Source organism: Ovis canadensis, chromosome X (genome assembly GCF_042477335.2).
Source record: "Ovis canadensis isolate MfBH-ARS-UI-01 breed Bighorn chromosome X, ARS-UI_OviCan_v2, whole genome shotgun sequence".
NCBI lineage: Eukaryota > Metazoa > Chordata > Mammalia > Artiodactyla > Bovidae > Ovis > Ovis canadensis.
The window spans coordinates 13,939,719-14,228,076 of record NC_091727.1 but is presented as its reverse complement, the minus strand read 5'-3'; the positions used below and the strand labels follow the sequence as shown (position 1 = coordinate 14,228,076).

General features: G+C 40.3%; 3 protein-coding genes, 1 non-coding gene and 1 pseudogene across 5 annotated transcripts; 2 read left to right on the top strand and 3 right to left on the bottom strand.

Annotated features, from left to right (window-relative positions):
- Positions 1-4,106: 4,106 nt before the first annotated feature.
- LOC138929860 (small ribosomal subunit protein eS4, X isoform-like) lies at positions 4,107-4,987 on the bottom strand. Its single transcript, XM_070289567.1, has one exon. The coding sequence runs from the start codon at positions 4,975-4,977 to the stop codon at positions 4,186-4,188; it is 792 nt and encodes a 263-aa protein (XP_070145668.1). The 5' UTR covers positions 4,978-4,987; the 3' UTR covers positions 4,107-4,185.
- A 54,001-nt stretch (positions 4,988-58,988) lies between these two features.
- Positions 58,989-59,061, bottom strand: TRNAG-CCC (transfer RNA glycine (anticodon CCC)). The gene has a single exon. It is a non-coding gene; the product is annotated as a tRNA-Gly (tRNA).
- A 51,597-nt stretch (positions 59,062-110,658) lies between these two features.
- Positions 110,659-200,448, bottom strand: MOSPD2 (motile sperm domain containing 2). 2 transcript variants are annotated; one of them, XM_070289804.1, is made up of 15 exons: positions 200,056-200,448; positions 199,827-199,896; positions 179,836-179,991; positions 177,948-178,034; positions 176,164-176,318; positions 172,756-172,816; positions 170,420-170,458; positions 159,828-159,952; positions 126,790-126,966; positions 125,878-125,990; positions 123,776-123,872; positions 122,900-122,996; positions 122,390-122,519; positions 113,668-113,770; positions 110,659-111,554 (listed from the first exon to the last, which is right to left on the bottom strand). In XM_070289804.1, the coding sequence occupies exons 1-15, from the start codon at positions 200,080-200,082 to the stop codon at positions 111,513-111,515; spliced, it is 1,479 nt and encodes a 492-aa protein (XP_070145905.1). In that variant the 5' UTR covers positions 200,083-200,448; the 3' UTR covers positions 110,659-111,512. The 2 variants fall into 2 exon arrangements, with proteins under 2 accessions (XP_070145905.1, XP_070145904.1); XM_070289803.1 differs by lacking the exon at positions 110,659-111,554 and adding an exon at positions 112,895-113,147.
- A 72-nt stretch (positions 200,449-200,520) lies between these two features.
- On the top strand, positions 200,521-230,544 carry FANCB (FA complementation group B). The gene is made up of 9 exons (XM_070289802.1): positions 200,521-200,571; positions 211,681-212,745; positions 217,002-217,154; positions 217,911-218,003; positions 223,218-223,346; positions 226,215-226,381; positions 227,411-227,841; positions 227,960-228,197; positions 228,895-230,544. The coding sequence occupies exons 2-9, from the start codon at positions 211,813-211,815 to the stop codon at positions 229,307-229,309; spliced, it is 2,559 nt and encodes an 852-aa protein (XP_070145903.1). The 5' UTR covers positions 200,521-200,571; positions 211,681-211,812; the 3' UTR covers positions 229,310-230,544.
- A 6,942-nt stretch (positions 230,545-237,486) lies between these two features.
- On the top strand, positions 237,487-238,241 carry LOC138930326 (cardiotrophin-like cytokine factor 1 pseudogene; annotated as a pseudogene).
- The last annotated feature ends 50,117 nt before the right edge of the window (positions 238,242-288,358 follow it).

Below are 288,358 nucleotides of genomic sequence, written 5' to 3'. Positions count from 1 at the left end.
TATATATGGAATTTAGGAAGATGGCAATGACGACCCTGTATGCAAGACAGGGAAAGAGACACAGATGTGTATAACGGACTTTTGGACTCAGAGGGAGAGGGAGAGGGTGGGATGATTTGGGAGAATGCCATTCTAACATGTATACTATCATGTGAATTGAATCGCCAGTCTATGTCTGACGCAGGATGCAGCATGCTTGGGGCTGGTGCATGGGGATGACCCAGAAAGATGTTATGGGGAGGGAGGTGGGAGGGGGGTTCATGTTTGGGAATGCATGTAAGAATTAAAGATTTTAAAATTTAAAAAATAAAAATAAATTAAAAAAAAAGAGAGAAACATTTAATAGAGTGTGTAAATGGACACAAAACTGTTTTTTCCACAAGGGGACAAAGAAGTCAGACCTCTATCGAGAGGACAGAATTTACATGTCTATAAGAATTACTTTGCATTGGTATCACTTAACTACAGAATTGTGAAATAGTTCAAAGACAGTGAAAAGCTCGAATCTGATATCTGGGTAGGGAAAGCTCTAGACAATGCATAGTTCCTCATTGAAACACAGTATTTTCCTATTTTGTTAAATAGTATTTTATCATAGTAAGAACACCTAACTAAAATCTATACTTCCAACAAAACTTTAAGAGTACAATACAGTATTGTTAACCATAGCACAATGTTGTACCGCAGATCTCTAGAACTTAACTCATTTTGCATCACTGAAGCTTTATGCCCATTGATTAGCAATTCCTCAATTCCCCTCAGCCCCAGGCAACCAGGCAAAGTTATTTTATATCCTCATATGAGTGGAATCATGCAATATGTGTCCTTCTGTGACTGGCTTACTTCACTCAGCATATTAACCGCAGAGCTCATCCGTGTTGTCACGTGTTATAGACTTTCCTTCTTTTTAAAGATTGAATAATATTCCATTGTATGTGTCTGCCACATTTTAATGAAATCTGTTCATCTGGCAGTGGACATTTAGGTGGTTTCTGCCTCTTGGCTGTTGTGAATAGTGCTGCAATGAATATGAGAATATTAATCTCTCTCTGAGATCCTGCTTTCAATTCTTTTGGATATTTGCTTGGCAGTGGAATTTCTAGATCATGCAGTAGGTCTACTTTAAATTTTTTGCAGAGCCTCCATCCTGCTTTCTGTAATGGTCACATCATTTCGCATCCCCACTAAGACTGTGCAAGGGTTCCAGTTTCTCTGCATCCTCGCCAGCACTTGTTGTCTTTCTATAATAGCTGTCCTAGCAGATGTGAGGTGATAGTTCATTGTGGTTTATATAGGAAAGTACCAAAGGTAGAACTTCCATTGTTCTCTCCTCATGGAGTCATTGACAGGGTTACTGCTATGACATTAATGTGTGACAATACATATGAAGTTATTGCTAACCAGGGAAGCTCACTCAAGCTTTCATGTCCAGAATTTTTTGTTTCTATTTGTTAAATTTATTTGGCTGCACTGGTGAAGAATCAAAGCTGCTCCATTTTGTAAGGTTCTGGGAAAAAAGCCTTTGGAAATCCCCTGAGCTCACCCCACCACCTGCAAACCAATCAGAACCCTTGGCCAGCCAGGGAAATTCGAATCAAGCCAGGGAAAGGAGAGCCAATCAGAACTCAACACCTAACCCTTCACCAGAAGGTGACCAATCAGACCCGGAGACTCCCGTTTTTCAAATTTTTCCAGTGATAATACCCTATATAAGCAATGTAACCCAGAGCTCAGGGCTCCTCCCTATAGCTGCTGTGTCGGTATTGGTGGGAGCCCCAGCTCCAGCTTGGTAATAAAAACTCTCTTGCTTTTGCATCGGATATCGGCTCCCTGGTGGTCATTGGGAGATTTTGCGACTTGGGCATAACACTGGGTTTTAGTTGGGGCATATGGAATCTAGTTCCCTGATCAGGGATAGAACCCACACACCCTGCATTGGGAGTGTGGAGCCTTAGCCAATGGACCACCAGGGAAGTCCCCAGAGTTTTTACTAGGGCTTGATCACACACTACCCATAGGGCTTCCTTATTTTTGAGAGCCCTTCCAGAGGCAGAACTGGTATCTCTTGGTCCAAAGCTCCCATCATCAATCTTACTATTTGACTCTCTTGTGGTCAGGGCTTCCCTGATGGATCCATGGTTAAAGAATCCACCTGCAGTGCAGGAGACACAGGAGACACAGGTTCAATCCCTGGGTGGGAAAGATCCCTTGGAGAAGGAAATGGCATCCACTGTGATATTCTTGCCTGGAAAATCCCATTGACAGAGGAACCTGGCGGGCTACATTCCAAAGGGTCACACAAAGAGTTGGACACGACTGAGCAACTAAATGCACGCACACACATACACACACACACACACACACACACCCCACACCCCCCCCCCCCCACCTTGTGGTCAATGTCCCAAAGCAAGCAAAGATGTTCCAATCAGACATGATATTCTAGGGGAGTAGAGATCATGTCCCAGTAGCCAAGGAAAGAGGCAAGACATCTTTTGGGGTAAGGTTAACTCAACTACACAGGGGGGCCCTAAACAAATTCTTTAAACTACTTTAATTCTCAGGTCTGGAAATTACAAATATGAATAACAACATGAAGCACTCTTACATAGTGAGTGCTTACCAAGTATGATGCCTAGAGTTAAGACTTTTACATGCATTGTATTATTTAGTCTTGGGTTTTATCATTAAATCCTGTGAGGCGAGCCCTGCTGGCCCTGATTTGTGCATAAGACAGTGACAGTCAGAGAGTCTGGGGAATGTGGCTATGACTCAGAAATTCTGATAGAGTTAAATTCCAGCCCAAGCCCTTCCTTTTAACCGTGGGACTTCATACCTTCTAGTTAGTGTGCTTTGAATGAAATGATTCAGGTCAAAGTGTCAGCATAAAATAGATTTTTTAAAAACTGAATAATTGTATTGGTAAAATGGCTTCTTATATCCTATCATCACTTAAGTGCAAAGAGGATGATTGATCACTCACTACTTCTGCCTGGGACAACACAGAAAGCTGTGTTAGGCATTGAAATACCAGCCTTGTGAGGTTAGCTGAGGGAAGCATGGTGGTGAAGGAATTTTTTTTTTCCTAAGCTGTTGGCAGAGTCTCAGTCATTACAACAACGTTGAAATCTAATCTATCTTATGTGGTTAATGTCGTGGGCATTTGTCTGTCTCCATCTGGGAAATTTCAATAGTGTAATTTTCACCTGCCAAACCTGTGCAGGGAGATGATGAGAATTAACAATGTGATTTGAAAGAGCTCATAGCTATTGCTCATAAAGGTGAGGACTGAGAACACAGTATTCTCAGAGTGACTTGTAAATATGCATGTTGCTCAAAGGTGAATTTGCTCCACTAGTTCATGGGCTAGTAGGACGGTTTTGCTGTATGTCCCTTTGAATGTCATCTGAATAATACATGATTACGGTACTTTTGTTGTTTGTGCAGTTGTATACTGAGAGTTTTAAAGTAATGAGATGTTTTCTGTTTCTAGAAAAGAAATAATGTGAAGAGGTAGGCTATGAGTTGTGTAGCCACAAGAATAGACGAGGAACGAAGACAGCTCAGACTTTATTTAAGTGCTACTTGTGGAGGTGATAGAAATGCTCTTAGAACTTTATTTGTTGTTGTTTAAATCCAAAGATATGCATGTGGAAGAGAGTCACTGACAGTGGTAGCAGAAGTGTCTTTTTTTCCCCTGCATAGCTTGTGCATCCAAGGACCAAACTCAGGCCCTTGGCAGTGAAAATAGGTAGTCCTAACCACTGGGCTGCTGGGGAATTCCTGTAGAACTTGAGATCAGCTCCTAATACCAGGATGTTCTTTTACAGAAGAAACAAGTCAAAGTCAATTCACGGTGTCCTTGGAAAATTCAAAACCCAAAGGCTCAGTGACAGGTGATCTTGGAATGGCCAGCGCCATTACTAATGAACACAACTCTTTTTAATAGAATTTTTTAAATATAGGACAGTGTAAGCCCAGGTTTTGCTGTGATTTGAAACTAGTAGGCATACTTATAGGAGTCAAGCTTATATTTCTGCCCCTACCATCTTTCCCCCACTCTTCCTATAGGTAACTTCCTTTATAAAAGTTTGGTTTACACTCTGTTTTTCTTTTTTCTTTTTTTTCACTTGGTATTATCTTTAATTACAAAGACTTTTCCAATCACATCACATAGCGGTAGTTTTATCCACTGCTCTGTTTGGCTGCCAATCTCTTATCTCTCTCCTCAGCAATGGTAAGGCGAATACCCTTTCCACGGGGAAGAGAGATCCATGGTTTGTTGCCTTTGCCAATAACGAAAATGTTCGAGAGCCAAGTGGCAAAGCTGTTGCCGTTTGCATCTTTCACATGAACTACATCAAAAGAACCTGGATGTCTCTCCCAGTTTGTAATCACACCAATTCCTCCCAGGTTAGCACCTCCAGTCACCATGCACAGGTTACCAGTGTCAAATTTGATGAAATCAGTAATCTTGCCAGTCTCCAAGTCAATCTGAATGGTATCATTCACCTTGATGAGGGGATCAGGGTAACGGATGGTACGAGCATCATGGGTTACCAGATGAGGGATTCCTTTTGTCCCCACAAATATCTTTCTTACTTTGCACAATTTATACTTGGCCTCCTCAGGTGTAATACGATGAACAGCAAAGTGACCCTTGGTGTCATAGATCAAACGAAAATTCTCTCCAGTCTTATCAATACTGATGACATCCATAAAACCGGCAGGGTAGGTTATATCTGTTCGGACTTTGCCATCGATCTTAATGAAACGCTGCATGCAAATCTTCTTTACTTCGTCTCCAGTTAAGGCATACTTACGTCTATTCCTTAGGAAAATGATTAGGGGGAGACATTCCCTTAGCTTGTGGGGACCGGTAGATGGACGAGGGGCAAACACACCAGTCAGTTTATCCAGCATCCAATGTTTTGGAGCTGCTACGCGTTTCAGGTGCTTCTTGGGACCCCGAGCCATGGCTGTGCTAGGCACGAAAAGAGGTGTTTTTCTTATTATAAACAAATATGTGTAGATACTCTTATGCTTCTTTTTAGTTACATAATAGAATAGTGTGTGTGTGTTGCGTGTATGTATCCGTGCGTGCGTGTGTGTGTGTGTGTATATATGTATATATATATATATATATATATATATATATATATATATATCTTGCTTTTTCACTTGATAATATATCCTGGCAATCATTCCAAAGTAATATTAGAAATATACCACATAAGTTTTCACAGCTATACTGTTCTGTTATGTGAGTGCACCCTAGTTTACTCAACCAGTCTCCTAGTGATGGGCATGTGGGTGTTTCTAAGTCTTTTGCTGTTATAAATAAGGCTTCAGCAAACAGTCTTGTGCATATACTTTTTCATATCTTTGCTAGCACATACATTCCCTTCTCCAGGGGATCTTCCCAACCCAGGGGCTGAAGCCACATCTCCTGTGTCTCCTGCATTGCAGGCGGACTCTGTACCCACTGAGCCACCAGGGAAGCTGATTCTGAGGTTGACTATTCTTAATTATATTGTTAATCACAAGCCATGTTGCCTCCATGTTCCCCTATGTGAACTCCTGCATATTGTGAGTATAGAGGTGGAGGCTAGAGGGATGAATCCTTAACAAAGGCCTGGGCCTGCCCAGGAGCACAGTGGAGGGATATTGGCTTAGTTTGGGGGGTGGGAGCAGGATGGTTTTTCTGTACTGCACAACGAGGCAACTTGAGCAGAGTTAATGAACCTCTGTGTACTTCTGTCCTCACCTCCGAAGAAGTGGTGGTGAGAACATTACCTATCTGATGGGGCTGTGTGGGAGGAAATGAGAGAAGCCCTGAAAATTCTTAGCCTTCTGGCAGAGGCCAGCATCACTGACAAGTGCTGGCAAATGATACCCAAGCTTCCCTGCAACAGTGTCCACTTTGCTTCCAGAGCATCGCTGTCCTGTGTGTCCTCCTGGCTGCCTGGCCACTCTGTTTCTTTTGCTGACGTTTATGTGGGTGTCAGTGCTTCATTTATGTCCCTCCCCCCTCAAAATAGAGCTCAGAACAGGAACTTGAGAAAGATGTTGATTGGAGATGGCTTCCCAGGTTAGGGTTTCCAGAGTTAGCAAATAAATATAGAATGCCCCATTCATGTTGCATTTCAGTTTAAACAATGCATACTTTTAAAAGTATTTTTAGTAAAAGAGAAAAAAAAAATTAACTGTCCTGTATTTAATCTGACAGCCCTATCCCAGGAGGCATCATGGAAAAGATGAGCAGTGAGACATAGAGGGAATAAAGCCTGAAGAGCATGTTAATGAGTCATTAGACCACTAGGAGGCCAGTGGGGCTCAGACCTTTGGAGGGACCATGCAGAATAAGGCTCACCATTGCCTTTTCCAGGGCCGGTGAGACTGGAGCGTCTCTTCTAAGGGTTGCCCCCGGGAAGCTGACTCTGCAGCATGCCCCTATTTGTGCCAAGCAGCCTCTCACAGCTTCAGGCAATGCCCTGTGGGAAATTCCATTTGACCTTGCATTCTTGCTTTGTAGCCGTTTTTACGTGTGCCATAAATTATTTCATGATTATTTTCAATGCGCTTATCTCCTTTCATTAGACTAAGCTCTATACGAGCAGGGTTTTGTCTTTGTCGCTGCTGGAGCCCTAGAGTTTGGCCATGTCAACACGTACTGAGAGAAGGAATCTGTTAGTGGTCATTGCTGTGCAATAGATGTTAGTGACATAGAAGGAGCTTCCTTGTGGGCTGACCCCAGTGCGTGGTAGGGTGGACAGTCTCCTGAATGCTCCACTGGCTGGAAGAGGGGCTTGTCCTAGGAACCTTTTACCTGCTCCTTGATCTTAACACCTGTTGTCCCAACGGAGAAACTGATACAGCCAAGGAATCTGCGTAATCCCACTCAGAATGAAATCTGCCACTATAAATATCCTTTAAGCCCCTGTTGTACATACAGCCCGTACCACAGCAGGTGCCACAGAGGGATGCACACGTGGGCTCGGTGGGGCACTCCTCCCTCTCTCCATGAACTGATCTTGGTAGATGAGACATACGTGAAAAGCTTTAACATGGGGCGGCACTGAAGTCTAACTGGTGACCTGGTGTTGTCGTTCCCATCTCCCTGGTCTGTAGGTTGGTCATCTAGGTCCCACTTCGCACAGAAATCCAGGCTCAGAGGGGAAATAAATACTTAGGCACTTCAGTCATGAGGCTGAGCTGGAAGTTCCATCATTGCCTCTGTAAAAAGCCTCTGTCGTTATTGAATGAGTGCAGATCACAGTGGCCCTTCCTCTTGGTGGGGGTTCCTTCCTCCTGCCCATTGGTGTCTAACTGTTGGCAGCTGAGTTCCCGACCTGAGCCCCTCCCCCAGCCTCTTATGTTCCCCACATCCCAGAGCAGGGCTGTGCTTCGGCATCGCTCTCCATTTACAGTCCTTCCTCCAGCAGTCTGTCTGGTTCTCAGCTTTTCTTTGAAAACCAGAGCCTAATCTTGTCCCCCCGACAGTACTCATTAAACCACGTTTCTCGTCATTGGATAAGGCACAGTTGCCCGTACACAGGCTCACAGACACTTGGCTGTGGGATCTTCCACAGACCAAGGACCTGGGTCATACAGGAAAGGCTCCATCCTCTAGGACGAGTGCAGATCACGTCCCCTCTTCCCTGGGTGTGAGCGTTCAGCCTGAACTGAAGAGGCAGCCATCTTGCCCTGAACACCATCCAACTGATGGCTAGATCTCTTCCGACATCTCTGTTGAGCCCTCGTGTGCATGGTCAGGTTTATTGCCAGGGCCCAGCATCTACCCCTGCCACAAAACATGCATGGTGTGGTTTGTGTCAACCTGCAGGCCTCATTAAATGGTTTTGAAAGTTGACACCTGGACAGTGTTGGGCAAGGAAGAGAGAGACTCTGATAGTCATGACCTGGGGGTCAATGGAAAAATGGCAGCGATTCAAGATGAGCAGGAATCCTACTGAACTGCCAGTATTGGGTGACTTCTGTCTCTGGCCCTAAGAATCAGATAAAAATATATTAGTCATCTCCTCTCTGTCTGCTCTCTGCTCTCCAGTACGTCTGTTGGAAATACTTAGATGCTTCCAAGAGCCTTTTGTGGTGAAGCCCTGAGAATATTCCAGAAGGCTGTGGCAGCTTTGAGTGATGAATGTGTGTGTATTCAGTTCAGTCTAACTCTTTGAGATCCTATGGACTATAGCTCTGTGTCCATGGGATCCCCAAGGCAAAAATACTGGAATGGGTTGCCATTTCCTTCTTCAGAGGATCTTCCTGACCCAGGGCTCAAACTCAGGTCTCCTGCATTGCAGGTGGATTCTTTACCACTGAGCCACCTGGGAAGCCTGTGGCAGCTTTGAAGTCACTTGGAAAAGAATTGCTCTCTATTCTGAATTAAAAGTGTAATTCCGTGATAATCTTTGTATTACTCTAAATTTTGAGAGGGTTGAAAAATTGTGGCATTTCTTTCACAATATAGCTGTTTGGGGATTTTACATTTATGTACAAATATTCAGCTTTGAGACCCGTATTCAACTTCTCAATTAAAATTTTATGCAGAACCAAATTAGGCCTGCAAACATATAGTATATTTGTAATTTTCATTCATTTTAATTATAGTTTCATTCAGCCCTCAACAGGAACATTTGTTTTCTTACCTATAGTCTACAAAACATAGAAAAAAATTAGTTTTGATTTTGTCGGTTATATTTATACATTTCCAGGAAAGAAGTGTAGTGTTATCTTATTTCATTTAAATTGAAAATTTTCTTCTGATAATATTATATAGGAAGACATATACTGTGCTGGTTTAATGAAAATTTCCGGAAATATCTCCTCCAAATTATCTCCCTTCCAGAGGAAATAACTACTTAAAAGGAATCAAATATAGGTTTACTATTTTCTACCAGTTTTTCTCTTATAACCTGAACATATACAGTATGTTTAATTGAAAAGAGAGAAATATATTTTCTATTATCATGGCTCCAGTAAGTTTACTCTTTAAGGAGTGCCACTTTTCAATGCATTTTTAAGATTTAAGTTTTTCATATCTTTGTATGAACTCTTCTAATTCTTCCCAACCTAAACATTATATCTATTAAATACTTTACATTTTTTCTCAATTCAAAATGATAAGGTAGGAATAGAAACAAATTCAGGCTTTTATGAAATCTGCTCTAACATCCATGGAATGATGATTTGGGATTAAAAACAAAAAGAATTTTTGTTTTGATTTCTTTGAAATGAAGAGTGCTGTTGAAATTTACCCTTACTGGTATGTTGTGTATGCACCCCAAACTACTCTCTAATATCTGGGAAAATGAAATACATTTAGGTGAGAGATAACTGTAGACTTACGCCATCTGGAGACCTGGTTATAATGACATAATGTCAGTGAGATCCTCCCAGCAGGATGGAGTTGTTCTGAGTTCATCTGGCAGCTTCTGTTGGATCTGGGAAATTCAGAACTGGCCAGCCTTCCTTCTTAGTCCTGACCCCCAGCATACACGTCTGTAGTTACGGCAGGGAAAAGACATTGTTGCCTATCAGCCTCTTGCTCTCCTGCTCCACAGCCAGCCCGCCCCCTCCCCCGCCCCTGTACAGAGCTTGACTTACTGAGTCTTGACCAGCAGAATCCACAGGACCCCCCAAAATAGGCAAGGTCAGAGTTTCTAACTCCCTTCTCCCTTTTTGGAGCACTCACCCATACTGAGTCACAGCCACATCCCTGGCACTTAGCAGTTGACTGGAGGTATGCCTTTCAGGTGAGAAGGAAGGTTTCATGAAGCTGGCCTGAGTATGATTTTCAGTGGGGGAGAGACTGCATGCCGGGAAACACACATTTCATTCCCAAATGCACCCATCAAAGCAAATCTAGCTGTCTGAAGGCTCCTTATATTTAGTAAAAATCAATAGCCTGATGTATCCACACTGTATTTCCTCATGAACAAGCTTTCAAGTTTCCTGTTGGGCCTTTCCCCAGGCTCCCTATCAGAACTTGCATTTTCCCTTTGAATGCTCCGCTTCACTGGAAGTCCAGTCATGCAAGACAGTGTTGCGTCAGTTAACCTCAGCGCCACTGGCAGAGACCTCTCCCTAATACTGCAACAGGCACCTCTTACACCCTTTCTAGTTAATTCCTCCCCTCTTCAAGGTTAAAGTCAGAGTGCTACTGTGGATTATTTTTTCTTCTCTGTGCTCTAGCCGTGCTGTGAAACCATTTTATAGGAGTTGTGTAAAGATACTATGGAGTTATCACAGAGTGAGTGTGGACAGTTTACAAGTATCTGTATCTCTTAGCCTGTGGTTTTCCAAAAACAGAGCCTGAGAAAATGGCTTGTGTGCAGAGAGTTTATTTGAGACCTGAGCCAAGGATGTAGGAGAAAAAGCTTGAAGCTGGGATGAGGAGAATCAGTTGGTAAATTTGGGAAGTAGGAAAGCCAATGCAAAGATGTGTCATGCAGTCAGCTCCTACTCTAAGCTTGTTGTCATCCCCAACTCTTTTTTCAACCCCATAAACTGTAGCCTGCCAGGCTCCTCTATTCATAGGATTTCCCAGACAAGAATACTAGAGTTACTATACTGGTTTAGTGTTTCCTTCTCCAGGGGATCTTCCTGATCCAGGGATTGAACCCATGTCTCTTGCATTGGCAGGGGGATTCTTTACCACTGAGTCACTGTGGCTTTTCCTGCTCTAGGCTACTCACGCTGGATGACCCAGGCCCCTCCCAGGAGACTTAGGAGATGCATCTCAGAGTTGTCCGCCCAGGGCACAAAGGAAGGAACATTTACCCCAGCCCCAGTGACCAACGGTAGATCTACACATGTTCATTCCCACACATGCTTTCTGCTTGTATTTGCATGAGGGTCACGTGGATTCCTCTGAGCGGCCTATGCTGTGGTGTTGAGGAAACCTTGGGGCAGGGAAAATAAGTAAGAGGCATGACATGTAGACAAGCGCTGTCAGGTTACATGTATATGAAAGTGCTGGCCACCATGCACATGACGTGACCAAAATGGTGTGCTTCCTTAGGATTTCAGTGTAGTCATTTATTTTGAGAGTGAGATGGAACTCCCAACAGGGAAGTGGGAAAGTGAGACAGGGGCAGGAAGACAGCCCATGAATGGTGCGTTATCCAGACTGCTGTCTCTGTGGACAATTGGAACTTAATTCCATTGGAGAGCTCTCAGAGCCAGTAATAGAAAATGTGCTTCTGGATTTTTTTATCCAAGGGTGAGAGAACCGGGGTGTTTATACCATTTCACACCAGTGATTGACTGTGGGCTTGGGAGCATTCACTCCCTAGTACTTTGTAAGTATGGCCAAGCAAGGCTCCAGCAATGCTCTCAAAGAAATGTATGTACTGTCTGGTTGGCAGGCAGACTGGTGGGCAGTCATGCAATTAAGTGAGCATATAGGGGCGGGACACTGCTGACAAGCTGCTGCAGTCCTTGACAGATACATTTTTCTTTATTTGTAGTACTCTTATTTCTGCAGGAGAGTCTTTTATTAAAGGGACCGCTGGGTTAAAGTATATATTTTTATCAATTACAATAGGTGCTACCTAATCACTTTCCAAAAGAAATGTCATAATTCACATTTCCACTAGTAGATTTTGAAACTACTCTTTCTCCTATTAGCAATGAATGTTATGATTCTTTCAAAGTTTTGCCAGTCTGGTAAATGTAACGTGATGTCTTACTACTTTAAAAAATATTATCCTGATTAGTATTTTTGTTCATTGGCCAGATGGATTTACCCTTCCAGAAAATATCTTTTAAGATTCTTTATCCCCTTCTTTTGGTAGGTTGATTTTCCCTTTGGGCAATTTTTAAGAGTGCTTTGTGTATTATTTATACTAGCCTACTGTCTGTTCTCTGTTAGAAATATCTTTTCAAGTCTCTTCTTTGTCTATCAAAACTTTGTTAAATTTTTTTATAATATAGAAGTTTTATGGAACATTTTCTGGATGTACTGTATTGTGATAAAGATTCCAACACTTGCTGTTACATACCACTAAGAAGGAAAAAAACCTGTCAATTAAATTGCTACAGTGCTTTCTCATGAATTTAACCTTGTGTTTGCAGTGGGGACTTTTTCCAGTCTTTAATATTGACAGTATAGTTTTGTAGCACATTGAAGAACACTGGTTTTGTTACTACTGCCTACTTGCTTCATTGTCTTATATTTCCTTATTAAACGATATATAGCTGGAAGTTTGGGCTTCCCTGGTAGCTCAGTGGTAAAGAACCCTCCTGTAATGAAGGAGACAAGGGTTCAGTTCCTGGGTTGGGAAGATCCCCTGGAGGAGGGCATGGCAATGCACTCCAGTATTCTTGCCTGGAGAATTCCGTGGACAGAGGAGCCTCGCAGGCTACAGTCCATGGGGTCGCAAAGAGTCTGACACAACTGTAGTGATTGAGCAACACAGCTGGAAGTTTAGCATCAGCTTCTGGTCAGTTTCAGCAGGAAGTTTCTGATACTTTGATATTCTGCTCCTTTATGATAGTGCTGCATGAATTGGTCACAATGGCCTCTTTTCTTTTGAAACCATTTTCATCTTTTTCAAGAAATTTGACAGTTTCTTCAGTCTCCGTCTCAAGGTTTGGTGTCAATAAGCAATACTTTTCCATGTATCTCAACAGCAAAATGTAGTGTAGTTTCACTCATTTGTGAGTGTTTTCCTTTTTGACCCCACAGAGCACTTGGCTATTTGCTCTGTGTGAGGCATGGGACAGGTAGTTATTCCTCCAGTGGTGATGGGCATTTGCTTCTCAACTATCCAAGTCATGTCAGTATACTGTTTTATGCCTTTCTATGTACCCAGTAACATTTTATTTCAATCTCAAATCACTGTACACTTAGGAAGCCATTTTAAAAATGGCGACTAAACTCAACAAGTGAGATGCCAACAGTGCACCTTATTGTTGTTGTTTTTTCACTGTCGTGTCGGACTCTTTATGACCCCATGGACTGTAGCCCAACAGGCTCCTCTGTCCACGGGATTTCCCAGGCAAGAATAATGGAGTGGGTTGCCATTTCCTCCTCCAAGGCATCTTTCCAGACCAGGGATCGAACCCTCATCTCCTGCAGGCAGGAGTTTTTGCCGCTGAGCCACCAGGGAAGCCCAACAATGAATGTATATGACTGTTGAAATGATAGCAGTATCAGTAGTCATGACCAAATCTGAGCATGCTCAGACACATAAAACTAGGTCACAAATGGACAGTTACATCCAGGTTCAGAGATGTGAAATGAGAGGGAATATATACATCTTGGGATCAATAAGATAAGGTACATAAATTTTCTTATCTTCCTTTTTAGACTATAGCAAGAATGGTTTAAGCTTCCCTTTAGGGGCAGTTTCAGTCAGAACACCTATCTTTATGCTGTATAATGAAACAGAGACAACCCCCATGAGTATTGATACAGGTGATGGTGGCCCCATGGCATTCCACTCAGGGAATGCTCTGACCTTTCATTTTCTACCTTCTTGCAGAATACCAGGTGATTGGTCAGTACCACAGATAGTGGTACTATGTGATCATGCTTTTCACTTTCAATATACTGTGGGCTGGAAAACCACAATGCCAGGAAAAGATGCTTTCCAGGCCAGAAATTGGATGAAGGACAAGTACAGAAGGCGGGTGTGGTAAAAACAAAATTACAAAAGCAAGGGTCTGGGACTTGAGTCTTGTGTTGTTATTGCATCTCTCCCTTCTAGTTTTTACCCACTAGCACAGCTCACACCTCTAGATTTCTGTATCAGGGAGATGTTGTCCATCAGTTGCTGCCTCTAATATGTTTCCATCCCTGATGATGCTGCTTTCCCAGTTTAGAGCTTATTTTCACCCTCTGTCAATGGGAGCCTCCCAGGGCCCCTTGGTGCTTGAGCCGAGGCTGCTATAGCTCTCCATCATGCAGAAAACTGGGGACCACCAAATAAGACCACCAAAACCCAGGCATGGGTCACTGTCCTAAGAAGGACAGGCTGATTATTGCTGGGGTTCTCTGTTGAAGCAGTTTCTCCCCCTAGTCTTGGGTACTCAGGAAACTTGAGGCAACTAGGTCCAAATCAGGGAGAGTAGAACTGGGTCTTCCTACCATACAAACCATAGCTGCACCCCCCACTTCCCTCCACCCCTCCTTCCCCAGTGCCTCCTGCCCATTTCTCTGGGTTCTGTTTTTTGTTACCCCCAAACTGTTTAAACTTCTCATTGTGAGATGTAACACATCCAAGAAATTAGGCAAAAATGCAAAGATAGAACTTTTTAAAAAAAGTTTTGCAGAGTGAGCACCCATACAATTAACACTTGTTTGGATCACTGTACAGCTGTTGAAGGAAAATTAGTTACAGCTACACATAAAAGTGTGAATGAATCTCAAAACATAATGTTCAGTGAAAATGTTGGTTCCAGGAGAACGTATACAGTATGATGATTGTATTTTTAAAGTTCAAAAACACATGAAATTAAACAGTTATAAAGAAAAAAATAATTATAAAGAAAAGCAAGAGAAAGTTAACCACAGAATTCCAGACCGTGGTTATCTCAGAGGGGCAGGACGGGATGCAAATGAGAATGGGTCACTGGGGACTGTTAAAGAAGCAAGTGTTCACATGTGCATATAGTTTTGGAATTCTTTATTATACACATGTACTTTATAAATTATTTTGCATCTACTCAATATTGAAAGCAATCTTAAAAAAAGAATACATTAACCATAGAGCGGCTATAATTAGTATCTTCTGATCTAACCCAGATCAGAAGAGCCAATGTATTTTTCTCCTCTGGTCTCACTTTTCCCATCCAGTCTACTGTAGGCTAGGAAAATACAACCCCCTTGCATTCAGCATGTATGTGGGTGTTTGTACTTACTGTTTTTTGACATATTAGAAGTTGGCAAATACAAAGTGAGAAAAGATATGAGGCATAAAATGGAGCTCCAAGATGGTTGGTAAAAAATGAGAAAAATGCAAGGATGAGCAAGGAAGAAATGACTGGGGACCAACTAAAATGAAGAAAGATGATTAGAGAACATCGCTTTACATTAATGTACAGGGGGACACCTGTACACCCCTGGCTGATTCATGTTGATGTATGACAAAACCACAATATTGTAAAGTAATGAGTTTCTAATTAAAATAATTGATTAAAAAATGTTTTTAAATGAGAAAAGTGCAAAGGTGAGCAGGGAAGAAATGACTGGGGACGAACTAAAATGAAGAAAGATGATTAGAGAATTAAATGTGTACACACCGTCATAACCATAGAAATGACAGAGGACGCAGCGAGGTGATGACTCCACAAGGTTTCTCGAAGAGTCAAAGACTGCAGAGAAAAGGGGATTTTTAAGTCCTTCTGCCACGTAATGATATTGTATAGTTGTTCTGTATACATTTGGTAGACAAAGATTCCTTACCCTGTGGTCAAAGGGACCTTATATTCTAGATCTTTGACTGAACTATACTGTTCATCTCAGTGATTTAGCATTGAAAATACTGTTTAATGGAATCAACAACAGGACTATATTCCCAAGAGGGTGATCTTAATAAGGAGGCAGCCATGGTCCTATTCCTTGGCTGATAGAAAATGACACCATCCATGACAGTCACACGAATGATCTCTTCATGGAACCTCGTGTGTGTGTATTTAGAATGTTGTCAGTAAATATTGACTATTATGTTTAGAAGAATATGTATGACACTAAACTTGTGATAGATATCTTTGGCTGCCTACCCAGGACCATTCTTTCTTATTCACAGCTATCAAAACCCTAGTTTTACTTGGGAAAAATTGGATCCAGCACTAGAGGGCGAACCATGATTAATGAAACCATAATGGCAGTCCTCTTCTCCTTTGGTTAGTGGTCGGTTGATGGGTGAGTGTGTGACCCAGTTCTAGCAGGAGATGGAATGGCAGCCTTGTAGGGGAGATTCTGGAGAAGCAAAAACATTAAAATCTCACAAAGAAAAAACCTTTTTGCCTCTTCCTCCACTTAGTGCTTTGAATTCTGCTTTGGGAAGATGTTCTCTTTACAGCTGGGCCAATAAAACCAAGGAAGGTAAAGACTCAGGGTCCTTGGTGACACCGTTGCCCTTCTGAGCTAATCCTACATCAACTACCAACAGACTTCATGTAATAACAATGAACGTCTTTATGTTAATTAGGTTTTCTGTGATTTGCATCACATAAAAAAGACATAATGAGTGAAGTAAATGAATGCTAATCTACATTTGTGTAAACATACCTGAATCATTTACTCTATTTTGTTATCACTTATTACCATATTCAAAGCACATGCCATATGAATTAGCGCTGAACAAATAATTATTAAAGTTATTGAATTAATAAATAATAAATGGAAATGAAAATTAAAAAATCAAATTCCAAGAGAAACCTTAGTGGACACACTTTGATGTTTCTGTAAAACTGTGTATCTTAATGCCTAAGCTCCAGGAGTAGTTAGAGATGTTGCGAATTGCCAAATGCATATTTGATTTGGTTAGATATATGCTAAATTTAGGAAATGGAATGCAAATAAGCAGAGACTAAAAGCTTTTCCTGGCTCTGACATAAGGTACTTTGGCAGGGGAAAAAACTCAATAGTGGAACTAGAATGATGAATTTGGTGTAAATTGAAGAGACTCATCTAAAAATTCAGCTTACATCATTTTTTAATATATTTCAGTTACCCAGAAGAATATATATATAGCATTCTGAGGAATATGTTGATCTATAACTCCCATTTGAAAATGAAATTCTCCCACAATGGTGCCACTTTAATACCCCCTAAAGCAGCCCAATATGCTTCTTCCATTAGTCCTTCCCAGTTAGCCTCTTAGCAGATTCTTAGATTAGAAACTATACGGGAAGTCATTTAATGCAGGTCATGATTTTGATCTTATTTACAGAGATTTCTGCCAGCTGATAAGTATTGAGAGGGTAACAGACAGGAAGGCTAGAGGTCCCCACGTGGAGGAAATAGACTGCAAGTGTCAGACGTTTTTTTTCCCTCTGTTAGTCAGCAGGAGGAAACAAACTACAAGTGTCAGACATTTTTTCCCCCTTCTCTGTACATAATTTCTATACAAAATCTCCAAGCCAGGCTTCAACAGTACATGAACCGTAAACTTCCAGATGTTCAAGCTGGATTTAGAAAAGGAAGAGGAACCAGAGATCAAATTACCAGCATCCGTTGGATCATCGAAAAAACAAGAGAATTCCAGAAAAACATCTATTTCTGCTTTATTGATTATGCCAGAGCCTTTGACTGTGTAGATCACAACAAACTGGAAAATTCTGAAAGAGATGGGAATACCAGACCACCTGACCTGGCTCCTGAGAAATCTGTATGCAGGTCAAGAAGCAACAGTTAGAACCAGACATGAAACAACAGACTGGTTCCAAATCAGGAAAGGAGTACATCAAGGCTGTATATTGTCACCCTACTTATTTAACTTGCATATGCAGAGTACATCATGAAAAATGCCAGGCTGGATGAAGCACAAGCTGGAATCAAGATTGCTGGGAGAAATATCAATAACCTCAGATATGCAGATGACACTACCCTTATGGTAGAAAGTGAAGAAGAACTAAAGAGCCTCTTGATGAAAGTGCAAGAAGAGAGTGAAAAAGCTGGCTTAAAACTAAACATTCAAAAAGCTAAGATCATGGCATCCGGTCCTATCACTCCATGGCAAATAGATGGGGAAACAATGGAAACAGTGACAAACTTTATTTTGGGGGCCTCCAAAATCACTGCAGATGGTGACTGCAGCCATGAAATGAAAAGATGCTTGCTCCTTTGAAGAAATGCTATGACCAACCTAGACAGCATATTAAAAAGCAGAGACATTACCTTGCTGACAAAGGTCCATCTAGTCAAAGCTGTGGTTTTTCCAGTAGTCATGTATGGATGTGAGAGTTGAACCATAAAGAAAGCTGAGCACCAAAGAATTGATGCTTTTGAACTGTGGTGTTGGAAAAGACTCTTGAGAGTCCCTTGGACTGCAAGGAGATCCAACTAGTCCATCCTAAAGAAAATCAGTCCTGAATATTCATTGGAAGGACTGAGGCTGAAGCTGAAACTCCAATACTTTGGCCACCTGATGTGAAGAGCTAACTCATTAGAAAAGACCCTGATGCTGGCAAAGATTGAAGGCGGGAGGAGAAGGGGACAATAGAGGATAAGATGGTTGGATGGCATCACCAACTCAATGGACATGAGTTTGAGTAAGCTCTGGGATTTGGTGATGGACAGAGAGGCCTGGCGTGCTGCAGTCCATGGGGTCACAAAGAGTTGGACACGACTGAGTGACTGAACTGAAGTATACAAAATTAAAAGATTTCTTTTAAAATTCTGTGTTGCCATGACCTGGTTCCACCTTAACTTAAACTTTTCTCAAACCTTGAGCTAACCATTGTGTTTTTCTTATGGAAATGTTTTTCTTAAGCTGTGTTAATGAGACTGTGTATTTGCTTGAAAATCTGCCTTTCTTCAAGATTTATGCCAATTGTTTCATGGCAGGGATGACTCACCTTGTGCCAATACTATCTCAAAATGCATGTTGTGGGTGAGGGGCCTAGTGCCACTCTCAGTTTTGAGGCATTTCCTTTCTCTAATTAGCAGCTTGCTAATAGGTATATAACTTCTTGCTATAAACTAGCAAGGGGGGCACTCTTTCTGCCCTCTTCTAATGTCCATGTCAGAAACTTGTTCTATCTTTTTTATGCTTTAATAAGAACTTATTACACAAAAGCTCTGAGTGATCAAGCCTCATCACTGGTCCCAGATCAAATTCCTCTCCTCTGGAGGCCAAGAATCACAGGGTCGTTCATGGCTCATAGTGGCAACCTTTCAGTATAGGCAGTAATTGTGATTACACATGGTGTGGAAATAAATAAAATATGGAATATGCAAGGTGACATATCTGTCCACAGTGGTACAAACAATAAAGAGTCACTTTATCTAAATGATTAGCCTTTAAAAAAATATATGCTTACTCTCTCCCTGTCATTATTCCCTTCCCATGAGCCCTTAAATCTCTCCATTTAAAACAACAAAATAATCTCTTAACCTTCTGTCTCACTCCAGCCAACTCGGTATCTCCCTCCTATTCATCATCCCCAAATGTCTTGAGTTATCCATACTACCGTGAGGCATATGCAGTCAGTGACCCCCTTATCTCCACTCAACTCTGGGTACAGGCCAGTGGCATCCTACTTTAAGTACCCTGTATACTCCCCTTGAGACTTCTCTGAGCTGTCTCTCGTGCCCTAGGGACTATCCCTCAGCCATCGATGGCTGGGAGTTAGAGGACAAGTGCAACATCCCAGCATCCGGGTGGAATGAGCATGACTGAGTTATTTTCTGCATTTCTGCCAGAGATCCCCAGTAGGGCTGAACGACGATTGCTCACAGCATTAACGTGCTCAGTATCTTACCCTTTGCGTGCTTCCTTCCCTTTCCTTCTCACTTGCCCCCTTCCTTACTGGTGCTTCCTGGGATTTCTCCCAAATAAAACACTTTAAGTCAGATTCTAGTCTCAGGATCGCTTTCTGGGGGAGCTAGACTGAAGCAACTCATTTCTGTTTCATCACCTTTTATCACTCTCCAACCATTCCCATGTGGGTTCTGCCCCATAACATCACTGAAGACTTCCATGTCAGTGAATACAAAGGGCATTTTCATCTTAATCTGTCAGTGACATTACACAAATTGACTGCAGAAACCTGCAATACTCTTTTGACACCTTGACACTGGGCCATTTTTTTCTCCTTTTATTTTTCTGCTGCCTGGTTTCCCTCACGGTCTCCAACTAACAATTACATATTAAAGTTCTTCATGACTTGATTCTACACCTACTCCCCTTCTCACTCTGTACACTCTCTCTGGATAATTTCCTCTATGTGTTCATTTTCAGTTGCCATCCGAAAGGAAACGACTGACACATTTGTGTATTTAGCCCAAACCTTTAGTCTGTACTCCAGACTTACATATCTAATTGTCTACTTCATACTTATTTGATCTCTTGAAGGCAACTCAAACTCAACTGTATTCAAAGGAAAATATGACCTTTCCTCCAACACCCTGTACTATCCTATTGATCTCTATTTCAGGGAATGTTAACACTGTTCATCCAGCTTTCAAAGGCCGAATCCTAGTAATCATCCTCAGTTCATCTCTCTTCTTCATCACCATTCCCCAGTACACTTCCAATCTGTCATCAATTGGATCCTTTTGATTTTACTTCTTAAATAGTTTTTAGCCTGTCCCCAAATTTTTAAAACAGAAGAAAAACCTCTCCGCTTCTTTCGCCTCCCCACCATCTCCTGAAACTCTACAAACACCACCTCACTTGCTTGCCCACTTCCTCTCTACTGCTGCCTATGATCCATTCTTCACACTATAATCAAAGTGGTAGGATCATTTCCACCCTTGTCCTCCTCCCTAAGTTTAAAACACATTAACGTCAGTACTCATCAACTAGACACAAAAGCATTAGATCCTTCCTGTCTGGCTTCTACCTGTTTCTCCAGCCTCATCTTGTCCCAGACTTCGCCTTCTTCACACATTGTGGCCTGACATGGGTGTCTCTATACACTGTCTTCTAAAACACCTCCATCTCTCGTTCATTCGCTCCATAACTAATAATTTTTCAGATCTTGATTGAATTGTTACTTGCTTAGGGATGGTTTTCATTCACCTCTCTTGCCAAGCTAATTCCTCCTAATATAAACTTTATTCACCCCACCTGTCCCTCTTGAATTACAATGATTACAGTTGAGATTCACAACAGTTATTTGTTCATTAAGTGAATAATGGAAGCAAAGCTCCAGTCTCAAAGGTAGAAGAATTGTGTTGTCTCCTGTTATGGTCTGAATTGTGTTCTCCCCTCAAAATTCATGTACTGAAGTCCTAACCCCCAGTACCTCAGAGTGTGACTGTATTTAGAAATGGAACTTTTGAAGATGTAATTTAGTTAAAATTGGATCATTTGGGTGACCCTATTCCAATATGAATAGCCACCCTATTCCCTGGTGCCTAGGCTGGTAAAGAATCCACCTGCAGTGCAAGAGACCTGGGTTCGATCCCTGGGTTGAGAAGATCCCCTAGAGAAGGAAACAGCTACCCACTCCAGTATTCTGGCCTAGAGAATTCCATGGACTGTATAGTACGTGGGGTCGCAAAGTGTCGGACACAACTGAGCGACTTTCACGTTCATAACTTTCATTCCAGTATGACTGGTGTCCTTATAAGAAGAGTAGATTAGGACCCAGAAAACACAAACAGAAGGACAACCACGTGAAGACACAGCAAGAAGGCAGCTGTCTGCAAGGCAAGGAGAGAAGCCTCAGAAGAGGCTAAACCTGCTCGCTCCTTGATCTTGCACTTCCAGCCTCCAGAAGTGTCAGAAAATTAATTTCTGTTGTTAAAGCCACCCAGTCTGTGGTATTCTGTTGTGGCAGCCCTAGCAAACTAACACATCTTGGCTGTATATCTTGGCTGTCTCGATGGGCTGGTGTGTACTATCTTGGAGTACATCCAACACCATCTTATTCCTCAAAAACTGTGCTCACATACTTTGCCACTTTACCAAATACAGTTTTTGACGCTGCCAGGATGTTCTGTCTGCTCTGAATGAAGCAGCATTCATCATTGTCCCATGTGTTCAGCCTGACAGCCAATTTTTATAAATTGGGGAATGAAATGACCTTGGTGTTCTGTGTCCATACATGCTCAGTCGCTTAGTCAGTGCCCTCATTCCATGGGTAGAAATCAATAACATGAAAGACAGCCTTTTTGGAAGCAGAAGGCAGTGCTTTTTAAGGTAGCTGCTCTTGAGATTTTCATGACACCTTTGTTGTTGAGGAATTTACACTTTCCCTCTCTTTATTTTATATCATTGCATTTCTTTCTTGACCGTGCCATGCAGCATATGAGATCTTAGTTCCCTGATCAGGGATTGGACCCACACCCCCTATTGAAAGCACAGTGTCTTAACCACTGGATTGCCAGGGAAGTCTGTCTTTTTTAAGAACAGTATTTCCTGTGCACCTTTTTTTTTTTTAATTTTTGCAAATTATGTGTTTGTTTTAGTTTTGGTGACACTGGGTCTTCGTCGCTGCCCGTGGGCTTTCTCCAGTTGCTGAGAGTGGCGGCTGCTCTCTAGTTGTGGTGGCAGGCTTCTTGTTGCAGAGCGTGAGCTCTAGGGTGCCTGGACTCAGTAGTTGGAGCTCTTGATCTCTAGAGTATGGGCCCAGTAGTTGTGATTCATAGGCTTAGTTGCCCCATGGCATGTGCAGTCTTCCTGGGCCAGGTATCAAACCCCTGTGCCTTGCATTGGGAGGTGGATTGTTACCCACTGTACCATCAGGGAAATCCCACTTCCTACAAATCTTGTGACCAAGAATTCTGATATGTCTACTCCTTCTATGCATTTTTCTTAGAGTAGATGTGACAAATGATAAAGTCTCATGTTTGAAATAATAAGACATTTAACTGGGAAGAAGGCATTTTTCAGTTGCAGGAAATAAAATGTTTTCTGTTTGCTTATTTTTAGAAAATATTGCTTCTTGGTTTATTAATTTTTGTAAGATTCTGTTAATAATAGGATAATCATTTCCTTGAACATTTTGTATCATTTCTATAAGTGGCACTATACGTGGTTAATAGCCTAAGCCCAAAGCTAGCCATGTTTCCAAATGTGATTAATATTTCTGTCTTTTTCTTAATGCTCCATTAACTACTGCAAAGTAAGTGGTCCTACTGCCAAAAGCCTTTTCCATTAAATGGAAATACATTTACTCACATTGTGAATTAATTAAAGCCATATGGAACTTAGAGCAGAAGAGTCTAACTTACACATTTTGTTTTAGAGATTTAGAAAATATGGAGCCATTTGTGGCCAACAGGACTCCCAGATGCTTTCCTATCTTAAAAATTCAGTAACAAGTGTTTCAACTTTTTCTCAGCTATCGTAGTTTTCATGTGTATGATTATAGTGAGATTCCGCTTCTGTGGTTAAAAGCAAGGGGTTTATACTGAACATCAAAACCTCTGGATGGAGGGAGATTTTTCAGTGGTTTTTCTTCTGATTTCATAAATCTCTGATATTTTAGAAAGTTGAGTGTGGGGGCAGAGAGCCTGGTGGCATAGGTTGTTAAGGTGATGGATGGCCATATCTCTAGTCTCAAACAAATCATATGCTTTTTCAGTTCAACAGCTATGCTGAGGTACACAGGTGTGGGGTAAGGAGGCCCACACACAAGAAGTTGCTTGGGCCAGGATTCCCGTGAAGAAGAGGTGATAGAAGCTTGAGCAGTAGAACACATTGAGGACTTTTGTCCTCTGCATCAGTTCAGTTCAGTTCAGTCGCTCAGTCGTGTCCGACCCTTTGTGACCCCATGAATCGCAGCACGCCAGGCCTCCCTGTCCATCACCAACTCCCGGAGTTCACTCAGGCTCATGGCCATCGAGTCAGTGATGCCATCCAGCCATCTCATCCTCTGTCGTCCCCTTCTCCTCCTGCCCCCAATCCCTCCCAGTATCAGAGTCTTTTCCAATGAGTCAACTCTTCTCATGAGGTGTCCAGAGTACTGGAGTTTCAGCTTTAGCATCATTCCTTCCAAAGAAATCCCAGGGTTGATCTCCTTCAGAATGGACTGGTTGGACCTCCATGCAGTCCAAGGGACTCTCAAGAGTCTTCTCCAACACCATAGTTCAAAAGCATCAATTCTTCGGCGCTCAGCCTTCTTCACAGTCCAACTCTCACATCCATACATGACTACTGGAAAAACCATAGCCTTGACTAGACGGACCTTAGTTGGCAAAGTAATGTCTGCTTTTGAATATGCTATCTGGGTTGGTCATAACTTTCCTCCCAAGGAGTAAGCGTCTTTTAATTTCATGGCTGCAGTCACCATCTGCAGTGATTTTGGAGCCCAGAAAAATAAAGTCTGACACTGTTTCCACTGTTTCCCCATCTATTTCCCATGGAGTGATGGGACCGGATGCCATGATCTTCGTTTTCTGAATGTTGAGCTTTAAGCCAACTTTTTCACTCCTCTTTTATTTTCAACAAGAGGCTTTTTAGTTCCTCTTCACTTTCTGCCATAAGGATGGTGTCATCTGCATGTCTGAGGTTATTGATATTTCTCCCAGCAATCTTGATTCCAGTTTGTGTTTCTTCCAGCCCAGCGTTTCTCATGATGTGCTCTGCATATGAGTTAAATAAGCAGGGTGACAATATACAGCCCTGACTTACTCCTTTTCCTATTTGGAACCAGTCTGTTGTTCCATGTCCAGTTCTAACTGTTGCTTCCTGACCTGCATACAGATTCCTCAAGAGGCAGGTCAGGTGGTCTGGTATTCCCATTTCTTTCAGAATTTTCCACAGTTGATTGTGATCCACACAGTCAAAGGCTTTGGCATAGTCAGTAAAGCAGAAATAGGTATTTTTCTGGAACTCTCATGCTTTTTCCATGATCCAGCAGATGTTGGCAATTTGATCTCTGATTCCTCTGCCTTTTCTAAAACCAGCTTGAACAGCAGGAAGTTTACAGTTCACATATGGCTGAAGCCTGGCTTGGAGAATTTTGAGCATTACTTTACTAGCATGTGAGATGAGTGCAATTGTGTGGTAGTTTTAGCATTCTTTGGCATTGCCTTTGTTTGGGATTGGAATGAAAACTGACCTTTTCCAGTCCTGTGGCCACTGCTGAGTTTTCCAAATTTGCTGGCATATTGAGTATCTTCCCTTATTCCTCAGTTCAATAACTATTTAGTGAACACCCACTATGGGCCCATGGGCAGAGCACACACAGAGTAGCTGAGCTGCATCTCCCCATTATGAGGTAGCGTACAGAGAGGTGGCTGTGGTCCTCTCTTACTGCTTGCTCCGTGGAAGGCCAGCTGTAAGGGTTGATGTCCATTGATGGGCATCCATGAAGGCACTTTCTGGAAGTTACTTGTCTCCAGAGGCACTGCTTCCAATTTAGCATGAAAAAATTAAGGTCCCTTTCCTCTCTTTTCTGAAGCCTAGGAGATGAGCTCTAAAACTTGTGCATCAGAATCCCCTGAAGGACTTGTTAAAAAAACAGATTACCTGGCCACAGCCCTAGAGTTTTAGATTCAGTAGTCTGGGGGTGAGGCCTGAGAATTTGCATTTTTAACATATTGTCAGTTGGTCTGTTGGCCTCAGATCCAGACTTCTAGAACCACTGGGCCAAGACATAGCCCCAAGCAACCAGAGCCTGTTATTCTCCACATACCATTCCAGGCCCTCTCAGGTCTTCTGTTCACACAGGTACCTCCCAAGAAGGCACACGAACCTCCTCCACGTTTCATCACCCAAGATCCCCATTTGAAAAAGAAAAGAGAAGCATACTCAGAAGGTGGAGGTCTTCTGTTATGGCTTCATCACTAATTGCAGGAATTGTGTCTCCATCTTAATAACTGACTATTTGTTGAATATTTACTATATGCCAAACACTGTGGTAGGACTTAGAATAATAATGAGTTAACATACACTGAGTGCTTGCCTGTGGGTTAGGCTGTAGTCATGGTCATTTCAATGGACATTTGATTTTCACTATAGTTCATTTTACAGATGAGGAAAGTGAGGTATATAGATGCTTATGTTATGCAGAGACATATGACATATAGCTAGTGAATAGCGGAGCCAAAAATATGAAACTAAGAACATGTGAGATCTTAACCATTAAGATATATGTATCTTGTTTAGTTGCTTAAGTCGTGTCTAACTCTGTGATTCCATGGACTGTAGCCTGTCAGGCTCTTCTGTCCATGGGATTCTCCAGACAAGAATACTGGAGTGGATAGCTGTTCCCTTCACCAGGGGATCTTCCTGACCCAGGGATTGAACCTGTGTCTCTTGAATTGGCAGGCAGATTCTTTACCACTGAGCCACCTGGGAAACCCTCTCTATCTATCTATCTGCTACTGCTGCTGCCGCTGCTGCTGCTGCTGCTGCTGCTGCTGCCGCTGCTGCTGCTGCTGCTGCCGCTGCTGCTGCCGCTGCTGCTGCTGCTGCTGCTGCTGCCGCTGCTGCTGCTGCTGCTGCTGCTTTGCTTCAGTCGTGTTTGACTCTCTGTGACCCCATAGACAGCAGCCCACCAGGCTCTGCCATCCCTGGGAGTCTCCAGGCAAGAACACTGGAGTGGGTTGCCATTTCCTTCTCCAACTGTATCTATCTAAATTCCATTTAATCTTCCCAAGAACCTTAAAAAGTAAGCATTATTAGCCTCATCTATAGATGAGGCAGCTGAAGTTTAGAAATATGAACAACTTGCCCACTAGGTCAGGGGTGGATGGGAATGCAGGCTGGCTGATTCCTGAGTACATGCTTCTGGTGTATAAAAGATTATATTTGCTTCAGCAGGTAAGACCAGCCATTGTCCTCTCAGGGCTCATTGGCAGCCCTTGACCTGGCCAGAACCCCTCTCCAAAGTGGCTGAAATGAATGGGGAAGATGAGTTCAGGCCGCCAGGATTTATAGCACCTGAATGATAATGTCCCCTCACCAAAGGGCTGGAATAGCTCCTCAAATTGACAGAAGATTGGCCAGAGTTTCCCCAAATGCAATTTAGTGTTGGGCCCTTGGTCCTCCAGATTAGGATGACTGCTCTGTAAGGGACCAACTGGACCCACATTTGAATCCATCAATTTTCAGGGACTTTCTAAGAGCCCAGAAAGTAACTTATTGCAAAATCAAGCGTCCCCCAATACTGCCCCCTTCAGGACTGAAACACGCCTTCTCCCAGATGATGAAAAGTTGGTCAGGGACAGCTCACAGGTGTGTCCTTCTCTAGAAATTGCCCTTGGCTGAAGAGAGCCACTTCATCCAAGGCTATGCCTCTTTGGCATTTAAGGGGACATCCCCTAACCAATGAGTGGTTGCTGCCAGGGCATAAAGGCCCAGTCTCCTGGTCACAATCAGGATATTTCTGCCAGGACATCCCAGCTCTAGAGGTCCTAGGGTGACCAGCCATCCCTGGCTTGCCTGGGCCTGAATTGTTTCCCAGGACCCAAGACTTGAAGTGCCAAGACTCAAGCAAACTGGGACAAGTTGATCACCCTAAGAGATCCCCCTGTGACTGTCTGAGGTCCATCTTCTCCTCCTGCCCACCACCTGTTTCCTTCCCTTCCCTTCCCTCATAGGTGTTGATTTCTAGGCCATTTCCTAATAAATTTCCCTCAAGCTGATCCCTATCTCAGAGTCTGCTGTTTAGGCTTTTCTTAGAAGCTGTCAGGTTTTCCCTAACACCTGTGACACCCCAGACTAGGGGAACTACTGGACGAGAATGCCACCTCCTGCAATTTATCCTTTTTCCCTCACCTGCTGAAAGACTCATCGGATGGGTCTGGAGAAATGGTGCCAAAGTGGATGGGCAAAATGAAGCTAATGGGGATCACAGTCAGATACAGACTTCACTCAGCATCTCCAGTAGTTGAAATCTATTTGTCAGAGATGATGTCACAGTATCTGAAGCAGAGTGGAGTAAAGCTATTAATAACTTGTGCTATAATGCACACTTCTAATTTTAATTTGTGGGGAAATATGTGCATATTGAAATAAATTCTTAAAGACTCTCTACCCCAAAGTCTAGTCTGTCTAGTCTGTCTGTCTGTCTCCTCCCACTACCACCTTCCTTTTTCTTTTCCAAAAAATTTTATTTTATTTTGGAGTATAGTTGGTTTACAATGTCATGTTACTTTCAGATGTACAGCTAAGTGATTCAATTATACATTTATATGTATCTGTTCTTTTTCAGATTCTTTTCCTATTTAGGTTATTACAGAATATTGAGTAGAGTTCCCTTTGCTATACAATAGGTCCTTGTTGATTTTCTGTTTTATATGTAGTAGTATGTATCTGTTAATCCCAACCTCCTAATTTATCCTCCCCTACCACCCTCTTCCCTTTGGTAACCATAAATTTGTTTTCTATGTCTGTGCATCTCTTTCTGTTTTGTATATAAGTTCATTTGTATCATTTTAAGATTCCACATATAAGTGATATCAGATGACATTTGTTTTTCTCTTTGTCAGGGTTTCTGCCTTTGCCAGAATTTTTAACTAATAAAAATGTGTTTGCTGAGCCTGACTCCCTAAAGCCGGGTACAACATGATTGAATTCTAAATTTTGTATGACATGGGCTGTAATCAAGGTGGAGATCCTTACCAAAAAATAATTAGCTCTGAGGATAGAAAACTCAGCAGATGCATAATAATTAAATTGGCTCTCTGTTTTTATTTTATCGAGAACTCTAAGCTGTATTGATCTTTCAGACCAGATGTGGATTCAAACCAGATGCCACCCCTTGTAGATCTTTGCTGAAGTGCTTATTTAAAAAAAGAAAGAAAGGAATAATATTGAAAATTCTACCCTAGTACATTAACACATTTTGGAAAATCCCTACACTTGCAGCTTCTAAGTACCTGACTTGGGTTCTGAACTCCTCCAAGTGGGAGAAGTCAAGTGGGAGATGCTCGTCCTTCTAGTATCTGGTGGGTCTCCCAACATGGAGGGGAAAAATCTAAGAAGAAAACCAGATGGGTGACGCTTTCAGTTTTACCAGTTGAAAAGTTCTAGGGGTTGTTACACAACTATGGATACGATTAACACCACTTGAACTGTACAGTTAAAAGGCTAATGTTTGTATTAGTGTTTCTACCCTATTTTTGGAAAAAGACAGAAACTCGAGGCCAAGCATGAGGTAGCAAATGACCTGCTGACTGCTTCTGCTCGCAGGAAGGCTGTAGAGAAACCTCCTAGCTCTGAATGGCTCCTTTCTCCTGGACCCAGTCTTCTTCCTAATCTTCTGACCTTGATTGCCAAGCCTGTACTTTAACTGTTCTTATTCCATCTCTCAGGACTACCTTACTCCTCTGCACCCCAGTAAACGCCTCCCCTTCGGCTGGCATCTACTTTGAGTGGGACCTCCCTCATCCAGGCGACCCTCTGTGTCTGGACCAGAGGCTACCAGCCATGCATGCTTTGATGCTTCCAGCCCCGTAGTCTTTCAGAAGGAGTTCTCAGCCTGCAGTATGCCCTCCTGATCTTCAGGAGGTTAGACATACCCTCTCTTTTGTTCCCACAACCCCATTTGGACCCTCGCCATGTTATCTTATAATTGTCCCTTTCCCGTTGTATCTGCTTACATTTCTGTCTCTTCAGCCAATACCTCAGTGTGAGCAACTGGAGGGCTGTAACTAGTATATAGCTGACTAGAAAGTTATTTTATTTTTTGATCTATAATGTGTGATGTGTGTATGTGCTCATATGTGGCTGACTCTTTGTGACCTCATGAGCTATAACCCGCCAGGCTCCTCTGTCCATGGAATTTTCCCAGCAAGAATACTGGAGTGGGTTGCCATTTTCTTCTCCAGGGGATCTTCCCAACCCAGGGTCGAACCTGCATCTCTTTTGTCTCTGCATGATTCCTTACCACGCTGCCACCTGGGAATCCCTCTTTCTATGATAGCAGAGCTTATTTTGAATTTCACAGTTTTTGATCATCCTGATAAAGTTAGTTGATTCTGAGAAAATATCTGGTTTGTTATTGATTAAGCACATACCAATTTCAGAAGGTATTGTTCTGATTTTATATATGATAAAAATATAAAAGTTATTAAATAGTTGCTATAAGGTAATTTTATTGATTGCCCCCAAGGGAAAAGTATGATAGTCTTCCAATACTTATCTACTATGGAAAAATAGATCTTTAAAAAAAAAAATCTCGATGTTAGTGTAAATAAATGATTGGGGTGTAAAAATGATTTTACTGTCAACATGCCTTATTCAGTCTCCTTTTTATTTATGTCGCTTTTACTAAATTTACATCACCACCACCACCAAAAAAACCCAAATCTATTTGTTGTCACCTTCTTTTAGCTAGTTGTTGACATGACAATTCCAAAGACATTTAGAGCTTAGGGTTTCTAAGAAAAGAAAATGAGCTAGGTAGAATGCAAGATTTGTTTTTGTTTCTTTAACATCTGTATTTATCAAAGTTATATTTCTGTATGCAAAGTTATAATGAGCATAAAATGCACATATAATATTTTTACAGGTTTATATAAAACCAAATGTCTCCCCTGCCATTTGCCCCCATTGAGAAAAATCACTTTCTTCTTTTCTTAGCTGATTTATTTCTATTTAACTATTCTATTTCTCTAAATAGCATGTTTCTCTCGGTAATTGCTGCTGCTTGATTTTTTGGCTCAGGCAAAATTAACTGACTTCCCACTGTGGAAAATGAGCATTTAACATCCTCCCTTTCCCCAGTGTTCTCCTTTATTATGGCTATATAAATACTATACAGTGGTGAGCTTTGTTGTAAAACATGGTTACTTTTTCTTGTATATACTTTTGATTCTCCTGTGATTGGTAATTGCATAGGAATTTGCATAGGCATGCTAAGTTTTCTGTGTCCTTAGCATTAAATATTAATTAAATACCATACTTTTTAGCAAGTGTCTGAATCTCTTTTCAAGAGGTCCAGTCACACCCATGTCCTACAATGTTCATTTTTCTTCTAGAAATCTCTCCTGAAGCTTTCCCATCTGTGCTTCTCCGGTTGTGTTGCCTTCTGCACCTTTGACACGGCCGCCTCTCTCCGGCACGTATTCGGATTTCTTCATCAGTAAAGCATACCCTGAAGTGGCTTCTGAATTATGAAGATGAGATGGTAAGTCTTTGAGACCTTTTCATTTTACTAATAAATTTGGTTGAGTACAGGATCCTTGGTGGGAAATTGTTTTTAAAGCATTGGGCCTTTGTTTTCAAGCTTCCAGTAATGCTGTTAAGCAGTCTGAAATGATCCCAGTTTCTGAGTAGTGCTATGTGACCTGTTTATTCTCTCTCTTACTCTCACTCTGTCTCTGTCTCTCTCAGCAAGTGTCTAGGATCTTTTTATACTTAGGATGCTGAATTTCTTGATGATAGGTCCTCGTGTGTTTATTTTTATCCATGACCCTATTTGCTCTGTCAGTTTTTTCCATTTAGAAGCATATGTCCTTTGGTTCAAAACATTTTCTTTAATTATGTCTTTGATGGGGTTTTTTTGGCCTCTGTTTTTATCTTTTGGAGCACCTCTGATTTGGCTTTTTGATGTGCTGGACTGCTATTTTAATTTTCTTATTTTCCTGAATCATTACTTTTTTAAGATACTTTCTGGAAGACTTCTTGAAATATGTCTCCCAACCCAACTATCAAGGTTTTCATTTGTGCTGTCATTTAAAAAAAACTTTTTTTTAAAGAGGCATAGTTATCTTCTTAATGTTGTGTTTTTATGATAGCTTGTTCTTGTTTCATGCTTGCAATATCTTCTCTGGTGGTATTAACAATAGACTTTTAAGGTTTTGGTTTTCTGATTGGCCTTCTCCGTACAAAGCCACTGTCATATCTAGGTGGCATTTTCTCTGGTAGGTGTATTGGTCTCAATATTGTGTGTTAGAGACTTTCCTCAGATATCTGGTAATTCTCGATATCTGCTCATACTTAAGATTGTGAGATTAAATATGTTACTTATTAGAAGCTCTGGCCAATCAGAATCTCTCATCCCCCTGGATGAGTGATTAATTCAGGGATGAGCATATTGTCTTACACTGGGTTGATGTGTATTCTCTTGATGATTAGGAAAAATGACTCTGTAATCCCAGTGTTACTAAGCTAGAAGAATGTGAATTTTTATTTGCTGGTGCCATCTTGACCTATGCATAGAGAGAGATCTCAAGATATGGGGAGACAGAATGTAGATAACATCACTTGCAGCCCTGGATCTGATTAATTACACATCTTTTGACTTCTCCCTAACTTTAGTTACTGTACCCCCTTGAGTTTTTTCTTGCTTGAATTATTCAGAGTTCAGTTTCTATGACTTTGAACCAGAATTTTTTTGACAGATACGATGTCTTTCACCATGTTCCTCTGTCTGCCTGAAAATAATACAGTTTATGCCACCTACATATGCAAAGGGTCATCCACTATTCATCATTTCACTTCAGCTTTCTCATAATGGCTTATATACCCTCTGAGTACTAGTGTCTCATCCACTGTCCAGTATAGCAACAGTGAGAATGACTGTATGGGAACAGACACAAAAATACCGTCTGCAAGTAACAGTGATGATAAATTCACATCTCCTCTGAGGGTTACCTCCTCTTTCTCAAAGGTCTCATTCACTTCCTGGCTATTAAATAGGGAGAAATTGTGTCCAAGATTATTCACTGATTTCTTATTTTTCACTCTTACTGATTTCCTCATGATGGCATGTGTATTAATGCCTCTTTGTCTTAGAGTGTTTCCTCATTTGGCTTGTTTGTGAGAATAGGGCAAACGTTCCTTATTTATAATGTCCTTATTTACCAGGTTCAACTGTTTTGATCTGGAACCTTTTAATATTACCACTTTAAAACTCATATTTCTTACACAGTTTTCAGTTACTCTTTTTTTAGCAGATAGTAGATAACCTCTCAATTTGAGAAATCTATCTTTCTTTAGCAAATTCTGGTTTAGATTCCTCTAAGAGAAATGAGAACTGAGAATATCATAATCATACTTTTTTTTTCTTGAGCCATGTCTGAATATGAAATATCTTTAGCTTCCCAGGGCTTCTAAAGATAGCTCTCATAAACTTCATATTCCTACAAAATCAGGTTGCTGTGGAAAGCAGGGGAGAGTGTCTCACACTTCTGTGTCCACAGGGCCTGATGCATTTTCTGTGTCCATAAAAAGAAGTCACATAATAATGACTGATTTTACTTGGAACCAGTTTTTCCTGTCAAAAATATTTTCAGTGATTTGTTTAATCAGCCTTCCTGATTCTGAACACTTGGAAAGATGGTGTTTATTGTCTTTATTAGTTGATTCCATCACATATGAGCCTCTGGGCATGCTCACACGATCCTGGGGCTGGAGGAAAAAGAGACGATCATTCATTGTTCCATGCTCTATAGTAAGTGACGAAAAAGCAAGAAATAGGCTCTTATCTCAGGGCCAGGAGTTGCTTATAGGGCCAGAATTTTTAAATAAGGAACTAGGCATCACCAAAAAGAGGCAATGCATTTAGAAATTCTGAAGAAAAGGACCAGGCACCCCTGAAACATCACCACCTGAAGGTTAAGCCCCAAGGGGACCCTTAGGTCCTTGCCTGTCTCCCCTCCTACTCCTCTGTCTTTTTTGTATGACTTCATCCCGCTTTTTTCTTTTTATGTTTGGTGCATTTTTCCATTTTAAATATTTCTCTTTTCCATCTCTCCCAAAATATGACCCCTGGCTAAACCCACTCTGATTATTTTTTCTTTGAGCCTTGTCTGATTTTTAAAATACTTGTTGATTTTTCAGTCATTTCATCTGGAGGCAAGTACAGTAAGCATCTTAATTTAAGGACAACTTGCTAGTATCACTACAGTGAAACAAAGAATGATACATGAGCACAGATAAAATGTTAATAATGGAGACAAACCCAGTCTAAAAGTTTCCATTACCTTTTCCCAAGGATTCTGGGAACTACCTCCTTTCACCCACAATGATGCATTTCTTTAAAATGCACACCTTCTTCGTCCTCTAGCTAGTGAAAGAGTGTTACAGAGTTGGATCTATAAAGCAATGTGAAATTTTTATCTTTAGAAGACACAGTGTCATGAAATCTGGCTGTGCAAAAGAAGCAGATTCATCTATACCAATGTCATTGTCATGGTGCCTGGTGGCCCAGAGGTGGAGGGTTTCTGATTACATGATTGTAAGGCTATGATCTAAGTCTCTATTTCCTGTGAAGTAACCATGTCATGGTTAATAAAAAGAATAGCCTTGGCATCAAGAGGTTGTGCCTCTGGATTTATAAAATTTAGATTAGTTCATTTTAAGGTCTTTCCCAGCTGTAACATTTTATGTTTTAGATCAATATAGCTGTGCCCTCTTGGAGGAATTTTCTCTCTTCTTATTCTTCTTAGTTTTGAAGGGGAAAAAGAAATCCACATTTTGCAAAAAGACTTTTGTGAAACCCCTCATTTTATAGAACATAAGGCCCTTCCCTTCAATCCATCCATTACACCCTTCTCCTTCCAGGAATAGTGGGAACATTAAGTTGACTAAACCCTATAATTCTAAGCTTTCTTGGCTTAATATTGTTCTGTGGAGTTAAGAACTCTGAATACCCCCGTGGACACTCTCCCATCTTGTTTTTCCAAGAGGATTTTATTCTTGACCCGCAGGAGTTGGAGTAACTCAACAATAAAATGCTGAGGATTTTGTAGTAACTACTTCTCTATGCCGCAGATGGTTTTCCTCAGTACAGAGCCTTCATCAGACAATGTGACAGGGAACATTTTCACTGGCAAACATTTTCAGTTTCATTTAGGGATGGTGTATGGGGAGACACAAGCTGAATTTATGTTTCAATATTATTAGATAAGTTTCTGCCAGACATTTTTTTTTTCTTGAGGTAAAAGCCATTCTGACATAGGCACTTGGGTTTTATTCATCTCTGAAATTACTCTCATAACCAGTTTGAGAAGAGGGTTTAAATACAACTAGATTTTTTCCCTCTAGTCACTACTTTCAACCACGTCCTGTAATATCTCCCTTCCTTGGCAAATAGTGAATCACTTACGTGGTAGGTTGGGCGATTACCTTCTGGGGCCTTTCAGTTACTTCAAGACCAGCCCAGGCTAAAGCTTCCATCTCAAACATCATTTATATAGCTCATCTCCTCCATCGCCCCTCGTACAAACTTAAGCTGGCATCATGATGACAGCCAGTGGATAGGAGCTTAATCAGCTGTGAAGACATGGTTTTCCCCACTCAAACTTCCAGAACTAACTAGAGAGAGATGGGAGGAGAGACAAGGAAGGAGACAAGTGCTCTTGACTTGAGATGGCTGTTGTGCTCTCTGGCTTTCATAACATCACTAGATATCTCTGATCATTGATACTCTTGTGGTAGACATCCAGAGGAGATGGATCCTAGCTCTTTGGTGGACTGGGAGTTCAAGGGTATGAGATCTTGAGGATAAAGGAGTTCAGGGCGTCTCTCACTGCCCCAAATCCTGAAAAGTTGAACCACATTCAACTTTAGCCCTATTCAGCCTCTCACCCCCTCACCCCAGGTGTTCCTGAGGTCACCTCGCTGAGTGCTTGTCTGGCATATCAACAGGATGGGTCCAGCCCCCTTACTGCCTTAGTATAGGTCCCCAAAAGCATACTCTTAGATGAGAAATGCAGAAAAGGAGTAGGAAGTGAGACGGAGCAATGAAGCCAGCTGGAGCTGTTTCCAGCCAGTATAGAATGTGGGCCTTAGAGTTTTCCTGTCTGTGAGGGAAGGGAGATGAGTGCTCTGTAGACGTCCTCGTCAGTGATGAGTTGAGAGTTATTCTCATGGAGGTAAACTTCGCAGCATCTTTGGCCCGTGTGAGCATGGCAGGTTGGACTCCAGGGGCCAGAGGAAGCTCTTTGGCAAAGAGCCACAGAGGTAGAAGTTGGTGGTGTCCTTCATGACACCATCTCCAATCTCATCCCCATAGGGTTTACAGTGGTGACTGCACTGCTTCAGGCTTGAGCTGTGACACGCGCCTCACTCCCTGACTCAGCTGAGAGGGACAGTGGCTTAGTGGACACAGTCTCCCCAGGGCAGGAGGTACAGACTCCCAGAGGGTGGGAGAAAGCGCACCAGGCCATTTAGGGCCTAACCTTTGAACACACTCCCTGTCCCTCTAGCCTGTTCTTTAGTGGTCAAGTTCAATACTTACAAGGGAATGGGAAGCATGCTACTTCTCCCATGGAAATAGAGCAGGAGGCAGAGGAGGTGACCACCTGGTCAACAGTAATGCCATTTCCCACACACTCTTTCCAAGCAAGGAAAAGATTGAAGAGCCTCAAAATGGATAGTAACAAATGTCCAGAGAGAACAAAGTGTGCTTGGTGGTTTAAGATGCTACTGATTACCTTCAAGCATGTATTTGCATCAGAAAAGAGGAGACCAAAATAAGATTTTAGGTAGTTACTAGAATTTTTTTAAATGTTTTAATTTATTAGTAAATAATAATCACTTAGCACATAATATAACATTATAATAATTCATGTATGTATTTATCATAGTAAACTATTAAAAAGTAATAACTAGGCAGCTGGTGTGTGCAGCTCTTTGTCAGGGCTTGGCAGAGAGAAAAATGAGATCAGGTCAGAGCCAGAGGAGAGATTCAGAGAGCATCATGGAAAAGACAAGTGACTTTTTGGTGGAAAAGAAGACAAAAGAGAAAGATTAACTACAAAAGAACATTTCTTAAGTAGGCGGGAGTTCATTCTAGCTGAGGGACCTCTAAGGCTGAATAGAGAATGCCAAGTGTGGCTAGTAACTTCAAAAACACATTTCTAAGCCCTGTGGGGCAAGATCCCAACTAATTATTAGTTAAAGTGAAGTGAAGTCTCTCAGTCGTGTCTGACTCTTTGCGACCCCATGGACTGTAGCCTACCAGGCTACATCCATGAGATTTTCCAGTTTAGAATACTGGAGTGGGTTGCCACTTCCTTCTCCAGAGGATCTTCCTGACTCAGGGATCGAACCTGGGTCTCCCGCATTGCAGGCAGACGCTTTACCATCTGAGCCACCAGGGAAGCCCTAATTATTAGTTAAGATAGTAACAATTATTAACCATCATTAACTTTGTCATGAAAATCAATATCTGATATTTTCACTCTCTTTTCAGTGTCCTCTTCTCCTACACCCTTAATTTAACAAATTAAGGCCTAAAATAACAAGAATAATGTGGTTCAGATGGTAAGAATCCACCTGCAATGCAGGAGACCTGGGTTCAATTCTTGGGCTGGGAAGATCCCCTGGAGAAGGGAAAGGCTACCCTTTCCAATATTCTGACCTGGAGAATTCCCTGGACTATATAGACCATGGGGTCGCAAAGAGGCATACATGACTGAGCAACTTTCACTTTCAAAGACAGCAAGCTGAATAATGGCTTCCAAAGATGTCCATATCTGAATCCCCGGAAACACCTTACATTAAAAAGGGATTGGACGGGTGTGATTAAGTTTAAACTCTTGAGTGTGGAGAGCATCCTGGATTAGACAGATAGACTCAGTGTGATCACAAGGGTTGCTATAATGGGGAGACAGGGAGAGGTCAAGGTTCTGTGAAGGAGGAGGCAGAGATAGGAGAGGTGCAACCAGGAGCCAAGGGAAAGAGGAAAACTCTCAGAAGGCGTAAGAAAGAGGCAAGGAGCAGATTCCTCCCTGGAGCCTCCAGAAGGTCCCAGCCCTGTCAGCACCTTCATTTTAACCCCTTTTAATTCATTTCAGACTTCTGACCTGCAAAGTATAAGCTAATAAATTTGTGTTGTTTTAAGCCATGAAATTTGTGGCCATTTATTACAGCAGCCTTAAGAAACTAATACAATAAGCAGCATTTATTGGCTGTGCCCTGTGTGCCAGGCACTGTGCTAAGTGCTAGGGGGTGTCCTGTCTCCTTATCCCATGTTACAATCAGGGAGCTTGTCCCCAGCCACACAGCTATTATGTGCTAGGAGTCAAGACGCAGATCTGGACCTCAGACCCTGTATTGTTCCCATCCTGTTAAGAATCAGAGCTCTACTGTTCTCCATTAAAAGGCACCAGAGCCTCTTAGAGAAATTGCTGATTCTAGAACTGGAGCAGGGAAGACCAGGTAAGACAAGATGAACCTGGAGCATCTTGCAGTGCCACAGAGCAAGGAAGTACTCAAAAACAAAGATGGCGCCATGTGAAGGGACATGGGAGCCAAGCTGAACATGTTCTCAATGGCCAAAGCTGGAAGAATTTGAGCCACTAACTAAAGTAGTATTGGGTTATAACCCAAAGTAGAAATTAAACAGCCAAGCACCCAAACAAATAGAAAGAAATGATCAAATAAATATACAGAGGAGAAAGGACATACCTTCCTTATAGAAGGGTTTCAAATAATATTTTTAAATACCCACCCCCTCCTGGCGGTAGAGTTTAATCCCTGACCCCTACCCCAGTGTGGACTAGGTGTAGTGACTCATTCTAATGAATAGAGGATGGAAAGGGAAAAGTGATAACTTGATGGTGGAGGAACCTGGTGAACAGCACCTTATCCAAGTGGCCAAAGTTAACATCACCGATGATAAGTCATGTGGAATTATGTATGCCCTGATGTGATAGCATATTGAAAAGCAAAGACATTACTTTGCCAACAGAGGTCTGTCTAGGCGAAGCTATGGTTTTTCCAGTGGTCATGTATGGATGTGACAGTTGGACTGTGAAGAAAGCTGATCGCTGAAAAATTGATGTTTTTGAACTGTGGTGTTGGAGAAGACTCTTGAGAGTCCCTTGGATTACAAGGAGATCCAACCAGTCCATTCTGAAGGAGATCATCCCTGGGATTTCTTTGGAGGGAATGATGCTAAAGCTGAAACTCCAGTACTTTGGCCACCTCATGCGAAGAGTTAGTTTGAGTGAATTCTGGGAGATGGTGATGAACAGGGAGGCCTGGCATGCTGCGATTCATCGCAGAGTCGGACACGACTGAGCAACTGGACTGAACTGAACTGAACTGATGTGAAATGATGAGAAGGGTACTTCACCTGTGTGGCCCTTTCCTCCAGAATCTGTATCTCTAGTTCAAATTATGAGAAAACATCAGACAAACCGAAATTGAGGATTAAGAGCAAGCAAAGTATGAGAAACAGACCAAAGAGCCTAGGGAGAGATGGCAGCTAATTCAATGTGGTATATTGGACAGGATCCTGGAATGCAAAAAAAGGCATTAGCCAAACACTGAGGAAAGTGAAGTCGCTCAGTCGTGTCCGACTCTGCGACGCCATGGACTGTAGCCTACCAGGATCCTCAGTCCATGGGATTTTCCAGGCAAGAATACTGGAGTGGGTTGCCATTTCCTTCTCCAGGAAACACTGGGGAGATCCAAGTGGAAAAAAAAAAAGCAAAATGAGAGGGTATGTGGGGTGGTGATCTGAAGAAAGATGAACCATAGTTATAAAACACCGTGTTACTGTTTATTCTTCATTACAAAGTAGCAACAATTTGATGGAGTATATTGCCCTTTCCTATGTGTCACAGCACCTGAAGAGGTGAAGTTAGGCAGGTTATATTGGCCCCATTTTACCATATAATTCAATGCTCGCAATTTACTGGGCACAGTCCTAAACAGATTCGATTATAACATCATGTTACTCATTTAATCCTTACAACAACCCTATAGGGTAGTTTCTGTTTTCATTCCTGTTTTCCAGAGGAGGACTCTATGGCACAGAGAGGTTAATTGACTTGCCCAAGGTAACACAGTGAATGGAGAAGCCTGACTATGAGCGGAAGTGGTTGGCTCCAAGACTTGCCCATAACCACTAAGCTATAGTGTTTTAAGTCTCTGGGGCTCATAGAGACTAAGTGATTGGCTCAGTCACAAAACCAGTTCTTTCAGGACTGAGACTAGAATTGAAGTCTCTTCATTTCCAGTTCAATACTTTACCCCTATTTCCAGGCACCACAATCCACGGTCATTTCTCCTTTTCCAAAGCTCAGCAAAGCTCTTAGAATATCAGGAGCTAGTCTGAACTCTCAATGGCCAAAACAGCAACCATTTGAAAAGCGAAATAAAGTAGTATTGGATTCCAACCCCAAGTGTGAGATAAATAGGCATGCATCCACACTGTTATCAGTAAATGATTGAATAAATCAACTGGGAAAGAAGACAATTCTTTGACTTTCACTCTGTCTCAATAGCTCAAAAACAGGTAAGATGTCTATTAATAAATTACACATATTTGTGGCCCCAGGTTTAAAGTTGAATAGAGAGAAACACTTTGTCGCTGGTTTAGTTTCCTGACAGGATTCTGATGATTGTCTCAGAGCTTATGGCAGTTCAAAATTTCTTAGGCTTTACAGATATTGTCCTGACAGCTCTTGACCTTTGTCCATCCTTGAGGTTACCTTTGCTTACACTGACTTTATACTTAATATCTTTTGGCACCCTCGGTAGTGTTACCTTAATATATGTTCTCCGTAGTTGGACAATAGTGTTGATCATCACCAGTTGTTGTCCTCATCAAAATATTTCATTTTAAAATGGAAAAATGACTTTAATGATTTACAGGCTTTGGGAATGCTGTTAAGATTTTTTTAAAACCTTGAAACTATATCCCCTGGTGTTGTATTTAGATTGACTCTGAAAGAAAATGGGGAATACTAATGGTGGTCATATTTGCTTTAAAAACATGTAATATCTCGGGCTTTCTTGGGTTTTCATGGAAAGTGGGTTGAATCTCTTAAATGAGAAAATTTCCACTTGGATTCATGGTTCCATTGTATTATGATCTGAAAATAATCAAACTGAAGAAAAGCATTTCCAAATTTAGCAGCAATTGTAATAAACGTAAAATTTGTAAAGGGCATTTCCATTTTCAAAATACTCTTTTTTGTGTTTTCTCCCAAGTCTCACAAAAACTCAGTGAGTTGGTATTGTAACCTTTCTTTGTGTAAGTGAAGAAATGACCGAAGTTCACTCAACTAGTTGTGGGCTAAGCTAAGATCCCATCATTTCATGTTACCTTGAGTCCTTAAAGAGAGAAAATTGTAGTAAGGCAAGATCTTGCCAATATGTCAATAATCAATGCTTTGACACATACTACATATTAATTCATTCTTCTTAGATATGCCACTTTCATCAAAATGACAACAAACATTCACGAATTTATTATGGAAATAGATGAAATAAAATCAAGATTAATAGTGGCTATTTATTATGATTTTACCCACATTTCACAAGTGGGAATTTAATAAGTCATTGTGATGCAAAGGTCTACCATAACATGGTGAGATAATAGATCACATAGAGATAATAGATCACAAGGATAAGTTTTGTAAAACAAAAGATCACAGTGCCTTAAAGATACCTAGCATAAAAATCGGCTTTTAGTAATCATTTTTCAAAAACAGTAAATGTTGCATGGTGAGGGTGGGATTTTTAATCTTGGACTCCAGCCTCTGGGACTTATTTGTTGGGATGTTTAATAGAGATGATAAATTCTTTTTTGCAAGGTTGTTATGTTAGAAATGAGAAAATTTCTTTCCCTTGTCTAATACACTATCTGGCACCCAATAATCATATTTTTGTTTATATTTTTATTAAATCATTGAATGTCCAGCTACCTGCTTTAGGTAATCTATGAATAAAAACATTCTTTTCCCCAGAGTAGAAAATGTCAACCTTGAGATTTGTTCTTTCTCCAGAGTTGCTACCATCCAAAGCTTTCAAAATTAATGTGCCAGAGAATTACTTGTTTAATGCTCGTAAAACCACTTCTTATTCTATTTACTTGGAAATAGATTCCAGTGGGTGGGTGTGGGGGGAAACTTCAGACAATAGGGCAGGAGGAGAATTTTCTCTATGATATCAAGGAAGTGTGACGAGTATTGAACCAGCAGGTACTTCAGATGAAGAAGTACATGCTTTTCAAATAATGATGAAAGTCACATAAAGCAGAACAGTAGAGACAAGTCGAAGTTGTAAAGCAGTCTTAAGATGTAGAAATGTGAGTTCATTATACACATCTGTGTCTTTTTTCCTGTCTTGCATACAGGGTCGCCATTGCCATCTTCCTAAATTCCATATATATGTGTTAGTATACTGTATTGGTGTTTTTCACAGATGTGTATAACGGACTTTTGGACTCAGAGGGAGAGGGAGAGGGTGGGATGATTTGGGAGAATGGGAATTCTAACATGTATACTATCATGTAAGAATTGAATCGCCAGTCCATGTCTGACGTAGGGTGCAGCATGCTTGGGGCTGGTGCATGGGGATGACCCAGAGAGATGTTGTGGGGAGGGAGGTGGGAGGGGGGGTCATGTTTGGGAACGCATGTAAGAATTAAAGATTTTAAAATTAAAAAAAAATAAATTAAAAATAAATTAAAAAAAATAAATAAATAAGAGAATGAACAAAGGAAAAAAAAAAGAAATGTGAGTTCAAACACATTCAGCCTCTACTTTCACACCTGATAGGAGTTTTATTCCAGTAACCGTGGATACTCATAAAGTGGAAGAGATGAGAGAAGAGTAAGGTTAAGCCCCACTAAGGCAGGGACTGGTAATATAATAGAATTTCCTTTTGCTTTGAAGATTTAAATTTGCATAAACACTGATCTATGGTGCAGTCATTTGGTGCAAGCTATTTCTGTATATATATTTTAGCTACATCAGGACTATACTTTGACAGGTAGGTAATAATATCTTACCATCTAAAAAGGCAAAACTTTTCATAGAAAAATGTATACTAACTGGTGGTGGAATAATATGGGGAAGTTGGGATATTCGAGTAAGAGGGGAAATCAATTAAGCATAGCATATCAATCTTAAGATGCAGTACAAATCACAGTATTTATGAGAAGGACACACAATTACAGCCAAGGATAAAAAAGACGGGAACTTCTCCCTAGCATAAAGTGATAAGTGAGTCCAAAGAGCTGAATTGTGTTACCGCCTTATGAATGAATCATTTGGTGCAAGCCTATGCAGCTAGCTGACCACAGGCCCATTCTTTTTTTTTTTTTTTTTCATTCAATTTTTACTGGAATATAGTTGATTTACAATGTCGTTAGTTTTTGCTGTACAGCAAAGTGAATCTGTTATACATATATCCACTCTACTTTTACTTTCCCAGATAGGTCATCACAGAGCATTGAGTAGAGTTCCCTGTGCTATACAGTAGGTCCTTATTAGTCATCTGTTTCGCAAACCCATTCTTGTCCTTGCTCTGGTTTAACATTGCCTGTTGACAGTTGACTTCTCTGACTTGACTATTGGTGGGGATGATTCTGGGTTCCATGGATGATTCTGAGACTCTGTTAGATGGTGCCCCTTTTGTCAACCCAGTGTAGGAGAGTTGATCCAAGAGAGCACTCAGGTCACAAGGACATTCCTTCTACCTCTGCTTCCCACCTTTTAAACAACCCTCTGTTTCCTTGGAGATTCACGGGTTTTAGGTGCATTTGAGAAGAACTAAAGAGCCTCTTGAGGAAAGTGAAAGAGGAGAGTGAAAAAGTTGGCTTAAAACTCAACATTCAGAAAACTAAGATCATGGCATCTGCTCCCATCACTTCATGGCAAATAGATGGGGAAACAATGGAAACAGGGACAGACTTTTTTTTTTTTTTTTGGCTCCAAAATCACTGCAGATGGTGACTATAGCCATGAAATGAAAAGATGCTTGCTTCTTTGAAGAAAAGCTATGACGAACCTAGATGCATATTAAAAAGCAGAGACATTACTTTGCCAATAAAGATCCATCTAGTCAAAGCTATGATTTTTCCAGTAGTCATGAATGGATGTGAGAGTTGGACTATAAAGAAAGCTGGGTGCTGAGAATTGGTGCTTTTGAACTGTGGTGTTGGAGAAGACTCTTAAGAGTCCCTTGGACAGCAAGGAGATCCAACCAGTCCATTCTGAATGAAATCAGTCCTGAGTATTCATTGGAAGGACTGATGCTGAAGCTGAAACTCCAATACTTTGGCCACCTGATGTGAAGAACTGACTCATTGGAAAAGACCCTGATGCTAGAAAAGATTTAAGGAGGGAGGAGAAGGGGATGAAAGAGGATGAGATGGTTGGATGGCATCACTGACTCAATGGACATGACTTTGAGTAAACTCCGGGAGTTGGTGATGGACAGAGAGGGCTGGCGTGCTGCAGTCCATGGGGTTGCAAATAGTCAGACATGACTGAGCGACTGAACTAAACCGAGGTGCCCTTATTTTTCTCATGTGCCCGTGAGTCAAACATGAATTCAGACAAACTAGTCAAAACATGTCATCTTTCTGGCCATCTACTCGTGGGTGGGTGTATCACCTATGCCTGTCCAATCTGAGTGCATCTCAGCACTTCTTTGGGGGAAATCTGAAACACAAACCTTCTTTCCTTATGGATACTGTGGTATGCACATGTGAAGACTGCAACTTCTTCTGCATCTTACCATTATGGGGAAAGCCTGTCTTGGAAGAAGGCTGACTCTTGAAAAAGGGAAGGGCTGAGGGGATGACAAAGAAATGGAGCCAGAGCGCTGCTTAGACCACACCTAAAGCATGACATTTAGTCCGATGAGCTCTCTGCTGTAAACTCAACAGATAATTTTCCTTTTATTTCAAGGAGGAAATCAAACTTATTAGACACCCCATCACCAAATTTGCAAGCCAGATTTACAGTGGCAAAATATCTTTTCCTTTCTAGGCCTGGGTGTCACCCATGCTCTGGATCCAGGTCTTTCTCTCTATTAGCATTCAAGCTCACTCACACCTCTCCCTCCCATTTCCAAGTCCCTCTTGCTAGCCAATTTTCATCTAATGGATGCTCTATTTTTCTTCCCCTTCTCACACGAACTTCTCAAAAGGATGTTCAATGCTTTCCATTTCTCCACTGTCCTCTCTCACTCCACGTTTTATTCTACCACTTCCATGTCATCAAAACTACTTTTTGCCAAGATCATTGGTGACCTCCACGCTGCTAAATCCAATGGACAGTCTTCACACTTCTGACTTAATATTTCACTTCCTACCTTTGATGATGTTGTACTCTTTCTTTTTTAAATTAAAAAAATTATTTTATATGTATTTAATTGGAAGATGATTACAATATTATAATGTTTTTGCCATACCTCAACATGAATTGGCCACAGGTACACATGTGTACCCCCCATCCTGAACCCCACTCCCACCTCCCTCCCCTACCCCATCCCTCAGGGTTGTCCCAGAGCACCGGCATTGGTGCCCTGCTTCATGCATTGAACTTGCAATGGTCATCTATTCTACATAGGGTGACATACATATTTCAATGCTTATCTTTCTTTGGTTTATGTGTACCATGCTTTTCTGGCCACTCTAAGGCTCTCTCCTTTTAATCATCTCTTAAATGCTAGAGTTCTTGAGACACTGACTCTAAGCCCTCTTCTCTTCTTCATCCTTACCTGAATGATCTCACCACTTTCCATGACCTCACTGTTGTCTTTGAGTCAATGGCTTCAGACTGGTTCTCTCTCTCTCTCTCATGAGCTCCAGATACATTTATTGTCTAAAGGCATATTAGGCTAATTGTATATAAACTTTAACTCATCATTTTCACCTCCAAAATCTGCTTATCCTTCAGTGTTTTATACCTTAGTAGCAATCCTTCCATAATGTTGCCAAACGCTAAAGGCAGAAACCTGAGAGTCAAAGAATGAGATAACCATACCAGACAAGGTTGTGAACTGCGAGCACTACTTGAGTCCAAGATTTGAGAGGTGGAAAATTTTTAGGCAGTGTTATGTTCTAAAAGAAGACTAGGAGTGTATGGGGATGGGGAAGTGAAGATCATAGATAGAGAAGGTTAAGATAGCTTTGACAACATGTTGGAAGTTTCTACATCATTCTAGAAAAAGCTTAACTCTCTGCACACATTTAATCAGAAACAAGCATTAGTTTTTCTTAATTAACATTCCCTTGGTGCAAGCTGTTTTTCCAGGAGTTAGTGGACACATGGTTCTAAATGATTTCCAGCAACATGCAAATGAATTCTGAGACAAATAGAGACATTCTATAGTGTTAAACATGAAACTGCATACTTCTTTTCCCCAATTAGGATAAAATGAGTTTTTTTTCCTCCTAACCTTGCCCTTTGAAGGTACAGCTAATTTAAAAGCTCTGGTCTCTTAGCAACCATAGCTGATTCACACATTTAGCGTGGATAGTAGATGTGCTTTTCTTGAAAGATTTGAAGTTACTGTCTAAGCTTCCCAGAGAGTGTTTTTGAAATGTATTTAAACAGGATATAGCAAGGTATTTTAACAGAGATAAGAGTACGTTCGTCTCAGTAGTCATCCCTTATTCATCATCTTCATGACAAATCTATTCCAAGTTTCTTCACTTCCCACTCACCTGGCTGCAGTGGTGGAACACACGTTTGCTTGCTTTAATTAAGGGATTTGCGTTGAAATTTGGTCTCCTATGCTGCTCACAATAAAATGTTAGTAAGTTGTTACCCATTACAACACTGTTCTTCTAGCCACTATACCGGTTGACGCACAAGTACATTCTGCCTAAAGGCCCACTCCCTTGTTCAGAGTTCAACTTCTAAACTGCTTAACTCAAGAGTCACAGCCTTTGCTGAAAACTCTCTTATCACACTCAAGGTTTTAAATTTTGGTAGTAGAGAAAGCTATCGAAATATGGCTTGGTTAGCTGTTTGTGGGAACTTCAGTCCTGGCTGCGTGTTTTGTTTTGTTCTTTTTCCAGGGCAGAAATACACATTCATGTAATTGCTTTCAACATATATCAGTAAGAAGAAGGTCAAAAGTTCTCAAGTTTGATTTTTGTGTTTACCCCATAGGCTCCAACACTTAGTTGGGGGCTTTCAAATTGATTGAAGTTGATTTCTTTGCTTTTCCTCCAAATAATGAATGGTATAAGTGCATGGTCAGTAGTTCAGGGAAATTAATAAAAAGACAGAAACATCCTTACAGGCAATGCAGAAAGAGCACAAAGAACCAGAGAGAGAGGTCATGCAATTTTCAAATAAGCTCGAGGACAGTGCTCAAACCAGAGGAGGAAATTCATTAGAGGATAAAGTTCCTCTCAGGTGTAAGAGATTCCTGGAACCATTGACAGTCTATTGGCTCTATTCAGTCACCAGTTTTTCTATTCCTTTCCTTCTTAACTAGAGCATCTTCCAATCATACTCTGGTTGATAACTCCAGTGAAATAAGATCAGTGATATTTCCTTGGTCTCTCTTGGTTCTCTTTTGTCTCACATGGTTTAATTCATGAACTATCTCAAGCACAAGCCCAGGGTACCCTGCTGCTGCTGCTAAGTCACTTCAGTCATGTCCGACTCTGTGTGACCCCATAGACGGCAGCCCACCAGGCACCCCTGTCCCGGGGATTCTTCAGGCAAGAACACTGGAGTGGGTTGCCATTTCCTTCTCCAATGCGTGAAAGTGAAGTCACTCAGTTGTGTCCGACCCTCAGCGAACCCATGGACTGCAGCCTACCAGGCTCCTCCATCCATGGGATTTTCTAGGCAAGAGTACTGGAGTGGGGTGCCATTGCCTTTTCTGCAGGGTACCCTAGGCATTCACTAAATATTTATGGCAGAAATAAACTCGTCTTTCTGAAATACCAGTAAAATAAGTTTCTTTACCATTTTATCTTGTGAGACAACATACAAAGTGTGCATAAGAGGTAAAGATTTAATTTAACAAATTATTGAAAAGCATCAATGTGTCTTCCCTGCAGGTCAAAACATAGTAGGGCATCTGCCCCTGAGAAGGCCTTCACCTGGCTCTTCCCAATCCTAAGCCCACCCAACCTCCTGCCAGAGACCACTGTCCTGACTTCCACTGTATTATTTTTGTGTCCTTTGGAATTATGCATAATTATCATATAACTACATTATAATTAATGTATGTGTATCTGTGCTGAGTCATGTCTGACTCTTTGTGACCCTATGGACTGTAGCCCGCCAGGCTCCTCTGTCCAAGGAATTCTCCAGGCAAGAATATTGGAGTGGATTGCTATGCCCTCCTCCAGAGGAATCTTCCTGACTCAGGGATTGAACCCATGTCTCCTGCATTGGCAGATGTATTCTTTAACACTGGGCAACCTGGAAAGCCCACTATATAATAATAGTTTAATTTAATTTGGTTTGCGTTTGAAATATATATTAATGGAATCATACAATATGTCATCTGGCTTCCTTAGCTCAGGCTTCTGTGCTTAAAATTTCTCCCTGCTGTTGTAAGGTGGTGTATTTCATTCATTTTCTTGCTCTAACCATGGTGTGGACCTACCTCTACTTGCTTAACAGTTCTACTATTTGGTGCTCTTGTTTGGAACATCTATTAACAATACTACTGGGACCATTCAAGGGCATGTTTCCTAGTGCACATAAGCATGCATTTCTGTGGGGTTTAGAGAGCCAGAACTGGAATCACTAGGTCATAGACTGTGCACATTTTCAGCTGTATTGCCAGACACACTCAAAAGTGATTTTATAGTATTTACTCCCATCAACAGTGTGTGGGTTCTCATTGCTTTCCATCCATGTTCAGTTCAGTTGCTCAGTCGTGTCCAACTCTTTGTGACCCCATGAACCGCAGCACGCCAGGCTTCCCTGTCCATCACCAACTCCCGGATTCCACCCAAACCCATGTCCATTGAGTCGGTGATGCCATCTAACCATCTTATCCTCTGTTGTCCCCTTCTCCTCCTGCCCTCAATCTTTCCCAGCATCAGTATCTGTTCAAATGAGTCAGCACTTCTCATCAGGTGGCCAAAGTATTGGAGTTTCAGCTTCAACATCAGTCCTTCCAATGAACACCCAGGACTGATCTCCTTTAGGATGGACTGGTTGGATCTCCTTGCAGTCCAAGGGACTCTCAAGAGTCTTCTCCAACACCACAGTTCAAAAGCATCAATTCTTCAGCACTCAGCTTTCTTTATAGTCCAACTCTCACATCCATACATGACCACTAGAAAAACCATAGCCTTGACTAGACAGACCTTTGTTGGCAAAGTAATGTCTCTGCTTTTGAATATGCTATCTAGGTTGGTCATAACTTTCCTTCCAAGGAGTAAGCATCTTTTAATTTCATGGCTGCAGTCACCATCTGCAGTGATTTTGGAGCCCAGAAAAATAAAGTCTGACACTGTTTCCACTGTTTCCCCATCTATTTGCCATGAAGTGATGGGACCATGTGCCATGATCTTCATTTTCTGAATGTTGAGCTTTAAGCCAACTTTTTCACTCTCCTCTTTCACTTTCATCAAGAAGCTCTTTAGTTCTTCTTCACTTTCTGGCATAAGGCTGGTGTCATCTGCATATCTGAGGTTATTGATATTTCTCCCGGCAATCCTGATTCCAGCTTGTGCTTCTTCCAGCCCAGCGTTTCTCATGATGTACTCTGCATATAAGTTAAATAAGCAGGGTGACAATATACAGCCTTGATGTACTCCTTTTCCTATTTGGAACCAGTCTGTTGTTCCATGTCCAGTTCTAACTGTTGCTTCCTGACCTGCATACAGATTTCTCAAGAGGCAGGTCAGGTGGTCTGGTGTTCCCATCTCTTGAAGAATTTTCCACAGTTTATTGTGATCCACACAGTCAAAGGCTTTGGCATAGTCACTAAAGCAGAAATAGATGTTTTTCTGGAACTCTCTTGCTTTTTTTTGATGATCCATCAGATGTTGGCAATTTGATCTCTGGTTCCTCTGCCTTTTCTAAAACCAGCTTGAACATCTGGAAGTTCACAGTTCATGTATTGCTCAAGCCTGGCTTGGAGAATGTTGAGCATTACTTTACTAGCGTGTGAGATGAGTACAATTGTGCGGTAGTTTGAGCATTCTTTGGCATTGCCTTTCTTTGGGATTGGAATGAAAACTGACCTTTTCCAGTCCTGTGGCCACTGCTGAGTTTTCCAAATTTGCTGGCATATTGAGTAATATCTATCAAAGCCATATATGTAAAAAGATCTTGCCATTTTGATACATGAGTACTAGCAGATGCCACTCTGATGTGTATGTAGTGGCGTCTTGTAGTTTCAACTTGCGTTTACCTAGTTGCCAATGAGGTTGAACACCTTCTCATGTGATATTGACCATTTGAATTTCCTCTGTTGGAATGTGCCTGTTCAGGTGGTTTTCCTATTTTCCCCTCCATTGTCTTTTTCTTATTCATTTATAAAAAGGTCTTTATATAGCAATAGGAAGGTTCTTCTCACCAAACACTGGAGTTGCTAATGTATACATTTTATCTGTATGTACTTGACGGTATCAATTTCCTTGATGGTTCATAGTGGGCTACCTATAAAGTTGAAAAAGATTAAGATAGTTAAGTTAGAATTACTTAATATTCAACATGGTTTTAAGTTTTTTGCAGTTCAATTGTTAATATTTTCCTTTCATTTTAATTATTATAATGAAATGGTTTACTTAGCAGCCATTTATCTCTTGAAAATCTCTACCAATCAGTCTATCTTATTTTTCCCAAATAAAGGACAAATTATTTTTCTCCCAGTGGAATCTTTTTCAACAATATGTGTAGTAATAAATTGAAAGAGATAATATTCTAAAGTGATTAGCACATAGTAAGAGCTCAATTACACTAGTTAAAGATTGTATTTAAGAATAACCTTAATATTACCTTCCTGAATCTTGATTCCTTAAAAGGAGATAATCTGTATCTTGTGAAAGTTTTAGGAACCAGAACTTTGATTAACCAGAATACTTTATTTCATCTGAAATATTGCATAACCACATTCCATTTGAAATCTAAAAGATAAAAATCCTTTAGTCTTTTATATCTAACTTACAATATTTTATTTTAATGCACCTTCAACTATCCTATATCTTTGCAAACATTTCTATTTTTCCTCCTTCTGAGCTCTACCAAAAGAGGAAGCATTTATCTGAGAACCTTATCAGTTCTCTAGAGGGCTCTGCTTAATATGGAACTCTGCCTCCTGTGGCTACATAACAAATTGCAAAAAGATATTTGCATAAATGAAAACATAACTCCAATTGCAATAAATTACAAATTTCTAATCATGGTGCAACTCATCAGGCCTGAAACGTACAAGACTAAATGAGAAATTCTTAGTATTAGCTGTGGAAAGCAATTTCTGGTAACTATCCCTGAAGAAAAAGAGTTCTAACAGAGAAACATATTTTTTCTGATCCTTTCTGAAGAATTTTTGTTTGCTTTAGAACCCACTTGGGACAGAAAGACACCATAGGCTTCAATGATTGATGTCTCCATGGCATCATTTGAAACTGTGCTGTAGGAAACTTAGGGACTCCAGAACCTACCTCTTCAGTAGTTACAGCCTAAGTGACCCTCTTAGGTATTTTACAAAATGTAAATGCTCAGTTCTTTGATAGATGCCCTCACTCTTAGAGCCCTACAGGAGCCTTTCATCATAAATGGTCTTTGAAAATCAAAGGTTCCCCATCCTCAACGTGAGGACCCGTAAGGCTAACATCTGAAGTGCTTTTGTAACTTCTTCTGACTTACTGCTGTAGCTCTAGGGCACTGGATTTTTTATTTCTCTTTCTTTTCAGAGAACACATTTTATAATGGATTTAAATATAATGTTCTCATACGAATTCAGCATGACAGAAAATGTATAGAGAGTCTTTGAAAGCTTAGGAATTGATTGGATCCATTCATCAACCTGATGAAACTGGATGTCAGCAGCATAATCTATATTTCTACTTGGAGCTGGAGTCTGTATACAATGATTGTATTGGGCCAAACTCTAATAGGATACAGGCCATCTATTAAGAAATGTCTCAACCGTGAGAAAATATCTCTGCTGAATTTGCATTACTATTCTAGGTGTAGGTATGATGTTTTAATAATGGGGGAAAATGTAATGACCCTAGTACATTCTGCCCATAGCATCATGGATTACCAAATGAACATGGAAATGAAATACTAAGATTATTGACATAAGCGGGGATGCTTTAAAAAAATCAAAACAAAAATTAGATATTTCATGGTAAATAACTCAGCTACACCACTGACTACTACAGGCATATATCAAGGTCCTTTTTACTAAAAAGCACAGGCTGTATAAAACATGCTTGCAAGTGTCCACATCTTTAAAAAAAAAAAAAAGGAAAAACTTTCCTTTTGAAGACTATTTCAAAAATATTTTTTGAAATACAGTAAAGATGTTTAGAATAATATTAAAATGTCATCTACTTATTTCTCAAAATAAGCACATGTTAATTTGTGCATATTTTTAATATAAATGAAATTATGGAGATAGAAGTTGAAATCTCTGTTCCCTTCCCTAGGCTGTCCCTTCCTCTTCAGATGTAGTTACTTAAAAGGTTTGGATGTATATCCTGTTGTTGACTATATGGATCTTTGTCAGCAAAGAATGTCTCTGCTTTTTAATACACTGTCTAGGTTTGTCACAGCTTTCCTTCCAAAGACTAAGCGTCTTTTAATTTTGTGGCTGCAGTCACCATCCGCAATGATTTTGGAGCCCAAGAAACTAAAGTCTGTCCCTGTTTCCATTGTTTCCCCATCTATTTGCCATGAAGTGATGGGACCAGATGCCATGATCTTAGTTTTCTGAAAGTTGAGTTTTAAGCCAGCTTTTTCACACTCCTCTTTCACCTTTGTGATTTTTTTTCTTTTCTAACAAATTTTTTTTTATTGAAGTATAGTTGATTCACAGTGTTGTCTTAGTTTCAGCTGAATTTTATTCTTACTTGTGCTGCATGAAAACTTTATTTGAAGTAAACGTCTTGATCATTTTAAATTTCTCTTGGCTGACCTTTTTTTAAAAATTTGATTGATTTTTATTTCTAAGATGACGGATACACATCTCATCCCTCCTACCCCTGCCCCATGCTAGCATTATTAGTATTATTACAAAGATCATGGCATCCGGTCCCATCACTTCATGGCGAATAGATGGGGAAACAGTGGAAACAGTGTCAGACTTTATTTTGGGGGGCTCCAAAATCACTGCAGATGGTGACTGCAGCCATGAAATTAAAAGACGCTTACTCCTTGGAAGGAAAGTTATGACCAACCTAGATAGCGTATTCAAAAGCAGAGACATTACTTTGCCGACTAAGGTCCGTCTAGTCAAGGCTATGGTTTTTCCAGTGGTCATGTATGGATGTGAGAGTTGGACTTTGAAGAAGGCTGAGTGCTGAAGAACTGATGGTTTTGAACTGTGGTGTTGGAGAAGACTCTTGAGAGTCCCTTGGACTGCAAGGAGATCCAGCCAGTCCATTCTGAAGGAAATCAGCCCTGGGATTTCTTTGGAAGGAATGATGGTAAAGCTGAAACTCCAGTACTTTGGCCACCTCATGCAAAGAGTTGACTCATTGGAAAAGACTCTGATGCTGGGAGGGCTTGAGGGCAGGAGGAGAAGGGGATGACAGAGGACGAGATGGCTGGATGGCATCACCGACTCGATGGATGTGAGTTTGAGTGAGCGCCGGGAGTTGGTGATGGACAGGGAGGCCTGGCGTGCTGTGATTCATGGGGTCACAAAGAGCCGGACACAACTGAGCGACTGAACTGAATACTATTGTTGTTTACTGGTATCTTTTAAAGTCACTTCTCCATCTGGGGGATTCAAGTTAGTTACCATTCAGTAACACAATCTGGAGACACACTGCATAGGCATTCATAAAATGCGCTATTTCACAATATGCTGACAGCCAGAAAATGAAGGCAGAGGAGCCACTGGCCACTCCTCCTTGCTGATCTAATTGTTCCCTTGTGTTATAATGAGAAAAATGACCATCAAGAAAAGTTTTCTTTCCCCTGCCCTACACTAGAATATCTTGTCCATTCCGGAAAGGTGTGGACTCTGTTTTGCAGATCTCTAGTTTCGACCAGGGCCTTCCCTGGTCTCTCATCATATAAGAATCCACATCAACGCCGGAGACCTGGGTTTGATCCCTGGGTCAGGAAGATCCTCTGAGTAGGGAATGGCAACCCACTCCAGTATTCTTGCTTGGACAATTCCATAGACAGAGACACCTGGCAGGCTACAGTCCACGGGGTCGCAAAAAGTCAGATATGCCTAAACGACTAAGCAACAAAAACAAATTGCAACCAGGGGGTAATGAGCTTCCTCTATACAAGGGCAAAGAGTAAATATTTTTTGCTTTGTGAATCACACAGTCTTCACATCTACACAACTCTGCTCTTAGAGAAGAAGCAGATAATACGTGAGTGAATGAGCATAGCTCTGCTCTGGTAAAACTTTATTTACAATAACACAGGGCAGCCCGTTTGGCCTGTGGCTGTAATTTGCCCACCGTCTTTATGAGGGCAGCAACAACTCAGGCTCCCACAAAGGGAATTTAACACGAAGAGTCTTCCTCCCGATAGTATAAGGTAATAAATACTTTTCAGTTCAGTTCAGTTGCTCAGTTGTGTCCGACTCTTTGCGACCCCATGAATTGCAGCACGCCAGGCCTCCCTGTCCATCACCAACTCCCGGAGTTCACTCAAACTCATGTCCATTGAGTCGGTGATGCCATCCAGCCATTTCATCCTCTGTCATCCCCTTCTCCTCCTGCCCCCAATCCCTCCCAGCATCAGAGTCTTTTCCAATGAGTCTACTCTTCGCATGAGGTGGCCAAAGTACTGGAGTTTCAGCTTTAGCATCATTTCTTCCAAGGAACATTCAGCACTGATTTCCTTTAGAACGGACTGGGTTGGATCTCCTTGCAATCCAAGGGACTCTCAAGAGTCTTCTCCAACACCACAGTTCAAAACCATCAATTCTTTGGCACTCGGCTTTCTTCACAGTCCAACTCTCACATCCATACGTGACTACTGGAAAAACCATAGCCTTGACTAGACGGACCTTTGTTGGCAAAGTAATGTCTCTGCTTTTGAATATGCTATCTAGGTTGGTCATAACTTTCCTTCCAAGGAGTAGGCATCTTTTAATTTCATGGCTGCAGTCACCATCTGCATTGATTTTGGAGCCCCCCCCAAAATAAAGTCTGATACTGTTTCCCCATCTATTTCCCATGAAGTGATGGGACTGGATGCCACGATCATAGTTTTCTGAATGTTGAGCTTTAAGGCAACTTTTTCACTCTCCTCTTTCACTCTCATCAAGAGACTTTTTAGTTCCTCTTCACTTTCTGCCATAAGGGTGGTGTCATCTGCATATCTGAGATTATTGATATTTCTCCCCGCAATCTTGATTCCAGCCTGTCCTTCTTCCAGCCCAGCATTTCTCATGATGTACTCTGCATATAAGTTAAATAAGCAGGGTGACAGTATACAGCCTTGACTTACTCCTTTTCCTATTTGGAACCAGTCTGTTGTTCCATGTCCAGTTCTAACTGTTGCTTCCTGACCTGCATATAGGTTTCTTAAGATGCTGGTCACGTAGTCTGGTATTCCCATCTCTTTCAGAATTTTCCACAGTTGATTGTGATCCACACAGTCAAAGGCTTTGGCATAATCAATAAAGCAGAAATAGCTATTTTTCTGGAACTCTCTTGCTTTTTCTATGATCCAGTAGATGTTGGCAATTTGATCTCTGGTTCCTCTGCCTTTTCTAAACCAGATTGAACACCTGGAAGTTCACAGTTTACGTACTGCTGAAGCCTGGCATGGAGAATTTTGAGCATTACTTTACTAGCATGTGAGATGACTGCAATAAATAATTTTAGGCTCCAAGAATTCTAAATATAGATTAAGGTTAGGAAAGCAGGTGCCAACTTTGTGGGTCATTGAATCTAAGTCTTAGTGGGTAAATCGCCAGGTCCCAAGATCAGAGGGGCTCTCATGTTGTGTGTTATGTTGGACTGTATGACAGTGCTGATAGTTGACATTTTTTTTTTGGCCATGCAGCGTGGCTTGTGTGATTTTAGTTTGCTGACCAGGGATTGAACCCTGAGCAGTGAAAGTGTGTAGTCCTCACCACTGGACCACTGGGGGATTCTCTGAGTTGACCATTATTGGCAAGCAAAGATGGCAGCATCCTATCGTTGTACTTATATATGTTTATATACTAATACATATGTGCAGAAATAGAAATAATAATGATTAGATTTTATTGAGTGCTTACTACATTTTTGACACTCAGCCCCTATTATGCATACAATCTTTTACTTATCAAATCTCTAGGGTCACTATCAGTATTTATACTTTGCTGATAAGGAAAACAAAATGTAAACTGTTTATTAATACATACCTTGCCCAAGGTCTCATGGCTGGAAAAGAATCCAGAATCTCTTTCCATACTGTCAGATGTGGAGATATAACCATTTGTGGAAAAGAACCATTCTGGAAAAGCAGGAAAAGGGTAGTTTTATTTTGATTCATTTTTATATAAGTGAGCCAATTATACCCCTGTACACTGGCCCCTGTTTAATTCTTCACAGTGGGCTGGGACTGGCTCAAAAGTCTGCTGTTGCCAAGCTCAAATTCATAAGCATCCAAATATGTTAACTATAGCCCTACCAAAACATATATTTATAGAGTATAGACTCAAGAACAAGTTTTTGTTGTTCAGTTGCTAAGTTGTGTCCCACTCTTTGTGACCCCATGGACTGTAGCACCCCAGGCTCCCCTGTCCTCCACTGTCTCCCAGACTTTGCTCAAATTCATGTCCATTGAGTTGGTGATGCCATCCAGCCATCTCATCCTCTGCCACCCCCTTGTCCTTTTGCCTTCAATCTTTCTCAACCTCAGGGTCTTTTTAAAAAATTTATTTATTTTAATTGGAGGCTAATTACTTTACAATATTGTAGTGTACAATTTTTTGCCATACATTGACATGAATCAACTATGGATGGGGAACACATGTAAACCTCAGGGTCTTTTCCAATGAGTTGGCTCTTTGCATCTGGTGGTCAAAGTATTGGAGCTTCAGCATTAGTCCTTCCAATGAATAGTCAGGATTGATTTCCTTTAGGATTGACTGGTTTGATCTCCTTGCTGTCCAAAAGACTCTCAAGAATTTTCTCCAGCATCACAGTTTGAAAGCATCAATTCTTCAGTTCTCAGCCTTCTTTATGTACCTACTCTCTGTTGTGTTTAACATATCAGTAAATAAAAATATGAAACATCCTAATTAGCAAGACTTTTAAGATCTGTTTTAGTTCATCTGTATCATGTTAAGTTTACAATTTTGCTTTCTTTTATAATATATGTACTGTATCAGAACTATAATATATGTATATAATTTAAAAATATACAAACAAGCATATAACAGTAGGTATGTGTGTGTGTGTTAGTCACTCAGTCATGTCTAACTCTTTGCGACCCCATAGACAGTAGCCCACCGGGCTTCTCTGTCCATAGAATTCTCCCAGCAAGAATACTGGAGTGGATTGCCATTCCCTTCTCCAGAAGAACTTCCCAACTCAGGGATCAAACCCTGGTCTCTTGCATCGCAGGCAGTTTCTTCACTGTTTGAGCAACAGGGAAGTCCTGTAGGTAGGTACTTAAATTTCCTTTTATTTTCCCTTAGAGCAGTCTGCAGTACATCAAAACTGGGCACCATAAGTCCAGGCTTCTGCATGCTGGAGCTCCTTTTGTAATGCCTGTATTCACTGGCATTATTCAAAATTTTATTAATTCGTTATTTTTGGCTGTGCTGGGTCTTCACTGCTTCTCTCTAGTGGTGGTGAGCGGTACTCTGCTGCAGTACACGGGCTTCTCATTGCGGCGGTTTCTCTTGTGTATCACAGGCCTCTAGGGCATTTGGGCTTCAGCAGCTGTAGCTCCCAGGCTGTAGCGCACAGGCTCAGTAGTTGCAGCTCTCCAACTTAGTTCCTTTGTGACATGTGGGATCTTCCCAGACCAGGGATTGAACCCTTGTCCTCTGCATTGGCAAGCATATTCTTTACCACTGAACCACCAGGAAAGCCCTCACTGACATTTTTGTGGCTGCCTTCCTCCTCCTTTCCCATGTGGGCTTGTACTTAAAATCTCCTTGTTCATCTCCTAAACTAGTGAAGTCTCCAAGGCCTTGCTGGATGATTACTGGGTAAACTTTAGACTTGGAGTAAATTTCCTTTAGACTCATCTTAAATATCTCTAGCAAGGGGGAAAAAAAGCTCTGTTGGGAAGCAGTGTGTTAGAGTAGAAAAACTATGCAAGCCCTAGGAATATAATGTCAGTGGAAAGGTGAGTTTCCCAACTAGCCCGGTAGCCATGTGTGCTGAGACATTTATTACTCCAGCCCAAGGTGAAGGGCAGAGTCTCAGCCAACCAGAGACCACAGGTTGGTGGCCTTTGGCCGGAAGTAGCCTCTTGCCCTCCTTACTCCAGTTTCCCTTGTAAATATCATTTTTCTCCTCATGCTTTGATGCAGAAAAGGGTTAGGAAGTGGTTAAAAACCATAGACAAACCACTGACCTCATTGAATCTCATCCTCCTATAAGGACATACATACATAAAACAATAATTTGTACAGTTATTATTTATAATCACTTTATTACCCTTGTGACAAGTGCTAAGAAGTACTAGATGCTAAGAAAGCAAATAATGGAGCTCTCACCTATCTGGGAATCAGGATAGGGGTTTACAGTGGAAAATATACTTAAACTGAGAGTTTCATAATGAGAGTTTTCTATGTCGGGTATGAGTGGAGGATTGGAGGGAAGAATGAGAATGTGAAATACCCAGGTAAGATTTTTGAGTCTTATACTAAGAGCAGTTGGAAGAAGTTGAAATGCTTAAACATGAGCAGATTTGGGTTTTAAAATGATATCTTTAGAAAACTAATTGATGGAGACAAATTGCTTTTAAGGAAGCTTATATTGTTATAGCAAGTGAGGACCAATGGGGCCATGGGAATGGAGCGAAATACAGATTCAGATGTTTAACTGTCTGGTTGGGATGTGGGCATGAAGAAGGAGTATCAGAAATGATTCCTGATAAACTGTGTGGGTACGTGGTGGGGCCATCCCCCAAGAGAGGAATCCCTAGGATGGGAGAAAGAGTGTACATCTGGTTTGCAACATGTTAAGATGGAGGTGCTTCTGCCACAACTGGATGAAGATGGAGAGTTAAGAGTTAGGCCTACAGGTCTTCTACCCGTGCCCGAGGGAGGTGCAATGGCTAAAACAGGCCAGAGAATGAATGACGTGGGTAGAAAATCGGGAGGAAGAAGAAAGGGGAGGAACAAAGGGGAAGAACTAGACTTCAAGGTGAAATAGAAGAGACAAGGGGGTTCTGAGGGAGCTTCAGAGCCTTAGGGAGACAAGCAGAAAAACTGGTGTCATGCTAGCACCATGAACAGGATGCTTCTGGTTTTTTAAAAATGCTTATTTACTTATTTATTTGACTGCCCCGATTCTTAATTGCAGCATGCAAGATGTTTAGTTGCAGCACACGAGGTCTTTTTAGTTGCATTATGCAGAATTTTGTAGTTGTAGCATGTGGGATCTAGTTCCCTGACTGGGTATCGAACCCAGGCCCCCTGCATTGGGAGTGCAGCGTCTTAGCCACTGGAGCACCAGGGAGGTCCCGAGGATGCTTTTGGAAGGGATGCATTTAATGATGCCAAGAGCTCGGGAAGGTTGGGAGCAGAAGAGTTTCTGAGGGTTTTAGTGGCTTGGATATTGTGATGACACGAGTGAAAGCTGTTTGGTTGAAGGGCTTGTTGGGAAGTGAAAACATGCTGAAAGTTCAGACACCGAGTGTAGTTTAAAGGGGGAGGGAAAGGGGAGCATTTTCTGGGGATGGGAGATGGAGCCAAAATAAACTCAAAGGAGGTTTTCTTTCTTTTTGTCCAGATGAAGGAGACTTGATCATGATCAAAACCTAACAAAAAAGTTCTTTGCTCAAAAGTCAGCTGTGTTCTAATGTTAATACTATCTTATTCATGTGGAGAGTACTGGTCCCACTAAATGCTAGATTAATGTTACCTGATCCCTAATTATGAATGCAGAAAATGAGTTGAAATAGTTAAATAATAGCACATGCTGCTGCTGCTGCTAAGTCACTTCAGTTGTGCCCGACTCTGTGTGACCCCATAGACAGCAGCCCACCAGGCTCTCCCATCCCTGGGATTCTCCAGGCAAGAACACTGGAGTGGACATACTTTTGAGTAAAAAAATATATATTTATTTTTCTCTCAAATTCTAATTCTGCATTCATTTCACTATTCAGCAAATATTTATTGAGCAGGTACTATATGACAGACTCTGAGAGAAGCTTAGATACAGAGGTAACCAAGATCTTCTTGTTAAGAATGATTGTAATTAGGCTGAGTAAATAATTTGTATATTATTGAAATTAATATAATACTTTTATAAGACTATAAAAATAAGTAATGTAATTTTAAGTACAGGACAATAAATCAGGGTAAAGGTGTTGAGAGAGACAAATGACAGGGGTGGAAGCAATTGACAAGGAGTAGCCCATACTTAGCCAAATACATAATCTATTTTTTACCACTGCTTCTGACTGAGACCCAAAATAACACATTCAAACATAACCTCATGGGGACCTTAAATGAAAGAATACATGCATGCATGAAAATAGACTTGTGGGCTTTTGGCATTTGGAATATGTCAGAATATTTGCAGTCTTCCCTTCCTCCCCAACCTGGTTTTGTTTTATTTATTTTGCATAAAAGTTTGCCTCTTGCTTTGGATTTAAATCTCTTGATAGGAAAGGATGCCCCAGAGGTGGCTTCTGGCTTGATTGTACAGCTTCTACAAGGCAAGCCTCATAGTCATAGTAGTGAAATTTCTCCAGGAGGATGACTGGACCCTGAAATTATGGAACAGCCCTAGAAATCTCAACAAAATACAGAGGGGGTGCATGACTTCTATAAACTTGGAGTAGGAATGCAGATCATGCGTCTAAGCTCAGTGTTTCTGATTCTGTACATAAAGCAAAGTGGATTCTCCTGGAACTAGGCTCAGGGATGGATGTGTGCTTAATGGTGAAATTATTCAGTTAAGTAATGAATAGCAATGTGGTGGTTAAGTGAAATGCTAGAGGGGCAGTCTTCCATAGATGGTGCAAGATTTTCTTATGGTTCATGAAAGATGGTGGTTAGCTGTAAATATACTGTTAAAGGACAGAAATGGTATGGACCTAACAGAAGCAGAAGATAGTAAGAAGAGGTGGCAAAAATACAGAGTGAGTGAAGTCGCTCAGTTGTGTCCGACTCTTTGTGACCCCCATGGACTGTAGCCTACCAGGCTCCTCTGTCCACAGGATTTTCCAGGCAGTAGTACTGGAGTGGATTGCCATTTCCTTCTCCAGGGGATCTTCCCAACCCAGGGATTGAACCCAGGTCTCCCGCATTGTAGACAGACGCTTTACCATCTGAGCCACCAGGGAAGTCCTACGAGGTAACTGTACAAAAAAGATCTTCACAACCCAGATAATCACGAAGGTGTGATTACTCACAATCACCTAGAGCTGGACATCCTGGAATGTGAAGTCAGGTGGGCTTTAAGAAGTATAACAACGAACAAAGCTACTGGAGATGATGGAATTCCAGTTGAGCTATTTCAAATCTTAAAAGATGATGCTGTGAAAATGCTGCACTCAATATGTCAGCAAATTTGGAAAACTCAGCAGTGGCCACAGGACTGGAAAAGGTCAGTTTTCATTCCAATCCCAAACAAAGGCAATGCCAAAGAATGCTCAAACTACCACACAATTGCACTCATCTCACACGCTAGCAAAGTAATGCTCAAAATTCTCCAAGCCAGGCTTGAGCAATACATGAACCGTGAATTTCCAGATGTTCAAGCTGTTTTAAGAAAAGGCAGAGGAACCAGAGATCAAATTGCCAACATCCGCTGGATCATGGAAAAAGCAAGAGAGTTCCAGAAAAACCTCTATTTCTGTTCTATTGACTATGCCAAAGCCTTTGACTGTGTGGATCACAAGAAACTGTGGAAAATTCTGAAAGAGAAGGGCATACCAGACCACCTGACCTGCCTCTTGAGAAATCTATATGCAGGTCAGGAAGACATGGAACAGACTGGTTCCAAATAGGAAAAGGAGTACAGTCAAGGCTGTATATTGTCACCCTGCTTATTTAACTTATATGCAGAGTACATCATGAGAAATGCTGGGCTGGATGAAGCACAAGCTGGAATCAAGATTTCTGGGAGAAATATCAATAACCTCAGATATGCAGATGACACCACCCTTATGGCAGAAAGTGAAGAAGAACTAAAGAGCCTCTTGATGAAAGTGAAAGAGGAGAGTGAAAAAGTTGGCTTAAAGCTCAACATTCATAAAACGAAGATCATGGCATCCGGTCCCATCACTTCATGGCAAATAGATGGGGAAACAGTGGCTAAATTTCTTTTTCTGGGCTCCAAAATCACTGCAGATGGTGACTGCAGCCATGAAATTAAAAGACGCTTACTCCTTGGAAGGAAAGTTATTACCAACCTAGACAGCATATTAAAAAGCAGAGACATTACTTTGCCAACAAAGGTCCATCTAGTCAAGGCTATGGTTTTTCCAATGGTCATGTATGGATGTGAGAGTTGGACTGTGAAGAAAGCTGAGCACTGAAGAATTGACGCTTTTGAACTGTGGTGTTGGAGAAGACTCTTGAGAGTCCCTTGGACTGCAAGGAGATCCAACCAGTCCATCCTAAAGGGGATCAGTCCTGGGTGTTCATTGGAAGGACTGATGTTGAAGCTGAAACTCCAATCCTTTGTCCACCTGATGTGGAGAGCTGACTCATTTGAACAGATACTGATGCTGGGAGGGATTGAAGGCAGGAGGAGAAGGGGACACAGAGGGATGAGATGGTTGGATGGCATCACTGACACAATGGACATGGGTTTGGATGGACTCCGGGAGTTGGTGATGGGCAGGGAGACCTGGCGTGCTGCGGTTCATGGGGTCGCAGAGTCGGACACGACTGAGTGACTGAACTGAACTGAGGTGTTTCAGTGTTCAACTCTAAGACTTCTTAAGATTTACCAAACTAATCAGTTCAGTTCCAAGAATCTATTCTCTTCTTTCTTGGAAGAGAAAAACATGTTTCTTCAGTTCTAAGAGTCCTGAAAAGACTTCTGGAAAAATGAGCTTTTCAAATGCACTTCCTAAACTGGCAAGCAAGAAGGAAATCTACAAAGGTCAAAGGGCAGGGGAAAGTGACCCTCAAGTTCTGTTTTAGAGGCTTCATGGGGCTGGAGACAAGGTTGGGAAATAATAAAGCCTAGGGAACACTAAGGTAGAGATCTTAATAGGAGAACCCTCCATAAGGCGAGGATCCTGAAGCATTTCACCTTTGGTGTTAGGGTGAACAGTAAATATACCCACAACTGTCTTGTCTGTACGAGACAGCTGAGAAACTTCCCTGTCTCCATCTTTTCCCTGGATGGAAGGAGTGGGGAACCAGGCATATTGGCAGCATGGAATGCCATACAGAAGAGAAAATGAATACACACCAGCTCCATACGCCATCCTGGGTGAATCTCAGACACATAACACCGATCAAAAAGGCAGCAAGTCATAGAAGGACACATGTATAATTCCACGTATTAATATATAGAGTTATATGACACAAGTCACATTTAATTAAAGACCCACCCTACTCCAGTAAAACCTCATTTTAACTAATTACTCTAGTACCACCCTATTTTTCAGATAAGGTCAGATTTGAGGTATTGGGAGTTAGGACTTCACTACATCTTGTTGGGGGGGAGTATAATTCAACTCATAACAGCATAGGACAGCCCCCCACAACAAAAGATTATCCCATCAAAAATGTCAATAGTGCCACTATTGAGGAACTCTGGGGTAAGGCGAAAAAGATAGCAAGGGGATAATTAAAATGATTTTGAATACCTTTTGAAGGTGGGGGAGTAAAAATATGAGACTAAGAAGGGGTACACAGGGCACTTCAAAGATCCTAGAATGTTTTTTATCTTCAGCTTGGTTGTATGTGCAGAGATGTGCATTTTATTATCCTCAAATATACTCATATATTGCATATACTATTTGGCTGTATAATCTTTTCAAGATAATAAAAATTAAAAATTATGAGGATACAAATAAATTATAAGTGTAAGGAAATAGGTATGGAAGAAATTGAGGGACTTCCCTCATGGGCCAGTGGTTAAGACACTGCAAGGGATGTGGATTCGATCCCTGGTCGGGGACCTAAGATCCCACATACCACTAGCGTGGCAAAAGAAGAATAAAGAAACTGAGTCTATTATCATGCATGCATGTATTCATTCATTTAAGGTCCCCATGAGGTTATATTTGAATGTGTTATTTTGGGTCTAAACCAGGAGCAATGGTGAAAAATAGACTGTGTAGTTGGCCAAGTGTGAGCTGCCTAAAGGGCGTCTTCATATGACTATGCCACATGTATTGAGGGTTCTCCAGTTGTTAGGGTTCCTTGATTCTGCCAGGTTCCTGCTCTGTCCAGCTGAAGTTTCACTCTTAAGACAGAGAAGAAACTACAGACACACACATTACCTTTCACTGGTGGCTAGATCTCTCCCAGAGCCTGAAACTGCCCAGTACAGTGGACACCAGCATGAGAACTGGAGGCAGGCTGCTTGGGTTTGCCTCTTGGCTCTGCCTCTAGCAGAGTAGTCATCTCTCTGGGCCTCTATTTTTGCCTTTGTGAAAGGAGAATATTAATAGTACTTAATGATTGGATTGTTCTGCAGAATGAATGAGGTAGTATGTATAAAGCTGTATAACAGTGATGGCATGTGTTAATCATGTTACTTATCATCACCATCATTTATTCTCCCTACCTTCTCTCTTTTCAAGTGTACAGCAAAATGATTCAGTTATATATATTCTTTTTCTGATTCTTTCCCATTATAGGTTATTATAGGGCATTGAATATAGATACCTGTGCTATACAGTGGGACCTTGTTGAGTATCTATTTTATATATACTAGTTTGTATCTGCTTATCCCAAACTCCTAATTTGTCCTCCCCTTTCCCTTTTGGTAACCATAAGTTTGTTTTCTATGTCTGTGGATCTATTTCTATTTTGTAAATAAGTTCATTTGTATCATTTCTTTTAGATTCCGCCTAGAAGTGATATCATATATTTGCCTTTCTTTGTCTTGCTTCACTTCATATGATAATCTGTAGGTCCATCCACGCTGCTGCAAATGGCATTGTTTCATTCTTTTTTCATGGCTGAGTAGTGTTCCATTGTGTATATGTACCACGTCTTCTTTATCCATTCCACTTTTGATGGACATTTAGGTTACTTCCATGTCTTACCTATTGTAAATAGTGCTGCTATGAACACTGGGGTGCATGTATCATCATTCTCATTCTTAAAACCAATACAAAAAGTAGATCTCAGCAGTCCTTCTTTGGCTCACCATATCTCTTATCTTCTAAGCCCTCTTGCAACAGTCTAGCAGTGGAGAGGCAGAGTAAGAGGGATCCATGAAGAAGAAGGGATGCTCTTTGATTCCTCCAACAAACACTTTGCTCTCTAGTAGAGGGTGCAGGCTCTGCTATCAACTGGGTGACTCATGGTTCTCTCTCCATATCCCCAAGTTCCGCTTGTCCATGGAAAGTAGATTGTGATGGTTGCAAGGTATAGTAATTAAAATATGTTTAGCAGCTATAAAAAAAACTTACAAATGGTGGAATGATTCAAACACAAAAGAACTGTATTTCTCCATAAAGTCAAAAAAGAAGTGTTCCTAATTGGCAGGAAGCTCCCTCTCCATCTTATGGCTCTACCATCTGTAGCACATGGCTTCCAAGTTGCTGAGCATATTTGCACAAAGTTGGCAGAGGGGAAAGCACTTAGAAGATCACATGGGGAGAGATTTTTTTGGGCCTGGTCTGCATGCCACACACATTATTTCTACTTACATTCCATTGGCGACAATCCAGTCACGTGACTGCACCTGATAGCACAGGAGGCTGTGATTGGTAGACCAGTAGGGAAGAAGATGGTGATATTTGGTGAATTGCTAGCATGGGCAAGAAGAGGGGAGGATGTCACTGAATAACATATGCCTGGTACAAATCAGAATTCTGGTGATAGAGGGAGAGGGGAATGCCTGATGACTTAGAAAATTAATTGGCAAGACTTAGTCCCATGCACACCATATGGAAGAAAATGCTGTCCTCTGAAATCTGATTTCACTGAGCAATGCCGGTAAACATGGGATTACTGACGGTTCATCAAATCCAACAGTCTGTCCAGAGGGCACAATATTCTATGCTAGGAAGTGCTGAGCATTTTGTGTAGTGAGGCCTGGTAAGAGAAATTAGGATTTCAGCTGTTGCCTCACCAGAGACAGGATATAACACTCTCAATGGGGCTGAATGGCTGATGTCGTCTTGATTTGATCTGGTGCTTGCTCTGACTCCAGCCAAACCAGAAGGTCTCAGCAGCTGGATATCTTTGCATTTAGTGGAGCACAGCTTTGCTAGGCATTTTGCTGCTATTCTTATGCTTGAGATACATTCCATCTAGGAGCTTACAGTCTTTTAGGCCCCACTCTAGACTTACTAAGTCAGAGGAGTCTGCCTTTTAGCAAGATCCCCTGGGGAATCTTATTCAACTTAATAGATCAGAAGTTCTTCAAGACACTGACTGTTTTGGGTTTTTTTGGCCACTCTGTGCACCTTGTGGGATCTTAGTTCCCCAGCCTGGGATTGAACCCATGCTCTCAGCAGTGGGAGTGCAGAGTCCTAACCACTCAGCATCCAGGGAATTCTCAGGACACTGACTCTTAAGCTTAGTTGCACATTGGCATCACCTGGGCAACTTCAAAGATGCCAGTGCTTGGATCCACTTGTAGATTCTGTTGTAATGGGTCTGGACTAAGGCCTGGACTTTAGATTTATAAAAGCTCCCCCAAGTGATGTCATTTTGCAGTGACTTTGAGAACCTCCGCTTTAAATGGCCTACTCTTTCTCACCAATAATCCCTCCTTGATCAGTGTGGGTGCTTCTTGAATGGATTGTTCTAATGCGTGTTTGATGGCCAATCCAACACCTTAAACTGAGAAAGACAAGGGGTATTGTGTGGGTCTTGGTCAGCAGAGCAGCAGCTGACCACGATGTCACAGCTAGGGGCTGTGTTCTTGCAGAAGGCCTGGGCTGATGAACAATGAATGTATTTTTTTCCCCTAAAGGCCACTGAAGGTACCTACCACCACCACCTTCTTCCTGGCTGGCACGGGCTTGGATGGAAAAAAAAGAAAAGAGTTTCACATAATTGTTTTCTGTTCCCCCGTATCATTTTCTCAGAACACATTAGTTGATATAATGTTCTGATTTGGAGACAGTTTTCAAACTGTATTTCAGTTTGGAATCTGTACAGAAACAGAGAACTTTACTGGCATTTTCCCCCCCATTTCTTGAAAGATCCCAAGACTGCCAGAAGACACCCCTTCCTTTCATTTCACACTCTGCCCCAATCCCATCATATGCTTAATAAACAGTGAAAGAGTAAAGGTGGGTCACTCATGTCTGCTTGATAAAAATGAAAAATGTACCAGATTGCTCTCAGTGTATAAAACATGGCCTACATTTCTCCTTAGGTTGTGTTGACCTATGTTTATTTCTGTTCACTGTTGGCCAGCAAAGCCTAGAGCAGTGGTTAGCCTGTAGACTCAAAGCCAGTATCATCCTTGTCCCCTGAGAACTTGCTAGAAATGCTAATTCCATGATCCACCCCAGGTGTTTTAGCAAGCCCTCCAGGAGCTGATCCTGATGCATGCTCAAGCTTGAGAAAAGCTAGCCTAAAGATTGACTTCAACTCAATAAGCAAACAGACTATATACTCTGCCATCTTCTGTCTTGATAAGTTTTTCAAACTTTATAAACTTCAGTTTCCTTAGCTGTAAAGTAGCAATAATAATAATACCTAATCTGTGGAGTTGATGTGAGTTTTACATGTGTTAGTGCAAGGAAAGTAATTTGCAGGCAGAAAGTCAATGTCCTATGAATGTTAATCATCATTGTTTGCTATTATTCACTTACATACTTTTGTATTAAGTAGCATCTATGTATTTGTCAACGGTTATAAGTACATTGCACATGCCAGTGGAATCGTCTTAGGTAATGTAGGTGCCAGTTGGGCCAAAGCCCTACACTCAACCCCAAGGAGTTCTTTTTTTTCTAGTATGTATTTATTTGGCTGTGCCAGGTCTTAGTTGCAGCACATGGGATCTAGTTCCCTGACCAGGGATTGAACTCAGGGCCCCTGCACTGGGAGTGCAGAGTCAACCACTGGACGACCAGGGAAATCCTGATATAAAGGAAGAGTCAGGACAAGCAGAGAGTTCCTAATGGGAGTAAGTCAGGGCCTGGATGCTGTGCTCTTCAGGAGCCTAGGGCAGGGAAGGGAGGAGAACAGAGTGTTTGGCTATGTGGTATACATGTTGGTGAGGAATGTGAAAGAGAGCAGGACATGCCCCCCCCCCCCAAATATGCCTCTTTGGCATACGGATTATTCTGAGCTGGTTATTGTTAAGAAACAGCCTATACAGGAGAAGCTCTGCAAACAGAATAGAAGTTACCCTTTTGTTATAAGTGAAATCTCCATTTGTAAAGGAAAGTTATGACTAACATAGATAGCATATTAAAAAGCAGAGACATTACTTTGCCAATTAAGGTCCATCTAGTCAAGGCTATGGTTTTTCCAGTGGTCATGTATGGATGTGAGAGTTAGACTGTGAAGAAAGCTGAGCGCTGAAGAATTTCTCATTTTGAACTGTGGTGTTGGAGAAGACTCTTGAGAGTCCCTTGGACTGCAAGGAGATCCAACCAGTCCATTCTAAAGGAGATCAGTCCTGGGATTTCTTTGGAAGGAATGATGTTAAAGCTGAAACTCCAATACTTTGGCCACCTCATGCGAAGAATTGACTCATTGGAAAAGACTCTGATGCTGGGAGGGATTGGGGGCAGGAGGAGAAGGGGACGACAGAGGATGAGATGGCTGGATGGCATCACCAACTCGATGGACTTGAGTTTGAGTGAACTCCGGGAGTTGGTGATGGACAGGGAGGCCTGTCATGCTGCAATTCATGGGGTCGCAAAGAGTCAGACACGACTGAGTGACTGAACTGAACTGAACTGAACTGAAGGGCTTCCCAGGTGGCTCAGTAGTAAAGAATGCCTACCAATACAGGAGATAAAGGAAATGCAGTTCGATATTTGGGTCAGGAAGATCGCCTGGAGAAGGAAATGGCAACCCACTGTGGTGTTCTTGCCTGGAGAATCCCGTGGACAGAGGAGCCTAGTGGCTGCAGTCCATGGGGTTGCAAAGAGTCAGACATGACTGAGCATGCATGCACACTCCGTCTCTGTACCAGGAAAAGAAGGATGATTCTTAATGTCTAGAAATTCTACCTGTGGTAAAGGCATCAATCTAAATCTGGTTAACATTCTTACCCTTGTTTACTGTGCTTTGCCTGAAAACCTCGCCTGAACCCATTTCCCTCCACCCAACATCTTTTGTCTTCAGCTGAAGATGGTGTTTACAGTGGTGACTTGGACCTTTTTGGGGAGATACTGAGTTCTGCTAGGGCTCCCCTGGTGGCTCAGATGGAAAAGAATCAGCCAGAAATGCAGGAGACCCAGGTTCAATCCCTGAGTTAGGAAGATCCCCTGGGGAAGGAAATGGCAACCCACTCCAGCATTCTTGCCTGGAGAATTCCATGGACAGAGGAGCCTGGCAGGCTACAGTTCATGGAGTCGCGAAGAGTCAGACACGACTGAGTGACTAACACTTCACTTTTCAGTTCTGCTGTGTCTCTCCCATACTTGCAGGAGGTATTCATGTTGTTAAGCTTTTGTTCCTCTGTCTTTGATTATGGGGATCTCAGCCAAGTACCTGGAAAGGTAGAGGGAAAATGATTTTTTCCCTGCTACAAACACAACTTAGAGTCTGGAAGCGTGAATTCCAATCCCAAGTGGGCTCCACCTGGCTATGAGACTCCAGGGCACATCCCTCATCTCTTGTCGTTGTCTTCTTAACCACAAAAAGATGGGGTTATCCAAGAGCAGTCCCAGCTTTCCTCCTGCCATAGATACCTTGGTTTTAAAAATAAAAACCAAGAAACTCAGTGATGTTGTAACCAGTTAAACAATCCATCTGAAAAACAGACATATATATGGATCGAGAATACAAAAACGTATATTTTTATATTCAAAATGGGGACTGAGGTATAATAAAGAATTGGTTGGCCTTTGTCTCTGTAGCTCCTGGGAGGGAAATGTTAAATCCTTGGAATTTCCTGAGTGATAGAAAGTGAGTGTTAAGTCACTCAGTTGTGTCCAGCTCTTTGCGACCTCATAGACTATACCCCTCTAGGCTCCTCTTTCCATGGGGTTCCCCAGGCAAGAATGCTGGAGTGGGTTGCCATTTCCTTCTCCAGGAGATCTTTCTGACCCAGAGATTGAAGCAAGGTCTCCTGCATTGCAGGCAGATTCTTTACAGTCTGAACAACCAGGGAAGCCCCAAATGATAGAAGGATTATTATTCATGGTGGGTCCTTGTACCACATTGGTGTTCATGCTAAGGAGACAACTTAGGATGGGGGCCAGTCATGTGATTAGACAACCTTGTCATCAGAGGGTTGTGGCTATGAGCCAGGTGATGTCCCCTGGACCTCCAGGAAGGTGGGGGGGTGATGCTGGATATTGAGTTCCATCATGTAGCCAATTATCCAGCTGATCATACCTATGTAATGAGACCTCAGTACAAACTCTGAACAGTGGGCTCCAAAGAGCTTCCTGGTTAATGAGCACCTACGTTTTGAGTTTTACATGCCTTGATTCTGCTGGAAGAGGAGGCAGCAGCTCTGTGTTTGAGACCCTTCTGGACCTCACCCTGCATGTCTTTTCATGTGACCCGTCCTCACTTGGATCCTTTATTACAAAATTGCAATCATAACTATCGAGACTTCCTGAGTTCTGTGAGTCATTCTCATGAATTCTCAAGCATAAGGGAGTAGTGGGCTTCCCTGAGTTAGTGGCCAGTTGGTCAGAAGTGCTGGTAGCTTGACGACTCCCAAACTTGCAGCTGGCCATCTGAAATGAGGGCAGTCTCGTTGGGGACTGCACCCTTAGCCTGCTGAGTCCACCCTGCCTCCAGGCTGGCATCACAGTGGTATTGCAGGATGGTGGAGATAAAAGCTGCTTCTTCCTTCTTCCCATGAGAGAGGGAAGGTGCTGGGCCCTCCATTTGCATGTCTACAGGCAATAATTACTTTGCTACCAATTATCTCGAGCTTACAGAGTTGTTAAATAGCTTTCATAGACTCAGAATGAGGTCACAGGGAAGGATGAACTATAGACAGTGCGTAGCATCCCACTGAAGCACCGACTTTTCTTTACATGCTTTCTTTACCTAAAGAAGAAATAGCACTTGAGATATCATTATATCCACTCTCCTGCATCTAGGAGAGTCTAACTAAAACCAGCCCTGGCTGCCCAATAAACAATGGTCGAGTCCCAAATTTAATTCTTCAGGGAAGACAAACCCCACTTCCACTGGTTCCTTACCCCAACATCACAAACCTCCCGACTAGGATATTCTTTCAGATGTGTAGATCACCATAAGCGCATGTACCCTGTGGGCATTAATAGTCATGAGATTAGTAAATAAATAACTGACACCCTCCTGCTCCTTCCCTGAAGGCTGGTCTGTCTTCCATATAAAAGATGAGCATCTCATCCACAAAATAACATTCCTTCATCTTCTGAGTCTCTCACCGCGCCCTCCCCGCCCCCCCCACCTACCGCCAACTCCATCCCACACACACTCTGCTTTCTGCGCATGGGGTTTGGTATTTCCCTTTATGTTCCCACCAGTGTTTTAATGATATTTTTCTTGTTTGACATTCAGCTGCTATTTAGTATATGAAACCAGAAGTGGCTGTCACACCAGTCACGTCCTGAGCAGCCACAGTCAGCATCTTCCATGTGACTCCTAGTCCTGTGCTCACTTGACCTACTGGGGACCTAGATATTTACAAAGAGGTACTTGGGTATGAGTGCTCAGAGTCACGTGTAAGTCATCCTTTATCCCCAGCATCATCCTCAAAGCAGTGGCTCTCAGAACATGACCCCTGGCCCATTGGAGTCCTCTGGGAAATGATTGGAGATGGAGATTCTCAGACCCTCGCGCAGCCCTGCAGGACCAGAGACACGGAAATGCTGGGAGGGGGGCGTGTCTTCAGAGGCTCCCCAGGGGATTCTGATGCAGGCTGAAGTGTGAAAACCACTTGTACAGAATTGTATTTTTACTGGAATTTGAAACTCAGTCTGGAAAAGCCAGTGGGCTTAATAAAACACAACTGCTTCTTGTTTCTCTTTCTGGCCATGGCCTGGAGACACAGCTTTGCTAGCAGAATCTGCTGCGCTTCCCTAACAGAGTGGTTTTCTTCTCCCTGGTTGAGTCATCTCTTCACCCCAAGACAGACTGCCCTTGGTGTGGGAAGAGGACCATGTCTCACCAGGGGGTTGTTGACAAATAGCAGTTTCCCTTCTAACCCACAATTTTCTTGAGTCTGTATGTGGTCTCCATCTGCATGTGGCGAGAACTCCCAGGGGGCTCAGCCAGGCCAAACACACAGTGTCTCCCAGATGTTTTGTCTGTTCGCTTCCAGATCGCTCAGCCTAAGAAAATCTGAGGCCACAAGCTTTCCTCCCACTTGTCTGCCTTCAGCCATGGTTCAGAAGGCTCCTGTTACATACTGTTCCTTGCTCTTCACATTCCATCCCACTCGGCGTGACTCATCATCTGGCATGCATCCCTTTCAGCCAGAGGATGGACTTTTCACCACAGAACAAAGCATCCACTTCTCTCTTTTGACATTTATTTAAACTCCTCTTCCATATCTCCCTCAAGATTGTTGTCAGGAGTGGCGACTCCTCTCAGATGCTCATCTGGACATCGAGAGTGTCCTCTGCAAATGTGCAGAGAGGATATTTGAAACTGGGGAAAATGTCTTCCACCACTGGGGATCCTGGGAATGAATACAGGAGGATAGTTTCAGAATGAGACTGTGTAATTAGGCACGTCTGATGAAAACGACAGTCCGCAGGTGGCACACTGCTATGGAGGTGTGATCGCAAACAGCAGCCCCCCTCGGGAGATGAGGTAGAGGCAGTTAGGACTGAAATTAGTTTATCTGTAATTTGCATTTGATGTTGGCATAACGTTGGCCCACCAGGAGGTAGAGTTGATGAGTTGAGAGACGCTGTTATGCAGAAGTACTTTGCCTTCACATCTGTAGACCTGGCATGCCCATGAACTCTGCATAGATCATGCCAGAGACTCCAAGACACTGTAGGGGTCTTAGCTGTGGGAAGGGGCAATTTAGATTTGGAATACAGTGTTCCCAGTAATGATTCATCCCCAAGCATTCTCTGTTGCATTTACAGCACTTCATCGCATTGTATAGGAGTTCTTAGTTTGAAAATATGACAATTCTGCATAGCTGCTTGTCTTGTAGACTATTTTTGTTAGAATCTTTTGGTGCAAAAATAAGTTTCTCAACACTAAATCAAATCTCACTGAGACCAGTGGTTTTCAAACAGCTGAACACTAGGATCTGCAGAGAGTCTTAAAAATCTCAAGGCCCTGGGAATTCCCTGGTTGTCCAGTGGTTGGGACTCTATGCTCCCACTGTCCAGGACTCAGGTTCAATCCCTGGTTGGGGAACTAAGATCCCAGAAGCCCCATGGCTTGACAAAAAAAAAATCCCAAGACCCAGGTTGCACCCCAGACCAGTTATATCAGACCATCTGGGTGGGGCCCAGGCATTTGTATTTTTAAAAAGTGTCCAGGAAATTCTAACACACAGCAAACTGACTGACTTGGACAATTGACATGACTGTTGAATGGGTGGTTGGGAAGAGTCTTGGGGGCTCAGGATAGATGAATCCATTTCACAAGGGAAAGGAGATACTGTGCTATGCCATGGTAATAAGACTAAGTGGCAAGTTTACCAGCCTTAAAAACAGGTAAAGTAATCAGTGATTTTGGAGAAACAGATGGGGTTCTAGCCACCACCCCCCACCCTGTAAAGTTTTCTCCTTCCTATGGAAGCATTCACTATTGAATCCTGTGTGCCAAAACATAAGTGATACTGCAGCTGAATTCAGCCTCTGGACCTTGACACTGCATCAGATCTCTGAGGCAGAGTTCTGGGTGAAGCAGAAAAGAATAATTTTACTGCTTTGCCAGGCAAAGAGGGCGTCAGCAGGCTCCTGTCCTCAAAACTGTGTGTCCATACCTGGAGAGGGTAGTGAGGAGTTTTACAGGAATGGGTCATAGAGGGCGTGGTCAGCTCACGGGCAGTCTTCTGATTGGTTGGTGGTGAGGTAAGTGGAAGTCAGCATCATCAGCCTTCTTGTTCCCCCACGTCTGGGGTCTAGTGCTTGTGGGCAGCATGCAGTTAACGTCTCCCACCTGGTAGGGGTTTCAGTATCTGTGAAACAGCTCAAATATTTCGTTCTGTATTTGCCTCGAGAGGGGGGACCTGGACCTGCCCAAGGCTGCACTATTGTTTCTTTTGACTGTTATTCCATTGTTGCCTCATCCCTTCCCTTCTGTAATTAGCATCCATTTGAGCCTGCTTCTTAGAACTCAGGAAGGTCTTGGAGGCTGAATGAAGCCAATTTTCCTATAATCAAGAAAGGGGGACATCAAAAGGCTTTTGTGCCCAACAGCCCCTCAGTATCAACATTGCTGTAGAAGATTAGGGAAGGTGAGTACCTAAACTAGTGGTTTTCAATCTTGACTCCATGTTGGAAGCAATTGGGAAGCTTTAAAAATCTGCTGACCTGGCCACACCCCAGAGCAATCAGGGTTTTTGGCTATCAGGCATCAGGAGATAGGAAAGTTCCCCTAGTTAATTCTACCTTGCAGGCAAAGTTGAGAGCCAGTGGCTTTTAGCAGTTTTAATAGTGGTCCTCAAAAGTCCTTGCTAAAGGGGAGGAAAAGTAGTTTTCCTCAATCCTTCCGAGTTCTTAGCTGAGATCCCTGTGATGAAAGATTAACAAGAGAGATACAATAAGAATTTTTTATAACATGTTTACCTCATGTATACGTGGGAAATACCCAGGGGAAATGAGTAACTCATTAAAGTGGCCTCAAGATGGCCTAGGTTACCACCTCAAATACCATCTTTCCCTAGAGACAAAAGAAAAGTGGCGGGGAGAGGAAGTGACCAGGAAAAGCAGGGTAAACAGGGCAAGGCTTGCTATGAAGACTAAGTTGGCGCCTTCTCCGTGGATGACTTTCTGCTTGATTTAGTCATCTTCCTCTTCCCAGTACAGAGAGGGAGACATCCTGACAAGTGGCGCTTTCCCTTGTAAATGTCCCTCCCAAGAGGGTAACTTCTACTCTGTTCTCAGAACTTCCCCTGTGCCTGCTGTCTCTCAAAATACTCTTTGTGCCAAGCAGGCAGATTTCGGGTTGGCATATTCTTGTGCCCTGTATTAGAGTCCCCAGGGGAGATGCCCTGCTTACACTCCACACCTAGGAAATGAGGATCGTCAGGAGCAGGACCCAGGTGTCCACATTTTTTAAAGCTGCCCTTCCTATAAGAAGAGCTCACAGTGTTTAATCCACCTGTTAAATTTGCCCAAATCCTGTTCTTTCCAGGGGTTAGAAATAGCTGGACCTCTGGCGTGACATTATGCTGGATCATAAAACCTCCTGGGAATAAGCTGCATTCTCCTATTTGGGGGGTTGAGTGTGAAGATAACCCTCAATCCAAAAGCCCTAGGTCAGTTGCTTCCCTCACCTGCCTTCAGGCTTTATGTTATAAATTCCTATTAATCTATGCTCTTTATCCCCAAAGAATTGTCCTTAACCTTGGCTGTGCCTGAAAATCACAAGGGGAGATTTTTAGACTCTCAATGCCCAGGACATACTCTGGACCACTTAAATCAGAGCATAGAGGAGTGGGAGGATGGGAAGGGGAGGGTCGTAGTACTTTTGAAAATTGAAGTTTGTATTGAGATCATTGTGGATTCCACTGCAGTGTTTTAATTGGCATCTCACTAATGATGTTGAATGTCTTTCCATGTGCTAATGTGCCATCTCTGTATTCTCATTCATTGAAATATCTGTTCATGTCTTTTGCCCATCCTCTCATTAGATGATTTGTATTTTTACTGTTGACTTTGAGCCTTCTCTGAGTAGTCTAGATACTTTCTTTCTTAAATATGTGGCATCTCATTATTTTCTCCTAGTCTGTAGTTTGTCTTCCTCAATGGACTTTGAAGAAGCTTACTGGGGGTCGCCCCCAATTGAGATTCACTCCAACGAAATGAATTTCTGAGTCATATATGGGATTTTGAAAGCGAAAGTTGCTCAATCGTGTCCGACTCTTTGCAAACCCATGGACTATACAGTCTATGGAATTCTCCAGGCCAAAATACTGGAGTGCATAGCTTTTCCCTTCTCCAGGGGATCTTCCCAACCCAGGGATCAAACCCAGGTCTCCTGCATTGTGCCAAAGAATTGATGCTTTTGAATGGTGGTGTTGGAGAAGACCCTTGAGAGTCCCTTGGACTGCAAGGAGATCAAACCAGTCCATCCTAAAGGAAATTGACCCTGAATATTCATTGGAAGGACAGATGCTGAAGCTCCAATACTTCACCTGATATGAAGAACTGATTCTGGAAAAAACCCTGATGCTGGGAAAGATTGAGGGCAGGAGGAGAAGGGGATGATAGAGGATGAGATGGTTGGATGGCATCACCAACTCAATGGACATGAGTTTGAGCAAGCTACAAGCTTTGGTGATGGACAGGAAGCCTAGCGTGCTATAGTCCATGGGGTCGCAAAGAGTTGGACACGACTGAGCAACTGAACTGAACTGATATGGGATTTTTGGTGTTTGTTTGTTTGTTTTTGTTTTGACATAATTTGAACAGAAGATTTTCAGTTTCATGGAGTCCAGTTTATCCATTTTTTTCCTTTATGGATGGTACTTATATAAACATCTAAGAATTTGCTGTCTAGCCCTAGAACCTGAAGTTCTTCCCCTGTGTTTTCTTTTCTGCAAGTTTATATTTTGACATTTTGCATTTAAATCCATGATCTGTTTTGAGTTAATTTTTGTATAAGATGTGGGATTTAGGTCTAGGGGGATTTTTGGTTTGTTTTGCTGATGGATGTCCAAGCATCAGTATTTTTTAACAGGTCTCCAGTGTAATTTCCTCAGATTTTTCAGGAGCATCATAATAAAATTTAAAAAGAACAACAGAAATGTGTGTTTTTAGAACAATGTTGTCCAGTAGAAATATGTAATATATATGACTATATTATCATATATACATACAAAATTTTAAACTTTCTACTATAAAATTAAAAGTTAGGTGCAATTAATTTTGATAATATATTTTATTTAGCTCAGTATATTGAAAAATTACTTCAACTCATAACCAAGCTAGAAATTGTTGAGACATTTTGCTTTCCTTTTTTGTATAATAGGTCCTTGAAAGGCAGTATGTATTTTTTTTTTTTTTAGTTAGTTTGCCTCTTTATTTTTGGCAGTGCTGGGTTTTTGTTGCTATGCACAGGCTTTCTTTAGTTGCAATGCTCAGGGGCTACTCTCTACTTGTGGTGCGTGAGCTTCTCATTGTAGCGACTTCTCTTGGGCACATGGGCTTCAGTAGCTGTGGCGCATGGGCTTAGTTGCCCTGCAGCATGTGGGATCTTCCTGGACCGGGAATCAAACCCATGTCCCCTGCATTGACAGGCAGATTCCTATTTACTGGACCACCAGGGAAGTCCTATGTATTTTATATTAATAGCACATCTCAGCTGGATTCACCACGTTTCACATACTCAACAGCCACATCCGGTTAGTAGCCACCAAATTGAAAAATAGTTTTAAACCAAAATAGTCTTGTTGCCTACCCCCTGTTCTTTGCATGTTTGCTGACTGAATGTTAAATTCTTGCACTACTCCTCCCTGGCGCAAATGTAGGGCTACTCATTTCAAATAATACAGGCTGTATTTAGAAAACCTTGCTTCTGCTTACAGCCTGATGACACACTTCTCTTCTAGACAGATGCACCCTGGGTGGAATGTGCTTTCATAAATATTTATGTTGCACTAACAGTAATGGGCCCCCGGCCTTGGAGTCATGATGGGCTTCCCCCACACTTGGATTCTTATCCAATTTTCCCTCAACTCAAGTTATTAAATTCACATGAGTGTGCACAGTGTTCTAAATTCATGAGGACCCTATTTATACATGGAGCCGTGCTGCAGTGAGGGCAGGACAAGGTAAATCTTACATGTCATCCTTTAAACTGTCTAAGGAAGAAAGAGCAGAGCAGGACTGATCTCCATTCTGCCAGTAAAAGCACACCAGCCTCAATAAGTGTCCCCTTAGTCATGTGGCATCAACCAGAACAGAGTTTCTCATCCCCTGTGCTGTAGATGTTTGGATTGGAGCCCTCTTTGTCTGGGGCGGGGATGTTGTGTGCACTGGAGGGTGTTTAGCAGTGTCTCTGGTCCCCAGGGTCTACACACGCCACAGGTGTGACTTCACGCAGTGTCTCCAGACAGGACCAGATATTCCCTGGGGTTCACAGTCACCACCCACTCCAGTCAATAATCACTGGGCTCTAATGAAATGGATTTCTGCATCATGTATGGGCTTTTTGGTGGGTTTGGTTGTTGTTTGTTTTTTTGTTTTGTTTTGGGCCTAATTAACAATTTTACATGGCTAACTACGTTCAAACTCTTCAAAGATAAACTGAGGCCTATTAAAGAATTTTAGTTTATTTGAGCAAAAGTGATTCAAACCAAGCATCCAAATTAGCAGATAGAAAAGAACTCTGAGGAGCTGTACAAAATGAAAAAAAACAAAACAAAACAAAACAAAATAAAACTGAAAGACTCATAGAAGGAAGGCAGTGGAAATGAAGAAGTTATATAGGGGGGAAGAGCAGGTTGGTTATTGCAAGGTGACTTCCTATCAGGCAGATGACCTAACTAGTGCTGCTGGGTGACTCCTGATGGATTGCTTTAAGATTCCATTTAGGGGAGATTCCATTTGGCAGAGAGCTAAGACTAATTAAGTCTTGCTTTGGTGACATGGGGCTTAGTCTAAGCCACTTCATTTGAGACCTGTGGTCTGGTTTGGTAACACTTCATTTCATGGAATATTTCATTCTCCAGTTTGTCTCCTTTGGGGGAACCTACATTTCTAAATGTGCCTGTAAAGTGAAGTTACTCAGTCATGTCTGACTCTTTGTGACCCCACGCACTATAGCCTGCCAGGCTCCTCCATCCATGGAATTTTCCAGGCAAGGATACTGGAGTGGGTTGCCATTTCCTTCTCCAGGGGATCTTCCTGACCCAGGGATTGAACCTGGGTCACCCACACTGCAGGCAGACGCTTTACCATCTAAATCACCAGGGAAGCTATAGCAGACTTTAATCATTGAGAAAATGGTACCCTTAGTTCTGGGCTGTGGTACTATGGCTCATTGAGACACAGAAATAGGACATATTCTCATCTAATCTTCAGTATATGATTTATCTTTGAAAAAGACCTCTATTCCCTGCTTGACAAATTCTTACTCATCCTAGAAGGCTAGCCCAAATGCCGCCTCATTTGTGAAGCCTTTGCTAATTTTCCAAGAAAAATGGTGCCTTTGTCAGAAGTCTCCTTGCTTTTTGTTGAAGCTCTGCTAAAGGCATCTATCTGTTCATTCCTACAGACATCCCGTCATGGTGAGTGAATGAAGGAATGATGTCAAGTGACATTACGGGTAGAAGCTAGAGGATCAATCACAGCCAGCTCTTATTAAACCAAGAAGCACACTTCATGTACACACAATGGAGAGAGCAAAAGCAATCAGAAGTAGATGCATCCTTAGAGCATGGTCGAGAAGCTCTCCAAAAACTTTACAAAATAAATAAAGAACAGTGATAGCCTCCCTCCAGAGAACACCCAAGGCCAGGGTAGCTAAGAAAAATGGTCGTCAGTGCTGTTCATCCCCTTTGGTAAACTGGAAGCCATGTTGCAAACTTCTCTGCCCTATAATTTGTGACTCTCAAGATGTCTGAATCAACACTGACAGTAAATGTCCTTTAGAGTCAGGAATCCCTAGAAAAAGTTATTGTGCAGATGCTGAAATAACTCATTTACACAAAACGTGACACTTCCATCACTATATGGAGATTGTATAGTTTTACTTTTGCTCCCTGAGCATCAGGGAGATGGCGAAACTCTGCAAGTGGGTCTGGCTGACTAAACTGGAATATCGGGAAGAAACGTGAGTCAGTTCACTTCTAGGTGTGATCAAGAACAGGATTCCAATGTCCAGTTCGATCTGCCTTTAAAAAGAAATACTCAATTCAGTGGTCCTCCAACTTGAAGCTACTTCAGAATGTTAGACAGTAACAAGCTACCTGATTTCCTGGAGGATTCTGATTCAGATGGCCTGTTGGGGCTTAATAATCTGCTTTTTAAATAAGCAGGGAACTCTGCTCAGTACTCAGTAATAACCTAAATGGGGGAAGAATTTGAAAAAGAATAGATACAAGTATATCTATGAGATGGGAATACCAGACCACCTGACCTGCCTCCTGCAAAAGCTATATGCAGGTCAGGAAGCAACAGTAAAAACTGGACACGGAACAACAGACTGCTTTAAAATTGGGAAAGGAGTACATCAAGGCTGTATGTTGTCACTCTGCTTATTTAACTTATATGCAGAGTACATCATGCAAAATGCCAGGCTGGATGAAGCACAAGCTGGAATCAAGATTGCCAGGAGAAATATCAATAACCTCAGATATGCAGATGACATAATGGCAGAAAGCAAAGAGGAACTAAAGAGCCTCTTGTGAAGGCGAAAGAGGGGAGTGAAAAAGCTGGCTTAAAAGTCAACATTCAAAAAACTAAGATCATGGCATCTGGTCCCATCACTTCATGGCAAATAGATGGGGAAACAATGGAAACAGTAAAATGATTTATTTTCTTGGGCTCCAAAATCACTACAGACAGTGACTGCAGCCATGAAATTGAAAGACACTTGTTCCTTGGAAGAAAAGCTATGACAAACCTGGACAGTGCATTAAAAAAAAAAAAAGCAGAGATATTATTTTGCCAACAAAGGTCAACATAGTCAAAGCTGTGATTTTTCCAGTAGTCATGTATGAATGTGAGAGTTGGACCGTAAAGAAGGCTGAGTGCCAAAGAATTGATGGTTTTGAACTGTGGTGTTGGAGAAGACTCTTGAGAGTCCCTTGGACAACAAGGAGTTCAAACCAGTCAATTCAAAAGGAAATCAACCCTGAATAATCATTGGAAGGACTGATGCTGAAACTGAAACTCCAATACTTTGACCACCTGATGAGAAGAACTGACTCATTGGAAAAGACCCTGATACTGGGAAAGAAAGGAGAATGGGATGACAGAGGACAAGATGCTTGGATGGCATCACTGACTCAATGCACATGAGTTTAAGCAAACTCCAGGAGCTGGGGAAGGATAGGGAAGCCTGGCGTGCTGCAGTCCATGGGGTTGCAAAGTGTCAAAGACGACTGAATGAATGAGCAACAACAGCAATCTATATGTATAACTAAATCACTTTGCTGTACACCTGAAACTAACAGTACATTGTTAATCATCTATACTCCAACATAAAATTTAAAAAACATTTTTAATAAAAGGCCCCCCCAAAAGGTCATTTTAGATACCTTGATTTGAAGGAGGGGGGAGGCAGTCCTAACTATTAACACCCCACCCCTCACTTTGGAAAGGGGTTTGAGACTTTCCATCCCAGGGCTAAATAGCAAAGCTGCTGAAAATTTTGTCTTTTAATCTACCTTGGACATCACCTCCTATGATCCCTTCCAAAAATGAACAGGCAGCTAGAGATAGTGAGAATCTGTAGCACAGATGTGTGACTGTGGCTCATGGGTTATCATTGAGGGCTTCCCAGGGAAGAAATGCATGGTTTCGTAGCTACTGGTTCCAGACAAGACTTGCAAATTACAGAGGGATAAAGATGAAGCCAGTGGAGAGCAAGGATGTGGTTGGCCAGCTTCTAGTGTGGGTCAAAGCCCCTAATACTGACCACTGGTTCCTTCTGCGAGAAGCACTCTCATGGTACCTAACAAGCCTGGAAGAAACAAAGATGGATAAGATGCAGTTCCTTAAGGTACAGAGCTTATCTACATTGGTTTCTTCATGATGCTTCTCCTGACCAGTCTGAGAGCACACAAACCATAACCTTCAATTTCCTCCTCTATAGTGTTTCTTACTTATATGACTTTAATCTTTCAAGGGGGTTTCCCTGGTGGCTCAGTGGTAAAGAATCCACCTGCCAATGCAGGAAACGTGGGTTCAGTCCCTCGGTTGGGAAGATCCCCTGGAGAAGGGCATGGCAACCCACTCCAGTATTCTTGCCTGGGAAATCCCATGGACAGAGGAGCCTGGTGGGCTACAGTCCATGGGGTCGCAAAAGAGTCAGACATGACAACTAAACAACAACAATCTTGTAAGAGAGGGAGGATGGGTAAGATCACAGTTTGGGATCCAGTGCGCTTGAGTTGGGATCTTAGCCCATTTGCTCACTACTTTTATAAGCTTGGCCAAGTCTTGTCACCTCTGTGTGCCTCACTTTCATCAACAATAAAGTGGGAACAATGATAGTACATATTGTGTAGGTTGGTCACAATGATTGAGGTAATATATTTAAAGCCCTAAGCTCTTTAAAGATATTATTTCACTTAATCATTGTGACCAACCTACACAAAGTGAGCCTTCTAAAAGTATTAGCTCTTACAGTTATAGCAGCCCAATCAGAGCTCTTATTATGGAATATAAGCTTTATAAATAGCATTTTAATAAATCGACAATGTAAAATCAACCACATTCTTTATTTAAAAAATACCAGGCAACAGCAGAGGACAGATTTTTTCCCAAAGGGCCTCAGTCAGGATTGCAAAGACCTCATTTCCACAAACTTCAGGAAATCTGTTGAGTTCAGCTGTTTACATGCATTGGCTCAGTGGCCAATGAATATGTTTATCTCCAACGAGCCATTGACCCTGCCAACATGAAGGAAAAGGGTCAGATCACTGAAAGAAAACTGAGATGAAATTATGTTTTGGAGCAGTGCGAATAAGCATGAACAACTTTAGATCCAGTGCTTCCTGTTTTCTTCAGCAAAACTTGAGAGCCTATGGACACGTGTTTGAGAAGTTCTGTTCTAAGAACTTCGAACAGCAACTTCAAGTCCAGCACGAAAAGAGTTTTCATTTAGTCCCCCTCGAGATGGTTGCCAGAAGGGTCAGCAGAGAGCTCTTTGGAATGTGAACATCTAAGCATTGCTTTCACATTCGAGTTCACATACATTCTAAATGCATGATTGAGAAACCAAAGAACCAGCTGTCAGAAAAACTGATGGGGGGGAGCGGGGAGAGTCATGAGACCCTCTCACTGCAAAATCATCAGATTGTGCTTCTCTTTTTGCTCTGCCTTGGAGAAATCAGGGGTGTCAGGAGGAAGAATCTTTGACCCAAAGAAGAAAAAAAAAGCAGGGGAATTCTTATCAAATCTCACCCTGTGAGCAGGTTGACCATGTGACTCTCCCATTGGTGCTTACGATGGGCAGAAGCAACTCACCAGCTAAGAAGAGGCAAAAGAAATAAAAAGTCTGAGGCCCTAAACTGGCTTCAGATTGTGGGTTTAGATCTTTAGATCAGGGTTTCTCACCCTCACAGTATTGACATTTAGGGCCAGATCGTTCTTGGTGGGGGGCACTCTCCTGGGCATGGTGGGTTGTTGAGCAGCACCCCTGGTGTCTCCTCACTACACACTAGTAGAACCTACCCTCCTCTGCAGTTGTGAGGGTCACAAATGCCTCCAGTTGGTGACTGGGGTCCCCTGGAAGGCAGGATGAAGCCCCCCCCCCCAGTTGAGAACCACTGCTTTAGATCTGACCCAGATGAGAGAAATTTGAGCAGTGGTCCCTGAATGATCTGTAGGGAAAACCAGTTGTGAAAAACTTTCTAATCCATTGTGAACCAATATATTTTGAAACACAATAAAAATTAATTACTGTAAAAGAGTAAAGTAACAAAAGAACATAAAATAGAAAGCAATTTGTTATGGTTAGATTCAAATGAGATTAACTCTGTACAGTTGGCAAACAGGTTTCCCAGTCCTTGTTCTCCCTTTCTGTACTCATTTCTGTGATTCGTTCATTGGTTCATTCATTCAACATGCATTTGTTCAACACCCCCACAGTGTACCAGGCATTGGACTGGGGACTGGGGAGCCAAAGATGAGTGAGGAAGAAATTCCATCCCTGGGGGGAGGGTGTGGCATCCAGAGAACCTTCCTGGAGGAAGTGATACCCAGCAGGTCCCAAGACATGAGTGACAATTCACAGGAAGAAGCAGAGGCAGAGTGTGAATTTCAGGCAGAGGGTACTGTGTGTAAGGCAGTCAGCAGTTAGTCACAACCCTTCCAGGGAACTGAAAGTAAAATATGACTGGAGCTGAGAGTAGAAGGGGAAGAGGCAAACAGATGATGCTGTAAAAGTAAAGCAGGGGTCAGATCATGAAGTCCTGGTCAGCCCTTGCTATGCCAGCTCCAGTGCCCGGGACAAGCACTAGTATCAACTGGGGAACTTTTTGGAAGTGCAGACTTTCAGGCCCTACCCCTAGATCTGCTGAATTAGAGTCTGTTCTGAGACTTAGGAAGGCTGGATTGTTTATGGAGCTTTTATCCTAAGGGATACAGGAAAAGATTACAAAGTTTTTCGTTACTTGTATCCCTCAGGATAAAGGCATGGGCCTTCCCTGGTGTCTCAGATGATAAAAGATCTGCCTGCAATGCAGGAGATGCAGGTTAGATCCCAGGGTCAGGAAGATCCCCTGGAGGAGGAAATGGCAACTCACTCCAATGTTCTTGCCTGGGAAATCCCATGGACACACGAGGCTGGAGGGCTACAGTCCATGGGGTTGCAAAGAATCAGACACAACTGAGCAACTAACACTAATCTTGTGGGATGCAGATAACCATTACAAGGATTTTAGGCACTGGAGGTTGGCTAAGCTGGTATCCCTAGGCACTGCCTTTGCCGCAGGTACGACAGGTAGATGCACACAGAGCTCAATATTGGCTTTTCCAGACTCCCTTGTGGATGGAGGAAGGGCAGAGCTCCTCACTGGAGATGGTAATTTTTGAGAAAACTACTGTTTCCCTGATGCAAATTAAACATGTGGCCAGCAGCTATCTTGGCTGCTGCTTTCTGCCTTGAACGAGGCTGTGTTCCCTGAGCTGAAAGCACTCCTGTGACTAGCCCAAAACGGCATATCATTCATGTATCAGTCGGTGTTGTGTCTGTACATACACGAAATCCAAAATAGTATTTGCTTAAACAAGATAAATACATTTACCACTGGCACATAGAGAAAATTCAGCAATGTGCAGTCTAGGCTAGTATGCAGTTCCTGACCATAAAGCCCCAGGAACTCTCTTTTCACTCTGTCCTTTTCACTACTTGACTTCTATCCTCATGATATTTGCTGAAGTTCCACCCGTCACAACTGCCCTCCAGGTCAGTGGACCAGTTCTTGATTTGCCAGGAGTCATCCTTGAAGTCTCACACCATACTCCTACATAAAGTTCAGTGATTAGGACTTGGTACATATTTGCACTTTGCTGTGAAGGACACTTGGTGATGTATGTATTTATTTGGACTGTGCTGGGTCTTCATTGCTGCTCGGGCTTCTGTCTAGTTGCAGCAAGTGGGGGCTACTCTCTAGTTGTGCTGTGCAGGCCCTTCATTGTGGGGCTTTGCTCATTGCAGAGCACAAACTTCGTTGCTCTGCAGCATGTGGAATCTTCCTGTACCAGGGATCGAACCCATGCCCCCTGCATTGGCAGGCAGATTTTTAACCTCTGGACCACCAGGAAAGTCCTAGGTGATTTATTAGTATTTGTTTTTCTGGGTGGCCATGTACTAAACTAAAAACTAGAACTCCATGACAGAGTGAGTGGGAGGAAAAAGATGCTTGATAGCCATATCTCTGTGGAAAATTCCATCACAGCAGGTCTGTATTCCAGGAAGATGATTCAGATAGCAGTGTGGAGGGCAGGTTCTAAAGAAAGAAGACTGAAGGGAGGCAGGCCAGTGGATGAGGCAGTGGGAGACTCAAAGGCCGGGGCATGACCGACTATTGCCCATCAGCGAAATTTGGCCTCCTGCTTGTTTTAAAGTTTCATTGCCGCAGAGTGAGGCCACACACTTAGACGTTGTCTGTGGCTGTGCGGAGGGGGAGCAGTCATTGTTTTTCTGTATCCTTCTGAGTTCTTGGCTGGGAACCTTGTCATCAAAGATACTTTAATAACATCTATACTTCCAGTATACATGGGAGAGACCCAGAAAAACTGAGAAAACTCCCCCAAATGGCCCAAGCCACTGCTTTAAGCATCCTCTGTTTGGTTAAAGACAAAACCCAGATGTTGGAGAGGGGAGGAAACCAGTTGGAAGGTTAGCAGGGAGTGAAGCATGGTAAACAAAGGTCAGGTTATGCGCATTCAAGTGGGTGCCTTCTCCATGGAGGAGAGTTTGTGGAGATTTTGTCATCCTTCTCTTCCTGGTGCAAGAGGGAGACAAATGGAGATTTCCTTTTTAAATGGGAATGTTCTTTACTTGCAAAACTACTTTACAAGAGTAGCTTCTGTGATGTTTCCAGAGACTGTCCTGTGTCTGCTGATTATTTTAGGTCTCAAAAATTACCAGCTTAAAATAATCCTCGGGCCCAAGAGGCCCATTTTGGGGTGGCAATATCCTGCTCCCCTTCAGCTGCTTTCTCTCTGCTTTCTCTCAGTGTTGAGTATTCGACAGAGGCCGTGGGAACTTACCCTAAAACATTCACCGTCTGGCCTTTTACAGACAAACCTTGCTGAGTCTTGCTCTAGAGGAGTATCATGTAGGGTTGGAGAAAGTGGACATCCTCCAGGAGACATCAGGGAGGTAGAAAGAGGGGGTGAAAGTTGGATGTGGGGAATCAGAGGCAGACTGGAGCTCTTCCTGGAGTAGGCAGAATATTCTGGAACTCTTAAACCATACCCAGATCACTGACCTAGCTAATGCAAGTTTACAGGGGTGGCTTCTTCTGAGACTTCAGATGTATCATTATTTATGCTCCATTAACTAAAGAAGCAAAATAGTAATTCAGGTTTTGAGATCTTGACTATAATGAATAAAAGATGAAAGGACACTACTGCCTGTTTGCAAAGGAAAGAGAACAGCCGTGGAAACATGGAGTGTCTACAACATGTCCGAGTCTGTGCTAGAGTTGTGTTTATGCTGCTTGTTAATACCCAGTGACAGTTCTTTTTCATTGTGTTTTTGATGATTGACAGTTAACATTTTTGAATGTCATTTTTAAAGCGTCAAAAAATTATATAACTAACATAAGTCAAAAATTGTTTTTGTTTTGTCTTTATTCTTTGTATGATCTTTACCTCATTTTGGGTTCTGCTGAAAAAGTAAAATTCATCTGAGTAAATCTGAAAGATCTTTTGGCTTTATTCAGGTATTCATGAAGGGTGGCACCCAGTCTAACAGGAAGAAAGAAGCTCTAAGGAGCTGTACTGAGTGAAAGACTTTTCACTTAGGCAGAAGGCAGCAGGAACAGGAAGTTGTTCTGGGCAAAACAACAGGTTGGTTAGTGCAAAGGTACTTTCCTCGGGGTGTGTGTGTGTGTGTGTGCTAAGTTACATCCGACTCTTTGCAACCCCATGGACTGTAGCCCTCCAGGCTCCTCTGTCCATGGGATTCAACATTGAGAGGCTCTCCAAAGCATCTATAAAAGAGACACCTCAACAGGTGCATTTACAACTTTCTACCCCCTAAGATGGTCCTTGGAAACAGAAAATACTAGAGTTTTTCTTCCAGGCAAGAATACTGGAGTGGGTTGCCATGCCCTCCTCCAGGGGATCTTCCTGACGCAGGGATTGAACTTGCCTTGCTTTTATCTCCTGCATTGGCAGGCAGGTTCTTTACCTCCAGCGCCACCTGAGATGGCAGGGGTCTATCAGGTACTTACCTAACTAGTGCTGATCAGGTGATTTTCTTACCAACGGGTTTACGATTCTGTTTCTGGAAAAGTTGAAACTGTAATTATATCTTGGTTTGATGACATGGGGTTTAGCATAAGCAACTCTGCTTGGGGCCTGCTGTCAGGTCATGAACAGTTAAAAACCATCCTGAGCACGTGTCAGAGGTGCCTGGATTTGCACAGGCATGTGAATTTCAAAGGTCCCCTATTTCCTCACCTGGAGAGATAAGCCCCTGACTTGATATCCTGAAAAGTGAAAGTGAAGTGAAAGTTGCTCAGTCATGTCCGACCCCATGGACTGTATAGTCCATGGGATCCTCCAGGCCAGAATACTGGAGTGGGTTGCCATTCCCTTCTCCAGGGGATCTTCCCAACCCAGGAATCAAACCAGGGTCTCCTGCATTGCAGGCGGATTCTTTACAAATTGAGCTATCAGGAAAGCCCTGATATCCTGAACATCCCAACTACTCAGAGGGCTTTTTGAGCCAATAGCCCTTTCCAGTACAACAAGCACTCTTCTCACTTGCGAAGAAGGCATCTAATTGTCAAGTTGGCAGCAAAGCCTTCAAGTCACTGCTTTTGTTCAGTGGTATTTGTAGAACCTATTTGTAGATGCAAACTTGCCCTTTTGCTCATGCCTTTTGAGAGACAGACAGGGTTGCTCTCCCATCAAAATCAACTCTTCTTTCCCCATCTACCTTCCAGTGACATTCCTTGGCATTAATCATAATCTAAAACCCCACCCTTCTCGCCAGCCCTGGAAATACTTGGTAGCTAGCCCTAAATTCAGGAGTCCTGTTTTTTTAAATTTAAATTTATTTATTTTAATTGGAGGCTAATTACTTTACAGTATTGTATTGGTTTTACAATCAGTTCAGTTCAGTTCAGTCACTCAGTCGTGTCCGACTCTTTGCGACCCCATGAATTGCAGCATGACAGGCCTCCCTGTCCATCACCATCTCCCAGAGTTCACTCAGACTCACGTCCATCGAGTCAATGATGCCATCCAGTCATCTCATCCTCTGTCGTCCCCTTCTCCTCCTGCCCCCAATCCCTCCCAACAACAGAGTCTTTTCCAATGAGTCAACTCTTTGCATGAGGTGGCCAAAGTACTGGAGTTTCAGCTTTAGCATCATTCCTTCCAAAGAAATCCCAGGGTTGATCTCCTTCAGAATAGACTGGTTGGATATTCTTGCAGTCCAAGGACTCTCAAGAGTCTTCTCCAACACCACAGTTCAGAAGCATCAATTCTTCGGCTCTCAGCCTTCTTCACAGTCCAACTCTCACATCGATACATGACCACTGGAAAAACCATAGCCTTGACTAGATGGACCTTAGTCAGAAAAGTACTGTCTCTGCTTTTGAAAATGCTGTCTAGGTTGGTCACAAATTTTCTTCCAAGGAGTGTCTTTTAATTTAATGGCTGCAATCACCATCTGCTGTGATTTTGGAGCCACAAAAAATAAAGTCTAGCACTGTTTCCACTGGTTCCCCATCTATTTCCCATGAAGTGATGGGACCAGATGCCATGATCTTCATTTTCTGAATGTTGAGCTTTAAGCCAACTTTTTCACTCTCCACTTTCACTTTCACCAAGAGGCTTTTTAGTTCCTCTTCACTTTCTGCCATAAGGGTGGTGTCATCTGCATATCTGAGGTTATTGATATTTCTCCTGGCAATCTTGATTCCAGCTTGTGTGTCTTCCAGTCCAGCGTTTCTCATGATGTACTCTGCATATAAGTGAAATAAGCAGGGTGACAATATACAGCCTTGACATACTCCTTTTCCTATTTGGAACCAGTCTGTTGTTCCATGTCCAGTTCTAACTGTTGCTTCCTGACCTGCATACAGATTTCTCAAGAGGCAGGTCAGGTAGTCTGGTGTTCCCATCTCTTGAAGAATTTTCCACAGTTTATTGTGATCCACACAGTCAAAGGCTTTGGCATAGTCACTAAAGCAGAAATAGATGTTTTTCTGGAACTCTCTTGCTTTTCAATGATCCAGCGGGTGTTGGCAATTTGATCTCTGGTTCCTCTGCTTTTTCTAAAACCAGTTTGAGCATCAGGAAGTTCATGGTTCATGTATTGCTGAAGCCTGGCTTGGAGAACTTTGAGCATTACTTTACTAGCATGTGAGATGAGTGCAATTGTGTGGTAGTTTTAGCATTCTTTGGCATTGCCTTTCTTTGGGATTGGAATGAAAACTGACCTTTTCCAGTCCTGTGGCCCCTGCTGAGTTTTCCAAATTTGCTGGCATATTGAGTGCAGCACTTTCACAGCATCATCTTTCAGGATTTGAAACAGCTCAACTGGAATTCCATCACCTCCACTAGCTTTGTTCATAGTGATGCTTTCTAAGGCCCACTTGACTGCACATTCCAGAATGTCTGGCTCTAGGTGAGTGATCACACCATCGTGATTATCTGGGTCGTGAAGATCCTTTTTGTACAGTTCTTCTGTGTATTCTTGCCACCTCTTCTTAATATCTTCTGCTTCTGTTAGGTCCATACCATTTCTGTCCTTTATCGAGCCCATGTTTGTGTGAAATGTTCCCTTGGTATCTCTGATTTTCTTGAAAAGATCTCTAGTCTTTCCCATTCTGTTGTTTTCCTCTATTTCTTTGCATTGATCACTGAAGAAGGCTTTCTTATCTCTTCTTGCTATTCTTTGGAACTCTGCATTCAGATGCTTATGTCTTTTCTTTTCTCCTTTGTTTTTTGCCTCTCTTCTTTTCACAGCTATTTGTAAGGCCTCCCCAGACAGCCATTTCGCTTTTTTGCATTTCTTTTCCATGGAAATTGTCTTGATCCCTGTCTCCTGTACAATGTCACGAACCTCATTCCATAGTCATCAGGCACTCTATCAGATCTAGGCCCTTAAATCTATTTCTCACTTCCACTGTATAATCATAGGGGATTTGATTTAGGTCATACCTGAATGGTCCAGCAGTTTTCCCGACTTTCTTCAATTCATGTCTGAATTTGGTAATAAGGAGTTCATGATCTGAGCTATGGTCAGCTCCTGGTCTTGTTTTTGTTGACTGTATAGAGCTTCTCCATCTTTGGCTGCATAGAATATAATCAATCTGATTTCGGTGTTGACCATCTGGTGATGTCCATGTGTAGAGTCTTCTCTTGTGTTGTTGGAAGAGGGTGTTTGCTATGACCAGTGCATTTTCTTTGCAAAACTCTATTAGTCTTTGTCCTGCTTCATTCCACACTCCAAGGCCAAATTTGCCTGTTACTCCAGGTGTTTCTTGACTTCCTACTTTTGCATTCCAGTTCCCTATAATGAAAAGGACATCTTTTTGGGGTATTAGTTGTAAAAGTTCTTGTAGGTCTTCATAAAACCATTCATCTTCAGCGTTACTGGTTGGGGCATAGACTTGGATTACCGTGATATTGAATGGTTTGCCTTGGAGACGAATAGAGATCATTCTGTCGTTTTTGAGATTGCATCCAAGTACTGCATTTCGGACTCTTGCTGACCATGATGGCTATTCTATTTCTTCTGAGGGATTCCTGCCTGCAGCAGTAGATATAATGGTCATCTGAGTTAAATTCACCCATTCCAGTCCATTTTAGTTCAGATTCCTAGAATGTTGACATTCACCCTTGCCATCTCTTGTTTGACCACTTCCAATTTGCCTTGATTCATGGAACATTCCAGGTTCCTATGCAATATTGCTCTTTACAGCATTGGACTTTCCTTCTATCACCAGTCACATCCACATCTGGGTATTGTTTTTGCTTTGGCTCCATCCCTTCATTCTTTCTGGAGTTATTTCTCCACTGATCTCCAATAGTGTGTTGGGCACCTACTGACCTAGGGAGTTCCTCTTTCAATATCCTATCATTTTGCCTTTTCATACTGTTCATCGGATTCTCAAGGCATGAATCTGCCACAGGTATACATGTATTCCCCATCCTGAAACTCCCCCCCCCACCTCCCTCCCTGTACCATCCCTCTGGGTCATCCCAGTACGCCAGCCCCAAGCATCCAGTATCATGCATTGAACCTGGACTGGCGATTCATTTCATATATGATATTATACATGTTTCAATGCCATTCTCCCAAATCATCCCACCCTCTCCCTCCTCACAGAGTCCAAAAGACTGTTCTAGACATCTGTGTCTCTCTTGCTCTCTCGCATATAGGGTTATCGTTACCATCTTTCTAAATTCCGTATATATGTGTTAGTATACTGTATTGGTGTTTTTCTTTCTGGCTTACTTCACTCCGTATAATAAGCTCCAGTTTCATCCACCTCATTAGAACTGATTCAAATGTATTCTTTTTAATAGGAGTTCTTTTTTAATATAAAGAAAACAAAGGAGACAAAGTCGTGAAGTTATGGGTTATCTAAAGGAGCTACAGAAGAAATGGAGTCATTTCACAGATCTAGGAAAGCCAAAATCCATTTCATTAGCACCCAAAGGAAACATACTTAATAGGAGCTGTTGCCAGGAGAGAGTTTCCATGGTATTTTCTGTTTCCAAGGACCATCTTAGGGGGTAGAAAGTTGTAAATGGCACCTGTTGAGGTGTCTCTTTTATAGGTGCTTTGGAGAGCCTCACCATATTGAATAATTGGTCCCCAGAATAAACTCTGTTTTGCTAATGGGTTTTGAACATTAAATGAATCCATTAATTCTCAGCGGAGCATTACGCATCAGAACTCATTTTGCAAGGCTGAATATCAAAGTAGTTTTTGAAATGAGAATAAACCTAGAACCATTTATTACTAGTGATCCCACCAGCAGTTCTAACAACTCGACCCTGCCAAGTAGAGGTCAGGCCATACCCTGCCTTCTTTCGTTCTACTGTGCAAGATGAATGCTGACCAAGAGGGGTGCTCCCACTGGTGTGGAAGAGGGTATTCATCAGTTTCCTCAAGAGCAGTGCAGGGGTGTATTGGGGTAAGTGTTCTAAGCTATTTGACCTAAGGCAGATTTACATTTTCTTTCCTTCAGCAAATATTTCTTGAGGGCCTCCCCTGCTTCAGATGCTACATTTCCAGGATGTTTTGTTACAAATAAGGTAAACTATTTTCCACATACAATTTGCCTCTCCTGTCCTTCTGCCTCTGAAAAGCCTACACTCTAAACAGTGAACTTTGTCAGCCAGCTCTTAGCCTGACACATCTGTGCAAGTGGGAAGGAAAGAGTTAACAGCTGATCTGCAATCCCTGGGGTCCCATCAGGGAAAAATTACCTGAACAGATCATGTAGATTTGTTTGCTGGACTTCGTGATGATATTTGCTAATGGGGTATCCTTAGTGATGGAATGTTTTTGTCAGGATATACCAGATTTGTATAGGATTACTTACAGTAAATGTCCCTGGAGTTTGTGGGTTTCATGGCCAGCTGGAAAATATCATTGTTATCCTTTTAATTATTAGAATATAAAATTAATAAGTTTCATGACAAAAATAGCTCCTTTTGTATAAGTGATTACTGTTGTTCAGTCACTAAGTTGTGTCCAGCTCTTCAAAACCCCATGGAAGGCAGCACGCCAGGCTTCCCTGTCCTTCACTATCTCCCAGAGTTTGCTCAAACTCATGTCCATCGAGTCAGTGATGCCATCCAACCATCTCATCCTCTGTCGTCCTATTCTCCTCCTCCCCTCAATCTTTCCCAGCATCAAGGCCTTTTCCAATGAGTCTGCTCTTCGCATCAGGTGGCCAAAGGATTGGAGCTTCAGCATCCGTCCTTCCAGTGCATAATCAAGGTTTATTTCCTTTAGAATTAGCTGATTTGATCTCCTTGCTGTCCAAGGGACTCTCAAGAGTCTTCTCCAACACCACAATTTGGAAGCATCAATTCTTTGGGACTCAGCCTTCTTTATGGTCCAATTCTCACATCTTTACTGACTACAGATATCCTGTGTATTAAATCTGGGCCAGGGCCACCCCATCCCAAGGCTGTGATTTTCTGAGAATAGAAATCATTTCTTATTCCTCTTCGTAAGACCATGCCCAGCATAGTACCAGTACCTAGAGAACACTCATTAGATGTTTAACTTTAAATATGAAACATAACCCACTTATAAATGGCCACAAACTATTTAACTAGCAAAATCTTTAAGAAAGAGTATAAAGTGAAGTGAAAGTTGCTCAGTCGTATCCGACTCTTTGTGACCCCATGGGCTATAGAGTCCATGGGATTCTCCAGGCCAGAATACTGGAGTAGGTAGCCTTTCCCTTATCCAGGGGATCTTCCCAACCCAGGGATCAAACCCAGGTCTCCCTCATTGCAGGCGGATTCTTTACCAACTGAGCCACAAGAAAAATAGCATCTCACCAAAACTGTTGCAACCAAGGGAGTGATGAAAAGTCAAATAAAATGGAAAGGGCCTTAGGTAAAAGGACTTTGGAGTGAAGGTAGAAGTTGTTTTGATAGGTGCTTTTTAAACTTTAATGTGCTTGTGAACTACTTGGGATCCTGTCTATATGTAGCTTCTTCTGTTTTCATGTCTTTTTTTTTTTTTTTAACTTTTTGGCTGTGCCATACATCATATGGGATCTTAGTCCCTGACAAGGGATCGAGCCTGTTTCCTGCAGCGGAAGTGGGGAGTCTTCACCACCGAGCCACCAGGGAAGTCCCTCTATCCATCTTCTAATGCAAGAGGTCTACAGTGGACTCTGAGATGGTCTTTCCTAACATTTCTAAAGCCTTGTTAGTCAACTTGTGGTCAGGAGCTGCAGTATCAGCCTGACCCAGGTGCCTGTTAGAAATGCAGAATCTTTGGCCCCGCCCAGCCTTTCTTAATCAGATTCTGGCTCTGTTTTTCATACATTGACATGAATCCACCACGGGTGTACATGCATTCCCAAACATGAACCCCCCTCCCACCTCCCTCCCCATAACATCTCTCTGGGTCATCACCGTGCACCAGCCCCAAGCATGCTGTACCCTGCGTCGGACGTAGACTGGCAATTCGATTCTTACATGATAGTATACATGTTTCAATGCCATTGTCCCAAATCATCCCACCCTCTCCCTCTCCCTCTGAGTCCAAAATTCTGTTATACACATCTGTGTCTCTTTTGCTGTCTTGCATACAGGGTCGTCATTGCCATCTTCCTAAATTCCATATATATGTGTTAGTATACTGTATTGGTGTTTTTCTTTCTGGCTTACTTCATAGGTTCTTGATTCCTCTGAATTCACTCTTTGAAAAGGGCCAAGAACTCTTTATTGTGCGTGCGCGCTCTCTCTCTTTCTCAGGTCACCAGGTCCTTCTTGAGAAGTGATATTTTCTTGTTATATCACTATATATAATAATATATCCTCTATAGTTCCTTTATAATTGATTGGCTTTTCCAAGCTTATAGCTGAGGGGCAGCAAAGCAGACTTCTATCTCTTGTAACTTTCTGAAAACCATAAAACTTTGAACTTGCAATCCATTTGAAACCATGTTTTGTTTAGGGGCTGCCTGGCAAATAGTCTAATAGTGTTTTTAAATAAAAGCAAACTGGTTCAAAACTGTGAAAGGTGTACAAGAAGCACAAGTAGTACAGTCAAGCAGTCTAATGCGTGCTGTTTACATGGGCAGGAAAATCCAGTATTGAATAATGAGTCCTGTGGACAGGAAAAGGCATGTGGAAATTTCACCTATAATTTAGTCAAATAACATTAGATTCAATAACTGGAGAAGAATATATCTGAGGTAAATAAAATGCATTTGTATTTAGGTACCTCAGAGTCAGTCACCTTTTTTTTTTTTTCCCCCTCCCGCTGAACCTTTAACAAAAAAATATATATGGTTTTTTTTAAACAATGTTATTCATTTATTTATCTGGCTGCACCAGGTCTTAGTTATGACATGTAAATTCTTAGTTGTGACATGTGGGCTTCAGCTCCTCAACCAGGGATTGAACCCTGACCCCTTGCATTGGCAGCACAGTCCCAACCTCTGGATCACCAGGGAAGTCCCTGGATTTTTTTAAAAATTAATTTTTATTATTTTTTAGCAGCACTATGTGGCATGTGGCATCTTTCTTCCCCCAACCAAGAATGGAATCTGCCACCCCTGCAGGGGAAGCATGGAGTCTTAACCACTGGACCACCAGGGAATTCCTAAAAACTGTATAGTGATTTTTAAACCATGAAATGGAAGGGTTAATAGGTACAGGTAGCCAAAGATCAGAGCCAGAAACATTGAAATTCATGGATGTAAGTGAAGAAGAAAATACAACTGGCATGAAGTGGAACTCTCAGCAGAATTTCAGTCTTTAGAGAAACATCGAGATGGGAAAGAGGGCTCAAAAAGGAAATGCCATTAACACAGAGGGAGAGGCAGGGTGAGGTGAAAGCATTATATGGAGTTATATCCAACTCAGCCAATACTTAGAAAATGCAATTAACTTGAAACATACTTACATTTAGTGGCTATAATGAAATCCCCTAAGTTAAGATTCTGATAAAGCCCTTGAGGTCTGTTTGGATTTGCCCTTAATGAAGGAAAGCCAACAAAATTAGGGATGTTTCCTGGAAGTAATATCTGCCTATGGGCTATGAGCTGGGGTCCAAAGTCATGTACGGGTTGGCTGAAATCTTGCCAAGCAGAGAGCAATGATGGCTGGCTTTCATGATAAGCTTCTATCTAAGGGAGTCACAAATACATTTCACATGTTTGATTCACAGAAAGATAACAGACAAATATTGGTCCAGATAGGGATAGGAAAGAAGGGAGAATTAGACATCTGTAGTCTGGCCATGACTAAAATATAAACTAGCTACAGGGAGGAAATCAGACGTGGAAAAGGAAATCCATGGAAAGACTTGGAGAGTGCAGGATGCTTTGAGTTAAAATACTCTTTCTGCCATGTTCAGTTAATTTTACAAATGAAATTTAAAGAATGAGAGTCAAAAGAGCTGTAGCAGGCTGAACAATATAGAGCTTTATGTTTACAAGTGTCATGGCATTTTAACTTTGAAGCATCACTTTGGCCTTAACACATTTCTTACAGGCAAAAAGGATCCTTCAAGTGTTAATACTCCTAACACAATGTTCTCCCGAGTGTAGGCTCAGGATCCTTAGCCCCAAAATATATTGCTTGAAAAGGGGATTCCATGGTTATAAAAACTGGGGAAATACACAATATTCTCAGAGATTTGCCATGCACATTAGTACACTAAAATTCTGAGAAAGTCTATGGGGGAAAACTACAATTTTGTTTAATACGGGGTTTCTCAAAATTGTATGACGATGGAAACGTTTTGGCCCAGAGTAAACTATAGAGTTAGTACTCTGGAGGAGCTCCTGGGGCGGGGGGCGGAAATGCAGGCCTTTGAAAAGAGAAGGCAGCACTTGAGCACATGATCTCAATGAAGCCAGAGTTATCTCTGCTGTGATGTGAGTAGGGTAAGAAAAGCCAGAGGAGCTCCTTGCACACTCAAATTGTGGGTGAGCCCACACCATCCTACCCCCCTGAGTCTCGGAAAGACAATGGCCCTGCTGACCTATACTTCCCATTAAGGCTGCAAACAAGCTATTCTCGGAGAAGGCAATGGCACCCCACTCCAGTACTCTTTTGCCTGGAAAATCCCATGGACGGAAGAGCCTGGCAGGCTTCAGTCCATGGGGTTGCTAAGAGTCAGACACGACTGAGCGACTTCACTTTCACTTTTCACTTTCGTGCATTGGAGAAGGAAATGGCAACCCACTCCAGTGTTCTTGCCTGGAGAATCCCAGGGACGGGGGAGCCTGGTGGGCTGCTGTCTATGGGTTCGCACAGAGTCGGACACAACTGAAGCGACTTAGCAGCAGCAGCAAGTTACATACTTTGCATAAAGCTGGGCTTGGTAAATGTTAGTTAATTGATGTACTTGGGGGAAAAGGCTAGAAAAGAGGAAAGGGAAGGCTAGCCTTGAACTTCTGGATAGTCTGTTTTTATTATTTTAAATTGATTGATGATTGCTTTACAGTATTGGCTTGATTTCTGTTACACATCAACATGAATTAACCACAAGTTTACATATGTCCCCTCCCTCTTGAGTCTCCTCCCACCTCCCACCCATCTAGGTTATTACAGAGCCCCAGTTTGAGTTCCCTGAGTCATAGAGCAAATTTCCATCGGTCTGTTTTTTAAAACCTAGGAATTAATTCCTTCATCAAGTAGGCTATACCCATGTGGCATGTATGTATTTGGTGCTAGGGATTTGATGGTGACTGTCATGTCTTCCCATGTGGAGTTTATAGTCTAACAGGGAGAAAGGCATTAATATCACACAAGCAGCAACATGGATGGAAGGTCTGTCTAGTCAAGGCTGTGGTTTTTCCTGTGGTCATGTATGGATGTGAGAGTTGGACTGTGAAGAAGGCTGAGTGCTGAAGAATTGATGCTTTTGAACTGTGGTGTTGGACAAGACTCTTGAGAGTCCCTTGGATTGCAAGGAGATCCAACCAGTCCATTCTGAAGGAGATCAGCCCTGGGATTTCTTTGGAAAGACTGATGCTAAAGCTGAAACTCCAGTACTTTGGCCACCTCATGTGAAGAGTTGACTTATTGGAAAAGACTTTGATGCTAGGAGGGATTGGGGGCAGGAGGAGAAGGGGACGACAGAGAATGAGATGGCTGGATGGCATCACTGACTCGATGGACATGACTCTGAGTGAACTCCGGGAGTTGGTGATGGACAGGGAGGCCTGGCATGCTGCGATTCATGGGGTCGCAGAAAGTCGGACACGACTGAGCTACTGAACTGAGTGAGAGGCTATTGTAATAAGTGAAGTATATCAGATAGAGAAAGATAAATATCATATGATATCACTTATGTGTGGAGTCTAAAAAAAATGATACAAATGAACTTATTTATAAAATGAAGCAGACTCACAGACATAAAAAACAAACTTATGGTTAGGAGTCTGAAATTCACATATACTCACTATTATATATAAAATAGATAATCAACAAGGATTTACTATATAGTTCAGGGAACTCTATTCAGTATTCTGTAATAACCTAAATGGGCAAAGAATCTGAAAAAGAATAGATAATGTAAATGCATGTGGGCTTCCCTGGTGGCTCAGTGGTGAAGAACCTGCTTACCAATGCAGGAGATATGGGTTTGATCCCTGGGTTGGGAAGATCTCCTAGAGGAGGAAATGGCAACCCACTCCAGTATTCTTGCCTGGAGAATCCCATGGACAGAGGAGCCTGGCGGGCTACAGTCCATGGGGTCACAAATGTGACTAGCAACTAAGCAACAATAACAACAGCATAACTGAATCACTTTGCTATACATTTGAAACCAACACAGCATTGTAAATTAACTATACTTCAGTTGTATTTGTGTGACAAAATGTATAAGCAGCAATGAGTGCTGTGAAGAAAATATGGTGCTATCAGAGAACATCTCATAGAGAAAATTTACCAGACACAATCACATCTTTGGAAAGAGAGGCTTTTTCTTTTTGAGATATCACTGATATAGAACGTTGTGTTAGTTTCAGTTGTAAACATAAGGATTCGGAATAGGTATATATTGCAAAATGATCACAACAAATCTAGTTAATGTCTATCACCACATGTAGTTAACAGAATTTCTTTTTTTGTGTTGAAAACTTTTAAGATCTACTCTCTTAGCAACTTTCAAATATCTAATACAGTATTATTGACTATAGTCACCATTCTGTACATTACGTCCCCAGGACTTGTTTATTTTATAACTAGTACTTTGTACCATTTAGGCCACCACCCCCCTCCACCACCATGCTCTGTAGCTGAGTTCTCTTTTTTCAGTGATCATTTTTTGAGCCCACAAATAAGTGAGATCATGTGGTATTTGGCTCTGTCTGATTTATTTCACTTAGCATAATGTCCTCAAGATCCATCCATGTTGTCATTAATAGCAACATTTCTTATTTTTTATGGCTAATACTGTGTTGTGTATCTATTGTGTGTTTACCCATTCATCACTGGACACAGGTCGTTTCCGTGTCTAGGCTGTTGTAAGTAATGCTGCAGTGAACATGGCAGTGCATGTATCTTTTTGAATTAGTATTTTTGTTTTCTTTGGATATATACCTGGGAGAGGAATTGCTGGATCATATGGTAGTTTTGTTTTTGGTTTTCTCAGGAACCTCCATACTGTTTTCCATAGTGGTTGCAACAATTTATATTCCCACCAGCAGTGCACAAGTGTTCTGTTTTCTCTGAATCCTCACGAATGCTTGTTATTTCTTGTCTTTTTGATGATAGCCATTCTGACTGACAGAAGTGAGGTGAGATCTCATTGTGGTTTTGATTTTCATGTCCCTGATGATTAGTAATGTTGAGCATCTTTTCATGTGCCTTATATCCTTTACCTTGCTTACCAACCATCTATATGTCATTAAAAAAAAATTTCTTCAGATTTTTTGCCAATTTTTAAAATGGTGTTGTTGTTTTTGTTGCCATTTGGCTATATGAGTTCTTTATGGATTTTGGATATTAGCCCATCATCAGATATATGATCTAAAAACATTTTTTCCCATTCTGCTGGTTGTCTTTTCTTTCTTTCTTTCTTTTTTTTGTTGTTGTGCTTTTTAGCTTGATATTGTCCCTCTTGCTTATTTTTACTTTTATTGCCTTTGAATTCGGAGTTAAATCCAAACAATCATAGCCTAGGCCACTGTCAAGGAGCTTACTTACCCACATGTATTCTAGGAGTTTTATAACTTCAGGTCTTACATTCAAGTCTTTAAATCCATTTTGAGTTAGTTTTTGTGCATGATGTATGATAGAGGTCCAGTTTCCTTGTTTTGCGTGTGCCTATCTAATTTTCCCAACACAATCTACTGAAGAGACTATCCTTTTCCCATTGTACATTTTTAGCTTGTCATAAATGAATTGACCATATATATGTATGGGTTTCTTTCTGGGCTCTCTATTCTGTTCTTTTGATCTGTGTGTCTGTTTTTATGCTATTTACCATACTGTTTTGACTACTATAGCTTTATGGTAGAGTTTAAAATCAGGAAGCATGATGCCTCCAGCTTTGTTCTTCTTTCTCAGTATTGCTTTGGCTACTCAAGGCCTTTGTGGTTCCATACAAATTTTAAGATTGTTTGTTCAATTTCTCTGAAAAATGGCAGTGGAATTTTGGTAGGAATTATATTGAATATGTAGGTTGCTTTGGGCCATTGGGCCATTTTAACAGTATTAATTCTTCTAATCCATGAGCACAGAATATCTTTCAGTTTATTTGTGTCTTCTTTTCAGTTTCTTTCACTAATGGCTTATTGCTTCACTGTACGTGTCTTTCCACTCCTTTGTTGAACTTATTCCTAAGTATTTTAGTCTTTTTGATGCACTTGTGTATGAGATATCTCCTTAATTTCTCTAGTTCATTATTAGTGTGTAGAAATGCAACAGATTTTTGTATATTGATTTTTGTATCCTGTCACTTTATTGAACTCATATAGTCTACATCTTTTGGTGAGGTCTTTAGGATTTTCTATATATAATATTATGTCATCTGCCAGTTTTATTCTTCATTTACAATTTGGATGCCTTTTATTTTATTTATCTTTGCTTAGTTGCTCTGGCTAGGACTTCCAGTAAGTACCATGTTGAAGAAAAGTGGTGAGAGTGGGCAGAGAAGTGCCTTTTCTTAACAAGTGAGGAGCTGAGAGCCACCTTCAAGAAGTGAGAATGGGAAGTTGGGATGGGTGGAAGTTCCAGGCAGAGAGATGAAACTAGACTTTTTAGAGCAAGAGAGAGGGGGAAATGAGGCTGAGAAGGTAGCAAAGGCCAGCTCATTCAGCAGCTTGTAGGCCAAGTTAAGAAATTTAATCATGGGCTGAGAGCCATGGAAGCCAGGTAAAGTTTAACCTGGGTATAATAAGATGTTCATTTTCAAGGGTCCACAATGTCCCTGACTACAGAAATGACTGCTGAGAGTCAGAAGGAAAGCCCAGACACTGCCTGAGATTGTTGCAGAAGTCATGTGAGAGACATTGTGGATTGAAGGAGGGAGTTTGCAGTGGGGAGTGGAGGGGCCCTGTAGGGTCAAGGATGAAGGTCAGGTTTCTAGCTGGTGTAAATGTGTTACCAAACCAAACTGGGTTTTCCCCACTTACATCCAGTGAAGCCAGTCTATTGATACCAGGTTGTAGTGAAGGAAAGTGCAGGCAGGGGGTATGAGTGGTTAATGCTCAAAAGACCTATTGGCTTTCAGGGAAAGGTCTTTAAAGATAGGGCTCTAGGGTGCATGATTAGCTTGTGGGCCTTCTGATTTGTTGGTGGTAAAGTGACCTGGCCTCAACATCATCAATCTTCTGGTTCCAACCAATCTAGGGTCTGTGTGCTTGTGGTTAGTTCAGTTCAGTTCAGTTCAGTCGCTCAGTCGTGTCCAACTCTTTGCGACCCCATGAATCACAGCACGCCAGGCCTCCCTGTCCGTCACAAACTCCTGGAGTTCACTCAGACTTGCATCTGTCGAGTCCGTGATGCCATCCAGCCATCTCATCCTCTGTCATCCCCTTCTCCTCCTGCCCCCAATCCCTCCCAGCATCAGAGTCTTTTCCAGTGAGTCAACTCTTCGCATGAGGTGGCCAAAGTACTGGAGTGTCAGCTTTAGCATCATTCCTTCCAAAGAAATCCCAGGGCTGATCTCCTTCAGAATGGACTGGTTGGATCTCCTTGCAGTCCAAGGGACTCTCAAGAGTCTTCTCCAACACCACAGTTCAGAAGCATCAGTTCTTCGGCGCTCAGCCTTCTTCACAGTAAACTCTAACATCCATACATGACTACTGGAAAAACCATAGCCTTGACTAGACGGACCTTTGTTGGCAAAGTAATGTCTCTGCTTTTGAATATGCTGTCTAGTTGGTCATAACTTTCCTTCCAAGGAGTAAGCGTCTTTTAATTTCATGGCTGCAGTCACCATCTGCAATGATTTTGGAGCCCCAAAAAATAAAGTCTGACACTGTTCCCACTGTTTCCCCATCTATTTCCCATGGAGTGATGTGACCGGATGCCATGATCTTCGTTTTCTGAATGTTGAGCTTTAAGCCAACTTTTTCGCTCTCCTCTTTCACTTTCATCAAGAGGCTTTTTAGTTCCTCTTCACTTTCTGCCATGAGGGTGGTGCCATCTGCATATCTGAGGTTGTTGATATTTCTCCCAGCAATCTTGATTCCAGCTTGTGCTTCTCCCAGCCCAGTGTTTCTCATGATGTACTCTGCATATAAGTTAAATAAGCAGGGTGACAATATACAGCCTTGACGTACTCCTTTTCCTATTTGGAACCAGTCTGTTGTTCCATGTCCAGTTCTAACTGTTGCTTCCTGACCTGCATACAGATTTCTCAAGAGGCAGGTCAGGTGGTCTGGTATTCCCATCTCTTTCAGAATTTTCCAGTTTATTGTGATCCACACAGTCAAACGTTTTGGCATAGTCAATAAAGCAGAAATAGATGTTTTTCTGGAACTCTCTTGCTTTTTCCATGATCCAGCGGATGTTAGCAATTTGATCTCTGGTTCCTCTGCCTTTTCTAAAACCAGCTTGAGCATCAGGAAGTTCACAGTTCACGTATTGCTGAAGCCTGGCTTGGAGAATTTTGAGCGTGACTTTACTAGCGTGTGAGATGAGTGCAATTGTGCAGTAGTTTGAGCATTCTTTGGCATTGCCTTTCTTTGGGATTGGAATGAAAACTGACCTTTTCCAGTCCTGTGGCCACTGCTGAGTTTTCCAAATTTGCTGGCATATTGAGGGCAGCACTTTCGCAGCATCATCTTTCAGGATTTGAAATAGCTCAACTGGAATGCCATCACCTCCACTAGGTTTGTTCGTAGTGATGCTTTCTAAGGCCCACTTGACTTCACATTCCAAAATGTCTGGCTCTGGTGTGACTGATCACACCATTGTGATTATCTGGGTCGTGAAGATCTTTTTTGTACAGTTCTTCTGTGTAATCTTGCCACTTCTTCTTAATATCTTCTGCTTCTGCTAGGTCCATACCATTTCTGTCCTTTATTGAGCCCATCTTTGCATGAAATGTTCCCTTGCTGCTGCTGCTAAGTTGCTTCAGTGGTGTTTGAGTCTGTGCGACCCCATAGACGGCAGCTCACCAGGGTCTGCCGTCCCTGGGATTCTCCAGGCAAGAATACTGGAGTGGGTTGCCATTTCCTTCTCCAGTGCATGAAAGAGAAAAGTGAAAGTGAAGTTGCTCAGTCGTGTCCAACTCTTAGCGACCCCATGGACGGCAGCCTACCAGGCTCCTCCGTCCATGGATTTTCCAGGCAAGCATACTGGAGTGGGGTGCCTTTGCCTTCTCCAGAAATGTTCCCTTGGTATCTCTAATGTTCTTGAAGAGATCTCTAGTCTTTCCCATTCTGTTGTTTTCCTCTATTTCTTTGCATTGATCGCTGAAGAAGGCTTTCTGATCTCTTCTTGCTATTCTTTGGACCTCTGCATTCAGATGCTTATATCTTTCCTTTTCTCCTTTGTTTTTCGCTTCTCTTCTTTTCACAGCTATTTGTAAGGCTTCCCCAGACAGCCATTTTGCTTTTTTGCATTTCTTTTCCATGGGTATGGTCTTGATCCCTGTCTCCTGTACAATGTCAGGAACCTCGTTCCATAGTTCATCAGGCACTCTATCTATCAGATCTAGGCCCTTAAATCTATTTCTCACTTCCACTGTATAATCATAATGGATTTACAGTTAACTTCTTCCAGCTGATAGGAGTTTCAGTATTTTCAAAATAGCTCAAGGATATGACTAAGAATATTATCTATAGTCCCTGGTGCTGCTGCTGCTGCTGCTGCTAAGTCACTTCAGTCGTGGCCGACTCTGTGTGACCCCATAGACGGCAGCCCACCAGGCTCCCCCGTCCCTGGGATTCTCCAGGCAAGAACACTGGAGTGGGTTGCCATTTCCTTCTCCAATAGTCCCTGAGGGGGAACAAAAGGTCCTTGATATTGTTCAGTGACTAAGCTATTGTCATTTTGTCTTGCTTGCTTGTTTCCCTTTGTTTTTGCATTTTCTCACTCCTCTGATTGAATTTGCTTTTTGGAATTCTGGGAAGGCCTAAAAGGCTCAAGTTTTTCTATAAACAAGAGGCAGGCAGAGGGCATGGTGGGGAGAGGGTCTCTCTTGGGAAGGCCCCACAGGGTCCTGCTTGGTTATGACCCTCCATTTTCCTTGATATTCCTCAATCTTGAGGGGGAATGGGTGCAGAACAAGAAAGGGAATATGGTTTTGGATAGAGAGGTTAATCATTAACTCGGTTTTAGGGGTACTTGGTTTTACATGGATGGAGGGTGGTACTATCCATTGAGATGGCACCTGGAAGACTGGGTATGGGCGAGGATCATGAGTTGTTTTTGACATTTTCTGATGGTCACCTGGAACTGCTGAGTTGGGGCAATGGGGTGGGGGGGGGGTCGCCCCCTATTCCTTCAGGCCGCCATGTGTCACCCTGGGCCCTGCTCCCAGCACACCCGGCTCCTTGTGCTTGCTTGGGCTTCCCTGATAGCTCAGTTGGTAAAGAATCCGCCTGCAATGTGGAAGACCCTGGTTTGATTCTGAGGTTGGGAAGATCCCCTGGAGAAGCGAAAGGCTACCCACTCCAGTATTTTGGCAGTTCCACTCCAGTATTGTATGGAACCACAGAGGCCTTACGAAATACTGAGAAAGAAGAACAAAGCTGGAGAATTCCATGAACAGTCCATGGGGTCACAGAGTGTTGGACACGGCTGAGCGACTTTTACTCACATATGTCTAAGACCTAGTGGGGGAGGTATGGTTAGACCATCAGAAGGTTAATGGTTGGCTGATGCTAACTGCTGCTGCTGCTAAGTTGCTTCAGTTGTGTCTGACTCTGTGCAACCCCATAGACGGCAGCCCACCAGGCTCCCCCGTTCCTGGGATTCTCCAGGCAAGAACACTGGAGTGGGTTGCCATGATGCTAACTGCAGGTCTGCGTATAGAGGTCACCTTAGGAAAGAAAGGAAAGAGAGCCCACTTGTAACTTGAATGCCTTAAAGACATGGTGGAGGAAGAGGAGGCAGGGAGAAAAGAAAAGCAGGAGTTTGTTGTGTCAGAAACCTCGAGGTTGATACACTCAAACCCTGCTGCATGGAGTCATTTCTGATTCAGACTGAAGCACGTGCAATGGGTGACCTGATAAGGAGGTCATTGCTCGAACTTAGCAAGTATTGTTTTGCTGGAGTGATGGTAATAGACACTAGGATGGAGTGAGCACGGAGCAAGATGCAAGTGGAGATATGGTGAGGACCCTTCCTAAAGAGGCTTGTCTAAGAGGAAGACCATATTTCATTTCTGACTTTGGCCCTAACTATGTAAGCAACCTCACTTACATCTGGCTCTCAACCCTTAGAATCAAGACGATCATACTCCACTGTGTATAGAATGGTCAGTATGTTTTCCTTTCAGTCAATTGCAATTTTCTTGTGTCTCCCAACAGAATCTTGTTGATGGTGATTCTAGTTTTAAGACTCATTGCATGTATTTATTATACTACATGACCTCCACCACTACCACCAAATGAAGCAAACCAAATGCTTTATCTGCTGTTAAAAAGGTTTAGACTCACCAGAATATGGTTACTATATCATCTCTGTTTTGGCATCTTCCTAATGAATTTTGAGGGAAAATTCTGACTAAATTCTACCCTAAGCACTTACTTTATGATTTTAATCTCTATAAGACACACCCCCACCTCTGGTGACTAAGATCTCAAGTGATTTAAGAGATCTCAGAGCAGTAAATACTGGTTTGCAACGAAGCTTTGCTTTTTACATCAGTTTCCTTTTAAGCAACTTATTAGTTCAGTTGCGTGAAAAAAAAAATTAAGTTTGGGTAGACTGCATCATCGGATTGTTATTCCCCTTAATTATAACTTTCTCCCTCTCCACCTCCCTAAAAAGAAGTCTCTGGAGTTACAGAGTTGGAAAAGTACCTAGAACACATTTCTGACATTTATTTTATGACCGAGAACAGTGATTTGGTATTTGACTCAAGCACACTTGCCTGTTAGTGGGCGAAAGCGGTTCAGGAAAAATTGAACTGCAAATAGGAAGTTCTACTGAATGAATTTCTGTGACAGTATTAGGGTGAGGGTTTGCTGCAGAAAAGAGAAGAGTGTTGGCATGAGAAAGACAAATGATTCACTTCTTAGTTTGTTATAGTCTGAGATTCTGCAAAAGGGGATCATCATAATATTAGTGGTTTTAAAGTTTCTTGCAGTCAGAAAGAAACAAGGCTACATACTTACATAGAGGGGAACATCAAGTTAGAATATATGGGGCAGTTGCAAATCCACGTAGAAGGAGTTTGGAGTGGCTTCCAGAAACTACTGAGATTTTTTGACACTCACATGTACATACACAGCTCTAGGAGTACCTGCAAATTTGCAGAGGACTTTCTGGCATAATAGAATTCAAGGCACTGGACTTTGATCCAAAGTAGATTAGACAGTAACTATGCTGGGAGTCACAAGGCAAGTCTCCATAAGGAAAGAAGTTTTTTTCCTTCCTTTGTTTTAACCTTTTCTTGTAGCTACCTTAATAGAGTATATATAGGTCTAAGAAAACTAACTGAAACTAACTGAAATGGATTATTCTGAAAGAAAAGGGAAAGTTAAAAAAAAAAAATTTTTCACTGGAGCTTTTTTTTTGACAAAAGCACACAATTACTGGAAGTCCTCTTTGCCCCAGCACATGAACTCATTGTGAGAATGTTTCTTGTTTTTTTTTTTAATGACTGAATCGACATTTGACATAGTGGTGGCATTCTTTCCCTTAACAGATTATTTACAAAAGTTTGAATTCTTGTGTGCACTGAAGTTATGAGAGTAGAGGAAACCAGCTGGGATAGAGACATACTGTCCTCCACACCTATCATCTGGTGCCTAACACAAAAGTTCTAGTCTGTTTCCTTTCATGTGCAGGACGTCTGTGAATTCAGAGCACTCAGACTAGGTAAGATTGGGTCAGCTTTCTGATCCTCTGTTTCCTGATCTGTAAAATGAGGGGACCATATTGGTTGAGCTTGCTGATTTCACCCGACACACACCCTGTATAACCCTTTCTCCTTGAGAGGGGGCTGGGGCTTGTGAATGTGATGGAATAACACTTATCCCGAGCTTACACAGAGGAAGGGATTTTGCATATGTGATGTTTCTTTCTTTTTTAAAAAATATGAATTTGGCTGCACCAGGTCTTAGTTATGGCCCTCAGAATCTTCACCCTTCACTGCAGTATGTGGGATCTAGTTCCCTGACCAGGAATCGAACCCAGGACCCCTGCACTGGGAGCACAGAGTCTTAGCCACTGGACCACCAGAGAAGTCCCCAGATGTGATGTTTCTAATCAGTTACCTTTGAGTTCATCAGAAGGGAGATTGTCCTGGGCAGGTCTGATCTAATCAGGTGAGCCCTTGGAAGTGGACCTTTATCCAGCTAAGCCTCCACAGAGGACCCAGGTGACTTGACAGTTTGATTTGTCTTGTGAGACGTTATCCAGAGAACCTAGCCGTGGTGTACCAGACTCAGCCATGTGAACTAGGAAATAATTTGGGCTGCTTAAGATGCTGAGTTTATCGTAATTTGTTACATGGCCATAGCTCAGATGGTAAAGAATCCGCCTGCAATGTAGGAGACCCAGGTTCGATTCCTGGGTTGGGAAGATCCTCTGGAGAAGGGGATGGCTACCCACTCCAGTACTCTTGCCTGGAGAATCCCAAGGACAGAGGAGCCTGGTGGGCTACTACAGTCCATGGGGTTGCAGAGTTGGACATGACTGAGTGACTAACACTTTCACTTTAATAGAAAACTTACATGATTTGATTTCATTAAATACAACTCCTTGAGGTGACTAGACTATGGCTGAGACAACTAGTAGCTGCCCCCTGCTAGATGCCCTTCTATAGACTGATAGATAAACCTCTCTGACAGTTGATGAGGCACAACACAGCCCTCCATCAAAGTAAACAGGACATTAACCTGTACCTTTCAAACCCTTTTCAATGAGGTCTGTCTGTAGCTTAGAATACCAAGAAACTTTTCCAGCCAGGGGTCTTGAGTGGTTATTTGTGCTTTGTCAACTTTGCTTCTCAAGTATGCTATCTTCTCTCCTCTTCCTCTCTTGCTGTTTAGGGAATGTGAAGTTATCAGACCTGTCCTTCAGTATGCTAACCTGATGCTCAGTCGAGGCAGTTTTGAGTGGTTGTAACAAGCAGTGGACTTGGGAGACTAGTTCAACTCTTGGCTCTGAAACCAACTAGCCTGTGACCTTGGGAAAAAGGATGAGTTCTCAAGCTTTTGGTTTCCACATTTATAAAACACATGATCTTATGTCTTCTCACACTGTTCAAATAAAGGAACGTGAACAACTGGTAGTTGCAAGCATCCCTCAAATTCTCAAGTCTACAAAGACTTGAAAGGGTACATGATCTCATTTCTGTGGGTCAGGGAGATGTTCTTTATATTCTTGCCAGCTGAACCAGTTGTCTCAAATATTGTAACATGTGCCAGAGATTAGTCTTAGTGTGGCAGGGGACCTGAGAGGGGTAGGGAAGAGGATCTTCGGACATCACAGGGAAGTAATTATAGTCAGTGTTAAAGATGGAATTGTCATGAAGATATAAAGGATCCTATGCAATATTTTATAGAATTGTTACAAATATAGGGGGAAACTGTTCTGGGTGGAATATTGTGGTTTAGGGTGTGGGTGCGGTGTTGTGAGGGGTCTGGGTGCCATGGCGGAAGGAAACGTCAAAACAAGCCTTCCTCTGACTGGTGGGGGATACTCCTTCACAGGGTTCAAGGCAGCCGATCTTCACTGGCTTTCTCCATGTGTCCCTTCACCTAGAAAGCAGAATTCAGTGATGGACCAAGAAAGGGCTAGAACAAAACAGGGAAAGCCTGGGGCACTGACGTGTGGCTTTGAGTGAGATGGGATGTTCAGGAAGACCAACCCCAGTGTGAAAAGCTCTAGGGGCTGGGAAGGAAGGTGGTGGAGGCACCATCAGCAGAGCCAGACGAGCCTCTCCAGGGTGGCTTTAAATGCAAGATCTCCTCCCTTTCACACTCCTCTTGGGAAATAGTCCTCTGATGATTACAGGCACTTGGGGATGAGGAAACTGAGGCAGAAAGGTGAATGAACATTCCTGAGTCACGCAGGAATCAAATGTCAGTGAGGGGACTGGAACCCAGAACCCCTCACTCCCTACTACCCCCGCCCCAGTCGAGACAGATGGGAGGATTTCCGTTCTGTGCTCATGGTCCAAGGAGAAAAAGGGGAGCCCTGTGCTTCTTGAGGACCCATGTGGTGCTGACATCAAGAAACCTCAAGTTGTTCGTAAAAATCTAGAGAGCTGGGTTGCTGTAAAGTAACTGATCTTTTTCTAGCTCTTCTGATCCCTGGAAAACTGTCTTTTGAGAAAGGTCACACCCTCACTGTCCCAGGTAGGTACGGGGCTCCCTTATAGGTTACTGGTCTTAGTGGCTTTATTTTTAATTTCTCAGGTGGTTCTCTCTCTCTCTTTTGCAGTTTAGAAGATGGACCTGTCCTTTTGGTTCTGTTTTATGGAGCTGCACTTGGGAGTTGTGTTTTCCAATGGCAAGGAGCCCACACACTCCCCAGGGCCTTTGCGGTCCCCATCCAGGGCTGCCCCCACCCCCAGCCACTCTGATGCCCTCTCGCAGGGACTTCCTGCCACGTGCCCGGCAGCCAGGCAGCCAGGTGTGTGGGTACTAGGATGGGGGATGTGGGGTGATTTGTCACTTGGGTGGCCGCTCTAGTGGTATGTTCCACAATGGAGGCCCAGCTCTGACAGTGAGGCCAATGCTGAGTCAGGAAAATGGAGAGCAGCCCCGAGCAGCAGACCCTGACCCTGGGCGACAAGAAACAAGATACAATGAGGTTGGGTTCTCCCGAAACCACAACTGTCTTTGGAATTCTGCAGTGCCCTCCTTATAAAAAGGTAAGCAGGTCCAGGAGAAATTAATGTGATTTTTGAAAGGTCAGTGTGAGCCTGAGCATTGATTTTTTAAGATGCTTTATGAATTAGAGACCAGAGGTTTTTCCTGATGATATTTATTGCATAAATGTAATTATTTTTCTAAAACATATTAAAATAGAAAGCATGTTCTTTTGATCAATTTATACAAAGAAAATACCAATATAGTAATAAAAATACTGAAAATATATGAAAAGCACCAGAACATTAGAGAAATTACACTGGCAACAATTCTAGGAATATATTTTTTTTTTTTCGCAATTGTACAATAAAGTGCTATTAAATCCAGTCAAAATTAGTGGCAAGATATAAAAACAGTTATGGTATATTATGAAATTTGAGACTAGGTTTACCAGCAATTGTATTTTTAGGCTACTTGCCTATAATGATACTTCATTAATGTTTTCATGGAAACTGTGAATTTCAATTCCCAAGTGAAAACACTCTAAATCTAAATGTTGGTCCTTGGTAATCTGGTCATAAACAGGTAATGACATATTAAAAAATTATAGAGTACTCAAAATAATCATACAAACGTGATTAAATAAAATCAAAGGAAGACAGAATAAAATCAAATATAAATATATGTAACCAATCAAGACAAGTACAAAAGTTTAGATACCTTTGATTTTATGGTTAATTTTCAGTACATTTTGCTTAGTCACATTTAATAGACACACAAATGTTAACAAGATATGTTATTAAATTCAACTGGCCAGACATCAGGGAAAAACATTTTAGTGAGTTTATGTAATTTTCACATGAAACATAATACATTTCCAATTTTGACTATTTCCACATTATTTGCAAAAGAACAAAACACATAGACAATTTGGGATTAGACTATAGTAAAGCCAGCGATCTACCATATAAGGGGAAACCGCTGTGCACACAGGGAGAAACTATGAACAGTACTTAGGGTGGACTGCAGTCACTTTCACGTCTGGAGGTGACAAACTGAAACAGAAAAACCCAAATTAAGACAAAGTATCAGACCAGTATCCATTTAAGGTTTTATTTCCTAGGCCAATTTTCAAGGAAGTCTCTCTTTTCATTCTTCATAATGCCATTTTGGATTCATCAAGTTCTCAAGATGAAAGCCGCCAACACTGCAACCTCAGAATAAAACATTCTCCAAACGTGGCTCCATCACAACTCAAAATTTATTTTACAGACCATGTTTTGTCTTTCATATAAAGTAGATTTACATGTGAAGCAACAGGGACCCAAACTGGTTATACTGATGAGAAAACAAACTACTTTTATTAGGCTCTGCTCCTGCGAGGTGTTTCATGTTAGGAATTGAGGAACTGTCCTCAGTATTGCTGTTGACAAAGGTGGAAGATCAAGTCAGTTAACCTTGGTCTGAAGGTTGGACAGTCGATCACCAAGTAATATTTTTCACTTCTAAAATGGAGAACTGACAACCTAAGTTTCACTCCCCCCCCCTTAAATACTCGAGTCTTTTGTCAAGTTCCCCTCTCATGCCTGATTTTAACAAGAAACTGAAATGTAAATGAATTATACTGCTAGGCATCTTTTTCAAAAATTAACTTTTCAAAAAATATGTTTATCTAACTCCTTTCATTTAGAAAAGAAGGTGAAGATGGTCCAATGGAGGATCAGGCCTTTCTAATCGGTAAAGCAAAAAGGTATGTGTTCAGCCAGAGAGCAACATGAAACTGCATAAAAAGGACTGGAGAGGTTCTCCTTCCAGATGTTACTGACAGATTTCAGAGAAAATCCAACCAGACTTAGTTCCCCAGGCCTACCTCAATGAGAATGTGATTGTTCAATACAAAGTCTGAGATTAATAAAAGGCAGGGAGGCCTTTAAGGAAGATGGATAGGAAACAAACGCTAAAGGTGGTTTGGCATTAAGTAGTTGTACATTCCAAAAGATCATCAACTAGCACGTGTTAGTAGTTCTCAAAATGACAAAGTCCTGGTTACAGAAATGACTCTGTATAAGTACGTCTTTTTTTTTCAATATACATTGTTCTATATACACAGTATAGAAAAACTAAGTTGGCTCAGCTATAGTAACTGTTTAAAAAAAAAAAAAGCAGATGACGTGTTTTGGCTGCAACAAAGCAAGTTACTTTTCTGTTCAGCTAACATATACATACATACATATATATATAAACATATATATATATATATATATATGATAAAACAAGCTTTAAAAGTATTCAGGAGGGGAAAATAAATTATCTGTAAACTATTAAGTCACACAACAGCTATGCCTTTACTTACTTGACTACTACCCATAGACTCTCATAATCAATCTCTTCAGTGTTTGCTTATTCGACTAGTTTATTTCAAGAATGTTTCAATTCTGCCCCTAAATGCCGTACATCTCCTTGGTGGAAGCACAGATGTGTGACACTTGCTCCCACTAAGGCCCACTTCTTTAACCGTGCAACAGATAGAAGAAAGAAACCATAAAGGTAAGCAAGAGCACAGTTAGGGCAAGTAGCAGCTGCTGGAACCGGATACATTGTTGGACTTGGTCTTCAAGCTTCCTAGTGCTCGCTACCAAACGACTGAGCTGAAGAGGGAAAAGAGGATGAAAGGTTTGCATCAGTACATTAATCATGTGCGTGACAAACGAGTATTAGAAACCCCACAAACAAGTACGGGAGAGTCCGTGCACTCTGAGAGGCTGGGTGGAAAGGCGATGAGGAATTAGCCTTGGCTGGTGAGATGTGCCTCTCTTTATTCTTGTTTCGAAAAGGTCTAATTTTCAAGTTGAGAAAGGAGCAAAGCTATGATTTCCTGGAGGTACTGAAACCAACTCTTCAGAAAGAGGCCCTCCACCTTTTTCAAATGTAAATGCACTACACGGTACCTTTTCTGGGAGATCATGTTTTTCAATGAGCTTTCAGAAAGAAACAGCTCTCTGAAAGTAACTCACCGCTTACCATTTCTGATCTGGTTTCCCTTCACGAAGAGGAGAGCATTTCTGTCATGTCTATGCCAAAAGGTTTCCTTATGTCAGTGGGGAAAAATGGATTTCTAATATTGATTAACATTAAGGACTGTTTTAGTTGGGAAGAAAGAACACTTACCTGATGGCAGAGGTCTTCGCTGGTTTTAACTGACATGTTAAAGGCGTGATCTTTCCATGTAAGACTAGATGGTTTATAGCTGTCAACAATATGGCATCGTAACCTATGAAAATCCAAGGGAAACGTAACTTCTTAAAGCTGTTAATGAATTATTAAAAAAGTAAAATATAAGGTGAAAAAAGTAAACACAGAAGTGTGTCACAGAGGGGAAAGCATTCACTTCTCTGCCCAGAGATACCTAACGGAGCCACTCAGTGTGTATTTATCTTCGAAGGGCAGCAGAATTTGGCATCCCCTCAAAGTATGCCTCTGTGGCACATGGTTTATCTTGAGCTGGTTATTCTCTAAGAAAAAGCAGACACAGGAAAAGTTCTGGAAACTGAATCAGTTCAGCTCAGTCGCGTTTGGCTCTTTGCCACCCCGGGGACTGCAGCAATGTAGTCCATGACCCCATGGACTGAAGAGCAGTTACCTTTCTGTGAGAGACATTTACAGTTTACACAAGAAGTCACCTTCTCTACAGCAGAAAGAGGAGGATGACTCTAAACCTCTGGACACTCTTATCAGTGGAGAAGGTGGGGACTTAAGTATGTGGGACAACCTTACCTGTGTATACCATGCTTGTCCTGCTCACCTCCCAGTCCCTCACCCCTAACAAAGTTGGAGATATTTAAGGTGATGTCATGGGCCACTTCAGGGAGTTTCACTGTTTTCCTGGGTATCCCTCCAGTATACAGGAGTTATACATGCTATTTAACTTCTATTTTTCTCCTGTTTTCTTCTATTCATCTGTCTATGATTATGCAGGCTGGGGGATGTCTCAGTCAAGAACCCAAAAAAGTAAAGGGTGAAGTCTTTTTCCTCTCCTACAGGTTGGCAATCTCCCATGGGACCTGCCGGGACACCATCCTCGCTTGGGACCCTGCAAATGAGACCCTGGAAATACGGAAGAAGCCAGAGAGGGTAAGGATTCTTACTACAGTCCTCTCTCCCGAATTTCACTCTGGGGGCAGCTGAGAGACGAAGGTAAACATTTCACCTTGCCCCTTCTTTTCCAAGTAGAGATTAGCAGGAGAAGATAAGTGTCAGCTAGTTCCTTAGGTGTCATGACTCTGGTAGAGACTTTTATTTTCAGGACTTCTGTTTTCTACTGGTCCTTTTTCCTCCCAGAGATGGTGGTTGTTTTATCTCTATCTTTTGTGGTGTTTGGCATAAGGAGAACCACAGGACAGGTGAGACTTTGCTTTTGTATCATTCTGTCCTGAGAGCTTGGCTTTACGACCAATGAGAGTATTCTCTCTGGTCGCTGCCAGCTAGATGATGCTCGTATCTACATGCATCTCATGACCAACTGCATAGGCTGGGGATCCAAGACACAAAGTGATAAGTGGCCTTCTCTGATCCTTCCAGCTGTTGTGGGAGTTTGGCATAAAGGGCCCTTGTCCTTGCAACCTTGCCTCCTTTAGTGCGGGAGAAGTCCTGTTCCTACAGCGCCCACCCGGTGTCACAGATGAGGAGGTTTGTAACTGAGAGCATTACCACATTCTTGTGGGAAACTGGAGACACTTCTCATAACACTGTCCTTAGCACATGTGACAGTGAAGGTCTTGGCTTCCTGAGGCTAACTCTGGAAGTGAGCTTTCTGAATTTTGTGACGGCTGCATCTTTAAAAGCACCCCGTTTTGGGATGCCTCTTGCATCCATGGTTAAGCCATCAAAAGGCTTATTGGTGTGGGTTGCTATTGAAAGTAACATAAGATGTTACTTATCAATGGCCAAATGATGGATCTTTCGAATTGGAGAAACTTTTAGTGTTTAACATGTTTCAGAGCTCTCATCCTAAACAATTAACTTCTTTGCTATCTAGGGAAAGACTAACTTGAAAGGAGGACATGAAGGAGTATGGCAGTCAGCTTAGGGACATCCTTAGCAAGATGAAATGACAAAGTTCTTTTTACCTCCACTTTTAGAACATATCTATCAAATTTAGAGAAGAGTTAAAAAGATCAGTTCCTCGCTCCCAGGGACCTTGACTGGCTGTGCAGGGGTGTTCTTAACATCCACAATTATACTGTAGTTATCACATACACCAGATGGCCCCCTGGGGAAAACAGGTACACTCACACAGGAAATATGACCACAGTTCCTCCCAAATTATCAGGAAATGGATAAACCAATATTCAGAGGCTGATAGAAGCAATAGTAAAGGCTTCCCCCACCCCCTCCCTGAAGGTGAATTGGTCCAAGGCTGAATTGTGCACTCAGAAAAAGGAGAGCATTCAAAGGCCTTGTTGAATGCTTTATCTGAATTTTGTAAAGCATGCTGCATTAAGCCCTGAAACTCCAGAACACAGAAATCATTTGATTTCCATCTTAATTGGAAATCTTCTCCCTGATATAAAGCAAATTGAAGAAAATGTAGTTGGATGGGCAGGTCAGTCCCTTGATAGCATTCAGGCTGCAATCCAATTTTTTGAGGCATTGAAAGCAACTGTCTTTGTCCTGCAAATCTTTACAAAGCCAGAAATTCAGCTCTAGAAGCAATTCAGTGTTCACTTATCCTAACCAGTTCGAAAACCTGCCCTATTTATTAATATCTTGAAATACCTGTAGGCATTGTCAAAGACCAGGACACTGGAAATAGAACTGTTCTGTACTTGGAAAAACTTATATGGTAATTACTCTAAACCTCTGATATTAGGCAAAGTACCCCCAAAACTCCAGGCAAAAAACTTAAAGATACTTTCTCAGTGCCTTTGTGATGTAAATTTTCTGTCCCCACCTTCTTTAGGACATGATAGCCAGCTTTTAGAAATGCAAATTCTCGGAAAATGATTCTCATCAGAAGGCAAAAAAGGAGCTATTTTGAAACTGGACAAATGAAAAAAACATACATATACATACATACATACATATATATATATATATATATATATCAGTTAAATATATCTTAGCACCCTGAGAAGGTAAACTTACTCCAGCTGCCAGAAACACAATTTGGATTCACCTGTTCTTTTATAAGCCAGTGAGTTTTGTGTTACTGTACCAAAAACCAGGGCTAAAAATTTAGAACCAAAGCTTTAAGATCTGTTTGCATCTGTTTACATGTGTTTATATATGTGTTAACAAATGTGTGGTACTTTTCTATCTCTGCATGGTACTGTAAAAACTAATTCATAAAAGTTCTATTTAAGTGGCATAAAGAAAAAAAGTGGTTTTCAAATTAAATATTCCTAGAACTCTCAAATATAGAAACCCCAATTTTTTTTTTCCAAGTTCATGTGATCTGGGATAATTTTTGGTAAATAAAAAGCTGGGTTAAGTTTGTTGGTTTAATTCAACGTCATCAAGATGAATACAACAAGAGATGCAACTTTTATTCTACCTGGACTTACTACTCAAATAAGCTCATGTTAGCTCTGTTACAAAATCTGTCAGCAAGAAAAACAGCTTGGGATGATGGCTGACACTGTGCCTTGATGTTTTTATGAGTAGACTGAACAATTCTATCTAAATCACTTGACCTAACAAGTCACAGGGATAAAAGTTTGTAGGTGAGCTTCTCAGCACTGAGGATGTTTTATATTTCTTAAAAATAGTTTTCCAAATATCTTTGATTGCTTGAGAGTTGAGAGTTTTGCTAAGTTAAATGATAGGGAATTAATTGAATATCTAGGTCATTTCCAAATAAGATAAAATACTGAAACATTACTAAACATAGGTTTATCTACTTTGGGCTTCTTAGTACAGAATGAAAGATATTTGGATACATAAGACATAGTCATATCTTGTGCCATGTTAAAAAACTATTCTAGGAGGAAACATCTGTTTCTAGAAATGATGAACTATATTCATAAATTTGCCAGTTTAAAGAATGCTGGTGTAACAGACTGCAAGTGCTTGTTTTCACTAGAAATTAGTTTCTAAGAGTTATGAAAATTATAATACTAGAAATAAGTATAATAACTCCGTATGCAAGAGTTGGGATATTTTTGACTAAGAGAAGTGAAAGTAATTATATCCTAAAGTAAAGCTAGTTATTTCAGAATAGAAAGTAGGAGAATAAAGGACAAACTAAAGGCATATAGAAAGCTGGGAAGAGAGAGGAAGAGAAAATGTTACCTTGCATAGTCAAGAGCGCTAAAATTGAATAAATTTGTTTTAAGGGTTTTAAAAATAAGCTTAATAGTGTAAGTACATAAAACAAATTTTCTTTCATTTATTGGTTAAAGGACAGTTTTATTAGACTACTGGTCTGCCCCCACTAGGAGATTGTGAAAGGTTTTTCTTTACCCTTTCTAAGTAATCTGCCTAGAAATCAAAGATTTTATTGTATTAAAATGATTTCCTGTGTTTCTAGTTATCTTTATCATCAAGACTTTAGCAAACAGTCTTTTAAAGATTAAGAGCTAAGTTTTGGTCACAACTATGTGACCATCTGTATTTGCCTTTGAAATTTAACTGTCACTTTGGTTAATTGGATATGTAAGTATTGTTCCATAATAATTTATGATTCTATTTAGTCAAGTGTCCAAACCTTTTGATATTTTTGACAAGCTTCCCCACATCAAATTCTAAATGAAATCTTTTTGACCTCTAACTAACTTTGGGACTTTCCACAGGGCCTCTGTGGAAAGATGTTTTTTCTCTCATTATAAAAATATATTAAACCATTTAGGCTTATTTGATAGATTAAATTATGTGAGTGAAAGTGTTAGTCGCTCAGTCCTATCCGACTGTGATCCCATGGATTGTAGCCCGCCAGGCCCCTCTCTCCATGGGATTTCCCAGGCAAGAGTGGGTTACCCTTTCCTTCTCCAGGGGCTTTTCCTGACCCAGGAATCAAACCCACGTCTTCCGCATTGCAGACAGATTCTTTACTGTTTGAGCCACCAGGGACGCCCCCAATTACGTGAGACACATTGTCAAATAAGAATACTAAACCTTCTTGATTGTATTTGTAGAGATACATGTTTCATCTTCAAAGAGACTCACAAAAAGGACTCTGACAAATACTGTAGGATTCAGGTTTCTGATAACTTCAAAATTATAAAACTGAACTGGGTAGGAATTTCCAGAACTAATGGAAAAACTGGACTCAAGCAGAACAAAAATTAATAACATGGAATTGAATGAAGCTGATGAAAATGATTATAATTTTTATGACTTTTGGTTAGAAATACAATGTTCTGTTTCTCCAGATTTAAGGAAAACTTTTTCTCTTATGGTATCTGTGATTTACTGCAATTTGGTAAATTATACCTTTGTAAGCAGAATTGAGACAATGTTTTTCCATACCTGATCCCTCCAAAATCTGGAAACACTTAGTGATATTCTCATTTTCATGGTGATACAGTTATTTACATACGTTCAATGAGAATCTGTTCCCCTTGTAACAGGACACAATTGGAAACATGGTTATATTATCAAGGTTTATGACTCAAATGTCATATTGAAAATGAAATGCATAAAGACAGGTATGAGCAGATGGCTGTAAGGAACTAGAGACACTTGGGGAAAAAACTCACCTGGTACCTTGTTTTCAGACAGCCTTACTAGGGGAGTAAGGAAAGTCACTTCCTGGCAAGCTCAGGAACCTCAGGATACTTTGGGGACCTCAAGAAGAGAGGAACTTGCCTCAATTGGCACAATAGCCTTACTTACCCATGTTTACCGTGCTTTCCCTGACAGCATCTCAGAACTGGCTTTCTTTGGTCTTCAGCTGGAGGTGGTGATGGCCTGCACCATCTGGGTGAGTAATTTAGTTTTCCTAGGTTTCTCCCGCATTTACAGGAGGTGTCCATGTTATGAAACTTCTGTTTCTCTGTTTCTCTCCTGTGCATCTGTCCTTTATACAGTGGGTCTTAGCCAAGAACTTAGAAGGGTAGAGGAGAAATTATTTTCCCTTTCCTACATCTTCTAGCTTTATTGCACAATCAAAGAACACAATTATACACAGTCCTCAATAACCTATGAGAAGTTTTCTTTTATATAAGGTATTTAATAGTATTCAATAGAATTCACCCAATCTAAGGATCTGAAGGAAACCACCCTTTCTACATGGGAAGCAGTGCTCTCACCTGGCCTTCAGTGCTAAACCACCAAGTCTCCCTGTTTCTGTAAGTGATGGATTCTCTTTTGACAGTTATAGAACAGCAAGCCATTAGGAACTGATTTACAAAATAAGACAACAAAACAACTCATATGTAACAAGACTAGGAAAAAAACCTGGTAATTTTAAGGTATGGTTTCATAAGCACTTCAAAAGTAGGCCCTCTTGTAATATAACTTGAAATTTAAATATCTAAATACTCCATTTAAAAACACATCACAACCTAAAAACACATCACAACCAGCACGAGCCTTATCTAGGATCTGTGTTCCCTTCTCCCTCTTGACTTAAGGCTGACCTCTACCTGGGTTCTAGGTTTTGTTCCTTCTTTCTCAGGAATTTCATGGTCAGTGATTTACCTTGTAAGGTCAGCTTCTCCTTCTGAAATTGTTCTTACCGTGGTTTTAAACAGTGCTCAAACAGCTCCCACTAAAAACCCCAAACACAACACGTTCTTCCTTCTAAAGATGACCCTGGTCCTGCCTAAATAAGCCAAACCTTCAGGAGACTCTCTACTTATGTTTCTTGGCAGTTGACTCCTGCCAACTAAACTGATCCTTGTGAGGTCATCAGTGACCTCTATGATGTCATCAGCAGTGGCCACCACTCACATGTCATCTTTGACAGACACTGGTAGCAGTTTGCTCCTTCATGAAACATACTCTAACCTGGGTTTTGAGGGCGCAGCTCACTTACTGGTTTCCCTCCTGACTCCCTGTATTGTCCTCCTTTGATTGGCCACTAAATATTCCTCTAGGCTAGGTCTAAGTGTAACTTTTACCCTCTTTCACTGGGGAAAAGTCAGACCTAGCCTAGTGGAAATACAGCTTGTCTTTCTAGACCCTTTCTTATTTTTCTTGCTCTCTTACCTATGAATGACCTGAAAATGATAATCTCGTCCAAGGCATTTCACATCAGGTCAATGTTCTCCCTGTGGTTTTACAATGGTGACCAAGCTCCTCCTCTGGGCCCTGCTTCCTCTCCAACATTCTTTCTTAGTATGGGTCCTCTCACATTCTGTTTCAGTCATTATGTGTTACATAACCTCTTTTTTTTGTAGATTAAAATCAACCACAGCCATTAATAGACTTCCTAGCTTCTCATCTATAGAGAAAAATAATTACCTATACCTAACTTTCCCAGGTGGCGCTAGTGGTTAAGAACCCACCTGGCAGTGTAGGAGACATTAAGAGACACGGGTTTGATCCTGGGTCAGGAAGACCCTATGGAGAAGGAAATGGCAACCCACTCCAGTATTCTTGCCTGGAGAATCCCATGGACAGAGGCGGCTGGCGGGCTACAGTCTATAGGGGTCACAAAGAGTTGGACACGACAGAAGTGACCAAGCATGCACGCAGAGTTGTCCTACTAACTAAATGAATAAATGAGTAACACACTTACGCCAGTACTAGCATATAGGAGGTTCTATTTAAGTGTCTGCCCACAGTCTATTTTCTACACAGCCTCCCAGAGGAATCCTTTACGTAAGTCACTTACCTCGTGGCTCTGCTCAGCACCAGGTAATGGTTCCTCCTCTTAGAGTCAGCAGTTCTCACTATGGGAATGATTTGGCCCCTGCCACCCACCTTACTTGATTTAGGCTCCAATGACTTTGCTGTTCCTCACACAGGCCAGGAACACAGCTTTTTCATTTGTGGTTCTCTCTACCTGGAAAGCTCTTGTCCCAGTTACCTACACGGCTTTCTCTCATTTCCTTTATGTCCTACTCAAACACCATCAGAGTAGCCATCTTAACTGTCCTCAACTGAGCTTCCTCAATACATTCTGGGCTGCACCATTCTTCAGCGGTGGCGGGGGGGGGGGTGGTGTACCCTGTGCAGAGGGGTACACTGAGTAGCATCCCTGGTGTCTACCTGCTAGATGCCCACAGCATCCCACTGTTCAGTTATGACCAACAACTGTCCCTTGGGGGGCAAAACTGGGCACACTGGGAAAAATAAAAAGACCCATAACCAACCTTCTCTTACCTATATATCTTTTTAAGATGTAAATGACTTGCATGCATGCACAGATGTACATGTGTAAATGCCTATACAGTCAGGGTTTTCTCCTCTTAAATAAGTGTCATACATATTTTTCTGTGAGTAGGTTCTTTTCTTTTCCTAATACTATATCAGATGTCTTTTTCCTATATCAGAACAAACAGACATAGTACACTCTTTTGAATGGCCGCAGAGTACTCCTTAGTGTGGCTATTCTCGAATGCATTTTGCTGTTACTTTCCTGATGATCATTTAGGCTCTTTTTCATTTTCCACTAGTACAAACAGTGCTGCAGCAAACATTCTGGTACATAAACTGAGCATTCCTACAAAGGTTTACTGCTGGAAGAGAAACACCTGTGCTTGTAATTTTGACACATCCAGAATCTTGCACTGGCCAGCAAGTCTCTGTTATTAGCAATCCTAGAGCCACTCCAGGTCCCATTCACCTGGGCACCCTAGAGCCTTTCAGCAGTTGGGGCCCACAGTGTAAGCCTAGTGTCTGCCAAGTGCAAGAAGGAAGGAATGCCTGCCTAGCCCAGGTAGGCACATCCCTCTTTGGGATTTTTCCCATTGCAGTTTGAGAGCTTATGAGTCAAAAAGCATACCTGTGCTCCATCACTTTGTTTCTAGGAACTTCCTTCCAAAACTGAGTTAATTCTGCTGGACCCGTGCCAGATGTCTGTTCCATTTCTGCAGCCATTACCAGAAAACGGTCTTGGGCAGAGACTGTTAAACCTGCATTCCAAAAGGGCAAGTTAATACATAAACAGGAACCTTTACAAAGGGTTGGGCATGTGGCTTAGGCATTGTTCTAGAAAACACCACTAAGGAAAAAGAATAATATGGAACTATTGTAAAACAGGCAGCTCTCCTATAAAGATGAGGACTTCTGTGGTTTGAAATTCAATCTCAGCTGGCATTAGTTTCAGCAAGTTTAGTTGTTCAGTTTTTTTACTGAGACTCATTCAACCATCTCGTTTTACAGTTGGCCGGAGTATGGTGAGGTGACTTGCTGACAGTCCAGTTTCGAGATTCCAGTTGAGCTCTGCTGACTCATCACCCAGCCCTAGGTCCCCCATAAATAGCCTGTTGCAGCCACTCAGATGACAACTCACCGCCATGGGGAGACACAACTATATCAACTGATGCACCAGGGTCACAACTGCTATTGCTGGGCTTGACTCTGTACTTTTCTGGAGCAGTTGTTCTCACCTGTTTGTAAAGACAGTAGTCATAATAACTTTCATGCTCTTTGGGGGGAAATGGTTGAAAAATGACTTTTAAAAACCAGTTAATAAAGTCTATAAAACCACCTTGGTGGTTAAAATGTATCTTTTCCCATCAACAGGTAAAAAGCACCTCAATTTATTGGGAAGAAACATTCATCAGTCCAACTGTCACTGAGCCTTCCTCTTAAATTAAAAAAATGAGCCCAACTGTTAATTATTAAATTCAGGTGGTTAACAGGATAAATATTTCATATTCCAAAAAACAACATACATTAGAATACGTCTTACAACAGTGTTTAGAAATTGAAAAACATTAGATAATCAAAGAACATCCAGAAAGTAGATGATTTAAGGAAGTAAAACCTACCATATGGGCAATAGTGGGCTCAGTCCTGCTATACTTACTGCTCAGCATCAGGTTAGTATCCAGTATAAACTATACTCCAGAATATACCACACTTGGGGGGAAATGCACTTTTGATTTTATAGCTTTATTTTTCACTCTTATTATTCATATAATGAAAAAAGGATTGTTTTTTTTTTTTTAAATAACAAACATTAAACCCTGGGACTAATTTGGACAGTATCCTATTACTGCATATTATAGACAGATACAGACCTCAAGGGAACATTTTAGATAAGCTCAGAGCTAAAAGGCAGTTTAACAAGCCTAAAAATATCATAAATAAAAACATGCAAGCTCAAAATTATCAATCTTTCAATTTCCACACATAACTTATAAATTATCTTTCAGATATTTACCTTAAATGCCACTATGTTTTTTGTTACATTTGTCAACACTATCAAAGCTTTCTTCTCTCCTGAGTCTGTACTTCCAAAATAGAGTTCTTCTGCTGGGCTACATGGTAATAAAAGCATAAGGCATTGGTATTGCTCAGAAGAAATGACAAATCTAATCATCAGCTTGAAGGAAAATATCTGGTTATGCCCATTTGTATGAAGAGATTTCATCAAAGAAGATTACAAAACAATTACCTAATACATTTTGTATTTTAATCTTACTGACTGACTGAATGCATGCTATTTGAAAAGTCCTATGGTTTCCCCCAAGATCTAAAAGAAAAATAGGCAGGAACAGAAGGGAGAATTAGGAGGATTCTGAATTAGTCCTGTAACCAGCACCATCTTAAGGTTTATTTACTGAAACTCTTTGGCAGGTGACAGATAAGAACCAGAGAAGAAATTGCCACTTCAACTTTACCTAATTACAAACATTAGAATGGGGCACATATCTATACACCAACTTTAAAAAGTCAGAGATATATTTAAGTAACAGAATAATTCCTGACTATAGTTTTTTTCTAAGTAACATGGAAGGAGAATAACATAAGATTTGCCGTGGGAACTACAGGAAAATTGGTCAAAAAAATCAGTAAGCTTCAAAATGCAATTTTTACTGTTATTAGCCACTGTAATGCCCATGATCTAAAATAAAAATAAAAAGACTCAAGCAAAGTTTGTGTAATTTAATTACATGAGCTAAATTTAAATTGTATCAGGTGCCTCTCCAAACAGTACAAAGGACTATGATTTTTAAATAAAAAGGTGAATTTGCCAGATAGCCCTTGACTTTGAGCTCCATCTTTAAACAGACTCATTTTATATCAGGAATTGTGTAGAGGACACACATTGTTAAATAAGAGCTCTCCCTGGAGAGCTGTGCCTAGCTTTGGACAAGAGATAAATTGGCATGACTGCTGGCTTCCTTTAAAAACCCACGTGAAATATACCACAGAAAAGATAGGAAGTTTCTGTCTTCAACTGTTCTCAGTACCCAGCACAAAAACCATGAAAAGGTCTGGGGAGACAGAAGCTGGTTAGGTCCCCAGGTCTGTGGAGGAAAAGCACTGTGATTTTCTGGTGGGCACTGCAGAGTTGGCTTTCTCCCTAGCTGGCTCTTCCAGCCATATCTCAATAGCAGTAGCCCAGGAACTAAGGTTGTGACAGGCCTCCAGAGGAAAAAAAACTAGCTTGCAAACTAGTACAGGGGGAAATGAGGAAAAAAATTCTGAAGCAGGGAAAAGGACAAAACAAAACCATGGAAAGGAGAACAGGCATGTGTGTTTCCCCCTGTACCCGCCACACACACACTCATGCAGATGGTGAAGATAAATCCAAATATAACAGTAATCAAAATATGTGTCAACAAATCAATCTTGTCAATTAGAGAGTTTCAAATTTGATCTTTAAAATGTCTGGCTCTACTGTTCATGAGTCTTTAACAGTTATATAGAAAGGTTTCAAGTAAAGGGATATAAAATGATACAGGAGGCCGTTACTAAAGACAGTTGATAAAGCACTGTTAAATAAGGCTATATACATTTACCAACCCAAAGCATCATTAGTGAGAAAGGTCTCTACATAATGATAAAGAAATGATACTAATTTTTTGGACTGAACACCCTGGAGAGAAAAATAGAGATGTGCTGAAATTTGGCTTTGGTAAAAATCCTATTTTTCTGGTTCAGCTTTAGTTTTGGAAGGTTAAATTAATAAAAGGCTACTTCAGTGTCATTTCTGGCAACCTCAAACTTATGCAAGTCAAACACTATCAATAAAATGAGAAAAATGCATGTCATTCAGATTTGTTGTTAATATGGGAGTATTCATTATTTACCTAATGTGGGATAAAGGCCTTTTAAACAAACTCAACAGAATAAATAATAAAAAGGTAGCTACAAATATCCACTATGTTTGAAAACCAAGGTAAGTCTTCAGATACCCCTTAATTTTACATTTCCACAGTTTCAAAAACAGTCCAGAAATTTTCTTAACTTTGCAGTTCTCTCAAAACAATCAAGATATGTTACAAAAGCATAGCTAATAAAATCCTCAGCCGTTACCTGATGTGTAATAAGGGCCCTTTAAACACACTCAGTGGTTTCTTGAAAGTTTTCATTTTGGAATCAACTTTTTCATTCTCATCTGCTTTGGAAGTAGGTTCCATTATGTTACCCTAAAGACAAATTTTATATATATATATATATATATATATATATATATATATATATATATGAAAAAAGATAAAAAAATTGAGTTTCACACAGGCAGTGACAGGCAGTTCATTAGGTCACAAAGTAAGCATTATAGTGACTCGATCCAAATTATAATCTTTAAGCTAGGTTTACTATATGTTAAATATATAATTTAGATATAATAATCAGATCATTAACCTATATTTGAGTGCCTACTATATAAAGAAGCCCCTTTAGAAAATGTAACATGGTCTTTCTCTTAAGAGTCTTTTTATTTTTAGTTTTTTTGGCCACACTGCACAGCTTGTGGGATCTTAATTCCCCAACCAGGGATTAAACCTGGGCCCTGGGTAGTGAGAGCACTGCATCCTAACCACTGGACCACCATAAGGGAATTCCCCTCCCTTATGTATTTTAAAATCTTTTCTACATAGAATATATTTATATCTCTATCAAGTTCCTGATATTAAAACATAACAACTCAGTGCTCTTTAAAAGTGACAAAGAGGGGGTAGATCAAGGGTATGTTTTAAGTTACTTTTATTTTAGATAAAACATTTTTTGGATAAAAGGATTCTTTCAAGGTGTTTTTATACAAAGCATGGAATCAGCCTTTTATATAATGTAGTGGTACTAACAGTCAGCTAGTGTCATCCTTGCTCTTTTTACATTTCAAGATATAGAAGGGCAGCAAGTTTAGTGAATTATCTAAATTCACATAGCCAGCTGGTGGGATGAGATCACATCTTTTGTCTCTCAAATTTTTTTTGTTAAAATTACCTTTTTAGGAAGAGTTGTTTGTTCTTCATTAGAAATTGTTTCCAAGGTATCTTTGCCATCACTTTCTATATCTTCTTTACTTGAAGCTTCATCCTCACTGGCAATAGGCCCATTTTCACACAATGGTGTTTGGAAATCATCATCTACAAGTGGTGGGTAGCTATACTTGAAAGGATCCTGAGAAAAAAGAATTTTGTATCAGCTTGCTGAGAGGTGGGTAGAGAAATAATTCTCTTAGTAAAGTTAAAATCCATTCCTCTGGCCAAGGAAACAGAGTTAATTAGATAGTGAAATTTAAAACAAAGCAAGCATTTCAAAACAGCATGGGAAAATGCAATAAGTGGTGTGGGACAACTGGCCAGCCATCTGTAAAAGAACCAAGTTGGATCTTCAGCTCATTCTTTATACCAGAAAGAATTTCAGATAGGTAAGAGCTTTAAATGTGTGTATTTTTTTTAAAACCATGTAAGTTTCAGGAATAGGGGGATTAAAAACAACAAAATGAAGAAACACAAAACCTAAGTAAGGAAAGACCTTTTTAAGTATAACATGAAACCTAGAAGGCATAAAAATATTTATAAAAAATGAAACATTTCTGATTGAGGGCTGAGACAGGATGGCAGAGTAGAAGGATGTGAGCTCATCTCTTCTCATGAAAACACCAAAATCACAACTAATTGCTGAATAACCATTGAGAATAAAACACTAGAACTGACCAAAAAAGATACTCTATATCCAAAGACAAACAAGAAGTCATAAGGAGACAGTAGGATGAGCACAAGCACGGTAAAAATCAAATCCCATACATGCCAGGTGGGTGACCCACAAATGAAAATACCTGTATCACAGGGGTTCTCCCACAGGAGTGAAAGTTCGGAGGCCTACACCAGGCTCCCCAGCCTGGGGGTCTGGCATTGGGAGTAGGAGCCCCCAGAGCATCTGGCTATGAAGGCCAACGGGATTTGACTGTAAGAATTCCACAATACTGGGGCAAACAGAAACTCCACTCTCAATAGTGACACACAGAATCTTGTGACCACCAGGACCCAGGGGAAAAGCAGTGACCTCATAGGAGCCTGGGTTAGACCCACCTGCTAATACTGGAGGATCTCCTGCTGAGACGGGGTGGTTATGGCTCACTGTGGGGACAAAGACACTGGTGGTGGTAGTTCTGGAGAGTATTCATGGGTGTGAACCCTCCTGCAGGCCGCCATTTCCTCACTAAAACCTGGTCCCTCCCAATAGCCTATAGGTTCCAATGCTGGGATGCCTCAAACCAAACAATGGGGTGGCAACACAGTCCATGCAGACAGTCTGCATGAAGTCTTCCTGAGCCCACAGGTGCCCACTAAACACACCCCTTCACATGATCTTGCTCACTAGAGGTCTTACAGGAAAGAAGTGACTCCATGTCTGATCTTTTTTTTTTTTTTACTTTTAACCGTTGCCTGATTATTACAACTGGATTACAACTAGTTACATGAATCACTGTTTTGTTTCTTGTCTCCAAAATGTTTGTGCTTTGTGTCTTCCCGCTGCATTATGTTTTCGTAAATGTTGCTCGCTGCATTATTTATATCCTGCCTCATTTATAAGATGAGTTGTCTATCATAGTACCAAGTGTGCAAACAGGCCTTCAAAGAAACTTCTCTTGCTAAACATCTTAAGGAAATACATTACATTGATAACATAAAATAACTGTAATAGTGTGATTCTAGGTATGGGAAGAAGCAATAAGTGAAAATGTCTCCTGGATCATAATTAGATCTAGAGAATCATTAATTATTGATGGGGGTCTACTGACTCAATAGATGTTGAGTTTGAGCAAGCTCTGGGAGTTGGTGATGGACAGGGAAGCCTGATGTGCTACAGTTCAAGGGGTCACAAAGAGTTGGACATGACTGAGCAACTGAACTGAATCCAAAAATTAGCACCTGGAGTGGCATATTAAGTATTTTTGCCTGATCTGGGAGGGGCCACCCAGTGTCATGGGACAAAATTTCATCATAAACTGTCTCCCAAATATTGGTTAAATTCCTGACCAAGAGGGGAGGATCTGAGAAATGGAATATTTCCTGCCATATCAGCCATCAGCAATTGCAGCCCCCTGCCCAACATGAGCTGGTGGGCCCTAGGACACTCAGGAAGGAGAAGAATGTCTCCTATCCAGCAGCCATCAGACTTCAGCCACTTGCTATGGTGAGTCCTGAGGAAACTCGGGATATGACAATACAGGATTATAGGCCCCAGATACCTGAGGTACATGTCAAGGAAATGATTTCAATGAGCCCTGACTCTTGTATCTTCACATCCACAGAAAAGTTGCTAAATTCTTTACCTGAGCAGCTGCCTCTCAGGCCTTAAGTCCTCAAAATTCCCACTGAAAAGAACATAACTCTTAACTTTTAGGTTGTGAATATTGTTTAACTGTACAGGTGTAAAGTAGACACTTCCCATATAGGAACAAAAGCAGCAACATTTGGAACACTGGCACTGATGGCAGACATTCCCAGAGACATCTATCGGACAAGACGCAACAGGAAGCAATTAGAATGGTCATGGCCCCCTTTTCTACAAGACTGTGGAATGGACACTGACAGTGCACAACTGTTACTGGGAAGAACTGACTCCACGCTGGCTCTGTTTCTTCTCCTTTAACTTTTGCTTCCCCATGGCTTTTGTTCACGAAAAGGATACTGTCCATACATAGTGGGCTGCCTTGGGGAACCCTGCCCCACTGCCTGAATGTTAAACCAAAATGCCTTTGTTCCAGGCCCTGTCCACCTGTGGATGGCTACAGGAAGGAATTAATGCATCCTCTCCACGAGGCTGGCTATTCCAGGAGATATTTGCAAGATTAATGGAACTTTTACTTGACTTCCCCACCTTCTCCCATCTCTGTTCTATAAAAAGAACCTGGCATCCAGACCCTGATATGATGGCTTTTTGGAGACAGTAGTCTGTCATCTCAGTCTGTCAGCTTTCCAAAGAAACTCGTATTCCTTGCCTCAACACCTCATTTCTCGGTTAATTGGCCTGTCATAGCAACCAGAGCAAACTTGGATTCGGTAAAAGAGACACAAGACTCAGCTCTGCCCACAAGTTGGCAGGAACCAGTCCCTCCTAACAGGAAGCCTGTACGAGCCTGTTAAATAATTTTTCTTTTTTAACCATGCTGTATGGCTTGTGGAATCTGTTTCCTAACCAGGAACTGAACACGTGTACTCAACACGTAAAAGTGTGGACTCCTAACGACTGGACCACCAGGGAATTCCCTGCACGAGCCTCTTAGAATGGCCTCATCCACAAGGGAACAGAGAGCAGAAGCAAAAACGAACTACAACCCTGCAGCTTGCAGAATGGAAATCGCAATCACAGGAAGTCAGACAAAATGAGACCAGCAGAGGAATAAGTCCCAGATGAAGGAACAAGATAAAATCTCAGAACAACAACTATGTTTAGTGGAGACAGGCAATCTACCTGAAAAAGAATGCAGAGTACGGACAGTAAAGATGATCCAAAATCTTGGAAAAAGAATGGAGGCAAAGACTAAGAAGAAAGAAAAAATGTTTAATAAACACCTAAAGAACAAATAAAGCAAACTACAATAAGTGAAATGAAAAACACACTCAGTTCAGTATAGTTCAGTCGCTCAGTCGTGTCCGACTCTTTGCGACCCCATGAATCACAGCATGCCAGGCCTCCCTGTCCATCACCAACTCCTGAAGTTCACTCAGACTCACGTCCATCGAGTCGGTGATGCCATCCAGCCATCTCATCCTCTGTCATCCCCTTCTCCTCCTGCCCCCAATCCCTCCCAGCATCAGAGTCTTTTCCAACTCTTCGCATGAGGTGGCCAAAGTACTGGAGTTTCAGCTTCAGCATCATTCCTTCCAAAGAAATCCCAGGGCTGATATCCTTCAGAATGGACTGGTTGGATCTCCTTGCAGTCCAAGGGACTCTCAAGAGTCTTCTCCAACACCACAGTTCAAAAGCATCAGTTTTGCAGTGCTCAGCTTTCTTCACAGTCCAACTCTCACATCCATACATGACACTGGAAAAACCATAGCCTTGACTAGATGGACCTTTGTTGGCAAAGTAATGTCTCTGCTTTTCAACATGCTATCTAGGTTGGTCATAACTTTCCTTCCAAGGAGTAAGCGTCTTTTAATTTCATGGCTGCAATTACCATCTGCAGTGATTTTGGAGCCCCCCAAAATAAAGTCTGACACTGTTTCCCCATCTATTTCCCATAAAGTGATGGGACCAGATGCCATGATCTTTGTTTTCAGAATGTTGAGCTTTAAGCCAACTTTTTCACTCTCCTCTTTCACTTTCATCAAGAGGCTTTTTAGTTCTTCTTCACTTTCTGCCATAAGGGTGGTGTCATCTGCATAGCTGAGGTTATTGATATTTCTCCTGGCAATCTTGGTTCCAGCTTGTGCTTCTCCCAGCCCAGTGTTTCTCATGATGTACTCTGCATATAAGTTAAATAAGCATGGTGACAATATACAGCCTTGACGTACTCCTTTTCCTATTTGGAACCAGTCTGTTGTTCCATGTCCAGTTCTAATTGTTGCTTCCTGACCTGCATACAGGTTTCTCAAGAGGCAGGTCAGGTGGTCTGGGATTCCCATCTCTTTCAGAATTTTCCACAGTTTATTGTGATCCACACAGTCAAAGGCTTTGGCATAGTCAGTAAAGCAGAAATAGATGTTTTTCTGGAACTCTCTTGCTTTTTCCATGATCCAGCGGATGTTGGCAATTTGATCTCTGGTTCCTCTGCCTTTTCTAAAATCAGCTTAAACATCTGGAAGTTCATGGTTCACGTATTGCTGAAGCCTGGCTTGGAGAATTTTGAGCTTGACTTTACTAGTGTGTGAGATGAGTGCAATTGTGCGGTAGTTTGAGCATTCTTTGGCATTGCCTTTCTTTGGGATTGGAATGAAAACTGACCTTTTCCAGTCCTGTGGCCACTGCTGAGTTTTCCAAATTTGCTGGCATATTGAGTGCAGCACTTTCACAGCATCATCTTTCAGGATTTCAAATAGCTCCACTGGAATTCCATCACCTCCACTAGCTTTGTTCGTAGTGATGCTTTCTAAGGACCACTTGACTTCACATTCCAGGATGTCTGGCTCTAGGTGAGTGATCATACCATCGGGATTATCTGGGTCATGAAGATCTTTTTTGTACAGTTCTTCTGTGTATTCTTGCCACTTCTTCTTAATATCTTCTGCTTCTGTTAGGTCCATACAATTTCTGTCCTTTATTGAGCCCATCTTTGCATGAAACGTTCCCTTGGTATCTCTAATTTTCTTGAAGAGATCTCTAGTCTTTCCCATTCTGTTGTTTTCCTCTATTTCTTTGCATTGATTGCTGAAGAAGTCTTTCTTATCTCTTCTTGCTATTCTTTGGAACTGTGAATTCAGATGCTTATAGCAGAATAAATGAGAGAACAGATGAGTGAGTGGGAAGACAGAATGGTGGAAATCACTGCCACAGAACAGAATAAAGAAAAATGAAATGAGAACAATCTAAGACACCTCTGAGATTGCATTTAAAGCACCTCTAGTCACATTAAAGGGATGTCAGAAGGAGAAGAGATAAAGGACCTGGGAAAATGTTTGAAGAGATAATAGCTGAAAACTTTCGTAACATGGCAAAGGAAATAGTTACCCAGGTCCAGAAGTGCAGAGTCCCCGGCAGGATAAACACAAGGAGGAACGTGCCAAGACACATGTTAATCAAACTGACAAAAATTAAAGAGAAAATATTAAAAGCAAAAAATAATGTACAAGGGAATTCCTGAAAGATTATCAGCTGATTTTACAGCAGAAATTCTGCAGACCAGAAGGGAATGGCATGATATATTTACAGTGAAGAACCCATAACCAAGATATCCTTCCCAGCAAGGATCTAACTCATAGCTCGTGGCGGAATCAAAAGCTGTCACGCAAAAGTTAAGAGAATACACCACCACCAGACAAACTATGCAACAAATGCTAAACAAATTTTTCTAGGTGGAAGGCAAAAAAAAAAAGGGGCCACAACTAGAAACAAAACATAATGAATGGAAAAGCTCACTAGTAAAGAATGCATATAGTAAAAGTAAGACATCATCCACACAGAAATAGGATATGAAAACCAGCAATCATGAGAAGAGGTATGTACAAACTCAAGATATTGGAAATGCATTTGAAATTAAAAGGCCAGCATCTGAAAACAATCTCATTTATACACTACTATATCAAGACACAGTAACTGCAAACTGAAAATCAACAATAAATACACACACAAAAGGAAAAATGAAATCAAACACAACACTAAAGTTAGGCATCAAATCATGAGAGAAAAAAAGAGGAAGCAGGGAAAAAGACCTACAAAATCAAATTTAAAAATTAATAAACTGGCAATAACAGGGGAGTTTCCTGGCAGCAGAGTGGGTAGGATTTGGTGCTTTTACTGCCACGGCCTGGATTCTATCCCTGGTCGGGGAACTAAGATCTGTAAGCCGTGCAGCAAGGCCAAAAAAGAAAAGACAGTAAAACAAAAACATATCAATAATTACCTTAAATGTAAACTGATTTAATGCTCTATCCAAAAGACAGAGTGGTTGAATGGATGCAAACTCATACATAAGCTGTCTACAAAAGACCCACTTCAAATCTAGAGACACAGACTGAAAGTCAGGGGACTGAAAAAGGTATTCCATGTAAATAGAAATCAAAAGAAAGCTGCAATGTCAATACTCGTATCAAACAGATTTTAAAATACAGACAGACTGTTTTAAGAGAGAAAGAAGGACACTATACAATGATCAAGGGATCAATCCAAGAAGATAAAACAACTGTAAATATACTAGCACCCAATATAGGAGCAGCTCAATATATAAAGCTGGTACTAAAGGTGAGAGCCATAAAATGAAAAATCTACAGTAACAAACTAATAGTGTGGGACATTAACACCCCACTTTCATCAATGGAAATATCCAGACCAAAAGTCAATCAGGAAAAACAGACCTTACATGACACATTAAAATAGATCAACTTAATATTTATAGAGCATTCCATCTGAAAGCAGCAGAATACACTTTCTTCTCAAATGTACATGGAACATTTTCTAGGACTGATCACAAGTAAGGCCACAAAGTAAGGCTTGGTACATTTATGAAAACTGAAATCACATCAACTATCTTTTCTGTCCATAATGCTATGAGATAGAAATGAACTAAAAGGAAAAAAAGTAAGAAACACAAACTTGTAAAAGCTAAACAATATGCTAAGAAACACCCAGTGAGTCACTGAAGAAATCAAAGAGTAAATTAAAAAATACCTAGTGACAAATGACAATGAAAACATAAAGATCCAAAACCTATGGGAAACAGCAAAAGCAATTCTAAAAAGGAAGTGTACAGCAATACAATCTTACCTTGGGAAACAAGAAAAATCTCCAATAAAAAACCTAAACTGAGTTCTGACAAAACATGGTCCACTGGAGAAGGAATGGCAAACCACTTCAGTATTCTTGCCTTGAGAACCCCATGAACAATATGAAAAGCAAAAAGATATGACACAGAAAGATGGACTCCCCAGGTCGGTAGGTGCCCAATATGCGACTGGAGAAGAGTGGAGAAATAACTCCAGAAATAATGAAGAGATGCCGTGAAAGCGAAAACAATGCCCAATTGTGGGTGTGACTGGTGATGGAAGTAAAGTCCAATGCTATAAAGAACAATACTGCACAGGAACCTGGAATGTTATGTCCATGAATCAAGGTAAATTGGAAGTGGTCAAACAGGAGATGGCAAGAGTGAACATCAACATTTTAGGAATCAGTGAACTAAAATGGGTGAATTTAATTCAGATAACCATTATATCCACTACTGTGGCCAAGAATCCCTTAGAAATTGGTGTAGCCCTCATTGTCAACAAAAGACTCTGAAATGCAGTACTCGGGTGCAATCTCAAAACTGACAGAATGATCTTGGTTCATTTCCAAGGCAAACCATTCAACATCACAGTAATCCAAGTCTAAGCCCAAACCACTAATGTGGAAGAAGCTGAACAGTTCTATGATGACCTATAATACCTTCTAGAACTAACACCAAAAAAGATGTCCTTTTCATCACAGGGGATTGAAATGGAAAAGTAGGAAGTCAAGAGATACCTGGAGTAACAGGCAAGCTTGGCCTTGGAGTACAAAATGAAGCAGGGCAAAGGCTAAAAGAGTTTTGCTGAGAGAATGCACTAGTCATAGCAAACACCCTCTTCCAACAACACAGGAGACGACTCTACACGTGGACATCACCAGATGATCAATACAAAAATCAGATTAATTAAATTCTTTGCAGCCAAAGATGGAGAAGCTCTATACAGTCAGCAAAAACAAGACTGGGAGCTGACTGTGGCTCAGATCATGAACTCCTTACTGAAAAATTCAGGCTTAAATTGAAGAAACCAGGGAAAACCACTAGGCCATTCAGGTATGGCCTAAATCAAACCCCTTATGATTATACAGTGGAAATGACAGATTCAAGGGATTAGATCTGATAGAGTCCTTGAAGAACTATGGATGGAGATTCATAACATTATGGTACAGGAGTTGGTGACCAAAACCATCCCCAAGAAAAAGAAATGCAACAAGGCAAAATGGTTGTCGAAGGAGGCCTTACAAATAGCTGAAAACAGAAGAGAAGCAAAAGGCAGAGCAGGAAAGGAAAGATATACCCAAATGAATGCAGAGTTCCAAAGAAAAGCAAAGAGTGATAAGAAAGCCTTCTTATGAGAACAATGCAAAGAAATAGAGGAAAACAACTGAATGTGAAAGACTAGAGATTTCTTCAAGAAAATTAGAGATACCAAGGGAACATTCCATACAAAGACGGGCACAATAGAGTACAGAAATGGCAAGGACCTAACAGAAGCAGGGGAGATCTAGAAGAGGTGACACAGAAAAACCGTACAAAAAAGGTCTTAATGACTCAGATAACCATGACAGTGTGGTCAACAACATAGAGCCAGACATCTTAGAGTGTGAAATCAAGTGAGTGTGGGCCTTAAGAAGCATTACTATGAACAAAGCTGGTGGAGGTGATGGAATTCCATCTGAACTTTCAAATCCTAAAAGATGACATTGTTAAAGTGTTGCACTCAATATGCCAGCAAATATGGAAAACTCAGCAGTGGCCACAGGACTGGAAAAGGTCCATTTTTATCCCAGTCCCAAAGAAGGGCAATGCCAAATGATGTTCAAACTACTGCACAACTGTGCTCATCTCGCATGCTAGAAAAAGCAAGAGAATTCCAGAAAAAACATCTACTTCTGCTTCACTGACCATGCCCAGGCCTTTGACTGTGCAAGTCACAACAAACTGTGGAAAATTCTTTAAAAGATGGGAGTCTGAACCACCTTACCTGTCTCCTAAGAAACCTGTATGTAGGTCAAGAAGCACCAGTTAGAATTGGACATGGAACAATGGACTGGTTCCAAAGTAGGAAAGGGGTATGTCAAGGCTGTATATTGTCACCCTGCTTAATATATGAAGATTACATCATGTGAAATGCCAGGCAGGATGAATCACAAGCTGGAATCAAGACTTCCAGGGAAAATATCAACAGCCTCAGATATGTAGGTGATACCACCCTAATGGCAGAAACTATAAAGTAACTAAAGAGCCTCTTGATGAAGGCGAAAGAGGAAAGTGAAAAAGCTGGCTTAAAACTCAACATTCAAAAAACTAAGGTCATGGCATCTGGTCCCATCATCTCATGGGAAATTGATGGGGAAAAAATGGAAACAGTGACAGATGTTATTTTTGTGGGCTCCAAAATCACTGCAGATGGTGACTCCTGCCATGAAATTAAAAGGCACATGATCTTTTGAAGAAAAGCTATGACAAACCTAGAGAGTGTATTAAAAACCAGAGACATCACTTTGCCAACAAAGGTATGTATAGTCAAAGCTATGGCTTTTCCAGTAGTCATGTACAGATGTGAAAGTTGTACCATAAAGAAGGCTGAGCACCAAAGAATTGATGCTTTCGAACTGTGGTGTTGGAGAAGACTCCTGAGAGTCCCTTGGACAGCAAGGAGATCAAACTAGTCAATCCTAAAGGAAATCAACCCTGAATATTCACTGGAAGGACTGATGCTGAAGCTCCAAAACTCTGGCAACCTGACGTGAAGAGCTGACTCAGTGGAAAAGACCTTGGTGCTGGGAAAGATTGAGGGCAGGAAGATGAAGATGAGATGGTTTGATGAGATCACTGAGTCAATGGACATGAGTTTGAGCAAACTCTGGGAGATACTGAAGGACATGGAAGCCTGGTGTGTTGCAGTCCATGAGGTTGCAGAGTCAGACACGACTTAAGAACTGAACAACACCACCTAAAGCAAATAGAGAAAGAAGAAGAAGCAAACCCCAAAGTGAACAGAAGGAAACAAATCATAAATATCAGAGCAGAAATAATGAAATAGAGATGAAGAAAACAACAGAAACGATCAATGAAACTAAAAGCTGGTTCCTTTAGATGATAAACAAAACTGATCAATCTTTTAGCAAGACTCATCAGTAAAAAGGAGAAGGCAATGGCATCCCACTCCAGTACTGTTGTCTGGAAAATTCCATGGACGGAGGAGCCTGGTAGGCTGCAGTCCATGGGGTCGCGAAGAGTTGGACACAACTGAGCGACTTCACTTTCACTTTTCACTTTCATGCATTGGAGAAGGAAATGGCAACCCACTCCAGTGTTCTTGCCTGGAGAATCCCAGGGATGGCAGAGCCTGGTGGGCTGCCGTCTATGGGGTTGCACAGAGTCAGACATGTCTGAAGCGACTTAGCAGCAGCAGCATCAGTTAAAAAAAATAAATAAATAAAGTGAGGACTTCCCTGATGATCAAGTCTTTAAGAATCTGCCTGATAATGCAGGAGATACAGCTTTGATCCCTGGGCCAGGAAGATACAACAAGCTGCAGGGCAACTGAGCCCATGTACCGCAACTATTGATGCCTGAATGCTCTAGAGCCCATACTCCACACATAAGAGAAGCCACCACAATAAGAAGCAGGCACACCACAACTACAGAGTAGTCCATGCTCAAAGTAACTAGAGAAAGCCTTAACAGTAACAAATACCTACTGCCAAAAATAAATAAGAAAAAAAGGTGGAGGGTTCCAGTCAATAAAATTACAAATAAAAAAGAGAAATTAAAATAAATACCACAGAAATACAAAGGATCACAGGAGACTATTATAAACTATATGCCAATAAAATTACCAATGTAGAAGAAACAAATTCTTAGAAAGTTACACTCTCCCAAAAATGAACCAGTAAGAAACAGAAAATATGAACCAACCAATCACAAGTACTAAAATTGAAACTATATTACAAAAATTCATAACAAACAAAACTCTAGGATCCGATGGCTCCACAGGTGAATCCTTCTGAAAATCTTCAAAAAATCCACTGAGGAAAAAACACTCCTAAACTCATTCTATGAGGACAACATCATCCTGATACCAAAACCAGACACATATCACACACACCCCAAAAAATCACAGGCCAGTATAACTGATGAACACTGATGCAAAAATGCTCAACAAAATACTAGCAGACCATATTCAACAATACATTAGAAGGATCATACACCAAGATCAAGTAGCATTTATCCTTAAAGACACAAGGATATTTCAATATTTGCAAATCAGTGTGATATACCACACTGACAAACTGAGAATAAAAATCATATGATGATCTCAAAACTTGCAAAGAAGGTCTTGACAAAATACCCATGAAGAACAGCATGTAGATTCCTTGAAAAACTAGGAATAAAATGACCATATGATCCAGCACTCTTACAGCAGAAAGTGAAGAGGAATAAAGAGCCTCTTGATGAAGGTAAAAGAGGAAAGTGAAAAAGCTGACTTAAAACTCAACATTCAAAAAATTAAGATCATGGCATCCAATCCAATCACTTCATGGCAAACAGATGGGGAAACAATGGAAACAGTGACAGACTTTATTTTCTTGGGCTCCAAAATCACTGCAGATGGTTACTGCAGCCATGAAATTAGGACACTTGATCCTTGGAAGAAAAGCTATGACAAACCTAGATAGCGGAAGAAAAGCTATGACAAACCTAGACAACATATTAAAAAGCAGAGACATTACTTTGCTGACAAAGGTCTGTCTACTCAAAGCTATGGTTTTTCCCTGATGATTATACAGTGGAAGTGAGAAATAGATTTAAGGGACTAGATCTGATAGATAGAGTACCTGATGAACTATGGACAGAGGTTTGTAATATTGTACAGGAGACAGGGAGCAAGACCATCCCCAAGAAAAAGAAATGCAAAAAACCAAAATGGCTGTCTGAGGAGGCCTTACAAATAGCTGTGAAAAGAAAAGAAGCAAAAAGCAAAGGAGAAAAGGAAAGATATAAGCATCTGAATGCAGAGTTCCAAAGAACAGCAAGGAGAGATAAGAAAGACTTCCTCAGTGATCAATGTAAAGAACTAGAGGAAAACAACAGTATGAGAAAGACTAGAAATCTCTTCAAGAAAATTAGAGATACCAAGGGAACATTTCAAGCAAAGATGGGCTCGATAAAGGACAGAAATTGTATGGACCTAACAGAAGCAGAAGATATTAAGAAGAGGTGGCAAGAATACACAGAACTGTACAAAAAAGATCTTCACAACACAGATAACCATGATGGTGTGATCACTCACCTATAGCCAGACATCCTGGAATGTGAAGTCAAGTGGGCCTTAGAAAGCATCGCTACGAACAAAGCTAGTGGAGGTGATGGAATTCCAGTAGAGCTATTTCAAATCCTAAAAGATGATGCTGTGAAAATGCTGAACTCAGTATGCCAGCAAATTTGGAAAACTCAGCAGTGGCCACAGGACTGGAAAAGGTCAGTTTTCATTCCAATCCCCAAAAAAAGGCAATGCCAAAGAATGCTCAAACCACGGCACAATTGCACTCATCTCACACACTAGTAAAGTCAAGCTCAAAATTCTCCAAGCTATGCTTCAGCAGTACATGAACCATGAACTTCCAGATGTTCAAGCTGATTTTAGAAAAGGCAGAGGAACCAGAGATCAAATTGCCAACATCCGCTGGATCATGGAAAAAGCAAGAGAGTTCCAGAAACACATCTATTTCTGCTTTATTGACTATGCCAAAGCCTTTGACTGTCTGGATAACAATGAACTGTGGAAAATTCTGAAAGAGATGGGAATCCCAGACCACCTAACCTGCCTCTTGAGAAACCTGTATGCAGGTCAGGAAGCAACAGTTAGAACTGGACATGGAACAACAGACTGGTTCCAAATAGGAAAAGGAGTACGTCAAGGCTGTATATTGTCACCCTACTTATTTAACTTATATGCAGAGTACATCATGAGAAATGCTGGGCTGGAGGAAGCATAAGCTGGAATCAAGATTGCCAGGAGAAATATCAATAATCTCAGATATGCAGATGACACCACCCTTATGGCAGAAAGTGAAGAGGAACTAAAAAGCCTCTTGATGAAAGTAAAAGAGGAGAGTGAAAAAGGTGGCCTAAAGCTCAACATTCAGAAAACTAAGATCATGGCATCTGGTCCCATCACTTCATGACAAATAGATGGGGAAGCAGTGGAAACAGTTATTTTTCTGGGCTCCAAAATCACTGCAGATGGTGACTGCAGCCATGAAATTAAAAGACGCTTACTCCTTGGAAGGAAAGTTATGACCAACCTAGATAGCATATTAAAAAGCAGAGACATTACTTTGCCAAAAGGTCCGTCTAGTCAAGGCTATGGTATTTCCAGTGGTCATGTATGGATGTGAGAGTTGGACTGTGAAGAAAGCTGAGTGCTGAAGAATCGATGCTTTTGAACTGTGGTGTTGGAGAAGACTCTTGAGAGTCCCTTGGACTGCAAGGAGATCCAACCAGTCCCTCCTAAAGGAGATCAGTCCTGGGTGTTCATTGGAAGGACTGGTGCTGAAGCTGAAACTCCAATACTTTGGCCACCTCATGCGAAGAGCTGACTCACTGGAAAAGACCCTGATGCTGGGAGGGATTGGGGGCAGGAGGTGAAGGGGACAACAGAGGATGAGATGGCTGGATGGCATCACCGACTCGATGGACATGAGTTTGAGCAATCTCTGGAGATGGTGAAGGACAGGGAAGTCTGGTGTGCTGCAGTCCATGGGGTTGAAAGAGTCGGAAACAACTGAGAGACTGAACAACAACAATGATCTAGCAATCCTACTACTGGGTGTATACCCTGAGAAAACCATTTTCAAAAAGACACATGTACCCCAATGTTCACTGCAACATTATTTACAATAGCCAAGACATGGAAGCAACCTAGACATCTGTTGACAGATGAATGGATAAATAAGTTGTGGTATATACACACGATAGAAAATTATTCAGCCATAAAAAGGAACAAATTTTAGTCAGGTGACTTGAGGTGGATGAATCTAGATCCTGATACAGAGTGAAGTAATTTAGAAAGAGAAAAACCAATATTGTATATTAACCCTTATATGTGGAATGTCGAAAAATGGTACTAATGAATCTATTTGCAGGGCAGGAATAGAGACAGACGTAGAGAACAGACTTGTGGATACAGTGGAGGAGGGAGAGGGTGTGAAAATTGAGAGAGTAGCACTGAAACATACACATTCCCACATGTAACAAGCTAGCAAGTGAGAAGTTGCTGTATAACACAGGGAGTTCAACCTGGTGCTCTATGACAAGCTAGAGGGATAGGGTGGGTGGGGGTGGGAGGGAGGTTCAAGAGGGAGTGATATATGTATGTTTTTTATGACTGATTTGGGTTGTTGTATGGGATAAACTGACATAACACTGTAAAGCAATTATCTTCCATTTATAAATAAAATTTTAAAAAGTCACCCATTTATGATTAAAAAAAAAAAAACCTCTCCAAGAAGTAGGCATAATAGGGAACATTTCTCAAAGTAATAAAAGTCACCTATGACAAATCTACAGTTAACATGATACTCTATGATGAAAAACTAAAAGCACTTCCTCTAAGATCAGGAACAAGGCAAGAATATTCACTATCACTTTTATTCAACATAGTTTCAGAAGTCCTAGACACAGAAATTAGAGAAGAAAAAGGAATATAAATTGGAAAAGTAAAACTGTCACTGTTTGGAGATGACAGGATACTATACATAGAAAACCCTAAAGATGCTTCCAGAAAACTACTAGAGGTCATCAATGAATTCAGTAAAGTTGCTGTATACAAAACTAATACATAGAAATTTCTTGCATTTCTACATACTAACAACGGAAGATCAGAAATTAAGGAAACAATCCTATCATCATCACATCAAAAAGAAGAAAAATGCCTAGTAATAAGCCTACATAAGGAGGCAAAAGGTGTATACTCTGAAAACTGTAAGATGCTGATGAAAGAATTCAAATATGAAACCAACAGAAGGAAAAATATAGCATATTCTTTGATTGGAAGAAACAATCCTGTCAAAATGACTATAGTACCCAAGGTAATCTACAGATTCAATGCAATCCCTATCAAATTACCAATGGCATTTTTTTGCAACTTAGAACAAAAATTCAAAAATCTGTGTGGAGACAGAAAAGACACCAATAGCCAAATCAATCATGAGACTATACTACAAAGCTACCAGTTATTAAAATAGCACCATACTGGCACAAAGAGAGAAATACAGATCAATGGAACAGAAGTACAGAAATAAACCCACACATGTATAGTCAATTAATCTACAACAAAGGATGTAAGACTAAAAGTTGGGGGAAAAAAAATCTCTTCAACAAATGGTGCCGGGAAAACCGGACAGTTACATGTAAAAGAATGAAATTAGAACATTCTTTAAAACTATACACAAAAACAAACTCGAAATGGATTAAAGAGCATTTAATGGTACTATTTAATGAGTACTAATCAATTCCTACCACTTCCCTGGTGGCTCAGATGGTAAAGCATCTGCCTACAATGTGGGAGACCCAGGTTTGATTAAACTCCTAGAGGAAAACATAGCAGAACATTCTTTGACATAAATTGCAGCAATATCTTTTACATGCTGACTCCTATAGTCATGGAAATAAAAACAAAAATAAACAAATTGGACCAAATAAAACTGAAAACCTTTTGTACAGCAAAGAAAACCATAAACAAAACGAAAAGACAACCCACAGAATGGAAGAAAACATTTGTAAATGATGTGACTGACAAGGGATTAATCTCTGTAAAGAGCTCATGCAGCTCAATATAACTCAAACAACCCAATCAAAACACGGGCAAAAGACGTATATAGACAATTCTCCAAAGAAGAAACATGGAAAGCCAAGAGGCACATGAAAAAAATGCTCAACACTGTTAATTATTAGAGAAATGCAAATAAAAACTACAAGATATTCCTCTAAGATCAGGAAGAAGATAAGGGTTTCCATTCCCACCATTATTATTCAATATAGTTTCTGAAGTCCTAGCCATGGCAATTAGAGGAAAAGAAAATGAAAGGAATCGAGATTATAAAAAGAGGTAAAACTCTCACTGTTTGCAGATGACATGATACTATACATAGAAAACCCTAACAATGCCACCAGAAAATTTCTAGAGCTAATCAGTGAATTTAGTAATGTAGCAGGATACAAAATTAATACACAGAAATTCCTTGCATTCCTATACACTAACAATTAAAAAACAGAAAAAGAAATTAAGGAAACAATCTCATTCACCACTGCAACAAAAAGAATAAAATACCTAGGTATAAACCTACCTAAAGAGACAAAAGATCTATATGCAGAAAACTAAAATACTGATGAAAGAAATCAAAGGTGATACAAATGGGGAGATATACCATGTTCTTGGAAGAATCTATATTGTGAAAATGACTATACTACTGAAAACAATCCACTATCAAATTACCAATGCAAATTACCAAATTATCAAGATTCAATGCAATCCTAATCAAATTACCAATGGCATTTTTTACAGAACTAGAAGAAAAAAATTTACAGTTCATATGGAAACACAAAAGACCCCTAATAGCCAAAGCAATCTTGAGAAAGAAAACCAGAGCTGGAAGAATTACCCTTTCTGACTTCAGACTATTCTACGAAGCTACAGTCAATAAGACAGTGTGGTACTGGCACAAAAACAGAAATAGAGACAAATGGAATAAGCAGAAATCCCAGAAATAAAGTACCCATAGGTGCATGGGTTTATCTTTGACAAAGGAGGCAAGAATAGAAAGAGAAATAGAAAGGAGAAAAAGCAGCCTCTTCAATAAATGGTGATGGGAAAACTGGACAGCCACATGTAAAAGAATGGAATTAGAACACCTCCTAACACTATACAAAAAACAAACTCAAAATGGATTAAAGACTTACATGTAAGGCCAGAAGCTATAAAACTCTTTAAGAGGAAAACATAGGCAGAACACTCTGACAAATCACAGCAAGATCCTCTTTGACCCACCTTCTAGAGTAATGGATAGGAAAACAAAATAAACAAATGGAACATAATTAAACCGAAAAGCTTTTACACAGCAAAGGAAACTATTAAAATAAATGAAAAAACTCTCAGAATGGGAGAAAATAATTGCAAATGAGGCAACTGACAAAGGATTAATCTACAAGATACAAAAGCTGCTCATGCAGCTCATTATAAAAAAATGACCCAATCAAAAAAAGGGCAGAAGACCTAAATAGACATTTCCCCAAAGAAGGCAGACACACGATCAGTAAACACATTAAAAGATGTTCAAGATCATCAAATATTAAAGAAATGCAAATCAAAACTATAGTGAGATATTACCTCATGCTGGTCAGAATGGCTATCATCAAAAAGCCTACAACAACAACAACAACAAATTCTACAACAAATGTTGGAGAGGGTGTGGAGAAAAAGGAATCCTCCTACACTGTTGGTGGGAATGTAAACTGATGAAGCCACTATGGAGACCAATATGGAGATTTCTTTAAAATAAACAAACTAGGAATAAAAGTACCATATGACCCAGCAATCCCACTATTGAGCATACACCCTGAGAAAACTACAATTCAAAAAGACACACATATCCCAGTGTTCACTGCAGCACTATTTACAAAAGCTAGGACATGGAAGCGACCTAGATGTCCATCAACAGATGAATGGGCAAAGAAGTTGCAGTACATATATACAAAGGAATATTACTCAGCCATAATAAGGAACAAAGGTGAATCAGTTGAACTGAAGCGGATGCACCTAAAGCCTGTATACAGAGTGAAGTCAGTCAGACAGTGAAAAACAAATACCATATATTAACACATACATATGGAATCTAGAAAAATGCTACTACTGAACCTATTTGCAGGGAAGGAATGGAGATGCAGATGAAGAGAATGCATTTGTGGACACACTGGGGGAAGGAGAGGGTGGAATGAATTGAGAAAATAGCAGTGACATATATACACTACCATGTGTAACACAGAGAGCTAGTGGGAAACTGCTATATAACATAGGGAGCCCAGTCTGGTGTTCTGTGACAACCCTAGAGGGGTGGGATGAGGGGGTGGGAGGGAGGTTCAAGAGGGAGGGGATATGTGTATATGTGTGTGCATGCGTAGTTATGACTGATTTGCAATGTTGTATGGCAGAAATCAGCACAAGTCTGTAAAGAAATTATCCGCCAATTAAAAAATAAATTAACAAAAAAAACTATGAACTATCACCTCACACCAATCAAAATGGCCATCATCGAAAGGTCTGCAAACAATAAATGCTGGAGCAGGTTTGAAGAAAAGGGAATCCTCATGAATTGTTGGTGGGAGTGTAAATTGGGATAGCCACTATGGAGAACAGTTCAGAGGTTCCTTCAAAAACAAAAAACAGAGCTCCCATATGATTCAGCAATCCCGCTCCTGCGCACATATTAGGAGAAAACCATGTTCAAAAGGTTACATGCACCCCAATAGTCACCAAAGCACTGTTTACAATAGCCAAGACCTGGAAGCAACGTAAATGTCCACTGACAGAGAAACAAAGAAAGATGTGGTACAAATATTCAAAAGAATATTCAGTCAGTTCAGTTGTTCAGTCATGTCCAGCTCTTTGTGACCCCATGGACTGCAGCACACCAGGCTTCCCTGTCCATCACCAACTCCCGGAGTTTGCTCAAACTCGTGTCCACTGAGTTGGTGATGCCACCCAACCATCTTATCCTCTGTCGTCCCCTTCTCCTCCTGCCTTCAATCTTTCCCAGCATCAGGGTCTTTTCCAATGAGTCAGCTCTTTGCATCAGGTGGCCAAAGTACTGGAGTTTCAGCTTCAGCACCAGTCCTTCCAATGAATATTCAGGACTGATCTCCTTTAGGATGGACTGGCTGGATCTCCTTGCAGTCCAAGGGACTCAAGAGTCTTCTCCAACACCACAATTCAAAAGCATCAATTCTCTGGTGCTCAACTTTTTTTATAGTCCAACTCTCACATCCATTCATGACTCCTGGAAAAACCATAGCTTTGACTAGTGGACCTTTGTTGGTAAAGTAATGTCTCTGCTTTTTAATATGCTGTCTAGGTCAGTTAGGTTCTGATAATAATGCCACAGGAGGGTAGGCTCTGGTTAACTGGTTTCCCCTGATGGCAGAAGAACTGAGTCCTCTGGTGTATTTCAAAATGGCTCTTCTTCCAGCTCCTCCTGCAGGAAGTTCTAGGAGATTTTTCCCTAGTATTTACTGAAGAAATCTGGTGGAGCTCCTGGAGGTAAATGTCACAGTGTTGTAGGGGCCCTTCTGTGACTGGATCCCTTGGAGTTGTTAATTCTGAGAATTTTCCAGTGAGCCTCCAGCAATCCATCAATTGCCATTTAGGTTTTTAACTCCTGCAGTGGTTTCTGCTTTGTGAGTCTCCACTCTGGAAAACCTAGACTCCCTACATAGACTTGACTGTTTCTCTAAGTAATCTGTTTTGTGTCTACCCCTCTCTTATGAATTCAAGAAGAGCTATTGCTGTCATCACTCCCTTCAGCTTTTTACTTTTAGGACAAGGTAGCAACTTCTAAGGATCTAATGTGCAAAACCCGAAACTGGAACTCTGTCCACTTTCTAAAAGGAAAGGATTCTGGATTTCTGTGTCACTATTCATGCTCTTTGTCATACTGAAATTTGGATAGCAGGCTATTTCTCCAGATAATCAATGAGAGGCAGAGTAGAAATTTTACTCCTCAACACCTAGGCTCAGAGGAGCAGAGAAAGGAAAATTGTGAGAGTAAGTTGAGAGTTGAGTCCAGTCACTCAGTATTACTCAGCCATTAAAAATAAGGAAATTATGCCATTTGCAGAAGTATGGATGGACCTGGGATGATCATACTAACTGAAGTCAGAGAAAGATAAATATCATATATATCATTTTTATGCAAAATCTAAAAAAAGATACAATTGAATTTATTTACAAAACAGAAACAAGCTCATAGACTTAGAAATCAAACTTATGGTAACAAAAGGGAAAAGATGGGAGGGAAGGAATAAATTGGAAATTTGGGACTGACATATACATACTACTGTATTTAAAATAAAGGGGAGGGGACATATGTACACCTAAGCTGATTCATGTTGATGTTTGACAGTAAACAATAAAATTCTGTAAAGCAATTATTCTTTAATTAAATAATAAATTTAATAAAATACAACAAATAATGAACAAAGATCTACTGTACAGCACAGGGAACTCTACTCAATATTCTGTAATAACCTAAATAGGAAAATAACTTGAAGAATAGATACATGTATATGTATAATTGAATCACTTTGTTGTATACCTGAACTGTGGTTCAGTGGAAGAGAATCCGCCTCTAATGCAGGAGATCCAGGTTTGATCCCTGGGTTGGGACGATCCCCTGGAGAAGGGCATGGCAACCCACTCCAGTATTCTTGCCTGGAGAATCCCATGGACGGAGGAGCCTGGTGGGCTACAGTTCTTGGGGTTGTGAAACGGTCAGATATGACTTAGCTACTAAACAACAAGAACTACTCTCTAATTTGCAGGGGGTGGAGTGGCAATAGTCTAGGGCTTCCCTGGTAGCTCAGCTGGTTAAGAATCTGCCTGCAATGCAGACCCCAGTTCAATTCCTGGGTTGGGAAGATCCACTGGAGAAGGGATAGGCTACCCACTCTAGTATTCTTTGGCTTCCCTTGTGGCTCAGCTGGTAAAGAATCCGCCTGCAATGTGGAAGACCTGGGTTCAATACCTGGCTTCAATCCCTGGGTTGGGAAGATCTCCTGGAGAAGGGAAAGGCTACCCACTCCAGTATTCTGGCCTGGAGAATTTCATGGACTTTATAGCCCATGGGGTCGCAAAGAGTCAGACACAACTGAGCAACTTTCGTTTTCACTCTCAATAAGCATTGTAAATCAACTATACTCCAATAGAAAATAAACAATAAAGGGAAACAGTTCTGAATGGCAACACAAACAAAACCCAACCAATAAATCAACCAACCACAAATTAAAAAAAAAAAAAACTTAAAAAACAAAGCATTCTTTAAAAGTCCATAACTGGGAAAATATGTATTACATATAATAGCAACAAAAACCACTTTTCCTTAAAATATAGAAAAATCAACAAGAGTAACCACTCAACAAAATAAGGAATTAAGGAATGATGGAGAGTTCATAGAAAAAAATAGACTGCCTTTTAAACCATTAAAAAATGCTCAACATCACTTACAATAAAAAAGTACAAATTCAAACCATAGTTAAGTATTTTTCACCTGAGACTGACAAAGCTTAAAATAAGGAAAATAGGTGGTGGTGGCAAGGATGTGATTCAAGCATTCTCATATATTAAATAGACACAGTCTCTTTACAGGGAAATTGGTAACAGGCATCACAAATCAGCTATTGAAGTTTAAACTGAATGTAACGACTGACCTAATGATTTCAATTCAAGGAGTTTATCTTCTACAGATACTGCTGCTTCCATACTAAGAATTCATTATGAGAATATTCACTGAATCAGTGTTAGTAATGGTAAAAGGTTAGAAAATTAATAGTATTTAAAACAGAACATAATAATAATACATCATTAGATCCACACAATGGAATATTCTGCAATGGTTTAAAGAATCTATTAGATCTCTAGCAATCAATATGGTATGACCTAAAAATAAATGATATTAAAAAAACAGAATAATATACTAAATAGCATATAATGACTACAGTAAAAAACAATAACAATGGACTTAGTATTTCTAGAAGAAGAAAAAACTCTGAAACAGTGACTACTTGGGGGAATTGCAGTGGCAGTGATTTAGGAAAGTAGACATACTTTTAATTTTCATTGTGCTGTTGTAATTTTCAGTCTTTGGTACTGTTTATTTAAGGAAGTGTGTATGTATTTAAGGGAAAAATGTACTTTAATGAACAGTAGTCCTATTACTATTATAACTACAATTCTGAGGAAATAAATCTCTAGCAACCGAGAAGGGAAATAAAATACCTTTTTCTATCCATAAAAATAAAATTAATAGCATGCAGTAAAAACTACTTTTAAGAAACAACAACTGTACTGGCAAATTATTTAACAGAACAAACCAATCAAATACTTATTTTAACCAAGGTTAGTATCTGAAATGACACATACTTTTTGAAATGAAACATACTTTGTTTTTCTAGGTTTAAAAGTGAAATATAAGGCCTCAGAAGAGGAAAGCAGGAAACATGAAGTTTAAATAGTGCTTCAGGGGGAGGAAGTCAAGATGGCAGAGTAGGAGGACATGGAGCTCACCTCTTCCCACAAATACATCAAGAATACACCTACAAATGGAACAATTCTCAGAGTACATGCTGAACACTAGAAGAGGACTTTGGGCAGCTAAAAGGACAACAAAGATCTCTGCATAACCAGGCAGAAAGAAAGAAAGAAAATACAGGAAGCTGAATGGGATCTTGCACCCCAAGGAGGGAGGTGCAAGAGAGGAGAGGTTCCTGTACCTCAGGAAGCCCCCTCATTGGCAGGGCTATCAGCTGGGACAGAAGAGGAGTTAGATAACACAGCAACCAGTCTGTGGCAGGCAGGACAGAGTGAGACCTCCACAGGTGGTCCACAACCCTGTGCACCCCAGCCTGAGATGTGTCTGTAGATGCAAACGGGCTGGATGCTGGTACGTTGGGTCTGGAGAGAGCAGACCTGGGGAAAGCCTGCTGCCCGTGGTGACAAGATAGCCTGAAGGGATGGGAGGGTGGAGCTCTACAACCAGGAATATTTGTGGAAGAAGCCCGGGACGCCATAGAAGCAAAGTGCCATTGTTCAGAGGCATGTAAAGGGTGAGGCTGTCACTGCAGGCTCTTTCAACATGTGTTGACCTTTGCCTTGGTGGGCTCCAGGAGGGGCTACCTCCTCGGTGGTCCACACACCCTGACCACTGCCCCAGTAGTCTATTGCCTGAGCAGGCTCCACAGGGCTGGGGGAAGATAGATCTTTCGCTCTTGGAGAGTACACACAAGGTCTCAAAAACTGGGCCCCAGGGCAAAGCAATGACTCCATAAGAGTCTAGACCTACTTATGGGTCTTGGATAGTCTCCTGGCGAGGTGCAGGTTGGCTGTGGCTCCCTATGGAGGCAAGAATACTGGTGGCAGAGGCCTCAGGGAATATTGATGGGTATGAGCTTTCCCAGAGGGAGGTCCCCGTTTTGGCACCAAGACCTGGCCCCATCCAACAGTCTGCAGGTTCCAGAGCTGAAATACTTCCGGCCAAACAATCAACAAGACAGGAACACAGCGCCACCCAGCATCAGACAGGCTGCCTCAAGTCATACTGAGCTCAAGTGAAGTTAAGTGAAAGTCACTCAGTCGTGTCTGACTCTTTGCGACCCCATGGACTATAGAGTCCATGGAATTCTCCAGGCCAGAATACTGGAGTGGGTAGCCTTTCCCTTCTCCAGGAGATCTTCCCAACTCAGGGATTTAACCCAGGTCTCCCACATTGCAGGCAGATTCTTTACCAGCTGAGCCACAAGGGAAGCCAAAGAATACTAGAGTGGGTAGCCCATCCCTTCTCCAGTGGATCTTCCTGACTCAGGAATCGAACTGGGGTCTCCTGCATAGCAGGCAGATTCTTAACCAGCTGAGCTACCAGGGAAGCCCTTACTGAGCTCAAAGATGCCCCTAAACACACCCCTTGACACGGCCCTGCCCACTGAGGGCAGGCACCAGAAACAAGAACAACTAGGATCCTGTAGCCTGCGCAAAGAAGGCTATAAGCACAGAAGGTTAGACAAAATAAGATGACACAGAAATATGTTTCAGACGAAGGAACAAGATAAAAACCCACAAGAACAACTAAATGAAGAGGAAATAGGCAATCAAGCTGAAAAAGAATTCAGAGTAATGATAGTAAAGATGATCCAAAATCTTGGGAAAAGAATGGAGGCACAGACCGAGAAGATATGAGAAATGTTTAACAAAGAGATAAAAGATTTAGAGAATGAAGAATTAGAGATAAACAATTCAACAATTGGGACTTCCCTAATGGCGCAGTGGATAGGAATCCACCTGCCAATGGAGACAATATGAGTTCAATCCCTGGTTGGGGAAGATTCCACATGCCAGGGAGCAGCTAAGCCCATGTGCCACAACTACTGAAGCTGGTGCACTTTAGAGCCTGCGAGCAACAAGTACTGAGCCTATGTGCCACAACTACTGAAGCCTGTGTGCCTAGAGCCTGTGCTCCACAACAAGAGAAGCCACCACAATGAGAAGCCCATGTACTACAATGAAGAGTAGCCCCCGCTTGCTGCAACTAGAGAAATCCCACACAAAGCAACAAAGATTCAGTGCAGCCAAAAATAAATCATAATTAAAAAAAAACTCTATCCCACCCTCTCCCTCTCCCTCAGAGTCCAAAAGTCCGCTCTACACATCTGTGTCTCTTTTGCTGTCTTGCATACAGGTATTGTAAAATAAAATAAAGTAACAATTAAAATTAAAATTAAAAAATTAAAAAAAAAACTAAAAATCAAAACACACAATACAAATCAAAAATATACTAGGAGGAATTAATAGCAGAATAACTAAGGCAGAGAATGAATAAATGAACTGGAAGACAGAGTGGTGGAAATCATGGCTGCAGAACAAAACAAATAGAATGAAAAATGATAAGAAATGAGAAAGAAAGAGGGAAAGGGCCTGAGAAACTATTTGAAGAGATTACAGCTGAAATTTCCCTTGGAAAAGGAAATATTCACCCAAGAGCAGGGAGTATAGAGAGTCCCTGGCAGGATAAATCCAAAAGGAACACCCTGAGATACATATTAATCAAACTGACAAAAATTAAAATATAGAGAAAAAATATTGAAAGCAACAAGGGAAAAGCAACAAATAACATACAAGGGAATTCCCATAAAGTTATCAGCTGATTTTTCAGTGGAAACTGCAGGCCAGAAGAGAGTAGCATGATATATTCAAACTGACAAAAGGGAGAAAATCTCCAACCAAAAACATTCTAACCAGCAAGGCTCTTGTTCAGACTCCACAAAGAAACGAAAAGCATTACAGACAAGCAAAAGCTAAGCGAACTCAGCATCACCAGACCAGCTTTGCAACAAATGCTAAAGGTACTTCTTTAGGTGTTTAAAAAAAAAAAAGGCCAAACTTAGAAATATGAAAATCCACATGGGAAAGCTTACCAGTAAACATACAGTAAAAGTAGGAAATCATCCACACACAAATATGGTATCAAAACTGGCAACTGTGAGGAGAGTACAAATGCAGAAAATGGGCAATGCATTTGAAATTAAGTGAACAGCAACTTAAAACAATGTTGTATATATATACATATAGATAGATAGATAAATTGCTATATCAAAACCTTATGGAAGACGTCCCTGGTGGTGCAGTAGATAAAAATCTGCCTGCCAATGCAGGAAACAGAGGTTCAATCCCCGGCCCAGGAAGATTCCACATGCCTCTGGCAATTAATGCCCATGTGCCACAACCACTCTGTGCTCTAGAGCCCATGAGCTAACTATTGAGCCCACATGCCTCAACTACTGAAGCCTGTGCACTCTAGAGCCCATGCTCTGCAATAAGAGAAGCCATGGCAATGAGAAGCCTGCACACTGAAACTACAGAGTAGTCTACACTCTCTCCAACTAGAGAAAGCCTGTGCACAGCAATGAAGACCCAGAGAAATAAAAATATTAAAAAAACGTTATGGGAAATGTGAACCAAAAAACTACAACAGATACACAATAGATACACACACAAAATAAAAAGCAATATGAACACTAAATCATGAGAAGAGAACAAAAAAGGAGGGAAAAAGACTTACAAAAACAACTTCAAAAGAATTTTAAAAAATGGCAATAAGAATATACATATCAATAATTACCTTAAATGTAAATAGGTTAAATGCTCCAATTAAAAGACACAAACTGCCTGAATAGGATAAAAAAATGACTCATATATATGCTGTCTATAAGAAACTCATTTCAGACCTACGAACACATACAGACTGAAAGTGAGGGGATGGAAAAAGATATTCTATGCAAATAGAAATGAAAAGAAAGCTGGAGTGGCAATACTCATATCAGACAAAACAGACTTTAAAATAAAGACTGTTATAAAAGACAAACAAAGACACTACATAATGATCAAGAGATCAATCCAAGAAGAAGATATAACAATATAAATATATATGCACTCAACACAGAGACCCGCAACATACAAGGCAAATGCCAAGGGAACTCAACAGTAACACAATAGTGGGAGACTTTACCTTTCACTGTTCATCTGAAACGATCACAATATTGTTAGCTCGCTATACCCCAGTAAAAAATTAAAAGTTTAACAAAAAACAGAGAATAAACAAATAAACAGAAAATAATGGGGGACTTTACATCCCACTTCCACCAATGGACAAATCATCTAGACAGAAATTCAATAAGGAACATAGGCCTTAAATGACTCATTAGACCAGATAAACCCAACTGATACTTACAGCACACTCCATCTAAAAGCAGCAGAATACACTTTCTTCTCATGAGCACATGGAACATTCTCTAGAATACATTATATCTTGGGCCACAAATCAAGCCTTGGTAAATTTAAGAAAACTGAAATCATAAGAAGCATCTTTTCTGGCCACAACACTGTAAGATTAGAATTAAATTACATGTAATAACTGTAAGCAAAAAAACACACACAATCATGTGAAGGCTAAACAATATGTTACTAAACCAATGGATCACTGAAGAAATCGAAGACAGAATAAAAAAAAAATACCTAGAGGCTAATGACAATGAAAACATGACAATCTAAAACCTATGCGAACCAACAGAAGCAATTCTACGAGGGAAGTTAACAGCAATATGATCTTACCACAGAAAACAAGAAAAATTTCAAATAAACCACCTAAAGTTACACCTAAAGCAACTAGGGAAGAGGAACAAACAAAATCCAAAGTTAGCATAAGGAGAAAAATCATAAAGATCAGAGTGGAAATAAATGAAATGGAGACAAAACAATAGAAAAGATGAATGAAACTAAAAGCTGGGTCTTTGAAAAGATACACAAAATTGATAAACTTTTAGCCAGACTCATCATGAAAAAAAGGGAGGGCTCAAATCAGTAAAATTACAAATGAAAAACAAATTATTATAAGCACCACAGAAATACAAAGGATCATGAGAGACTACTACTACACTACTACAAGTGCCAATAAAACAGACAATCTAGAAGAAATGGACAAATTCTTAGACTGAACCAGAACAAACTAGAAAATGTGAACAGACCAATAACAAGTGATATTGAAACTGTGATTTTAAAAACTCTCAACAAAGTCCAGGACCACATGACTTCAAAGGTGAATTACATCTCACATTTAGAGAAGAGTTATCACCTATTTTTCTGAAACTCCTGCAGAGGAAGGAAAACTCTCAAACACCTTCTAAAAGATTTTCATCACTCTGATATCAAAATCAGAAAAAGCACAAAAAAATAAAATTATAGGCCAATATCACAGATAAACAGACGCAAAAATCCTCAACAAAATACTAGCAAACCAAACCCAACAATACATCATGATCAAGTGGGATTTACCCCAGGGATGCAAGGATTCTTCAATGCAAGCCAATTAATTAGTGTGATATACCATATTAACAAACAGAAGAATAAAAACCAAATAATTAACTTTGTAGATGCAGAAAAAGCTTTTGACAACATCAGGCATATTGATATTACTTTAAATGTAAATAGATTAAATGCACCAACCAAAAGACTTAGACTGGCTGGGTGGATGAAAACATGTGCATGTATGTACTTCTAGTTTACCACATCACTCTGCTTGGAACCCCTCCCCCCAGTTGTACGTTACTATTTTATATTGTTAAGTTAATCATGTTCCCATTATGGCTTGCAATTTTAATTAACTTTTATTTTTTGTCTGGCTATTGACTGTGAAAACTGATAAACATATTTTACTTTTGTGATTACTCACTTAATAACACTGTATCATGATTGGCCAACAGAAAAACAATAGACCTCTATATCACCAAAACTAGGATCTAACAGAAAAAAACTTGTAATCACTTTTTAAAATCCAGATGGATATCAGAATTATCTTGAAACTTTTTGAAAAACACAAATGCTCAGGTATTTCTTTTTCTCACCAGAGCTCCAAATATGTTTCTAATGAGCAGTCATGTTTAAAAACAACTCGAATATATGATGATCTTTTAGTTTTATCTAGTTTATTTCACTTTTTCTATTTCATATTCAGGGCTCCCATTTCATTTAGTTTATGTTCTCTAATTTTTTCCATCTTTTTTTTTTTTTTTTGGATACTCTTTCTCAAGCCTTTATCAAGTATAGTAGAAAAACTTGTATACACATATGTAAATGTGTAATATATATATATATTTTAGAAAACTTATGAACCTAAAAAATTATGACATTTTGGCTAATCAATGAATATAGTAAAGTTACAGGATATAAAATCAACACACAGAAATACCTTGCATTCCTATACACTAATAATGAGAAAACAGAAAGAGAAATTAAGGAAACAACTCCATTCACCATTACAACGAAAAGAATAAAATACTTAGGAATATATCTACCTAAAGAAACAAAAGACCTATATATAGAAAACTATAAAACACCAGTGAAAGAAATCAAAGAGGACCCTAATAGATGGACAAGTATACCGTGTTCATGGATCAGAAGAATCAATATAGGGAAAATGAGTATACTACCAAAAGCAATCTATAGATTCAATGCAATCCCTATCAAGCTACCAACAGTATTTTTCAGAGAACTAGAACAAATAATTTCACAATTTGTATGGAAATACAAAAAAACCTCAAAGAGCCAAAGCAATCTTGAAAAAGAAGAATGGAACTGGAGGAATCAACCTGCCTGATTTCAGGCTCTACTACAAAGCCACAGTCATCAGGATAGTATATGGTACTGGCACAAAGACAGAAATATAGATCAATGGAACAAAATAGAAAGCTCACAGATAAATCCATGCACCTATGGACACCTTATCTTTGACACAGGAGGCAAGAATATACAATGGAGAAAAGACAAATCTCTTTAACAAGTGGTGCTAGGAAAACTGGTCAACTGCTTGTAAAAGAATGAAACTAGAACACTTTATAATACCATACACAAAAACAAACTCAAAATGGATTAAAGATCTAAATGTAAGAGCAGAAACTATAAAACTCCTAGAGAAGAACATAGGCAAAACACTCTCTGACATAAATTACAGCAGGATCCTCTATGACCCACCTCCCAGAATATTGGAAATAAAAGCAAAAAATAAATAAATGGGACCTAATTAAAATTAAAAGCTTCTGCACAACTAAGGAAACTATAAGCAAGGTGAAAAGACAGCCTTCAGAATGGGAGAAAATAATAGCAAAGAAGCAACAAAGAACTAATTTCAAAAATATACAAGCAACTCCTGCAGCTCAATTCCAGAAAAATAAATGACCCAATAAAAAAATGGGCCAAGGAACTAAACAGACATTTCTCCAAGAAAGACATACAAATGGCTAACAAACACATGAAAAGATGCTCAACATCATTCATTATTAGAGAAATGCAAATCAAAACCACAATGAGGTACCATTTCACACCAGTCAGAATGGCTGCAATCCAAAAGTCTACAAGTAATAAATGCTGGAGAGGGTGTGGAGAAAAGGGAACCCTCTTACACTGTTGGTGGGAATGCAAACTAGTACAGCCACTATGGAGAACAGTGTGGACATTCCTTAAAAAACTGGAAATAGAACTACCATATGACCCAGCAATCCCACTGCTGGGCATGCACACTGAGGAAACCAGAATTGAAAGAGACACGTGTACCCCAATGTTCATCGCAGCACTGTTTATAATAGCCAGGACATGGAAGCAACCTAGATGTCCATCAGCAGACGAACAGATAAGAATGCTGTGGTACATATACACAATGGAGTATTACTCAGCCATTAAAAAGAATACATTTGAATCAGTTCTAATGAGGTGGATGAAACTGGAGCCAATTATACAGAGTGGAGTAAGCCAGAAAGAAAAACACCAATACAGTATACTAACGCATATATATGGAATTTAGAAAGATGGCAATGATAATCCTGTATGCAAGACAGCAAAAGAGACACAGATGTATAGAACAGTCTTCTGGACTCTGTGGGAGAGGGCAAGGGTGAGATGATTTGGGAGAATGGCATTGAAACATGTATATTATCATATATGAAACGAATCGCTAGTCCAGGTTCGATGCATGATACAGGTTGCTTGCGGCTGGTGCACTGGGATGACCCAGAGAGATGGGATGGGGAGGGAGGTGGGAGGGGGAACACATGTACACCTGTGGCAGATTCATGTCAATATATGGCAAAACCAATACAATATTGTAAAGTAATTAGCCTCCAATTAAAATAAATAAATTTATATTAAAAATTATGACATTTTGATTCTACCTGTTTGACTTAGTATGACTAGAATACTAGATTTCTAATTAAAAAATAAATATGCAATAAGTGACAAAGTTTTACTGTGTAGCATATGGAACTATAGTCATATCTTGTAATAACCTATGATGCAAAATAATTTCAAAATAATATATGTGTATTTGTATAACTGAATCACCTTGCTGTGCACCTGAAACACTGTAAGTCAACTATACTTCAATAAAACATATATATTAAAAATATGGCAAAGTTCAACAATGCAAAACTGCAATTACTTTTGCACCAACCTAATAAAAACAACCTACTATATAGAACAGGGAACTCTGCAATAGCCTATATGGGAAAACAATCTGAAATAGGATGGATATATGTACAACCGATTCATTCGTTTTGATGAACACCTGAAACTGACAATAAACATTAAAAAAATACAGAAATAATTCAATATTTAGGGGAAGAAAAAGAAACATCTTTGAAATCATCTTTAATGACCATCATTCAGTAATAAGACACTTTTCATTTGGTTTTTCAGATGTCTAGGAATCAAGATACTCATAACCAGTTTAAGGTTCAGTTTGGCTGAAGAAATAGTTGTGCATGTCTCTATATGAAAAAATTTCTATTTTTGTTACCCTCATCCCACCCAATTTCCTTTGCAGTATGAGTTGAAGTGTTGTGGAGTTCTCTGTAGGACTACGTCCAGTTATGATAGTCTGGAAACAGTCTCAGACATAAGGATATTTTATATCTTTTAAAATAAATGAGTCTCAGTTCATAAGTATTAATGGCAGCCCACTCCAGTATTCTTGCCTGGAGAATCCCAGGGACAGAAGAGCCTAGTGGGCTGCCGTCTATGGGGTTGCACAGTCGGACACGACTGAAGCGACTTAGCAACAGCAGCAGCAGGGACCTCATACTACTCTTCCTTTCTTTTCTTAGAATCATCCTTAGCTGGTTGCCAAAAGCGGCTGAGAACTTTCTGTATAATATACCACTCTCGTGGAGAGTCAATTTTGGTTCAGATATTTTATCCAGTCTTTCATAGGTTCCAAATGTACTGTACAAACAAAAGGTTGATAACTTCCCCCTGAAATTACCAATTCAAGGTTTTTTCCAATGAAAGAAAACACAGAAAAGGATACACAAAAACTTATCATTTTGCTACTCCTTTGATTCTAGTTGAACGTAATTTTGCCAGTACTAAGTAGATTGCCAAAGTCAAATAACTGAAGTATTAACCAATCAAATTAACCTAAAGCATACAAAATCCATAGGTTTCACAGTTTATTTTTTTAGAAAAGTCATTATCCAATTATGTTTCATTGCTATGGAGTACTAAAAATTTAACACATTTCTACTTACTTCTGGTCTCTTATTTGTAAGTAGTAAGATCATTTCCAAAAAATATTATAGTATATATTAACTTCTAAATTAAAAACTGTTCAACAGTAAATAACTGAAATCAAACTAAAGAGACATCAAAAGGCAATTAAGTGATTTATAGTCATTCATTAAACAATTTATGGGTTATCTCTAGACAGTGTAATGCAGCCACAAACAAGAACAAGACAGCTTATCACATAATGATTTTGAATGATTTCTAAGAGATTTTGTGAAGCAAAAAGCAGCACACACAATAGTGTATAAATACACTACTTGGTTAAAACCATGATGGGAGGGAAAAATAATTATATATATATATATATGAATACTATAGCTGTTTATATATTACATATTTAGTATAGTTTTTTATATAGGTAACACAGATCTCTGGGGGGAAAAAAAGAATTAAACTAGAGAGAACAGGATGGTAGCCACAGCAGTACAACTCTGAATACTTTTACTGAGTATCTTTCAGTTTAAAATCATATAAAAACTTGACCTATTCAAAAATAACAACTCAAGATGTTTAATAAAAAATGTCTATAACTCTGGTTTCTATTTTAGATTATCTATAATTTTTCTTAGGCTATTTAGATATTGCTTTTCTGTTTCTGTTGAGGAAAGAATACAGCCTCATGTGTCATGTCCCAGTCTTATTTTAAAAACAGGTTCTAGGTACTGTACTTACAGTTCCACCCATGTGAGGAGGCAGGTATTCTACACTGACATAGTCTTGGATGTCATTTTTACTCGTAAACTTCAACAAACTCACTGCTTCTGGACCAAGCCAGGTTTTCACAATTTTGAAAGCAGCTGAAGAAAAACACAACCACTGTATTAAATTCCTTTCATTCTCTTTCTCGATTTACTTACCGTATGTGCTAATGTAGGTCCTCTGAGATTAGTTTGGGCTAAAATATGTATTTTTCCATGGCTTGATAGTTATATTCACATTCTCTAACCCCTTATGGCAGAAAGTGAAGAAGAACTAAAGTTTCACTTTCCCGATGAAAGTGAAAGAGGAGTGAAAAAGTTGGCTTAAAACTCAACATTCAGAAAACTAAGATCATGACATCTGTTCCCATCACTTCATGGCAGATAGATGGGGAAACAATGGAAACAATGAGAGACTATTTTTTTGAGGTTTAAAATCACTGCAGATGGTGATGGCAATCATGAAATTAAAAGATGCTTGCTCCTTGGAAGAAAAACAATGACCAACTTAGACAGCATATTAAAAAGCAGAGACATTACTTGCTGACAAAGGTCTCTAGTCAAAGCTGTGGTTTTTCCAGTGGCCATGTATGGACTATAAAGAAAGTTGAATGCCAAAGAATTGATGCTTTTGAACTATGGTGTTGGAGAAGGCTCTTGACAGTCCCTTGGACTGCAAGGAGATCCAACCAGTCCATCGTAAAGGAAATCAGTCCTGAATATTCTTTGGAAGGACTGATGCTGAAGCTGAAACTCCAATACTTTGGCCATTCCAATACTTTTGCGAAGAACTGACTCACTGGAAAAGACCCTGATGCTGGGAAAGATTGAAGGTGGGAGGAGAAGGGGACGACAGAGGATGAGATGGTCGGATGGAATCACTTACTCGATGTACATGAATTTGATTAAGCTCTAGGAGTTGGTGATGGACAGGCAAGCCTGGTGTGCTGCAGTCCATGGGGCCACAAAGTCGGACACAACTGAACAACTAAACTGAACTGAATCCCTGTAGGCATTTATACTTTAACTGTGCCTTATGGGTTTCAAATGTTCCAGGAAGATTCTGGAGAATTAAATTACTTTGATGTTCATTAACAAACTTATGGTTTTGGCCTCTGAACAAATCCATCAATGATCCCGACTTCTAAGATTTCCAGACAATGAATCACTACCTGTACAACAGTACGGGAAGAGTCATTTGCCTTATGCTTCTCTGATAAATCCCCAATCTGAAAAATCTTCTAAAATGGGAAGTCAGGAAGAGAAAGAAAAAGCCCTTCTCTTATGTGTGTGACCCAGACTCAGACTTTTCCACCCTAACCTTAAACTTCTGTGCCTTTCTCCTAAGCCCTGCAGCTTAAGAGTTACGATGATATTATAGAATCTTCAAGAATAAAATTATCAAATACAGCTATTTTGTAACTACAATTTTGTTCTATCATGTGATTTTGATAAACTTTTTAACCTTCTTTCCATCATGAGTTCCTAAGCACATTTTAATGGAATTAAAAGAGAAATCCTGAATTAAATTTGCAAAAGCATCAATGAAAAAGTCAGGAAATAAAACAGCATGACAATGAACATTAAACAGTAGTTCAGAAAACTGCATTTTTACTTTGGCTAATTATGTGTAAAAATTTCTACATAACATTTACATTTTCATTAATTTCAATTCAAAAAATCTGAGTTGGCATGTCTGAAGCTATGGTACTTGAAAGTAACTGAAGTGCTATAAAGCTGACTTTTCATAACAGCTTTTATTGAAATAAAATTTACATACCATAAAATTCACTTTTTTTAACGTATACTCATCAATGATTTTTCTTTAGTATATTCAGAGTTGTGGAACTCATCACCACTATCTAATTTTGGAACATTTTCATCACCCAAAAAGAAATCTCCACCCATGGGCAATCTCTCATCTTCCTTTCTCCCTGACAACCATTAATCTAGTTTCTGTCTTTATGGATTTGCCCGTTTTTGTAACTATGTTTTTATAAATATGAGTTTTTATTTCCTACCAGCTTTGTTCACTCAGCATGTTTTTAAGGATCATCTGTAATGGAGCATGTATCATATTTAATTCCATTTTATGGCTGAATAATTTTTCATTTTATGGTTATATAACATGTTTATTTACTATTTATTAGCATTTGTTATTATCAATAACCTCAGATACACAGATGATACCACCCTTATGGCAGAAAGTGAAGAGGAACTAAAGAGCCTCTTGATGAAAGTGAAAGAGGAGAGTGAAAAAGTTGGCTTAAAACTCAATATTAAAAAAATGTAGATCATGGCATCTGGTCCTATCACTCCATGGCAAATAGCTGGGAAAACAATGGAAACAGTGACAGACTTTATTTTCTTGGGCTCCAAAATCACTGCAGATGGTGACTGCAGCCATGAAAGTAAAAGATGCTTGGTCCTTGGAAGAAAAGGTGTAACCAACCTAGACAGCACATTAAAAAGCAGAGAGACATTACTTGCCGACAACGGTTTCTAGTCAAAGCTGTGGTTTTTCCAGTAGTCAAGTATGGATGTGAGAATTGGACTATAAAGAAAGCTGAATGCTGAAGAATTGATACTTTTGAACTGTGGTGTTGGAGAAGACTTTTGAGAGTCCCTTGGACTGCAAGGAGATCCAACCAGTCCATCCTGAAGGAAATCAGTCCTGAATATTCATTGGAAGGACTGATGCTGAACCTGAAACTCAAATACTTTGGCCACCTGATGCAAAGAACAGACTCATTGGAAAAGACCCTGATGCTTGGAAAAGACTGAAGGTGGGAGGAGAAGGGGATGATAGAGGATGAGACAGTTGGATGGCATCACCAACTCGATGGACCTGAGTTTGAGCAAGCTCCAGGAGTTGGTGATGAACAGGGAAGCCTGGTGTGCTGCAGTCCATGGGGTTGCAAAGAGTCAGATATGACTGAGCCACTGAACTGAACATTTGTTTATCCCTTCATCAACTGATGAACTTTGGATTATTTCCACTTTTCACTATTATGAATAATGCTACTATGAACCTTTGTGTAGAACTCCTTGTGTAGACACACATTTTCAGTTCTCTGGGACATACACGTAGGAGTGAAATTGCTAGGTCACATGATAACTCTGTATTTAATTTTTTGAGGAATGGCAACTGTTAAATGGCTGCGCTATTTAACATTCTCACCCACAGTGTATGAGGGTTCAAAATTCTCCACATCATTATGGACACTTGTTACTTTATTCTGTCTTTTTGATTACAGCCATCCTAGTAGGTGTGAAGTAGTATCTCATTTGGTCTTAATTTGCATTTCTCTAATGATGTTGAGCAGCTTTTATGGGTTTATCACCCATTTACATATTTTCTTTGGCAAAATAATCTATTAAAATCTTTTGTCCTTTTCACCTGGGCCACTTGTCATTTTATTGTTGCATTATAAAAGTTATTTATATATTCTACTCACAAGTCCCTTTTCTGATGTCTGATTTGTAAATATTTTCTTCCATTCTGAGAATTGTCTTTTTACCTTCTTGATGGTGTCCTTTAAGGTACAAAAGTTTTCAATATTAATGAAGTACAATATATCTATTCCTTTGTTGCTTGTGCTTTTTGGGGGTCATACCTAAGAAACCACCGTCTACTCCAAGGTCACATGATTTACCCCTATGGTTTTTCTTTTTTTTGATAATTTATTTTTTTTTTATTTTTTAAATTCTAAAATCTTTAATTCTTACATGCGTTCCCAAACATGACCCCCCCCACCTCCCCCCTATGGTTTTTCTAACAAGTTTATAGTTTCAACTCTGATCCATTTAGAGTTCATTTTGTTAGATGATGGAAGGTAGAGGTCCAACTTCATTCTTTTGAATGCTGATATTAGTTGTCCCAGTATCATTTGTTTAGAAGGCTAATCTTTCTCCACTTAACTGTCTTGGCACCACTGTCAAGAAATCAATCATAAATGTTAGGATTTATTTCTGGACTCTCAATTCTATTTTACTGGTCTTTGTTTCTATTATCATGTTCACACCACAATGTCTTAATGCTTTTATAGTGAATTTTAAAATCAAGAGATGGACTTTCCCAGTGGTGCAGTGGATAGGAATCCACCAATGAAGGGGACACAGGTTCGATTTCTAGCCTGGGAGGATTCCATATGCCACGGAGCAACTGGGCCTATGTACCACAGCTAATGAGCCAGTGCTCTAGAGTTTACAAGCTGAAACTACTAAGCCTGTGTGCCATGATTACTAAAGGTGGCTTATCTAGAGCCAGTGTTCCACAACAAGAGGGGTCACCACAATCAGAGGCTCATGCACTGCAACTGAAGGGTATCCCGCATTCTCTGCAACTAGAGAAAAGCCCAGACAGCAGTGAAGACCCAGCATAGCCAAAAATTTAAAAAATAAAAATTAAAAAAAATCATCTAAACATAGTTAAAAATAGTTAAACTATTTTAAAAATAGTTTAAAATTGTTTAATAATTAATAAAATCAAGAGGTGTGAGTTCCTCAATTTCACTTTTCTTCAGTTCAGTTGCTCAGTTGTGTCCGACTCTTTGCAACCCCATGAATCGCAGCATGCCAGGCCTCCCTGTCCATCACCAACTCCCAGAGTTCACTCCGACTCACGTCCATCGAGTCAGTGATGCCATCCAGCCATCTCATCCTCTGTCGTCCCCTTCTCCTCCTGCCCTCAATCCCTCCCAGCATCAGAGTCTTTTCCAATGAGTCAACTCTTCACATGAGGTGGCCAAAGTATTGGAGTTTCAGCTTTAGCATCATTCCTTCCAAAGAAATCCCAGGGCTGATCTTCAGAATGGACTGGTTGGATCTCCTTGCAGTCCAAGGGACTCTCAGGAGTCTTCTCCAACACCACAGTTCAAAAGCATCAATTCTTCGGCACTCAGCTTTCTCCACAGTCCAACTCTCACATCCATACATGACCACTGGAAAAACCATAGCCTTGACTAGACAGACCTTTGTTGGCAGAGTAATGTCTCTGCTTTTCAACATGTTATCTAGGTTGGTCATAACTTTTCTTCCAAGGAGTAAGCATCTTTTAATTTCATGGCTGCAGTCACCATCTGCAGTCATTTTGGAGCCCCCCAAAATAAAGTGTGACACTGTTCCCACTGTTTCCCCGTCTATTTCCCATGAAGTGATGGGACCAGATGCCATGATCTTCATTTTCTGAATGTTGAGCTTTACGCCAACTTTGAATGGCAAACCACTTCAGTATTCTTGCCTTGAGAACCCCATGAACAGTAAATCACTGTTCTTACTCAAGACTATTTTTATTACTCTGGGTCTCTTGCATCTCCATATGAATTTAAGGACAAACTTGTCCGAATCTGTTTAAGAAAAAAAGTGGGGGCAGCAGTTGGGATTTTGACAGAAACTGCACTGAATCTGTAAATCAACTTTGAAGCACTGCCATCTTAGTAATTAATAGGTCTTCTAATCTGTGAACAAGATATGAATATTTACCTAGATCTTGAATTCCCTTCAGTGGTGTTTTAGTTTTCAGTGTATGAGTTTCCAACTTTTTATTATTTTTATTTCTAAGTATTTTATTCTTTGTGATGCTATTACAACTGGAATGATTATATAATATCATTTTGGGTTATTCATTGCTAACGCATAGAAACACAATCGGTTTCATGTATTGACTTTGCATCAGGTCACCTTGCTGAACTTGTTTACTGGTTCTAACAGGCTTCTGTGTATGTATGGTTTGTATTTCTTAAAATTTTCCATATAGATATCAGCTGCAAATATGAATAGTATGACTTCTTTTCCAATCTGGATGGTTTTTCTTTTTCTTGCCTAAGTGCCCTGACAATCTAAGTGGTAAGAGCTGACAACTTTATCTGGCTTCTGATCTAAGGGGGAAAGTATTGATTCTTCCACTAAGCATGATGCTAACTGGGGGGTTTCAAAGATGAAGTTTTGCACAGATGTCCTTTATCAGGGTGAGGAAATTCTCTTCTGTGAAAAATTAACTTTACCCAAAGAAAGGTCTGGCCTTTATCCTCAGCTTTCAGAAGTAATCTTCATGTCTGTTGGAGTGTCTTTGTTTGCCTATATGCCTTGAGTCACAGTGGAACAACATGATTTAATTTGGGGGCTTTGGGTCACACAGTATCTGTAGACCTCTGGAGAGACTAGAGAGTGAGATGAACCATGTGATAAACTGGTCAGGCCTAAGTAATGGAGCTCCAATAAAAACTCTGAACATCAGTGTTTGGGTGAGCTTTCCTGGTTGGCAACACTCTACGAGCATTGTCATGTACTGATGGTGGGAAAGTAATGCACTTCACATTTGGTACTTTCCTGGATTCTGCCATATGTTTTTCTTCCTTGGCTGATTTTAATCTGAATCCTTTCTTAGTAATAAATTATAGCTGAGTATAACACCTTTCAGTGAGTTCTGTGAGTGACCAAAGTAAACCTAAGGGTAGTTTTGGAAACCCCTTTACATTACAGTTGGTATCAGAAGTAGGAGTAGTCTTGTGTGAACTACTGTGATCCCCACTAACTTTTCAGACATTCCAACTCTTTCTGCCTTCTATTCCTAGTTTCTTGGGTACTATGATCAGGAGAGTACATTTGAATTTTCTCAAATGTTTCTTGTGTCTATTAAAATTATCAGGTTTTTTTTCCCCTTTATTAATATGTTGAATACCTGGTTTATTTTCATATGTTGAACCAACTTTGCATTCCTGAAACAAATCCCACTTGATCATAGCATACAATACCATTCACATGCTCACTAGATTCAGTTTGTTAATACTTTCTTGAGGGTTGGTTCATTTATATTCATAAGGAATATTAGTCTCTAGTTTTCTTTTCCTGTGATGTGTGATATTAGGGATATACTTGCCTTATAAAATGAGTTGGGACATGTTTTATATTTTCTGGAAGAATTTCAGAAGAGTTGGTATTGATTCTTCTATACAGGTCTAGTAGAATTTACTAGTGAAGCAAATACCTTGTTCTAACAACCCAAGAGACAACTCTACACAAGGACATCACCAAATGGTCAATACTGAAATCAGACTGATTTATATTCTTTGCAGCCAAAGAGAAGAAGCTCTATATAGTCAACAGAAACAAGACCTGGATCTGCCTGTGGCTCAGATTATGAGCTCCTTATTGCAAAATTCAGACTTAAATTTGAGGAAAGTTGGAGAAGGCGATGGCACCCCACTCCAGTACTCTTGCCTGGAAAATCCCATGGACGGAGGAGCCTGGTAGGCTGCAGTCCATGGGGTAGTGAAGAGTTGGACACAACTGAGAGACTTCACTTTCACTTTTCACTTTCATGCATTGGAGAAGGAAATGGCAACCCACTCCAGTGTTCTTGCCTGGAGAATCCCAGGGATGGGGGAGCCTGGTGGGCTGCCGTTTATGGGGTTGCACAGAGTCGGACATGACTGAAGTGACTTAGCAGCAGCAGCAGCACGGAAAATCACTAGGCCATTCAGGTATGACCTAAGTCAAATTCCTTATGATTATACACTGGAGGTGATGAACAGATTTAAGGGATTGGATCTGGTAGCGAGTGCCTGAAGAACTATGGATGGAGGTTCATAACATTGTACAGAAGATACTGACCAAAACCATCCCAAAGAAAAAGAAATGCAAGAAGGCCAAGTGATCATATGAGGAGGCTTTACAAATAGCTGAGGAAAATAAAAACAAAGCTGATAAAAAAAATATTAAAAAAAAAAAGATGAGGAAGGCAAGGGAGAAAGGGAAAGATATACCCAACTGAATGCAGAATTCCAGAGAATAGCAAGGAGAGATAAGAGGGCCTTCTAAAATAGACAATGCAAAGAAACAGAAGAAAACAATTAACTGGGAAAGACTAGAGATTTCTTCAAGAAAACTGGGGATATTAAGGGAACATTTCATGCAAGGATGGACATGATAAAAGACAAAACAGTAAGGACCTGACAGAAGCAGAAGAGATTAAGAAGATGCGGCAAGAATACACAGACGAAGCGTACAAAAAAGGTGTTAAAGACCAAGATAACCATGATGGTGTAGTCACTCACCTAAACTCAGACATTTCCACAGTGTGAAGTCAAGTAGGTCTCAGGAAGCACTACTAAGAATAAAGCTAGTGGTGGTGATGGAATTACAGCTTAGCTATCTAAAATAGTAAAAGATGATGCTGTTAAAGTGCTGCACTCAATATGTCAAAATCTGGCAAAGTCACTGGTGGCCACAGGACTGGAAAAGGTCAGTTTTCATTCCAATCCCAAAAAAAGGCAATACCAAAGAATGTTCAAACTACCATACAACTGCGCTCATTTCATATGCTAGTAAGGTTATGCTCAAAACCCTTCAAGCTAGGATTCAGCAGTATGTGAACCTAGAACTTCCAGATGCACAAGCTGGGTTTAGAAATGGCAAGGGAACCAGAGATCAAATTGCCAACATCCACTGATCACAGAAAAAGCAAGAGAATCCCAGGAAAACATCTACTTCTGCTTCACTGACTATGCTAAAGCCCTTGTGTGGATCAAATCAAATTGTGGTAAATTCTTAAAGAGATGAGAATACCAGATCACGTCACCTCCCTCCTGAGAAACCTGTAAGTGGGTTAAGAAGTGGTAGTTAGAACCAGACATGAAAACAACAGACTGCTTCAAATTGGGAAAGGAGTATAACAAGAATGTATATTGTCACCCTACTTATTTAATTTATACGCAGAGTGCATCATGCGAAATGCTGGGCTGGATGAATCACAAGTTGGAATCAAGATTACCGGGAGAAACAGCAACAACCTCAGATATACAGATGATACCACCCTTATGGCAGAAAGCAAAGAGGAACTAAAAAGCCTCTTGATGAGGGTGAAAGAACAAAGTGAAAAAGCTGGCTTAAAACTCAACATCCAAATGGTTATATTTGACTAATTCAAAATTATATACTCTGCCAAATAAAAGACTTGTTTTCTAAGTACACAAACAAAAACTCAATATTTAAAAAGCTAAGACCATGGAATCTGTGCCATCACTTCATGGCAAACAGAAAGAGATAAAGTGGAAGCAGCGACAGATTTTATTTTCTTGGGCTCCAAAATCACTGTGGATGGTGACTGCAGCCATGAAATTAAGACACTGCTCCTTGGAAAGAAAGCTATAACAAACCTATTCAGCATATTGAAAAGGAGAGACATTACTTTGCCAACACAGGTCCGTCTAGTCAAGGCTATGGTTTTTCTAGTAGTCATGTATGGATGTGAGTGCTGGACTATAAAGAAGGCTGAGCGCTGAAGAATTGATGCTTTTGAATTGTGACACAGGAGAAGACTCCTGAGAGTCCCTTGGACTGCAAGGAGATCCAACCAGTCCATTCTGAAGGAAATCAACCCTGAATATTCATTGGAAGGACTGATGCTGAAAGTGAAGCTCCAATATTTTGGCCATCTGATGGGAAAAGTCAGCTCACTGGAAAAGGCCTTGATGGTGGGAAAGATTGAGGGCAGGAGAAAGGGGTGACAGAGGATGAGATGGTTGGATGGCATCATCAACTCAATGGACTTGAGTTTGAGCAAACTCTGGGAGATAGTCAAAGGACAGGGAAGGCTGGCATGCTGCAGTCTATGGGGTCACAAAGAGTTGGACACAACTTAGTGGCTGAAGAATAACAACTAGGGAAGCCATTTTGGGTCTCAGCTATTTTTTATGATCTTTTAAATTAATAATTCAAGTTCTTTTGTTATACTTATTCAGAATATTGAATCCATTTTCATAGTTTGTGTCTTTCTAGGGATTTGTCCATTTCATCAAGGTTACCTAATTTCTTGGTATGCAATTATTCACAATATTCCCTTACAAGCCTTTAAATTTCTCTAAGGTCTACAGTGATGTCTCTTCTTTTATTCCTGACTTTAATAATTTGAGTGGTTTTTTTTTTCATTCATCAGTTTAACTAAAGTTTTGTTAATTTTGTTGAACTTTTCAAAGAACCACGTTTTTATTTCATTGCTTTTCTGTACTGCTTTCTATGTAACAACTGACTTTGGCAAACACAGATGAAAATGCACATTCTAAAAATAACATTAAATTTACAACCACACTGAAGCTGGTAAAGAATGTTTTTCAATGGTTTAAACTTTGTTTTGTCAAAGAACATATCATGACTGTCAGAAGGATCACGTGACAATAGAGATTTGGGTAAGTATTAGATTCATCCCATTTTCTTGCTCAACTTTTGAAGCCCAGGAGAAAACCTAGCCAAGGCCTGCATTCTGTGATATATCTCATCTAAAGGTGACAAACTGAGGCTTCTGGCTACAGTTTTACCTGAATGGTTCAATATTTAAAAACTGTTTTTAGGCATGACTAAAGGGTGTCCCCAGAGCCCGGGAACAGAATGTTAGCCCAGTTTGCCTAGGAGCAGCCTTTGACTATTCCAGCTCCAGCCTGTTAAAAGTACACACCAAGCACAATACTAACATTTTTTAAAAAACAAGTACAGAAATATTGCTAAATTGGGAAGAAAAAAAAAGGAATCAGATATTTTCTGTTAGGGAAGTATAAGTAATATACTCACCGTTCATTATCCAAGGCATATCGAAGATCACCATTTTTGCTGAAAGATGGGAAAAAAAAATCATTGATTGTAGCTCAGTCCCTCAATAGCAGTACCACTTATACCTGACCAAGAAAAAACTAGTGACATAAATGGAACTAAAAGTTGAGATATGTGAGTCAGTTTTAATCCCATGAAGTGTGAGTAGTGCTAGAAGTAAACTAACTTCTCACAATGGTGAGGGGTTCACCTAGGAGGATGGCTTATGCGTAATGAAAAATGCACTATCACTGCCTGCTGGCAAATAGCCTGTTCCTTTATTCATTTATAGCTTTTATTTTTTGCAGAAAAGTACAAAAAATAGTTAAGTGGGTAAGTGGAGACTATAGATGTGGCATGTGGTATTAGTGCTAAAGTCCACTGAGCTTTAAAGTGATTTCAATGTCTAATTTATGGTTTCAATTACAATTTTATAGAGATTATATCATTAAACCCACCCCTGACAGTTGTCCTCATTTTTAGTAAGTCATGTTTTAAGAAACAAAACTTGTTTCAACTTTTCTTAATATTATCAGCCCTAGGAAGCCAATAATTTCAAAGTACACAGAAATATTAGTTGTATACTTAGATGAAGATATTAAACAGCTCTATTAACAACTGTGACAAAGAATCAGAACTCACAAAGGGGACTTTTGATATAAAATTCATCCTATTTCAGATGAATCAAAAAACAATTTCATTCTTCTCTGAATAGGGAACCTCCTAGAATAATTAATGTAGGACAAGTAAAGTACATGTAGGGAAGAAGGTACATGGAAAGAGGTACCCTGGTGCTTAATACCTGTCTTCATCTGAGATCTGCCTCAAAAGATCTGGATTCAATAGTTTAAGAAATAAGAGTTACATTTCATGACAAATTTTAAAGCATAATTAATCTAAGATTCTGTAAAATTCAATGTCTGCAAAGCATTATGAAGCTAGAATATATACATTATATAGTTATTTGGAATGACAGTGTTCAATTCATCTTCATATAGACCCATGAATTTATTAACAGTTTCCTCAAAAGAATCTTAGATGTATTTTATAAAGCAGTAATAATATCTGCGCTCTTCAAAATGGCTCTTCACAAACTGCTTTGGATATTTCAATAAACAAGTAGAGATTTTTCTTTCATTTTGTACATAAAAGAAAGAAAACCTGGTAATATGGGGTAGTATTTCCCTACTGACCAATGACTGGCACCATTCAGCAAGTCTTAATGAATCAGGGTACATGCCAGATCCAGGAAGAAATCAGAAGGAACAGCAGATCCTACAGGTTCCCCAAACCAAACATTCCTTTTACCTAAAAATGTTCATGAATACTCTCTCTGAAGACACGAGAGCACAGGGCTATGAGTGGCACTGATCCTTGATAACCACCATGCTTTCTGTATGCTCTTCACTCCACATTAACACTAATGTGAAAGCATGTCGGCAAAAATTACTACAATATTGTAAAGTTATCAGCCTCCAATTAAAATAAATAATTTTAAGAACCCACCAAAAAAAAGCTTGATCTTAAAAAAAAATACAATGACTTAGGGATTTCATGCTTTAGTGTCACCTGAGTTACAAGTCCCAAAAGACCCCAACTGTGGAATTTGCCAGGGGTGTGTCCAACCAGACCTCAGTTTCCATTTTCTGATATCCCTGTTGCATCTCTCCTGTCTCTTTACTTTCATCCCACAAGGGTTAAAAGTTTTTGGCTATCTATGTGGGATGGCATCTTGATTCTCCAGGGGGAAACCATCATATAAATTTAATCAATCAAACATGAATACATAACATGTAGGAGTGCGTCATTTAGGTAATTAACAGAAGACTCACAATTAAAAAACAAAATCTAAATGCCAACTAGTCAAATGTTTTCTTAGTAACAATTTAAAAATATCAAATTGATAGAAACAGCATTTTATATTTGAGTTGCTTATCACACCTTATCAATACTGCTCATCTGTGTCTTGCATGTAAGAAGCTCCAAATAATACTTAAAATTAATTTCTCAGTTGAAAATATTAAAATGGTACAATCTTAGAAATATATATATATGTTTTTATGTCTCTATATGTGTGTGTATGTGTGTTACAGGATGATAAAAACACAGATTGTAACTTATACTCTTAAAACTATAAAGAACAGTCATTGTTTATGAAAAATCTCTCCTGTACCTACTACGTTAAACTTCTATTAACACATTTAAAGCTCTTCACCAAAATGTAACATCTCAGGTTTTAAAGGCTATAATAATACAAAGCTCACAATTGTCATTGTCTATTGTTTCACTATATTTTTATAAACAAGAAATTTACTTACAGAGGTATTTGGGGTAATAAACCTTAAAGCAGTTGATGATAAAGCGTACAAAGTCCATGTCCTAAAATAAAGAATATACATTTAAATCTTTAAGACTGGCCACATTAGAAAATTTTAAATTGTGTATTTCTAAGGGTGCTCAATTAAATAAAAATGAGGTAATTATTAAATTCTTTAAAAATAGCTCATAAAATAAGTATTTATATTCCCAGAATTTGGTTTTAAGTCATTAAGATACTTAAAATAATCAATCTTAAAACTGAATTAAATATATGGCTGAGTCCCTTTGCTGTTCACTTGAAACTATCACAACATTGTTTGTTAATTGGCTATACCCCAATACAAAATAAAAAGTTAAAAAAATTGAGTTAAAGAAATTAAATGCTTACACATCATTCATGTTACCTCAAACTAGTTAGATACTTCACGCTGCTAAGGTAATGTGGCTTTATAAAATGGAGCTAAAAAGGAACTCTCATAGAAAAATTCTAAAAATCTGTTGAGCAATTAAATAATTATTAGAACAAATACACAGGCTACAGCCTGACTACTGGGAATGGCAACATATATGTATATAAATTCTGATATCTCTTTTTTAAACCTAATTTCTATACCTCATAATAGTCAATAAAATATATTTTATTAATCTTTCACACAACAGCTAATCTGATCATACCAGTTCGCTGGATCTACTTCAACCTTTGTTCCTCTTATGTAGGAATCAAGAATTTTTTTAGTTTATATTTAACTACTGTTCACTGACTTCAATTTCTGGGAGATATAGCTGACTGTTAGTTCTACTGCACTGAACACAGCAACATGAAATTAGATTATCAGGGATACTATCTACATGGATCATTTCATTTCATATGTTTCCACTGGCCATGGGATGACTTACTCATCAACTATCTTGTAAGGACTGTAGGATGAAAAATACAACCAGGTAAACTTAAAAGCATCAGTTACCAAAAGGTGAGCTGTCCTAGAGATCTGAGTCTATAAAGTTATTCCTAGCATGCGAGTTATAGCATCTTTTAACTCCAATAAACTGAAAATAAGCATCCTTAAGTATTTTAAGCATTTATTATGGAATAAACCCTAGCATATAATAATACTTTTATAACTAGTCATTATATCTACTGTACACAGGGTTTAATCATCTGTAGTAGAGTAAGAATCAAAGAGAATACCTCAAAATTTATATATTTAATTACCTAGTACATGATCTGTGGCCCCCAGACTTTGCCTAAAAAGTCCTTGTCCAACATTCTTGTTGGAAATACCTTTTATTTCCAAGGTATTAAATAAAATAAATAAAATGTATTAAATAAAATAAATACCTTTTATTTAACTGAATCACCTGGCTTATAAAATTCCAAATTACTGCTAATTCAAGTCAATTTAATAGGATGCCACTGGTGTACATATATTGGTAGGTACTACACAAAAAATTTCATGACACCCATTGCTCCGTGTTCTGTGAGGATATTTTCAAGGATGCTATTCATTATGCTGTAAAACGTCTTCCCTTTGAAGACCCATGAAAGACTTTTCTTCTAGTTCAAGTATCAGGAATGGACGCACTTCTCTTAAGACACAGGTCTTAAAGTATGTCCACTGAGTAATTTTAAATGTTTCTATTTCTTTCAGGCAAGCTTAAAGCCAAATTGGTGGCCTAACTCTAATAAATAATTGTAAAAAATTTTTGACTTACAATTCTGTATACAGCTTTACAGGCCAACTTAAATCTTCTGTGAATTGTGAGGATTATATATAATTATATATATATATATAAACATTATTATGTATAAACATAAAAATATATAAACATTATATAAACATAATTCAGTAAGATTCTAGTACTTGAAAACATTAAGGATTTAAGTACTAAGTAATGCAAATAAATCTTATTTATAAATTAAAGATAATGAAATAAAATATAAGTAGCTTGAAAAATTATCAGCTCAACTCTCTGCCCCTGTATTTGTTAATTACAAAACACTAACATTTTTTTATGATTCTGGGTTAATTTAAATACTAATTATTAGAATAGTATCATACATAAAGGATAACAGAATTATAATTTATTTTCATGGAATATTTATTTATCTAGGCATTTTGGTTTAGATTTGAGATATAAAATGATTTACTCTGTAATCTAGAACTCACTGACATGGAAACTAGATCGAAAAATGAACCAAGGGCAAATGACTCAGAGATACAGAAAGATGAAAAAAAATGTGGGCCTACTGCCTAAAAAAACTCTATCTAGCTTTTTTTTCTTAAATGTCTAAAGTTTCCCTTTTTGGGGTAAGGGTATCACTACAATATAATTTTGTCGCCTCTATCATCTTAAAAAAAAGCTATTTTCCAGTATTACTACGATTTCTTTATAAACACCATTGTACATAGCTACACATATGCCATCAATTAGATATACCATAATTCACCACTTCACTGTGTTGACATTTACAATTTTTCTAATTTTTCACCATTTTAAATGACACTCTGAAAAAAAATTCTGATGCACAAAGGTTTACTTTTTTGTACCAAGGTTTATTTCTTTAGAATAGGTTTCCACAAGTTAATTACCAGGCAAAGAGTATGAATACGAACACTTGAAAGATATTAACATACTTTGCCAACTGGATTTTCAAAAAGATTTCAACACTGATGCAGGCGGGTCCCCAAACGCCACTTCACTGCCACCAGCATTAGCCCAGGTTTGAGTGTTAGAGACAACAGCTCTAATAAACAGACAACAAATCCCCATCACTGCTAAAGGGTTTGCAGTCAGCACTAAGGGCTCAAATGGAAGACTGGTAAGTTTTACTTATTTTTTTAAGATTGGCAAGAATCACCTGAAGAAAACCAGGTTTGAAAACTAACCAAATCAAACAGAAAGCGAATTTAAACGAGCAAACAAGAAACTCCAACAAAATCACAAAGTGCTGGATATGCAAAAACGCAAGCAAACATCCTGTCACTGCCAAACAGGCAATGGTATGCTGGAGAGCTACACTGCTGTGCTCCACGTTTTCGGAGTGCGCTCCTCTGTGCCAGGCACAGGGGAGGTGCTATAGAGGACACTGGCTTTGACAGAAAAGTTCACTGTTACCACACCTACTCATTACCCTGCCAGCCTTGACACCCAATATCCTGCCTATCAGGTAAGGAACATTTCTAGAAAACATACAGTTTCAATGCCAAACATGTTTAGTTTTTTGCAAATCCTATTCCATGTTTGACTTCAATCACAATTCCGGGCAGGGAGAATAAATTCCAAACATGACCTGACTAGCTCAATTTTATAGGATTCTTTGGTTGAGTGGCTGGTGATGGGAAGGACAGGAGAGGAGGATGACGTCGTGATAAAACAATGATTCAGAATTAATGAAAAATTCTTACTATGCTATTTAGTCCAGTCTCTGACAGGTCAAACATCACTGTAACAGGCTTCCCATTTTCTCTCTTAGCATACCGTTCCAACCAGAATGCAATAAGCTTCTTTTTGTCCAATATGGTCTTATGGTCTTTTATATGGTACTTCACCCTGATCCAGACTTTAAGCAGAACATAAGACAAAAAGAAGAAAAAATATTTATAGCATCTTAATATTATTTTATGCATATATCATTCATTTCCCTTGACATTTTAAAACTTATATTTCATTTTGTTTCTCAGATTAAAACCATCTCTTCCTTCTTTTAAATGAGAAACAGTGTATACTTGTGAATCTTAAAGAGTCACAGAAAGGTATCCCCCCCTTAGAAAATACACTTTCCCCCTTAGTAAGCAAGGGAAGAAAGAAAATACAGGTGAACAAGTAATATTTGCTAATAACCTACAAGTACTCTACCCTGTGCTTAACAATAAAGAAAGCACTAGAAAAACATTTTATCCAGAAGAAAAGCCCAGACAGAAGCACAATGGTGGCAAAAACCGGTGTCATGCATGGGGGCAGAGCATGGCGAGTGTTGAGAGTGGCGGCAGCTAGGACAAAATGTGACGAGCAGTGGGAGGAGTAGCTGAACAGAGAGACAGAGCTGGGCTCGAAGGACTCTGCGTTAAATGCTAAGGTGCTTTGATTTTCCTATTTCAAACATCTCTGGGCAGCAGCACAGAGGGGAGACTGCAAGAGGCAGAGAGGGAGGCCCAGCAGGCTGCTTCCTGGGAAGGGCCTGGGGTGGGGATGGGTTGGGACTGAAGTGAGGAAGTGCTGCGGAAATCAGAGGAGGGGCTCAAGTGAAGCTCTGTCCAGGGAAGAGTCAATGGCTGGTGGACCTGAGCTGGGCAGTACAGGGAAGGCGGTGGGATGTGTGTGGTGCACTGAGTTGTGTTGAAGGCGGCCAACCACTGATCCAGTGTGCGGCTGGGGGACAGCCTGGGGTCACCGCTGTTTGGGGGATAGGGGCTGAAGGAGCCCAGGTACTTGACATCACCCAAGGAGGCTGCATCAGCTGGAAAGGAAAAGAGGCCAGAAAAGGAACAAAGCCTGGGAAATACATGTGAGACATCAAGTGGAAGAAGAGAAATGGGAAAGAAAGCTTGAGCAGGAAGAGCCGGCACTGGGAGGAAAACGCTCTGAGAGGGCGGTGACACAGGAGCTGATCACAGGCCACCAACTGGGCGTTCGAGGTGGGCACGGAGTGTGCAGCACACTACTTTGGCAGGCTGACTGCTCAGGATGGGGGCTCTGACGCGGCCACTGAGCCCCAGCCTTGGTGCCAACTGAGCTGCATTTTGGACAAAGGGGAGAGAGGACTGACAAGGGAGACCTTGGGACAGCAGGCTGATGATCACCTCACTCTCACACCGATTTAGGAAGAAGTAAGGGGAGAAGACTGTAGGTAACTTGAGAAGCCATCCTCAATGACTGTCAGAAACATTCTCCATCAAGATACCGGGTTGAATTTTAATATCAGTAGATTAGAAAGAAGAAAATGACTCTGAGTTACATCATTCTGGCTGTGTGATGGGATGTGGCATTTGGGCCTTTACAGCCTGCTTTATTATATGGCACATTCAACTACTAAGTACCTGATGCTTGGTCCACCTGGCCCCAACCACTCCCACTGGAGGAAACCTGACATGTGGTTCATACGCAGAAAGTTCTGCCTATTATCAATTCAGTTAAGATGGATGACATCTCAAAATCCCGAAAAGCTAGTACATATATTAAATATACTCACACAACTTGTTGCCTTCTTTGTCATAACCATGGAGATAAATGCCACCAATTTCCAATAGCCACCTGGGAATGGAGGCTTCGGTCAGGTCTAAAAGGTGACAAACTTTAATGAGTAATTCTAACTCAGAGGTCTTTCAAAGAGAATACTTAGAACATATGGATTACTATTATATAGTAGTTCTGGTACAGAAAACGATAAGGTTTTTTTTTTTTTTAAAGATACAGCTTTTACAAACATTTGGAAAGTACCTCTGATGATAAAAAAAAAAACAGTGTTTCTTACTAAGTAGGAAAAAACTACATAAAGACAGAGATGACAAAAATGGAAAAATCCATTTCCTTTTACATGTCAGCCGTTATGATGTAGACACATTTTCATGTTCTGATTTTATTTCTCATAATGACTTGCAAACAAATATCATTATTGGACAATTTCAGAAGAACATGGCAGTAAATATCCACATCATAGTTTCAGAGGTGAGGTAAGAAATTACTATGGTTTCTCCAGTAAAATGTTTTAGTCTATTTTTCTACAAAGTCTGATAACCAGCAGAGGCTAACACATTTATAATCTTGGCACAGGTGGGAAATACTTCAAGAAAAATGCTAGATCCTTTAGCAGGAGGCCTGCTCTCTAACAAGGTCAAGAACCAACACAGCAAGGCAGCAAATGCCAAGGCTTTTGTGTCATTCATCAGTACTTCCCTAAGAACTCTCAAAGATGTCTTTATCTTTCCTCACCCCTCTTTCATCATATCTCTGCTATTGGCCACTAGAAACTAGCAATTCTATATAAGAGAAAACTATTGTTGAGTTTTAAGGTTTATCCTGTACTTAAAACAATTTAGGAATATCAGGTTTACATTTCTTGCTTGGTTAATAAATGCTCACTGCTCACATTACCTACAGTTTTTATATTTCCAATCAAATGATTTTTTAAATACCCTCCTTCTGAGAGATTCCTTCTCCAAATATGATGACTAGAAAGAGTATCTGCTCTGGATTTATTTGCTGACTATTTTGTATTAAATCTCCAGACTCAGTCACTCCAGAGTTTATAATCCTTATGGTCAGGAAACCGTTCTTTAAACCTCATTGAAACCAGTAGTTTCAATGACTTCCTACAGGAGTTGGTGATGGACAGGGAGGCCTGGAGTGCTGCAGTACATGGGGTCACAAAGAGTCGGACACAACTGAGTGAACTGAAACCAGTAGTTATGCCAGTTTCTTCCTGTTAAATTTTTTAGGAGGAGATAATGGGTAACCTTTCCTGAAAAGAGGTCATCATTTACTTGAAGACTACCACATAATCCCCTCTAAGATTTAAAACTTTTTTTTTCAGGGAAGGGGGTGCAACTTCAATCTAGAATTAGACCTTGAAAATCAAAATGTTAAGAGGAGGCGGCTACAGGCATCCTTGGGGATAAGCTTGCATTTTGGGGATTCCTATTCATCTAGTAATTCCACATGGAGCAACTATTAACACAAGCAACCCTGGGAATAGAGGCAGACACCAGGCAACAACTGAGAAAAACAGGCAAATAGTATGTCTTTTTCTCCAGGCTTGGTGGTAAAGATGCTGAGCTGCTAGTTTAATTAAGGTTCTAAACCAAAAAACTACAGAATAGGAGACTGTGCTGTTAGTGAATAACGTGAGTGTGATTTGGTTCCTTGGCAATCTGATTTCCTTGTGAATAATGCTACTTTTAAGACTTATTTATAAGATGCTTCTCTCAAAGTGTTACTGGGTCTTTATAAAACCTCGTACCCTGATATTTATGATGACTGCAAAGAATATTTCCAAATATGCTATTCAATACATGTAAAATAGTAACATTTATGCAGGGGAGGGATACAGTACACAGTCAAGGTTAAATTGAACAGCTTACCATTGACAGCCATTTCTTTCCTCCACTGAAAACTCTCATCAAGCATCTTCAGTGTTTCATCTACGACATTATGCCTCCAAGCCAAGTAACTTTCAATCCAGTTATCATCTTGCTGTAGCCTTTCAACATCACGTGAATCATACTTATCTGACTTATCTAGGGGAAAAACAGTAATAAATATCCATGTCAGATAAATTCTGCAGTGAATGATAACCAATACTAATACCAAAGGAGAAGAAAGACCCGAAGGATAAAGCTAAGCTATTTGAAGATAGACACAGGGATGCAGTTCAGATGAAAATGCCATTTAAAGGATTGATGGAATTTCTAAGTGTGACTAAAAGTTATCTAATAATTGCAGCTTTATTTCAAGACAAGCCACCACGGGTGTAAAAAATAAGAACATAGTAAAATATTTCTCAGAACCCTCTCTAAAACCATAAACGAAGATCTGGGAAGAGCAATTATGTTATTGGAACTTGAAGTCCTCACCCTAGTCAACGAAAAATGAACTTTTGTGTAAAGAAATAACTAAGTCGTACTTAAAAAGACATGTGTTTGGCAAATGTCTATTTTGAAAAGGAACTAAATCCAAAATGGAAATGATGTATGTAGCAGTCAACATTCCCCATAGTTCACTGGAATGTGTGTGCATGCTTGTGTTAGTTGCCCAGTCATATCTGACTCTTTGCGACCCTCTGGACTGTAGCCTGCCAGGCTACATTCATGGACAGAGGTCCATGGAATTCTCCAGGCAAGAGTACTGGAGTGGGTTGCCATTTCCTTCTCCAAGGATCTTCCCAACCCAGGGACTAAACCCAGGTCTCCCACATTGCAGGCAGATACTTTACCACCTGAGCTACCAGGGAAGCCCTAGTTGGAGTAATTGTTGCCAATGATGTCTCATTATCCACCTACACACAAGCTGTGTTCTCATCAACCTCTACATACCTCTATACCCTCCTTCCACGGTCCCCCCTCTATTTTCCTGTAATTGAAGTTTCCTCGTCTCCTTACAACCACCTCTGCACATCCAAATTCTACCATTCTGTAAGACTCATTTCAAATGCTTCCTCTTCCATAAAATTATCCCTAGGCCCAGAAGTAATTCCTTCCCTGTGAATAGCTAGTGGACCTGAACTATGCCTTTCTTAAGGCACTTAGTGCATTCCCCCTTGAATCAGAGTTACTGGCATTTATGCCGTATCTTCTTGTACAGAGATCTTAACAGCACAGTCTATACATCCTAAGAAGCCCCCAGAACAGATTACAGCAGAGCCAATGAAAAGAGTTTTAGGAAATATTTGTGGACTGAATCTTTTCCTTTCCTATTTTTATTTTCTCAGGCAATGGTACCCTCCCAGGTGCCCAAGGAAGATATTTCAGAAAACTGCCTTCATCTCCATTTTTTTTTTTTGCCCCTAGTTAGTTGCCAAATTATATAGATTCTATCTCCTCTCCATTTGTTCTGACTTATTTCAGGCCCTCATGGATAATAGATGAAAGGGCAAGGGAATATAAAGCGCATTCATAGAATTACCTTCTTTGAGACCCAATTTCCATATCTTTAAATTACATTAGATACTCACAGGGTTGTGTGAGGATTGGATAAAAATGTATATATATAAAAGTACCTGAAAGTTTAAAGCACTATAAAATATAACACGAGGCCGTAAGTCATGTATTGTAGAGTGTTAGCTTGGATATGGCTTTCAATATCTGGTCTCTACTTTTCTAATGCATACTCTGTTGTAGATAAACCTTAGAAAATGGTGTTTTAGCTCTGCTATTCAAACATTCATCAATATTCAAAGCAAAAAGGCCCCTGGGAACACCTGCCCCTCCAGAAGGACCATCCATCCAGTTTGGCTACTGGACAACTTTCTCCAATGGACCAATATGGTGTTTTGCTTGAAATTACTGTCTGCCTTCAAGAAAATTTCTCCCAAAAACCCAAGTCTGAATAACCACAGTTTACTTAACAGTTGTTCTTTCAAATAAAAAGGGTGGTCCATGAAAAATATGACTAATTTAGTTGGTAACTCAAGTGCACAAAAGTATTTTATGAGTACTCAATTTTGTTACCCAGAACACTTAAAGAACATGCACTCAAGGGTCAAGATTTAATAAAACTTATTGCTTCATCAGAGGCTTTCTAAAATAACATTGACTTAAAAAAAAAGTTTTAACTGAGCATGCTGACAATGAAGACTATATTGGCCATTCACCTTGATTCAGGCTGAGGAGGCAACAGCTTTGCCTACCAATGCTTCCATGTAATCAGAGCAAATGAAAAACGCAAGAGGCTTCTTAGCATCACTGTGAAAACAGCTCTGACCTCATGGGTTCCTGAAGAGCCCTTGGCATCTCCAAGGATCCAGAGACTAAACTCTGAGAACCACTACCCCAGGAAAACATGTGGTAAGTGGTGAAAACTCAGAAAATTCTTAGCCATAAGCAGAAGAATCAAACATACTTGCTGTTATTATCATTATTCCTACCCCTGTTGGTATTATCACTACAGTGTCCCTTATCAAGAAATTCAAAGCTTACTGCTCCTGGAGAGCTTTTAGGAATGAAGATATTTGCAATCAGAAATCTCCATTTAGATTAAAATGGTTGCTATTAATAAAACAGGTACTTAAACATATGAGATGCCTGTTGTTAGACATTATCCCTAGATAGAAAGAAGTGGAAATAAGAGAGCTAGAAAAGAGAGCGCGAGAGAGGACTAGGGAGGAGGTTATGCAGGTGGAGGGAGAGAGGCAAGAGACAAGCTGGGGCAGAAGAGGACCGAGAAGGGGGCTAAGGCAAGGAGAGGGAGAGAAGGAAGGAGACAGAGAAACAGAAAACTGAGCATTCGAGCTAAGGAAAACTTGACCTGGACCACAAGACCAAGTGCAATACTGTTTACGACATCACAGTTTGCTGCAACACAGCCCCCAGACAACTGAGCTGAGGGGAGGCAAAATACACAGCCCCACACATGCTTCTCTGGTATACTGATTATTTTGAGCTATTTGTAATAAACAGCAAATACAGGAAAAGCTCTAAAAGGTGAGCAGAAGTCATCCTTTTATATGAAAAAGTTATCCTTTTATAAGAAGTCATCCTTTTATAAGGGAAGCCTCCATTTGTAAGGATGCTGCCCTCTCTGTAACAGGAAGAGAAGAATGATGCAAAATCTCCTGAAACTCTTATCAACACAAAAGGTAAGGACTTAAATCTGCACAACCATACCCTTATTTACTGAGTTCTTCCTGGTCATCTCTAATAACTGACTCCCCACCCCGACATTTTCTTTTGTCTTTAGCTGGAGATGGTAGTGAAGGTGGTGGCTTGGGCCACTTTGGAGAGTGACTCAGTTCTCCTGGGTCTCTCTCAACGTATACAGGAGGTATACATGTTATTAAACGTGTTTGCTTTTCTCCTGTTCATCTGTCTTTTATCAGTTTATGAGATCAGTTAAAGAACCTAGAAGGGTAGAAGGAACTTCCACAGAACCCTCAAGTGTTAGGGAGTTTGGTCCTTTGGTAAATCCAGATGTTACAGGGAAAAGCTAAAGATGTACACCCAGAAGGTATCTCAAGATATCAAAACCTTCCCCACTCCCTACCTAAGACATCACTTTACCTCTCAGTGACTAAAGCACAGAGATAAAGAAGAGATCAATCTCCTACAGAGATATATGTGTACACTGTCTAATAGCTTGTCCTTATTACTTTCATCTTGCTGAGGACCAGTGAAAGCTGCATCAGAAATCAACGCGAATCTCAAGTAGCAGACTTTGAAGCCTCATCCTTGCACTTGTTCAAAACAGCTCAAAGCTCATTTCTGGCCACTCCTCTGTTAAGAAACCTTAATGAACTATTGCCACACTTACTATGGTTTACTGTCTCTTTCTACTATTTCTCCTTATATGAATTTTGCTCTATAAATTGGTCTTATATTTATATGGTATATCACCAAGCCAACTGGACACTCCTAATTTTGCTGAGAAAGAACCAGATAAGTGGCTATGGTGATTAACCTCTGAGTCAGACAGGACTAACTGTTCCAGAGAAAAGATGACTCCTCTCAACTCTCCTTCCTCCCCCGTATGCACATGCACATGTCCTTTGAGCTCTCTCACATACACACTTTTAAATGTTGCAAGATAAAGATAATACAGTGCTTACTCATAAAACAGTAAATTCCATTATTAACTTTTCTCTCTCTTGCACTTGTTGGCTGGTGAAATTACAAACCAGCCAGAAACTATGTTTTAAGGTTAACAAATGTGAAAAAAAATTCATAGCCAGATTCAGGATTTGGGACAGTGATGGAATCAGAAGACCCCTGCTATTAACTATATTCAGGAAGACTGAGCAAGTCACTCCAGGCCTGACTTTTCTTCTCTGTAAAATGGAGATAAGGTCTGCCTTTTCAGTCTTATGAAGATCAAGGACACTCTGAAAACTTTTAACACAATACCAATGAATTTTTATTAACATAAGGTAGAATGCTACTCATGAACAGAAACCTAAATTCTAATTGACCTATTAGTCAGTTGAGAAAATCTTGAAATTATATTATAGTTATTATAAATGTGCCTAGAATTCATATAAAAGGTTAAAAAATGCAACAGTATTTTGATAATGAAAAACAGAACAGTTATCAACTGGGTGTCAAAGCAGCAAATATGCAACTCAAACATTTTAGTAGTGTGAAATCTCATGAGTGTGTGTTTGATCACTAAGTCACACCCAACTCTTTGTGACCCCCATGGACTGTACCCCACCAGGCTCCAATGTCCATGGGATTCTCCAGTTAAGAATACTGGAGTGGGTTGCCATTTCCTTCTCCAGCGGATTCCTGACCCATCAAACCTGAGCCTTCTGAATTAGCAGGCAGATTCTTTACCACTGAGCCACCAGGGAAGCCCTTAAAACCTCTTAGCATCTGTTATTTCTCCAAGACTCTGAGCACTGATCTATTTAAAGTCCTGGTGGGGCCCTGGAAGAGCATTTGTACTAGGTGGATGATTTCTATTGGCTGGAGCCCGTATATGTCAACAATGTGTGATTAGGATGAAATAACAAATATTCTCTTAAGGGCATCCTCTGCTGATTGGCCACAACCTACCCTGAATCTCTTCTTTTCCATGAAGCTTTCCGGTGAGAGACTGCCAAGCAGGTGACTGTCTACAGTGGGATTAAGCCACTGACCTCCAGCAGCAATTCTCAAACTTTAGCACCTATCAGAGTCACCAGGAAGGTGTGTTAAAACAGGGATGATGGGCCCTACCTCTAAATTCATGGGGCCCAGTAATTTGTGGGTAAGATCTCAGAATCTGCACTGGCAGCAAGTCCCTACAGAATGCTGCTGCTTCAGAGACCACACTTTGAAAACTCCGGGGCTACTACAGGGGTTGGCATAATTGTTTGGTAAAGGGCCAGAGGATAAACATCTAAGGATCTTAGCCTCTGAGGGCCACATATGGCCTCTGTTGCTGATTCTTTTTCTTTTTTATAGCAACACTTTACAAATAGAAAAACCATTCTGAGCTCAAGGGCTATTAAAAACACAAACGGGGACTTCCCTGGTGGTCCAGTGGATAAGAATCCACTTGGCAATGCAGAGCACATGGGTTCGATCTCTTGTCTGGGAAAATTCCACATGCTGCAGAGCCAACTAAGCCAAAGAGCCACAACCACTGAAGTCTGCACACCCTAGAGCCCACACGCTGGAACTACCAAGCCTAAGCGCTGCAACTACTGAAGTCCGTGCTCTGCAACAAGAGAAGCCACCACAATGAGAAGCCTGCGCACCACAACCAAGAGTAGCTTCCACTTGCTGCAACTAGAGAAAGCCTGGACACAGGAAAGAAGAGCCAGCGCAAGCAAAAATAAATAAGACACGACATTCGACAGAACTTTGCTGACTGCTCGTCTGTTGTAGAGAGGGGAGGGGCTTTCTGCTTCAGCTCCTATCCTTCAAGAACTGAGTTCATATGCTCAATATGTACAAGACATTATATCTTGGTGACTTACCTCTCTATCTGTTGGAGTCTTCTTTCAATGTTCTTTAATAACAATTCACTAGAAAGTTTAGAGATTTGTGTGTTGCTATCATGAGCCAAGATTTGAAAACCTTACACCTCTTATTTTCCTTGCCACATTGATAACTAGGTTGTTTTATATCCTGTAGAATTATATAAATAATATTGGAGATCATTGTCTTTTGCCTGACTTTCTGGGAATCATTTTGAAGTTTCATGATTAACCATGACTTTTGCTGTAGGATTTTTAGAAGAGTTAAGAGAACAAGTTACCTTGTTTGGTAAAAGTTTTGTTTGCTTTTCATAAAGGTGAATTATAGCCAATGTGGTTTCTGTCTTTATTGAAATACACATTTTTCCTCATTTAATCTTGTTGCTGCAAATATGTTTGTATTTGCTTCAACCAATATAGAAAAAAAGAAAGAGAAAACAGATATGGCTAGCTAAAAAGACAAGGAGAAAAGGGAGTGAAGAGGCACAAGAGATGAAAGACACTTCTCAATACTTGCCTTTCTAAATAGTTTTGGTGGTTGAACTGTGCCCATTAAAATTTCCCTGAGAAGCATTTTGTGAACGTAGTAGTTCTTCCCTTGCATTTTCTTTTTTTTTAAATTTTCTATTTTTTAATTTAAATTTATTTATTTTAATTGGAGGCTAATTACTTTACAATATTGTATTGGTTTTGCCATACATCAACATGAATCCCCCTGCATTTTCTAAACATGAATTATCTTTACATTCCTGGGACTAACAAAAGTGCTTGCTTGGGCCTTATGTGTCTGTGTGTGCCTTTGTGGTGGTAGGGCAGGGAGAGTGTAGAGGACTATGCCTACCAATTCAATTTTCTTTAACAGTCATTGATATATTTAGGCCTTTTACTTTTTATTGAGACAATTTTAGATGATTTTTCTTTTCTCTGGAAAGTTTTCCATGTAATCTAAGTTTTCTAACTTACTGTGACAAAGCCTGTCATTATATTCTCTTTTATGATTTTTAAAATCTCTGCCACATCTATAATTCTATCTGCTTTTTGTTCCTAGTGGATGTTTTTGCCGTCTCCTTTTTCTCCTATTCGGTCATCCTAGGTTGGTCTATTTTACTAATCCTTTCAAAAAGTCAGCTTAGGTTTATTACATCTACTATCTTTTTTTCCTATACCATAATCATCTGCTCTTATTCCCTTCTACTTTCTCTATATTTACTCATGTTCATTTTTCAGTTTCTTGAATTCAATCTTTAGTTGATTTTTATTTGGGCCTTGATTCCTAAGAAATGAATGTAAAGACCACAGACATTCTCTTGGTCAGCTTTAAGTATTTTGTAATTTCCACTGTGATATCCTCTTTACTCTCTGGGTTATTTAGCAGAAGAATTACATGCATTGCTAGGAAGTTGCTAATCCATGGTTATTTACAAGTGTTATTTTAATTTCCTAACATTCAATTTACTTTTAAGTACCTTTTGATTATGACTTCTTATACAGTTGCTTCCTGGGGTGAGACCATGGTCTGTATGATCTAGTTGCTTTGGAATTTCTGAGACTTCCTTTATGACTTAATATGTGGGGACTGTTTACAAAAGTTCTCAAAGCACAATTACATATTCTACATACAAAGTTACTGAATCATATTACATGGTCTGTAGATATGCAATAAGGACAAAAATTGATAAACTCTTAACATCTTTTCCTCTTACTGTGATCATCACAACTTTAAAAAGTTGACCTGGAAAATGTCACAGCACAGTTTAAGGAAATCAAAGTGTCTGTCTACCTACCTATCTTCTAAAGGCTTCCTCTCTTGGGGATAAAACATAATTCAGTAGTTATGAGGATTAATTTATGTTCACTCATCATATGTTAGCTCAAAAGAGAGCTAGGAATTGCAGATGCAAAGATGAACAAAGCCTGGGTCGATCCCTTGGATGGTTCATAATCGAGAGTTTATGTAAAATATCCAGGAGTGTACACTTTAAAAGTGTAATTCCACCCTTCCTTTCCAGAGAGGGCAGCTGATAAGAAAAACTCCAGTTTTATGTACTTTTACCCACAGAGGTTCCTTCTATTCACTACTTATCTTCCTGTCCCTAAAATTCTCCTCTAAGAGATCATCTATGATACTAAAGTTTCCTGGTTCTTCTACTTCTCTAACCACTTCCTCTCCCTCAGCCTAGTAAGGTGAAGGCATTCCTCAAGGTTAACTGTGTAATTTAAAAGGCAGTAAAAATAAAGACACTTTCAAAATTAAATTTACCACCAAGATCCCACCAAAGGAAAATCTAAAGATTATACTCAAGATGAAATAATAATGATACCAGATAAAAGATCTGAAACTTAAGAAGAAATGATAAAGATATTGGCAAATACAAGGTATAAAAGCAAACACTAATAAAAAACAACAACAACAAATTGGAAGAGCAGTAATTTATGAGGAACCAAGTTAGAACTATACAATGACCATTTCTTTCAGGGAAGAGAAAAGAGGAAAACACTCCTAACTGATTTTATGAAGTCTGAATAATTCTGACATCAAAGTCACACAAGAAAAATACAAGAAAGGAAATTTACAGACCAATTTTTGAATACAGATGCAAAATTTTCAAAGAAAATATCAGCTACTGAAAATATCAACTGACCACAGCAAAATAAATATTTTTAAAACCAATTAATACAATAAACTATATTCACAGATTAAAAGAGAAAAACCAAGTGAACAGTTCAGATACAATGTATTCAACAGATGAAGAGAATGCATTTAGTAAAATTCACTCCTTAATTGTGATGGGAACAAAACAAAACAATGAACAAAAACCAAAACTAGCAAAGGAGGAACAGAAGGAAACCTATTCATTCTGATAAAAAACATCTACAGAGATCTTGTTTGGGCTATCTAAGATCAGGAATAAGACAAGTAGGCTTTTATCACTGATTCAACAGTGTTCTTAAAGGTTCCAGCCAGTATAAAGCAAAAGTACCTAAAAGTTGTAAAAATCGTTGATGACAATTAGTTATCATTATTTCAAGGTGATACTATAATCTACAAAGAAATTGTCAACTTATCTAGAGATAAATTAATTGAAATGAATAAGGTTCGAGTCCAATATTAATGTAAAAAGTCAAACATATTTCCTATAAACCAGCAACAATCATCTAGAAAATACATTCTGAAGAGATACTGTTTAAAGCATCACAAAAATAAAACAAAGTATCTGGAAATAAACTGAATAAAAGTGGGTTAACCTTTATGGAGAAAATTATAAATCTTTTCATAAGGAAGAGTTTGGCTGACAGATATATCAAGTTCTCCGAAGATTTAACCATTGTTATGTCAAGTTTCCCAAAATTGATCTTCTGATTTAACACAATTCCACTCAAAACCCTCAAAGAGGTTCTTTTGTTTTTGCGGGGGGGACTGCAAAACCATAATAAACTGATTCTAAAATTTAAACGTAAGAACAAAGGGCCAAGAGAATCTGAAGATTTTCATAAGCAGAAACCAAATGGCCCATAAAAATATGAAGAGATGCTCAATCTCATTTGTACTCAAAGAAATGCAAATTAAAACCACAGTAAGATATCCTAACAATGGCATCAGATGGGAAAAAATAAAAAACAAAACACTGTCAGTTTTTAAGGTGTGGAAAATAAAGGACATTCAAAAACTGCTGGTTAAAATAAAAGCAGGTGAAATCACTTTGGAAACTAGATTATCTAGTAAAGTGGACTGAGTATCTGTTCTACCAGCCACCCAGTTCACAGTTGGCTACAGAAGTTTTCAAACTTCTTGGTCTCTGGACCCCTTTTACACTGAGGGCTCTACATTCCATCCAAGGCAACAGAACAGGACTTCCCTGGTGGTCCAGTGGTTAACAATCCTTCTGCCAATGCAGGAGACATGGCTTCAGGTCCTGCTCTGGAAGGCTGCACATGCAGTGGGGCAGCAAAGCCTGCGCACCGCAACTACTGAAGCCCATGCGCCCTAGTGCCTGTGCTCTGTAGTAAGAGCCCCATGCGTGGCAACAAGAGCAGCTCCCACTCACCATAGCTAGAGAAAGCCTGCATGCAGTGGCAAAGGCCCAGCACAGTCAAAAGTAAGCAATATTTTTTTTTTAAAGCAGCAGAAGGGGAGTGTGGGGAGAATGGATACATGTATATGAATACCCGAGACCCTTTGCTGTTCACCTGAAACTATCACATTGTTTGTTAATCAGCTATACCCCAATACAAAACACACACACACACACACACACACACACAAAACACAGCAGAATACACATTCTTTCCAAATGCATATGTAATGTTCTCCAGGACTGACCACATGCTGGGCCACGAGTCTTGGTAAATTTAAGAAAACTGAAATCATATCAAGCATCTCTTCCAATCACAATGCTACAAGGTTAGAAATAAACTATAAGAAGAAAAACTATTAAAAAAAATACAAACAGGTGGATGCTAAACAATATGGTACTAAACCACCAATGGATCACTGAAGAAATCAAAGAGGAAACCAAAAAAACAGCTAGATATAAATGAAAATGAAAGCACAATGATCAAAAACCTATGGAACGCAGCAAAAGCAGTTGTAGGAGGGAAGTTCAGAGTAATTCAATTTTACCTCAAGAAACAAGAAAAATCTCAAACAGCCTAAACTTACACCTAAAACAAATACAGAAAGAACAAACAAAATCCAAAGTGAGTGGAAGGAAATCATAAAGATCAGAGCAGAAATAAGTGAAAAATGAAGAAAACAATAGAAAAGATCAATGAAAACTAAAGACTGGTTCTTTGAAAAGAAATGCAATTGCTAAACCTTTGGCTAGGCTCATTAAGGAAAAAATGGAGAGGACTCAAATCAATAAAATTAGAAATGAAGAAGTTACAACTGACTCTACAAAAATACAAAGGATCCTAAGAGACTACCAGAAGCAACCATATGCCAATAAAATGGACAACCTGGAAGAAATGGACAATTTCTTAGAAAGGTACAGTCTCCCAAGACTGAACCAGGAAGAAACAGAAAATATGCACAGATCAATCACCAGCACTGAAAATGTGATTTAAAAAAACTCCCAACAAAAGTCCAGGACCTGATGGCTTCACAGGCAAATTCTATCAAACATTTAGATAAAAGCTAACACCTATCCTTGTAAAACTCTTTTTGGGAACGCATGTAAGAAAGATTTTAAAATTTAAAAAATAAAAAACTAAAAAAAAAAATTGCAGTGGATGGAAAGCTCCCAAATTCATTCTATGAGGCCACAATCACCCTGATACCAAAATCACATAAAGATACCACAAAAAAGAAAATTACAGGCCAATGTCATTGATGAACACAGATGCAAACATCCTCAATAAAATATTAGCAATCCGAATTCAACAATAGATTAAAAGAATCTTACAACAGGATCAAGTGTGATTTATCCCAGGGATGTAAGGATTTTTCAGCATCTGCAAATCAATCAGTGTGATACACTACATCAACAAATTGAAGAATAAAAAACATATAACCATCTCAATAGACTCCAAAAAAGTTTCTGACAATATTCAGCAGCCATTTAAGATTAAAAACTCTCCAAAAGTGGGCATAAAGGGCATCTACCTCAACATAATAAAGGCCATATGACACACCTACAGCTAACATCATACTCAATGGTGAAAAACTGAAAGCTTTCCCTCTAGGATTAGGAACAAGACAAGGATGTCCACTCTCAGTTTTATTCAAAATAATTTTGGAAGTCCTAACTACATACAGCAATCAGAGAAGAAAAAGAAATGAAGGGAATCTAAGCTGGAAAAGAAGTTAAACTGTCACTGTTCACACATGACATGATACTACACATAGATGATCCTAAAGATGCTACCAGAAAACTACTAGAACTCAATGAATTTGGTAAAGTTGCAGGCTACAAATACACAGAAATCTGTTGCATTTCTATACACTAACAACAAAAGATGAAAAAGAAATTCAAGACACAATCCCATCTACCATCATCAAAAAGAATAAAATACTTAGGAATAAACCTACTTAAGGAGAAAGGAGATCTGTACTCTGACTTGGATGGAAAGAAATATCATATCATGTTCATGGACTGGAAGAATCAGTATCATGCAACTGACTATACTACCAAAGGCAATCTACAGATTGCAATCCCCATCAAGTTACCAATGGCATTTTTCACAGAACTAGAACCAAAATTTGTATGGAGACACAGAAGACACCAAACAGCCAAAGCAATCTTGAGAAAGAAAAATGGAGTTGGAGGAATCAGGCTCCCTGACTTCAGACTATACTACAAAGTTATAGTCATCAAAACACTATGGTACTGACACAAAAACAGAAATACAGATCAATGGAACGGACACAAAGCCTGGAAATAAACCCATGCACCTATGGCCAATTAACCTATGACAAAGGAGGCAAGACTTCACAATGTTGGAAAGACAATCTCTTCAACAAATGGTGCTGGGAAAATCAGATAGCCACATGTAAAAAAATGAAATCAGATCATTCTTAAACACAATACACAAAAATAAGCTCAAAATGTATTAAAGACCTAAATGTGAGAGCAGACACTATAAAACTCCTAGAGGAAAACAAAGGCAGAACACACTCTGTCATAAATCCCAGCAATACTTTTTTTCAATCTGTCTCCCAGAATAATGAAAATAAAAATAAACAAATGGGACCTACTTAAAAGCTTTTGCACAGTGAAGGAAACAATTAATAAAACAAAAAGATAACCCAGTTCAGTCATTTCGGTCACTAAGTCATGTCCGACTCTTTGCAACCCCATGGACTGCAGCATGCCAGGCCTCCCTGTCCATCACCAACTCCTGGAGTTCACTCAGATTCACGTCCATCGAGTCAGTGATGCCATCCAGCCATCTCATCCTGTCGTCCCCTTCTCCTCCCATCTTCAACCTTTTCCAGCATCAGGGTCTTTTCCAATGAGTCTGTTCTTCGAATTGGGTAGCCAAAGTGTTGGGGCTTCAGCATCAGTCCTTCCAATGAACACCCAGGACTGATCTCCTTTAGGATGAACAGGTTGGATCTCCCTGCAGTCCAAGGGACTCTCAAGAGTCTTCTCCAATACCACAGTTCAAAAGCATCAATTCTTCTAACCCAGAGATTAGGAGAAAATATTTGCAAATGATGTGACTGACAAGGGATTAGTCTCCAAAATTTACAAACAGCTCATGACGCTTAATATACTCAAAACAATCCAATCAAAAAATGGGCAGAAGACCTAAAGAGACATTTCTCCAAAGAACATATACAGATGGCCAAGGGGCACATGAAAAGATGTTCAACATCACTAATTTTTAGAGAAATGGGAATAAAAACTACAAGGAGATATCACACCACTCAAGATGGCTATCATCAAAAAATCCAAACAACAAATTTGAGAGAGGATATGGAGAGAAGGGAACCTTCCTACATTGTTGGTAGGAATGTTAAGTTTCTACAAGTGTTATGGAGAACATATGGAAGTTCCTTAAAAAACTAAAAATGGAGCTACCATATCACCCTGCAATCCCATTCTGGGCATATTCAGAGAAAAACATGATCTCAAAGGCTACATGCACCACACTGTTCAGTGCAGCATTGTTTACAATAGCCAAGACGTGGAAGGAACCGAAACGTCCACTGACCAAGGAATATGTAAAGAAGATTCAATACGTATACACAACGGAATATTACCCAGCCATAAAACAGAGTGAAATAATGCCATTTGTAGCAACACGAATAGACCCAGAGATAGTCACACTGAGTTACCTCAGACAAGAAGAAATACCCCATGACATCCCTTATATGTGGAATTTAAAAAGAAATGATACAAATGAACTTATTGACAAAACACAAACAGACTCACACACTTAGAGAATGAACTTATGGTTGCCAGGGGGAAAGATGAGGTTAAGGGATGGTTAGGAGTTTGGGAATGACAAGTACAAATTGCTATATTTAAAATGGACAACCAATAAGATCCTACTGTATAGCACAGGGAACTCTGCTCAGTGTTATGCAGCAGCTTGGATGAAAGGGGAGTTTGGGAGAAAATGGATACATGTATATATATGTATGGCTGAGTCCCCTTGCTGTACATCTGAAACTATTACAATACTGTAAATCAACTATAATTCAATGTAAAATAATGATTTTAAAAATAACTGAGGCCTCTAAAGACTTTTTAAAATTAATTTAATTGGAGGTTAATTACTTTACAATATTGTATTGGTTTTGCCATACATCAACATGAATCCGCCACAGGTATACACGTGTTCCCCATTCTGAACCCCCCTCCCTCCCCATACCACCCCTCTGGGTCATCTCAGTGCACCAGCCCCAAGCATTTTTGTTTCTATGGGTTATATTTACTGGTAGTTACTATATTAGGTATCATAACTGAGAAAAAATTTAAATATAACCACACACAAGTACTTTATTCTATCATCTGTCAGAGTAATATTATCACATGCCATGTAACCTCTGGGAAATCCCACTGTGTGCTTGTGAGAGAATGCCAGTGAAAAAGGAAAATGATGTCTTAGTGTTATTACGGAAATAGTTTGGGCTCTGAAGCTCTTTGAAATCATCTCAAGAAACTATAGTTCCTAGACCAATTTTGAGAACCACTGCTCTAGACAAAGTCTAGGCATCAGATATGCTTAAGAATGTTTATAGCAGCATTGTACATAGTAGTAAAATGTAGAAAGAACCCCAAATTCATCAGTTGGTATTTTCATTCTGTGAACTGTTGATACACCACGACTGTAAAAAGGAATCAACTACAGTAAGAATGACTCTTGAGCAACAGATGCAAATCATGGAGAAATATATGCAGCTTTGATTTCCAGTTCAAAAAAGAGGCAAACTTAATCAAGCAGTGGTGAGGAATACATCACAGGTGGCAAAGCTAATGAAAAGCAAGAGATTGAGTAACAGCAAATGCAGGATAGGCAACTACCATGTGAATGGCAGGGGTGGGGATACACAGAAAGTTCTGAGTAGCGAGTATATGGGTGTTTATTTTTTGTTTTACACATTTTGTATGTAAAATATATTTCAAAATTAAGAAATAAGAGACCAACACAAAACAAAAGCACTAGAAAAATTATTGAGTAGGAGACAATTATTTAACCTAACAGCAATGGAAGAAACCACAAAGGAATGGGTAATTTTGAAAGACGGCAATGACAACCCTGTATGCAAGACAGCAAAAAAGACACAGATGTGTATAACGGACTTTTGGACTCAGAGGGAGAGGGAGAGGGTGGGATGATTTGGGAGAATGGCATTCTAACATGTATACTATCATGTAAGAATCGAATCGCCAGTCTATGTCTGACGCAGGATACAGCATGCTTGGGGCTGGTGCATGGGGATGACCCAGAGAGATGTTATGGGGAGGGAGGTGGGAGGGGGGGGTTCATGTTTGGGAATGCATGTAAGAATTAAAGATTTTAAAAATAAAAAAAAAAATGAAAAAAAGTCAGAGTGACAAACAAGAAAAGGCCAAACCAATTTTAAAAGCCACACACTAATGAAAAAAAGAATTTTAAACTACAAATGGATATAAATAGATGAAGTTTATTATCACTAGTAATCAAATGCAAATTAAAACCAAGAAAAAAGCATTAAAAGACGATCCTAATCTGGGTAAGGCTGTAGTGATCCTAACACTTTCCTGTGTACTGGTGGGAATTAAGCTTGGTGCAATTTATACGGAGGAGAATTAAGCACACATGTCAAGTATCCTAAACTATTCACTCTTCAAACCAATAATTCTACTTCTAGACATGACTATTCAGGAAACAATCTGAACTACTGCACAAAATATTATATTAACAAACAAAAAAAAAAAGGGAAAGAATCTAAATATCCAAAAGAGGCTTTTTCAGATAAAAGAAAATTCTCTTTTATTTACAGAACTGAATATTAAGTAATGTTAAATGTTGGTTACTTCCTAATATGGGGAAATAAAATCATGGCAATAAAAAATAGAACACAGAAAACTACATACAGAATGATCTTTTAAGTGTTTTAATGTATAGAAAAAAGTTCGTTCACTGTTAGAAGGGCTATATCTCTGTATGATAAGTTTATGGGAGATCCCCTGGACTGTTTTTGGTATAACACAAATTTATTTAAATATATTCACATACTTGTAGAATCAGAACAAGCCTAAAATAATAAAACCCACAAGCCTCAGTTGCGTACAAATGTATTGCTTCAGTGGCCATGGATCTCCACGCTATACGCCCACTGTTTTTAGTCACGTGTGCTCCTTAAGGATCATCAAAGTGGACTTCCTCTGGCTTCTCAAACATGCCCCATACCTTCTCACTTAAGCATCTCAACCTGGACTATGTGATCCACCTGAATCACATTCGGTATCTGGCTGGCCGAGTTCTAGCATCTCCCAAAGTTCTTGAGAAATACCGTTTTTTCTGAGGTTTTTCCAACTGCGCTAACCCAGTCACCCAAATTAGATATTATTTTTCCTGGTCTTGGACTCCTACAGAAATGATTTTAGCATTCCTATTCTTCTGGACAGCATTTGCCTTTAATATTTCTGTCTCAACACCTTTACTAGATTGTAGTAGTTCAGGAAGGGGCTCTATCTCTAATATTGGCACACTACTTCCCAGAATTAAACAGGAACGGAATAAATTTTTGTCACAATAGTCGCCTCTTGCCCTGGCCACAAGAAAGAGGAAGAGATAATGGGAAAAGTTTCTCATCTGAGACTCAGCATGAAATTTCTCAGAGGAACAATGAGGGATAAAAAGGACAATTAGCAGTGCTACAACAATTACGACCTTCGAATTTGTTCTTTTTGCAGCTACATATCTATCCATAATTGGTAATAATTTCTGTGGAAACAAAAACATGCTTGGAATTTCCAAGAACCCACCCCCAAAAGAGCTGTTGGAGTTCAGCCACTGTGTAAACTGATAAACTGCAGAAAATATTTTCCTTTAGGAAAAACATGTTTGCTTAAGTCTGCCTAAAGCTACTTCTGAAACAAAATATTGTTAATGGTGAGAGAAAGGGGAGAATCAAAGAGGAAGGAGGAAAGTGGTTATTCTCAATATCTAGCTAACTTCTAAAAAGTAAACTTGAAAGGGAGAACACAGACAAATCATAAAACCCTTTGTGCCAGTTTCCCACTCTACCTTTACCCAATGCTCTATTTCACAAAACAACTGAAACTTTAAGGGGAGAAAGCCTCAAGAATTTTTCTTTTCCTTACCAATGCAAGTCTTTAATTAAATCAGTATTTGCCATGGCTGTGCAGATAACTCATTCACACATATTTGGTTTTCACACAAAACCCTCCTTATACTTAATGCCACACAGTGCTTTACTTTGAAATAACACTGGTCTTTATGAGACATTCTGTGAGGACTGCTCCCTGCCAGATTTTTGTGGGGGAGAGGAGACAGGACAGCCCTTCATACAGACTTGGACTCATCTTCATATGTATATGTATATGTATATTTATATTTAAGCATTGCTATATTCAGTCAATGACTATGTATTGAGAACTGTGCTAAGTATACAGAGGTGAGTCCGACCCTGCCCTCACGGCCCACAGGTTGCCCCAGACCCACATTTTACTGAAGGAAATGAACAATAATAAGTCAACAAATGAATGAGGGCGGTTACAGGTGATGATAACCATAAAGGAGACAAGACAGGGAGGCCATTTAATAACCAGAGTTATAGGTTATAAGAACTGTAATGGAGACAAGACAGGCAGGCCATTTAATAAACAGCAAAGGTCTCTCAGATACATTTAAACCAAGATGGAAAAGCAGAACCTAGCTATGCTTGGTGGTCTTCCAGGCAGAGAAATGGAAAGGTCCCGAGATGGAAACAGACTCAAGTCAGTTTGAAGGGCATAAAAGAAGCTGGTCACACTATTCTGTGGGTCATATTTGTAGGTTATGATGTTAATTTTGTGCATCAGTGTACCACGGAGTCATAGGTTTTCAACATAAGTATTCTTTAATGAACTGTTGCTTCAGTGATATGTATGAGTGTGTACTAGACTGCAATATATAATACGTTTCTTATTGTGGGCAGTGGTGAAATCTGCACTGAGCAAGAAAAGTAGTAACATGAGGATGGTGTTGCAGGCCACCAAAAATAACTGAGATTTTTTTTTTTTTCTAAACACAGTAGAATGGTACTAGAGGGTTTCAAGCTGGGGAGGGCCATGATCTAATTAGGTATGTTGGTGTTGCCAAAAGATTACTACAGTGAATTCAGAAGACCTGAGCACCAGTCCCATCTTAGCTACCAAGGAGTTTAAGCAAATCATTTACTCTCTCCAGAGTTCACTTTCTTCATTGTAAAAACGAGGAGGTTGGACGGAGATGACCTTTAAGATTTTATCTATTACTAAATTCTCCTGGCTATATCCTGCTTCCTCCCTTGGGCCTAAGTAAACAACTATTGGTGAGTACTAGCACATTAGGTCAAGTTCTGGGTTACTTCACAATATTATAAACTATACAGCTAAGACGGAGAAGGCAATGGCACCCCACTCCAGTATTCTTGCTCGGAAAATCCCATGGATGGAGGAGCCCGGTGGGCTGCAGTCCATGGGATCGCGAAGTCGGACACGACTGAGCAACTTCACTTTCACTTTTCACTCTCATGCATTGGAGAAGGAAATGGCAACCCACTCCAGTGTTCTTGCCTGGAGAATCCCAGGGACAGAAGAGCCTGGTAGGCTGCCATCTCTGGGGTCGCACAGAGTTGGACACGACTCAAGCAACTTAGCAGCAGCAGCAGCATACAGCTAAGAATGTTTCCACAGAAATCAATTTTAGAATTATCTCTTTACTGGAACCAGCTATCTCATTGGGCTAAAAGTGAATTAAATGCTTTTGCAACTCTCTAGTAGAAGATTTGGGGTGTGAAGAAAATTGACAGGGAGGGATGAGAAGATTTACTGACCAGGTTATTCAGAACAGATTTCTTTATTTGTTCTAGGTCATCAACTGACATACAAGCTAGTGCCATCTAAAGTTGCAGGGACCCCTCAGCACTGAAGTCAAGATGTAGAAGCTGAACTTCTTTCATGTAACCAAAAAGACTACTGAGAAAACTACTTACTGAGAGCCTACTATATGCTAACCCCATGCTACACAGTTTGCTATACATATTTTCATTTAATCCTCCTAGTCAAACTTCACAAATATGGAATCAGGGGCTCAGAAAAGACAAGCAAGCTATTAAGAGGAAGGGTCAGGATTGGTCTTTAGTCTGTACTTACAATAAATTATCCTGCAGGATTTTGAAAATTACTGTACAGGTATTAAATCATCAGTTAAATATTGGACAACTCCAGTTATCTGTGACATGTGGACAGAGAGGTTCACCCAATAAATCAATTTGGGACGCATGGGTACTTTGCTAGGTACAGTGTGAGATGAAAAGAACCTGCTCCAGCACAGGGGGGCCTACTTGGCGGGCACCTGCTGGGTGGTATAAAGTGGAATTAGGCAAACTAACCTAGGGATTCAGATACCCAATTAAGCACACGTGACTAATATTTTGGCAATTTCCAGGTTCATTTTTCTCGATTGTTGTTCCTGATACTGATAGGTCAGCAGAAGAACGGCGTCATCTGAGCTGAGGGCCTAACAAGTGTCCTGAAAGTTCCATAAACTCGAGATACTTGAAACACGAATTTCTAACTCACATTAACCCTTTAGGAAGCAAGAGGCACGTCACTTGGCCAACTGGAGCATTATCCTTGCCATATTAAGGAGAGAAAACTTAGAAAACGTGTAAGGCACGGTCCTCGTGAGGATCGAAATGGTCCCTGTCGGCTTCCACAGAGACCCAAGCAAACATCTCAGCAAAGTTGGGGCCGCTCATGGCACACCTGCCTCAACACCAAGATCACATACTGTGATCTGTACTGTACCCACCTGTCACATACTCAGCTTCAAACCTCCGTCGAACCTCAGAGATGAGCTTGGCTTTATTCTGGGCTTGATACTAGAAGAGAGACACGAAGGGACGCTTAGACGTTACAGGCACCATCCTACCTCCCCTCTGCCCAGCCCACCTGCACCTGGGCGTGTGGCCCCCTAGCCTCGGAGGCGGCTTCGGGGTCCGGGATAGAGGGGCCCGGCAGTGATCCGGTCAGCTCCTCACCTCGGCGATAGTAGCGGTCGTCGACATGATCAGAGTTGGCGTTGCTCCTTTCCACAGCTGCGGTCCGAATATCTCAGCACTGGGAAAGCTGGCCAGGAGGTAAAGAGGGAAGGGCGGGAGGTGGAGGCGGTCGCGTGACAACGGAAGGAAGGCGGAAGCGTCGCCACACCGCCCAATCTAGTGCGTCCGCTCGGGTCTGGAGGCGGGACCAGGCCCTCAACCTGGCTTTCCATTCGTTTCGCGTTCAGACCCCGCCCCCGACGTCCCCTGAACTGCGGACCCTCCCCCGCTAGCCCGCGAATCTCGGGCTCTTTCCTGGCAAAGGTCCGCCCGTGCGAGCTTCGGTTGCCATTCACTTTTACAACATTCCCCGGAGGCCCCGCCTCCTCAGGCTCCCATGGCAACCGAGTTCTGGCCGGATGGGCAGGCTCCGCCTCCTCTGCGCTGGACGCAGCCTCCGGCCTGGACCTCCCAAGATGCAGCGCGCAGGCGGGAGGTTTGGAGCGGCAGGACACTGTACGTATTTTTGGCGTTGCTGCTGCGGGGTGGTTGCTGTTGTGCTGAGCAAGGGTCTCACGCGTAGAGGTAGGGCTGGCGGCTTGTTCCCTGACCCGACTTTCGCCGAGAGGTAGCGGGGCTGGGCTTGGCTCCTAGTCCCGTTATTGCGGAAGACCGGTTAGGAAGTGGGCATCCCCAGGCCTGTGCACCTCTTTCTCTGGAATGACAACTAGATTGTTCCTAGTGCTTTCTCTATTTGGGAATTACTTCACTTGCAACTTTCTTCACTTCTGCAACATCTCTCTCACTTGGAGTATGAGATACTTAACAAAGGATTTAATTTTGAAATCTTTGAAAGAGTTATGTAAAGTTTAAAGATATAAAGCGTCTTCAGTGTGTTCGAATCCTTGCGACCCCATGGACTGCAGCACGCCAGGCCTCCCTGTCCATCACCAATTCCCAGAGTTTACTCAAACTCATGTCCATTGAGTCAGTGATGCCATCCAATCATCTCATCCTCTGTTGTCCCCTTCTCCCGCGTTCAATCTTTCCTAGCATCAGTCTTTTCCAGTGAGTCAGTTCTTCGCATCAGGAGGCCAAAGTATTGGAGTTTCAGCTTCAGCATCAGTCCTTCCAGTGAATATTCAGGACTGATTTCCTTAGGATTGACGAGTTGGATCTCCTTGTAATCCAAGGGACTCTTCTCCAACACCACAGCTCAAAAGTATCAATTCTTTGGCTCTCAGCTTTCTTTATAGTCCATCTCTCACATCCATACATAACTACTGGAAAAACCATAGCTTTGACTGGACCTTTGTTGGCAAAGTAATGTCTTTGCTTTTTAATATGCTGTCTAGGTTGGTCATAGCTTTTCTTCCAAGGAGCAATTGTCTTTTAATTTCATGGCTGCAGTCACCATCTGCAGTGATTTTGAAGCCCAAGAAAATAAAGTCTCTCACTGTTTCCATTGTTTCCCCATCTATTTGCCATGAAGTGATGGGACCAGATGCCGTGATCTTACTTTTCTGAATGTTGTTTTAAACCAACTTTTTCACTCTCCTCTTTCACTTTCATCAAGAGGCTCTTTAGTTCTTCACTTTTTGCCGTAAGGGTGGTATCATCTGTGTATCTGAGGTTATTGATATTTCTCCCGGCAGTCTTGATTCCAGCTTGTGCTTCATCCAGCCTGGTATTGTGTGTGATGTGTAAATTAAGATAGTTCTCACCTGGGGCAGTTTTGCCCCCCGGGGGACTTTTTGACCATGTCTGGAGACATTTTAGCTTGTTGCAAGAGAAAACTGCAAAGAAATTATAAGAACAGTCCCCATACTCCCACCAGCCATAGTCAAACAGGATGGACACTTGAGCATCTTTTTCCCCAAACTTATTTTATATATTTACTTTATGATGGGGGGAAATGAACATTGTGTTCATTTTATTTGTAATATTATATTTGAGTATATCCTTGAAACAGTATCTCAAGTATGGCTAAAGTCTCTGTCTGGCTCCACTCCCCTACTCTGATATCTTTCTTCTCCAGAATAGAGAGTCACCAGAATTTGTCATGAATCCTTACACCTTTGCTTTTTAATTTTGGACCAGGCTGCCTATGTTTGAGGGAGAAGGCAATGGCAACCCACTCCAGTGCTCTTGCCTGGAAAATCCCATGGACGGAGGAGCTTAGTAGGCTGCAGTCCATGGGGTCGCTGAGTCAGACAGGACTGAGCGACTTCACTTTCACTTTTCACTTGCATGCATTGGAGAAGGAAATGGCAACCCACTCCAGTGTTCTTGCCTAGAGAATCCCAGGGACGGCAGAGCCTGGTGGACTGCCGTCTATGGCGTCGCACAGAGTCGGACACGGCTCAAGCGACTTAGCAGCAGCAGCCTATGTTTGAATCCTGTCTCTGTCTCTTCCAATCTGCAGGCCTTTGTGAAGATCCTTAAATTCCATGTCTCAGTTTCCCCATCTGAGGATAATAGTACCTATAGTGTAAGGATGTTCTGAGGAATAAGTGCATTAGTCCAAAGTGCTTAGAACAATGCCTGGCACAGAAAAAGCAGCCAGGGAATGTAGCCATTGTAGGTAAGCAAAGTATATTATGCTGTTTTATCTGTTTTGATTTTGATGCATAATATACTAGAGTATACATATTTCTGCAACTTAATTTTTTTTCATTTGATTTTTGAAATCAAGCCACAATGTTGCTGTTCAGTCTAAGTCATGTCTGACTCTTTGCAACCCCTTGGACTGCAGCACACCAGGCTTCCCTGTCCTGAGTTTGCTATCTCCCTGAGTTTGCTCAAATTTATGCCTATTGAGTAGATGGTGTTATCTAACCATCTCATCCTCTGCCTCCCCCTTCAACTTTTGCCTTCAGTCTTTTCCAGATCAGGATCTTTTCCAATGAGTCATCTCTTTGCATCAGGTGGCCAAAGTATTGTAGCTTTAGCATCAGTCTTTCCAATGAATGTTCAGGATTGATTTCCTTTAGGATTGATTGGTTTGATCTCCTTGCAGTCCAAGGGACTCTCAAGAGTCTGCTCCAACACCACAATTCAAAAGCATCAATTTTTTGGCACTGAGCCTTCTTTATGGTCCAACTCTCATATCCATGCACGACTACTGAAAAAACCATAGCTTTGACAAGATGGACCTTTGTCGGCAAAGTAACGTCCCTGCCTCTTAATATGCTGTCTAGGTTTGTCATAGATTTTCTTCCAAGGAGCAAGCGTGTTTTAATTTCATGGCAGCAGTCACCATCCACAGTGATTTTGGAGCTCGAGAAAATAAAATCCATCACTGCTTTCATTTTTTTTCCTCATCTATTTGCCGTGAAGTGATGGGACCAGATGCCATGATCTTAGTTTTTTGAATATTGAGTTTTAAGCCAGCTTTTTTGCTCTCCTCTTTCACCTTCATCAAGAGGCTCAATGATACACATTTAATTCATTCCTCTTAGCTATAATATGATATTCCATCCATATCTATTCGTTCCCCTATTGGTGGTCATTGAAGTTTTTGCTTTTAAAAAAAAATAGCACAGTGAACATTCCAGAAAAAAGTCTTCATTATTATGTAGGATTATTTCTCTTGGTTAATATCTAGAAATGAAATTTCTAAGTGTATGCATTTCTGTTCACTGCCAGGTTGTCTTCCAAAGTCTCCCTTTAATTAAGTACTTGTAATTATTTCCTAATTTATGACTTCACCTCCAGTGTCGCTTCACTCCCCCATCTTCAACACTGTCACCAGGATCTTTATTACTCAGAAGTACAATCCTGTGGTTTCTATTTTTGAAATCTTTCAGTGGTTTAACATTCCTTAGAGAAAGTTAGAAGTCCTTAGTATGGCATCAAGAACCTTTAATCTTTCCTGATTCTCTCAGTGGATCACATTCATTCAAATTTCAGATACACTAAGTGTTGCTGGGAAAGAGAAAGAGGAGATTTGACTTGGGCAGGCCTCAACAAATGACTTCTAGTTATATAATAGGTAGAAGAAGTTTTAACAGTGAGCCTATTCTGTAGCCAAGTTAATTTACTAGGTAAACAATGTCCTGTATGTTGGAAAAATGATTATCTCTGTGATTTATGCTCATAAGATTATGTTTAATATTATGAGGTGAAGTTTACATTTGAGTGTTATAATTCTACCTTTTTCCCAAAGGTAGAATTCCAAAGACACTTTGCATTGGTCACAGTCTATCGATTGGTTTCTTAGAGAAGTTTATAGCTTTCATATGTATATAATATAGTGCTCTTTTAGGATCTTCCTGTACCAGACCTGGTTCTGAAATTTATAATGCCAAATGTATTTTTTAGCATTTAATAGAAACATTGTTTATTTGTTGGGAGACTGGAAGAGAAGGATGGATAAAGGTGATAATTTGTTGCCTATGTTTAGGTTAGCATGTATCATTTTTCTAATATACTCACACATCTGTTTTCATTTTATGTGTAAAATATACAATCAACTTTGATGTGTGGTGATACAGGACAGGAAAAGCTCAAATTAATTGCCTAGTATTTTATAAATAATCTGCATCCAAATCTTCCTTCCTGCTGCTTTCTTTCCCCTAGCCTCCTCCAGAGCTGTGACTGGAGGTAAAACTTAACTGGTTTGAGTTACCTGTTTTTTTCTGCAACCACTGTTGGAAGAGTACTAAGTAAAAAGTCAAATGACTAATACGCTAGAATACTAAGCCTGGTATCCTGATTTGATTAATCAAGACTTATTTATATTGGTTTAAGAGCCTCTACATTGAACCTTAGTTTCACTTGTTTCCAGATTATTTCTATCTTAAAACTGAATATTACCACTTATTCCATAGCTTTAAAGTTTTGTCTTGTGAACATATGCTCAGAACTTTTACCTTTAATGTAGATATTGCATTAGTATAAAATAAAACAGATATTCACAGATATGTGAATTCAGTAAGCATTGAGATTATTTTAGAAAGTTTGAAGGAAAAAAGTTATCCTTATAAATTAGTAGTTTAGCTTCTGATTTTTAGCTCTGAAGATGATCCATGTAAAATAACTTATCTTGAAAAAGTGCATGTTTTTGCAGTAGTACTTAAAAATAAAAAATAGCCTTTCATATAACAGCTGTGTTTTTAAATCTGTTTGAATCTAAATCCATGAGAATAAGTTTTCTTTTTGCCTAGAGCTCATGCTCAAAGCTTGTAGCAGTGGTTTGCAACTTTTTATCTCTATTATCACTCAGCATCTATCTTTCCAGGCCATAGTTCAGGGATACAAATCATAGATTTGGGGGCTGGTTGGGGTGGGTGGGGGAGTACAGCAGTAGGTGCATGCAAAACTTTTGAATTAGGGGCCAGTTACCAGATAAGTTTGTGTTTTAGAACAATAACTGAGGTAGCATAAATGAATGGACATATTGGAGGAGAGAGAGACTAGAGTAAGGAAGGCTGATAAAGGGCGTTTGCTGCTGCTGCTGCTGCTGCTAAGTCGCTTCAGTCGTGTTCGACTCTGTGCGACGCCATAGACGGCAGCCCACCAGGCTCCCCAGTCCCTGGGATTCTCCAGGCAAGAACACTGGAGTGGGTTGCCATTTCCTTCTCCAATGCATGCAAGTGAAAAGTGAAAGTGAAGTCGCTCAGTCGTGTCTGACTCTTCCCGATCCCCTGGAGTGCAGCCTACCAGGCTCCTCCATCCATGGGATTTTCCAGGCAAGAGTACTGGAGTGGGGTGCCATTGCCTTCTCCGGATAAAGGGTGTTTACTGCAGCCTAAATGAGGGATGAAAGCCTCACAGACACAACTGGGACAGAAAATTGTAAGAAAGAAGTTTCTAAGTTAAGAAACTTAGTTATAGCATTAAAAGAATACAATGTCAGGTGCCCGATTTTCCTAACTCTTCACTTTATGAAGGGGCAACAATACATACTCTAAAGTTTATTGAAGGGGATGATTCTACTGACCTTTTAGCACTGAGATCCTCCTTACTCCTGCCACACTTTTGGGTAAACCAGAGCATTGTGTTGATGACCCATTAGTTGTGACATTTAATATTAAAATTACAAAATCCTTTTCTCAGTGCAAGTTATTTTTGTTTATTTTCAGTATTAGAAAGTCAAGACCTTTTGAAGTGAGTAGGTAGTAAAAGATGATGAGTTCTTAGATCTTTACCTCTGAATATATAATGTTAAAAAAATATCATTTAGTGCCAAAAAAGCAAACTCTGTTAGAAGTCTCCTAAGAGGTCTGAGATGTCTGTGGGAAATTTGAAATAAAGAAGTTATTAGTCATACATTTTCATGTAATGTAACCAATTTCAAGTAAAACATAGTTTCACAAGTAAAAGCTACACCTTTGATTTCACTACCTATCTGCTTTACTGATAAAGCTTAAGCTGCTCTGGGATACCTGTTTTCCCAGATCTTTGCTTGAGTTGCCTAACAAGCCAGGAAGTCATTTGGCTTTTGCTAGTTTGTATTATCCATTATCTCCAGTTGCTTCAGTAATTCTTCTAGAAATTCTCAAAAACAATATAATAAATTAGATTTGAAAAGAAATGTTGTGTAACAGATTACTCCCAAATTTAGTGTAAAACAACAAACATTCATTATCTTAAAATTTCTGAGGACCAGGTTTTTGGGAACGGCTTAGGGGTGGTTCTGGCTCAGGAAGGCTTGACTGGAGTTGGGAGATGTGATCCTAGGAAGGCTCACTCACATGGCTCTTGGCAAAAGGCCCCAGTCCCTTGCTAACTGTTGGCAGGAAGCCACAGTTCTTTGCTCCGTGTGCCTCTCCACAGGGCTGCCCAAGTGTCTTAATGATATGGCAGGTGATTTTCCCCAGTGCAAATGATCCAAGGAAGAGGTCACTGAGGAAGCCACCATGCTCTGTGACCCAGTTTGCTTCTATATTCTGTGCCTGGAAATGAGTCATGATGACCAGGCCTCACTCAAGGAGAGGAGATTTAAGTGCCACTTCTTAATAACAGGAGTTTCAAAGAAATTTGTGAGGGTCTATTAAAACCACAAGTGATGTATTCGGAAGTTCGACAATAAGGTGCAGCATCTCCATTTTAAATGATCTGATATGCTTTTAAGTAGAGTTGCCTGTAAATCAAGTCATTTTAATAAAATGCAGGCTACATTAAGTTAAATGAAATGATTATGGTTCAGTGATACTTTTTTCTAATTGGGTTGTTGGTAGATTTTTATAATCAAAGAACAAAACTTAAGCCTTTGGAGTTTGCTTCTCATTCAAAAGAGGAAAACTATATTACTTACTTGTACATGACCTCGTTTTCGTTTATTTCTAAAGTACTTGATTTTCCTGGTGTAAATAATCCACAAATAAGAGAAAAGAGAGAGTATGAGTTAGAGTTATTTAAAGTGACAAGAGACCTTTCAGCATTCACAAACCATTAACTATACAGTTGCTCTGATGTTTCTAAGATTAGGTACTGTATGAGCCAGAGCTAGCCATGATGGTGAGAATGATGGTAGTTAACCTTTTCTAGCACTTTCTATGGACCAGGTTCTATTTCAAGTGAGTTCTATTCATTAATTCTGGTACCTTGTAGGTTTGGCGCTGTTACTGCACACTCTTACATAGATGTGGATGTGAGCTGGCTTAAAGGGACTAAATAACTTGCTCTAAATCGCACATCTAAGGAAAGGCAGGCCCACCATTCAGAGGGTGCTCTGATGGTTCTTAGCATATGCTGAGCATTTGGTAACTATTACAGGAGTGACTCCTGGGGCCAAGCTATGGTGGAGGTAATGGAAGATAATGGCCACCTCCTTCCAAAGGTCCCATGCATGCACTGCTGCACTCCGTGCCCCCGACCCTGCAGCAGGCCACCGCTGACCCACGCCTCTGCTGGAGACTCCTGGACACTCACGGGCAAGTCTGGGTCAGTCTCTTGTGGGGTCACTGCTGCACACAAGGTTCTGTGTGTGCTCTCCAAGAGTCTATTTCCCAGTCCTGTGTAAGTTCTGGCAGCTCTATGGTGGGGTTAATGGCGACCTCCTCCAAGAGGGCTTATGCCATACCCAGGCCTCCTGCACCCAGAGCCCCTGCCCATGCAGTAGTCCACTGCTGACCCATACCTCTGCAGGATTCACTCAAACACAGTTCTGGCTGTCTCTGTGGGGTCTCTGGGTCCTGGTGCACACAAAGTTTGTTTGAGCCCTCTGAGCGTTTCTGGTGGGTATGGGGTTTGAGTCTAAACGTGATTTTGCCCCCCCTACCATCTTGCTGGGGCTTCTCCTTTGTTCTTGGGCCTGGGGTATCTCCTTACAGTTTCTCAAGCACTGCACAGCTGCTGCTTCATCTGGTCCCATCACTTCATGGCAAATAGATGGCCAAACAGTGGAAACAGTGGCAGACTTTATTTTGGGGGGCTCCAAAATCACTGCAGATGATGAATGCAGCCATGAAATTAAAAGACGCTTGCTCCTTGGAAGAAAAGCTATGACCAACCTAGACAGCATATTAAATAGCAGAGACATTACTTTGCCAACAAAAGTCCGCTAGTCAAAGATATGGTTTTTCCAGTAGTCATGTATGGATGTGAGAGTTGGGCTATAAAGAAAGCTGAGTGCTGAAGAATTGATGCTTTTGAACTGTGGTGTTGGAGAAGACTCTTGAGAGTCCCTTGGACTGCAAGGAGATCCAACCAGTCCATCGTAAAGGAAATCAGTCCTGAATATTCATTGGAAGGACTGATGCTGAAGCTGAAACTCTAATACTTTGGCCACCTGATGTGAAGAGCTGACTCATTTGAAAAGACCCTGATGCTGGGAAAGATTGAGGGCAGGAGGAGAAGGGGACAACAGAGGATGAGGTGGTTGGATAGCATCACTGACTCAATGGACCTGAGTTCGGGTGGACTCCGGGAGTTGGTGATGGACAGGGAGACCTGGTGTGCTGCGGTCCATGGGGTCGCAAAGAGTTGGACACGACTGAGCGACTCAACTGAACTGACTAGAGTGACTCAGCATACATAGCCAGTGAGTGAAGAGACTTCACCATCTTTTTCTTATGTGTTTTCTCACATGAGTTCAATGGAGGGGGTGTTCCTTTGTTCTTTATTCTGCCTTACTAATTATCTCAAGTTGCCTTTCTTATACCCAGTCTTCAGAGCAAGGGAATACGTGCCAGGACAATGTAGTGGTTAGAAGTATAGGGTCAGGAGCCAGAGGGCCCCTCTTCTAAATCTAGTGCCATTGCTGATTAACTTTGTAACCTTGGGAAATTTTCTGACCTTCATTAAAATACAGTTTTCTCATTTAAGAGGCAGGGCACCTAAAGCCAGTGCTCTGGGACAACCCAGAGGAATAGGGTGGGGAGGGAAGTGGGAGGGGGGTTCAGGATTGGGGGCACACATGTATCAGTTCAGTTCAGTTCAGTCACTCAGTTGTGTCCGACTCTGTGACCCCATGAATCGCAGCACACCAGGCCTCCCTATCTATCACCAACTACTGGAGTTCACTCAGACTCATGTCCATCGAGTCAGTGATGCCATCCAGCCATCTCATCCTCTGTTGTCCCTTTCTCCTCCTGCCCCCAATCCCTCCCAGCATCAGAGTCTTTTCCAATGAGTCAGCTCTTTGCATGAGGTGGCCAAAGTACTGGAGTTTCAGCTTTAGCATCAGTAGATGATGGTAAACTTAATAATAGGAATAAATGTTGGACTTTGCTAATACCCAAGTAAAAGATGATGTGGAGTTTCAGCTTTAGCATCATTCCTTCCAGAGAAATCCCAGGGCTGATCTCTGTGGCCAATTCATGTTGATGTATGGCAGGAATCATCACAATATTAAGATTATCATCCAATTAAAATGAATAAATTAAAAGATGGGATATTAAGAATACTTACCTTAAAAGAATATTTGTGAGTATTAAATTATGCATGTATTGTACCTGGCATACAATAAGCATGAACAATTTCTGGCTATTTTTTAATTCTTGTGTTCATTACAATATCTAATCCTCTGTTTTTTTCTACTTTGAATAAGAATAGTGACTTCCTTAGGATGTAAAACTGCATTGCTTTTGCAAAATAAGATTTAAATTTTATTCCTATTACTCCTATGAAGATTTTTTTTTAAAGTCATGTTACAGCATTTCCTGGTTTCCACCACTCCCCCCGCTCCCATCCCCCACCTTTCCGGGCTTTCATTTTGGCTATCAAGTCTGTAGAAGCTCCTTTCTCAGGGAGGCAGAAACCCAAGTGCCTGGGCTATGGGAGCAATCTAATATGAATCCTTGACTGACTGAGATGTCATTATAGAGGGGCTAAGACGTAGAAGGAGAAACCAGGTTAGGACTGTATGTTTGAGAGACAGAGGTAGAACCCTTAAGAAATTCTCTGAGCCAGAAAGTTTGCAGTTCTTTATAATGGAGCACTTGTACCTTTTAATAGATGCTGTTAACAAATTCACTGATCTTCTGTGATGTGCTTATTTGCCTTCTTTGCAAACTGTATTTTTTAAGGGCTCTACAGAAATGACATTTGGGATACAGGTTTTTTTAAACTTTTTATTTTATATTGGAGTATGCAAGAATGAATATGAATTCCAGGACACACTGGGCTTCCCCAGTGGCTCAGCGGGTAAAGCATTCCCCTGTAATGCAAGAGACACGGGTTTGATCTCTGGGCCGGGAAGGTCCCCTGGAGGAGGGCATGGCAACCCACTCCAGTATTCCTGCTTGGAGAATCCCATGGACAGAGGAGCCTGGCGGGCTACAGTTCATAAGGTTGCAAAGAGTCAGACACGACTGAAGTGACTGAGCACATAGTCGATTAACAATGCTGTGTGATTTCAGCTGGACAACTGAGGGACTCAGCCCCGCATACACATGTATCCAGTTAGTTCTTTCTGGGGCTGTTAGTAGTCGTTCTCCGCTCTTCTCGAGTAGCATATTGGACACCTTCCAACCTGGGAGACTCATCTTTCAGTATCATATCTTTTTGCCTTTTATACAGTTCATGGTGTTCTCATGATAACTATACTAGGGTGGTTTGCTATTCCCTCCTCCAGTGGATCATGTTTGCCAGAACTCTCAAAACTCTCCGCTCTGACCTGTCGGTCTTGGGTGGCCCTGCTTCACTGAATTATGTAAGCCCCGTTGCCACAACAAGGCAGTGATCTGTGAAGGGGATACATGTATCCATTCCCCCCAAGCCCCCCTCCCATCCAGGCTGCCACATAACACTCAACAGAGTTCTCTGTGCTATACAGTCGTTTCTTGCTAGTTATCCATTTTAAATACAGCAGTGTCTACATATCTATCCCAAATCCCCTAACTATCCCTTCTCCCCATCCTTTCCCTGCCCTGCAGCCATAAGTTCATTTTCTTAAGTCTGTGAGTTTGTTTCTATTTCATAAATAAGTTCATTTGTATAATTTCTTTTTAGATTCCACATATAAAGGATGTCATATGATGTTTCTTCTTTTCTGTCCGACTTCACTTAGTGTGACAGTCTCTGGGTCCATCCATGTTGCTGCAAATCATGTTATTGAGATACAGGGTTTGATAAGTGTGACATTGGTAAGATAGCATAAAAAGCTAAAAAATGTTAATAATGTTTATAGTTGCCTGTGTAATAGTTCTCTAACAAAAACATGTGTTTTCTTTTCAGCTCTGCCTACTCAGTGGCAGTTTCCCTCATTTCATTTTTAGGTTTAAAAGCATCAACTGGAATTGACTTACTTTCCAAAACTGGACCAACACAAATTGGACTTGATACTGTAGATTCACTAGCAAACAAGCAATGTCATCTAATGAACAAGAAAGGCTCTGCTGTTATAATGGAGAAGTCCTTATTTTTCGTTTGTCTGAAGGAAATTTTGTAAATGAAGGGCCTAAAAAAACTCCTGTGTTACATGTCAGAAGAATGGTATTTGGCAGAGGACCAGGGGGATTTGTTCAGAAATCCACTGGATTCCTTAGCATAAAAGAAGAATACTCTCATTTAAAAATTATGTGTTGCAACTGTGTTTCAGATTTCAGAACTGGAATCAATCTGCCTTATGTTATGATACAGTGCATTAAAGAAAAGAACATTTTCAAATATTTTCTACTGTTTCTTCATGGTACCAATAAATTTGAAAAGTGTTTGAGTTTTAGACTAGGCTATGAGATGAAGGATAGTATAAGGGTCCTTAATGGCCCTTTAGTTTTATGGAGACATGGTCAGACATTCTTTTATGTCTCTTCTCAAACTGGCAAAGTTGTCACTGTGTCTATGAACTTTTCCTCTGTTGTGTGGGCAGGGGAGATTGAAAATCTAGGTATGGTTTTGTTAGGACCAAAGAGATGTTATTTATCTGCAGAAGGATGCACTCCAAAGCCTTCAAAATCAGATTATGCAACTTGGAATACCCACTTTTGTGCATACTCTCTTGAAAGGGCAGAAATAATAAGTGATACATATATTATCCCTCCTGCTTATACCAGCATGATAACATTTGTACATGTCTGTTCAACTGAGATTGTCAATGGCCAGTTAAGAATGTCTCTGATTGCCCTTACTCAAAGAAATCAACTGATTTCATTCCTAAATGGGACTCCTACAAGTGTGTGCCAGCTTCCATTTGGAGATCCTTGTGCAGTTCAACTTGTGGATTCAGGTGGAGAAGACCTCCTTTTCATCATATCCTTTAAGTCCAGTGATGCGTGTGCTGTTTGGGAAAAGAACTTTCAGGTATGGTACTTATAATCATTCAGTTGCCGTCATCTTAGACCTACTAAGCATCCCTACGCTTCATAGGATTCCTCCTAGAGTCTTATTATCCAAATTGATTTTTAGTCCTGCACTTAAGGAAATAATGTATGTTACAGCATTCCTTTTTCTTAAAATGATTACCTGAATGTTATTTAATAAGTTTTGCTTTTCCATTTTGAGTCATAAAACCCTTGAGTTTTTGGAAATACATGAATATATAACTACAATTATTATCTATTTGTCTTTTACCATAACTTTCTAATTTTCATTAATGTGGTAATAATTGGATTTGTATTTTTACTTAGAACAAGACCATAAGCCTTTCTGGAAAACTCAAATCAGTTGTTGAACTCTGAAGAAGTTGGTAGTTGTCATTTTAAACTTGAAATCTAGAGGAGTTCCTTGAAACCTGTCATTATCTCTTTAGAGACAAATGATGGTTCTCCAGAGAAAAGCAACATGTTAATTTTTCTAGAAATTGTTGCTTAGAGAATTGCATTACGTTACATTTTGAAACTCAAGAGTTGTCCTCTGAAAAAGCATTCACATTTTATCTATATATAGTCATGTCTTTTAATGTAAGGTTTGAAATTGCTTTAAAATACTCACTGGTATTGAACGTTCAATAACAAGTAGAAAGGTGTAGAAAATGAAAAGGAAATTGGAGGATTGGAATCATGTGTCTCCAATAATATCTCTCTGACCCTGATGTTTTGTTAACATTGCATCCTCCCGGCATAAGATGTTTATCAGCACATTCAGTTATGTGTGCTGAAGTGTTAATAATTTGAGATCTTCCAAAGCAGTTTTTAGTACATTATACAGCTTTTAAAGTTCTTGTGCTACTTTGGAAAGCAAAAAGCAGCAGATACTGCCTTCCTTGGTGTGCCCTGTTCATTTCATTAGAAGCTCAGTTAAAATTTCTCTCATTGTATTATCACCTTGATATGAAATATTGATAAATGTTTCAGAAAGCTTGAAAAGCTTTTTTTTTTAATTTGAATGTGTATACGTGTGTTTGTGTGTGTGTGTAGAAATAGGTTGAAATTATGTTTTATGAGACTTTTCCTTGTAGACTAGATTACCTTGATGCTAGTAGGAATTATGTTCAACCTCTGCAACACATAGAGGACTTAAATTCTCAAAAGGAAAATCATTTGAAAACTGTCCTGTTTTTATTTTGAGAGCAATCTTTAAAAGCTCATCACACTTCTCTTTCAAGGTTTTGTGGGAAGGTAGCATTTTCTGTTTGAAGAAGTGGTGTGGGGAGAAGCATCTGTTAATGGTAAAGCCTATACTCCTTATTGGGGTTAGAGTAGTGGGAAGAACACTGTTAACCTTGGGTTTCAATCCCAGATGAACACCATACTCGTGTTACCTTAAGGGATGTATTTACTTTTTGTGAACTCATTTTCTGTCTGTATAAATTTGTGATCATCTTGCCTCGGAGAGAGGAGAATTCAATAAAATGACGTTGTAAAGTGACCTGGACAGCACCTGGTGCTCAAGACAAGCCCAGAAAGTGGCAGCTACTATCGTGTTGGATGAAGGCTAGGGCTATCATCAGCAATGGTGCTTACCTAAGGTTCCCTCTTCACCTGGCTAAGGAGTAGTAACTTCCTGTCTCATTCATTCAGTGGAATAGTCCTCTCTTACTTGAAATGGGTCCCCTGCTTGACACTGTAGAACTCTGCCACCGACACATTACCCAAGGCAGAAGACTGTATCACTGTTTGTACATGGGCCTGTAACTGGTGGGCTCTCTGCTTTGAAATCGTATCCTAGGGTTCTTTTTCTGCACTAGACCACCAGGTTATTTACCTCCGTCTCTACTGACAGTTGCTATGCTACCTTTTCAGGGATTCCGTACTTCTAAGCTGTTCTCAAGTGCCCAGTACTGAATGCTCAGGAGCTACATCCTGATACCTACAAGTTAAGCGCTTCTAGATTGTCTCCGATACCTTGCCACTCTGGGAGTTTCACGGCTCCTGTCCCTGTCATGGTGTTTATTTATACACACCTACTTAAAAAGAAAACGATGTAGCTTATGGTAAAATACTTGATTACTTTAGCAACAAGAATAAAGGTTAAGAATCTACAGGTAAAAGGGGGAATAATCGTGTCAGAAAACCTGAGTTAAGGGAAGTAATTGCATTTGAGCAATTACACTTCGTTTAGCAGTTAAGAGAAATAAAGTAAATACAGGAGGTTTTGTAATTGAATGGAACATACTATTAAGGGGAAAAATATTTTTCTCATTGCCTAGCGAAAGGAATTTCCTGTTTGTGGTATCAAGAGGTTTTAAATAGTACAATGAATACATTATTGAGTAATAAAATGGTGCCTTTGATGGTTTTGCCCCCAAATGGGAGAAAACATCAGATGTAGTCTTCCTTTGGGTTGGCTGTGGATTTCATCCATCCATCCTTTTACTACTTCATTACAAACAGGAATTAAGGCAACTTACAAAGATAGGTGAACTGCAAATAAGCATAAATTAGAATAAATAATGAAAATCAAGGTTACTATGTTCTGAGATCAATGCTTCATGAAGGCTCTAGTCCTTAATCCAGTGGTAGGGCTTGAAAGAGAGAGCTGAGTGTGGATAAAAACATGATTAGCTTTTCTCCTAGGCTTTTTCTTTTGAGTAGAAATTATCTCTGCAGGTTGGGGCAAGTATCCTTGTAGCAGGCATTTCAAAATTGAGATCATTGTCAAGTATGTGTGCAACAGATAGTGGTGTGTTGTCAGGTAGAAAGAGGCCAGTATGTTTAGAGGCGTAATGTCCAATATGGTCAGTAGTCACTGGCTCCAGGTGGTGATTCAGCATTTGCAGTGTGGCTGGTCAGATTTAGGATGTGCTGTCCATGTCAAATACATAGCAGATTTCAAGGGCTTAGTAGAAAGTGGGAGTAAAATATTAATAATTTTTCTTGATTCTGTTGAATTGAAGTGATAATATTTTAGCTAGACTAAAATGCCTTTTAAAAGTAAAATCACCTTTTTACTGCTACTAGAGAATTTTCTTTTATTGGCTACTGGAAAATTGAAAGTCATGTCTGTGCCTTGCATTTGTAGCTCATCTATATTTCTTTTGGACAGCCCTCTTCTAGAGCTAGAGATTGCAGGTGTGTGTACATGCATGCGTGCATAGCTCTGTGGTGTTTGTGTGCTGAACACATTCTTATTACTAGTGTCTCTTGGCATGGTTCATTATCATGCATGCTACTCGTGGTGGAGTGGTGGAACAAAGGGAGGCTATGGGTTTACAAATAAGCTTTCTCCCTGCATGAGTGAAAACTCACTGTTTTGAGTGAAACATCACTGCTTTGGAATTAGCCTTATAGGGGAAAGATCGATATTTGATTATGTAGCTTGAAGAGTCTTATGTATTCTTCCTTGAATGCAAGCTTCCCTCTACCTGGAAGATGATGTATCCATTCTTCTGGGGTTCTGCATGGGGTTTTCAGCTTTTCTGCCTGAGGGAGAAGAAATTTCTGATCCCTCTGTTGGTTTTCCAGGGGATCAATCTGGAAGCCTTCAGCTTTTGGATCTTTAAGAAGTTGTCTTCTATTTTAAACTTGGAATTTCACGTTCTGGTATAAATTTAACAAATCATTCCAATAGGCTGTGATGATTCTAGGTGCCCCACTGTTAGGATCTCTTCCCTTCTGTGCCCCACATAATCACTCTGTTCTCTCCTACCAGAATTCAGCATATATTAATTAATTATAATTTCATATGGACTCTTACTCTGCTTTGAGAGCTCTTAAAAGTGTTTGCTAGTACCTTCTAGTTACCTAACGCAACTGAATTCCTTGTGTAATTGGTTTGATCATAAATACATATCCACTAAGGCTTATGGAGTGAGGGTTATCCTTAAATTAACCAGTTAGAGAATGAATCTTCACTAGAGTTAGTCATGAGAAGTGTTAACATTTATAAATTATAATAAAAATTTTATATAGGAATCAGGAATGTGACAGCCCCTGGACAAATGTTGATAAAATATTAAATATAAGTATCTTGCTATCTACAAATTTATGACTCCTTATGTCTTCTGATCTCCCAATATCTTTATTTTAGTTTGGTTCTTAGTGTTTGCACTACCATTTTCATGACTGACTTGTAAGATCGAAGATGACAAAGTGGATCTACATGCACAAAAGGATTTAGCTCACTTTCTATGTATTCATGTGTCCTTTCTTTGTTCCTTCTTTACCACTCTCTTTCAGGTCGCTGCCAAGTGGCAGAAGATTAGTTCAGTACTGATAGATGACTTCTTTGGAACTGGAACGGAACAAGTACTGCTACTTTTTAAGGACTCCTTGAATTCAGATTGCTGGAGTTCCTTTGAAATAATAGGCCATGACACCTTAAACTGTTTGGTAGGTTCTGTTTACTTTTTATACATTACTTTAAGAATGTTTTAGAAAATGTGAGTACTTTAAAGCTTTTGACTTACCTTTAAATATTTGTTTCATACTTTTGACCCACCTTTTAAATATTTTGATTGCATACTTAAAAATACATACATTGAATCTTTTAAATAGTATATTGACTCTCCTTTCAACAAATGTCATGCAATTGTATACCAAATGTTATACAAGCAGTATACCATTACTGTTTTTGGTGTAAATTTGAAATACAGTATGTCTGGTATTTGCTCATGACAATACTGTAAATTAACTTCATCATTGCTTCTGAAGAGCACATTTTATGCCAATAAAGCATGGTGATATTAGATTTATTAAGGAATAAAATCAAGTGAAAGTGCTTTATTAAAAGAAGTAACAGTTCACAATGTGTTAAGATCTTGAACGTAAGAGAAATAATACCCCAAAAGTTTCAGACCTATCTTAAATACCTCTGAGCCTCAGTTTTTTTATTAGTAAAATGACAATAATTCTAATTCTCTCTAGTTAGGACATTTTATAAAAACCTAGTAAGCTGACACTTTTTGAGGCAGTATACAAATGTTCCATGGGTGGTGATAGTGGTATTCATTTTTTTCCTAGTTAGGAGAAAATGGTGTATATTGTGGCACACTGCTTTTTGGATAAACTTTAATTGTATTTTGTTAATCTTAGGAATTTTCAGTTTATTTCAAAATTTCAGTTTTAATGTGCTGTTTTGTTTACTAGAGTGAAACGTTGGATTGCAATGAAGATGACCTATTTGACGACAAACATGAGAATTGTTATTTGGTGGTCCTACCTCTGGAAAGAAGATTGAAAGTTAGTGTCTGTTTCCTTTTGTTTTTTTTTGGATTAGTGCTGTTCTAAATGAAGGAAAGAACATTGAACGAAAGGTCCTTAAAGTATAAGCAATGCAGTGATTGGGGGGAAAAGAAATGGTACAGGTTATCTCCTGCTTCTCAAAAGTTTGCTTTATGCTACTTTCCTTAATGCCATTTTGGTTTAAGCCACTTGGCTTTTAAGAAAGACCTCCATTAGCAAAAACTGTTTTTGCTAGCCAAAAGAAATCTGAAGAGGAGTTTTGCTTTTATGAAAAAAGGGGAAAGCAAAAAATAGTGTTCGGTGTTGGTTTTGCAACAAGCCATTGCAGCACACATCCCAAGCAGCAAGAGTAGTCCTGCCAAGCTCCTTTTCTGGACCTTATCTCAGCCTCTCAGCAGCCAGCGCCATGGCTTTCACCTGGGTCTGTGAGCACCTGGGCTCTATCTCGATTTATTTGGTGCTGCTGCTGCTGCTAAGTCACTTCAGTCGTGTCTGACTCTGTGCGACCCCATAGACGGCAGCCCACCAGGCTCCCCCGTCCCTGGGATTCTCCAGGCAAGAACACTGGAGTGGGTTGCCATTTTCTTCTCCAATGCATGAAAGTGAAAAGTGAAAGTGAAGTCGCTCAGTCGTGTCTGACTCTTAGCGACCCCATGGACTGCAGCCTACCAGGCTCCTCCATCCATAGGATTTTCCAGGCAAGAGTACTGGAGTGGGGTGCCATTGCCTTCTCCATTATTTGGTGCATCCCTTACCAAGATGTGTCCTAAGGTAATTGCTTCTTTGCTTTACACCATTTCCTCATGGCGTACAAAAGGTTTCATAGGCATGCTCTGCTTTTGGTTAGTGGGGGAAACTTGTATTTCAAAGGATCTATTTCCTTTTTCGGTCCCTCTGTAAAAGCTATTAAGACATTACTTATAAATATATCGTCTAAAATGATAGTTTTTTGTAATAAGATTGTGTAAATTTGATAAGACTTATAAAACATAAATATCTGTCTTTTGAAAATCACGTATTTTGTAATTTTAGGGTCGGTATACCATTACTCCTTTAAAAGAGCAGTAAATATGATGAATGATGACATGTTCCAAACATGAATAGTTTACCTTCAAGTTTTCCATACAAAGCTCTCTAAAAAAGATTTTGATATTTTCCCAAGTGTACAAAGGTACTGCATATTCCCTGTATAATACTCAAACTTTAATGCCAAGAAATATTAAAAAGAGACTAACAATTATCTTTAATTCTACTACTGTGATATAACCAGTGTTAAAACTCTGACTTGCATATTCTTATTGATGTTTTTGATGAATATATACAAGTTTACATGGAAATGTGATTATAAGATGCCTGTTCTCACATAACCTGCCTTTTTTCATTCATAAAAATTTTCAAATATACAGAAATTTCATAGAATAATACAGTGATCATCTCTAGTCCCCATGTAGATTCCCCTATTGTTACTTTATAAAAATCATATTTGCCTTATCTGTTTCTGCTTGTGTGTATGTACATGTATTTGAAAGTTGCAAATATTCAGTATTTCACTCTTATGTGTTTTATTTTATTATTTATTTATTTATTTATTTATTTATTTTTTAAATTTTAAAATCTTTAGTTACTCTTATGTGTTTTAGCAGGAATCTCCTAAAATAAGGACATTCTCCTGTGTGACCCCAATACTGTTATTCACTTAGAAAGTTAATATAATCTCTTAGTTTTATTTACTATTCAGTCCATATTCAGAGGGCTTCAACTGCCACAAAAATGTTTCATATGGCTGCTTTTTTCAGGATCCAGTCAGTGTTTGCACTTGATTATTATATGTCTCATTGGTCTTTTTCTCTAGAATAAGCCCTCCCCACCTTTTGAAAAAATGACATTGCTGAGGCCAAGCCAGTTGTCCCTCCTTTTGGATTTGTCTGACTGTTTCCTTGTGTTGTCCTTTATGTTTTTCTGTATCCCTGGCAAAGTTTTTTGGTGAAGGGCCAGATAGTAAATATTTATACTTTGCAGGCCCTTAGAAAGTTTTTTTTGCAAGTATTTTAATATTAAAGTGAATTCACTAAATACTCAGTGAACACATATTAGATGTAAATGTGAATGATAGATAAATAAAGCATCATAGTGGACAAAGAACTGTAAAGGAAAAGGTGGATTACCTTAAAAACTTTTGTGCTCCAAACAAACTAAAATAAAAAAACAAATTTTATAAAAGGAAATTGTAAAATTTGACAGAGGATTAATTTACTTAATATAAAATGCATTCTAAAATAGTATTGTTGAGCATATAAAGAGGCCCAGTCTCTTTAAAGGAAGTTTGTTATAGCTATTAAAATGTGAATTGCATGTCTTTTTATTGTTGCAATTTCACTTCTAGAAATCTGTTCTAAGGTTGTACTTACACATGTAAAACTGATTTTACAGGAATATTTAAGTAGTATTTATAAACACAATTCAGTCAAAATCTAAATATCCATCATTAGGAGTATGGTAAATAAATTATGATTTAACTGAATCATGGAATACTATGTAGCTGTCAAAAAGGATAAGGTACCTTTTTATACCATCTTTAAGTGATGCCAAATAACTTAATTTATGAAAGCATGGCTTTTAGAAATTCCACTTCTGACAATATATCACTTAAATTTTTGAATCAACTCTGATAATAAAAACAACTTAAAATGGTAGTTGAAATATATATTTTTTAAGATTCAAAAGCTAAAAATATTAAAATAAGAATAGATTAGCAGACCAAACTCTAAAGGCTGAAACCCAGAGAGACAAGTAGAACACGATTGCCCTGGGAGCATTCTGTATTTAAACTAAAGCAGTAGTACCCTAGTCACCCAGCAAAACCAACATAAAGTCCTCTGCAGGAACATACATTTATCCTAGGCATCTTCTGAATCTCACAAATAATTTTTTAAAGAAAATGAGCCACCCACATGAGTGGGCGAGTGAGCACATGAAGAAACAAGGCATCCTAATTAATTATTCACAGAAAATAACCAAATACCATTTCTGTAAACAAGTATCCACATGTTACCACTGGCTCTTATTGTGGCTAAAAACATTTCTAAGCACTGGAAGACCTTTTAGAGATGAAGAGATCTACCCTCTTCACCATTTTGCATACAGGGAAGCTGATGGAGAGCCAGAAATGTGAAGTGGTTTGTGGAGCTGGAACTGGAGTTCAGCCCACTGTCTTTTCCCCTCTATAGTTTATTTTCCAGCCACTCATTGAAGGGGATAAGGCAAGGCCTGGACCTTGGAGACACTTGTACATGTGTCCAGGAAGGTTCACAGTGTTGGTGGTAATGCTCCACAACTGGGCCCAGATGTCCACCAGCGGGAGGGGGAGAGGGCAGCTGGGGTAGTGAGCTGATGGGATGCTACAGGCACGAGCTACAGCTACTAGTGAGATATGGATGAGTTGAAAAGTGAGCGCATACAGAATGACTCCACCTACAAAAGTTCAGAAGCAAAAGACACACACGAATTAAACATATTCTTAGGAGTTGATGTGATGATGGTAAAATGATGAAGAAGTTATCTTGAAAGGGGAGAGTAGTGTTACCTCCAGTGGAGAGAGGTTCTCGATTGGGGAAGGCCCATGGGTTGCTCTGAAAGTGCTGCTTTTTTGACCTGAGTGTGGTTCCAGTGGTTTCTACTTCATCCTTAGTCTGTGATTTTTTTTTTTAATCTCGTGCACTTTTCTGCATGTATGAGAGTGGTCACAATAAGAACAGGAAAGCAAGATTCAGTGTCACACAGTACAGTGTGCTCCTATATTTGGTTTGGGGTCAGTTTTATTTGTTTTAGGGGAGAAGAATGAAAACACACCTTAACATACACATGGGAAAGTTCTGGAAAGCTAAACAATCTTTTGTCTTTACCAGTGGGATTGAGGGTCTAGGAAGGGAAAGTGAGATCTCTTTGTATGTTGTTTCAATACATTGTCATGGGCTTATTTCATACTTTTATAACAAAACTAACACCATAGAACATTTCAATAGTCTAATGAGTCACGATTTATTCTTAGAGAATTGGGATCATGTTGACAAGAGTCAGGAAGTGAGAACACGGGAAATTTCTGAGGGGGTCCTCATTGTCAACCTGCCCATGTGTCCCTCTTCTTCCGCCCCCTACCCCTCCAGCATTTTCAAACTTGGTTCTCCACCTTGGACAGGTACATCTCACGTCCCCTCAGTCATGAATTACTCAACCAGTGAGTGATGGAGTGTGAGTGATGTGGAACCCTCAGAACTAGGCCAACATAGGAAGTTTTAAAATATTAGCTAGACACTTGATATATTTTGTGCAATGAGGTAAGATAGGGTTCAGTTTTCATTCTCCAACTTCTATTCATTGATAAAAGGAAAAAAAAATCTGTCTTAAAATGTAATTTAAAAGAAAGGCAAATACAGGATGTATCTTGTTTTTTTTTTCAATCTAGAAAAACATATATTAAAAGCCAAATTAATACTTGAACAGTCTCAGATCACATCTGCAATGAAACAGCTTCTGAAAGTTCAATGGTGCAACTCTTTAAATTTTCAGAAGTAAAATATATTTCATGAATGTTTTATCCTTACTGTTGATATCTATTTATCTGGTATAATAACAGGAACAGGTTGCTCTTTGCCCATTGAGAGCCATTTTATCTCCCTGGTAGTTAAGAGTTAACCCCAGCATCGAGTTTATTTGCACAAAAATAAACATGTGACAGTTTGGGATCTGTTATATGTTACCTTTAAAATTTTGCTCTAAAGGTCATATAAACAGATGATTTCAAGCAATATTAAATCAAAAGTAAGCATTTCTATTCATAATGAGACATCTTGTTCTTGCAGAAATTATTTCAACAAGAAAAAGTTTTCTTGTTGGGGTAGTCCTTAATTTTTATTCATATTGATTAAATTTATTCATATTCATATCAATACTTAACTCAGTTGTGAAACATGTGAATACACTGACATTGTCTCAATTTGATATGTAAGCTATTGCATTTATTTGCTGTATTATTTTCCTTTGTAATTAGGGATTTCATTTTTTAATAAAATAGTTTTGCTCTGAGTATTCATTGCTAGCTATAGGAAAATGAATTAATAAGCAAATTTGGAGAAGATACCTACTTAATTATTAGTATATTTGGTTTTATTTGAAATTATATCTCTGACAATGGTTTTTCTTTATGCTTTATAGGTTGGTTTCATTTCTATTTGGAAATTACAGCAGCATCTCTTGCTTAAGGAAAAAATTATATCAAAATCTTACAAGGCTTTGATGAACTTGTTTCGAAGAAAAGATGATAGTACATTAAGTGCAGAGGAGGTAAAGTTAAAAATGTGACCATTTTATCATTTTACGAATTGAAAATCTAAAAGCTATTTAAGAGTTATTTAAATTGGAGTATTGGAATGTATTAGAAAGTGCTGTTCAATGAATCAAGAAGCACAATGGCAGGGATTATGTAATGGTGGGCTTTTATAACATTGAAAACTGGTTAAAAAACCAATATTTTAACCAGTTTGCAAATTATTCTATATGCTATTAAAATCTCAGTTGTCAGCCACCTTGAGGTACAAGTTTGTTTTTTTTTTAAAGATGTAACTATTAAACTGTTTATTTGTATAGTTTGAATAGAAATTACTCTTAAGTGAATTACAGTTAGTCCTTGAACAACAGGGGTCAGGGGCTCCAGCCCTATGTGCAGTTGAAAATTCGCAAGTCGCATTACTGTGGACCCTCTGTATCCTTGGTTCCCCATCTGCAGATTCAACCACCCGGGGAGTATGTAGTGCTGTAGTATTTACTATTGAAAAAAATTCATACAAGTGAAAGTGAAAAGTATAGTCACTCAGTCACGTCCGACTCTTTGCGACCCCATGGACTTTAGCCCACCAGGTTCTTCTGTCCATGGGATTCTCCAGACAAGAATCCTGGAGTGGGTTGCCATTCCCTCCTCCAAGGGATCTTCCTGATCCAGGGATTGAACCTGGGTCTTCCGCTTTGCAGGCAGATTCTTTACCATCTGAGCCACCAGGCAAGTCCTCACATGTAAGTAAGTGGACCTGCACAATTCAAACCCTTTTTGTTCAAGGAACAACTGTATATGTTTTCTGACTTCTTCAACAGAATATATTAATTATTATTTCATTTTGTGTTAATGGTGACATAATTTCATCTTTAATATAATGATTGTTCTTTTAGTCTGTTGTGTGATTCATTTCTAAGAGTATTTATTCCTCTAGTTAATGTCCCTAAATTGCTATGCCTTTTCAGTCCTCCTATTTGCTTTTTATAATTTTATTTTCATTTTCCTTGTGGTTGACCATCATAAGAACCTCTTCAGGTACCTTGCAGTTACTTATGCCAGTGTGGTAGTGTAGAATATTAGCAAAAACTGCTTTGACCTCATAAAAAATAGTGTTTATACATATTTGTTTCATACAGAGAAAAACAGTATAGTTGAATTACAGATAAATCAAGACAAGCTGGACATAAACACACTTGAAGTTGCATATTTTCTTTCCTCAGGTGACTTTAACATCTTACTCTGACTTCCTCTAAGATTTACCATTCTTATAATGGTCTTTGCCTTTTGTCTGTATTTCAGTCTTAGCAACATGAGAATTTTGGCCCAAAATGATTCCATTAATGTAAGAAACAGAAGCACATCATGTTGCATTTCTGTGTTACTATTCTCAGCTCCTGGGGACCCTCATGCAAGTCCTGTTGAAAGCCATTGTTCGGTCTCCCCATTTCCCTTTCTTACTTGAGCCCAGTGATTTTGCTGATATTAGAAAAGGGGAAGAAAGGTTAGAAAGTAATGCATTGAAATCACTGTCTGGAAGGCACTGTTTTGAGCCCTTTACATTGCTATCTTTAAAAGCAATTCTGGCAGGTAATAAAAATTTCTGTTTTGGGTAAATACCCTGCCTCAAATCTCACAGCTAGTGGCAGAAGTATCACATTCCTAGGAACACATTTAGTTCACTAGAATGTAGATGCCCATATCTTTTTTCAGTAATTACCATGCAGAGGGGCAGTGTAGAGTAATAGTTAATATGCACTATGGGCTCTGGAAGCAGTTGGCTCCGGTTCAGATCCCAGCTCTGCCTCTTGTCAACTGTGTGACCTGGGACAAGGTACTTAACCTCCCTCTGCCTCAACTTTTCCTTATCTGGGAAATGTAGATAACAATACTACCAATGCAGGGTACTAGAGTTATTGTGATGGTTAAACATATTTATACGTGAACGGCATTTAGAACAATGCCTGACATATAGTAAGCATTCAGTAAGTGTTGTGTATTTTTTTTTATTATTGTTACTCCTCCTCCTATTTATATTTGTATTGTAAATCCATATGTGTGTGGAAATGAGTGAGTGTGTCCTGGACTTTTAAGAAGAAAACTTTACCATCAACTGTACTTGAGTTTAGGAAAAAGAAGAAATTTTTTGCAATAACTACACTTGAAAGAAAAAAAAGAAAAATTTCACAAATATAGTTTAATCAGTGTTATTCATACAAAAATGTCCAATTCTAAGTTTAGTGTTAGTCATTGATAAAATAAAGATTGCATTGTCTTCAGCATGCCTTGGGCACATTTTGTCAGATTATTTTTCAAAATGGACTCAAGGTTATATCCCTACTGGCTCTGTGTTGTGTATCCAGAGCCTTATTTACAGTTAGGCCATGCTTCTTGATCCAAGGGTTGTTGTTGTTCAGTCGGTCAGTCGTGTCCAACTCTTTGCAGTCCCATGAACTGCAGCACGCCAGGTTTCCCTGCCCTTCACTATCTCCTGGGGTTTGCTCAAACTCATGTCCATCGAGTCAGTGATGCCATCCAACCATCTCATCCTCTCTCACCCCCTTCTCTTCCTGTCTTCAATCTTTCCCAGCATCAGGGTCTTTTCTAGTGAGTCACCTCTTCACATCAGGGGCAAAGGATTGGAACTTCAGATTCAGCGTCAGTCCTTCTAATGAATATTCAGGGTAATTCCAAGTAGATAGTTAATTGTATGTTTTATAAATTTTATTTTAGTGAATTATGTATTATCTATATCATTGATAATAATTTGCTTTAAAATATGTAAGCTGTAAGGCCCAGCCAAAAACTGGTTTACATTGTATTTTTTGTTTTGCTACATTTGGTATATTTTTGTAATCAGTTATTTAAACATATTTTTCCATAAGGAATGTCTTGTTACTCTTTGTGGTGAAGAAGAAAATCCTGTCTGTACCTTTGACGAAAAGTTATCAGACAATTTTCAAGATTTAGAACAGCTAGTAGAGAAGATGTGGTATCGGGTAATAGAAGATAGCTTGGTTATTGGAGTGAAAGCCACATCTTCTTTGAAGGTGTAAGTAAATTCTAACATGATAATGTCATCTTGATCTATGGAATAGCACTGTCCAACAGAAGTATAATGCATGCCACATAGTAATCTAAATGTTCTGCTGCTGCTGCTGCTGCTAAGTCGCTTCAGTCGTGTCTGACTCTGTGCGACCCCATAGATGGCAGCCCATCAGGCTCTGCCATCCCTGGGATTCTCCAGGCAAGAACACTGGAGTGGGTTGCCATTTCCTTCTCCAATGCATGAAAATGAAAAGTGAAAGTGAAGTCGCTCAGTTGTGCCCGACTCTTAGTGACCCCACAGACTGCAGCCTACCAGGCTCCTTCGTCCATGGGATTTTCCAGACAAGAGTACTGGAGTGGGTTGCCATTGCCTTCTGTCATGTTAAATACAAATATAGGGGTTTCCTTGTGGCTCAGTGGTAAAGAATACATCTGCCAGTGAAGACACGGGTTTGAGCCCTGATCTGGGAAGATCCCACAAGCTGGGAGGCAACTAAGCCTGTGTGCCACAGCTATTCTGAGCCTGGGCCGTAGAGCCTGTGTTCTGCAGCGAGAGAAGCCACTGCCATGAGGAGCTTGTGCACCCTGCAACTAGAGCGTAGCCCCCGCTCACCTAGACTAGAGCAAAGCCCGCAACCAGCAAGGAAGACCCAGCACAGCCAAAATAAATAAATAATGTTTTAAGTGAGTAGGGTTTTTTTTTTTCTCTTATTTAAGAGGAAAGGTGAAAAATCTACCCTAGAAAGAAAATACTGGCATTATTCTACCTTTCCTTTCTCTTAAAAAAAATTCCCTTTGTAAAGTCCAGCATATTTATAATGTTTTTGCTTTCTGGTTTCAAGAGAAGAGCTATTACAGGATCTTTGGAACTATGTTTGCTTTTATACTTAATTTTAAAATCTATTTTACATTTGAAATGATGTTTCCTAGGAAAAGAGAATAAACAATTTTTTTTTTTTTTTTACTGTTTAAAGGCATTTAATCATCTGGTTGATCACCTTTTAGACTTAACTGAGCTCTGTGTTTTTTATAGGTCCCTGAATCATGTGACTTTATTGCTATCAGTGGATCAAGGCCCTAACTCCACCTTTCCATTTATTAAGTGTCAAAATAAAATATTTAAGTTGACTCGGAATTCATCTCCAGTACTAAGCTCAGTGCCATATGAAGTAAGATCAGAGGTAAAAAGAATCAAGTTGAGTGTTGATAGTAAAGAAGAGAAAGAGGAAAGCGTTGTTTGTGAACAACCATTGAAGAAAGAGTATGTACAGATGATTACCGCTGTAACAGCTCTTCCACCGCTTTTAACATTCAGTAATTCTTGTTGTGTTGTGCTGCTACAAATGAGAGAGAATGGTAACTCTTCTGAAGCTCATTATGTTCAATGTGGCAGAATTGTTTTAAGTGTAGAAGATCTTTCAAGTGGGAAATACATGCTGACATTTCCAGAGAAGAAACCTATAGGTAATTTTTGTGGATCCTTTTTAATCATATACCTAATTGAATCAGAAAATTTTAAGAACTCCTTTTATGTGATCCTGGATAGAGTTTAATGACAGCGCTTGTGATGTTTTTGCCGTAGAACACATGGAAGATCTCTTTACACTTCTTGCAGCATGGCACAGAGCTTGTTTTCAAATCACATCACCCATGTTTGCTCTGACTTCGGTGAGGGTATGGCTCTTAGAACACATGAAGTGTGAAGTCCTCAAAGAATTTCCAGAAATTTGCTTTTGCAAAAGGCCAGGAAGTTTCTATGGGACACTCTTCAACTGGAAACAAAGAACACCATTTGAAGGAATTTTAGTAGTCTATTCCAGGTATTTCACGTCAAATGGGCATTGGTCCAGGGAAGTGTGTGTGTGTGTGTATGTGTGTGTGTTCCAACAAGGATCCCTCCAGTAGTGTTCTGTGCCACTGTAGGACATGTCCAGCTCATCACCTGGTACAAGGTGAATAAACAGGTAGTCTCACTTGGAAACTGAAGCCATTTTAATTATGTTTGTTTTTGTTTTTTTTTTTTTGGTGGGGTTGATTAGGTAGGGTGTAATAATTTTAGGATTTCCCTTTGCTCCCCCACAATGAAATTTTACAAATATAATTTTGATTTTATGACTCAGAGAAAAACTTTAATCAGGAAGCAACCTAATCGGGTTATTAGTACTAACTGAATTGGTTAGGATATATATACAGTTGTTCCTCTGTATCCACAGAGGATTGGTTCCAGGACCGTAATGGACACCAAAATATGGATGCTGAAGTTCCTTTTATAAGCTGGCTTAGTACAGTCTGCCCTCCATATCCATGAGTTCCATATCCACAGATTCAACCAGCCACGGGGCTGACTATATGCGATTACTGCTGTCTGAATTGTATCAGTAACCACCTGCATGCATTATAGGTTCTATTCATTACTAGAGGATGTAGAAAGGAATGGTAACTGATTATTACAATATGTTGTACATGACCATTTTGCACTAAGTTTTGTAATATTGTGTTTGGTTTTTTTTATTCCAGGAATCAAACAGTTTTGTTCCAGTGCCTTCATGATCTCAGCACAGTTCTCCCTATAAACAGTTTCTTCAAATATCTAGAGTTAGAAAGTGAGGATTTTCTAATTGGTCATTTGGCAGCAGCTTTGGAGAAGGAATTGGTCACCCTTGCTTCTCCTTCTTCTGCCTTAGTGAAGGTTGAAACGAGCTTGGTGCAGAATTGTGAAGTAAGCAAAGAAAAGAGTAGTGATGATGTGACTGCCTTATCAGACATAGAGGAAAGCATCCATCTCTACAGAAAAGAACTTCAGAGAGAAAAGGAGCAAATGTTGGGGACGAACTTAAAAGTGAGTGGTGCTCTTTACAGAGAAATGACTTTAAAATTAGCTGAAGTTCAGCTGAAATCAGACCTTGCTGCCAAGCAACTGACAGATTTATAATTATATTCTCAGTTTGATTATATTTTAGAATATTTTTCCCTGCCATAGTGCTTTGGTCCTACTTTTTCATTTTGCATTATATGCCTCCTCTGTAAAATGAAGATTGAGGCTCACTGTAGAATCTTTGGTTTTGAAGATGCATAAGATAGCTTGCCTTAGAGCAGCGCTTCTCACCTGGGCTCATTTTGCCTCCCAAAATGGGCAAAGGGATATTCAGCTGTGATTGGAGATACTGTTTGGTTGTCAAAAGTAGTAGTGGCGGTTGGGGAGAGCAAGAGGTGGGTGCTATTTGAATCTAGTGGGTTGAAGCCCAGGGATGCTGCTAAACTTCCTACTCTGCACAGGACAGCTCCACAGCAAGGAATGATCCAGCCCAAATGTGAGTACTGCTGGGGTAGAGAAATCCTGCCTTAGCGTTTCCACTTAACACACAAGTGATGGAACAATATTTTGTTTTAAATCTTCTAAAGAACTTAAATAGTCCTTTTATTATTTTCTGCTTACTGAAAACTTGTTATTATTGTTTAGTTGCTAAGTTGTGTCTGACTTTTTGCAACCCTGAGGACTGTAGCCCACCAGGCTCCTCTGTCCATGGGATTTCCCAGGGGAGAATACTGGAGTGGGTTGCCATTTCCTTCTCTAGGGGATCTTCCCGACCCAGGGATCTAAGCTGTGTCTCCTGCATTGGCAGGCAGATTCTTTACTGCTGAGCCACCAGGGAAGCACCCTAGTAAAACCTAGCATATAAAAATCAACTTCAAACAGATAAACAAGGTTTTCAGGATTCAGAAGATTCTGTAAACATCAAGCCCCTGTGGAAATTTAAATGGCAGAGTGTCTAGGTGACACCACTAAAATGAAAATGGTGGAAACCCTTATTAAATTCAATTTTATTAGAAAACCTCTCTGAAACTGTAAGTCTACAGGCATGTGAAAATTGTTGGGCATTTCTCTGAAAAGCCTCTCTTTTAAAAGGCTAAGTATACCTCACAGGCCACTATTTTCAAATAGTTGAAAATGCCTTTAAGCCATCTGAAATGCCAACTCTTAGCAAAGCTAAAATGTAAAATCCTAACTAAAGTAACTTAAAGAATGGGACATTTTTAAGAACTGAGAAATTTAAGTGAAAATTCTCTTTAGTTAAGTGATTTTTAAGGGGTCAAATTAGGCATTTTAAAGGGATAAAAATTCAACTTATTCTCTTTTCTTGTTGGAAAAAAATAAGAATTCTGAAATAATAAGAGAATGTCAGGAGAAGGGAAAAGACACAAAAAGATATGGGCCAAAAAGAATGTTTCTGATTCATTTTGCTCTAAAATCTGTTAGAGAAGTTTCTGTCTCAGTTGAAAGAAAGATGATTTTAGAAAGCAGCATTTCACGCTAGCAGCAGTGAAGTGCTAATTTCCCCCCGTGCCTCAGATGTGCTTGTCCTTAATGATCAGATGATGCAAGTGGGTTTTCATGAAGCTAGGTTATTACTGTCTTGGTTTTTATGGCTGTCCATATAATATGCTACTTCTTTTTTAGTAATCCATTGCAAATTGAAATAGAACTTTATAGCTCTGTTTCTATGAAATTTCAATGAAAAATGTTTCAGACTTTCTGGAAATGGAAATGTGATAATTTCAGGATTAATTGTGGAAATCTGGAAGCAGTATATGTACATAGATGTAATGAAGCTACCCATGACATGTTCTGAAAGAACAACCAGGTAGAAAATATAGGAACTAAATTATAAAATGGAGGCTGCCAAAAAGCTAAACAGAGTTTAATTATAATAGTTTATGTGTAGAAAAGCTAAGATATTTTTTAAAAGCATGTTTATTTTTATTTATAAAGCAACTAAAAGTTATTAATCTGTATGTATCAAATAACCTCTTTACAAGTGAGCTTTGTACTCCAGTATAATTTTTCTACTTACTACAGACTAGAAAGGCCAGAGTTTGAGGAAATGACCGCCCTTGGCTGTGCTCTCATGATTCAGTTGTGTTGGCTCTGTAATAATCGTATTCCTTTGACCACTTCCGGAGAAGGCAATGGCACTTCATCAGGGATCTGAGACTCCCCTTAGAAACCTGTCCTCCCAAAAGGAAACCCTCCTACACTGTTGGTGGGAATGTAAATTGGTACAGCCATTATGGAGAATAGTATGGAGGTTCCTTACAAAAAACAACATACAATTACCATATGATCCAGCAATCCCTCCTGGGCATATATCAGGCTCCTACTGTCTCCTCCTCACCATGCAGTTTTCTTGTACTACAGATGTCAGCAGCTTTACGGGACAAAAGTGCCTGTATGCATAACTGGAGGTCAACATAATCGTTCTGAGTTCAGCAAGGAAACTTCTTTAGCATCTTTAACTTCACCTTGGATTATCCATTTCCCCACAGCATCAGTCACTTACCTCCAAAGTATAAGCAGTGTTGAGTTCAGTTCAGTCGCTCATTCATGTCTGACTCTTTGCGACCCTGTGGACTGTAGCCCACCAGGCTCCTCCATCCATTGGATTTTCCAGGCAAGAGTACTGGAGTGGGTTGCCATTTCCTTCTCCAGGGGATCTTCCCAATGCAGGGATCTAACCCAGGTCTCCCGCATTGCAGACAGACGCTTTAACCTCTGAGCCACCAGGGAAGCCCAATAAAAATATAAATTTATTAATATTATCGTGATATCAGGGGAAATGTGGGTCATGTTATTTTTAATATTTTTATTGAAATATAGTTAATGTACAATATGATGTAGGTTACAGGGATATGATATAGTAATTCACAATTTTTAGAGGTTATACTCCATTTATAGTTATAAAATATAGATCATACTCCCTGCATATACAATATATCCTTATAACTTGTTCTATACATATTAGTTTGTACTTCTTAATTCCCTGCTCCTATGTCACCCCTCGCCCCTTCCCTTGCCCCACTGGTAACCATGAGTTTGTTCTGTATATCTGTGAGTCTGCTGCTTTTGTGTTTTATATATATAGTTTATTGTGTTTTTTAGATTCCACTGTATAAATGATTTCACACAGTATGTGTACTTTTGTGTGTGTCTTATTTCATTTAGGACAGTGCCCTCCAGGTCCATCCATGTTGCTGCAAATGGCATTATTTCATTCTTTTTTATGGCTGAGTAGTAGTCCATATATATATATATATATATATATATATATACACACACACACACGCACGCACACACATACACACATACACACACATACCACATCTTTATCCAGTTATCTGTTGATGGACCTTGGGTTGCTTCCGTATCTTAGCAGTTATAAATAATGCTGCTATGAATAATCATGCATGTATCTTTTAGAACTAATGTTTGTTTTGTTTTTTTCCCGGATGTACCCAGGAGTGAAATTTCTGGCTTATATGGTAGTTCTATTAATATTTTTGATTTTTTAAGAAGCCTTCATAATGTTTCCATAGTGGCTGCATCAATTTACATTCTCAGCAACAGTGTGCAAGGGTTCCCTTTTCTCTACATCCTCACCAACATTATTTGTATTCTTTATGATGGTAGACATGAGGTAATGGCAGAAGTGATGACAGATGTGAGGTGATATCTCGTTGTGGTTTGGATTTACATTTCTTTAATGATTAGTGATTTTGAGCATCTTTTCAGGTGTCTGTTGGCCATCTGCATGTCCTCTTTGGAAAAATGTCTAATCAGGTCTGCCTACTTTTTAACTAGATGGTTTTTTTCTTGATATTGAGTTGTATGAGCTGTTTATTTATTTTGGATATTAACCCCTTAACAATCATATCATTTGCAAATATTTTCTTCTATTCAATAGGTTGTCTTTTCATTTTATCATGGTTTGCTTTGTTGTGGACCATGTTATCTTAAATCCTGTAATAGGTGAATTCTTAGAGGTGATTGCTGGCTCCAGCCAAGTTTTCTCTCTTGACTTGCCTTCTGCTCTATCTAAATACTTGACTCTCTATTTTTTATTTCATTTTAGTTGTCTTTGTTAGAACCATAACTGTGTAGAATTATTGTATAATAATTTATATTTGGGAGTTTCTTAAATGAAAGTGTCAATTCTTTAAATAATCCTTAAATAACTTCTCTTTGAGACATTGCTAGAAAGTCTTGAGATTCTCTGAAGTGTTTGTCATTGGCTGGTAGTCACTGCAGTAGAGCTTGGAATTCCAGGAAAACTTAGCTCTTTTAGAAAACTTAATGTCTTTATTCCACATTAGTACATCACTTGAGAAGAAACGGAGTGGGATTCTATTTTCTTTGTTCATCCTTTGTGTGCAGTAATCCTTCCCAATGATGTGCCTATAGAAAACATTTTGTCTCTTTCAAAATATCAATGGTATATGAAGTGGAAGAGGATGTGGAGATCTTTCATCTAGTCATGTGTTTATTGATATTTCATCAAATATGTGTCTTGCTCAAGTATATAAGTAGCTGCTAGGGATCTAAAGATAAATATGACTCTTTGCAGCTTGAAAAAAACTTGCAGTCTTAATGAGAGAGACAGTGGCACAGAGCTCTATGCTATACTAATTCATAAAATTATTCCTGGGGTCTTATGGGAATACCCTTCTGGGGCACTGTACCCAATAGGGACAGTGTTTGAAAGCATGAGTTCTTCATTTTGCATGACAAGACTCTTTAGGGATCTGATAAATTAAGGATATTCTTGTTCGGGTAGTTGTGGACTAAAGTGGTATTATCATATACTGGTATTGTGTCTGATAATTCAGGGATCATCCACCAGACATGTTGCTGTCCCATTAAGAAAGGGCCAGAGAGGGACTTCCCTTGTGGCCCAGTGGCCACGACTCTGCCCTCCCAATGCAGGGGGCCCAGCTTTCATCCTTGGTCAGGGAACTACATCCCATATGCTACAACTAAGAGTTCCCATGCTGCAGGGAAGCTAGAGGATCCCTCATGCCACAACTAAGACCTGGTGCAGCTGAATAAACAAACTAGAGAGTAGCCCCCACTCCCTGCAACTAGAGAAAGCCCATGTGCAGCAACGAAGACCCAGTGCAGCCAAAAATAAATAAATATAATAATTTTTTAAAAACACTTTATTTAAGAAAATATGAAAAAGAAAATGCTCAGAGTTATATATACACAAAGAAAGAAGTTCAAACCAGAGCATTTTGCACAGTAAGAAGGGATCTAAAACATTTAAATCATGCAATTTTGAAACACTTATTAATTGAAATTGATTATCTGAATTATTTACCTACGTGGTAAATGCATAATATTAAATTTTTCATGGTAATCATTTCTAAGTGTACAGTTCAATCATATTAAGTATATTCATGTTGTTGCACAATAGATCGCTAGAACTTCTTCATCTTGTGAAATTAAAACTATATTTATTAAGCATGAATTCTCAGTCCTCCTTCTCCTAGCCCTTGCTTTACACTAATAATTCTCAGCCGTGGTTGTTGATAAGAACCACCTAAGGACTTCTTAGGGCTATGCTGACCCTAAGCCTCACTCCAAAGTTTCTGATGCAGTTGGTCTGGGATCTGCCTTGGGCCTTAGCATCAGTTTAAAATCTCCCCCAGTGATTCTGATGTACAGCCAGAGCCAGTGCCTTACAACAAGCAGAAAGTCAGCCTGACTGTTTCAGGGGGCACGGCTTCACAGATTTCTCTTTATCATCTTTCTCTTCGTAATGTAACATGCCATTGTTTCTCATGCTTCATGTACATACAAATCATCTGAGGATCTTGTTCAAATCTACATTCTCACTTGGCAGGTCTCGAGTGGGCCCTGAGACTGCATGTCTAACAAGCTCAAGGGTGATAGTGATGCTGCTGGTTCATGGACCATACTCTGAAAGGCAAGGTGATAAGCAACTTCATGGTATTGTTAAAGTCCGGACTTTTGTGTTGGGGGAAATTCAAGTTTTCAGAAATCTTATTGTCCTTCCATAAAATCCTCAGTTTACTCTGTTTTCTGGTTAGCTAACTACAAGGTCATCCATCTCTGGTATTGTGCTTCCACTGGTACAGATTCTACACAAAAGTATTGCCATACATTATCTATGTTTCAGCACCTTTGGTGATGAAAGGAATGCCAAAGAATACATTAGCTTACTCTTACTTTCTTCTTTGACATTTCCCAATTTAGATTATCTTCCATGCCTTATATCCATAATCATTGTGGAAGGGTATCTTCTCTTTCATTCCAAAGAATGAAAAATTACGCCAAATACTGAGACAATGGAAAGACAATGATTGTACAATTCCAGATGATACCTTTTATCCATTAGGTCTTCTATTAAAGGAACATCCAACACAAAACAAACTTACCAGTGGAGGAGATGTCATGGTTACTGTAACTGGTGAGAGGTGTGCAAGCTTGAGATGGCTTGATTCAGCAGCTCAGCAGTATATTAAGGTGTACATCTTGACACACCAGTCCATCCAGAAGGAGGAAGCTTACAGAAGAGTGAGGAACCTTCTTTTCCAAAGCATAATCTCTCCTCATGTCTTGCTGCCCACATTCAGTCCTGAGATGGCCTGTGGTCATTTGAATATCCTGTATTGATTGGCTCAGGCCTGGATTATGAAAGGGAGATTTACCTGCTTCCTGTTTACTACTATTTAAATGATTTTACATAGGCATTTGTTATGGATTGAATTGTGTCCTCCCCTTACCTCCCCTGCCCTTCCCAAGATAGATTGAGGTCCTAATCCTTAGTATCTCAGAATGTGACTTAGTTTGGAAATAGAGTTGTTACAGATGTGACTAGTTGTTGTTGTTCAGTTGCTCAGTCATGTCAACTCTTGGCAACCCCATGGACTGGAGCACACCAGGCTTCCCTGTTCATCACCATCTTCCAGAGCTTGCTCAAACTCATGTCCATTAAGTCAGTGATGCCATCCAACCATCTCATTTTTTGTTGTCCCTTTCTCCTCCCACCTTCAATCTTTCCCAGCATTAGGGTCTTTTCCAATGAGTCTGCTTTTCGCATCAGGTGGCCAAAGTATTGGAACTTCAGCTTCAGCATCAGTCCTTCCAATGAACATTCAGGACTGATTTTCTTTAGGATTGACTGGTTTGATCTCCTTGCAGTCCAAGGGACTCTCAAAAGAGTCTTCTCCAACACCACAGTTCAAAAGCATCAATTCTTCAGCACTCAGCTTTCTTTATGAAGTCCAACTCTCACATCCAGACATGACTACTGGAAAAACCATAGCTTTGACTAAATGGACCTTTGTCAGCAAAGTAACGTCTCTGCTTTTTAATATGTTGTCTAGGTTGGTCATAGCTTTTCTTCCAAGCAGCAAGGGTCTTTTAATTATATGTCTTCAGTCACCATCTGCAGTGATTTTGGAGCCCAAGAAAATAAAGTCTGTCACTGTTTCCATTGTTTCCCCATCTATTTGCCATGAAGTGATGGGACTGGATGCCATGATCTTAGTTTTTTAATGTTGAGTTTTAAACCAGCTTTTTCACTCTTCTCTTTCACTTTCATCAAGAGGCTTTTTAGTTCCTCTTTGCTTTCTGCCATAAGGGTGGTGTCATCTGCATATCTGAGGTTATTGATATTTCTCCCAGCAGTCTTGATTCTAGCTTGTGCTCATCCAGCCTGGCATTTTGCATGGTGTACTCTGCATATAAGTTCAATAAGCAGCGTGACAATATACAGCCTTGACATACTTCTTTCCCAGTTTTGAACTAGTCCCTTGTTCCCTGTGAGTGGGTGAAATTTTTAAAATTGTGGAGACTAGCATGGAATTGATATCTTTTTGTTTTACCATGTAGAAATGTTTTAAAAAATGGCTCCCACACCTGCGTCATTTTGTAGAACAGAATATACTGATGCTAAAAATGTAATCTTAGAATACGCATTATTTAAACTGAATAAATTTAGTTTCATAAAAAAATCACCATGTTGTCTTAATTGTTCTCAATCTCATTGTGCAACACACCAGTGGAAACTTCGGGACAGGCACTTGTCAATGAATCAGTGTTTAGGAATCATAGATGGGAAGGTTTGAAGGAATTTATGGGAGCATGTGGCACAGTCCACTTTTTCTTTTACATATATGGCCCTGTTAGCTGTTTAGAGGCTGGATTATAAGAGACAAAGAGTAGATTGAGGAGTAGCAATGAGGAGATTGCTAGAGTGGTCTAGGCATGAGATGATGAAGTTTTGGTTTAAATTGGGATAAGTAGAACTGAGCCGGGCTGGGCTAGGCTGGGCCAGGCAGCGGGAGTTGCTGCTTCCTACTTGGCTGGAGCCCACCAGGCTGTCCATCTGGGAGAGTTGGTGGCAGGGGACTCATTGGAGATGCTCACATGCCTGTGAACCTTGCTCTGGCACCACCCCCACCTAGCCCTCATGTGCATAGAAAACCCAGGGCCTGGCCTCTCCATCTAGAAAACCCATGATCTCACCTGCTACCTGGACACCAGCTCCACAGCTTGGCCGGCACCTCTCTGAACTACCTGAGTCCCCCCTTTCAACGAGCCTAACTTCAACACCTCAGTTGGGGGCAGAGACTCTGCTCAGGCCCTCTGTCATCCCAGAGGTGTGGCGAAACCTCAAGGACAAACCGCTGCTGACCCAGAACTATGAAGCCTACAGCCACCACCTGTGCTACTTGAGTGGCCTCACCTTCAAGGCCATCACTCTCAAGCAGTGCCACAGCCTGGCCCACCTCTGCACCAGCCTCTAGGGTGTGCTGGGAGACATTGTGGGTGTCATGGCAGCTCTGGGCTACCCACTGCTCAGCCTCTGCCTGGGACTGAGCCCACCTGGGCCCCCAGCTTTCCCCACAGTGACTTATTCCAGAAGATGGACAGTTTCTGGCTGCTGAAGGGGCTGAAGACCTGTCTGTGACACTCGGCCAAGGACTTCAACTGTGTCAAAAAGAAGATGCAGCCTCTGGCCACTGTAGTCACCCTGCCCCTGGAGGTCCATGACTTGTAACCTCTGACCTTCCTTTACCACCTTCTCTTTCCCCTCCTCCTTCAGACCCTGCTCCCACCCTGGGAAGGAGAAACCTATATGCCAACTCTCTTTGAGCCAGGAGGCCAAAACCATGAGCCTTTAGCCCTCCATGGACTTGGAAGAGGATGTGATTCAATAAGACCCATCCACTCCCAGCCTTCCTGACTTCTCCAGGCCTGGGGAAGAGGTGCAGTAGGCCCCATCCCATTTCCACCTAATGTGATGCCCAAAGGAGCCCAAAATGATTGGTGCAAGGCTCTCATAGCTTCATGCTTCCTGCCCACTACTTGCAAGCATCCACCCAACTCCTCAAGTGGCGCTCCCAGGAAGTGTGCCTGTAGGGTAGTGAGTGGGCTACCATCTTGTGTACCTTTCTGGCATGAAGCCCTTTGGCTACCATCCTCTCCTTAGATGGGTGTTGCTCTGCTTACCCCCAAATAACTCAATACATCCAATTCAGGAAACACACATGGTAGCAAGTCGAAACAGGAAGAGATGGGATTAAAAAGGGAAGAGGTGGGGTCTGCATTGGAGATAATACTGAAAGCAGAGTGAGAGGGCCAGGCCAGACACAGGGGTCACCAAGGCAGTCAGTGTCACAGGGTGGCAACCAAAGGACATTGCTAAGGATTTTCTTGCCAGCTTCAGGACCCTTCCCCTCCACCCTCTTTCCCAGAGTATGTGGATTGTCAAGGCTGAGGAGGGCAACCATAGCCACAGCCACAAAATTTCCTCAGAGTTTATATTGCAATAGCATTTTGAGGTGTGGGGGCAGCTCCCTCAAGCCCTAGGCCTCAACCCTACCCACTCATGACTCTTCAGTTTATTTATTTATTTATTTGAAGATGTTATATATTAGATGATATTTATTGCCAAATTTCTATCCTTGTATTAACAAATAAAATGCTTGCTTCAGAACAAAAAAAATTGGCAAAGGTAAAAATGAAGAAGTATGTGGCAGAGATATTTAGCATGTATGGTCAACAGGACTTAGTTTTTGATTTATTAATAATTCTTAAAAGGAGAGGCATCACAGTCACTGGAGTTGAGTGTGTATACACACATATACACATGCCTAGACTTACCCTAGACCTGAATCAGAAGGGTCAACCTGGCTGTATGCATTTTTAAAAGCTACAAGTATGAGTCCACTGTTCACCATTTGTTAAAAACCAATGCATAGATGGTCAGCAGAAGGAGAGGTTTTTGAGTTAACGATAGAATGGACATGAATCTGTGCAAACTCCAAGAGATGGTGAAGGACTGGGAAGCCTAGCGTGCTGCAGTCTATGGGGTCTCAAAGAGTTGGACACGACTGAGTGACTGAACAACAACAATGATAGAAATCATGGAAAAGAATAGCTTGAACTCCTTCAATGAAATTATTTCATTTTAGGAAAACAGTATTTTATTGAATAGGCTGAACTCAGTGTAGGCAATCTTCTTGTTTCTGGAACATCCCTATAGCTTCTTTGGTACTTCTAATACTGAAGAGGAATCTCATTTTCAAGTGTTGAAAAATTAATTCCAATCCATTATCCAGAAAATGAGACTATATAAGAAAGCAAATATAGCGTAATTATAGTAAGAACAAAAAAGTACCCCTAGGAAGAAAGGTGCAAGACCAGAATGAAGGAAACAAATACTGCTAAAGGACCCTCCCCCCCCAGAACAATCAATAGTGACACATCTTTTTAAATAGAAACTCAGTGTCATTAAGTTGTCAGTTCTTTGTTCGTTAACGGATATAACCCAGTTCCAATAAAGATACCAATAGATTTTCTTTGAAGCAAGTCATCTTGATTCTAAAGTTTTTGTGGAAAAATCTGCAAGCCAGAAATGTCTTGGAAGATTCTGAAAAAGAAAAGCAAGTGGAGAGTCACCCTACTGCTTATTAAGATGTATAATAAAACTGCTGTTGTTTAGTCACTCAATTGTGTCTGACTCTTTTGCAACTCTATGAACTGTAGCCTGTCAGGCTCCTCTGTCCATGGGATTTCCCAGGCAAGAATACCGGAGGGGATTGTCATTTCCTTCTCCGGGGAACCTTCATGACCCATGGATCAAACCTGTATTTCCTACATTGCAGGCAAGGTCTTTACCACTGAGCCACCAGGGAAGCCCATATAGTAAAATGTCAATGAGGAAAAGTGTGTTTCTCGTGTACACATAGACACACCAGGATAGAACAGAACAGAAAATTCATAAATAGAACCAAATGCTTATGAAAATATGTACATGGACAGCGTTCCACTTCAGTGAGTAAAAGGTGATCCTAGGAAATCCAAGTAGCCATCTGGAGAAGACATGGGAGAATGTACCCATTACCAGGATCAAAGTTTCAAGTATTAAAAAAAGGAAAAAAAAAAAAAACCTAGATGAAAATAAGGGATAACTTCCAAAGATTATCAATTTATTTCACAAAGTCCAGAAGCCATAACATTCAGTCACTTAAAAAGAAAAACTCAAAGCATCTTTATTAAAAAATAAAGTCAAAAGAAAACATGGGAAAGATGTAATTTGTGATATGACTTAAAATCAGGACTAACATCTACAATACAGAGAAGATACCTTGAAAATGGTAAAGGGAACGGGAACATGTCAATAGGGAAAATGGTAAAGAAAAAAAACTAATGGAGAAAGAGATGCAAATAAACATTTTAACAACATGTACAACTTAAAGCAAAAAAGAAAAATGCATCCATAAAACTGGCCTTTCACTAACAACTTTCAGCTCTGAGATGTTGGTAAACTTTGTGGATGTATGTGTTGTTTCAGCAATCCTAAACCTTGAAATGCATGCAGGAAGAAGCTTTCAGAGTGGTAGGAAGTTTTGTACATAAAATTCAAAGTCTATAAATGAAAATAAAGAGCAAATACACTTAGTGACAAAAAAGACGAACCCTGACTTTCATTTAACAGTGAAATGAAATACATTGCCACTCTCCCACCAGACAGAACTGGATACACTACAACAGTCACATTTTAAAGGATTCAGAGAGCTGTGGAAACAAAGACTGGATGAACTGAAATTACAGAAAACGGAGAGTTGTTCCAAAATGACTCAATAATTGCCAGTCCTTTGTTTATCTCGGGACAGGCTGTAGATCACACTTGTTCCAGGCAAAGGGCTTCTGCTCGAAGACAGAGAAGTCAGCAGCCTTTTAGCAGTTGCATAGTACTGTAATGACATTGAAATATTAAGGGGCTCTAAAGGTGCATAGTTTTCACCTTGGAATATTTTCATCACCGGTGGCTGTACAAGAAATGGAGGAACTAGCACAAAAACTTTTAAAAGACAAATATCTGAAATATCTTTCAGTTGTACAGTGCTGCCAGAGAGGAGCATTGCTTCAAACACACGGTGAGTTTCCCCTTAAAGATATTTCCCAAGTTTTAAAGCTGAGTGAAGTAGGATGCTAATGGAGGCTGAAAAACTCTGAAAGTCAGAACTATCCATTAGCTTCTAGGCCCAAGGAGATCTGTATTTCCAGAACCTATGAACAGGAATATACCAGAAGGAGACAGGGCCTTACAAAGTTTGCAGTATGTTTCAGATCAAGCTGAATTTCTGATTGGATTGAGTTTATTAGCTACTCGCATTATTGCATAATAAAAGGAAAACCCTCTTTTCTGTGAAACTTCTGTGGTTTTTCTATTTACACTATCTGGCACACAGTTAAATTTCTAGATGAGCAAAAAGCAAGACTGGCAATTAAGAGGAAAAAAATAGATGTGGATCCATGGATGTTGCTGATACTGAAGTTAGCTTATAAGAACTCTATAATATGTTATAGAATATATTCTAAATAGAGAATAAGGACAAAAGAGATGAAAGAATAGAAAATTTAAAATGATTCGGATGTCTAAATAATCAAAATGAAAGTTTAGAACTGAAAAAGGCAGTATCTAAAATTTAAAGCATAATGTATGAGTTTGGCATCAGAGGGGACATGGCAGGATGTAGGATTAGTGAACTGGGATATGGGTCAGTGGAAAATGCTCAAACTGAAGCAGAGAAAGAAAGAGTGGAAAAAAGATTAGTGTATAAGAGACATGTAAGACCTACTCAAATGGTTTAACATTCATGTAATTTACATTCCATAAGAAAATAGAATGAGGCAAAAGCAATATTTGAAGAGGTCATAGTTGAGAATTTGTTTGAAACTGATGCAAGACATCAACTCAGGGACTCAAGACATAAGTAGGAAACTGCACTTAATGTGCATCAAGGAAAAACAGTTGATAAAATCAAGTGGAAAATCTGATAAGGGGTTAGAGAAGAATACATTGTCTTCAAAAGAACAAGAGTATAACCAACAGCCAGTGTCTTATAAGAAACATTGAAACCCAAAAAGCAATGAAATTTCACCTTTAAACTGCTTATAGAAAATAACTGAGCTGAAAACTATAGATGTAGCAAAAATATGTTTCAAAAATGAAGATAACATACATACATTTTCAAAGACTAAGGGAATTTATTGCCAGCAGACCTGCTCTAAAATATTAAGGGGATTTCTCCAGGCAAGAACAAAATCATGCTGTAAGAAAACATGAAAATTCCAGGAAAGAATGAAGAGCATATTAAAAGATAAATAGTAAATACACATGAATCAATATTGTACAAAACAGTTATTGTTATGTCTTCAAATTATTTGTAGACTTTAATACATGATGACAGAAAAGTGACATTACCAAGATGGCAAAGCAGGACACCCAAGCCTCTGTCTCCCTCCAGAGAACAACAGTCAGCAATCCACAAACAAAAACAGCTATGGGAGTACTCAGGAGTCCACTTAGGAAGCTTCAACAACACAGTGGACCACTAACCTGAGAATAACTATATCAAAAAAAGAGTAGGAAGAACAGCTCCATTTTGCCTGCATCATCCCAGTCCCAAGTAACACTGGTCAGTGCCCGGAGGGAGCTCCCTGGCCCAAAACAGTTCCCTTTGCTGGGAAAAGAAGAAAGGAATGAGCGATGAGTGACCAGCTTGCCCAGCCTGTCAGGATACTGCACAAAAGACCTGCTTCGTTTCATGCTACCCAGAGACTGGCATAGTTGTGACATCTAGAGATGGCTAGGAATATGGAAGATGGGCAGGGGCTACTAGTATCAGCCATGCAGTGGGAGTGAATGTGGCTGCAAGTGACCTGCTCTGCAGAAGACCCCAGCAGCCTTTGCAACTGAGGACCTTGACAAGCCTTGAGGATGCTGCAGAGCCCTGCAGCTTTCATCACTGAGGACCTCATCACAGGCCCCAGCAGACCACTCCACAGAAGGTCCCAAAAGCTTTTGACACTGAAGAAACCAGTGGCCAGCACAGCCACCGTGGCCCCCTGCAGCTTCTGTTCCTGAGGGCCTCATTTTGCCTTTGCAGACTGACGCCAGCTGCCTGAGTCCCTTCCTGTTTTCCTCTGTCTTCACCCAGAACTTGCTGCAGGATGTCCAGGACCCAGGATCTGCACTGGCAATTAGCCACAAAACCCACTCCAGTAGTCCTTGCCTGGAAAATCGCATGGACAGAGGAGCCTGGTGGGCTGCAGTCCATGGGGTCACATGGGCACGACTGAGTAACTAACACACTTGTGACTGTGTGGGTGCATAATGCCAGCTTAGGTCCATAGACTACCACCCTGTGGCTACCTGCAGCTAGCCCCAGTAGATGCATGAGGGTGTGCCAAATGTCTAGGCACCTCAGCTGCTTGTATGCCTGGAGCTGGCCCTGCCTCCTTTGAGTGGACCTTACTGCCATGCATGTACCTGCAGCTAGCTCCTGCAGCCACATGAGGGCACATTAAATAGCCTGGAGCCCTGCAGATACTTCTGTGTCCACCATTGGCCCCAACCCTTGACATTGGCCCTTTTCACTGCATGTGTCCCCTCAGCTGGCTTCCACCCCCACAAAGGCACCTACAGCCAGTGCCCATAGTCGAACATGTGCACACCACCAGCTCTGGCCAGAACTAATACCAGTTCCAGACCCTCACTTCTGGACCTGGAGGTATCACTAAGGACCCCAACATCCATTATAGCCACCAGATACCCTGCAACTCTCACCACAATGGATCCTGGCGTTGTCAACGGTGTGATTAACGACTGACTGAGTCGATGAGACACTTTGCACCACCCCAGACCCAGAGACACCACATGCCCCCACACTTGGCACCTCACACCACTAGACCAAATGCCACAGCATGCACTGGCATGCCCTGACTCACAGGTGAAGGCTTTTCCTTACCGAAATCAGTGCATTAAATCTGGAAGAGGTGACTACTTTGAGTACACAGACAAACAAGGTTACACAGATCACAATGAGTTGAGAAACATGACACCACCAAAGGAATACAGTAAACTTCCAGTAACTGATTCCAGAGAAATGGAGATCCACAAACTGCCTGACAGTCCAAAATAATTAGTCTAAAGTTCAGGAGCTATAGATTGACAATTTAACAAAAGCAAGAAAAAGATACAAGAACAAAATGAAGTTCAACAGAGAGAGAAAAAACATTAAAGAGACCAAACACATTTTGGGGCCGAGGAATATAATGATTGAAATTTAAAAATGCAATAGACAGTTCCAACAGCAGACTTGATCAAGAGAAGTGAACTAGAAGACATTTCATTTGAAATTATCCAGTCAGAGGAGAGAAAAGAATGAAAAGGAATGAAACAGGACAACTCAAGCCAAATAATATTATAGAAATCCTAAAAGGAAAAAAGAGAAAGGAGCAGAAAGCTTATTTGAAGAAATAATGGCCCCAAATGCCCCAAATCTGGGGAAAGATATGGATGTCCAGATACATAAAAGTCAAAGGTCCTCAATCAGGTTCAACCCAACCAAGACTTCATTGAAACACTGTAATAAAATTTTCAAAATCAAAGACAAAGAGCATTTTTCCAGAGAAAGCAAGATCAGTAAGAGAAAAGCGGCTCATTACATACAAGAAAAACCAATGCCCAGCCCTCAACATAAGTAGGTTTCTCAGCAGAAATCTTGCAGGCCAGGGAAGAGCAGGATGATATATTCAAATTGGTAAAAGAGTAATCTGCCGGCCGCAAATACTTTACCCAGCAAAGTCGACGGATTTCCTTATAGCTCAGATGGTAAACAATCTGCCTGCAATGCAGGAGACCTGGGTTCTATCCCTGGGTAGGGAAGATCCCCTGGAGAAGGAAATGGCAACCCACTCCAGTATTCTCACCTGGAGAATCCCATGGACAGAGGAGCCTGGCAGGCTACAGTCCATGGGGTCAGAAAGAGTTGGACACGACTAAGTGACTAACACACACAGCAAAGTTGAACTTCAGGAATGAAGGAGAGAGAATTACATTCTTAGGCATTCCTCCAGAAGCTGAAGGAATTCATCACAACTGGACATACTTACAAGAAATGCTAAAACAAGTTCTTCAAGTTGAAAAGAAAGAATGCTAAGTAGTAACATGAAATCATATGAAAGTATAAAACTTACTTGTCAAGGTGAATAGATAGTCAAATTAAGGGTACACTAATATTGTAATGGTGGTAGCTGGCACACATAACTTTAGTGTAAAGGTTAAATAATGAAAGTATTAAGAATATAGCTGCAATAATTTGTTATTGGGTATACAATATAAAAGATGTAAATTGTCACAGCAAAAACATTAACTGGAAAAGCAGTGTACTCTTGGTGAGAATGTAAACTGATACAGTCACTTTCCTCAAAAAATTCAAAATGGAAATTTAATTGGAAATAAGAAATTCATATTATCCATCAATTCTCACTTCTGGGTATATATCCAAAGGACATAAAATCAGTTTCTTGAAGAAACATCTGCAATCTCATGTTCATTTCAGCATTATTCACAGCAGGCAAGATATGTCCATTGATAGATGAATGAATAAAGAAAATGTTGCATATATGCAATCAAATATTATTAAGCCTTAAAAAGAAGGAAATCCTGCCATTTGACAACATGGATAACCTGGAGGACATTATGCCAAATGAAATAAGCCTACAGAGAAAGAAATATTACGTTATCTAACTTATATGTAAAATTGTTGAAAAAAAAAAAAAAGGAAAAAGTATTGAGCTCATAGTACCAGAGAGTAGATTGGTGTGTACCAGAGGCTGAAGGGTGGAGGAAAAGGAGAAGTAATTGATCAAAGGGTACAAACTTTCTATTATAAGATGAATAAGTCCTGGGAGCCTAGTGTATAGCATGGTGATGGTAGTTAATGTATGTTTGAAATTTGCTAAAAGAGTAGATCTCAAGTGCTCTAATCATAGAAGAAAAAACTAACTACAGGGAGGTGATGGAAATGTTAAATTGTGGTAATCACTTCACAATGTATCAAAATATGTTGTACATAAAATAGAATTTTCATTTGAGAAAAATAAGTATATAAATTATTAAGATAGTAATATAAAATGCATTGCAACAATTACAAAGTAGTCTGGAGGGGAAATGGATTTTAAGACTGTTAGGTTCTACTGAAACAGCAGTGTAAAGCAACTGTACTCCCAATGTTTTCTAAAAATGAGTATTAGGTTCTAAACATATCAGGAAAATGAAAAAAATAATAGTTTGTATTAGAGATCAAATTGCCAACATCCACTGGATCATGGAAAAAGCAAGAGAGTTCCAGAAAAACATCTATTTCTGCTTTATTGACTATGCCAAAGCCTTTGACTGTGTGGATCACAATCAACTGTGGAAAATTCTTCAAGAGATGGGAATCCCAGACCACCTGACCTGCCTCCTGAGAAATCTGTATGCAGGTCAGGAAGCAACAGTTAGAAGTGGACATGGAACAACAGACTGGTTCCAAATGGGAAAAGGAGTACGTCAAGGCTGTATATTGTCACCCTGCTTATTTAACTTATATGCAGAGTACATCAAGAGAAACACTGGACTGGAAGAAACACAAGCTGGAATCAAGATTGCTGGGAGAAATATCAATAACCTCAGCTATGCAGATGACACCACCCTTATGGCAGAAAGTGAAGAGGAACTAAAAAGCCTCTTGATGAAAGTGAAAGAGGAGAGCGAAAAAGTTGGCTTAAAGCTCAACATTCAGAAAACGAAGATCATGGCATCCGTTCCCATCACTTCATGGGAAATAGATGGGGAAACAGTGGAAACAGTGTCAGACTTTACTTTTTTGGGCTCCAAAATCACTGCAGATGGTGATTGAAGCCATGAAATTAAAAGACGCTTACTCCTTGGAAGAAAAGTTATGATCAACCTAGATAGCATGTTGAAAAGCAGAGACATTACTTTGCTGACTAAGGTCCATCTAGTCAAGGCTATGGTTTTTCCAGTGGTCATGTATGGATGTGAGAGTTGGACTGTGAAGAAGGCTGAGCACCGAAGAATTGATGCTTTTGAACTGTGGTGTTGGAGAAGACTCTTGAGAGTCCCTTGGACTGCAAGGAAATCCAACCAGTCCATTTTGAAGGAGATCAGCTCTGGGATTTCTTTGGAAGGAATGATGCTAAAGCTGAAACTCCAGTACTTTGTCCACCTCATGCGAAGAGTTGACTCATTGGAAAAGACTCTGATGCTGGGAGGGATTGGGAGCAGGAGGAGAAGGGGCCGACAGAGGATGAGGTGGCTGGATGGCATCACTGACTCAACAGACATGAGCCTGAGTGAACTCTGGGAGTTGGTGATGGACAGGGAGGCCTGGCGTGCTGCGATTCATGGGGTTGCAGAGTCGGACGCGACTGAGTGACTGAACTGAGCTGAAGCCAAAAAAAGCATTTTTTAATCTCTAAGTTAAACACTAAAGATTAATAGATGTTTGGATGGCTCAGAAATTCCACGCCTAGGTACTTACTCAAAAAATATATCCCTCAAAAGTCTTGTACACCAATGTTTATGTGGCTTCATTATAATAACCCCTGAAGGAAAGAATCCACATGACCTTCAATAGGAGAACAGGTAAACAAATTGTGGTATTGTATCCCTACCATGAAATACTATTCAGGAACAAAAAAGAACAATGATATAGATTAAGTTTATAAACATAGTATTGTATTGAACAAAAACATAAATGAGTAATTTATAATTTTATCTATGTGAAGTTCTAAAACAGACAAAATTAATCTATGACTGTGGATGATGTTAACTAGAAAGAGGCATGAACTTTCTGCAATGATAGAAAAGTTGTAAATCTTGATTAGAGTGATGGTTACATAAGTGTATAATATACATTTGTTAGAAATCATCAAACTGTACCTTTAAAATTGTGCATTTTATTTTATGTAAATTTACCTTGATAAAAAATTATTGCTAAAACAACTAGGGAAAGAGTAGTCAAAATGTTATTAATTAAAAAGAAGGCAAGAGAAAAGGGAAGAAGGAACATAAACCAGATGGGCCAGATAGAAAGCAAATACAATAGCAATATTTTATTGTTGTTGTTCAGTTGCTCGTTTGTGTCCAACTCTTTGCAACCCCATGGACTGTAGCATGCCATGCTTCCTGTCCTTCGCTATCTCCCAGAGTTTGCTCACACTCATGTGCTTGAGTCAATGATGCCATCCAACCATCTCATCTGTCTCCCCCTTCTCCTGCCCTTAATCTTTCCCAGCATCAGAGTCTTTTTCAATGAGTCAGCACTTCATGTCAGGTGGCCAAAATATTGTAGATAGCATAGTAAGATAGTAACTATAAATCCAACAATATCAGTAATTACATTTAATGTAAATGGATTGAATATTCCAATAAAAGACACAAGTTGTTACTGTTATTTGTATATTTCTTAGTTTAGGTTTGTCTGTCTTATATATAAGAGATACACTTTAAATAGTAAGATACAGAAAGGTGAAAAGTAAAAATATGGACAAAGATATACCATGCCAACATTAAGCCAAAGCAGGCTAGCATAGTGATGTTAATCTGCAGACAGTAAGAATAGAATCATTTTTCAGGATACATGTTGTCTAGAAACTGTAGAATATACCCACATGTAAAGTTAACACCGAATATCATGTGATCCCCATTTTCACAGTGAAAAACTACCATGGTTCAGGTTTGTGAGAGAGCATTGTGAAAAGAGCAAGCAATGTTTTGTAGAGTCAGAAGGAAACAAACTTAGAAATATAGTTAATGGGAATTTTCTAGAGTTTGTAGAACTGGGAGAGTCATTTCTCTCAACCACACACCTGGCTTTAGGAGGACTCAGATCAAAAATTAATACTGCCAGAACCCTGTGAATTATTTGCAATGAGTATCAAGTCTTAGGGTTGTTGCTGTTCAGTCACTAAATCATGTCTGACTCTTCACGACCGCATGACTGCAGCCCACCAGGCTCCTCTGTCCTTGTGGTGAAGTTTACTATTTTTGTGAACCCTGCATGGCTCATCGTGGCTTTATTTACTCTCAGCTAATCATGTATGTTATTCTGATTTTAGAAAACAATTCAAGTTCAAACCTGGGACCCACCACTTTATAACCAGGTACGTTAGGCTAGTTATTCAGCCTCCAGGGGCCCAAGTTTCTGTCTGAAGCTCAGCTGAGCTAGGAAGAGCTGAGCTGCCCAGGTGTCAGAGTGGCTGATGAAGACAGCCAGCCAAAGAAAAGTAGCGCTCAAGCATTTACTCACCTACTGTGTTAGTATACGCAAGAGCAGAGACTGCCAGTGACCTACGCTTCCATTTTCCACTGAGGAAGGGCCCACTGGGTGGATCAGCACAGACAGAAGAGTCATCTGCCTGCTGAGGGAAGCCCATACAAGGGGCTGCTGCTGCTCTATGGACCTGGGAGTAGGAGAAGGGAGATGGGAAAGGCTAGGAGTGGAAAAGGACTGAGTCTGAGTGGAGGAAAGTGTGTTCAAGGGTCTCATCTTCTTCCCCCGATAAAGAAGTCTCAGGGAAGGCACCAGAGGAAGGCCCCAGATAAGAAGGAGGCCTCTGAATCAAGGTGCCTGGACAAGGAAGTCAGATACACATCAGGACGCCTGCCAGGTAAAGCATTTGTAACTGCCTCTGCTTGGGTCTGAAAAATCACACGTAGGTTTTTGGCTAGAAGCTGGACTCCTCAGTTTCAACTGTAAAGTGGGGGATCATAACTGGAATGATGGGGACTTCCCTAGCTCTCTAGTGGTTGGAACTCCACAATTCCAATGCAAGGGGCATGGGTTCAATCCGTGGTCGGGGAGCTGGGATCCTACACGATATATGGACTGGCAAAAAAAAAAAAAAATGGCATGATACATATAAAATGTTTAGGAGAACTCCTGGCACCACATGATAAATTCCCAAGTGTCTATTATTTTAGTGTTGTTAGCATTACCCATGAGTTAAAACTCCTTACTTGTGATGTTGTGTTGGTGTTACCCTTGAGTTAAAACTCCTTACATGTGGTGTTGTGATACATAATAAGAAATGTATATATATATGTGTGTGTGTGTGTGTGTGTGTGTGTGTGTACAGTTGACCTTTGAACAACATGAGTTTGAATCTCAAGGGTCCACTTACACTAGGATTTTTTTCGATAGTAAACACTGCAGTATTACGTGATCCTTGGTTGGTTGAATCCAAGAATCCAGAAAGAAGGATATGGAAGGATAACTATGTTGCACTCTGATTTTTGACTTTGAAGAGAGTAGGCGCCCCTAACCCTTGCATTGTTCAAGGGTCAACTGTATTTAGTCTTCATCCTCATTTCTGGTGGGCTTCCCAGGTGGTGCTAATGGTAAAGAACCCACCTGCCAATGCAGGAAACATAATGAAATGTGGGTTTGCTCCCTGGGTCAGGAAGATCCATTGGAAAAGGAAATGGCAGCCCATTCTAGTATTCTTGCCTGGAGAATGTCATGGACAGAGGAACCTGGCTGGATACTGTCCATTGAGTTGCAAAGAGTCAAATGGGAATGAAGTGATTTAACATGAACATAAGCCTCACTTCTGGCACAGAACTCCTAAAATCCTTGGGATTTCCTGTAAGTTCAGTTCAGTTGTTCACTTATATCCAACTCTTTGCGACCCCATGGACTGCAGCATGTGAGTCCTCCCTGTCCATCACCAACTCCTGGAGCTTACTCAAATTTATGTCCATCGAGTTGGTGATGCCATCCAACCATCTCATCCTCTGTCGTCCCCTTCTCCTGCCTTCCGTCTTTCCTACCATCACAGTCTTTTCCAATAAGTCAGTTCTTCACATCAGGTGGCCAAAGTATTGGAGTTCCAGCTTCAGCATCAGTCCTTCCAATGAATATTCAGGACTGATTTCCTTAAGGATGGACTGGTTGGATCTCCTTGCAGTCCAAGGGACTCTCAAGAGTCTTCTCCAACACCACAGTTCAAAAGCATCAATTCTTCAGCACTCAGCTTTCTTTATAGTCCAACTCTCACATTCATACATGGCTACTGGAAAAACCATAGCTTTGACTAGATGGACCTTTGTTGGCAAAGAAATGTCTCTGCTTTTTAATATGCTGTCTAGATTGGTCATAGCTTTTCTTCCAAGGAGCAATTGTCTTAATTTCATGGCTGCAGTCACCATCTACAGTGACTTTGGAGCCCCCCCAAATAAAGTCTGTCATTGTTTCACCATCTATTTGCTATGAAATGATGAGAAAAGGCAGAGGAACCAAAGATCAAATTGCCAACATCTGCTGGATCATTGAAGAAGCAAGATAGTTCCAGAAAAACATCTATTTCTGCTTTATTGACTATGCCAAAGTTTGACTGTGTGGATCACAATAAATTGTGGAAAAATTTTCAAGATATGGGAATACCAGACCACCTGACCTGCCTCTTGAGAAATCTGTATGCAGGTCAGGAAGCAACAGTTAGAACTAGACATAGAACAACAGACTGGTTCCAAATAGGAAAAGGAGTACGTCAAGGCTGTATATTGTCACCCTGCTTAAACTTACATGCAGCGTACATCATGAGAAATGCTGGAGTGGATGAAGCACAAGCTGAAATCAGGATTGCTGGGAGAAATATCAATAACCTCAGACATGCAGATGATACCACCCTTATGTCAGAAAGTGAAGAAGAACTAAAGAGCCTCTTGATGAAAGTGAAAGAGGAGAGTGAAAAAGTTGGCTTAAAGCACAACATTCAGAAAACTAAGATCATGGCATCCATTCCCATCACTTCATGGGAAATAGATGGGGAAACAGTGAAAAAAGTGTCAGGCTTTATTTTCTCGGTCTCCAAAATCACTGTAGATGGTGGTTGCAGCCATGAAATTAAAAGACCCTTACTCCTTGGAAGGAAAGTTATGACCAACCTAGATATCATGTTAAAAAGCAGAGACACTACTTTGCCTACAAAGGTCTAGTCAAGGCTATGGTTTTTCCAGTAGACATGTATGGATGTGAGAGTTGAACTATACAGAAAGCTGAGCACCGAAGAATTGATGCTTTTGAACTGTGGTGTTGGAGAAGACTCTTGAGAGTCCCTTGGACTGCAGGGAGTTCCAATCTGTCCATCCTAGAGTAGATCAGTCCTGAGTGTTCATTGGAAGGACTGATATTGAAGCTGAAACTCCAATACTTTGGCTACCTGATGTGAAGAGCTGACTCACTTGAAAAGACCCTGATGCTGGGAAAGATTGAAGACAGGAGGAGAAGGGGACGACAGACGATGAGATGGTTGGATGGCATCACTGACTCAATGGAAATGAATTTGAGTAAACTCTGGAAGTTGGTGATGGACAGGGAGGCCTGGCGTGCTGTGGTCCATGGGGTGCTGAAGAGTCGGACATGACTGAGTGACTGATGTGAACTGATGGAAACAGATGCCATGATCTTCGTTTTCTGAATGTTGAGTTTTAAGCCAACTTTTTCACTGTCCTCATTCACTTTCATCAAGAGGCTCTTTAGTTCTTCTTCGCTTTCTGCCATAATGGTGGTCAAGAGTCTCTTTAGTTCTTCGCTTTCTGCCATAAGGGTGGTATTATGTGTGTATCTGAGGTTATTGATATTTCTCCCAACAATCTTGATTCCAGCTTGTGATTCATTCAGCCCAGCATTTTACATGATGTACTCTGCATATAAGTTAAATAAGTAGGATGACAGTATACAGCCTTGACATTCTCCTTTCCTAATTTGGAACCGTCTGTTGTTCTATGTCCAGTTCTAACTGTTGTTTCTTGACCTGCATACAGATTTCTCAAGAGGCAGGTCAGGTGATCTGGTATTCACATCTCTTTAAGAATGTTCCACAGTTTGTTGTGATTCACAGGATCAAAGACTTTGGCAGAGTCAGTAAAACAGAAGGATATTTTTTTCTGGAACTCTCTTGCTTTTTCAATGGTCCAGTGGATGTTGGAAAATTGATCACTGGTTCCTCTGCCTTTTCTAAATCCAGCTTGAATATCTGGAAGTTCATGGTTCATGTACTGTTGAAGCCTGGCTTGGAGCATTTTGAGCATTGCTTTGCTAGCATGTGAGATGAGTGCAATTGTGAGGTAGTTTGAGCATTCTTTGGCATTGCCTCTCGTTGGGATTGAAATGAAAACTGACCTTTTCCAGTCCTGTGGCCACTGCTGAGTTTTCTAAATTTGCTGGCATATTGACTGCAGCACTTTCACAGCATCATCTTTTAGGATTTGAAATAGCTCTACTGGAATTCCATCACCTCCACTAGCTTTGTTCATAGTGATGCTTAGTAATGCCTGCTTGACTTTGCATTCCAGGGTGTCTGGCTCTAGGTGGGTGATTACACCATCATGGTTATCTGGGTCATAAACATCTTTTTTTATACAGTTCTTACTATGATCACTAAAGATGGCTTCCTTATCTCTCCTTGCTCTTGTTATCTTGCCTTGTTATTCTTTGGAATTTCCTGTAAAGAGAGATACAATTGTTAAGGGTCTGTCCTGGTGGCTCAGACGTTAAAGAGTCTGCTTGAAATGCGGGAGACCTGGATTCAACCCCTGGGTCTGGAAGATCCCCTGGAGAAGGAAATGGCAATCCACTCCAGTATTCTTTCCTGGAGAATCCCATGGATGGAGGAGCCTGGTGGGCTGCAGTCCACATGGTAGCAAAAAATTGGACTGAACTGAATGACTTCACTTTCTTTTGTTAAGTTAATGAAGTGACCTTTGGACTGCACTTAAGGATGGGGGCTGGTTGTCAGGGAGCCAACCTTGTGATTGGAGGGTTGGAAGGTTCAGTCCTACCTCCAACCTCCCCTCCCCTGTAGAGGAGGGGCTGGAGATTGAGTTCCCATGCCAGTAGACAGTGATATCAGCCATGCCTACGTAATGAAGCCTCCAGGGTTTGGGGAGCTTGCAGGTTGGTGAACATGTGGGAATTTGGGGAAGGTGGCACCTGAAGAAGGCAAACAAGCTCTGTGCCCTTTCCCCATACCTTGCCATATGTGTTTCCTTCACCTGGCTGTTCCTGAGTTGTATCCTTTTATAATAAATTGGTAAGCTAGGGAGTAAACTGGAGAAGGGAGTGATAACCCACTCCAGTATTCTTGCCTGGAGAATCCCATGGACAGAGGAGCCTTGCGGGCTATAGTCCATGGGGTTGCAAGAGTCGGACATGACTTAGTAACTAAACCACCAGGGAGTAAGTGGGTTTCCTGAGTTCTGTGAGCTGCTATAGCAAACTGATGGAATCCAAGGAAGGGGTCATGGGAACATCTGATATATAACTGGTTGGTAAGAGGAATAATAATTCTGTTGTTGGTTTAGTCTCTAAGTTGTGTCTGACTCTTGCAATCCCATGGACTGTAGCCTGCCAGGCTCCTCTGTTAATGGGATTCTCCAGGAGAGAATACTGGAGTGGGTTGCCATTTCCTTCTCTGTACCAAAGTCTACTATCTTGGGCTTGTGACTGGCATCTGATGTGGCAGGGCACAGTGTAGGACACCCAATAGCTGTCCAGAGAATTGTTTCTTGGAGGTGTGTGGAAATCACCACCCCCACACTTTGAAATTGGGTCCAAAAATCCAAGAGACTTGTAGTTGCTTATGGATGTGTGCTCAGTTGCTCAGTTTTGTCTGACTCTTTGTGACCCCATGGACTGTAGCCCTCCTGGCTCCTCTGTCCATGGGCTTTTCCAGGCAAGAATACTAGGGTGGGTAGCCATTTCCTTCTCCAGGGGATCTTCCCATCCCAGGGACTGAACCTGAGTCTCTTACATTCCTGGGTTTCCCTGGTGGCTCAGTGATAAACAATCCTCCTGTCAGTGCAGGAGATGCAGGTTCCATCCCCGGGTCAGGAAGATCCCCTGGAGTAGGAAATGGCAACCCACTCCAGTATTTTTGCCTAGGAAATCCCATGGATAGAGGAGCCTGGTGGGTTACAGTCCATAGCGTCAGAAAAGAGTTGGATAGGACTTAGCGACTAAACTACAGCAACAACAGATAGAGCTAGTTCCTAATCTCTGGAACCTGTGTCTATTTCAGTGATTGCAGACACTGAAGAGAAGAGAAGGCAGTGTGGCCACGAGGGCAGAGAATTGAGTGGTGTAGCCACAGTCAAAGGATGCCAGCAGCCAAGTTTATGATAGTCTGATTCAGTAGCCAGAAGAAACTCATTCAGAAACTAATAAAATTACCCCTTATGAAGAATTAGGTGATTGAAACAGAGTTTGGAATAAGATTTTTTCATCGGTGATCCTTTCATAGTATCTATTTTGTTAAACAAGATGAGTACATTTATGTTTAAAATGTTAATTGTAAATCTTTCCTTTAATTCAAAGATTTCCTCTCTTCACAGCTCAGGCTAGAACCCTAGTGATGCAGACCACTGTGAGGAAGGGGAGTAGACAGTATTCTGGACTTCCACTTGCTCCACTGTGCTTGCTGGCTCCTGACGTAGAGAATCAAGACAAAGAGCTTGGCTTTAGCACAGTCTGGCTATTGGTACCTCTGTCCAGGCAGCCGGCCCAACTACAGGCTCTTCATCTCACCACTTGTTTGCATGAGCTCTTTGGAGGCCTTCACCCTGCCATATTCCAGGACCAAGGTAAGAAATGACTTCCTATGATTCCCCTATACCTCCTTTCCTTTGAATCTTGAAGCTGGTATGCAGTTCCCACAAGTCTTCCCAGGCTAAATAGTGCTGCCTTCTCTTCTTATATTGACATCACAAAAGGAGTCAGTAGCTTTTATACAACAATTAAAATGAGTTTCAAGAGTATACCTACCTTGGGCACTCCATTCAACATCTGCCTTAACTGGTGCTCTATTACACAAGCAGTCAGAAAGTTCTGCCCTTTTCAATGCCAAAAAAAAGGCAAAATGTTTCCCAATTCCTTTCAGTGCCAAAATGTTTCCCAATACCCTTCATGTGCATTGCCACCACCTTGTTCAGGCCACATCTTTCACCTGGATTGTGGTGGTGGCTTCCTAACATTACCTGCTTTGTAGTGCTCTGGTCCAATCTACATCTCAAACAGTAACCAGAATACTCTTTTCAAATGAAAATCCGATTTTGTCACCTCCTGGTTCAAAACAAGTCAGATGCTTCCCACTGACCTCCTAGTGAACCCCTTGACATGATTTTACAAGACCATCATGGTCTGGTCACTATGTATAATACTTCTTCAGCATTATGTGGCATCGTCCTCTGCCTCCCCCACTGCTCACTGATCATCCCATTCCTTCTTTCCTAGTCCTATCCTCTTATTTATTTTCCCTTTCTGGCAAATTCTCATCAATCAATATTTCTTTCTTCCTCTCTCCCTGTCTGGGCTCCCCTCCCAGCCTTCCCCGTCTTGTTCCCTTGCCTGACATAATCTTCCCTCCATTCCTCACTGGTATACGGCCTACTTCTCCTTTGTGTCACAATTTAAAGCCAGTTGATGGGAAAAGTCTTTGCTGATCCCTCAAGACTAGGTTAGAGTCATGTTTTATTTATTCCCACAACTATTGAACTATTTTATTGTATTGTAATACCCATCATGTGGGAATTATAATTTCCCATCTTATTTGTTCTTTTTTGTTTGTTCCCAACTAGAAAGGAAGCTCATTGAAGGCATGGACTTTTAAGGATTTAATCAATAGGAGGTACAGAATAAAAATGTGATCATTGGAGGTCACATACATGAATAAAACCTAATAGAATTTAATATCAAAAGTAACTGAACTATTCAATGCAAGAAAGTGGTAATAAATAGCATTTGTTAGGGTACAAATCCAGTTAGACCTAGATTTAACTTCCTTGAAGGTTAAATCTCAGAAAAGACAACTGAGAAATGTAGATGGCAATAATCTCAGCTGTCTAAATTTTTACATGAAAATAGTATTTTATTACTAAAATTAATTTTATTACAGTTATATAAGATGTTAACGTAAAGAGAGTTTGAAGGACTGGTATACAGGAGCTCTATGTGGAAACTCAGGGCTTCCCTGGTGGCTCAGGTGGTAAAGAATCCGCCTGCAATGCAGGAGACGTGGGTTCGATCTCTGGGTCAGGAAGATCCCCTGGAGAAGGAAATGGCAATCCACTCCAGTATTCTTGCCTGGAAAATTTCATAGACAGAAGAGCCTGGTGGGCTACAGTCCACAGGGTTGCAAAAGAGTTGGACACGACTGATTGACTAAGCACATACAGGAACTCAAATTTAAAAGTTTTAAAAATGCTTTTTTTACATGCATTCTTTCCTTAGCTATGTAATCCCCTTCAAAAAAATGAATTCCACAAATAAGACAAAAGAGAACATTTTTCAAGTTAATACTGATCTAGAAATTCAGATATACATATTTGAAGTACCTAAAATATTCTATTCATTGCTTTACTAAAGTATAATTATTTTGATCTGTTACAAATTTCTTTTATTGCCATAAAGATAAATGCATATATAGAAAATTGATATTTTTACCATAAACAGCTTTGAGTCTCAAAATTCCATAATGCCTACAATGGCTAAAATATTATTTAGGTAAGAAACTGCCACATCAATTTAGTTGAAATATACTACAATTTTGCCACAATTCAGTAGTAGGTTATATGCCTGAATTACAGAAAACCCTTGAGAGAGGAAAAAAAATCGCATGAAAAGTGAAGCCCTATACTGAGGGTATAAGCTTAATAAAAGCCAGTAAAACAGGGAAAAAGACATCTATCTAATTTCATGTTTTTATTATATATATATATATTCAGAAAATGCTGCCCTCTAACAAATTAACTCTCTGTCATACAGCTGACAAATGATAATGACATGGGACTTCCCTGGTGGCTCAGATGGTAAAGAATCTACCTGCAGTGTGGGAGACCTGAGTTCAGTCCCTGGGTCAGAAGATCCCCTGGAGAAGGGAATGGTTACCCACTCCGGTATTCTTGTGTGGAGAATCCCATGAACAGAGGAGCCTAGGGGGCCACAGTCCATGGGGTCACAAAGAGTCAGACACGACTGAGTGACTAACACTTACACTTTTATGACATGACATAGAACATAACAGAATAAGATAAAACATTGAATGTGATATATGATATATACAACCTAATTATTTAAACAGATGATTATTCCAGAAGGTTCTCTTTTAGTCTGCTACAAATTCGTATAGTCACATAACCAGGCCATGTTAAACTAATGTCAAGTGATATTAAATGGGGCTTTTCTTATTGTCTGGGGTGTCCCATAAGCCCCCAGAGCTGAGACCAACAGTTGTCAAATGTCTAGTCACTCTCTTGGCAGGTGATGACTGAATCACATAAGTGGTTGGTTCAGTGCCCACCTCTTACCTCCACCTTATTCAAGAGAAACCCAGAGAAACTTATTAGAAAAATTAGATTTCTCAAAATGAAAAGCAATGAGAACAACCTGGTATTTTTGTTTTCTCTCATCAGGAAGAAAACATATTTTGTTTTCTTCTCTTCTCCTTCAAAGTTAGGTCAGGGAGGTCAAAGAGGCAACAAGAAACTCCTTTGGGGAAATGGGAGCATAGGACTAGGAAAGAAGGAATGGGATGATTAGTGAGCAGTGGGGGAGGCAGAGGACGATGCCACATAATGCTGAAGAAGTATTATACGTAGTGACCAGACCATGATGGTCTTGTAAAATCATGTCAAGGGGTTCACTAGGAGGTCAGTGGGAAGCATCTGACTTGTTTTGAACCAGGAGGTGACAAGATCTGATTTGCGTTTGAAAAGAGTATTCTGGTTACTGTTTGAGATGTAGATTGGACCAGAGCACTACAAAGCAGGCAATGTTAGGAAGCCACCACCACAATCCAGGTGAAAGATGTGGCCTGAACAAGGTGGTGGCAATGCACATGAAGGGTATTGGGAAACATTTTGGCACTGAAAGGAATTGGGAAACATTTTGCCTTTTTTTGGCATTGAAAAGGGCAGAACTTTCTGACTGCTTGTGTAATAGATTGCCTGTTAAGACAGATATTGAATGGAGTGCCCAAGGTGGGTGATACCCTTGAAACTGATGTTCATTGTTGTGTAAAAGCTACTGACTCCTTTTGTGATGTAAATATAAGAGGAGAAAGCACCACTATTCAGTGTGGGAAGACATGTGGGAACTGCATATGTGCTTCCCAAGATTCAAAAGACTTATAAACTTGGGCCAGAATGATCTCTTTTGCAAACCAGTGGTAGAGACAGACAATGGGATCCTATAAATACAGTGAGTGAGGAAAGGGGGCTTGTGAACAGAGACCAGGGCAGGTTTTGGTTTATGGAGAAGGGCTGGTTTAGGCATGGTCTATGGCTTTAGCTAGAGGCTCCTCCTGACCTAACCTGCCAAGCTGTTACTGTCCATGATGTGGCAAGCCTCGTAGCCTGAGATGGGCTGTTGATCAGACTTTTCCAGCAGAAGTCAACTATACAGAACTTGTTTACAACTGCAAAACTGTGGGAAAACTCTGACAGAAAGCAGTTCTCTGCTTGCTTCTCTAGTGAGTGAGTGTATAAAAAACTAATACCATACTTTGTGTCCTGGTCCCACCCCTGGGTAAGGCCCTGGAGGCTGTGGTCAATTGTGGGGAGATGTGATATGGAGGGAGGAAATGGACTTGCTGTTACCAACAGGGGTAGAGCCTTGAATGTATAATTGTTCATGTCTGTATTGTCTTCAGTGATGGTGAAACAGGTGACACTGGTTCTAATTGGGTGTTAGGAGTGAAGGAGAAGGAGGAATAAAGGATGTTTCTTAGGATTTTGCCTTGGGATCTGAGTCAACAATGCCAGACATGTGGAATTTACTTTCTATCTATGTCCTGTACTTGGCTAGATCTTTATGTCTCTATCCAGACACCAGTTAGTAACTAATATTTGCCTAGTGCATTACCATTTGTCAAGAGTTTTCACACATTATCAAATGTGGTGCTTTCCAGTGTCCTAGAAGTTCACTGGGCAGTCCACTATTTCTCTTTATTATGATAAGGAAATTGAAGCTCAGAGAGGTGGAGTGAGTTGCTCAAGGTGGTAAGAATTCCAACTGAATATTACCACCTAAAGATTGAATCCAGTTCTTCTAATTCGTTTGCTTGGTCATTTATATATCCATTCTTTATTTCTTACACAAATATTTACTGGATGCTTCCTAGACCAGTTAACAGGTACTCTCTGGAGATACAAAGACGTGCATGAAGGTCCTTCCCTGAAGGTCTGGCGCAGTCAGATGTGTTCACACATTAAAAAAAAAACACAAGTAGATTTCTCCAAAAGAGTAGAGGTTTTGTAAGGGCGCAGAGGAGTTCACGTGAATGATTTGTAGGAGATGTCAGATAAAGAGGGAAGAAAGACACGCCAGGCAACTGCCTTTGCTTACTACATGTTCTATGGTTCTCTGATTTCAGAATCTTGAATATCACTGAGAGAAGTGTGGAGTTAATGAGACTGAATTTTACCTTTTATGAAAAATTTGGAAAGAAGGACTGAATTGAGGTAAAGCATTGTTTTATGCAAATAGTTAAATTTAATGAATAAATTGTTCCTTTAAAGTTCTTTTTTTTTTATAAGTCAGCTATGCAATAAAAGGAATTACATTTCCAAGATGGGTAATTTTCTCTATTGTATTTCACAGTTTGAACTCAGAATACTAAACATTCCTCCAAATTAAGAAGCAGAGGAAATAAAAGTTTCATAACTAACAAATGAAAAATCACAACTGTTCACCAGGGTAGAATGGAAATCTGTTTGGAGCAAGTGAAAATATGGTGGTCCCATTGATCCTTAGTGGAAAAATATTATGACATTTCTATGTGAAGAGAAGTTACAAAGTTAGACCTTTGTGTCCTAATTCAGTTTGAGTACTCTTCCTCCCCCAAATTAAATGGTATAACGTGCCATCTGTTCATATTGAATTGGATGTCCTCTGGATTTTCTTGCATCATAATTTATGTCATTTCTATGCCTCCACACCCATCTTTTTGTATCAGCTAATGGATGAGAGACCAACACTAACTTCCCTCTCCCAAGCTCTGTGCTGCCTCTAGCACCATCTCTACCATGAAGATTTCTCTGTCATCCCACCTCTCCACAACCCCATCTTCTGTTTTCCCTTTAAGATATGAATCTAATTACTTTGCTGTTGGTAGTAACAGTAAGATCTTCCTTGAAGAGCATTGTTAGAAGTAGCAAATGAATCATCAAGTGGAAAGAATATGATTTAGACTGACCCATCTCTGAAGCCAGAACCTTGCCAGTGACACAGGGTGTGACTTTCTGTGGACAGAGGAGAGGGCATCTGGGCTTCAGTCCTGGCTGAAATCCTAACAGGGCTCTCTTCCAGGGTGGTCCACCTCACTTGAATCTAGAATGCAAACACTGAGGCTTTTGTCTCAGTAAATGTTGACCAAGTGAATGAGCCCCTGGAACAGACCCGTAACCTGTCTGGTTCAGTTGCTTACCACATTGGAAACGTTCCTTTGAAGGCTTCTCTGTCCCTGGAAATGAATTGATCTCTGTTACTCAGATGGTTTGATCTATCTATTTGTTGGTAAATCCTAAATTCAGAATTAATAGCCTCTCCTTCTGTGTCTCCCCCCCCCCTTTCCTCCCTTCCTCTCTTCTTTTCTCTTTCCTTCCTAACAATAGACCCTTTGCATTCCCCGGCGTTCCATCTCAAGAATCCATGAACTCCTGGGAACTGCTCTGGACTATAGTTTTTCCTGTTAATCCTCATAGAAGAGAGAATAGAGAAAAAGCAAACACAAAACAAACACCCAAACAAAACACAAAACCAGTAAAAAAAACCCAGGTCCCTCTGACTTCTTCCGCTGATGGCCCTTCTGTGTCCCATCTATTCTTCAGTCCTGTCAGTTCTTCTGTTTACCAAACAGCCTCTCAGATCAAGTCCTTCCCGCTTCCAGCTCCAGTCCTCATTATTTCACATTTTACTTATTACAGTGAACTGTTCCTTGGTCTTCCTGACTCTGCTTTTTTCTCTTTTGTTTTCTCTGTTCTGTTGCAGATTAGTCTCCCTGGAGATCTATTTTTGTCTTGATGTCTCCTTTCTTCTTGGCAAGTAGGAGAGGGTGGCACCCTTTGGCGTACTAACTCATATGCAGAGCCTCCCTCTAGGCACTCTTGAGTCAGCCATCCAAGGGCCCCAGGTCACCTAGCTGCTCTGCTTCCCACTCCTGACACCCACATCTAGACCTGCAGAGCCTAAAGCATAGCCGCTTTTAGTTTATTTAGTTTTATTTGATTCGTTTTTAAATTTAAGAACTGAAGCACTTTTGTCAATGTGGATGGGGATATTAACAGGAAATGATTTTTAGTATTTGATTAAGTTATGGGGAAACTTTTATGTATATGTATTTGTAACAACTCGGGTAGGTGAATTCATCTTTTCAATTGTAAATTTTATAAAATCTAAGTGCAGATTATTTCTAATGAGTTTAACATCCAAATTGAGGTATGCTATAAGTGTAGACTGCATGTTAGATTTCAGAAACTTAGTAAAAAAATGTAGAATATGACATTAATAATTTTTGTATAGAGAGTACATGCTGCTGCTGCTGCTAAGTCGCTTCAGTCATGTCCAACTCTGTGCAACCCCAGAGGTGGCAGCCCACCAGGCTTCCCTATCCCTGGGATTCTCTAGGCAAGAATGCTGGAGTGGGTTGCCATTTCCTTCTCCAATGCATGAAAGTGAAAAGTCAAAATGAAGTCGCTCAGTCGTGTTCGACTCTTAGTGACCCGATGGACTGCAGCCTACCAGGCTCCTCCATCCATGGGATTTTCCAGGCAAGAGTACTGGAGTGGGGTGCCATTGCCTTCTCCGATAGAGAGTACCTACTGAAATAATATTTTATATGTATTGATTTAGATAAGATATATTTTAAAAGTGAATTTAATCTGCTTTTTACATTTTTTATAGGGCTGCTAGAAAATTTTGAATTATACATGTAACATGTATTATATTTCTATCAGATAGTGCTAGTCTAGAGCAATTGGGCCACTTTATTTATTCTCTCTTCAATTTAGATTTTCCAGGGCAGGTTAAATTTTTAATATTTCCTGTAACCACCCCCTCTATCTTCATAAATAATTCATAACTGTTAGATAACCTGTTTGAGTGAATGATTTAGAAAGTGTGATCTAGGCTTCCAGCCCCTTCTAGTGTTTTCTAACATTGTTCTCTGCATCTGGAACATCCAACTCAGATGACCTGTCCCACCCGACCTTGACCATCCTTGACCACATGCCATAGGTTGGTGTCTCCTATCTCTTAATTCCCACAGCATCCAGATTTAGTTTCTATACACTCAGATTCATTGCCACTCTCCACACCACTTTGAATTGTTCTGACTTCTTACGTGTAAAACTTCCTTTCTCTTCTAGAAAATTCAGTCACTGAGTCAAGCATCATGCTTTCTCTTTCATTTGACCCATCTACCAGATTTAAACTATGATTTCCTTTTGGAGCAACACAAAGGCTCAATGAGGACCAGTGCAAGAATATTCCATATAGTTGAATTGTACCCTTACCAAGTTGCCAAATATTAAACTTGGCAATTATAATAAATTAAGGGAATATATTTATAATTTTGAAGATGCACTGTAGTGGAAAAGGAGTTTGCCTTGGAGTCAGCAAGCTAAGATTTTAGTTCTATTCCTGCCTCTCTGGGCACCTGACCTTGGACAAGTATACTTCACCTTTCCAGAACTTTCTTCATATAGAAAACAGATAAGCTCTAAGATACATTGCAGATTGCATGTTTTATAAGTCTGTGATGGAAATCTTTCTCAAATACCTTGCATATTACTCTGAATTTTTAAAGTAGAACATGCTGAGCAGAAATTAGCATTTTTTAAAATGTCAGAGTCATTATTAGGGATGTCAGTTATTATACACTGACAGTGTAATGTAGCTAAGGGGTTATTTTGATGTGTATGACTGCTTACTCTCCAGAGCAGTGGTTTGTATTTGTTAATTAATGTCTGCCCTTTAATGTTCTCTTTTAATGTCAGACTGTCACCTGTCGCTTATTGCTAACACTGGTCTTGCCTGTATTAATACCTTCCCTGTCCTCATCCCATGTAATTTGTGATTCCTAACCTAAAGTGATGTTGGGAAACCCGATCATGAGGAGCTTGTTTGATTTCTGTCTGAAATTGGGAATTTAGTCCGTCAACAACCATTTACTGGGTCCCTGTACCTGTGCAGCAGCAGCAGTACCTGTGTGCAAGGCACAAGATGGTGCAGGGGCTGAAGAAGAAATCATTTGTGAACCATCTACACAGTGAGAAGTGTCTGAACTTCAGTGCAGAAGGTTTGTAGGCCTTTTCTTCTCTTGTTAGTTTCCAGCTCCTGTCCTGATGGCCAAGTTTCCCAGGCAGGTCACCTATAGATAATAGAGGGCCTAATGATAATAATGGTTAATCAACACAGTGAGGAACTCTCACAGAAGTATGCAAAGAGACAGAACAGAACAGAAAGTCGAGATAGGTTCCATGTATGTGCTTGAATTTGATATATACAAAAGTAGTTTCCCGAGACAGAGAAAAGCATGGGCTATTTAGTGTCTCATTCAATTCCTACAAAAAAACCTTGTGAACCAGGTAACACTATTCCCCCCACTTTATAGATTAGACAAAGAGAGGTTCTGAGATTTGTCTAAAGTCTCCATGGTAGATCTGGGAGAAAGTGTGTTGTCGTTGGTCTGTTTCTCCCCTTCCTTACTACTGGGTCCCATTATATATTAAATGATCTGAACACTTCTAGAGGTCCAGAGAAGCAAATAGAAAAGAAGTTCCCTACCAGTAGTAATTTTACCCCCCAGCGACATTTAAGTGTCTAGAGACATTTTTGGTTCTCCAAACTGAAGTGGGAGACATGCTATTGGTATCCAGTGGATCGAGACCAGGGATGCTGCTAAATGTTCTGCAACACAGGACAGCTCCCAAGGATGGTCCAGCTCTAGAGGTCAATAATGCCAAGGGGGAGAAACCTTACAATAGATAAAAAGAATGCTTAGTCCTTCTCTAGTGCTGTGGATTGGATTAAAAATGAATAATTGTTTGAAGTCTGTTTTTATTTCTTTTTTTTTTTCTCGGTCACACCATACTGAAGGCAAGGAACAAATAGGAGGAAGGTGGGAAAGGGCTTCTGATGCTTGAAAATACCTGGACACATTTTTATTTTATCTTTTCTATAGAAATATGAGTAAAGTCTAAAGATCTGCTACATTTCTGTAGCAAACGATACTAATATTTGCCACCGAGATTTCTCATCTTTTGGGGGGCTGCAGTAAGGGGTGAGGGGCATGTTCAGCACATGCCTCTTGCAGTTGGGTGTAATCATGTGACTAAAATTGGAATTATGGGTGGAAGCCTGTTCCTGATTTTCCATGCTCTCATCCTAGACCACAGCAACCATGGGCGTGTATATTGGTATGGAGAAACCATAATATCTAAGCGATGTGGAAAACTGTACCAATGGAGAACAGCAATCCCGCCCAGTCTCCAGGACTGCTAGGCTTTGCATTAGTAAGAACCAATCTTTTATTGTGCTATATTACTGAGAATTTTGCAATTATTATTGTAGTGTATTCTAACTTGTCCTGACTAATACATCCAAGTTAATTAGCAAGTACTCTGGGATTCTTGAACCCCACCCCCCCAGCCCCGCTGAATGTCTGGGGTGTTGCTTCTGCCTAGGGTTTCAGGATGTATTGATATTTTACATACGGATTCATTCATACTGCTTTCTCAAATTCCGATTAGCATTGAAGCATAAAACTCCAGTGAGTTAACAGTAAGCACCAAATGTTCTCATACATAGTTTCTGGGACTACGTATGAAAGAGTATATTTTTTAGACTTTGAAATATGCATTTTTATGTCTGAAATGATTTTTGTTGACATTAAAATATGTCCTGAATTGTGACATCTCAAGCTGGATGGCTTTTACCTACTCACTATATAAATTCTGTTATGTAAGCTAGAATGCAAGCTTTATTTCATTTACCTGAGTTTCTAGATTAGAGATTGTGAAAATTCTAGGACAATGGTAATCAACCTCTCATCTTCTGTTCCACATATTTCTTTCTCTCTTAATTTGAATCAAAACCATGTCATTATTTCTCTCACCTGTTGGAAATGGTTTACCTTTTTTGGTAGGGTAAGTCTTCAGAAACCAAAGACCAATCTTTTGAAGTTATCATCATCTCCTTGTAACGTTACTTTATATCTATGATCTGGCATGCTTTTTACCACCCCCCTTCTATAAATTTATCCATTTTAACTTGTATCTAACATATTTATTATTGCATGTGTTTTCCTGCTGAAAAGCATTTATTTACTTCATACAACCTTTTAACTTTACTATGAGATATAACTGTAACATAAGGGTCAGCTGCCTATAGGAGTTTCTTCTTTTCCTTGGATGTTAAGTAAACTGCCCTGAAGCACAGCCCCTTGGGTGGGAGAAAATCTAACATGCTGCCTAAAGACATCCAGGCTCTTCTGTGCACCTGACTCTCTTGGGGTCGGTTCACACTGTGGCCTGTTCCCCTGTCACCCCTGGCCAGGCAAGGCAGCACTGTTTGTGCACACATCCATCAACAGACTCTGATGGAAGGTGCTGGGGCACCAGAGGGAGTTATCAACAACTCAGGACAGTCAAGATGAGCTATGCAACACTGCATCATGGGCACGCTGCTTCTGAAGCATGCTGTGGCCATCCTCATTCCTGGGAATTGCTCAGTGGGTGTCTTTCTTTTCAGACATAGGATGTCACTGTGATACTGGGCTCTCCTTCATTTTCACACTCTCCTAACACAGTCTCTATCCTCCTCCTTTCTCAGGGCTCTCCCTCCATCTCTCTCAAGCTCTCCTCACCCTACTCCTTTGAAGCCCAGAATCCCCCCTCTAGTATGTCCTGCACTTTGACTTTCCCAATCTTTAACTCAACCCTAGTCCAGCTTCTTTAGTCTACTTTTTATTCTGTTTATTTTTGGTCATGCAACTTGTGGAATCTTAGTTCCCCAACCAGGGATTGAACCCCTGCTCTCAGGAGTGAAAGCATGAGTCTTTTTTTTTTTTTCAATGCTCAGTATATGGTTTTATTATCAACAACCAGGGCTGACTTGAATTGACAACTGGTGCTGTTATATAATAGTTTCAGGAAGAATTGCTACAGAGCATTGTTTATCAAACTAATATTCTCAAATATGTAAACATCTTTCCATATTAAATTCCTTATGGAAAGCATCCCTATCTAGCAAGCTAATTACTTGCTTATTTAAGTGTACATTTTGTAATTAGAATATATTGAAAGGTTATGTTACTTTGTGGGAGTCTTACTAAAATATCATGTGGATCAGATAAATATTTGCGTGTCCTGCTTTAAATTTTGTCTGAATGAAAGTCTTTTAGGGATATTGATCTATACATTTGGCACCAACATCAAAAATGTCTTTATGTTAACATGGCACCTAATCTCTTTCTGAGCAAAATCTTAGCTCTGGCTGGGATTTATTTCTTGGCCTGTCTCTGCAAGTATCAAAACTTATTTTCAGGAATACCTGATTTTTCGACTCCTTGTTCTAATTCGTAACCCAGCTTGTTGAACCAAAGCATATAGCTGTGTCCTTCACAGGAGCATAGAATAGCTATTTTCCAACTGATTTCAGGAAATATAACCCCAACTTGTAGCTTCATCGTAATTATCAAATCCTTATTTAAGAAGGATTGTCCAAAAACATGCAGTTTATTGATTCTTTTAGATGTTCTGAAATTCATATCTTGACTGCTGAAAGCTACATTTTTATGCCACATTGTTTTGACTTTCATAAAATCGCTTTTACAAAATTGTGTTTTACTTTTATCCTCTGTTCATCTTGAAGAATAGAATACAGAAGAGTTCGGTGAATCCTGCTAATAACAATGATATGTTGATAATAATCATGATAATACTCATTATTAATTATATGATGATAATTCATGAATTCGGGAGCATGAGTCTTAACCACTGCATGACCAGGGAATTCTCCTGCTTCTTTATTTGATAAACTTCAGCCAGAGATTCTGCCAAATAGAGGCCATCTACTCTGGGTATATACCCTTTGGAACCACAGGCTTTCAGATTAGTGTTTAGAAATGGAAGTTCCTAATTTCTAGAACAAGAAGAAAGCTGTATGAGGCCTCCAGGCATTTGAGGAGCATGAGAAGGAATAGAGAACTTCGTGGCAAGAAACAGTAGCATGTGAGAGCACACGAAGCTTGTTGATCTGTAGCCGATGGGGTCAGAGTGGTCAGAATGGCCTGAGCAAGTGGAGGCTCTTGGCAAGTATCATGTGGGCAGAAGAAAGCTTTTGAAAGAAGTAAAGGAGCAGAATGCAGTGCTCAAAGCTACATTCTAGAAAGATCACTCTATCTTGGGTCAGAGGGCCACAGTGTCGAGTCAGAGAGAACAGTTATAAGACTTTGATCACAGAAGGAGCTATAGCGACTTCCCTGGTGGTCCAGTGACTAAGACTCTGTGCTCCCAATGCAGGGGGCCTGGGTTCGATTCCTGGCCAGAGAACTAGGTCCCACGTTCCACGCTAAGAGTTTGCATGCTCAATAGAGATTCTGCATGCTGCAACGAAGATCAAAGATCGAAGATGCTGAGTGCTACAACTAAGACCCAATATAGCCAAATAATTTTTTTTTTAAAGAAGGAGCTCTAAACAGAGGGCTGTTGCAGGACAAGGGTAGTGGTGTGAGGTAGATTTGAGACCTATTGTGCAGTGGGATTGAAGGGGCTCTGCAACTGTGTGGGCAGATGAATCAGTGAGAAGATGAACCTGGCTTGTGCAGAGGAGGGGTGCTGGTGCCCTCTCTGAGGCGAGGTAGCACAAAAGAGGAGCACTCTGCAGGGGGCGGGAGTGGGGAAAACCATGGATTCAGTTATGCCCATGGTGCATTTGAGGTACCAGTGCCACCCTCTCAAAGATGTTGAATCAGCAGCTGTAGACCCTCAGATACCAGCGCCCATGGACTTAGCATGATTGGTTTTGAATGTTCTTAAGGAGCATGACGGGGCTTCCCTGGGGGCTCAGACAGTAAAGAATCTGCCTGTAATGCAGGAGATCCAGGTTCAGTTCCTGGGTCAGGAAGATCTCCTGGAGAAGGGAATGGCAACCCACTCCAGTATTCTTGCCTGGAAAATCCCATGGACAGAGGAGCCTGGTGGGTGACAGTCCACGAGGTTGCAAAGAGTCAGACATGACTTAGCAACCAAACCACCACCACCACCACCAAGCATGACATTGTTCTACAATACAAATGTATATCAGGAGGTGACGGGTGATGCTTAAGGGTGAATCACTGGTGCTTAAGGGTGAATCATGTAGTCTAGGAGTGAGACTCACACATCTACTTTTGGGGGCATCAGGAGAATTCAGCAAGGATGGATTCAGAGATAAAAGCCAGAAGTGGTGGCTAGTATGGTGAGAAGGAGGAGACAAGAAATACCATCTGAGCCTATGGAATCTGAGTGGACAGAGTGACAGAAAAGCCACTATAAAGTCAGCACTGGAGCTTGGATGGTATCAAGACTGGAGCTGTAGGTTAACAAAACAGAAGTGGGATCCCTTTTGCCAAACTGCAGCCTTTGATGTCTTGATTTCTTACCTCTGCTAAACTGCGTGGAGCCAAGAAGCAGGCCCTTGCCTTTTGAGTTTGCTCACCTTTCTTCAAGGCACCCCTCACAATTGGCAGAGGCAGGTAGTTTAACAATCTGCAGAGGGATTGAGGTAATGAATTTGGAAAAGAGGATGAAATCTAACCCGAGTCAGCAGAACTATATCTGTTATGTCTGTGTGCCAAGGATGAAAAGCAAGCATGGTGTTTGAAGCCAGAAACATACTAATTTTTTTACTTCTGACACTTTTTCTGATTTTAACTTTACTAATATCTACATGATATTGCCTGTGCCTTCCTTCCCTTCAGCACCCCCCAAAAAAAAACTCTGCATGAGTTTCTTCTCCTCTCCAACACTCTTCTGCCCCCAACCGCACCCCCCACCCTACCTATATGCAGCCAAAGTTATTACTGGGTAATTTAATTCAGAAAGGCATTTCAACCAATACAATATTGTAAAGTAATTAACCTCCAATTAAAATAAATAAATTTATATTTAAAAAATAAAAACTTTGCAACATCGTAAAAAAATGTAATTTCTTCATTGATGAGGAAACACATGGTGATCATTTTAAAATATTGAGTGGCAAAAGAATTCCTGAGGTCTTTATTTATTTTTTTTTAATTTTAGTTTTTTATTTTTTAAATTTTAAAATCTTTAATTCTTACATGCATTCCCAAACATGAACCCCCCTCCCACCTCCCTCCCCATAACATCTTTCTGGGTCATTTAAACTGGAGTCTTGTTCTGCGGTAACATTTGCCGGGACCAGGTTTATTGCTGAAATCCAAGTGGCATGTCTGTTTTGCCTCAACTCCATATATGCCCATGACTAATCAACAGACAGATCTCGAAATCGCTGGGTGATCTGCACATCTTGTCCCTAGGAATAAATATCACTCCCTTTGGGAGAGCTCAAGGCTGAATGAGTCATAACCCAGTCCTTTTGGTGTGTACAAAACAGTAGCTTTCTTGGAGTCAGAGACAAATTTGTGACTGACTTTTTTCCACCAGTGCAAATGTCTTGGATCTCAAAATGAAGCTTGCTTTTCATATCCTGGAATGAAGAGAATTTATTCAAGTCTTAGCAGGACCTCGATCTGAAGATAACAGTATTGGTGCCCTAATTTTTCCAGAATTTCTTGTATTCGGTGCATGCCAAATCTTTTCTTCTTCTGAATTTATTTTCAAGGGCTATAGTAGGAACCACTGCCTGGTGACTTTAAAGGAAAACATTCATTGATTTAAGGCCTATACATTTCTTGAGTTGTTTATTGCATTTCAGCTTAGAAAGCAAAAGAGGGTACCAAATTCTATTATCTAATATCCTTATTCATTTGAATGTCCTGTAGTCACGTGAATTGATTTTAGCCCAAACAGAATTTGTCATCTCTCTCCACTGTTGCTTCTTCTCCCATAATTCCTGTCCTAATAAATAGTACCACCACCCATGCATATATCCAGTGGAAAAGAATGGGAATTATCTAAGACTCTGCTTGCTTCTTCACCAGTCTCCAAATTCTCTCATTTGAAAAAAAATATTTATTTTTATTTCTGAATGTGCTGGATCTTTGTTGCTGCTAGGGGCTACTGTCTATTTGCAGTGCTTGCTTCTCATTGTGGTGGCTTCTCTTGCTGCAGAGCATGAGCTCTAGGGCACATGCGCTTCAGTAGTAGCAGCATGTGGGCTTACTTGCCCCATGGCATATGGATCTTCACAGACCAGGGATCCCCTGCTTTGACAGGCGGAGTCCTAACCACTGAACCACCAGGGAAGTCCTCCAGATTCTCCTGATTCTATCTCTTTAATCTCTTATTTTCTCCTCTGCTTTCCCACACCAGTGTAATTAAAGTCCCCACCATGTCTTACCTGATCTAAGGTAATAGTGTTCTATCAAACTTTTCCTGCTTCCCAAAGCTTACCATCCCTGATCTCAGCAATCAACCTTGTGGTCCTTACAAAATGACCCTTTTATGTTGCAAATCTGATTGTTTTATTACAACTTAAGACCCCTCGATGGTTTCCAATGACCATGAGTAATGTCTGAACTCTAGTGCAACTGCCAAGGCTTTTGCTCTATGACCTGGTCTCTGCCTTCACTCCTGACCCCATGGTCTGACATTCTGCTGTGTGACCCAATGTTTTGGCCACATCAGGGGGTGCCATGCCATCCTATGACATGCCAGGCCCCATGGCCTCACCATTCCTTTCATGTACCCTGCAAATTCCATTCTTTGCCTGGAGGGTCCTTCCTCCTCCCTTCTGATGGGAAAACTCCTAGTTATCTTTTAAGAACATCCTATCCTGGGTAGCAGCTACCTTGTTTTTCTCGAAAGCACTCACATTACCTTACAGTGATACTGTCTGAAATGTCCTGCTTAGCTGTCAGTCTGGGAACACCTTTGGGAGGAGCCATGATCCTTTTCTCTTTGACCCTAATGCCTAAATAGCCACAAGAAGAGACTAAGACAGGTCATGTGGCCACAGTCCAAAGGTTTCAAGGAAATTACCGAGCTCTGAAAGGAGAATAAGCCACAAAGCTCTTCTTATTGTCCATCATGCTCTTTTCTTTGTGTTTCCTAGGGACTGGAGTCTTAGCACTTTATTTACCCTTACAGGCACCAGTGGCCTGGGGACATAGTGTTAATAAAAAAAGTGGAGATGGGGTGGCTGTGTTAACTGTGCAAGGGGCTAAGTGGTCTTTTAGATGAAAGGGAATTTGGGAATCATGATTATGCTTTGAGCTCTGTTTTTCAAACGTTTGAAAACATAATCCCCCCCCCCCAACAGAAGGATATGCAGTTCTGTTATGATCTAATACACATAAACACATACACAAACATACGTGAAAAAAAAACAAGTGAAAAAGACATGGTTACCTTTCCTATATGGCATGCATTCTGATGTTTCAGTTCTAATTAGTCTAGCCTGGTCTGTTTTTTTTTCCAACATTCTGGTTATGACCTAGCAAGTGATATTTCAGTTCTCCAGTGGGTCGGTATCCCTATTCTGAGGAATCCTGTTGCCAGTGCAGCCTTTCTCTGACTCAGGTACCTGCTTGTATGTAGATGAAGACAGCCACATTCCCAGAGGCCCTGCTGACAAACAGCTGTTTGTGGGAGGGAGCCACGCATGGTTGGTGGCATCAGTAATCAAACTGAGGACGAGAATTCCTTGCAGTTTTAGAGAAGTGAAAGAAATGTGCCGTGCAGCTGAATTCTGGCTCTCCCAAGAGCAGAATACAATTGCCTGATGAACAGCTCCTGAGCTCAGTCACTGGAACGGCCGACGACTGACTCTGGTCATAGGGATCTGGAAGCCTCCTCTATGGCTCCAGCAGTCAAGACCGCTTCCAGCAGCCACACTGGGCGGGGATCAGTCTCATCAGTGTTGTGCCTCTGTTTTGGTAATTTCCACTGCTGTGGTTCACTGTGCATACCAGGCTGACTGACAATTAGTGTCTGAGTATGTAAACAAAGCCCAGGCAGAATTTAAATCCCTTACTAATGAGCAGTGATGTTTGTCAAGAGAACGCTGTTGTTTATTCCATTGGATTTCACCTGCAGAAATCTTGTTTGGTATTTTCACAACAACGTGAGAGGGGAAAAGGAAATGAGAGATCAAGGCAGAGGCAAACAGCACAAAATGACAAGTAGTAGAACTTTCAAGCCATGTCATAAATGAACTTAGTTAATCATTAGTTAATTTAATCTAATTATTTGTTAGATCAAAACATGTATCTGTTGTTCTGCCAAGCAGGTACAGAATGTATATAAGTTCAGTGGAAGAAAATTCTAGCTAGTGTCTATTTTCCATGCTTCCTGTATTTATTTCCTAGAGCTGTTGTAACTGAGTACTACCAATCAGGTGGCTGAAAACAATGGAAATGTGTTCTCTTGCACTGTGGAGGCGAGAAGCCTGAAATCAAGGTGTCAGCCAGGCCCTAGGGGAGGCTCCTTCCTTGCCTCTTCCTGACTTCTAGTGGCTTGCGCAGTCCTTTACTTTCCTTGGCTTGTAAATGCATTGCTCCAATATCTGCCTCTGTCTTCACGTGGCATTCCCCTGTGTATCTCTGTCTCCCTAAGGTATTTGTCTCTCTGTACCTCTCAACACAGGGTGACAGTGTTTTTGCTGGTATAAAATTCTCAAAAATTTGTCAGTCTTCAGGTGAAATTCACAGGCGTCTGAGCCATTAGACATGAGAATCCTCCACAGACCTTTCCTGGATCACAACCTCTCTATTCCTGGCTTTTGCTGAGATGGTTGATTGGATCCATAAATCATATGTGCATTCTCTTTAACAAACTGTTGTCTGACCACACTCTTGGTGTTCTTACACACTTTCTCATTTTCTGCTGCTCTCTGAATTGGCTTAAAACTTTCCAAATCAGGTGCTGGTCGCTTTTTGCTGATCAGTTCTTTCTCAATTTGTCCCTTTCCTCTAGCATTTTATCATAAGCAGCAAGGAGAGCACCTTCCATACTTGCCTTAGATATCTCCTCAGCCGAATATCCAAGTTGATCACTTACGAATTCTACTTTCTATAAAACTCTAGGACATGATTCAACCAAGTTGTTTGCCTCTTTTTAACAAAGATCATCTTTCCTCCACTGTCCAATAACATTTTCCTCATTTCCATCTGTGACCACACTAAAGGCACCTTTAACGTTCATATTTCTATCACCATTCTGTTCATGATGATACTGTGTATTCTCAGAGATAATAGAAGCTTTCTCTACTGTTTTCCTCACATCCGTCTGAGCCTTCACCAGAATCACCTTTAATGTCCAGATTCCTACCAACCATCTTTTCAAGGCAGTCTAGGCTTCTTCTGTGCAGCTCTTCAAAATTCCCCAGTTTCAAACAGTTTCCACATTTTCAGGTATTTGCTACAGCAACACCCCACTTCCACATACCAACATTTATATCTATCAGGGATCTCCAGAGTAACAGAACTAGTAAGATGTATACAGATATGTTACATGTTTGTGTGCTCAGTCATGCCTGACTCTTTGTGACCCCATGGACTGCACCCCACCAGGCTCCTCTGTCTGTGGGATTTCCCAGGCAAGATACTGGAGTGAGTTGCCATTTCCTCCTCCAGGGGATCTTCCTGACCCAGGGATTGAACCCAAGTCTCTTGCATCTTCTGCTTTGGCAGGTGGATTCTTTACCACTGCACCACCTGGGAAGCCTGCAGATATGTTAATCTGTATCTAAATATCAAATATCCTCATCTATATATGTATATCTATCTGTCTATCTAGTTTCACAGGATGGAAACAAAGACAGCAGTTGATGTTACAGTGTTGAGGCAGAATTTCTTCTTCAAGAAGCCTCAGTTTTTGCTCTTAAAACATTCAATCCATTAGATGAGACTCAATCACATTATGAAGGGTAATCTTCTTAAAGTCAAGTGATTACAGATGTTAGTCACACCTACAAATACCTTCACAGAAACATTTAAATTAGTGTTTGATTAAATAACTATAGCCTAGCCAAGTTGATAAATAAAACTAGCCATCACACCCCCAAAGTCAGACTTTGTCATATTCTGTTATGAATTATCATTAAGTATCTGATCCTTTATAAACTTGAAGTATCATTTGTTTATTAATGGGAGAAAGCAAAGAGGAACTAAAGAGCCTCTTGATTAGGGTGAAAAAGGAGAGTGAAATAACTGGCTTAAAACTTAGCATTCCAAGATCATGGCATCTATGGGATGCCGTCACTTCATGGCACTTCATGGCACATTTGTCACTTCATGACAAATGGATGGGAAAAATAGTGGAAACAGTGACAGATTTTATTTTCTTGGGCTCTAGAATCACTGCAGACAGTGATTTCAGCCACAAAATTAAAAGACACTTGCTCCTTGGAGGAAAAGCTATGACAAACCTAGACAGTTAATTAAAAAGCAGAGACATCACTTTGCTGACAAAGGTCTGTATAGTTAAAGCTATGATTTTTCCAGTAGTCATGTACAGATGTGAGAGTTGGACAGAAGGCTGAGCACTGAAGAACTGATGCTTTTGAACTGTGATGCTGGAGAAGACTCTTGAGTCTCTTGGACTGCAAAATCAAACCAGTCAATCCTAAAGGAAATCAGTCCTGAATGTTCATGGGAAGGACTGATGCTAAAGCTGAAGCTCTGATATTTTGGCCACCTGCTGTGAAGAGGCGACTCATTGGAAAAGACCCTGATGCTGGGAAAGATTGAGGGCAGGGGGAGAAGGGGACAACAGAGGATGAGATGGTTGGATGGCATCACTGACTCAGTGGACATGAGTTTGAGCAAACTCTGGGAGATAGTGAAGGACAGGGAAACTTTAGTGTGCTACAGTCCATGGGGTCAAAACAGTTGGACATGACTTAGTGACTGAATAACAACAATAAGTTTGAGGCTTCATACTTAACCAGAAGTCTCTTGTATTTGTTTTACTTTATAGCCTTCCTTTGTGATACATATGATTTTGAAAATTCTAGGTATTCAATGCTCTTCTCTTGAATATCAGGCCTCTATGTAAAATGTACTGCTTGGTTTTTCTCATTAAGAAAGTATTTTGATTCTTTCAAAAAAATTTAATGAAATTGAGTTCTTTATCAGAGGAAGTTTTCACACCCACTGGCATGATATGATGCAACATTAGGGCTGGTGAAGTGCAAATCACAGGGCTGTGTGCTTGCTCACTGAAGGCTTACTATTAAGAGACAGAAGAGTGGATGCATATGCTAGAGGGAACACTTGGCTGCCCATTAGAATTACCTGGACAACTTTAAAAAAAGAAAATCCCAGGCTGATTAAATCAGAAGGGCTAGGGGTGGTAGGTAGTCACCCCTCCTTTCTTCAAGAGGTAAAACTTGATTCCTTCAGCTCATTGAGAGTGAGCTGGACTTAGTGACTTGCTTCTACCAAGAATATTTGGCCACAGTGACTGTATGTGACTTCCAATAATACTGTGTCATAAAAACACTGTGAAGCTTCCTCCTGGCTTTTTCTTTTTACTTTTGAATCACATACTATTAGAGAAACCAGCTACCACAACCATGAGGACACCTAAGCATCCCTAGAGAGTCTCATGTTATGAGACCTCCTGTCAATAGCCAGCAAGGAACTGGGGCCTTTGTGATGGTTAATTTTATGTGTCAGCTTGACTGGGACACAGGTGCTCAGACATTTGGACAAAAGTTATTCCTGGTGTGTCTGTGAGGATGTTTCAGCATGAGATTAACATCTGAATAGACAGACTGAGGCAAGGAGATTGCCTTCCCTAATGTGGATGGGCTTCATGCAATCAGCTAAAGATCTGACTAGAATAAAAAGACTAAGAAGGAACTCCTCTTGCCTAAGTCCTTGAGCTGGGACATAAGTCTTCCTGCTTTCAGAATCAAACTGAAGCAGTTGTTCTTTTGGGGTCTCAAGGGGGTGCTGGCTTTGGGACTGTAACTGACACCATCAGCTTTCCTGGGGCTTTTGTGTTTGAACTGGAACTACAACATTGACTCTTGTGGATCTCTGGCTTTTCGACTACAGATCTTGAGACTTCTCAGCCTCTGTAACTGTGCAAGATAATCCTCCATTTTATGTATACATTATATCCTATTGGCTCCTCTCTGGAGAATCTTGTATATTGCAGCCTTCTGCCAGTAGCCATGTGAGAGAACCATTTTGAAAGCCCCAGTCAAGCCTTCAGATGACTGCAGCCTGAGCTGACATCTTGACTGTGGTCTCATGAGAGATGCTGAGCCAGAACCCCCACCTAAGCTATTTCCAAATTCCCAATCCACAGAAACTGCACAGGGTAGTAAATGTTCTTTGTTTTAGGCTACTAAGTGTTGTGGTAATTTGTTATACAGCAATAGATGACTACCATACTAGGTGATTCCCATATGCAGCCAAGTTTAAGGAGCACTACACTACCTTACTCTTCTGTCAGTAAAAATCATGAAATACCTGCTTTTTAGGCACTCAAAGGGATCTTGAGCACTTACTTATATTGTAAAGGGCCTGTCAAATGTCTAGGTAAAGCCACAGATCTGTAGTGCTGACTTTTCTTTGCTTCTCAGTATTTTCCAGTTTCATCCTTATGTCCAAGCAAACCCTCCCATCGGTGAGCTTCATACCTGGACCATATTACAATCCCTTGGTCCTTGTCTCTTTGTAGTCAGAATTGATTTCCCAGCTCCAGTAATTCTGTTACCTCATGTTTGGGTGTAGGCATCTTTGTGTTTGGGACAGGGCAAAAGCCCTATGAAAGACATAATATTGTTCTAAAATTTTCTGCTGATTTGAAACTTTCCTTTTGATTTTCAGAAGAAAATTCCACAAGAAAAATAATAGATGCCACTAGACACAAATTCCCTTAATTTTCTTGTCATCAAACTGCTTTTGTATCCAATCTGTTTTCTCCTCTGGCTGTTATTCTTAAAGAGATGTCCTCTTTTCATAGGCTAATACATCCACCTTTGCTGTGCATCACATTGGCTCCCCTTGTTCTCAAGGGCAGGTCTGCATCTTCACTGCTCCCTCTCTAGTAGCTTCTTCTCATTGAAACTAATTATAATTGAAAACTGAACTCTTTCCCCAGCTGAACTGTAGTATTCTAGAAGGCAAGAGCAGTGTCTTGTTAATGAAGAGTCATTGAATGCATGAGTGAGTGTATTAATTTTAAAAATACTGAAGCATTTAATAGATAGTAAAGTTACTCTTTTTCATTGTCTACCCCCAAATTTTTATTTCATTTTCTTGAAAGAAAAACTAAGATGGAAGTTACAGCCTCTTCTCCAGAGATAGAGTAAAGGAAGCTACAAAGGTATTAAAATAGAGATGTGTCTGGTTGGTGGTCAACTACTAATTTGGCAATCTAATGGCCACTTTACAGCATCTAAAGGATCATACTGAAACTGAGAAGCTGGAGGCCCAAGACACTCTTTCTTTTATTGCTACCTAAGTGTTGTTGATTTCTCTTTACTTTGCAAAGTCTGAAAGTCACATTCACTCAAAGAGCCTGATGACATTTTTCCTAGAAAGTAGAGTAACAGCCATTAATAGGTGTGAGAATCACTTTAGCAGGGTGGCCACTGTCAATCGCACCATTTCTTACATTTTCCTTGTGGAATGTAAACTACAAACAGGCTGCATTTGATTTTTCCATCACACCCAATACTGTACCTATTCTCTCCTCATTCTATAGGCTTTTCATGGAAGAGTCAGTCACTGCTGTGACTTAGAGAGGGTCAGCAAGACACAGAGGAAAGAATGTAAACTTTGTATTTAATAAGAGTTAGTTGAATCCTGGTTCTACTGCTTAACTAGCTACATAGCTTTGGGGAAGTGATTTAGTCTTAAAATTTCAGTGTCCTTATCAGTAAAAATAATGTACAGCTCAGTGTTGTCATGGACATTAAATGAAATAATTTTGAAAACATTTATTATGGTGGCAATTTCTTTGCCTTCTGTATTCACAGATGACTTACGAATCTATATAGCCTCACTTTTCTCCTTATATCCAAACCTATGATTGTAACTGCATATCTCAAAGGTATCTCATAAAGGCATCTTCACCATAGTAACTCAACTCATTATCTTTCCTTTCATCCTTTCTCCTCTGTTGTTCTCTAGTTTAATTAAAAGCAACATCACTCAGTCATCCAATCTAAAAACCTTTGCATTATCCTCTAGCTTTAATTTTCCTCTACCTCAGTCTTAATCCCCAGGATCTGTCAGTCAATAAGCTGTTGATTCAGCCTTTAAAATTACAACATGTCCTCTTCCTCCCAACTTCTGCCTTGATTCTGACTCTGGACTCTTCAACCTGGACCATTGCCTGGCTCCATGTAAACAGAAGCATGCCTCTCATTTGATTACACACAAGACACATTTGTAACAGTGTCCTTGAAGACCCCAGCATCCCTTGTAACCTCTATGGTCCCTTTACGTTGTTCACCACGGACCATGTATTGGTTGATGCTGTGGTCCCCGGTACCCAGAACCACCAAGTCACCACAGCCCCCCAGAGACAGAGTCTCTGCCTATGCCTGCACCTGGTACCTTTTACCACAAAGCACAAGGCCATTGCATATACCAGTATGCCCCACCCACATTGGAGGTCTTTCCTTACTAAGGGCAGCCAGTAAAGTCTGGGAGAGATGACTGCTTCTTCAAATGTGTAGATACTTGTGGAAGTATACTGGGATCAAAAAGATTCAGGGAAAGATGACTCTATCAAAGGAATATAGGAAACCTCTAATAACTGACCCCAAAGAGGTGAAGATACAGGAATTGCCTAACAAATAATGAAATAATTCTTTAAATAATTGCGTAATTATTCTAAAGATGTTCAAAGAACTATAAAGCAACACAAATAATTAATTTAATGAAATTGAGAAAATAATACAAGAACAAAATTAGAAGTTCAATGAAAAGATGGAAAAAAATAAAAGAACCTTTGGAGCTAAAAAAATCAATGACTGAAGCAAACTTCAATGAGAGATTCAACAGCAGATAGGACCAAAAGGAGAAAGAATTAGTCAGTTTAAAGACACACCATTTGAAATTATCTAATCAAAGGAACAAAAAAAAAAAGAATGAGGGAGTTTCCCTGATTGCCTAGTGGTTATTATTCCAGGGTTTCATTGCCATGACCCAAGTTCAATTCTTGGTCAGGAAACTGAGATCCCACAAGACACACAGTGTGGCCAGAAAAAAAAAAATAAGAGTGAGAAAGAAAAAAAATGAAAAGAAGTGAAGAAAGCCTATGGTCCTTAGAGACACCATTAAAGAAATAATCTATGCATCATTGGAGTCCTAGAAGAATAAGAAAAGGAGAAAGAGGTAGAAAGCTTATTTAAAGAAATAATGGCCAAGAACCTCTCAAACCTGCGGAGAAACTTGGAAATTCAAATTCATGAAGCTAATGTTACGCTTATTTGCTCAGTTGTGTTTGACTCTTTGAAACTCTGTGGACTGTAGCCCACCAGGCGCCTCTGTCCATGGTATTTTTCAGGCAACAACACTGAGTGTGTTGCCATTTTCTTCTCCAGAGGATCTTCCCGACCCAGGGGTCTAACCTGTGTCACCTGTGTCTCCTGCATTGCAGGCAGATTCTTTACCTGCTAACCCATGGGGGAAGCTCATGAAGCTAACAGGCATCCTCAAATTTCAATCCAAAGTGATCTTCTCCAAGATCCATTATAATAAAACTGTCTAAAGTCAAAGACGAGAGATTTTAAACAGCAGAAGAAAAAAAATTTCTCTCATGTAAGTGAACCCCCATAAGGCTATCAGTAGAAAAATTCTCTCACGTAAGGCTATTCAGTAGAAACCTTGCAGACCAAGAGAGAATAAAATGATCTATTAAAAGGATTGAAAGAAAAAAAAACCTACCAGCCAAGGATAGTTTACCCAGCACAGTTGTCTTTAAGAAATGAACATGACGGCTTCCTTGGTGGCTCAGTGGTAAACAATCCCCCTGCCAGTGCAGGAGACAGGGGTTCAATCCTTAATCTGGGAAGACCCCACACGCCACAGAGCAATTAAATCTGTGCACTACAACTACTAAGATAAAGACAGATGACAGAGTAGAAGGATGTGTGCTCAGCTTCTCTTGTGAGAACTCCAAAATTACAACTCACTGCTGAACAGCTATCGACAGGAGAATGTTGGATCCCAGCAAAAGAAGATAGCTCACATCCAAGGTCAAAGGAGAAGCCCTAGCAAGACAGTAGAAATGGCAAAATCATGTTTAGAATCAAACTCCATAACCACCAGAGATGCTTGGAGGGCTCAAACAAGGCATTGTGCACACCAGGAGACACCCACAAAGACTGAGCCAGACCTGCCTGTGAGTGTGTGAGTGTCTCCTGCAGAGGTACATGTCAGCAGTGGCCTGCCGCAGGGGCAGGGGCTGTGGGTGCAGACCTGGGTGTGGCATAAGCCCTCTTAGAGGAGGTCACTATTAACCCCACCATAGAGCTGCTAGAACTTACACAGGACTGGGGAAACACTCTTAGAGTGCACAGATAAAACCTTGTGCGCACCAGGACCCCAGAGAAAGGAGCAGGGACCCCACAAGGGACTGACCCAGACTTGCCTGTGAGTGTCCAGGAGTCTGGCAGAGGCGTGGGTCAGCAGTGGCCTGCTGCAGGGTTGGGGGCACTGAGTGCAGTAGTGCATGCCTGGGACCTTTTGGAGGAGGTCACCATTTTCTTCATTACCTCCACCATAGTGTTGTTTCAAGTCAAACAACAGGGAGGGAACACAGCCCCAGCCATCAACAGAAAATTGGATTAAAGATTTACTGAGCATGGCCCTGCCCATCAGAACAAGACCCACAGTCAGTCTCTCCCATCAGGAAGCTTCCATAAGCCTCTTATCCTTTTCTGTCAGAAGGCAGACAGAATGAAGACCACAATCACAGACAGCTAATCAAACTGATCACATGAACCACAGCCTCGTCCAACTCAATGAAACTATGAGCCATGCCCTGTAGGGCCACCCAAGATGGACGGGTCATGGTGGAGAGTTCTGACAAAACCTGGTCCACTGGAGAAGGGAATGGCAAACCACTTCAGTATTCTTGCCTTGAGGACCCCATGAACAGTATGAAAAGACAAAAAGATAGGACACTGAAAGTTGAACTCCCTGGGTTTGTAGGTGCCCAGTACGCTACTGGAGATCAGTGGAGAAATAACTCCAGAAAGAATGAAGAGACAGAGCCAAAGCAAAAACAATACCCAGTTGTGGATGTGACTGGTGATGGAAGTAAAGTCTGATGCTGTAAAGAACAATATTGCATAGGTAACTGGAATGTTAGGTCCATGAATCAAGGAAAATTGGAAGCGGTCAAACCAGAAGATGGCGAGGGTGAACACTGACATTTTAGGAATCAGTGAACTAAAATGGACTAGAATGGGTGAATTTAACTCAGATGACCATTGTATCTACTACTGTGGGCAAGAATCCTTTAGAATAAATGAAGTATGCATCATAGTCAAGAAGAGAGTCCAAAATGCAGCTCTTGGGTGTAATCTCAGTAATGACAGAATGATCTCTGTTCATTTCCAAGACAAACCATTCATTATCACAGTAATCCAAGTCTATGCCCCAACCAGTAATGTTGCATGATTCTATGAAGACCTACAAGACCTTCTAGAACTAACATCCCCAAAAGATGTCCTTTTCATCACAGGGGATTGGAATGCAAAAGTAGGAAGTCAAGAGATACCTGGAGTAACAGGCAAATTTGGCCTTGGAGTACAAAATGAAGCAGGGCAAAGGCTAACAGAGTTTTGCCAAGAGAACTCACTGTTCATAGCAAACACTCTCCTCCAACAACAAAAGAGAAGTCTGTACACATGGACATCACCAGATGCTGAATACCGATATAAGATTGATTATATTCTTTGCAGCCAAAGATGGAGAAGCTCTATACAGTCAGCAAAAAGAAGACCAGGAGCTGAATGTGGTTCAGATCATGAACTCCTTATTGCCAAATTCAGAGTTAAATTGAAGAAAATAGGGGAAAACCATTAGACCATTCAGCTATGACCTAAATCAAATCCCTTACAATTATATAGTAGAAGTGGCAAATAGATTCAAGGGATTATATCTGATAGACAGAATTCCTGAAGAACTATGGACAGGAGGTTTGTGACATTGTACAGGAGGCAGGGATCAAGACCATCCCCAAGAAAAAGAAATGCTAAAAGGCAAAATGGTTGTCTGAGGAGACCTTACAAATAGCTGACAAAAGAAGAAAAGCAAAAAGCAAAGGAGAAAAGGAAAGATATACCCATTTGAATGCAGAGTTCCAAAGAATAGCAAGGAGAGACAAGAAAGCCTTCCCCATTGATCAGTGCAAAGAAATAGAGGAAAACAATAGAATGGGAAAGACTAGAGATCTCTTCAAGAAAATTAGAGATACCAAGGGAACATTTCATGCAAAGACGGGCTCAATAAAGGACAGAAATGGTATGGACTTAACAAAAGCAGAAGATATTAAGAGGTTGCAAGAGTATACAGAAGAACTATACAAAATAAATGTTCATGACCCAGATAACCATGATGGTGTGATCACTCACCTAGAGACAGACATCCTGGAAGGTGAAGTCAAGTGGGCCTTTGGAAGCATCACTACGAACAAAAGTAGTAGAGGTGATGGAATTCCAGTTGAGCTATTTCAAATCCTGAAAGATGATGCTGTGAAAGTGCTGCACTCAGTATGCCAGCAAATTTGGAAAACTCAGCAGTGGCCACAGAACTGGAAAAGGTCAGTTTTCATTCCAATCTCAAAGAAAGGCAATGCCAAAGAATGTTCAAACTACCATACAATTGCACTCATCTCACACACTAGTAAAGTAATGCTCAAAATGCTCCAAGCCAGGCTTCAACAGTACGTGAACTGAGAACTTACCGATGTTCAAGCTGGATTTAAAAAAGGCAGAGGAACCAGAGATCAAATTGCCAACATCTGCTGGATCATCTAAAAAGCACGAGAGTTCCAGAAAAAAAACATCTACTTCTGCTTTATTGACTACATCAAATCCTTTGACTGTGTGGATCACAACAAACTGTGACATTCTTGAAGACATGGGAATACCAGACCACCTGACCTGCCTCCTGAGAAATCTGTATGCAGGTCAAAAAGCAACAGTTAGAACTGAACATGGAACAACAGACTGGTTCCAAATTGGGAACGGAGTATGTCAAGGCTGTATATTGTCATCTTGTTTATTTAACTTATATGCAGAGTACATCATGTGAAATGCTGGGCTGGATGAAGCACAAGCTGAAATCAAGATTGCCAGGAGAAATATCAATAACCTCAGATGATACCACCCTTACGGCAGAAAGTGAAGAAGAACTAAAGAGCCTCTTAATGAAAGTGAAAGAGGAAAGTAAAAATGTTGGCTTAAAACTCAACGTTCAGCAAACTCAGATCATGTCATCTGGTCCCATCACTTCATGGCAAATAGATGGGGAGACAATGGAAACAGTGAGAGAGTTTATTTTGGGGGGCTGCAAAATCACTGCAAATGGTGACTGCAGCCATGAAATTAAAAGACGCTTGCTTCTTGGAAGAAAAGCTATGACCAACCTAGACAACATATTAAAAAGCAGAGACATTACCTTACCAACAAAGGCCTGTCTAGTCAAAGCTATGGTTTTTCCGGTAGTCATTTATGGATGTGAGGGTTGGACTATAAAGAAAGCTGAGCACTGAAGAATTGATGCTTTTGAACTGTGGTGTTGGAGAAGACTCTTGAGAGTCCATTGGACAGCAAGGAGATCCAACCAGTCCATCCTAAAGGAAATCAGTCCTGAATTTTCATTGGAAGGACTAATGCTGAAGCTGAAGCTCTAATACCTTGGCCACCTGATGTAAAGAGTTGATTCATTGGAAAAGACTCTGATGGTGGAAAAGATTGAAGGCAGGAGGAGAAGGGGATGACATGGTTGGATGGCATCACCGACTCATGGACATGAGTTTGAGTAAGCTCCGGGAGTTGGTGAAGGACAGGGAATCCTGGTGTGCTGCAGTCCATGGGGTCGCAAAGAGTCGGACACGACTGAGTGACTGAACTGAACCACAACTATTGAACCTGTTCTCTAGAGCCCAGGAACCACAACTAATGACCCCATATGCTGCAACTCCTGAAGCCCGTGTGCCCTAGAGCCTGTGCTCCATCTCAAGAGAAGCCCATGTACTGAGACTAGAGAGTAGCCTGTGCACAGCAACGACCCAGCACAACCAAATATGAATAAATTAATTTTTAAAAAGAAATGAAGATGATATAAAGACTGCCACTACAGCCCCCTTATATTAATGCTGAAAGGAGGTCTTCAGGCTGAAATGATAGCTTATAAAGTGACAAGATGGCAATTGTAAGTCCTCACCTATCAATAATAAAACTTAAGTGGATTAAATTATCCAATTAAAAGGTACAGAGCATCTGAATGGATAAAAAACAAAACCAAACTATATACTGCTTACAAAAGACTCATCTTCAAGGACACAGATAAGCTGAAAGTGAGAGGATGGAAGAAGTTACTCCATGAAAATAGAAGTTAAAATTGGTATCAAGTGAAACAGACTTCAAGTAAAATACTGTAATAAGAGATGAGGTCATTATATAATGCTAAATGAATCAATTCAGCAAGAGAATGTAACAATTGTAAATATATATCAACCCAATAGCAGAGCACCTAAATATATTGAGCAAATAGTAATATCAGAAGGGAGTAATAAGCAATGATAAATAATAATAAGAGAGTTTAATACCTTACTTTCAAAACAACCTGTGTCCACTGACAGATGAATGGATAAACAAAATGTAGTATATGTGTATACAATGGAATATCAGTCATAAAAAAGAAAATCTTGCCATTTGTGATAACATGGATAGATCTTAAGGGTATTATGCTAAGTGAAATAAGTGAAATAGAAAGACAAATACTGTACAATCTCAGTATATGGAATCTACACATATATGGAATCTACAAACATTGAACTCATCGAAACAGTGTGGAATGGAAGTTATCAGGGGCTGAGGGGTGGAAGAAATTGAGAGATGTTGGTCAAAGCATTCAAATGTCCATTTATAAAATAAATCAGTTCTGGGGATCTAATATACTGCATGGTATCTATAGTTAAAAATATTGTATTTTATACTTGAAAGTTGCAAAAGTAGAGCTTTAATGTTCTCACTGTAAGAACAACAGCAAAATGGTAATTAAGTGAGGTGAAGGATGTGTTGACTCACCTTATTGTGGTAAACATTTTGTAATATATATGTGTCAAATTATCACATGATATACCATACACTTACACAGTGTTATGTATCAATTATATCTCAATAAAGCTGAAAAAAGGAAGGAATGAGAATTCATGTTAGAGAGACTTTCCTGGTGGTCCACTGGTTAACACTTCATGCTCCCAGTGTAGAGGTCATGAGTTCGATCCCTGGTTGGTTGGGGAACTAAGATCCCACATGGTGAGCAGCGTGTGGCCGGAAAAGAAAAATGAATTCATGTAAGAAAAATCTGAACTTTAAGTTCCTTATCCAACAACATAGATCCTAAATGGCACATTTCCTTTTTTTAATTTAGAGTATTCCAAATGGAAATATTATTTATGACAAAGTATCCAAATTACTTCCAACTTAACTTTTTGTGTTTTAAACTCTTGACAAATTAGAACTCCTTTTACAGTGAGGCAATAGGTCTAATTTTTTTGAAATGAGCCATTGATACTGAAATCCAGCCCTTGATCTCTGTTGGCCAGCAGGGTTCAGTGTATATATTCATCCCAGAAAATGGCTTAGTTTCAGGAAGGACAGGTCAGCCAGGTAGGGAGGGAGAGTCATGTTCTAACCAAAGTAGGGCATGATGACTTCCATGGAGAGCCTTGCTTTTTCTTCAGATCAGACACATTCAGTGTCATGAAAAACTCTTCTCACTAATTTGTGCACATAGTTCTTTTGAGATTGATGCTTTTGGAAGGAAAGTACAAAATGACAGTGTCTGAGAACAGCAGTTTTAGCGGGATATTCCTGACCCAGTTAAAGAGACTCAAATTTTAGGCAAAAATCCATGCTCCTAATTTCCTCGGCAGTTCTATGACACATTTGAGTGGATGCATTACAATTTTTAAACCTTTCCCAATAAAAAATGTGAATATAAATGTAAGATTTTTAGGTGTAACATGGTTGTCATCCATTTTTTGTTTTTGCCATTCTTACCCTAGAAGGAATGGAGGCTGCTCTAGAAACCAGGCTATTAAAATGTCCCTTTGTCAAATGTGTTAACAAATGTAATTCATTCATATAAAAGAGGACATGGAATCTCAATAGCTGCCTTAGGAACAAAAGTTATATTAACAACTGAGAGGATTATAGGAGGGTTTATCACTGCTTTAAGTATAATGAACACACAGAACATATCTTTTGACAGTCTGGGTTATAGTTTTAGCCATTGCAGGCTGTAGTTTTCTCACCCTTTCTTGAAGGGGAGCCGAGAAGCAACAGGGTTATCCCTCAGCTCCAGCATGTCCACCTTCTAGGAACTCTTTAGAAGATGTTTTTAGTGCCCATGTCACTT

Excerpts from the sequence above, each read along its gene's own strand:
- MOSPD2 (XM_070289803.1), bottom strand. The coding sequence starts at position 200,082 with ATGTCGACGACCGCTACTATCGCCGAG. Across the intron at positions 176,319-177,947 it reads CAAAGAAGGCAACAAGTTGT|TCTGGATCAGGGTGAAGTAC; the intron begins GTGAGTATATTT and ends TTCTGCTTAAAG. Across the intron at positions 159,953-170,419 it reads TATGCCTTGGATAATGAACG|CTGCTTTCAAAATTGTGAAA; the intron begins GTGAGTATATTA and ends GTTTTTCTTCAG.
- LOC138929860 (XM_070289567.1), bottom strand. The coding sequence starts at position 4,977 with ATGGCTCGGGGTCCCAAGAAGCACCTGAAACGCGTAGCAGCTCCAAAA.
- FANCB (XM_070289802.1), top strand. The coding sequence starts at position 211,813 with ATGTCATCTAATGAACAAGAAAGGCTCTGCTGTTATAATGGAGAAGTC. Across the intron at positions 218,004-223,217 it reads CTCTGGAAAGAAGATTGAAA|GTTGGTTTCATTTCTATTTG; the intron begins GTTAGTGTCTGT and ends TATGCTTTATAG. Across the intron at positions 223,347-226,214 it reads GTACATTAAGTGCAGAGGAG|GAATGTCTTGTTACTCTTTG; the intron begins GTAAAGTTAAAA and ends TTTTTCCATAAG.